The 288,358-nt window shown below is 42.4% G+C and overlaps 2 protein-coding genes, 1 non-coding gene and 1 pseudogene across 4 annotated transcripts; 3 read left to right on the top strand and 1 right to left on the bottom strand.

Moving 5' to 3' along the window:
* The first annotated feature begins 70,456 nt into the window (after positions 1–70,456).
* Positions 70,457–195,990, top strand: GNG12 (G protein subunit gamma 12). Of its 2 annotated transcripts, none has more exons than XM_003260169.4 (4): positions 70,457–70,580; positions 125,354–125,403; positions 189,792–189,910; positions 191,909–195,990. In XM_003260169.4, exons 3-4 carry the CDS (start codon positions 189,818–189,820, stop codon positions 192,032–192,034), a joined length of 219 nt encoding a protein of 72 aa, XP_003260217.1. In that variant the 5' UTR covers positions 70,457–70,580; positions 125,354–125,403; positions 189,792–189,817; the 3' UTR covers positions 192,035–195,990. The 2 variants fall into 2 exon arrangements, with proteins under 2 accessions (XP_003260217.1, XP_003260218.1); XM_003260170.4 differs by lacking the exon at positions 70,457–70,580 and adding an exon at positions 71,658–72,089.
* Positions 130,189–130,249, top strand: LOC115837751. Its single transcript, XR_004032804.1, has one exon. It is a non-coding gene; the product is annotated as a U7 small nuclear RNA (small nuclear RNA).
* Positions 195,991–208,944: 12,954 nt separating the features above from the next.
* GADD45A (growth arrest and DNA damage inducible alpha) lies at positions 208,945–212,198 on the bottom strand. The gene is made up of 4 exons (XM_003260166.3): positions 211,732–212,198; positions 211,146–211,247; positions 210,670–210,907; positions 208,945–209,618 (listed from the first exon to the last, which is right to left on the bottom strand). Exons 1-4 carry the CDS (start codon positions 211,773–211,775, stop codon positions 209,505–209,507), a joined length of 498 nt encoding a protein of 165 aa, XP_003260214.1. The 5' UTR covers positions 211,776–212,198; the 3' UTR covers positions 208,945–209,504.
* A 24,541-nt stretch (positions 212,199–236,739) lies between these two features.
* LOC100589575 lies at positions 236,740–237,619 on the top strand (annotated as a pseudogene).
* Positions 237,620–288,358: the final 50,739 nt, after the last annotated feature.

Raw genomic sequence — 288,358 nt, forward strand, 5'->3', positions numbered from 1 at the left:
ATGCCTATATCAAAAAGTCTGAAAGAGCACAAACAGACAACCTAAGGTCACACCACAAGGAATTAGAGAAACAAGAACAAACCAAACCCAAACTCAGCAGAAGAAAGCAAACCAAGATCAGAGCAGAACTAAATGAAATTGAAACAAAAAAAAATACAAAAGATAAATGAAACAAAAAGCTGGTTCTTTGAAAAGATAAATAAAATTGATAGAACATTAACCAAGAAAAGAATACAGAAAATCCAAATAAGCTCAATTAGAAACAAAACAGGAGATACTACAACTGACACCACAGAAATACGAAAGCTCATTCAAGGCTACTATGAACACCTTTACATGTATAAACTAGAAAACCTAGAGGAGATGGATAAATTCCTGAAAGATACAACTCTCCTACCTTAAGTCAGGAAGAATTAGATACCCTGAACAGATCAATCATAAGCAGCGAGATTGAAATGGTAATTTAAAAAATTACCAATAAAAAAAAGTCCAGCACCAGACAGATTCACAGCAGAATTCTACCAGACATTCAAAGAATTGGTACCAATCCTATTGACACTATTCCACAAGATAGAGGAAGAGGGAATCCTCACTAAATCATTCTATGAAGCCAGTATCACCCTAATACCAAAACCAGAAAAGGACATAATTAAAAAAAAAAAACTACAGACCAACATCCCTGATGAACATAAATGCAAAAATCCTTAACAAAATACTAGCTAACCAAATCCAACAACATATCTAAAAGATAATCCACCATGATCAAGCGGGTTTCATACAAAAGTCAACATGAAACCCACTTGATCATGGGTCTCACACAAGTCATACACAAGTGATGCAGGAACAGTTTAACATACACAAGTCAATAAATGTGGTACACGACATAAAAAGGATTAAAAACAAAAATCACATGATCATCTCAATAGATGCAGAAAAAGCATTTGACAAAATCCAGCATCCCTTTATGATTAAAACTCTTAGCAAAATCGGCATACAAGGGACATATCTCAATGTAATAAAAGCCATCTATGACAAACCCACAGCCAACATAATACTGAATGAGGAAAAGTTGAAAGCATTCCCTCTGAGAACTGGAACAAGACAAGGATGCCCACTCTCCCCACTTCTCTTCAACATAGTGCTGAAAGTCCTAGCCAGAGCAATTAGACAAGAGAAAGAAATAAAGGGCATCTAAATCGGTAAAGAGGAAGTTAAACTGTTGCTGTTTGCTGATGATATGACAGTTTACCTAGAAAACTCTGAAGACTTCTCCAGAAAGCTCCTAGAACTGATAAAAGAATTCAGTAACGTTTCCAGACACAAAATTAATGTACACAAATCAGTAGCTCTCCTATACACCAACAGCAACCAAGCTGAGAATCAAGTCAAGAACTCAACCCCTTTTACAACAGCTGCAAAATAAAATAAAATAAAATGCTTAGGAATATACCTAACCAAGGAAGTGAAATACCTCTACAAGAAAAACTAGAAAACACTGCTGAAAAATCATAGACGACACAAACAAATGGAAACACATCCCATGCTCACGGATGGGTGGAATCAATATTGTAAAAATGACCACATTGCCAAAAGCAATCTAAAAATTCAGTGCAATTCCCATCAAAATACTAGCATCACTCTCCATAGAACTGGAAAAAACAATCCTGAAATTCATATAAAACCAAAAAAGAGCCCACATAGCCAAAGCAAGACTAAGCAAAAAAGAACAAATCTGGAGGTATCACATTACCTGACTTCAAACTATAGTATAAGGCCATAGCCATCAAAACAGTATGGTGCTGATATAGGAATAGGCACATAGACCAATAGAACAGAACAGAGAACCCAGAAATAAACCCAAACACAGCCAACTGATCTTCGACAAAGCAAACAGAAACATAAAGTGGGGAAAGGAAACCCTATTCAACAAATGGTGCTGGGATAATTGGCAAGCCACATGTAGGAGAATGAAACTGGATCCTCATCTCTTACCTATACAAAAATCAACTTGAGATGAATCAAGGACCTAAAGTCCTGAAACTATAAAAATTCTGATGATAACATTGAAAAAACCCTTGTAAACCTTGGTGTAGGCAAGGATTTCATGACCAAGAACCCAAACGCAAATGCAATAAAAACAGGGATAAATAGCTGGGACTTAATTAAACTAAAGAGCTTTTACACAGCAAAAGGGAGAGTCAGCAGAGTATACAGAAAACCCACAGAGTGAAAAAAATTTTTTTACAATCTATATATCTGACAAAAGACTAATATCCAGAATCTACAATGAACTCAAACCAATTACCAAGAAAAAAAACCATTAAAAAGTGGGCTAAGGACATGAATAGACAATTCTCAAAAGAAGTTATACAAATGGCCAACAAACATATGAAAAAATGCTCATCATCACTGATTATAAGGGAAACACAAATCAAAACCACAATGTGATACCACCTCACTCATGCCAAGAATGGCCATAATCAAAACATAATAGACGTTGGCGTGGATGCGGTGAACAGGGAACAATTCCACATGGTTGATGAGAATGTAAACTATGGAAAACAGTGTGGAGATTCCTTAAAGAACTAAAAGTAGAACTACCATTTGATCCAGCAATCCCACTACTGGGTATCTACTCAGGGGAAAAGAAGTCATTATAAGAAAAAGATACTTGCACACACGTTTATAGCAGCACAATTCTCAATTGCAAAAACATGGAACCAACCCAATTGTCCATCAACCAATGAGTGGATAAAGAAACCATTGTGCATAATATATGATGGAATACTACTCAGCCATAAAAAGGAATGAATTAGTGGCATTTGCAGTAACCTGGATGAGATTGGAGTTTGTCATTCTAAGTGAAGTAGTAACTCAGGAATGGAAAACCAAACATAGTGTGTTCTCACTCATTAGTGGGAGGTAAGCTATGAGGATGCAAAGGCATAAGAATGACACAATGGACCTTAAGGACTCGGCGGAAAGGGTGAGGAGCGGGTAAGGGATAAAATACTACAAATTGTTTACAATGTATACTGCTCGGGTGATGGGTGCACCAAAATCTCACAAATCACCACTAAAGAACTTACTCATGTAACCAAACATCACCTGTTCCCCAATAATCTGTGGAAATTAAAAAGTAAAAAAAAAAAGAAAATGATAATCTGAAGAAACAATAGATGAATAATAAAAGCTTCAATAAAAAAATCATTTTTCTCAGATACAATTCAATGAACATGTCCCAGAAAGACAAACATGCTCCTCATAGTGACACTTTATTCAAACAGAATGTTCTGCAGTGATGAAAATGTTCTAAATCCATAATGATGAATATGTGGTCAGTAGCCGCATGTGGCTCCTGAGTTCTAAAGATGTGACTAGTATAAATTTTTTATTTTAATTTTTTTCATTTTTTTCCTTTTTAAAAAATTTCAATAGTTTTTGGGGAACAGATGGGTTTTGGTTACATGGACAAGTTCTGTAGTAGTGATTTCTGAGATTTTGGTGCACCTGTCACCCAAGCAGTGTACACTGTACCCAATGTGTAGTATTTTATCCCTCACCCCTCTCCCATCCTTTACTCTGAGTCACTACAGTCCATTGTATAATTCTTATGCCTTTGCATCCTCGTAACTTAGCTCCCACTTATGAGTAAGAATATAAAATGTTTGGCTTTCCACTCCTGAGTTACTTCATTTAGAATAATGGTCTCCAACTTTATGCAGGTTCCTGCAAATGTCATTATTTCATTCCTTTTTATCTCTGAGTAGTATGTGTGTGTATGTGTGTGTGTGTGTGTGTATATATATATATATATATATATATATATATATAACATTTTCTTTATCCACTCATTGGTTGATGGGCATTTAGGGTGGTTCCATATTTTTGCAATTGCAAATTGTGTTGTTATACATATGTATGTGCAAGCATGTTTTTCATATGACTCATTTTCCTCTGTGTAGATACCCAGTAGTGGGATTGCTGGATTAAATGGCAGTTCTATTTTTAGTTCTTTAAGAAATCTCCATACTGTTTTCCATAGTGGTTGTACTAGTTTACATTCCCACCAACAGTGTAAAAGTGTTTCCTTTTCACCACATTCACACTAACATCTGTTATTTTTTGATTATGACCATTTTTGCAGGAATAAGGTGGTATCACATTGTGGTTTTGATTTGCATTTCCCTGATCATTAGTGATGTTGAGCATTATTTCATATGTTTGTTGGCCATTTGCATATCTTCTTTTGAGAATTTTCTATTCATGTCCTTAGCCCACTTTTTGATGGTATTATTTGTTTTTTTCTTGCTGATTTGTTTGAGTTCATTGTAGATTCTGGATATTAGTCCTTTGTTGGATGCATAGTTTGCAAATATTTTCTCCCCCTCTGTGGGTTGTCTGTTTACTCTACTGATTATCTCTTTTGCTGTGCAGAAGCTTTTTAGTTTAATTGGGTCCCATCTATTTATCTTTGTTTTCATTGCATTTGTTTTTGGGTTCTTGGTCATAAAGTCTTTGCCTAAGCCAATTTCTAGACAGGTTTTTCCAATGTTGTCTTCTAGAATTCTTATGGTTTCAGGTCTTAAGTTTAAGTCTTTGATCCATCTCAAGTTGATTTTTGTATAAGGTGAGAGATGAGCATCCAGTTTTATTCTTCTACATGTGGCTTGCCAGTTATCCCAGCACCATTTGTTGAATAGGTGGTCCTTTCCCCACTTTATGTTTCTGTTTGCTTTGTCAAAGATCAGTTGGCTGTGTTTGGATTTATTTCTGGGTTCTTTATTCTGTTCCATTGGTCTATGTGCTTATTTTTATTCCAGTACCATGCTGTTTTGGTGACTATGGCCTTATAGTATAGTTTGAAGTCAGGTAATGTGATGCCTCTAGATTTGTTTTGTTGTTGTTGTTGTTTGTTTAGTCTTGCTTTGGCTATGTGGGCTCTTTTTTGTTTGCATGTGAATTTTAGGATTGTTTTTTCTAGTTCTGTGAAGAATAATGATGGTATTTTAGTGGGAATTGCATTGAATCTGTAGATTGTTTTTTTGGCAGCATGGTCATTTTCACAATATTGATTCTAGCCATCCATGAGCATGAGATGTGATTCCATTTGTTTTTGTCATCTAGGATTATTTTCAGCAGTGTTTTGTAGTTTCATTGCAGAGATCTTTCATCTCCTTGGTTAGGTGTATTCCTAAGTGTTTTATTATTATTATTATTATTATTATTATTATTATTTTGCAGCTGTTGTAAAAAGGGTTGAGTTTTTGGTTTGATTCTCACCTTGGTCATTGTTGGTATATAGCAGTGTTACCGATTTGTGTATACTTATTTTGTAATCTAAAACTTTCCTGAATTTATTTATCAGATCTACGAGCTTTTTGGATGAGTCTTTAGGGTTTTCTTGGTATATGATCATATCATCAGCCAACAGCAACAGTTTAATTTCCTCTTTACTGATTTGGATGCCCTTTATTTCTTTCTTTTGTCTGATTGCTCTGGCTAGGAAAATTTTCCTTCATTTACATTTAAGTAGCAATATATTGCTAGTGTATGGCAGACATAAGTGACAGCAATACCTTAATGTAAGCGTACCCTGCGAATGACCCTATGGTCTAAGAAGAATGTGTTTAGAGTTCCAAGATAAGGAATCCAGGAGTGACCAACCCAGAGATTCATTCCTTATCTATGAGGAACATCCAAACCTCCACCACCACCGACACATGCCCTCTGCCCATCCTGTGGAATGCAGCTCATAGAGGGGCTCAAGGCCCTTTGTTTTGGGTTGAATGAAGGTTACCAGGTGGAGGCTGCTAGGGAGAGGATACTAAGTGAAAATGCTATGTAAATTGCATGCTTTTTAAAAGTGGTGGCAGTTCTCCTCTCTAACCCACTGCCACCAGATCTCCCTGTGTGTAAGTTCTTTCAATAAACCCTATGTCTCATTCACTGGCTCTAGGTCTCTTCAGCCTCTTGAACACAGTGCCATCCCTATTGAAGTCAATAGGGGTCTGACACAAGAACGAGTAGATACCATGCTGGACTGTGTAAGTAGATGCTATGCACTGGGCTAGCCCTCTAAGTGTGTGTTTTGGTGGGGAGAGCTTAGGAAAGGCAGGAAGGGGCAGGAGGGATGGATGGGGAGGTCTGTTTTCAAAGCTATACAGAAAAGTTATGTGAGTTTGAGTACAGTCATTACAAGAAGTTATAAGAAGGAAGCCCCAAGTGGCCAAGAAACTAGGTAATAGAGGTTAAGGAGGGTAGGTCCCACACCCCAGGATAAGGACAGGGATGATCCTTGCTATGTGCAGAAAAAGAGAAAGCAATCCCCCAAAGCTGGTGCCAAACGCAAGCCCTAAGTATAACAATCTTACAATGTCCTTGCAAAGGAATTACATCAGCAGGTCAGACAGTTTGATACGTAAGGGTTTCATGATTTTGCTTCCTGTCCTTCAGCTGAACCCTAGATTTTACTCCACAGGAAATACATTTCTGGGGAGTGGTGAGTAACTGTCAGAGACGGCAGAGAAAAGATGAAGTGCTACAGGAATGTTCTGCCTCTCAGAGGAGGAAACACCTGCTCTGAATTCTCTCCTCTCAGAATATGGGGCATGCATTTCACTCCAGGGCAAGAGAGGAAAGGGACCTGAAATCTTGCCTCCCTCTCCTGCCCCTCCTGCCTGCCTGCCTGCCTGCAGCAGGAAGACTATACATTCCAAGTCCCCATGGAGACAGACCCAGAAAAGTTCACCTTCCTCCCTCTTCGTGGGACCATCAGACAAGCCAGAGGGGAAGCAGGCAGATACCACAACCATTGGCCATGTGGAGGAGGAGTAGCAGGCAAGCTAGAGACTGAGAGAAAAGGAGAAAGAGAGTGACAGTAACAAGGGCCGCATGAGGCAGGGGTTTCAGCTTGGTGGCATCTGAAACATCTAGAAATTCTGGGGAATCAAGAGACTGTTATCCTATGAAACCCACACCCACCTCCTCTCCTGATTTTTCTCCCTGAGATTTTCTTTCTAAAGTTAAGGTCGCACATAAAAATTTAGCTCAATTCAACAAATGTTTATTGAGCATCAACGATTAGCCAGGCCCTGAGAGGATATGTATGAATTCACAAAATCCTCGCCTTCCAGGAAGGAGACAGGAGGCATGCGATAACTGTTGTCTGGGAGATATAGAAAAAGCACAGTGGGAGCGAAGGAAGAATACTGGTCAAACATCCAGGGCAGTCTGCACAGAAGAGTTGGCACTGGAACTGTACCAGAGACACGGAGATGCCCTCGATGATAGCGGGCAGAGTAGTGCAGGGCAGCCGTGGTGTAGACAAGGACAGGGTGAGAGAGGAAAGGAGAATGGTGGGCAGTCGGGCAGGAAGTGTGATGGTGGCAGCACCTGGAAGCTGCTTTGGATGCCATGCCAAGTTCTTCAGACAGCAGACAAAAGGTAGAGGGGAGCCAGAGAAGATTTTTAACAAGAAAGTGACATGCTCATTTATGTTTTATTTCTAAAGATGAGAAGACCTGGTCCCTCTTGTTAGGTTTGCAGAGTATAAATGACAAGCTACAGGCTTTTAGAAGGATGCTAGGGCAGTGGTGCAGAGATCAGAGTGGAATTCGAGGGACTGCAACAAGGAGGTAAGTTAGGAGGCTGACAGCCATGAAGCCCTAAACTAGGAGAGTATGGATGGAAACAGAAGGAAGACATGGTTAGGTGGGAGACACTGAGTTAGCTGAATCAACGCAACTCAATGACCCACAGGGTGGGGATGCAGAGGGATTGTGAGCAGGGGCTGTATGAGGAAACAGGAGGTATGCAAGGTGAATTCCACAACCTGTTTGGAGGGAAATGAGAGGATCAACTCCATGTCTCTCCTACTTGCCCAATAAAGTGAACTGGAAAAAAAAAAGCATGAGAAATCTGAGGAAAACCATCCATATATAGTTAATATTGATCATCCGCCTAGAGAAGACCATCAATCATTTTACCAACCTATCCCAATAGCTCTGGATCTGCAAGGCACGTATACGCACACACTCACATACAAATGTGCCCATGCATGAGGCAAATATCTTTGAATTGCTACTTCCTCTTACTGACCACCCTTAAATTGTTGTTGTCTAGGGGCAGCCATTCTGTATTCCGCAAAGCAATATCTGATGTTGAGGAAAAAATGAGTAGCTCAGAAATTACAAACATTATGGTACGTCCACCCCACAGGAAATGCATTTCTGGGGAGTGGTAAGCAACTGTCAGAGATGGCAGACAAATGTAGGCATCCAAGATAAGCTTACGTTTGGGTTTGCCACATTTACCCAGTGAAGGCTAAAAAGAGGTTACCAGCAAATCAGGAGAACACTATAATAGTGTTTAAATTTTTTGAATTTGGTGTTCAATGGTTCATTTTTTTAAAAATGCGCACCATTAAGAAAGTGAAAGACAACCCACAGAATGGGAGAAAATATTTACAAATCATATATCTAATAAGGATCAAGAATGCAGAATATATAAAGAACTCTTATAAGTCAAAAATAAAAAGACAATCAATTTTTTTTTAATGGGCAAAGGATTTGAAGGGACATTTCTCCAAGGAAGTCCTATAAATGGCCAATAAGCACACGAATAGATGCTCAATATCATTAGTCATTAGGGAAATGCAAATCAAGACCACAATGAAATACCACATCACATCCGCTACAATGGCCATCATCAAAAACACGGACAAAAACAAGCATTGGCAAGCATGCGGGGAGACCGGAATCCCCGTACATTGCTGGTGGGAATGTAAAACGGTGCAGCTACTCTTGGAAAACTGTTTGGCACTTTATTAGAAACCAAACATAGAGTTACCACATGACCCAGCAATTCCACTTCTAGGTATATTCCAGGAGAATTGAAAACATATGTTCACACAAAAATTGATATAAGAATGTTCATAACAGTATGATTAATAATAGCAAAAAAATGGAAATAACCCAAATGTTTATCAACTGATAAAGGAATAAAGAAAATGTATGAGAATATTAGTATTATATTACTCAGCCACAAAAAGGAATGAAGTACTGACTGATACATGTTACAACATGAATGAACCTTGAAAACATTATGCTAAGTGAAAGAAAGCAGGCACAAAAGGCCACATTATATGAGTCTTTTTGTATGAAATGTCAAAAGTAGGTAAATCCATAGAAACAGAAAGTAGAGTATTGGCTGACAGGGGTTGGGGGAAGGGAGTGGAATGCAGAATGATTGCTTAAATGGTACAAGTTTCTTTCGGGGGTAATGAAAATGTTCTGGAACTAGGTAGTGGTGGTGGTTCCACCCTTGTGAAGATACTTAAAATAGCTAAATTGTACACTTTAAAAAGAGTGAATTTAATGGTCTGTGAATTACATCTCAATTTTTTAAAAATCTGATGACTTTTTGGTCAGTGATCTAGGTGTTCTTTTGAGAGTAATTGCTCTTGCTGCTTTTAATATACACTATGATGTACCTAGGAATGTCTTTATTTTAATTTAACCTGCTCAGAATTCATTGTTCTGTCTGAATTTGAGGATTACAGTCTTTCATCAATTCTGCAGTCATTATCTTTTCAAAAATTGCCTCTTCACTATTCTCTCTCTTTTCTCCTTTTGAGACTCCATTTAGACTCATGATAGATCTTTTCATTCTCTTTCCCACATCTATTAACCACTTTTTCGTATTTTCCATCTTTTTGTCTCTCTTTGCAGCATACTGGTTGATCTCTTTAGATTTGTTTCTCAGGTCTGTTTTGAGCTATATCTAATCAGCTGTTAAATAATCAATTAAGTGTCTACTTTAATTTATTATTACAATCCAGGTAATATGAATTCAGTCTACATGAGGCCATATTATGTTTATTAATGCTCAACTGAGTATTTCACTTCTCCAGTAAGTATTTAAGCTTGAGATAGGCAGTGTTCCCATGTATCCTCTGTCAAGAAACAGTGTGAATATTTTCCTGTTTGTGCCTGAGCAAAAATTCCTGGCAAAGTATGAGTGAATGGTAAACAAGCCTTAGAATTTAGAGAGAGTTTATTACCCCAGAGAGATTTGAAGGTTTATTTTCCCTGAAACTATTATTTATTTACTTTCAAAGGATGTGGACACCTAGGGACCTTCCCCTTCTCTTCCTATAGAGGATTGGTTTACATTAGAGAGCAATGGTTTCTTTTCCTCTCTGCAGAGGAAAGGGCAGCAGTTCCTTCATAAACTCTGAGATTCATAATTCCTGGGGTTCCCTCCTAAAGGACTGACTCCCTTTGTACATGCAAGGGGAATATCTGCCCTCATCACATCGTCACAAAGGGGTGAGTGGAGCATGGAGAACCATTAATGTTACTGCTGTAGGTAAATAATTGGTCTGATCACTAATCTAGAAACCTTGTGTTTGCTATCAAGATAAAATAAGTAGGGGGGCCCGCCACGGTGGCTCACACCTGTAATCCCAGCACTTTGGGAGGCCGAGGCAGGTGAATCACTTGAGGTAAGGAGTTCAAGACTAGTCTGGCCAACATGATGCAAATGCATCTGTCTAAAAAAAAAAAAAAATTCACTGGGCATGGTGACAGGTGCCTGTAATCCCAGCTGAGGCTGAGGCAGGAGAATCGCTTGAACTCAGGAAGCAGAGGTTGAAGTGAGCAGAGATCATTCCACTGCACTCCAGCCTGGGTGACACAGTGAGACTCTGTCTCAAAAGAAAAGATAAAATAATTACAGATAAACATAAAACTTATCCGCTGGGCAGGCACGCAGTGAGGCACTGGCTTGTGTTTTGGTCATCCTTCCATTAAAAGCACAGCACAGGGAGGTCCCAGTTTCCTACAGGGGCTTTCCTATTAAACTCTCCACTTCCGGCTTTTTCTCTTTTCCCCTTGCCCTGACAGGATGTGAGAGGGAAGCTTAGGGTCTGTCGAGTTTGGGGTATGCCCTCAGGGTAAAAAACACTCAAAGCAATGTTCAAGTTTGAGTTCCTACTGTCACTTTTTTTTCCCCCTGAGTTAATCCGGGTATTTTTACTAGGATCTTTGTTACTGTATAATTGAAGTACCATAAACTGCACATATTTGATCAATTTTGGCAATGTACATTCATGAAACCATCCTTAGAATCAAGAGAGTGAACATTTCCATCACTCCAAAAGCTTCCCCCTGCCCCTTTCTAACAATTCCTCCAACTACTCCTACTCTCATGAAACCACTGACCTAGTTCCTACCGCTACACATTCATTTGCAGTTTCAGGGATTTTATGTAAATGCAGCCACACAGTGTGTATTCTCTTCTGTCTGGCTTCCTTCACGCAGCACAATGGTGTTGAGTTGCTCCCTACCTTTGCATGTATTAACAGTTTGTTCCTTTTTATTCACTTTGGTTTAGGACTCTCAACTCTCACTGTTTTCATCCTAGCTCCGGCTTGCACTTAATTTTTTAAAAAATATTTTATACAGACTGTTAAGTTGTTTTTGGTAAGAGAGCCAGAGAGAGCATCCAGTTTTCCATACCATGCTTCCAGAAACAGAAATTTCATCTTAATGTTCTGTTTAAACAATGTCTTCCAAGACCTCTTGAGAGGCATTGTTGAGGGAATAAATGAGTCATGAGTAATAGACCTAGTCCAGAATCCATATATCCTTGAGAATTTTATTTCTTTTGCTTCAGTGTGTTTCTGGCATCTCAGCTTCATATAGGTAGCATAAGGAATAGGGCTTTCCTTAGAGATCTACATGGGAATTGAGTTTGAGGCAGGGTTTAACTTCCTCCCAAGTCTCCATCAGCCCTTTATTCTTTGACGTGGACAACTGGTACTTTTTCAACCTTATGTAAAGTGCAGGCAAATGCAGTTTCATGCATCCGTGTCTCCTTTCCCTTCCAGTCTGTTTACACCTAATAATTTCCTCCCATACTGACATTCTAAACTGCATTGTACATTTGTCAAAACTCATATAGCATACAACATCAAGAGTGAACCCTAATGTAAACTATGGACTTTGGGTGATAATGATGTCGGTGCAGGTTCACTGATTGGAACAAATGTCCACTCTGGTGTGGGATGTGGATAGTGGCAGGAGGCTGTGTGTGTGCAGGGTCAGGGGTCTATGGGGACTCTGCACTTTCTGCTCAATTTTGCTGTGAACTGAAAACTGCTCTTCACTTCCAGTTGCTGCTTCTTCCCTCACGCTCGCTCTTCAGCCCTGGATTTTGATTTTTATTTTTCTCACTTACAGTAACCAACTCATCACAGTTTGCCCAGAATTTTTTTGGTTTTAGCACTGCAAGTCCCACATCCTGGAAACCCCTCAGTCCCAGGCAATGGGGGACATCTGATCACCTTAGCCACCACCTCACAGAACCTATCATGGCAAAGAGCATCATGTCCTGTCTGTCATTCAATCCAACGGACACTTTCAAAACATCTTATTTTATCTCTCTGAATGTTTCCACTGTTCGCCATTCCTTCCTGGCTCCTGTGACTTCACTTTAGCCTGAATCCCAGTGAATCCTTCCCAGAGGCTCCTCTTTTACTTTTCTCCCTTTATGTGTTTGCCTAAGGTTCAGTCCTCGGGTGGCATCACTTCTGACTAGTCCTCACAGTTTCCTGGGGTGATCTCATTCGCTCTGTGACTTTACCTTCCCTCTCTAGGACCACAGTTCAACCTTCTTTCTCTCATGAGCTCCAGACACCCCCAGTCAACTCTTCTGGATGCCTTGAATCAAGATTTGCTGTGCAGACTGGGGACCCGATGGGCAGTCCCTCGTTGCAGACTGCAAACAAAGCTCCTTTCCACCAGGGTGCAAGGTAACTCTGGCAGATACACAAATATGAGTGACACATGTTCCCTGGCCTTAAGGTATTGCACTTACAATAGAGTAGGAAAGACTGGTTGTTTTTCAACTCCCACTAATTCAAGCTGAAAAGTACCATAAGTGAGGTCCCAGGAGGGTGACAGAGAGTTCAGAGGAGGAAAACTTTGCATTTATCTAGGAAAATCAACAGTGGCCCAAAGAGTTGAGTATTTAAGCCGGGACGTGAGATTGAATGAGACATGCAATGATGCCAGCCAGGAAGGACATTCCCAATGACAGGATTTATGTGTGTAAATGCACTGAAGCAAGCCAGCTTGGAAACTGGTGTAGCAGGCTGCCTGGCTTGTACACGTATCCATACCGGTGTACACACCCTCACGAATCAAGGTGGTGAATTAGAGATTGCCCACACTCCTATGTATTCCCATTAATGATGATCACCGAACAGCATATCAATCTTTTTCAGGTGGCTTCATGATCTTTACCACCAGCACAGTTCATTTAGCAAACTCCAGCCCGAAGGAAGCAAACCTCTCATGGGCCTGAAGGCCCAGGATTCTCTCATTTGCCCCTTTTCTCTGAAACCAACAGGCTTGCAACATTAGGAACAAACAATTTGGTAGAAGCAGCTGAGATGGCAACATCACCACAAAGATATGGGGCCATTTTATGGTGGAAAGAGAACTGGACAGGGAGGCAGAATACTTGGATTCAAGCCTCAGCTCTGGTTTCTGTAACATGTGTAAGCTGTGTGGTTTGCTTAACTTCTTTGAGACTGTTTCTTTCTGTCTTGTATGGGAATATGCTCACTGTTTTATGGGTTTGTTCTGAGGATCAAATGAGATAAATGTGAAAGGCTTTTGCAAAACAAAAACCATTATATATTATAAAATATCTGTTGCTGTTTTTTTTCCTTTTTAATAACACACTTCTCTATAGAGATTATGACCATTTGAAAGGCATTTACCTCCAGCAAGGAAAGGGAAAGTGCAGACATATATAACTACGTAACTGATCATGGATTCAGCCAAGCCCAAACAAGTGCAGTAATGTCTGCCTGTGATTCTAATACCAGCAGTAGAATCTCCCACTGGGAGAAAAATTTAGATGTTGTGTGCACTTTTCTTTCCAGATCCTGGACAGCACACCTAGCAACCAAGGAAATGAGAGTTATAGCTGTTTCTTACACAATGAAGAGTTCTCAAGTTTAATTAAAAAAAAAAAAAATCTCATTATCTTCCTCTCTACCCAACGCATGACATCATTTGTAGCTGAAAGTTCCACATGGATGAATCATCCCACACTAAACCCTCAATTTCAATGACGTTTCCTCTACGCCACTCCAGCCACCCACTGCAGGGTCATTTCCTGCCCTTTGCCATCACCAGAAAATGGGCCACTTCTAACTCTAGATTCCAAGGACTCACTTTCATTGTCATTTTAGCTCACTTTCTCTGGCACCCCACGAGTACAATTTTAGGACTTCTGTAAGATCTCTAACCCATTATTTCCCTCTGTCTGCATACACTGCTATTATATAATATATTACTATAATATATATTATAACGTCTATAACTTTGCAGCTTAGATTCAGAGGGCATCACTACCCCCACTCACACGCAAATATCCCTAACACCCCTGCCCCACTCTTTTCAAGGTTTTCTTCTTAGCCTGAAAGAACCTCTGCATCTGCATCTGACATTTAGCTGGGATGCCTCAGGACAGCTGTACCAGTGCTTACTGCTGGCATCTGCTCTGAATGATTTTCAAAAGTGGATTTACTGTGAATCTGATGAAACCTAAGTTTCAGGGCCTCCATATGCAAAACACCTTTCAAAGACCCTAGCCATATGTTTACAAGGCCGTATCAGTTTTGTTTTGTTTTAAAAACAAAAAGTCATTGAGAAGACACTTTAAAATTTCTTTTTTTAAAGAAGGCCCTCTCCCCAAAATGTTTAAGCAAAACCAGGTCCACCCCTGCCAGGTGCTGACTATTTTAAACATCACCCCGATTATCACCCGTGAAGTGGACATGGCTGTCTAATAGATGCAGCATACCCACACACACTGGCATAATCTGCTCCCTGCCCGGGTCTCATCTGCTTTCCTGCCAGGTTCCTCCTCACTCTCCAGCCACACTGGTCTCCCTCTGACCATCATCACTCCCTCCCACCCCACCCTTGCCAGCCCCTCATCTGCTTCCTTCATAACACGACAAAATGTCCTTCTTCGATTTTTCCATTGACTTTTTGTCAGTATCCTCCATACAACTGCATTCTTCACAAGTACAGCGGTGGGGTCTGAACACCCACTGTGTGTCTCCAGGACCTACCACATACATACTTTGAATTAATTACAAACGACACAGACTGCCTGGGTTGTAGTGAGATTGTTTCCTTCCTACCACTGAAGGGAGAGTCCGTGGAGGCATTTATGCCGCTTTCAGGCTGCTCTAAATTCCTTCTGTAGCTAAGGAGGGGGTGGTCTCCCAAGCACAGAGCAGGTTGGATTTCCAGATTCCTACAGAGCCCTAAATGCTTCCAAAGCCTCTGCAGGAAAGCATTGCCCGATGCTCTGGGAAAGCCACAGTGCTCCTTTGCTGTCAGCAGGAGAGAGGCCTCCTATTCCAGTCCCTGGATGCCTCTTCCTTCGCCTGCAGCTTCTTTCAGCTCCTTCCATTAGTTAAGTCTCCCTGGTCCCTGAACAATTGTCCTCCGTATTAGGGGATAGCTCAGGGAAAGAGAAACCCGCAGCATGACAACCGCAGGGTGTACTACTTTATTAAGTTGGAGACTATTCAACACAGCATGCAAAATTATATACACGTTCATGCATATGCATGTGCATTTTAATTATGTAGAATTTATTTTCTGAATGCCTGGAGCTGAAAATATGGTAACCTTAATCAAGAGTTCCCTGAGGGAGGTGATGCTGACAGCTTGCTGGGATGTGAGGAATTCCAGGTGTATTTGTGAGGAAGTTGTTCTGTAAGAGCAGCTGCTTCTTATTCCCACAAGCAATCACTGTCAATAAACATCTCCCAAACCTGTTTATGAATGGAGCACTGTGTTGGCACTGGGTTACCTGACCTTATCTGCCCACTCTAATTTCCATTTGCATAATGTACATTTTTCAGAACTTTCATATGCATTCACTCATTCAATTCAAAGAATAACGATGACATGAGGAAGAGGGGGTATTAGGCCCCTTTTACAGAAAACTGAGGCCCTTTAGAACCAACAAGCATTACGAGGTAGCATCTGATATATGCCAAAGCCAGTGCCTGTAATGTGTGTTCCAGGTTGAAACCTACAAATTAACGAAGGGTTATAGGAAGGCAGCACAGCATAGAGGGAAAGGCCAGGCCTAGGGTTCCAAACATCTGTATCTGGTCCCAGCTATTCCCCAGACTGGCTTGTGTTCCCTGTCTACTAAATGAAGCCATGAAGCTAATCGGTGGTTCTTCTTCTGGGTTGCACTTTGGCATCATCAGGGAAACTTTTAAAATTCCCACACCCAAACCACACCATAGACCTATTAAATACAGTCCCTGAAGCTAAGAGACTTGAACTTCCGCAATTTTTTTTTTTTTTTTTTTGAGATGGAGTCTCGCTCTGTCGCCCAGGCTGGAGTGCAGTGGCGCGATCTTGGCTCACTGCAAGCTCCGCCTCCCGGGTTCACGCCATTCTCCTGCCTCAGCCTCCCACGTAGCTGGGACTACAGGCGCCCGCCACCACGCCCGGCTAATTTTTTGTATTTTTAGTAGAGACGGGGTTTCACCGTGTTAGCCAGGATGGTCTCGATCTCCTGACCTCGTGATCCACCCGCCTCGGCCTCCCAAAGTGCTGGGATTACAGGCGTGAGCCACCGCGCCCGGCCCCGCATTTTTTTTTTAATGCTCCCTGGCTATTCCAAAATGTAGTTAAAGTTGAGAAATTTGGCTCTGAACTAAATGATCCCCTGGGTTTTTAAACACACTGTAAACTTCTATCAGAAGACAACTTGCAGCCTCTGATCAAAATAGATGTTCATTAAGTTGCCTTCAAATAAACCCATTTAATATTGTTTAACCAAGTCTTTCCCAGCCGTATATGACCACAAAAGCCTTTCCTCATGTGATAATTGTTAACACTTTACTAATATCCCAGAATATTAATGTATTCTGGAAAATACTCCATATAGGGTCTACCTTTGGAAGTCCCTCTGGAAGAGTTTGATTCTCTAAGCAGTTTGCAGCACTGGAGATGCATGCCTTAGGAAACTCTCTCTAGCAAACTGCTAGCACCTCCCAGCACATCCAGATGGGACGACAGCCACTTCTACTTAACTCTTGTTTTGGGATTCAGTTCTATAATTAGCATCTTCTTTATTATATTCTGTGTCTAGGGGTAAGAAAAGAGGATGTTCTATGTATGTTTAATGTGTTTCAGATGTTTTAAAGAGCCAAACATGAAAGCAAACCCGTGAAAGTATAAAATAAAGCAAAATACATCAAGGTACAAAATGCAGAAGCAAGAAAGGAAAGGAAAATAAATTTGGATACATCAAGCTTTTAAATGGTAGAAGGCTCCATAAACTAAAAATAAAAGAAATTATAGACTGGGAGGAAATATCTGCCTCAGACCTAACAAACCATAAACATGTGGAATATGTAAGGAAGTCCTATAAATCAACAAGACAAAGACAAATAGCCCCAAACAGAAATAAAAGAAGATATGAGAAGGTAATTCACAGAAGAAAGACAAATAGCCAGTGTTAAAAGATGTGAAAAGGTGCACAGCCTCACCAGCAATTAGAGAAAAACAAACTAAAATAATTACAAGACATTTTTCACGCAGGAGATTAGCACAAAATGTAAGAAGATTAATAACAGCAGGTTTTCCTGAGGAGTAGCAAAAGGTGTATACCTTGTGCACTGTTGGTGAGGATATGAATTGAAAAAGCCTTTTTTTGGAGGACAATTTGGAGTTATCTAAAAAAACTTGTAAATTCACATTGCCTCCCACCTAGCAATCGGACTTCTTGGTCTCTATCCTGCAGAATGACTTGCAAGTTCCCAGGAAGGCAGGTACCAGTATGGTCAAGGCCATGCTGCTTATAATGGAGAAAAACTGGGAAACATCTAAATAGCCATTGAATGCCAGAAGAGAAACATCTGTACCCTTCGGGGGGCTGGTATATAGTGGTCCAAGTGGGCTGCTTTATCTGCATTATTTAATTCCTTTTTTTGGACATCATTGTCTTAATGATAGTGCCTACTCATAAAGTTGTTGTATGAGATGAATGAATATATATAAACTATTCAGTGCCTGTTCCACAATAAGTACTCAAATAAATGTCATTGGTAGTATTCTTGTCATCTTTAGCAATAAAAACTGGTGTTACAGTAACTTCCTGTTACTCAAGAATGACACCTTCCCTCTCCTCTGTCACTGCTGTGGAAGGCCACATGTCAACCACCTTGGCTAATGAATAGTTCTACTTTTAAGTCCCTTCCTCCTCCATTCAACCAGGCTGTGAGCCCTGTTTTTGGCTTTTCTGTATCAACGTTACAGAGGCCCTGTTCTTTCTCAAGCCTCTGAGATGGGCAGTGCCACAGCCACTGTGGGGAAGAAGCAAACATTGGTCATCATGCTTAGTAATGGCGCTTGCTGACCGCCAGATCACTTCTCAAAGAAAACCTGTTTTCCCCTTCTTCAGGGAAAACCTCAGGCCCTATTGGATTTGGAATGGGGATGTGGAAGAGGAGAAGAAAAGAGTTGAAGGGGCATCACATTCTTGTTTCAGACAAATTCTTAGGCTTAAGGGACAACAATTCAGCTTTTCCTTTAAAATTCATGTATGTACATTTAGCCCTGCAAGAATTTAACAGACAACCAAAAAGAAAATGCATTTTAATAAAATAATTTTTCCCCACAGCACTGATGAGGCAATGGTAAAGGGTGGCAGAAGGGCTTATTTTAGAGCTTGGTGAATTGGTGCCACCTCAAGAAGGGAATTCCACTGAATGCCCCGGTGGAGAATCATTGCTCAGGGAAACGTGGAAGAAGCGCAGAGACACAGACTCGAGGACGTGTTCAGTGCCTTACTGGAGGTCTGCTGACTTTTTCTCTCTCCCTCTAGTTGCTTCCTCTAACACGCTCTCTTTTGTCTTTTTTTACTTTAGCCTTGGGACTAAGAAGACCATACATTGTAAGTAAACCCTATCAGCTTTTCCTCCCTGACACCATCTCACTGAAAATGTCTTTCCCCCAGAGCACTGCTTCTGGCCTGGATGGGACTTTTATCCTCTTTCATCTCTTTCTGAATTTGACTGAGTTGACTTCTCTCTATCCATCCCTTTCAAGAGGTTTAATCCAGAGATCTGGTCCTCTTTTCCTCCCTGTCTTCTTTCCCCGTGCTCAAATTTTCATATCTATCTGGAGGTGCACGGCCTTAGAGATACGTCGCAGACTCCACAATTCTGGCAGGTAGCTGTGACTTGCGAAGCTCTCTTTCTCCAGCTCCATCTCCTCTGTGGGCACCCTCTGAAGTCCCAGCTATCCTGTGGACGCTGAAGGGTGAGGGAACACACCATTCTCCCCAATTCCCTTTGCCAGCACAAATCTCACCAGGTCTAATTCAGTCCGACCTTTCCTAAGAAGGCTTTAAGGACCTCCCAGCTAGAAGTGATTTCCCCTACTGCGAATTCCTGTGGCACTTGATGTCTGTATCACTTAAACGGCCCCCCATCTCTGTAGTCTGGGAAGAACTGTGATGACTATCAGAGATGCTCGCAGATGAGGCTGTATGCATGTGATCAGACAAACATCTCTACCTTCTAGGTGCGATGCTAGGCATAGGCAATGCAAAGATGATCAAGAAATGGTCCCTCCTTTTGTAGGCTTTTATAATCTAGGAAGGAATACACAAATTTAGCCACATTTTCTCTCTGTACACGAACACCCTGGTTGAATTGAAGGGAGGAAATATTATCATTTGGTCCTTTTGGGGTTGATCTCACCTAATTCCTGAACTAGTAGATGTGACTTGGGACCTTTGATAAGGTACATGTTACCTTAGGGCAGCTTTTAGATTAATTCCTTGAGACAATTAGTTTCATGGGATAATTCCTCATGGAAATATTCCCTACTTTCTTTTCTTACCACAGTAAAAAATATCAGCTGGGAATGGTAGCTCATGTCTGTAACACTTTGGGAGGCCGAGGCTGAAGGACTGCTTGAGCCCAGAAGCTGAAGGACCAGTGTGAGCAACAAAGTGAGACCTCATCTCTACAAAAAATTTAAAAAGCAGCTGGGGGTGGTGGCACGTGCCTGCGGTCCCAGCTACTCAGGAGGCTGAGGTGGGAGGATCACTTGAGCCCAGGAGGTTGAGGCTGCAGTGAGCTATGATCTCATCACTGCACTTCAGCCTAGGTGACAGAGCAAAACCACATCTCAAAAACAAACAAACAAACAAACACACATACAGAGCAAACAACCATCACAACATCATACTAAAACACAGCTTAACAGAAAATGTTTTATAAGATATATATTTCACATTAAATATGCAAACCACATCTAAACACTGAGAATCCCTGGGTGATCTGTTTCTAAAACTCACTTACTCTGCTCACAACTGCTACCCTAACACTCATAACAGTTGGACCCACTTCCAAAACCTCGGGTTTCCAAATTTCTTAGCTGTTCTGACTCTGCTGATATGTGTTGATTTTGATTCTCTTCAACCTGTTGTAGAAGCAGCTATATCAAGATTTTATGTTGCCTTTACCCACAAGATGCCCCAAGTATTCAGGCTGAGCAGAAAATGCCCACTGCGTCTAGGAACACCGTGCCTCTGGATCCTCCTACTTCTAAGTCTCTTCCTCCACTTCTCAGTTTCTCTCCCTTTGGTTCAGAACTTTAAAGTCTGTGTATATTCTTTTAAAAGGTCATGTCACTGACTAAAACTCTTCCTTTTCTGTTCCATCTTAGATATGTTCACTCTCTTTTCTTCTTTACTTGTTCTTAAGAGTCATTTCAGGTTAAACTTGGGCCATTTTCCCAGCCAATTAATTTCAAAGGATTTGTCTCTACACATAGCATCCCTATAAGATGGCCCCCTGCCATGTAAATCCCTCCTGTTCCAGCCCTTACTCCTTTGTCTCCAGTTCTAAGTTATCCTTCTTGCACCAGAATTCCTGTGGGGCATTCTGATTCACTCACAGTACTTACCACTTTCTGTCTCCATTTAGAATTACTCAGCCCCATAGCTGATATCCCTATTATATTAAAAAGTCCCTGGGAACAGGATCTATGACTGACTCATATTTCTATGAGTCAGCACCTAGTACAATGCCTGGCTCATAATAGGCACTCAAAAATTTTTGTTGAATGAATTGATAATGAAAAGATAGATGGATGGATGGATGGATGGATAGATGGTCAGGGAACGTGAGGCAAAATGAAAAAACTTTGGAATTAAATTCAGAAGAACAGAGTTCAGATCCAGTTCTACTCCCCTCTAGGTGACCTTGGATATGCCATTTTACCTCTTTGGATTTCAATTTCTCCATAAGAAAAATGAAGATATTGAGACCTGCCATACCTGAGGTTGTTCTGAAGATCAAATCTGGCAATTTGTGAACTATAAAGAATCTTATGAAATATACAAGGAATCAAGTGGTGATTTGCAACCTTTCCATGTGAATTGTATGTAAGGTATTTAAAGGCATCTAGATTATTTCTTAATTTGTATGTGTATACTTCCCTCCCATTACACAACACTGAATGGATGTTTTGGTACCATCACAAGAACACCATGATCCTAAGCATTGTGTTAAACACTCACAATCTTCAAGCTGAAGACTGAAAATACAAAGACAATTAAGTACATTACCATAAACCATCCTTATAAATTGTACTCCCAGTAGCAAGTAAGAATGAATTTTGAGAATTAGGTGAGTTCACAATATTGTTACCTTATATTACAAATAGATTACAATATCTTACATCACAAATTTGTGTTGAAAAGCATAAACTGTGTTTTACAAACACTGTATTGCTTTTCTCCTTCCTCCTTGGAAGAGTTTGATGCTTTGCTTACCACGGAAAGAACAACATGCATGTCATATCTCCCAGGCCTTATCAGCCTAGAGAGGAAGTAGGGACATGTAACCAAGCAGTAGTTCTCTGGCTCTACCTGTGATTTCCAAGCTTAGAGGACTTTTAGGGGACTTAAGCAGATACTCCCTCCTGCTCAGATCCTAGGTCTCTGGACCACTGTGCTTTTCTGCCATTGCTGGCTTGGCACCCTTCTCCTCCTGGGGTGCACAACTGAAATCCAAATGGCTGTATCTCTTACACACCTGCTGGTGACTCCAAGGATCACTAGGATCTATGCTGCAGCTCCTGGGAGGTAACCCAGGTCCAGCTCACTGACTAGTCTTCCATGATTCTATCCTTCTGAAATGTGGCCACTTCAAGCCAGGTGGAAAAATACTCCTTACCTCTGAGGCAACTCTATTCTTGTTTACCCTCCCCTTTCCAGGTCTTGGGCAAAAATTCCTGGAGCAAAGGCAAGAACCCACAGAAGAGTAAGTAAGATACCCCCTATTGTAAGTATCCCCCAATAGGGATCGTTTGTCCATACCCAGGCCTGCCTCTTTCAACGGCCTCTTTTCTTAAATTAAGTTCCTTCACATGAAGATCCCTGGACAAGTTGACATACCCCACATGGACCTATCCTCACTACACGAACAAGCACCAATGTATGTGTATACCTCCCTCCCGTTATGCAACACTGAAAATGGGTTCATTATGTTTCAACTGTGCTAAGTAAAGGCCTTTATTCAGAGCAGATTTTGTAATATTTTAGACACAGTGCCTTTTCAAGAATCTGCCCGTTTTCCCCTCTTGTGGGTGGAGGCATTACGGCACAGTGTTCAAAAGGATGGACTTAAGATTCAGAATGGCTGCATTCAAATTTCAACTCAACCTTGAACAAGTTTCTTACTCCTCTAGTGCTAGTTTCCTTATGTTTAAAATGGGTCTTTAATAATATATATCTCATAATGTTGTTTTGACGATGATCAAAATTGTTTGTAAACTGGATCATAAACCAAGCCTCAAATAATTTTGAAGTATTGAATTATTCGAAGTGTGTCCTCTGGAATTAAGTTAAAAATTAATAATGTAAAATTACTTGCTTGGAAATTACGTAACCCATGGCTCAAATACGGTGCTCAGGTTTTCCCCACTTGTTTTTTTTTCTGTTTTTTTTTTTTTTTTTTTTTTTTTGAGATAGGGTCTCACTCTGTCTGTCGCCCAGGCTGGAGTACAGTGGTGCGATCTCAGCTCACTGCAACCTCCACCTCCCGAGTTCAAGTGATTCTTGTGCCTCAGCCTCCCCAGTAGCTGGGACGACAGGTGCGTGCCACCATGCCCAGCTAATTTTTATATTTTTAGTAGAGACAGGGTTTGTCGTATTGGGCAGGCTGGTCTCAAACCCCTGACCTCAAGTGATCTGCCCTCCTCAGCCTCCCAAAGTGCTGGGATTACAAGTGTGAGCCACTGGGCTGGCCCCCCACTTGGTTTTCTAATATGCACTTGTACCCCTCAATTATCAGTAAAAACTGCTGAAGGGAAAAAAAAAGTTGCCCAAGTAGGGAACCTAATCAAGTGTAATCTGAGTGGGAAAGCTCCCTTACCCATCACATGCAGAAAACTGAGTGAAATAGGGTACTTACAATCATTGCTTGGGCTTCTTTAATCATGTAGAAGCATACGTTCACACTAAACACGAGAGTCACCCCTCTTACTACACATATTTGCACAAGCTCACAACTAGGGAGTGAATTTCTATAATCACTTTCCAAGGAAACAAGCAGGTTTTGCAGATTCCTAAAAATGAGGGTTTATAAACAAGGCAGAGCTTACCCAGTTCATGCTTTTCTGTCCAATAAATATGGGAATCACAAGAGGGAAAAATCAGGAGATTAAAGATGCTATTTCTGCTTCTCAGATTTACAGACTGGAGGCCTTGCAGGGCAGAAAGGTGCTATCTGACTCACCAGTGTGCTAGCTGGAGGACTGTTTAAATTTTTCCAATTTGCACTTGGCTGGGACCAGAACATTTTGTATTTGCATCCGTGCCCAGCATTTCTGTCACCACATATGCTAAGGATATATCTCCTAGGAAACACGAAAGATTGATGATAAAAAGTGAATCATCACCCAGGGTTATGAATTAGCCAATCCTATTCCACACAACAAACATTTACAGAGCAATTATATTTAGTTAGACACTGGGCTAGGGCAACGGTGCCACTAAATGTAAACATCCAGGTGGCTCATTATAGAGGAAGCATTGAATCCTCACATCAATTTCAGAGACAGGCTGATATCACAGATAAGACATGAACAATGGACATGGAATTGGAAGGTCTGTGTCCTAGTCCTAGCTCTGGCACTTCCTCACTGGGGATCAGCAGGTTAAGTTTGTCACACAAGGGAAAAAAGAGTAAATCATGCTGAATCCATGTCCAGCCATTTTCAGTGAGACAATGCATGTGAAAGCTGTTTTAGTAAAGTTGAGGAGGTTCTTTGTGTAATACTGTGAAATGATCTCCAAGAATGTATTGTTAATTGTTTTAGAAAGGGGTACAGAAAAAATGCTCAATTTTTGTTAAAAAAAAAAAAAGAGAAAGGAAGAAAGCAAGAAAAAAAGGAAGTAAGGAAGGAAGGGAGGGAGGGAAAAAGAAAGAAGGATGGAAGGAAGGAAGGAAAGAAGGAAGGAAGGAAGGAAGGAAAGGAAGGAAGGAGAAAGAAGAAAGAAAGAAAGAAAGAAAAGAAAGAAGAGGGAAGGAAGGAAGAAAGGGAGAAAGGAAGGAAGGAAGGAAAGAAAGAGAAAAGAGAAGGAAAGAAAGAAGAAAGAGAGAGAGAAAGAAGGAAGGAAGGGAGAAGAAAAAGAAAGAAAGAAAGAAAAAGAAAAAAGAAAGAAAGAGAAAGCAAGCAAGCAAGAGAGGAAGGAAGGAAGGAAGGAAGGAAGGAAGGAAGGAAGGAAGGAAGGAAGGAAGGAAGGAAGGAAAGGAAGGAAGGAAGGAAAAAAGAAAGAAGGAACATCTATGTACTGTTAAATGCATAGAATATGTTTGGAGGTAAACACAAAAAACCAATAACACATTGCTAATCCCCGAGAAAGGCTACAGTGTGCGTGGTCTACAATAATGAGAGAGAATTTTTACTATGTATCATTCTGAACTTCCAAATTATGAACCATAGGAAGTTATTAACTATTCAAAAATAATATTTAGTTTTAAATAGATTTAAATATTAAAACAAGTATTCCTAATATGCTGAGTTTTCCTGTGAAGATCAGTGCTGTCAGTATACTGCAAAATTATATAAGTAGACCTTAGTTATGAATGTAAAATCAGTATATTAATCATGATAGGAAAACTTATTTACTAGCAGGGAATAATACCTTGACTCAACAGAGTCAAATCTCAGTGGTACAGTGTCAGCTTTCAGAAATGGCATAGAGCAGGAGAGACAAATTTTTGGTCACAGCCCTTCAAGAAACCTTAAGTTTTACACTACTAGAAGTCATGGCCAGTGATGACGCTGGGGTAGACATAAGCTAAGCTCTTTTCAGCTCCCTTCTTCAAATGACTCCAAAGGAAACAGGAAGTACATGTTGGATAGTTGGTTGGATGAATGGATGGATCATCCACTCTCAAGGGCTTATAAATTCAAAATCCATTAGTTCTAGTCTTTACTCTGAAATGAGAATATGGGACTGAGGCTAGAAGTGTAACAGAATTCATGGTCTTATGAGTCATTGAGGGTCCCTGTCTGTGTTCCCCAGCTCTGAAGCACTCTATTGAAAACTTCACAATTCATGAAGAATTTCTGAAATGTCCCTAGGATAGATGCTGACTCTAATTGGAAAATTCCTTCACCCAGAATCTCCCTCTTTGATTTCCCATCTACTATTTTACTGCCATTTATTTAGGTCTTCTTTAGTTTCCCTCAGTAATGTTTTATAGTTTCTATCATACAGGTCTTGCACATGTTTCTTTTAATATTTAGTATTATTTAGGATTTAGTATTTAGTCTTATACATGTTTCTTTTAATATTTAGTATTATTATAAATATATTTATATTACAAATGGCATATTTTATTTCTAATTGTGTGAGATTCATTTAATTTTACGTATTAACCTTGTATTCTGCTACCTTGCTGAATTCACTTAATAGATTCGATAGTGAGAGCTTTTTGTAGATTCCTTTGTATATTCTATGTACACAATCATGTCATTTGTGAATACAGTTTTATTTTTTCTTTTCCAATCTTTTGACTGTTTTCCTTACTTTATTGTATTTGTAGTGCTTTAAATATGTCATCCTGGTAGGCATCATTTTTAATAAGTCTGCTATCATTCTTATTGTTCCCTGGAATGTTCTTGAATTCATCTGGAATTTTCTCTTTATGCTTATATTTTAACAATCTGACTATGGTGCACGTAGGTATGACTTTCTCTGTATTTATCCTGCATGGGGTGACATTTGTGGATTTGATGATTAATGTTTTCCATAATAAAAGTTGGAAAAAGTTTTGGCCATTATTCATTTTGAATAATTTCTACTTACTTGCCTTAAGTTCACCGATCCTTTCTTTTGCAGTTTCCATTCTGCTGTTAAACAAATCCAATTTATTTTTTCTCTCAAAGAGTGTATCTCTAGTTCTAGAATTTTCATTTGGCTTTCCTTCATAGTGTCCACTTTCTGCTGAGACTACCCATCTGTTCACCCATTCTTTCCTTCTTTTTCCTATAGTTCTTTAAACATATTCATAAAAGTTGTTTGAAATTCTTCTCTGCTAGTTCTAATATATGGATCATCTATGGGTCTGCTACTGACCATTTTGGTTTTTTTCTCCATATGTCTTATTTTTTATTGTATATAAAAATATAGTGGAGATTGTAAGATTTGATTTTTTTTCTATTGCGTGCAAGCTCTTTCCTATGTCTGGTAGCTAAGGTGAGGAAGTGAGCATTCAGTATTCACTAAGCATCACGTTTCACTGGGATAGGCCTCAGCTTTATTAAGATTGAGCTTATCTTAGCCCAGTCCCTAGTTGTGCTGTAGCTGCAGCAGCAGCTACCTAACTTCTTTGCTTTTATTAGCATTTGAGCCAGGGTGGCTGGGTTTCAGTTTCATCCTTGGATTCAATGACTGCAGTCTCTTGGTTCCAGGAACCATGGAAATAATCCATGAATTCCTTCTGGTTTTCAGTTCTGCCAGTGCCATATTAATAGCAATTCAGGTAGGGGTTGAGGAGAAGCATCCGGCTGATCATTCAGGGCACTTTCAGAGTCCAGTGTCATACTTGCCCCACCATTACCAGTAGCTTGATGGGTGTCTCTTCTCCCCAGCAAAGTCTTTTGATCTTTGTAAACTTTCTTTCTTCCCACTCATACCCAGATCCAGAGTTTGCCACCTGGAAACCGCTGCCAGCTCCCTGCTTGCTGATGAAGAATGCTTCTCTGTGGAAGTCAGTTCATCAAGGCTTCCTTACATCTACTCTTTGGTAGTCCTGTTCATACCTATGATCTTTGTTTGATCCTGGAGTTACCGTGGGTGTAGAAGGCTCCTATTTTTACATCTAACCAGAAGTAGATATTATACATATTTTCTCAGCCTAGAGATCCTAATATACAACTATTCTCATCTTAGAATCTATAAAATGTTTAGATAGATACAGATATATAGATATAGGTGATGTGTAGCTGAGCACTTACTCTCTACAATTCACTAAGGTGACTTCTTCTTCTTCTTCTATAGATAAGGAAACTGAGACATGTAGAGATTAGATAACTTGTCCAGGGACCCCTAGTTAATATCCAAAAGGGCAGGGATTCAAAGTCAGATAGTCTGATTATAGAACTCACTGTTATCCCCATGTTACACTGAGACATGTTGTCCTCATCATAGAAAGGTTAATGGCCACCACTCTAGAAGCGCAGCTCACTTATTTAGCCATCATCTGTAGAATTTAATCTACTAGCTATTTTTTCCCCATTTCCAGGCTGATGTGTTATCCTGGCTGAGAACATTATGTATTTCATTAAATTACACTTTCTTTTGCACAAATCAATACAAAACCAATGATGATTTCTCCAAAAACACACACAGCATTACTGTTCCAGGTCTGTACTTTTCTTCTTCAGCATCATATCCCTGAAAGCTATAGAAGAATCACTTATTTTAACAGGAATGAACCTTTCTTTGTGACACTAATTGAAATATTGTTTGTGTTTCAGAAAATGGCTGAACAGAAAATGTCAAATGTAATTTGCCGGTGCCTTTCGCAAAGTCGCTGTCCACCTTAGGGATGTTTGGCTAGACATCCTTCGGCTCCGTTTGCTTAATTGGAGATTCAGTCATTGGATTTTTGTTGAGGGGGTGGTTAATGCCTTCCGCTTACCATGCCCTCTAGCTGCCCTGTTTAAATCACCCATCAGTCTATTTTGAGCTTCTTCCCAAAATCTTTCCATGAGACCTGCCTGCTTTGAGATTAGAGCTGAAGCTGTTGTTCCTCTTGGTGTCAGTTAACTTAACAGATGTCAAATTGGTATCCCACTGGGTCATTTGTATGAACGGTCATCCTCCATTCAGACAAGGCCGCATCTTCTGGCCCTCCTTTATGCCAATAGCTTCATCTCCATTCCACTGCAGCCATCTCCTGACCCCCATGGCCACACCCAGGCCTCAGCATTACCATTGTCTTGATTTCACCACAAAAATATTAGACTTCGAAATCTCCAGCCTCATCACAATGTCATGAAATTTTACCTGTAGACCATAAAACGTCCCAAAACCTTCTTCAAGGATTCAGTATTCTCAGGACCTCACTCCTCATCTGGCTTCACTTTCTTTCTTGTCCAACCTGGATCCCAAGATCAAATTCTTCAAACCCACTGACAACTGTTTCCGCAGTTCCTCTCTCAACCGTCATTCTGCTCCATCTGCCTGAATGGCTCTGAACCCTTCGGGAATCCAGCAAGCCTGTGCCTCTGCCTCTGATCCCTGACTGCCAAGAGTAAAGAAAAGCACATACCTTGCAGATTCATTACTTTGTCAGCTGAAGCCTCAGCTCATGAATCCCTTCACTGGACCCTAGTAAGTTCCCTTTTCCACTCACCATAACTTTAACATGGTCCTAGTTCAGCTAGGATTGTATTTGAGTACATTTCACTGAAACCCAAATAACAGTGGTCCAGATATGCTAAAAGTTTATTTCTCAAACAGGTTGAAAGAAATTCAGAGGCTGACAATCCAAGTGTGCTATGCAGATACCACAAAATCATCAGAACCCAGTATATTTTTGCTCTGTCATTCTCAGCAGATGGCTTCTATCCTCAAGATGATCTCATGATCCAAAATGGCTGCCAGTGCACCAGTCATCATTTTCACATTCTAGACAGGAAGAAGGTGAAATAATAACAGAGCAAGCACTGAAAGCTGAGTTATCTCCACTTAAGAAGCCTTTTTGTAAGTCCCATACAACACTTCTGTTGACATCTCACTGGCTTAATCACATGACATGTACCTTAATCACATGACATTTTCTTGTAAGAAAAGCTGGGAAATGCAGTCTTTTAACCATGCTTGTTGCCAACCTAAACAAAATCCAGGCTTTCACAAGGGATGAAGAAGATAACGTATTTGGGTTAAGCTTCTAAAAATCTCTACCACATATCCTTAGCCCCTCTACTCCCACACTTATGCTTCTTGTTTCAATCTGATGATTCAACCTTTTTACTAGGAAAGAAACCATCAAGTCTCAAGTCTTCTAATATTGCTCCTCTTGACTTTCAGCTTACTTGTTTATAGAACTAGCCCTCATTTCCTCCATTTCTATGTCAGAGGAAGAATTGTCCCTACTCCTGCTCAAGGCTAAAACTTGTGCTATTAACATGTGCAGTGTATTATATGTCAAGTATACATCAATACAGCTCTTTTTAAAATTTAAAGATTTTAAACTCATAAACTTCTTAATCCTTTACCATCTGTTTTCCATAGAAACTCACACTTTCCACCATCTACTCCCTCCATTCCTTCAATTCTTTCTTCCCTTCATTTCTTGAGCATTGTTTTTTGTTTGTTTGTTTTTGTTTTCCTTTCTGGTTCTCCACCTGCTTCGTTGACCACATTTGTTCTGTCAATGTTTTGTATTAGTGTATTTTGGAGACTTCTCCAGACTCTTTATTTTGTCCTCTTCTATTCTTGGTTTCCTAGATATTCACATCAATGATTACAGTTCTATTACAGGAAATGTTATGCTCCTGTCTTCATGTTTCAGGATAAAGAACTTCCATTCCCAAGAAAGAATAGTATTGAAAGAACCCTACTGAATGAACCCCTCCTTTCTCCCATGGGAGAAGTAATTTATCTGACTCCTATTTTTACATAGTCCCTTATAGGGGAGAGGTTGAAATGTTAAAGTCCATGGTTCCCATGTGGCCTGTCCTCTCTCTTTTTGTACCAGCCTGCCTGTGGAAATCACAAATTCTGCTCTTCTCCATACACTACACTGAACTGTAGGTCTGAGGAATAACAGGAATAACTTTAGTAATTTTAAATCAGAAGAGAGCTTTAGGAAACCCCACAGTGGCAACAGATCTAACCCAGCCTTGTTACTACTGAAACAGATATACTGATCTCCATCTATTGGTGTTTGTATTTATTTCTGTCTTGGTCCTTAACTCAGAGAGAGAGAGAGAAATATGGTCTAATACTCCCTTAAGCCCCAGTGGGCCCCAACAACCACATCTGTGCCAACTGCTCCCAGGCCTATCTCTCTGGTCCTGAATTATTATATTTTCAACTGACCATCTGACTGTCCTCCTCACCCATCCCAGACTTCTGCTATATTATTTTTTGTTTGGCTGGTTTTAAAACATTGAGCTTTATGTAAGCATGATTTTTGAAGTTACAAAGTGTATGTCTTTCTTGAGGCTCAAAATTATTAAACATTGGAGAATTGTGCAATTGATAGATTACGAAGTCGAGGAATCTCAGGGATAGGAAGAGCTAAGGAGTCATTTTTTCCGTATTCTTGATCTTTTTTTATGGCACAAGTATCCACTCAGTCCCAGGAAGAGGACAAGATGAATGGCAGAACCTCACAGCAGCCTGAAACAAGAATCGGAAGACCATTAAGAACCCAGCTAGCTGCCCTTGTCTCCTTCTAAATTTTCTCATTATTCCAGGAGATATTTCCATGCCCTTCTCGTAAGTACTCCTTTTTGATTTCAGGCTGCTTTAGAAGATTTATATTACTTACAACCATCATCTGATATTTATCACATTCTTGATACTTTTGATTATGTTCTAGGTTGTTCTTGAACATGAAACAAATAAAGCACATATTTTTAAGTATAAAATAACATATCCACGTTATCCTGCATTTGCTTCCTTTTTTTCTCTCCTTCAGATTGCCTGTTCGCACCGCAGAATCTGGAAAGTTTAAAAGCTCCATTTCCAGACGTTTTTGCACCTAGGGTGTAGATACAAATTTTGTCCCACCAAATAGATGCACTTGTGCAAAATACGGAAGGCAGAAATGAGGTAGAGGCCTTTTCCCTGCCCCTTTTAGACTGGTTTTCTTCTGGCCAACATTATCTTGGAGACAGGAGCTATTTCTATAGCAAGGTTGCAGTGTCTATTATCCAGCTTCATTGTGTAGAAAGTAGTTGCAATAGAGGCAGTGGGGATTGTAGTTTCTTAATCTGGCTTTCTGATCCTTGAAGGTGTCATTCAGATTGTGCAATGCAGGTCTTGACTATGGGGTGGTGAGTTCTTCTACTTCTACTCAAAATTTCCTGGGGTAGCTTCAGAGATGGTAACTTCCACAGGGGTTAGGAGTTGCTGTGTTATTCTTGGAGTAAGGATTTTTCTCCTCCCACCTTTCCAATGACTTTTACTAGCAGCTAATTTCCTGCATTAAATCACATCTTGCATAAAATATCTAAAGTGGCTCTCTTTCCTGCACTGAACCCTAACTGATACACTATTCTATTTTCTACCCCCAGCATTAGCAAGGTTAGAATAGGATATGAATCATTTTCATGGCCAGAGACCCAGGAATGCCCAAATCCTGTTCTGCTTATCTTCCCTTCCACTGGAGTTCCTGGGGGAGCTGTCCATGAAAGGAATAATAAATAAAAATCAAAATACCACTTATTACTAGTTTTATGCAGCTTAACACCAAATGCAATGCCTGGTAAAGTTTACAATGGGCCCTTTGACCCCAAATGTCCATCTGAACATCTTACTGCTTTGGCTGGGATAGGCAGGAAGAATTGGTATAGGCAGTTGAAGAGAAGGTAAGACAACAGAGTCATCTAGAATCTGCTAATTCATCCACCTCTGAGAACGAGGAGGGAAAACGCAGTCTATGCATTTTAAGGTACAGTAACCTTGCTCACTAGTCCACATGGCTCAATCAACAGTCCCAAACTCTGACCACTCAAACTAACTTCTCTCCCCATGGTGGGAACAAACAAGGAGTTGAGAGAAGGGGGTTGAGCATGGAAAGAAGTCACAGGGTACATGAGAAGGGGCTGACCAGGCAGAGCAGAGAGGTAAGAACTATTGAATATCCTTCAGTATGTGTTAGTCTCTTCTTCTGCCCCATCATGGGTGTTTTGATGAAGTGTATATTTATTTACAGTTTTGTCTGTCCCTTTGAAGTTACTTGCAGAGCTAAGACTTTCCAATTTGTACAAGCCTGTAACAGGTGAAAGTGTGTGTGTGTGAAGGAAAAGGAAGGAATGGTGATGGGGAAGCTGACCTGTGGGAGCAGTATTGATAAGTCAGAAGGTGTTGATCAATATCATCAAATGTGTATTAACTTTTCTTTTTTTATTAATACACATTTTTACATATTTATGGGGTATGTTAGTCCATTCTCATGCTGCTAATAAAGACATACCCAAGACTGGGTAATTTATAAACGAAAGAGGTTTAATTGACTCACAGTTCCATAGGGCTTGGGAGGCCTCAGGAAACTTACAATCATGGTGGAAGGGGAAGCAAACACATACTTCTTTATACAGTGGCAGCAAGGAGAAGTGCAGAGCGAAGTGGAGGAAAAGCCCCTCATAAAACCATCAGATCTTGTGAGAACTCACTCACTGTCATGAGAACAGCATGGAGGTAACCGCCCCCAAGATTTAATTACCTCGCACTGGGTCCCTTTCATGACATCCGGGGATTATAAAAACTACAGTTCAATATGAGATTTGGGTGGGGACACAGCCAAACCATATCATGAGGTACATGTGATATTTTATTTACATGTGATATTTTATTTACATTGCACAGCATGTGTAATGATCAGAGTGTTTAGCATCTCCATCATCTTGAGCATTTATCTTATCTATGTGTTAGAAACATTTCAAGTCCTCGCTTCCAGCTATTTTGAATTATTGCTAACTATAGTCACCCTACTCTGCTATCAAACATTAGAACTTATTCCTTCTACCTAACTGTATGTTTTCACCCATTAACCAACCTCTCTTTATGCCCCCACACATATCCACACTCTTTACAGCCTCTTTTAACTATCATTCTACTCTCTACCTCCACGAGATCCACTTTTTTAGCTCCCGCGTATGAGTGAGAACATGTGATATTAGTCTTTCTGTTTCTGGCTTATTTCACTAACACAGTGGTCTCCACTTCCATCCATGTTGCTTCAACTGACAAGATTTCATTCTTTTTTGTGGCCAAACAGTATTCCATTGTGAATATATACCACATTTTCTTTATCTGTTTATCCATTGACGCATACAGGTTGATTCCATATCCTTGCTGTGGTGTGAGTTTTTAGGATTAATTGGCCTTAATGAAAATACTAGTCAACCCCCTTCTCACTACTGCACTTGACTAGTCTTCAAAAAAAATACTAGTAGAAACGCTACTAAACTACACAGATTTTTCTGGGAGGAACAGACTGGGAGCAGAAATCCTGAACGTACTTTCAACAGATTATTTGACTTAACCTCTCCGTAAGAAAATGAGTGACATGAACTTTAAAATGTTCTGACTCTACTCTGTACTCTGGAAACACCTCAGAGTTTTTGCCATCTCTAAAGAGCTTCCTGACCCAAATAAATCAACACTAGCCTCTACGCTGGTAGTACCTACCTCCTTAAGACACCTCTGCATACTCTCTTTATTTTTGCCTGCACTAAAGAAAAGAATATGTCTTGCTGAAAGTGAAGAAGCTACACTTCCAATTTTAAAAAAAAAAATCAAGTTGACCCTGTATTAAAATAGACAGGAGTAAGTTCATTATCCGGGAAATAAAATTCTATTTTGTTTACCTTATTGATGGTACTGTTTGTATTGCTGAATGATCTTATGGACTCAAGTTTACAGCCAAGTACTTAACTAGCACTCTGACGACATTTAGGGCCTTACATTAATACTGTTCTTGAGAATATATCCCAAGAATTGTGTCATTTCTATAAGAGATGAAATTCCTTGGGGGCAAGAACTGTCTCATTAACACCTACATCCTTCACAGCATAGTTGTAACATAGTGGACCCTAGAAATGTAGATGAATGGAGAGATGGAGAAATGGATGGTTAAACAGATGGCTGCACAGATGGTTGGATGGATAAATATGTTATTTTTGTTATCTCAATCAACACACTCCTTTGGAAGGGCTTCAAGATGAATCTGTGTAATATTTAATTCTGCTGAAAGAGAGACAGGAGTAAATATGGTTATAGTAAAACTCACAGACACAACAGAACAAAACGAATTAATATTAAAGGTTTTTTAAAACTTTATATTTTGAAGTCCAGAACTCTACTTAAATGTTTTGTTTTTTATAGTTTAGAATCCTCTTTACCATTCTTATCTTTCGTGCCCTCAAAATAATGCTGTGTTAATATTAGCTCCAAAAAAGCATGTTAGAACATAGCTATGCTCTAGTCTAGAAACTAGCTACACAAAGTATGGTCCACCAGAGCATCCCCATCTCCTGAGACCATGTTAGAAATGCAGAATGTCAGGCTTTTCCCTATACCTACTGAATCAGGATCCTTAGTTAACAAGTTCCCCAGGTGACTGATATACATATTAGTCTCAGAAACACTTGCCTATATTCTAGATAATAATGAGTGAGAAGTAAGCTAGTCCAGAAGCCTTGACCTCTGGCATCAGACTCTTAGTCTAAACAGAGTAATAAACCCCAAGTAGTATCTTGCTAGTGGAGAAGTCTAAGACACTGAGGAACATATTTTGATATGTTGGATTACAGAGAGTAAGGTTTGGAGGTAGAGGGTGAAGTCTGTGAGGACAGGGGACAGTGTGTATGTGTACGGGGTAGATGGGATAGTACTAAAATTCATTTCATGAGTAACTAGAACCCACAGGAAATTCAAGTTGCTACAATCAGCTGATTGAAGTATAATGGAAGGTCTCTACTGGTTTCATTGCTCTGAAAGAGGACGGAAAACCCGGAATACTCACATTGTCTCCAGAGAAACCTAACTTCCCTGATATCACTGATGAGCCCTTCAACTTCAGCAGACACAGCCAAGCCAATGTCCTGCTTGGAGAAGGAAAGAACTGAGAGTTCACTGACCAGCCATGTCAGATTTTTTAAACTTTGGCCAGAGGCCAAGCAGTCTGCAGCATGCTGGGTGCTTACTTCAAAAATTTAAGAAAAATCTAGTATGGGAGGACAGAGCCTAACAGTGAGGATGTGTGGCTGGTATTAATGTCCTGAAATAACATATGGAGAAATTGAGGCAGGTAGATGAAGTGTCTTACTTGCACTAGCTTGGTGTAGTGACCCTGTGCAAATCAACTCACCTGTGAAGTATATATTTTTAGATATTTTCTTAGTGGCTGCTCTAGAGATTACAATATCCATTTTATTACAATTTATTTCAGGTTAACAGTGACTTAATCCTGTTAAAACATAGCCAACTTTGCTCCAATATAGCTCTATTTCCGTGTTCTTCCTTTGTGCTATTATTGTCATCTATATGGCATCTTACATAGTTTATAAACCCAGCCATACAGTATCACAATCATTGCTTTGAACAATCTATGTCTTCTAAGCAAATTTTTATTTAAAAATTACATGTTTACACTGTCATTTATATTTGCCATTTCTAATGTCCTTCATTTCTTTCTGTGGATTCCAGTTACTGTCTGGTATCATTACCTTTTAGCCTGAAGGACTTCCTTAATACTTCTTGCAAGGCAAGTCTGCTAGCATCAAATTCTCCGTCTTTATTTGGGAATGTCTTTATTTCACCTTTATTTCTCCAAGATAGCTTTGATGAATATAGATTTTTGGTTGACCTTTTTCTTATTTCAGCACTTTGAATATGTATTGCATGACCTTCTGACTCCATTGTTTTTGAGAAGTCAGTTAGTTAACCATATAATTGTTTCCCTGTACATAAGTCATTTTTCTTGTTTTCAAGGTTTTCTTCGGTTTTCAACAGTTTCTCTTTGATGTATCTAAGTGTGAACCTCTTTGTATTCACCCTACTTGGTGATGGTTGCATTTCTTGAATCTGTAGATTAATGTTGGGTTTTTTTATTTTATTTTTTTTGGTTTTTTTTTTTTTTTTTTTTTTTTTGAGACAGAGTCTCGCTCCATCACCCAGGTTAGAGTGCGGTGGCACAATCTCAGCTCACTGCAAGCTCTGCCTCCTGGGTTCATGCCATTCTCCTGCCTCAGCCTCCTGAGTAGCTGGGACTACAGGTGCCCGCCACCACGCCTGGCTAATTTTTTGTATTTTTAGTAGAGACAGGATTTCACCGTGTTAGCCAGGATGGTCTCGATCTCCTGACCTCGTGATCCACCCACCTCCACCTCCACCTCCACCTCCCAAAATGCTGGGATTACAGGCGTGAGCCACCGCGGCTGGCCAGATTAATTTTTTTTTTTTATCAAATTTGCAAATTTGTCAGCCATTATGTCTTCAAATAATTTTACTGGCTTCCTTCTCTCTCCTTGACCTCTGGGATTTTCATTACATGCATATTGACAGTTAATGTTGCCCCACAGATCTTTGAGAGACATTTTTCTTCAATATTTCTTCTCTATGTTTTCCAGATGGGATAATTTCTATCTGTCTTCAAGTTACCGGATTCCTTATTCCATGATACCAAATTCACTATTTATCCCATCTAGTAAATTTTTTGGTTACATTACTGTGTTTTATAACTCTAGATTTCCAGTTTTATAGTATCTGTTCAGGTATTTATTGAGATTCCCCATTTTTTAAATCATTTTCATCACAATTTCCTTAAATCCTTTACAGGTAGTTTCCTTTAATTCCTCGGACATGTTTACAATAGCTGTTTTGAAGTCTTCATCTGCTGAATCTATCATTTGGGTTCACTTAGAGATTATGCATATTGGCTGTGTTTTTCCTAAGTAAGGGCCGCACTTTCTGGTATTTGCACATCTCACAATTATTTTTTCAACTGGACATTAATCAAAAATTATCAAAATATATTGTAGTAACTTTGTTTTCTGGTTTATTTCTCTCAACTCTTACTGTTGATTTTTTGTTTTTGTTTATTTAGTAAATTACCTGTACGTAATCTGTAGAATCTGTCTTCTCTGCAGTATGCAGTCATAGTTGTCTCTGCTTAGCTTTTTTGTTGTTGTTTTTTAGAGATAGGGTCTCACTCTGCCATCCAGGCTGGAGTGCAGTAGCATGATCATAGCTCACTGCAGCCTTGAACTCCTGGGCTCAAGCTATCCTCCCACTTTAGCCTCCCAAGTAGCTGGTGGGGCCGGGCACGGTGGCTCATGCCTGTTATCGCGCACTTTAGGAGCCTGAGGCGGGTGGATCACCTGAGGTCAGGAGTTCAAGAACAGCCTGGCCAACATGGCGAAACCCTGTCTCCACTAAAAAATACAAAAATTAGCCAGGCATGGTGGCATGTGCCTGTAATCCCAGCTACTTAGGAGACTGAGGCAGGAGAATCGCTTGAACCCAGGAGGCAGAGGTTGTAGTGAGCCAAGATCATGCCATTGCACTCCAGCCTGGGTGACAAGAGTGAAATTCTATCTTTAAAAAAAAAAAAAAAAAAGCCTACCAGATAGCTAGGACCACAGATGAATGACATTATGCCCAGATAATTGTTTTATTTTATTTTTGTAGAGATAGATCTTGCTATGTTGCCCAGGTCGGTCTGGAACTCCTCGCCTCAAGCAATCCTACTGCCTCAGCCTCCCAAAGCACTGGAAGCATTTTTTAATCCTTACTTTTACTTTTAGTCTAGTTTTCTAGAAGTTGCTCCTGTGTCTGCATAGCTTAGTAGCCAGTAATTGGTCAGAAAATGCTCAAATGCCTTCAGCCAGTAAGACTTCTAGCTAATGTTGATAGACCTGAGCGTGGGTCAAACTTTGTGCATACAAGTTTCAGGTGGGTATCAGGTTGGCCCCAGCTTTTACTTTCCATTAGGCCCCACATGGACTTCTCGTGCGTGCATATCCTCTCAGTCAACCAGTGATGTGTGGAGAGCTGATTTAATTCCCAAGGTCTTCCTGTTGAATTTCTGGCCACAATCCGAGGCTAGCAAAGCTGTAGGCTCTTCTTGTGTGTTTCTAATTTTCTGATTTTACTGACGGTGCCCTTCACTCTAAATCAAGTCAGTGCCTTCTGGCACAAGCAGATCTACCCTGGCAACACTATTGTGACAACAGATCTATGGTTATGAGACATCGCCAAGCAAGAATATCACAGACTCCAATTGTTCTTACCCAAAGTTCAGCAGGGTTCCATGAATGAATGTTTCCCAATTTGTTATTGACCTCTGTCCATTTCCAGAAGACTAAAACGGTTGGTTTGGACAGTTTTCTCCAGTTGTTTTTGGGAAAGAGGATTTGTTATCTTCTCCACTCTGCATTACTGAAAGCCCTGCCTGAAATTCACTTTAAAGGGCTTTGGGTTTCTCATCAATAAAATTAGGTTTCTTCCTCCCTAGTCCTGTGCTATTTTCACTGGATCAGGGTTTCCAAATGTTTTGAGGAACTTGAGGAGTATTAAAAGATGACAGGAATGTATTACCTAAGCCTTGGGAAAGTGCAACCTAACCTGACTCTAACCAGCTGAAGCATATTGGAAGGATACAAGGCAGCTCAGAGACAAGACTGCCACTAGCACAAATTTAAAAGGATGCTCCTCCCTCAAATGAAAGATGGTTCCATTAGTATATTATTGCACAACCAAGCACCATACTCGGGCCACCCGGGAAAAGTAGACACCAGGCAGGTAGCTACCTTACCTGCAAATGAAGAGAAGGGGAGGGAAAATAAGTTAATGGATAAAGGGAGGAGCAAGAGAATGATGGCTGTTATTTCATAAATCGAATGTATCTTTAAAATTGGCAACCCAAATATATGTGTCCCACTCATAAGAAAGTAAAACTAAAGCCTCTTGCCTGGACACACACCCTTGGTTTTCCAGGCCATACAAAGAAAGACTGCAAGGGCCCTGACAGGCAGAGCTACAGGTGCTCTGTAGAGATGGGGTCTTGCTATACACACTTGTGCCCACATTCCTGGCTGCTTGTCCATGTCCTATACTGGAACATACACACTGTTGGCAGAGGCACACTCAATGCCCCCAGTCCTATTCCCTAGGCAAAGGGACTGTGTCTAGATAGGTTTCTGAGAGTATCTAAGAGCAGTGGAAGGATGACAGAAACAACCTCATGGAATTATTGGGGTTGCACAGGAAGAAAACCAGGTTGTGAGTACATGGGCATCAACAAGTGTGTGTGTAGGTCTCCAAAGTGAATGTATATTCCTGAATGCTGGTGCAGCCTAACTTCATCAGGAACTCTCCTCTACTACTTCCAGATGCAGCCAGAAATCCCAGACTCTCCATTATCCACTGCCCCTCCCAACCCCCATTCTCACAGGAGTTAATATAGATCTACAGCATGAATGTTTTCTTTCTTTTTAGACATGGTGCCCTTAAGCAGTGCGCAGCCTGTGCAATTACACAAAGGAAGGCTGGAAAACCAGAATGTTAAAAGCCCAAGAAGAAGAGTAGCTCCAAAGATCCAGGAAGCAGAGCACCATCACCAGGATAAATGAATTTCAACCACATTGAATCACTGCATTGTTCCATTCAAGATACAAATTCCAGAGAGGAAGCATTTGATTGGTCCATCTTGGGTCACATGCGCATACTTTGGCCAGGGCATGGCAAGTTCCCCTGATTAACACCCACTTCGCACTGCATCAAATCAAGATGCACAGTTTCCCAGGACGAAATTATGGTGCTATTCCCAGAAAAGAGAACACATACTGAGCAGGCAATAACAACAGATGGCCAACACAAAAAATTAATTAGAGATCAGATATCTTTACTGAAGGAGTAGGACTTCTCAGAGCCTTCAATTGGCAAATCTTATTTTCTGAATCCTTCGTAGGAGATAAAATATAGAGCATGTCTCAATTATATTACCAAGAAACATTTTTTGACAGAGCATTTAAAGAGACTAATGAGTTTCCAAAAAAACACTTTCAGGAAAATTAAATCCTTTCCGGTTTTCCACTCAATTGGCCTTTATAATTTTTTCTCTCGGTTTTGAGCATTTGTGTGGTTAAGTTGTTCAATGATGCATAACTTATGATATATTGTGTTTCTTTCCGTATAATCAAGCAATTTTATCATAGAAATTGCACTACTCAATTTTATTAAGATAAAGCTCCCTTTCCCTAAGATAGTAATATATTCAGATTTACAAAATATTTCAAGGCATGGATCAGACAAAACAAGCATTCACAAGCACAACTACAAAATAAGAAAAAGGCGAACTGTGTTCCAAAATGAGAGGAATACAAACAATTTATCAATTTTACTGTTCCAAGTGATTGGACAAGAGCATAAAAATGCATTTAAAAATTTCTATTACCATAAAACTCATAGAGAGACCTTTATTTATAGGAAGTAAAATAACAGAATGCTGCATGTAAAATAGGTAGCCTGTTAGCCCCAAGCTAGAGCCATTTGGGAAAGAGTTCCCAGAAATTAATTAAGAGGATACACTGAAATCAACCAGACATTGGTTGAAATCCAGGACCCATCCTAAATTAGCTACGTGATCTTGAGCAAATTACGAGCTCTCTTCTGTTATCTTATTTCTAAAATAAGAACAATGGCACCTACTTTAGAGACTGGCTAACCAGTGCACTCTTCAATTATTAACTACTGTCTTACTATTTATAAAGTTTGGAGCAAATTAAAAATACTAATTGTCCCCTCAGCATAGCCTCCTGGCCATGTAGCATAGCTAATGAAATGAGGGTGTGACAGTAAAGGGGCATGGATCTGGGTCCACCACAGAGGGACATCAACTTAGAGGCAGGCAGGCATAGAAAGGAAATCACTGAGCAAGTCACGGGCCTCAAGTGTGGGCATCAGTCTATAGAGGCAGTTATAGGATCATGATGAAAAGAAGAAACTTTTCAGTCGCCCTGGGTTCTCATCCTCACTCCATCACCCACTAACTAGCTTTGTGATCTAAGAAAAGGTACCTATCCTCTCTTTGCTTCAGTTTCATCATTTTTAAAGGTTGCATAAAGAAGTCTATCTCACTGGATAGCTGAATCAAGTGTGGCCATGTGTGTTGTGTGTTTATCTCAATGCGTGGCACATAAATGCTCAGCCAATGCTAGCTAGTAATCCTATTACTAGTAGTACTAGCAGTATTGATAATAGTAGTGGAGTTTCCAGGCTTTGGTTCAGGAATAAAATGCCTGTCTCCACATGATTAAGGATTAAAAAAGGAAAATAAGAGTTATCATTCTATATAGATTGGGTTATCCAGGCAGCCACTCAGGACAACAAGGCCAAGATACAGACACAGAAACAAGGTACCTGTGGGAGACCAAGTGATAATAGCAGGGTAGAAACACAGCAACTGAAACTGGGACACGTAATCAAGTTTTAACTAGCATCAAGTATGACATGATGCAATTGGGCTAAACTTGCTAACGTAGAGATCAAGATGGCTCAGCTGTTGGTAGAGAACTCTGGGAAAGGCAGACAGGCAACTCATAAGCACAGAAAAGGCACAATAACTCCTCATGTATGCAGAGGTCATTTATTCAGTAGTCTCTCTCATAGAGCAAGTAAACAAAAAGGGTTTCTGAGCGATCTTTGTCATAAAGCCCATGAAACAAAACACACATCTTTTACTCAAAAGTAATTTTTCATCTCTTCATTCAGCTCCTGTTTACTGGTATTTTACATACAATTTCAATGAGCATTTGTATCTGGTTTCCTAGCCTAGGACAGATATAGAGAGAAATGAGAAACTTCTAGTGGCAGGAGTCCTGTCAAAAAGGCAAGCACTATCAAATTATTAAAAAATAGAAACAAGTCTTATAAAGCATAGTGGTCTTGTGCCATTTCATGCAAGGGCAAATTGCCTTGGATGCCTCATAAACCAAGAAAGCACATTATAACACTAGATGTTCACAGTGATAATTTTGAGTCTTCTCATCTTAATAAATAGTATCAACAATCACCAGTGGATCAAGCCAAACATCCAGAAGTCACTATCTTTGCCTTATCCTGCATATCTAATCCATCAGCAAGTCTCGATGATCATAAAGCTGAAATATGTTCTGGACCTGTCTGTACACTTCTTGCCACCATCACTGTCATATAGCCCAAGCCACTGCAGTCACTTGCCTAGATCACAGCAATGGCCTCCTAGCTGGCCTCCTCAATAATCCAATCACCTTGCAGAAGCCAAAGTGAGCTCTTAGAGACAAATGTTGTATATGTCAATTCCCTGATTTAAAGCTCTAGGAGCTTTCTACCATCTCAAAAGGGAAATCAAGATGCAGTATTCTGTTTCTGAGACCTGTGAGATCCAACAGCTGCTTTCCTGGATGCTTATGCACTCCTCCCTCCAGCCACAGTCTCCTCTCTGTTCCTTGAATATGCCAAGATCACAGCTGCCGGAGACTCTGCATTTGTTCTTCTATCTTCCTGGCATGCTCTTCCTGCGGATCTTCACAGAGACCAGATCAAATGTCACCTCCTCCCACAAGTCTCTCTGATCACCCAGTCCAAAGTAGCTGCCCCATCATTCTACCACTTCGCCTGGTCTGACGTTTTTGGATAACATTTAACACTCCCCAGATATTTCCTGTTTATTTCATTGAGCATGATCTCTCTCCCACACTGGAATGTGCTCTTGTCTCTCTCATTTGCCCTTGTGTCCCCAGTACCTAGAATAGTGCCAGGTACCTAATAAATAATAAGTATTTGTGAAATTATATAAATAAATCTGCCTCAATTTGTTTTAAAAAAATAAATAATCTTCAAACCTTAACCATTATTACTGAATGCACGTAAGTCATGTGCAGCCCCCTCATCACTAGTCAGGTCCTACTGATGGCTAAGAACCTCTCCTATGCCCAGTGACAAGAGGCGTGAGTGTTTTCTCCCAGGAGAGCAGCATGATGGAGACGGGCTTTGACAGAGGTGAGTCTAGAGGGTGTGTGCAGAACAGATCAGAGGGGGACAAGCAACAGCCAAAGTGGTCAATTAGATTCCTGTTTTATCTATCCAGGTGGAAAATGATGAAGCCTGAATTAGTGGCAGGAAAATGAAGGAACAGATGCAAGGATCATTGTGATGGAAGAAATAACAGCATTGGGGGCTGATTAGATTTGCTGGCGGAGCCACAAGAGTGAAGGAGCTCTGGGAGCTCAAAATCTGGCAATGATCTTCTCCTACTTATACGAAGTCTGCTTCCTATAAATGACACCCTGAGTGGTTTAATAAAGGAATACAGATTCATTAACTGAGATAGCAGTATGTGCCTCTTTATTTTCCTTATATAATACTTAAGAAAATCATACATTCTTTTAAAAGACTGGGAAGATTTATTTGATATCAATAAACATGTCACTTAAAAATGTTTAACTATATCCATGTACTATACGAATACAATTATTTTGAATGAATTCAATGAAAAACAACAGTTTTGTCTTTTTAAATTCTTTTAACACTTTGATGACTTGACTGAATTTTTCACTTTACCTTTCCTTGGTGTGGTGTGTTCATTTTCTATTGCGGCTGTGACATTACCACAAACTTAGCAGCTTAAACACAGTTCTGCAGGTGAGACGTCTGGCCCAAGTCTTCTGGGCTAGCACCAAGGTGTAGGCAGGGCTGCTTTCCTTGCTGGAAGCTCCAGGGCAGAATTCATCTCCTGGCTTTTTCCAGCTTCTAGAGGTCACCAGCATTCCATGACTCCTGGCCCTTCCTCCATCTTCAGAGCCAGCAACTTTGGAGGACACTTATAATTATAATTAGATTGGACCCACCCAGAGAATCCAGGTTAATCCCCCATCTCAAGTTTTCTAACTTAATAACACTGGCAAATTCCCTTTTCCTACGTAAGGTGACACATTCATAGCTTCTGGTCACTGGGGCAAGGACATCTTTGGAAGGCCATGATTCTGCCTGCCACATTTGGTATCATATAGTTATTGTTTTGTCTATAAGAAGTAATTTTTTCAATGTTGCCTGGTACTATGTCATACAGCTGGATTCTCTAGTAGCTACCCACATGAGAGGAAGAGGCAAGTGAAAATCTTGACTTGATCAATTTCATTTCCAATTTTTCAGAAAGGTATTTTAGTTCATTTGTGTAGACCTCCACCTTGTCCTAGAAAAATTTTAAGAACCCTTAAAAGTCCTTAAGAATTTGATAAGAATGATATGTCTGGTACAGGAATATCAGCTTCCTCCTCTTTCTTTTCATCTGGACTGTCTTGCAACCACAGAGCCTAATGGTTCAGAGGGCAGGCTCTGGAGCCAGACTGGTGCAGGGAGTGGACTCATGCTTGGCTGTGTCACCTACTAGCTGTGTCTTTGCACACATTACCTAATTTCTCTGTGACTCAGACTCCTCATCCACAAAATGGGAGTTACTTCATGCAACCAATAGTTACTGAGCACTTACCATGTGGGAGTAGCATTCTAAGCACTGGGGATTCCGCCAGGACTCACAAGTACAACATCACTGGTTGTTAAGAAACTCCACATCCTCACCCCTTACTTCACGTCTGCCCCAACCTTTGCCCCAGAACTCTGGACTTCCCACAATCTAGCAACCAAAGGCAGCGTGCCTGGTTCAGCAGGGGCTCTCAGGAAGCCTGCCCCAGTGCTACTGCCTGCATCTGTAGCACCTGTGCAATAGAACTGTTCAATGTGTTTTCATATGACTTGTGAATGCAGTAGTGAAAAAGAGACAGATGAAAATCCCTTTTGGATCCTGGTAGAGAAACAGACAGTGAACAATAAAGAGGGAAATAAGGGCTATGGAGAGAAATCAATCAGGGGAGGGGAAGCGTAAATGTCAATTTTAAATAAGGCAATCAGAGAAGGCTCACTAAGAGGAAGAAGGACGGTGGCCCTTATCTCGATCACTAAGGGGCTACAATCCGAGGGGGTGATGAGTCTATGAGGCAGATATTTGGTGCCCAATGAGGTGTAAAATTGCAGCTGAACCCTTTTCTTACACACACACACGCACACACATACGTGCACACACATTGTAACCAGTAGGTACTGTTGTATGAATTCAGAGCACAGATGTGGCCATATCTCTTTTATTTTTTACTTGAGTACTCAAATATCCTCATGCCCTATTAGCAAAAGTGGCATCTTGGGTTATCTTCAACTCTAACGAGTCCAACCATCTCCCTGGAGCTTACACAAGGCAACAATATTCAGACCTGTCCCTCAACACCAAGCTGAAAGAGAAGTGGTTCAGTGGATCCAGGGCTGCATGTCTTTTGCCTGGTGTCATTGTAGGGGACTAGTTCTGCCTGCTCACCTCTTCACCTGGACTCTGAGGTTGCAAGTCTTTCAGATGATACTCTCATTCTCAGAAATTCTTCCCTTCATTATTTTCACTGTGTCCAGAAGGGATAGTGATATGAATGATGTACTCTGTCGGAACCGGTCCTACCTCACACATTTTTAGGTTTTGATTCCATGTCATCAGCCTAGATATCCCTACCTTGAGGTTGATTTTTATTTTAGGAACCTCATAGGCCTTCCTTGCCCTGGTTTTAAACGGAGCCCTTCAACCTTTCTCAGAAGTTTTACCTAACCAGACTCAGGACCAGTTTGGAATATCGGTCCCTTGTCTCAAAATGCCTGGGGGTCTTATGCAAATCAACTGCCATCTTCCTGCAGATCAGTTTCCCAAGTTCCCCCAATCGACAAAAGTCAGACATGCCCCAAAGCCAGAATAATGAGTGCCTATAGTCCTGTATTAAATGACTAAAGGGACCACTCAAGAAACAGCACAGCAGAGAGGAGACAAGCCTTTCTTGATAACACATATATCCAGACATTCCTAACAAAAAAGCAAAGGCTGTGGACAAAATAAGATAACGCAGTGTGAGCTATTTGTATCTGACATATTTTCATTTTATCTGTCTAAACATTATAATACATCTCACTAATTTCCTCTTTGTCTATTTAGGTAAGCCCTGGAAGACTTGAATAATTAAGATGTGCAGACAGGAGTACAAATAGTATAACTCTCTTTAAATGTGGCGGTTACCGACAGAACTTTCAGAAAGACATTTAGATATAAAAACTCCATCATCCTCTCCTCAGTTAAAAATGTTTATTAATGCACATTGCTAGCAGATGGAAACCCTAAAGATCTCCCATCAAAAGAAGGGAGTATTGCTGCTGTGGGCAAGCAATCAAGCTGTTTCCTCCCTTGTGCTGAAAAAAGGTGATAGCAGGATGCACTGTTTACTCTTAATTGCACACAACAGCATAGAGATGTAATAATTTAAAGCACATGATTTCAAAACCTGGGAGAAACACATTTCACTCATCAGAATTGTTTAATCAGTTGTGAAACAACACTTTGGAAAGAGGCTGATCCCTGGCCAACAATATCCACGGCCAACTTAACATGTATATCGGTCTTCCTGGGTCTTTTAGTCTGGAGCTCATTGAAAAACCTCAACTTCCTTTCAGAGAGAACTGATTCAGATTTAGCTTTTTTGATCTCTGAACCATGTATGCCTAAGCCGGGGATAGCAGATTTTCATCTAAAGGGCCAACCTTGATCTATAATAAATTCTATATCTCTATCCAGCTGACAGTCAAAAGTAACGTCTACTTGGGCACAGGAGGAGTGTGAACAGGATGAGGAGCTCGTCTCTCTTGCCTCAGAATTCCCAGTGACTTGAACAGTGCCCAGCCCACAGAAGGCACTCAGTAAAAAGGCATGTTGAATGAATGAATGAATTAACCTATCATCTCCAGCTTATATCTTTGAAAAAACACAGTGTTGTGGAAAGCACACTAAAAACTAGAAGATGCTTGTTCCAGGGCTACGGTAACTACATGAGCAAGTCTCCTACCACCGCATCTCAGTTTTCCCCTCTGTAAAATGAATATAGCAACATCCACCCTGATTGGTCAGCAGCTGAGATAATGCTCTCCACGAAAAGCAATCCAGCACCTTGTGTCTTTCTGTAGTTTGACCCATCAGTTCACATTTTGCCATCAGCTTCTCAGAATTAATCTGCCTTTTTCAGCCTGTCTGACCCTCAGGACCTTTCTAAAGACAGGTTTGATGAGTTTTCAGGTGCATGCCCCTCCCGGAAGCCAGCCTCTGGATGGAGAAAGACAATTGGAATGCCAGAAAAGGTACTTTGCAATGAATGGACTCATCAGTGATGAAATTGTTAACTCCTGAGCAAAATTACACAGCGAACTTTACAATAACATAATAAAAGGAGAACATGAAAAATCTAAGTGCTATACAGTGACATTTAGCTACAAAAGAAGAGGTTTCCAGGGGTATCTCCTTGACAACCAAAGGCAGAGTGGAGGAAGTGTAACCTTCCGTAGCCTCTTTCTGTCAAAACAAACTATGACTTCATTACATCTGTTCTAAGCGGAGGCCTCTCTGTGTTCAAAAACAAAACAAAACAAAACATATTTATTCATTAGAATAGATTTCCTGCTCAATTTAAATGATTCAGAAATGAAAATTCTGGGAACATAGGAGAATCAGATTCAAACTGTTTGGGACAGCACTGCAGCTTCGCAAGGATTAGGCCCCATCTATCTCTCATTCCTTTTCTTTCACTCAAATTTCTCCACAGGCTTTGCATCCTCTTGGAATAAAATTAAAATCCTTGCAATGCTAACAAGGCCTACCTGTTCTGGCCTGGCTAACCTCCCCACCACATATGCATTTGCTACTGTGTTGCCCCCACTCACTCCATGGTAGACATACTATTCCTTAAACCTGCCAAACATAACCCCCCATCCAGACCCTTGCATCTCCTGCTCCCTCACCCTGGAACACTTCCCACCTGAAGATTCAGAAGACTCTGACTCACTTCTTTCAGATCCCTGTTGACATATTATCTTAACAAAAAGGACTTTCCTGGTCCTTCTGTTTGAATGAGCAGCTCGCACCCCAACTCTCTTGCTTCTTTAACCCTTTTAACATTTTTCCTCTTTGCTTTTATACCATCTGACATTTTTTCCATAGGTGTATATACGTATGTATTTAAACATTTATTTGCTTATGGCTTATCTCCTCTTATTAGAATGTAAGCCTTGTAAGGTAGAAATGTCATTTTTATTTCACTACTCTGTCCCCAGTGCCTAGAGCAGTACCTGGTGTATACTCAAACATTTGCTGAATGAATGGGTAAACCCCTCTTCCCAGCCTACCCTTTCATGGTATTCAGGCACTCTTCCTCACATACATCATGCATTGCACCTCCATGCTTTTTGCTGTTCCTCCCCCTGAAATATATTTTCCCTTATTTCTGGATCCCAGAAGTAATTTCTTTTTTATTTGTTGGTTTGTTTTGAGACAGGGTCTTGCTCCATCACCCAGGCTAGAATGCAGTGGTGCCGTCATAGCTCACTGCAGCCTTTAACTTCTGGGCTCAAGCGATCCTCCCACCTCAGCCTCCAGAGTAGATAAGACTACAGGTGTGCATTATCATGCTGGCTAATTTAAAAAAAAAAATGTAGAGTTGGGGGTCTTGCTATGTTGCCCAGGGTGCCAAGAGGGATTTCTGTCCAGCACACACAAGAGCTGAACTGATTGGGAGGAATGGGCAGGAGATAGGAAGTGGGGAGCTTTCCAGAAAAAGACTGCAGCAGAAAACAGCTATAATGGTGAACACAGGGAGAACTGGAAGAATAATTTACCATGGAGAAGGAGAAGGGAAAGAGTCAGAGGGGAGACACCAAGCAACCATCTCCACCAAACTCAGCCTTGTGGTTCAGACCTGCATTTAAGAGTCTGCAGGGTTGCCATCATCTAGAACCTAGTCCTCCCTCCTCTCTATTCTTCTCACATTTCCATCCATCCAAATCTTTCTTACCGAGATCAACATAGATGCCCGCCCTGTGGCCCCTCCACTCAGCCCTTCAGAGTCAGGTACCCCTGCAGTTTTAGTGAGGGCCTCCACTCCGTGTTTATGAAACCCTACTCTGTACGTGAGAAAGGTTTGTGGAGTTTTCCTGCTTATTTTTTTCTCCGACTAGATAGTAAACTGCTTGAAAAGCAAAGACGTACAGACTTTTGAAATATGTTTAAATTTTGACTTCAATACTGACTACCATATTTCATTGAATCTAAGCTAATATAAAAGACATTATTTTACATACCACTAAAAACAGAAAAATACTTCCACTTGATTTTAAGACACTGCCAATTGTAAAAAGCATCCTGACGTCAGAGATCTGAGAATGTGAAAAGGGAGCATAGAAGAACTGATGGAAGGCATGTGGTCTTAGGCACGTGGTGAGCCTCTCTGAACTCCAGACTCGCCATTCGTGAAATGAAAACCACACTTTTTCATTCATTCAGCAAATGTGTACTGAGTGCTTAGCTGTTGGGAACTTTTTAAGTTCAAAGGAATAGGAACTGGCTCTGGTTAACGTAAGCGAAAGAGGATTTACTGGAAGGATATTGGGAGCTCAGAGAAACAGAGGCTGGAGCAGCAGGCTGGTGATGGCAGCAAGCAGGGGAGCACCAAGGCCTGGGAAACAGAAACCATGGCAACAGCTCTCACCAGGAGGGCTCTGGTGAGGACAGAGATGCTGGGATTCAACTCCTCCTCTTGTCCATGGGTAACTCAGGAGCCTCTATTGGACGCAGCCTGCCCCCTGGTGTAAGGGTCTGGGGCAGCATCTGCTCGCTTTGGCTTCCACAGTAGGAGGCAAACACAGAATTTGCCATCCCATCAAGACCATACACAACAGAAGAAAGGAAATTCCCCAAAGCCATTTGGAACATTAGGAAGGTGAGAAAGGGAAATGGACAATATGTGGTCAAAACAGAAACCAAAAGAGATAAATTGCATAACATACTCCTAATATGTGCCAGCCACTATACCCCCGAACAGTCATGGTCCCCGTTCTCATGGGGGTTACTGTTACTATCCAGTGAAAGAGGCAAATGAGAAACAAAAAGAGAGATAAAGAGAGAAAGAGAGAAGGAAGGGAAGGGAAGGGAAGGAAGGGAAGGGAAGGGAAGGGGAGGGGAGGGGAGGGAAGGGGAGGGGAGGGAAGGGAAGGGAAGGGAAGGGGGGAAAAAGAGAGGGAGGGAGGGAGGGAAAAATTCAGATACTGTCAATGAAGAAAAGACTGCTATGAGATAGAATAACTGGGGCTGCTTGGCTAAATCCAGTGGCTCATTTTCAGTCCTCATTTTACATAAAACGTCAACAGCTTTTGACGCAGTTGATCACTCCCTCTCCGTGAAACACTCTCTTCATGCAGCTCTGGGGAAATCATGTCCTCATGGTTTCTCCTCCTTCACCAGTTGTTCCTTCTCTCTGATGCATCCTCCCTTCATTTCTCCACCCTTAAGTCCTGGAGGACCCCAGGGCTCAGGCCTCAGACTCCCACTTTATCTGTACTTGCTCCCGTGGTGAGTCCCTCCAATCTCAAGGTGTTAAATGATATTGGCATACTGAAGACGGCCAACTTTATTTACCCAGCCAGAACCCCTACACTGAACCCCAGACTCATGTATCCAACTGAAGTCTCAACATCTCCACTGAAATGTCTAACTTGAAGTTCAGACTTATGTCTAAATCTATTCCTCCACTTACCTCTGCCAACCCTGCCGGACCCATAGTCTTCTCATTCAGGAAACAGCAACTCCATCCTTCCAGAAACCTTGGTGTTATCTTTCACTCCTGTCTTTCTCTCACCTCCCAGCTAATCCACTAGCAATCCCTGTTGGCTCGAGATGTAATCACCTCTCACACCTGCACCACTGTCCCGCTGATCCAAGCCATCCTCATCTCTCCCGGACTAGTGTCACGGCCTCCTAATCGATCTCCCTGCTTCTACCCTTGCCCTCTATATTCTAACTTCAACACAACGCCTTGAATGATGCTTAGATATCTAGATCAGATCATGTTCCCCTCCTCAAAATCTCGTGATGGCCCCGAAGACCTCAATCTTCCTCCTAACCTCTCCATCTTATTTCCTGGCTGTTTCATTCATTCGCTCTGCTCTAGCAGGTCTCTTCCTCCAGGTTTTTGCAGCTGTCCTTGCCTGTTCCCAGAATTCTCTTTCATCAAGCTATCCACAGAGCTTCCTCTCTCACCTTCTTCAGGTCTTTACCAAAATACCATCATCTCAATCAGGCACTCCCTCACCACTACATTTAAATTAGCAACAATACCACCTCCAAACACACATTCACACACAGTCCCCTTTCCAGTTCCCGTTTTATTTTCTCCATGCCACTCATCACTATCTGGTATATTATATATTTTATCTATGTGTGTGTTCCCCACTAAAACATAAACTGCATGAGGGCAGGGATTTCCTTCACTACTTACAACACTGCCTTGCACATATTAATAGTATGCACTCAGTAGAAATTTGTTGAATGAGCCAAGTTGCCCGATATTTCTGAGCATCAGTCGAAGAAAAATGTAGGAAGCAACCCTGCCTGCAATATAAAATTTACATAAAAGGCCAACGGAATAGTGTGCCTCATAACTGAGCTACACTGTGCACGTGTGAAGAAGAATGACAACCTGCTTTCCACATGACCACATTTTAACACCCTGCTCGCTTAGCAATCTCTCACGTAGGCTGAAAACATGAACATTTGTTTTGCTACTCATAATACAGGTGAAAGACCAAAAAAACTGTTTCCTTTCCTCTATGATAAACGTACATTTCCTATCCATTTCTCACCATACCCTTATTACCCTCCCCTCGCAAGCCCCCACATGAAATAGAAAGCCCCCACTGAAAATTAATGTTATTAGATAATAATAGTATTAATTAGGCCAGACGCGGTGGCTCATGCCTGTAATCCCAGCACTTTGGGAGGCCAAGGCATGAGGATCCTTGAGCCCAGGAGTTTGACACCAGCCTGGGCAACACAGGGAGATCTTGTCTCTACAAAAAAAAGAAAAAGAAAAAAAAGCAGCCAGGTGTGGTGGCATGCACCTGTGGTCCCAGCTACTTGAGAGACTGAGACGGGAGGATCGTTTCAGCCCAGGGAGGTCAAGGCAGCAGTGAGCCATGATTGTGCCACTGCACTTGAGCCTGGGTGACAGAGCAGACCTTGTCACAAAATATATATATATAGTGTTAATTGGTAACATTTCTGAAAACCTATTTTTAAAGCACTCAAATATTTTAGACTTTTATAAAAGAAAGTGAAGTATCTGGTGGCCTGAACTAGTAGGAAAGGGGGAAGAAGATAAATACAGTGGGGACAGCTGGCTGGCTTTGCTGTATAAATATTCCCTGTGGCTGGATCACAGGCACTAGCATCAAGTCAACTTCTTCCCTAGGTAAATCTGTGCTATATTCATACTGTGTGAAGCTCCAAACAAAATGAGTGCTTGGACCTATCCCACCTGAAAGGCTGGGAATATATGATCATAACAGATAGCAATTGTACATGTTCCAATAGATGAGGAAAAGCTACTAAATAGAGAGTAATTTAATTCATTGCACTGTATGAGGAGGGGGCTGATTTTCCAGCATCCACATTGCATTCAGGACCTTCCTCCCTCTCCATCTTCATGGCTTGCCTGTCCAATCAGACAAGTCAATTGCAGAAAGACTCCATCTTGTGTCAATGCAGTTGGAAGGAAGGATTATCAAGGAGGAGCACCTTCCAGGAGCCAAGTACTAAGAGAACGTGAAAGGGAGTCAGTCATCCTCTCGCGACTCATGTGCTTCACTTATTACATCATGCCTGGCAGGCTGCCCACAACTAAGGCTGGCAAAGAATAGAGTCTTGGAGCAGGGAAAGTGGGGAAGAGGGCCGCTGTGGAAATAATAATAAGAGCTACCATGCATTAAGTGCTTACTTTGTCCCAGGACTGTGCTAGATACATCATAGGCATGCATCATCTAAATTCACACTCACGCCCCAGTGAAGTTGGTACCAATACATATACAACATTCTACAGATGAAGAAAGAGGCTCAGAGAGGTTATCTAAGGCTTTCCATGTTACTCAGTTGCTTGCACTAAGAACCTTTAGGATTAAGGGGCTTTTCATGATATGATATAAGTCCTAGATAGTACATGCACACAGGTACACACTGACACACGAGCCTTCTTGTAAGAGGCCACAGAAGGATCTTTCTCATAAAACTGCCTCCACCTATGCATATTAAGAGAAGAACTCAGCAGGATGGGCTGCACTTTCAGTGATTTTGACTAGACTGGTTGTGTGGCCCTCAAGAATCCACCTTGATGTATCTAAGAAGGTATGCCTTCTAAATCTGGGCTTTTTTAAAGAAATGTTGCCACCTGGTGGACACCCAGTCAATACTTTTAACAAGTATTCATGAGCAATTTTAAAAACAAAGGGAAGGGTGATGTATGTTGAACTTGAGTTGTCTCTTTTAGCCTCAGCTATTTCAGCCTCAGGTATAGGACTCTTGTTTGTACTACGCAATTAAATAGGGTTTATTCGTTTTGTAGACATGCATCAGGCTTCAGAATTTATGTTCACCTAAAAATATGACTGTTATCCACTGCCGACCTCTCCATACAAACCAAGTCCTCCTCTTACTTCCACCATCTTGCTAAAGTCACCTCCATCAACCAGGTTTTTCAATCAACGAACCCGGGAGTCATTCTTGATACTTCCATCTTCCTCTCCCTTCTCTCCTGCACAGCTTCTCATCATGTCTTGTCAATTCTATCTCCAAAATACACCTCAGAACTATCCACTTCTCTGTCCATCCCCTGGTACCATCTCTTGCTTGAACTAATACAATTCCTCTGTTTCTGGTCTGGGCCCTACTCATATTGCTAAACTCACCTCATCTCACTCCTCCACTGCTACTCTACATTCCAGCTACACTACCCTTCTTTGGGTTTCTACAACATCCCAAGCTCTTTCCTACCTCAGGACCTTCACATGTGCTGCTCTCTTGGGCTGAGTCCCTCTCGCTCCCACTGCACTTGAATATTACCTACCCATTTTTCAGGTACAATTTGAAAATTCTTGACTCTCAGTGTAAATTGAGTCTCCATTATCCTTTTTAAATGACATTTGGTTTTTTGTTTGGTTGTGTTTTTCTTTCAGGGCACATACTTTCTGTGTTTGTTTTATATACATTTGTGTATTTATTTTTTCTAAGTTTTCTAACTCCTCATCCACTTCAAGATTATAAGTTCCATGAGGAAAAGAGCCTTATCTGTTTAATTTACCTTTGTATCCCTGGTGCCTAGCACAGAGTGTTATATACAGGGTGTTTTTTTAAGGTAGAAAGATAGAAATCATGCTATGAACAATATTACTACTATTATGAATACTACTACTACTACCCCCTACATTCTTTTAACACATGGTTTATTAAAAATCCTTGCTGGCATTTCACCAGAGATACACAGATAGAAAATGCACATGAGAAGATGTTCAACATTATTAGGGAATTGAAAATTTAAAACATGATGAGATACTATTACACTTCTATCAAAATGGCTAAAATAAAAAATAATGACAACAACACATGCCGATGAGGATGCAGAGAAACTATATCATCCACAAATTACTGATGGGAATGTAAAATGTTTCAGCAATGCTGCAAAACAGTTGGCAATTTCTTTTAAACTCAACGTGCAACTACCATACCCAGTAATGTACTCATATACATTTGTCCCAGAGAAATTAAGACTTACGTTCATACAAAAACCTGTATACAAATGTTTATGGCAGCTCTGTTGATAACAGTCAAAAAACAGAAATAGTCCATATATCATTCAGTGAGTGAACGGTTAAACAAACTTTAGTGCATCCATCCCATGGAATAGTACCCAACTATAAAAAAGGAATCAACTGTTGATACACACAACAACTTGGATAAATCTCCAGAGAATTGTGTAGAGTGAAAAAAAAAAGGCTGTTTCCCAAAGGTTACATAATGCATTATTCCTTTTTTATAACAACTTTTGAAGTGACAAAATTATAGAAATGAAGAACAGATTACTGATTGCCAGAGGTTCAGGACATGGTGGAAGGGAGTATGATTATAAAAGGAAACATTAGGAATACTTGTGATGATGTAAATGTTTTATATCTTGACTATATTAACATCAATGTCCTGGTCATAATATTATACTATAGCTTTGCAAAAGTCACCACTGGGGAAAACCAGGAAAAGAGCACATGAGATCTTTTTATATTATTTCTCACAATTGTGTGCTATAAGATAAAAAATTTTTAACTCAATAAAAATTTCAATTAAAAAATATTTTAATGCTTTGCTGGTGACAAAAAAATAAAATAAAATAAAAAAGGCCGAGTGGCTCATGCCTGTAATTCCGGCACTTTGGGAGGCCAAGGTGGGAGGATCGCTTGAAGCCAGGAGTTCAAGATCTGCCTGGGCAACATAGTGAGAACTTACCGCCATTAAAAAAAAAAAAATCCAAAGAGGTTTCCATACATGGTGCCCCTGTCTTAGCGGTATAAGGTGCCATTTCTGGCAACTTGTCCTCTCTTGTGAGGGGTACCCCAGCACACTCCAGTTCCTAGAAATTTCACTGCAATGGCAGGCTCCTGAAGTTTTGTGGAGTTTATTTCCCACCTTCTGGCCCTCTTTGTTGACTCAAAAGAGCTTAAGTTATTTGCACTTCCTACAGAAGTTCACTGTATTAATGAGAGAAACGATTTGACAAACTTTTTTCTCACCCTAAGTGCTTCTATCACTCAAATCTCCACATGCTAAAACAGTGTCCATCTCCAACGCTGGCAGTAGCATGAGCCATACACCCTCACAACATCCAGACATACCGGCCTTTTGTATTGAGGACACAGGAAAGAGATGTGGAAAAACATTTCCTCTAAAGTGTGAGCGCTGTTAGTCAGGAAAGCACATGTTTATGAATGCAGGTTGTACTAGGCCAGGACTGAGCATCAGATTCAAGTGAAAGAGGTCCTTGTGCATTCCTTAAGGCATTTACAAAAGGTTTCTCCACTCATTCATCTTTATTAGTAGGCTCTGTAAGGCATGGGGTCCACGCTAAAGAGCCATGATAGAGGAGACCTCTCTTTCCTGAGTCTAATCTCAGTACTATCTGGCAGGAAACAGATCATTAATTTGATGAAAGTTTAATAGTGGCTACTTACAAAGATTGGGCAGTGTTCAGGGAAACCAGCAAATAATAACGTAGTATCTAGAAGCTAGCAAGAAGCGAAACATTACCATCCTAGGCCTGAAGAGCTAAGGGTTACCAGAAGAGGGGAGTTTAGCTGTGTGGAGACGGCCATGTGATAGGAGCTATGGCTTTCACTGGGGAGATGCAGTGAACCCACTGACACTCAGCTGGGAAGAAATTAGGGCAATAAATATCCCAATCTCTTATTCCTTGATTTCCTCCCATTGGCGAAACCCTGCCAGAAGCTAGAGGACAAGGGAGCCCATTGGTGCAGTCCGTGCTGGTCAGACTGCTGGGGCACAGAGCAGGATCTAGTGGGAAAAACAAGATTTAGGGCACAGTCAATTTCTTTAAAATCTAGAAATAACTAAATAAATAACTCAAGTCCCTAAACCTCTGCGACAGCAAGAAATCCAACCACCCTTCTAAAAAAGTACTGCCTTCCAAAAAAGGATTCCTGAAGAAGAAGTAGGCTTCCTGATAAAGATACACATCTTTTGTTAGCACTTGCCACCTTGCATTCACGATAGCTTCCCCATCCAGGTTTGCTTGTCTCTTCTTACCATCTCATAACTGCTGCTATAGGCTATTAGCCACTGTCTTGACTTGCACTGTCTTGTCTTGTACCGTCTTGTACTGGTACACCGTATTGGTATCTGAACTACAGACTCCACTTTTCCCTTCCTTCCCTTAGTCACTAGCCTGATGCTGGACTGTAGTGATTAACCAGCCTCACTAAAGACTTGAGGATACCCTGGGGTAATTATGACGCAGTGCAAGAATACCACTCAAAACCCAGCGTCAGACATTTCTGCTCCTGGTATCCATAGACCAATCCCTGGTAACGGTCAGGGCCTCCTTAGCTGTCACTGATTTGAACCTCAGTACTGGACCTGCTTCCATTAAGATCAAAGTGTTCCCTTCAATTCTCCTCAGTCTTTGTCTTTCCCTAACATGGCATCTTTGGCACTACCTTCATACCACTCACAGGAAAATAAGACTCAGTTAACTTCAGAATAATCTCTCCACCCAAGAAGAGTATCTTTTAAATTTTATCATCCTTTGCAGTTTTACGAACTGGGCATCTTGTCTCCACCAGTCCTGTCTAATCTAGGCCCTAATTCTTGCTCTATGTAATAACAAAGGGCCACTTATATGTTTTACAAATAAGAACAGTTTTTTGCTCCAAAATTATGTCAACAAGTCTCCTAGGTGAGTGTTTTTCAAATAAGGGTCCTGACTCATTAGTGGGTCAAGTAACCCTGAGTGGGTTGCAATCAGCATTGATTTAAAAGACAAAATAGATGGAAAAAACATCAGAATGCATTATAAACAGAAAAAAATAGGCTGTGCGCAGTGGCTCACGCCTGTAATCCCAGCACTTTGGGAGGCTGAGGCGGGTGGATAACAAGGTCAGGAGATTGAGACTATCCTGGCAAACACGGTGAAACCCCGTCTCTACTAAAATACAAAAAATTAGCCAGGCGTGGTGGCACGTGCCTGTAATCCCAGCTGCTCGGGAGGCTGAGGCAGGGGAACTGCTTGAACCCAGAAGGCAGAGGTTGCAGTGAGCCGAGATCACACCACTGCACTCCAGCCTGGCGACAGAGCAAGATTCCATCTCAAAAAATAAATATATAAATAAACAGAAAAAATAATTCAGCTAATTCAATAGTAAAAAAAAAAAAAAGTTGTTTTGAATTTAGAATACAGAACTGGCCATAAGCAATGTTTAAATTTTTATCTAAATAGAAATGTTAAGAAGGGAACTTATTTTTTCTTCTCACACTTCCACCTTAACCCATAGAAAAAAGAACACTTCCACCCAGCTTCTAGGAGAGAGAACATTCCTGCCCATACTTCTACAGACCAACTCACAGATCCCCAAGGAGGAAGCAAGAGGATGCCAATCCCAGTGGATGGCACCTGGTTCACACTGGATCACTTCCTGATGGCTGCCTTGTCTGTGTCCTGTGTCCTCTCCTACTACATGCGCCCATGTGCAGTGGGCCCATTTCCCCATCCTGTTCCCCTATGAGAATCTCACTTGGACACAAGCTGTCTCCTTGAGGGAGGCCTAGCAATACTTGTGCTCTCTGCCCAGATTTCTGGTCTGCAGTGGTGTGGGCGAGGCAAGCCAGCCTTTCTCTACTGCCCAGCTGGTTAGGTTAGTGGATTAGAACCTGCTGTGCAGGCCTAACCATTCTAGACTCAGCCAGTCCCCACTCAAGGGAGTAGAAAACTCCATGTTGGCTTCCAGACTCAACCCTCCAGCACAGCTAACAAGACAATCTCTGCTATTCTATCAAATACATCTGGATTTTTGTCTTGTAATTAGCTACTGATCTTTAGATAAGTGGCTCCCTCAGCAGGGAGCCTTAGAGGTTTGGGGTCCCAAACCCCACTTCAAACTCCTAATGAGGAATACATATAATTCTAATAATAAATAAAACATGTTCATTTCATGAATATTTTTATAATTTCACTCATTTGCTGTAAGAATTTAAGCAATTTTTTACTCTCTCTTAGCTTAGATTTTATAAAATAAGGTAGTAAGACTTGATATCTCATCCATAAAGTGGAAATGACACCTCATAAGGTGATAATAGAGATTTCGTAAGGCAATGCGTATAAAGCTCTTAGGATAGTGCCTTGCACACAGTAAGTGTTTAATGTTTGCTGCTAGTGTTCCTATCATTTCCTTTCAATTCTTTAAAAAACACTCTTTTATTCTGTAAATCACAATACATGCATGCAATGACTAGAAATTTAGTCAAAAACATTCTCTCTACATTGATTTAAAATAAGAGATAACGTGAAGGTCAGTAATAGAGAAAATAAAAATGGAATTTGAGGGAGAAGAAAGTTAAATAAAACATGTTCTAAGAACAAAGAGAAAGCAAGTAAATGAGAGACAGAAAGAAAAAGAGAGAAAGGAAGAAAATGAGCCATAACAATGGGAGGCCTAGAAACACTGATGCTTATGTACCTTTCTGTGATCTCATCCTGAATTCAAACAATACAGCTTGACAAAGATGTGACTATCAGAAATCAGAATCTGATACTACCATTATCCAGGCTGCCCCCGCTTTCTACCTGTCAAGCAAATAACTTTGTGCCTGTATAGAAAGTTGCTGGCACATGGTTAAACACAGTTGACTGAGCACAGGATTATCTCTATTCCTCCTTTCAAAAAAATCCCATTAAAATAACATTAAATGAAAAACAAAAAGGTATAAGTCCATAGAAGGAGGAAAATGAGGGAAGACCAGAGCAGACAAGAGATGGAAAGTAGATGAACATCCAAGTGACAAGGCAACTGGCTTAGCAGAACAAGGAAAGCTGAAATCCAAATATCTAGAATATTTAGTAATCCAAATTACTAAATGTCTCTTTAGTAATTCAGTCTGTTAGGGGGAATGCCAACAAAAGCAAGCTAGCTTATTCCACTAAAACCCAGAAAGGCTCAGAGATTGGAGGCATCAAACACTTTTGAAAATAGGAATGTGGGTTGAAGCTGAAAACAGGAGGTGTCTTAGTCTGTTTTATGTTGCTATAAAGGAATACCTGGGGCTGGGTAATTTACAAAGAAAAAAGGTTTAGTTGCTCACAATTCTGATGGCTGGAAGGTTCAAGATTGGGGATCTGCTTCTGGTGAGGGCCTCAGGCTGAATACAGAGACCCCATAACGAGAAAGGAGGCAAGAGAAGTTGGGGGAGATGCCAGGCTTTTTAACAACCAGGTCTTGTGGGAACTAATAGAGACAGAACTTACTCATTCCCAAGGAGGGTATTAATCTATTCGTGAGGAATCCACCTCCATGATCCAAACACCTCCCATTAGACCTCACCTCCAACATTGAGGATCCAATTTCAACATGAGGTTTGGAAGGGTCAAATATCCAAACCATAGCAGGAAGACTGGTTGAAAGTCTTTATGAGGGCCCCTTGGAACTCCAGATTTCTGCTACTTCCTTTTGCAGCCAGCCACTCATCCCTCTCTTAACCCTGGCAGAACACTGGACACATATCCTAGTAGAATGTAAACTCCATGAGGACAGGGACTTTCATCTGTTTTGATTGCTAGTGTATCCCCAAGCACCTAGAACTGTGCCTGGCACAAAGTATTAAGGCGACACTCAATACATATTTAATGAATAAGTGAATGATCAAACAGTAGAATACAGAGTACTGTACTGAAAACAAGAAGGTTAAGTGAATATCTAGATTAAAAACAAACAAAAACCATGATGAGACATCCAGACTCCTGGAAGGCTGGCAGCCAGGCTTAAATCCTCCCCTTAAACCCAAGTGGGGTATCTGATCTCCTTTTGGGGGTATCTGACTAGCCCTAGGGAAGAAATCTATAGAAACCAATAGAGTTCTGAAGACCAAATAGCCAAGTCTCTGCTCTATTACCTATTGTCACCACTCCGTAAGTTCTGGACACACACAGGGGTTCCAATTAGAATCAGCCAACAATCAGTCGACATTTAAGGAAAGCTGCTAACGTGAAAGACACAGATAAAAAGAAGAAATGTTTTACAACACACAAAAGAAAAGAAATGCAAAAGAAACAATAAAGACAATAAAAAGAACAGGAAAAAAGTCCAATATATATAATTAATACTTTCAAAGAGATGAGAAGATACTGTACCCATATAACCAGAATGTTTACTATTAAAAAATAAAGTATATATGTGGAATCAATCAGTGGAGCTGAAGAAGTAGGTATTCAGAGAATAAAAGTTCTTTTTTAAAATGCCAAGAAGACAAAACAATTGTCAAGAAAAATAGACGTTATTAGAATGTATATTTCTTAGAGAAGAAATCTATAACTTTTGAAAATTATAACCCACCGTGACATTTAATTTGAAGAATTCATAAGTATTCTCCCTACATAGAGTATACAGTACCATTAAAATAACACAAGAATAAATTTTATGTTTTATAAGGACACATGCAAATAAAAAGATGTATATAAGAATTAGATATACATTAGACTTAGAATGTCTACGAGCAAGAAAGAAATGGGGTAGGAACAGCGTAAAAAGGACATGACTGAAAACCATCAGCATAAACCTCCTTGGGAGAGAAATAGCAGATCTAAGCCTCGAAAAAAAAAAGAAAACCATCAATCAATCAATCAATCAATCAAGAGACGGTCATTGCATAATGCTCATCAAAATGAGCAGAAGTCACCAGCTGAGAAAAATGATTAGCTGAAGCTTTTGCATCTGAGTTGAAAGAGAGAGTGCTATTGCATTATTCCCAATTCTTTTGGATGCAAAGGACAGAAACTCCACTTGGGCTAGCTTGAGCACACTGAAAGCAATGGACTGGCTTCCTGAAAAACCCAGGGGTAGTCCTGCTGCAGTTGGATCCAGGTATTCAGATGATGTGCACAACTCTCAGGTCTGCTATCCCAAAACTTACAGCAGTAAAACAACCTTTTTACTTTGTTCTTGAGTGTGTGTTGCATGTGCATGTGTGTGTGTGTTAGGAATTCAGTAAAGGCTCAACTGAGCAGTTCATTTCTAGTCTACTTGGTGTCAGATGGGGAGGCCAGGGCCAAAGGTTCCTCTTCCAAAATATCTTCTTCATTCATGTGTCTGGCACTTTGGTGTTCCCTGCTCCGACCCCTACACACAGACACACCCCACAGTGTATTGTAGATTTCGTTTTTACTCTATTGCTACTTCTGTAAACTACCTCTATGGTAAATAACTTCATATATTTAAAGTTTGTTATTTCCATCATCTCTTTAGCAATTCAGTCTGTTAACATGGCACCTAGGAAATAGTCATGGCCTTGTACTTGTTCTGGGTCCATGGTTTAGTGGACCTGAGAGGCTTCACAGAGAACTAAATATATACAAATCTTGGCTGACAGCAGACTCACGTTCTTCTGAAATCAGAAGCCCTGTAGTCATATTCATTGCAGTACACAATTATAATGTGCTACATCAATGTGGGGACTAACAAACAATTGCAGACTGGATTTTGAATCTACATAGAAAAACTCCCTTCTTTTCAACTTCGGCTTGCTGTGAAAGTTTTCTTATACTTAAGCCTCAGAGGTTTTGAGGTTTTGTTTGTTTTGCAGAAGAAAGGGGCACGAATAGAGGTGCCTCATAGGAAGAGTAAGCCAGCCTTAACTACAGGGAATTCAGAGACGAGATCTGTGATGTCCAAACATTTTTTATTGTATACTTCATCGGTAAGGACTTTGAGCATGTAGTCCTAATATATGTGTCTTTGTAAATTATATACCTGACCTACCATAATAACAAAAGGAAAAGACAAAAATTAAATGTAGCTGTGGTTTCTAACATTTTTTCCTGTACCTTAGAGGACTGTCTTGGAGACTAGAGTCAGAAAAAACAGTAGAGAGGCCTTTGCAATTATCAAGTGAGGTTTTTAAGAAAATTGTTCAATTGTCAAGTCCATCTTTAGGATACTGACTAAATAATTTAAGGATGTTGATAGAAACAGTACCCTATCCTTTCCTTTTTTAGGAAGGAGGAGTAGGCACGTTATTATGGGATAGGAGGGCTGAACACTGCCGTATCCAGTGTTAGCAGTCTAAGAAAAGAGTCAGGGTGGCAATTCCATTGTGAGACATCATTAATATTTGTAAAGGGCTTACAGCCAATCAGATTAAGAGGAAGGGTCAAAATCATGATTCATTATTACCGCCATGTTCCTGAATTCCAAGCAGATTCCAAAAATGTGACCTAATCTGCCAAGAGCTTTGGCAGAGTTACAGACAGACAGAGTGGCTTGAGTAAAGTCACCAGCACTGCAGTGCTCAAGATCCTCCCTTTGCAGTTGAATAGAACTTGGCCTACATTCTTCTGGTTTCAGAATAGGAGCCTCCACTCTCAGCAAAATCTGTTCAATTTTCCTGCTCATCATTCGAGTTTTCTCATGATCTCCATCCTGGTCTAGCTTTCATTCAGTCATTCAATATTTAATGAGTACCACTATGCGTCAGGCAATGTTATAGGTGCTGGGGAGGCAACAGAAAACAAAACAGACCGAGTACTTTCCCTCATGGAGCTTACAGCATGATGAGGGGGGCAGGCAATAATATTAGGTAACACTAAGTTAGAAAGAAGAAGAATGCATGTTTTAGAGCGACAGGGGCAACTTCTACTTTTAGTCAAGATGGAATAAAGAACTAGTTTTGCCCTCCTACCCGTAGCAACCTAAAAACAGGTAAAATAAATGAAACAACAGTTTGCAAAACACTGTGCATCAGGTGACAAGAGGACAGTGATCCCCGAGAGATGGGAAACAGATGAGGTGTATCCTACGACTCCCCCAGCACCCTCCCCTGAGGGAGTTTCCAGGCCACAGCAGAGAGGGGGAATTCAGGAAGAATCTGGTGGACTCCTTGAGTTAAGGTGATGGAGACAAGAAGAGATTAAGGAAACCAGAATTCCTAAGACAGAGAACCAGAGAGGAGAGTGTACAGAAAGAAAACTCAGAAACGAGCATGAGTATGGTGAGTGATGATGGGCTCTTGCAGGTGAAGCAACTACCCACGGCTGAGAAAAGAACCACGTGCAAGGTATTAGAGGGAATAGTACCTGATGCTCACACAGGGCCAGGAAGAGTCCCTCCTCCCACCATCCAGGCTGAAAAAAATCTCAAGATTTATGGAGCATTGAATAGACGCACAATCCCCTTTTGCTTCAATAGAGGCAAAAAACCTAGAGTGGTAACTGCTCCAATCCTGCTAAACAAATCTTAAAAGCAGGAACTGAAAGGACAAATCTGTTTCCAAACAACTTAACTATATTCCAGAATAAAGCTCCAGGATATTTATAGGAATACAGAAATGTCCAGCACAATCCATCAAAGACCTCTGCAAGTAGATCCATGCCCAAATTGGTATTGAGAGTGCAGATGACTAAGAAATAGAAGAAAATGTGTTCAACCTCCCTAGTAATCCAGGAAATAGGAAATAAAATAACAAGAAGACACCTGTGGAGGATTTAAACAGGCAAGGAATGTGGTCAGAACACTCTTTAAACTAATGCACTTCTATTACCTTTAAAATTTTAATGTGGTATGTAATTCTCTGGGTAGTCTCAAGACAGAAATGGTTCATATTTTTATTCTCAAAAAATACTGAGATAAATGAATAATACCAACAACAATGCCAGGATTTCAGTACTCTAAAATATGTAATACTGGAATACTGAAAGAAAATAGCATTTTTATTACATTTTCTGAGATTCCCCCATATTCTGAAAAAATATTTTATTTATTTTGGGAACCGTGTAAACTGGAGTCACTGAGGTTGCAGGCTTGGTACTTTCCATTCTCACCAGTATCTAAAGCTAGATGAAATTAACAGGTTTGTTATCAAAGTGCCAGAGTAAATACTTTCCATTCCCTTTTTAACTTAGCTTACAGGTCCACAGAGTTGCCTGTGTATGAGTCAAAACCCAATAGCACAGGCTATAGGTGAACCAATAATCTAATCATATCACAGGCTGCTTTTCTTTCTGACACTGCAGGGGCCTATGTTTTCTTCAGGGAAGGTCTAAGGTGAGTGGCTGACAAAGAGCATGTTTCTGTTGAATCATTTAATTACTTGGTATCTGAGTACATTCCATATCAAGGCCAATATCGAGCTTTTCTGGCTGAGTTCTGGAAATGAGCAACGGCCTGGCATTGCTCAGACTAGCATTAGTTAGGCTTGCTCATGTGAGTTCTGCAAATGGGAGCTTTGATGCTGGATACTGCTGACTGTGAAGGAGAAAAATCCCCAAACCTCCGCTGTATATCTGGAGGCTAGATGGATCGTGTGGGAAGGGTGTGATGAGGGAAGGGGAAAAGAGAGAGATTTACTCCATCTAATTCCCAGCCTCTCCTCTGGAGCTGGACACCCTCCCCTCCTCCTCAGCTGGGCTCCTTCAGCTGCCCTGTTTGCTCTCCTCCAGGTCTACGTCTATTCTTTAGAACCTTGCCTCTTTTCCGCCAGGACAATTTATTTTGTCAAGGACTTCCTCAATTATTCTGTCTCGGAGAGATCCAAGCCAGGAAAGGGAAACCTCAGCTCTCCTCCTAGTACTTTCTCCAGTGGAACAGCATCTGAGGGCAAACTGTAGAATAAGATGGTGATCTTATCAGGAGGATGAGAAGGAAGAGGAAGAGGAGGAGGAAAAGAATAAGGAAGAGGAAGAAGAAGGAGAATATACAGACCTTAGCTACCCAAATACTAATATTGTCACTTTGCTCTGTTACCATCACTACTCAGAACTGGAATATACTTTAAGATATACAGCCTATACATATTTTTAATAGACATTCAGATAAATTGAAATCTGAAAAAGTAGAATCTAAGTTGCAATTTGCCATGCTGAAAATGTTTTCCAGTCCAACTGTCTACACCAGAGGTTGCCACACTTCTTTCCTAAAGGGGCAGATAAACACTTCAGGCTTTGCAAGCCGTAAGCTCTGTTACAGCTATTCAGCTCTTACCTTTGTAAAAACAAAAGCAGCCATAGACAATAGGGAAATGAATGAGTGTGGTTGTGTTCCAATTAAACTTTATTTACAAAAGATGTGGTCCTTTGGCCCTCTGGGCATAATTTGCCAACTCCTGGTCTGCACAATGCCTTTTGTCTTTTTATATTATGAAAGAAAGATACATTTATGATATGAAAAAAGACATGTTTATAGAAAAGCTACACATTCACTGTGAAAAAATTTGTGCAGTATAAAAAAGGTAGGTTACCTGAGATCTCACCACCCTGAGAAAGTCACTGTTGCTATTTTGACAAACATCATTGCAGATACACTTATAGAAGAGAGTCGTGTGTATGTATGCTTTTTTATACATGAATGGAAAATTCTCCACATGGTGGTTTATAATCTGCTATCTATGCTCAAGAATGCATTGAGGGCATCTTTTCATGTGAACATATTTAGATCTATATCTTTTTTTCAGAGTGCTTTAGAGGGAGGTACCTTATCTCTTGTGATGGGCATTTGGGTTGCATCGCTGATATCCTCTAAATCTCTACTTTCTAAGAGACCACTGGTTGAACTCCTCCAATGATAGGAAATTCATTAACTCTTGAGCCCATATTTTTTACTTCTAGACAACAGTATCTGGGGACTTCCACTCCCTAGAGCTAGAGGGCCTATTGCAGTCATAAGCCAGAGAGCTCATATTGAGTTAGTAATCAACTAACTTGCATGGGTGCCTCCATTTTGGGTCACTCCCACCCAGGCCTCTGAAGGTTTCCACCCATGTAAGTGTGGAACTATGCTAAATTGCCTTCTGATCTGTAGCCACAGTTTTGGTCATAGCTCCTGCCTATGGCAATACACGTTTCAACAGGTTACTTGGGGATTTCCAAGACTGTGGGTGCTTCTCCCTGACCTAACTTCTACATGGAAATATGGCAGCCTCTGACTGAGCAGAAAAACCAGTTTGGAAGACACTTACTCCCAGGTGACCTACTCAAAAGGAGGGAGCTCTCCCTGCCTTCCAGGGCAGGTCCAGACAAAGAGTGAAGCCATGTGCAACAGGACCAATAAAATCCACAGGGAGCAAAGCTGATATCCCAAAAATGTTGTTCTGAAGTGAGATCTCCATCTCTAAAAAAAAATAAATAAAAAAAAAATTGTTCTGAAGTCTGTGACCTAATCACTGAGAGACTGACTGATTTGCCTCACTTCTTAATTTCTTCACCATCTCTTTCTGACTCATCCTTTAGCTACGGTGTTGTAGTTGAATATTAAATAGAAATTCACAGTAGATTGACATATGAATTGCAATTCATTAAAAAAAAAAACTGTCCTGAATTATAAAACCACTTCTCTTGCTTGTCCCATGAGGGATTAAATGGCCAAGAAACCACTTTTTAAAACTAAAATTTAATTTCCATAGAATTGGGACTTTAGAGCCATTCTCTTACAGTCTCTTCATTTTAAAGACAAGCAGAGATCCAGCAAAGTTAAGTGACTGTCTCAAATTTACACATGTTAATGGCAAAGCCAGGACTTAATCCCAAAGACCTTATCTCATAAAGCATAAATTTCACTCCACTCCACTGACACTCTTTCATAGGAAACTGATTTATTTGTTTTGAATGCCACTGGATGAGGGGGTAGAAAATAGTTCATTAACTATTTTATAGCAAGAACATAAAAAAAAGGAAGAAAAAAAGTTAAAAGGCTACAGAAAGAAAAAAAAATAAGAAACCAAACAGGCTCATGGAATTTGGCCCAACGGCATAGGGAACTCTGTCGACAATGTGGATCCACCCAGTTATCACAAATATGAGCAAAGGAGCTGAAATATTTATTCCTCCACACTGGCTAAAGGCTAGGGATAGAGGTGGAGGACATTAATTCTATGCATTTCCAGCTGCCCTGTGCCCAGGCAAAGCGAACCCTGCAGCTGGAGCTGGTATTCTGAGAATAAGATGTGGGTGCTGGCAGGTGGGAATGAAAGCACGCCTGGAACCAGTGTGCACGCAACTGGAAAAGGACTGGAGGGGGTATAGCCAAGCACTGACAGCAATTGCTGGAATTAGGCATGTACTTTAACATAAACTAGGGTAGAAGATTGATGCTTGCTTTTCAAACCCATGATTACATGCTTGCAGTTACTAACTGCCAGGGTAATACATGTACAAAATAACAAAAGTGAGTCAATAAAAAATACAAATAAAAAATAGGAATTACAGTGGTATGAAAATGGAATGTGAATCATTTAAGTTTGGGAAACATCAGCAGAGTAGAAAGGACACTGGATCGAGGGCATGGATAAAAGCACAAAGTATGGGGTCAGCCAGCCAAGGTTTGAATCCTGGCTCTGCCAGTTTTGCTCTGTATGACCTAACCTTCCTGTGACTATGTCCTTAGGTTGTTAGGAGAATTAAAAGGTTTAATATACGTAAAGCACTTAAAGCAACATCTGCCATGCAGGAAGTGCTGGTTAAGTATTAGCTCTTATCATTCCTGCCTTGCTATTAGGTTGATGCAAAAGTAATTGCGGTAATAACTTCTGTACCAACCTAATACTAACTCGATCAGTGCTTCTCAAACTATCTGTATTTTATTTTCAATCTGTTGCAGGCTGATGCCTTTCCACATAAGAGAAAAATGAAATAAACAGACATAAAATACAAAGCTGCATTTTAAACGATTTAACAGACATAAAATTACTCTGTCAAATTGCTATAAGTTTCTACATGCTCATCTTCAATTTCTATGCTTATCCCTTTGTAGATGAGTAACGGTTTGCAGACTGTCACTATTCTATGAACCACACTTTGAACAGCACTCAACTAGAAAACCTTCAACAAGCCACTTAAGTTACTGGTGGCAATACGTGGTGTTTCAGCTTCCGGGTTTTTGCAAGAGACTAATGAGAGAAAAGTAAGAGTAAGTACATGAAAGCACTTAATAAACTATAAAGTGTCCCAGGAAGGGAAATTAGTAGCATGGCTTAGAGGAGTCTATTCTGTGGTCTGTGGCCAAAAAATACAAACTCTAGTATGCCACCCTCTCAGTCCCTGTGGTGTCAAGCTGTTCTGTTTCAGGTGTATCATTTGAACTGTTAGTACCTGTGAATCAGTCAAGCATTTCCTGATGCTGAACAGAACAGGAAATAAAGACCCCTCTGGCAGTCTGTGGCTTGCATCCCAAAAACCACCGCCATCCGCAGCTTGCTAAGACCACACTCCTGAGGCAAGGCATGCATTCATACACCTACTCTACCTGTGACACCTCTTCTACATGTGCAAATGATTTCACTAGACCTGATACTTGCTTAGGGGTCAGAAGGAAAGCAAGAGGGAATATAATGCCCTGACTGCAGTCCCTAGTTCCCAGATTCCCCAGGGCCCACTTGTCCTCTGTTGGTGAAACTCAATACACAGACATCCCTCACCAATGCTTTCAGACTCCATTTCAAGTGTGGACTCTGCCCACACTGGTTCTAAGTGACCTACTTTGGCCTCACCTCGTTTCTCTCCACCCTGCCAAACAAGAAAGCGGCCACCTAGGGATACTCTAGAAGTCCACTGAGTGGTTTTCTGAACATCCAGCTTCTTTACTCTTTCTGGACTCCAAGAAGGCAAGCCCCCTGTCTGATTCATCTTTGTACCTCTCCCATCACCTTTAGCATCGCGGTGGGTACACAGCGGGTGCTTGGTAATGTCTGTCGAATGGCCGAAGGAATAGTACAAAATCTGTGGAAGCAGAAATGGCTCCTCCATTTACCCGACCTTGAACCCTTCCAGAAAAGACCAACCAAATCCGATTAACTCATTAGGCAGAACTCTGCCGGGTACTGGGCATTCGGAAACAAATTTCAGGGGGTCGGGGCAGATGCACGGGAAGCTCCTGGTGGGTGGATGTACCACAAATTCAATAATCTGCAGTTAGACCTCCACTTTCTGGGAAAGTCTCTCCGTGGCCCCAGGGCCCTTTAAACGTTCCTAGGAGCGTTTTCCTCCATAGTTCCTGGAACACACACGAACTTTTGTGTAGGGTCTGGCCGCGCTCCTCCTCACAGCCTGGGGGCCGCGGGCACAGGGGCCGGCGAGGCGTTCGCACGCGAAGGAAACGTGCGGGGAGTCGGGGCGGCCCCGCGGAGGGGCGGGTCGCAGAGTGGGGCCCTCAAGTCTAGAACTTCAGGTCCTCCAGGAGAACTAGAGGAAGGGGGATGGCCAAAGACGGCCGGACGTCCATCCACCGAGCTTCCCCAGGCCAGGCCTCGCCCCTCCTCCGGCGGGGCCACCAAGCGGGCTCCGCGGCCCGGGGCAGCACAGCCAGGGCGTCCGGGCGGGAGGCAGGGCCGGGCGCGGAGGAAGGAGCCCGGGGCCGCCACCGCCCCGCCCACCCCAGCGAGGCGGAGCCGGCGCCCGGAGGAGCAGGAGGAGGAGGAGGAGGAGAGGTCGGAGCCGTCTCCAGGAGCCCTTAGAGACCGAGTCCCGGCGGCGACGGCGGGGCAGCGCACGGGCAGGCGGGTGAGTGCCGAGCGGCGGGCGCGGGCGGCAAGTCGGGTCCCCGCGGGGTCGGGGCGCGGCGCGGGGCGTCGGCCAGCGAGTTCGGGGGCCGCCTCCGAGTCCCGGGTGCTGGGAAGCGAGATGGAGGGAGGGAGCGGAGGGAAGGAAGGAAGGAAGGAGGATAGAGTGTCCTGGAGGGCGGGGACTGGTCGGGGCGCTGGGCGCCGGAGACCGGGGGGAGGGGGAGGAAGGGGCCAAGGGACGCCCGGACCCAGAGCAGAAACGGCGCGCTCCCTCGACGGGCGGCCGCCCGAGGTCGCGGGAAGCCGGCGCCCCCACGGCTGTGGCTGGGGCTAGGGCTGGGGTGGAGGGAAAGGTCTCCCCCTGGAGCTCGCTTGCCTCCGCGCCAGCCTGCGGCCGTGCGCCCCGCGCCGGGTTGGGAGGCCCCCGGTGTTCCCAGCCCCGGCTCGTGGTGGTGCCGGGCGTCGGAGGAGGGCTGGCATCTGGGGGCGACAGGGACGCCACGCCCCTCTGCCTACTTTCTCCCTCCCCGGACCAGCCGGCGGGGGCGCAGCCTTGGAATCCGCTGGGCGCTGGGGATCTGGCAGGGAAATAGCGGGTCGCAGAGGGGAGAGCCCGTATGACGCCCCCCGCGAGGGACCCCCGAGTGGGGACCCGAGGCTGCTCTTCTGCAGACTGTATTTGCAAGTGGTAAGGGGGAGGTTGAGGCTCAGTCTGGCGTGATTTTTTTTTTTAAATTATTGCCCCGACAGTTATCCCGTGGGGCAGGGTGACTTCTGTTTTTCATTTTAATTAGGGCGTGTCAGTTAAAGCTAACTTTAAAACGCTGTCACGTAGCGCCTCCCGTCACTCACTCGTCCCTCGCTTTGTGTGTCCTGTGCACTGGGCTTAAATCATTCATAACTCACGATAAGGGAGCCGTGGTTCTCGTTCCCGTCGCCGCGGCGGAGTGAAACTTGGCCCAGCGGGGACTGAGCGGGGGCTCTGCCGCGGTCCTCCGGCGGGGTCGTCCTGCCGGGCGCGGCTGTGTGCAGACAAGCGGGGCGAGGAGGACGTCTCTGAACGCCGGGGGTGGAAGGGAGGCTCCCGCGCCCACGTGTCAGGGCGCGTTTAATGGCTGCTCCCAGCGGAAACAAACGGGAATTTATGAGACCGTGTGGAGTTGGACAAACTTCACATGAGGAGCTTCCTTCCTCCCCCCCTGCTGCCTTCGCCGACACAGTTTATATTTCCTGGGGCGGCTGTAGCTTCGCCTGAATAGGCTGCCTGTCGTGAATCTTTTGGATGTCGTCAGAGGCAGGGTCTGCGTCTGTGCCTTCTCTGTTTTCAAAGCGGAGTTTGGCTTTGTTTTTAAAAGTGCTGGTCACCAGACTGCGCCCTTGCCGGCGCTTCGCAGCGCTGGAAGGAAATTATCGCAGGATGGCGGCCCTCACCTAGGAGCACCAGGAAGGCAGGCAGCGCGGGAAGGACGGGGTTGAGGTTTACTGTTGCCAAAACAGCCACGTTCAAGTAAGGAGCTGTTTTGTTTTGTTTTTGTTTTTTTAACCAAATTATGTGTGCTAGCAAGCCCCACTTCTAGTAAACTAACGCTATTCGCACACACAATGTTTAAAGTAATCGAACATTTTACAGAGTCTGAAGTGATAAAAGGACTTTCAGATAAAATGTCCCGTCCCTTTGCCTTCTCTAATAGTTAACCAGCGCCGTAAAGCCCTGGTTTAAGTCCAAAAAAATGCTGAAAAGTCTACTGCGTCGTTAGACCTTATCAATAATGCAGTCCTATTTTTGCTGTATTTAACTCACGTAATTTACTAGATACCGAACCCCCAACAGGGCACACGACACTTAGATTTGTGTAGAAACGTATGAAAATGTGAATCTGTGTTTCACAAGAGCCTGAAAAAAATAGTATTATAAAAATTTCCTGTCCAGAAAGCTCCAATCTTACTTGAAAGCTCTCTAACAATTAGATTTGTGGATTTGTGTTGTCACTTGTTAGAGAATATCGGTGGTTTATTAAAGTGTGAGAGCAAAGGGCTTCATGGTCAGAAAACTTGAGGAAGTGGTTAGCCAATATCAAATTAGTTTTTTTTTTTAATTGTTGAAAACTTCTGTCTAGCAGGAAAAATATTCAAATTTAGAATTATGTGATTTATTGTGTTTTGCTTTGTTGTGGAGTTTTGTGTCAGCTTAAGCTTAACCTAGAAGGCAAGTTGTGAAAGTCAAGTAAATTTTTCTGAGCCCTAACTTGGAAGAGAAGCTTGTTTAACAGTGATTTGGGGTGTTGGCTCTGGAGTCAGACAGACTTAGATGAAAATATTAGCTATTTGACCTTTTTCAGTCTGATTTATAAGATGGGGATAATAATGGTTTCTATCTGTAGGGCTTTACAGAAAGTGTATGAAAACTTTGTCTTTGGAAAACACTTAAACTGGACTTAACACACAGTACATGGTCAAAATTATTAGATATTTGTCTAGCTTGTTCAAGGAGCAGGCTACTGGATAAATTGCAGGGTGGCAGCTCGAACCTTCCGGAAATGCTAGATAGAGCAATTTCAAATTCTACAGAAAGTAACTGGTGTGTGTGTGTTTGTGTGTATGTATGTGTGATGTTTCTACCACAGCACTATGAATAATTATGATTAAAGGATTAATAGTTTTAATATGCTTTTAGTGCTAAAGTTACAGTTGCATAGTAATTTCGACAGTCAGAAACATTGCATTATCCTTTACATTTAAAGAGAATTTATATTTCAAATAGTTGTGTTTATTAGCCCTGGGTAGGAAATTAAGCCAGGAACAGAAGTATTCATCTTTAACAAAGTGTAATTCTTAATCAAAGTATGAAAACATGTGACCCAAGGGTATCCGGTTATTTACTTTTGCATGTACTGATGTGCAAGGCCAACAGATAAGCCGTAAGCAGTGTTAGGCTGATTGTGAGTGGTTGTTTTATTTGTAAACTTTCGTGAGATTGGGTGTTCAGTTAATTCAGGAACTCTACTCATCACATTGTTGACTCATTTCCTAAAATCTAAAAAATTTTTTAAATGCCTTCATCTTGCCAGGCGCTGTGGCTCACACCTATAATCCCAGCACTTTGGGAGGCCGAGGTGGGCGGATCACCTGAGGTCGGGAGTTCGAGACCAGCCTGACCAAGATGGAGAAACCCCTATCTCTACTAAAAATACAAAATAAACCAGGCATGATGGCGCATGCCTGAAGTCCCAGCTACTCGGGATGCTGAGGCAGGAGAATCACTTGAACCCAGGAGGCAGAGGTTGCGGTGAATCGAGATCGCGCCATTGCACTCCAGCCTGGGCAACAAGAGCAAAACTCTGTCTCAAAAAAAAGCCTCGGTCTTTAAAACAAACCCTTTAAAGCTTCTTGTTTTTGTCTTAATGCACGTCAGGTGCACAGAATTGGGCTGAACCAGGAGCTTTGCCCATGCCACAGATGGTTTCTCATTTTACTGATTGCTCCACTGGGACACAGAGATGTTGTTTATAATAATTTTAAATAACTATAAAGGGTACAGTGTTATTATTAATTGTTTCTTGCCTATGACATTATGCTCTGAAACAATTGAAGCATTTGATTGAGTAAATTATTGATTCTTTTCACTCCTAGAACATAACATAGTGGTTTCTGGCTCATACTTCTAGGTGAGTAGACTGTGAGCAAGTTACTTAATCTATGCTTCAATAAGTGTTGTGAGGAATACATGAGCTAATCTATGTATATAGCATTTGGAATAGTGCCTGGTACATAGTCCACATTCAATAAATGTTAACATTAAATTATTGGAATTTTCTCTAAATGTTGTATAATGAGCATGCATTATTTTTGTAACAGGAAAACAGCTATACAAAATTTTAATATTTCCCCCAAATCTAAAAAAAGCTCAGTAATTTAGATAGTCCTGCCAAATAGTACTTAAAAAGCAAGAGAATTAGGCAATCATTTTGTCTTTTAAATGTGAAATGGTTTGCAATATTAATTTGTTAAACAAGTTAATTCTTCCAAATCTCAATTCCATTTTCTTTTTTATTAGAGACTTTAAAAAATCAGTAATGCATGAAGTCTGTTACAGTTTAAAATGGGGAAAAGCAATATGCACAGTTACATTGTGTTATTACAATTACAGCTAGCTTAAAAATTATTTTTAAACCATAAGAAAAGGCTAGAAGAAAATACAAATTGGTGATGGGATTATGGTGCTCCCCCACCCCCAACCTGCTTTTCCCCTATTTTCCACAATGTGCCTATATATATACTAAAATATTATTCATTTGTGTAATAGTTACTAAACAAATCTGGTTTATTAACTACAAATACTAAAAAAAAATTACGTAATAGTTACTAAAAAACAAATCTGGCTTGTTAACTACAAATAGCAGGATTTTGTTGTTGTTTTGGAAAAAGCACCAACTTTATGGCAGTTGAATGTCCTTCGGTTAAATGTCAAAACCTTTGCAGTGAGAATTGTTTAGCAGTAAAAGAGAAGGCCTTTCAGAAGCTTGTAGTTTGATCTTCATGAAGAATATTTGAAAAGTCTGCCAGTGGGTTTTTAGGATCTGCATATAGACCTAGTCCACCAACCTTGACTTTATGGAAGTTGTGACTTCCCAGATCCAGGCCTGCATTGATGAGCTGTGTTTTTACAGCACCTTCAGTATATCAGACACCTGGAAGACAGTAATGAGGCAGATATTGGTGCACTTAGTTTAACAGGAAGGTTGGATGGATAAAAACTAATTACAGCACAATTGTATATATTATATATCCTGAGCCCTTTCTAAACCCTTCTCATATACAGTCTTGCCCAGTTCTCACAACAGCCCAGAGGGGGAAGCTGAGTTTCCTTAAACGTCTGAACCTTGCTCAAGTTGCAAGGACAGAATTTGACCTAGAAGCATCTTAACTCCACATCTCATGCCCTCTGCGCGGAGATGGAGGTGCATCCAGCCAGAGGTGAGAGTGAAGTGGGTTTTATGGAGTCAATTTTGCTTAAAAACTATAAATCGAATCAAGAGAAACATGAGGAGGACACCCCTTTTAGGTGACCTTCCTGAGGAGAATCATCAGTGCCTCTCCATCAGACTTGCCAGTCTTTAGCCATAGCAGTTAACACTTCCAGATGGCTGCTGAGACCCAGCAGGCCAGAAATGCACACAAAGGCCCAGACCTTGGTGACCCTGTGAAGTCTACCTCTTTCATCCCTGGACTCCCAAAGGGGGCCTGGATAGTACAGATGAAGGAACTGACTTGCTAAGTCCTGTTCTGGAACCAGCACATACCCACAGATCCTGACCTCCCCACTTTCCTCCCTTAGGAACGACGGGAGAGTAGTTAACAGGTAGCATGGATCCAGGGCAGATGGTGGAGGTGACTTGACTTAAGATAACTTCTAGCTAGATTATTCCGTTTATTGGAGAGTCTCTCTTGAAAATCATTTCTGATGTCACTTAAGTGTTTGGTTTATCATGTTAGGCTTTATTGGGTATCGTAAAAGTGCTTAGTTGTAAAGTGTCTGGTTGCCATCCTGTGACAGGGAGGGTTTTTGTCTTTTAATGGGTCTGCATTTCAGAGAATTACTGTATAATAAAAACTGGAGTGTTGGCTGGGTGCAGTGGCTCACGCCTATAATCCCAGCACTTTGGGAGGCCGAGGTGGGCGGATCACGAGGTCAGGAGATAGAGACCATCCTGGCTAACATGATGAAATCCCGTCTCTACTAAAAATACAAAAAATTAGCCGGGCATGGTGGTGGGCGCCTGTAGTCCCAGCTACTCGGGAGGCTGAGGCAGGAGAATGGCGTGAACCTGGGAGGCAGAGCTTGCAGTGAGCCGAGATTGTGCCACTGCACTCCAGCCTGGGCAACAGAGCAAGATGCCGTCTTTAAAAAAAAACAAAAACAAAAAACTGGAGTGTTGGAGACTGTTAAGACTTAATACTTTCAGTTCTGCCGGAGGGTTAGTAGCTAAAAGTTCTAAGAGATTGGTTACTAAAATCTTCTGTAATTTTCAGTTTCGTTGATTGTATAATAAGTGGTGACTTTGGGCCCAGAGAGTCAGAAGGCTTTGTATTCTGTGTGCTTTCTGACACAGTAGGCCACCACTCCCCTTGCAGGCAAGGTCACGTAATTGACACAGGATCCCCTTTGGTTGACCGAACAGAGAAGTATAAGCTCTGGTTGAACTTGAGTTTGCGTGATCACACATGCTCACTGGTGTGCAGTCTGAATCACTTGCCATCTCTGCACTTGCATTGTGTGTAGAGAATTGTCTTGATTCAGAATGGCTGTGTGCAAACTCACATGAGCCCATTGGAGGCAGAATCTTAACTTCACTGATGTGAAATAATCAGGCTTTTATTTAGCTTCACATGGCACTAGCCAAGACGTCCTTGACCACTGGACACTAAACCCTTAACTTGCCACTGGGACCCTTTGACTCAGACCCCAAGCTTGCAGTTACCTCAAATTTTGTATTTTTTGGGGGGGATAAATTATTGCAGAGGAAAAACATGAGATTTTTTCTCAAATGAAGACTCAAACTGAAATCCATTAAATCCCAACATGAGCTAAATCTAAGGATGGAAAGAGGAATCAAAATCTAAAAGCCTCTTGGACTTTATTGAGGCTTATTGAAGACCTTATTGAGATAACATCATCATACCAAGTTTAACCAGAATCTCAGGCAAATTAGAAAGGCGTAACCTTTAGACTGGGTGCCTGAGCTGTGCCTAGACTAATGAAACCTTCTGAATTATTAGACCATGACCTGCACATTAGACCATGGGGCTTCATGTGGGTATATAAGGTCATGATTGGCTGTGCAGATAAGTTGTCATGGGAGGGTTGGATGTCTGGCCAAGAAGCAGAAGGAATGGATTGTGACTTCTTGACAGGGATACCTTGAACTGTTACACAGGTTGTTCACTGCACAAGAGTGCCTGGGCAAGGAGGCAAATGGGAGGCTCACATCTGCTAAACAGATAAAAACCACATGCATCCTGGAGTAGGATTGCCTCTGCTAGGACAAAAGGGAACTTCTTTCTGATGCTATCAAGCCTGCAAAAGGCTAGGTGTACATGGAGGGATTGCCTTTTTTTAACACACACAAAGGCACAATATGGCTACCGGCAGCTCTGCTTCTCAAAGCCCCTACAGCCACAGTAGTCCTCTAGATGCCATCAGCTGGCAGAGTCTCTCACTTAACCATTTGGTTTATCATGTCAGGTTTTTTGGGAAACGTATAAACTTCATGAATGTCAGTGGAATGAAGGAATAAAACCATGTTTTCTGTGGTGTGTGTCAGCAAGGTACATGTAAAAAAGTAATACTGATTATATATGCTAGGAAACATTCAGTGGTACACGTTGCCTATGATGAGTTTCTTTCTCTTCAATTCATTATTTCTAAGGGGCAGGTAAAGACCAGCACTTTGGGTGCTGTTGACGTTGTTTATTGCTAGTTGAACACCAGCATGCTCGGTATTGCCTAATACCTGCCAGGGTCACCGGCACCCGTTGTGTAGTTGGCCTGCTGCAGGGTATGAAGTAGTAGCTCCGATGTGGAGTGGGATTCATGTTATTTATTGACCAGCCATAGGCCTTTTTCCTTGGGGACAGGATGCAAGTAACAGTGGTTGCAGGAGCCTTTGGAACTTACCTAGGAGTAGCTGCTGCTTCTGGAAAAAGGCTTCTAGTTTAGGCTAAGAGGTGCAGAGTCTTGTTGCCAAAGGTACCATAAACTCAGAGAGTTTGTCCGTGTTCCCCTTAGTACCAACTGGTACTACTTTCATGCTTTTTTAAGTTGATCCTTTAGAAAGCCTGTAGCCAGAATCAACTTCCTCCTCCTGGCTCCTCTTCTGGGAGGCATTTGCACAGCCTGTAGGATCAGCCATGTTTAGTGAATCTAACTGCTAAGGCAGTGGTCCTGAGGACCAAGGTGCTGGTTCATACTTCGGACCTAGGCCATCTGCTGTTTTCTGGAGACAATACACCTTGTGAAAACAACTAAAAGATGCAGAAACGTGAATGCCTTTCACATTTAACCTGGTTAAATGCAGCCATCTTCAGACATACTCAGATTCCCAAAGCAGAAAGAGCAGAAGATGACAATTCCTAAGAATTTCTTACAGAATTTCTTTAAATAGCAAATTCACCTGTTGTGTTTATAGTGTGATTTGATTACACAAAATTCCAGGAGTCTCAAGTTTTCAAAGAGTATCTCTGTCAAATTAAGCAGAATATTCCAGCGCATGCCTTGCCCTCTTTTTTAACATAAATATTTGATGAGCAGCGTGCTTTATCCAAGAGCAAATCAATGCTCCTGGCAGGCTGCCTGGGAGGTAATCCTAGTGTTCCTGCCTTTGCCTCCCATTCACCTACAGTTCTCTGACTTCCTTCTGGCTGTAATAAATATCCGGGGGCTCAGAGCCACCCACATCCAGCAGGTAATATAACACAGGGCAGAAATTGCCCTCTCCACACTCACTGTGCTCACCTCCTGAACTCTGGACTGAGATTGCTCTGACTGACTTTCATGTGAGAACCTACCTGCCTAAACCCAGGTTTCTTCAACTTCTCCTCCTGGGCTGTTGAACTCCACCTCAGCTTTATCTCTTCCATGCCAGTCTTGTCCTGTTCTTCACACTTCCGGGAAAATTGCTTATACAACTTCAATATTTTTGAAAATATATATGATCTTCAAGAAACATTATAACCATATGCAAAGGTAAACATTTTTGACAATTTCTTACAAGAATTCCCTACAAGATTTCTTTTCTTTTCTTTCTTCCTTTTTTTTTTTTTTTTTTTTTTTTTTGAGACAGGATCTCACTCTGTCACCCTGGCTGGAGTGCAGTGGCACAATCATGGCTCACTGCAGCGTCGACTTCCCTGGCTCAGGTGATCCTCCCACCTCAGCCTCCTGAATAGCTCGGACTATAGGTGCCTGCCACCACGCCTGGCAAATTTTTGTGTTTTTTGTAGAAATGGGGTTTCACCATGTTGCCCAGACTGGTCTCGAACTCCTAGACTCAAGCAATCTGCCAGCCTCAGCCTCCTAAAGTGCTAGGATTACAGGCCTGATCCAACATGCCCAGCCCTAGGATTTCTTTAAATACCAATTCACAAAAATCAAAAGTTTTCAAATTCAAAAACCTTGCTCCCATCTTATCCCCATCCATGCCTTTCCCATATTCTCTGCAAGTAGCAACTTGTAAATGCTAGCAAAGAAGAATATATGGTATTTTAATCCTTCCCCCTACTCTCATTAAAGATGGTATATATACTCTTCTTTACCTTACCTTTTAAAATTAGCGGTATGTTTTAGACATCTGTCTCTGCAAGTGTCTCTCTCTCACACACACACAGAATAACAAGTTTTCCATCATGTGGATGTACCATGGTTTATTCGACCAATCCCTACTGCCGGACCTTTGGGCTGTTTCCCAGTCTTTTGCTATTACAAACAGTGCTGTGATGAATAAAGACGTAATAAATCATTTTGCTTTGTGAAGGCGTACCTAAGGATCGATTCCCAGAAGTGGGACTGCTGAATCACAGTGCTCTGTAGTACCCCTCCGGAAAGATTGAACCATTTTGCCCTCCCATCAGGAATGTATTGGATGTCCTGGTTCCATACGGCCACCGGCCGTGAAAGTGTCAGCGCTTCTTATTTTTGCTAATCTGGTTTCTGCACAATGGTAATTTAGAGCCACTGAAATATTTTTGATTATGAGTGAGATGGCGGTTTGGGGCCGTTCTTACATCTTTTCTAGAATGTTGATCCTCCTGTGGGCATTTGTTGACCTTTCCTCTTGCATACATCTCTGTCAGAATCTCCTAAATACAGACTTACAAAATGGGATGGCTCTTTTGGGCCTAAGGGTAGAGTGGGCTGCCAAATTGTCAGTGCAAAATCAAGAGAAGTGGAAAGTAGGGTTTTATGCCAGTTGCTAATGTCTGAATTAAAAATAGTTTTCAGCTAATGGTATTACTAAACTGGGGCTTCTCCAAAAAACATGATGAAGATGAATGTTCTAGCCTGGAATTTCTCCCTCTCAAACAAAAACAAAAGAGAGATTGAGAATATATACATTTCAATAGCATTTCCTGCAAAACCTAAAAACTTCCTTTTAAGAAGCCTAGAATTTTCCACTTACACTGAAAGAAGGTTATACATGGCTGTATTTTGTTGTTGTTGTTGTTTACTCTCTGAATTGGGCTCCTGTTCTCCCTTTAATTTCACCATCAGAGCTCTGTCTACTCTATTTCCAGGGTGAAAGAGAAGATGAAAGTAAAAGCACAACGTAAGAAGTTAAGCCAGAGCTCAGGGTTCTACAAAGGATGTGGGATTGGAGCTGCATAGAATCATCTTTCTTTTTGAAGTGCTCTTTCAGTCAGCTCTTGGGATGCTATTTTAATATAAAATTAATTTTCATCATTTAAAAACTGAATGCCATTGAAAGAGAGGGAAATTATGATTTGATGGGAAGATGGCTGTGGCTTTGTTTTTGGAAATTCACAAGAGGCGGTCTTATGAATTTAAGTATAAAGTTAGCCTGTATCTCCATCAAAAAACAAAAAAAGCAAAAAAAAAACAAAAAAAAATTTAAAACTCACAACAAAAAACTCTGTCTCTGGGAGTTCCCACACTAGCAATGAGTGGCCCATGAAAAATCCCAAAGAAAAAATTTTATCTTCCAGGCCCAGTGCTCAGTTTCTTTTCAGCTCCTGAATATGTACATTCTGACTTTTATGAAGGTTGGTTTAAAGCTCTCTGGATGTTTTGTTTTCCTTCTGGCACTTGTCTCAATCAATTGTTATATGAACCTACCTCACTACAGTGTCAGCTTCATAAGGACGGGATCTTGGTCCGGTACCTAGAAGGGTACCTAGCACCTTCGGGTGCCTGATCAAAAGCGGTTGACTGCTTCTGGAGCTAGCTGGATCTTTGTAGTCCTGTATCAGACATGGGCCTGAAGGAGGTCATGTCAGCCATTCCTTGGCCTTTTGACAAGATACCCTAGCCCAGGGGTGTCCAATCTTTTGACTTCCCTGGGCCACAGTGGAAGAATTGTCTTGGGCCACACATAAAATACACTAATACTAACGATAGCTTATGAGCTTACAAACGAATTGTAAAATAATCTCATAATGCGGGGCGCATGCGGCCCAGGACGACTTTGAATGCGGCCCAATACAAATTCATAAACTTGCTTAAAACATTATGAGATTTTTTTGCGATTTTTTTTTTCAGCTCATCAGCTATCGTTAGTGTATTTTATTTGTGGCCCAAGACAATTCTCCTTCCAGTGTGGCCCAGGGAAGCCAAAAGATTGGACACCCCTGGTTTAGAGCTTGAGTTTGCAGTTTCAGTCTCCTGGGCAAATCACCTGAGTTCTCAGAACCTGTTTTCATGTTTGCAAAACAGAGATAATAATACCATATTTCAGCAAATTTAAGATGTCATTGATTAGATGTGCCAGTATTCTATATGCCATTATTCTATGTGCCACTAAGAAAAAAAAAGCTGCTGATTAAATTATAAGGCGCATCAGCTGTAAGAGTGTGTTAGTTTTTCTATGGCCGCTGTAACAAATTACCACAAATTTAGCAGCCTAACACAACAAGTATGAATTATGTCACAGTTCTGTACGGTGAAAGTGAGGGTGGGCTTGGCTGATTTCTGTCCTCTGGGTTTTACAAGGCCACAGTGGAGGCGTTGGCCTCTTACTGGGAGGCTTTGGGAAGGATTCATTTCCAGGCTCATTTAGGTTGTGGGTAGACTCCAGTTCCCTGCAGTTACAGGATGAGGCCTCCGGCTGTTTGCTGCCTCTTAGCTGGGAGGCATCCTCGACTCCATCTCCCTCGGGTCCTTGCCCTTGAGCCCATATCAGAGCCAGCAACATTGTGACAGATCCCTCTCATGCTTGGGACCTCTCTGACGTTTTTTTTGTTTTTGTTTTTGCTGCATGTCTTTGCCTCCAGCCAGAGAAAATTCTGTTTTTAAGGGCTCCTTTGATTAGATCGGGCCCACCTATAGGGTACTCTCCATATATTAAGATGAGTAACCGTAATTGCATAATGCAAAGTCCCTTTTGCCATGTAATGTAATATATTCACATAGACACAGACATCCTTGGAGCTTTCTGCCTACCATGAAGAATCGTTCCAATTATCAGGGATCTTAAAATGTGAACAAAATATGCTTCTTAGAATTGATGAAACACTATATTTGGCTTAGGAATAAAACAGTTACTGATATATATAAAGTACTTAGGGTGTTACTAGTAGGTGCTCAGATGTTAACTGTTGTTATAATTGACATCATTATCCTAGTGGTCACGTAATATCCATCATCTTTAATATCAGTTAAAGTTATTTCTACAGTTAAATGCATTTATGAAACCCTAATTGAGAGAGTATAGTGTCCCGGCAGTAAATTGGATGAGGTTGATGATAGTTACCCTTTGAGTATCAGCTGTGTATCAGCATATGCTAGGAACTTCACATACACTTTCTCACTCCTTATAGTAGCTGAGCTAGGGAATACTGGCTCCATTTACAGGTGAGGAAGCAGGTTCTGAGAGGTTGAATACTGTGCTTGGAAGGTTATAGGCACAGTAGTGAGTGGTCTGACTCTGAAGTCAGTACTCTTTTCATGGCACGGTTTTGCTGTCCCACAGCCTCTGGTAATACCACATTGAAAAGTGCGACAGGTGAGGCCTCCACCAGGTGGTCTGGAGGAACGGGATGCTGGGAGTGGAAGGGACACAGGGAGGAGACACTACCCTGTGTTGTCTCTCTGGTACTTGGATGTTTCTTTGCCATTTTTTTGTGGACAAAGGCCCTGTCTCTTCATCTGTTTTTCAGTTGTTGATAAGCTCCAAGTTGATCTTTTTTTTTTTTTTTTTTTTTTTGAGATGGAGTCTCACTCTGTCCTCCAGGCTGGAGTATAATGGCACAATCTTGGCAACCTCTGCCGTCTGGGTTCAAGCAATTCTCCTGTCTCAGCCTCCTGAGTAACTGGGACTATAGGCATATGCCACCACACCCAGCTAATTTTTGTATTTCTAGTAGAGACAGAGTTTCACCATATTGGTCAGGCTGGTCTTGAACTCCTGACCTCAGGTCATCTGCCCACCTCGGCCTCCCAAAGTGCTAGGATTACAGGCGTGAGCCACCGTGCCTGGCTGATCTTTTTTTTTTTTTTATTCAGCAAATATTTATTGATTGTCTACTTGGGGGATACAGCTGTGAACAAGATACACAAAATTCCTTGGGTAAAAATCACATGACAAAGTCAATTCAGAAAGGGGTAAGTGCTGTGAAGGTAGCAAAGCAGGGGACTGAGACAGAGAGATGGACTGGGGATGGAGGTGACCAGGAAAGACCACTCTGGAGGGGACATTTGAGCTGAGAGCTGAATGAGCAGGAGGCAGCCAGGTTAAATCTGGAGAAGAGCATTCCAGGTAGAGGGAACAGCCAGTGCAAAGGCACTGAGCTGGGAACAAGCTTCGCGTGTCTGAGCACAAAAAGAAGGCTCCTGTGGTAGGAGTGGAAAGAACAATGAATGAATTAATGCGTGGTAGGAGATAAGTTTGGGGAAGTAGACAGAGAACAGATCACGTAAGCCATTATAAAGAATCTGAATTTAATGAAAATGCAAATAAGAATTTGCAGGGAAATCTGCTTTTTGTTCAGAAATAAGCTGTAATGAGTGTGGCATTTTGCATACACACCGTGTTATTTTTGAAGGGAGCAAAGTTTAGGGTTTTGGAACTGCTGCTTTTTAAACTATTTTAAGTGTAACCAGTGCAAAGGGGAAAGAGGAGGAGGAAAGTGGTTTGGCAGAACTAGGGTAAAAATAGTGACTACCTGAATTCAGTAAACGAAGATCACAGTCTGTAGAATTTTCCTAAGACACAACTGTAGATTGTCTCAGGCTCTTCAAATTCAAATAGACATTTGCTGAAAACCGATCTCATCATCTTCCCCTTAAAACCTGCTTTCTGTAAGACATTTCCATCCACCCAGGTTGCTAAGCTCTGAACCCTTGAGTCATCAGGAACACTTCCCTCCCCTTCATCTCTCCCTAGCTCGGACACCCTGCCCCCAACCAAAGCCTGGGTCCACCTCCTAAAGCGCCCGCATGTCTGCTTCTCCCTACCCCCATGCCTGTCACCTGGATTGTTGCTGTGGCTTCCTAACTGACCTTTACCCCGCACACTGCCACCAGCATGATTTCTCGAAAACAGAAATTTCAGTGGGTCACTTCCTGGCTGATAATTGTCTATTCAGTTCCCCAAAGGCATCGCAGTCTAGTAATGAAGGTTCACACTGCCCAGGTTCAAGGCCTCGTGATGCTTCTTACCACCTCTGGAATCTTGGGAATGTTTTTAACGGCTGTGTCTCAGTTTACTCATCTCTGAAACGGGTGTGATAATAGCACTTATCTCACAGATAAGTTATGAAATGTAAGTGAGTTAATAGGTGTGAAGCACTCATAACCATGCTGGCCACACAAATCCTCAGTGAACATGATTCTCGATGTCTCTTTCCTTTGTAGAACGAGCTCATCTTTCTGTGGCTCTCCGCAGCAGCCCCTGCCTCCACCTTTCTCAGTGCCAGGCAAAGCTTGACAAGCAGACAGACCTCTTTGTTAGCAATCTGCAGCTAGATAAGTCCATATTTGCTAATTTTTATAGCAATTTGACCATCATTTTACATGTGTTGAATCTGATTAGGAACTGGACTTGCATTTTGTCCCATTTTTGGCAGTTCCTTTTTGCTGAATTTTTGTGAAAGAATTGGTCCATATTGAATTGGAAGTAAAAAAAAAAAAAACTTGGTCTTTCCCCATGAATAATTTAAGAAGCACTTCTGTGTCCCCACACACCCACTATGTGATAACCTTAAATCTCTCTGGATTTCCTCACACTGTTTCCTCTGCCTAGAATTTGTTAGACATTTATTAAGTACCTGTGATAAGTACAAGACTCGAGATATAAGGATGAATAAGGTTCTGCCTCTGCTTTTGGAAATGTTTCCCTCAAACCACCTAGTAAATTCCTAGCTGTCTGTTGAAGCCTAGCATAGTTTCATTTTTTCCTTCATCCATTGAGAAACCATTTATTGACCAGGCGCGCTGGCTCACACCTGTAATCCCAGCACTTTGGGAGGCTGAGGTGAGAGGATTGCTTGAGCCCAGGAGTTTGAGACTAGCCAGGGCAACCTAGTGAAACCCTATCGCTACAAAAAATTTTAAAATTAGCTGGGTGCAGTGGCATGTGCCTGTAGTCCTAGCTACTCAGGAGGCTGAGGTGGGAGGATTTTCTGGGCCCAGGAGTTTGAGGCTGCAGTGAGCTATGATTGCACCACTGCACTCCAGCCTGGGCAGCAGAATGAGACATCTCAAACAAAAAAAAAAAAGAAAAAAGAAAACATTTATGAACATTTATTAAACACCAGACACCAAACACCAACTGTTTACTTAGCACCTGCTGCCTTCCCTTTCTTCCCGAAGGACCAGTAAGCTAATGAGGAAGACAGACACAAAAACAAATAATGACAGAATAATAGGCATGTTATATGGCAGTGTGAATACAGGAGTATGGAAGCACAGAGGAGGGGTGTGCCGGGCTATGCCTGGGCCAGGGCAAGGCACTGGGGAGATGAGGAATGGGGTCATAGTTAGGGTGGAGACAGTGTGTGGAAAGATTATGATCCAGGTTTTGGGCCCACAGCCAAAGCCCAGCTCTGCCATTCACTAGCCGTGTGACTTTGAGAGACTGTCTCTGTGAATTTGCCAGGCAGGTAGGTATTGCTTTCCTTACCTGTAAAATGGGGAAGCAGTACCTACCTCACAAGGTTGTTCTGAGGCTCACTCGAGATTGTATACATAAAGTGCTCAGATGAGTACCTGACCATCGATGTTTACCTGATGTATGTCACCTTCTTGTCCTCTTCTCTCCCCCATCTCTGGACATATGTAAATTTTCTGCTGTCTGGGTTCCCAGTAGCATGCTATTCAGCCATCATACTAATTATTACATTGAATTATGTAGCTTTATCTACACATTTCTGTTTCCTTTGTGGAATGTATTGTACCCCTTGAATTCAGTGGCCTTTTTTTCATCTTTATATTGTCAGTGATAGGCAGTGTCCCGTGCATAGAAGACTCAATTAATGTCTAGAGAAGTTGTATTGTATCAAAATAACTTAAAGCACTTTGCACTTTTCAAACAGCTTTCTGAGGAGTCTAGTCAAACATTAATTTCCACTTTACAGAAGGGGACACTGAGGCACTTTCTAGAAAGCTTCTGTTACTTGCCCAAGGTCATGGGCTGGCAGAGGGCAAAGGTGGAGTTAGAGCCCCACACCTCCTGTTTTCCTGCTTTTGTGCTGCCTCATTAAATCTAGTGAGCTGGGAGTGGTCGGGTGCTGGCCAGGCTCAGGACCTCTTATCACCGGGCCCTACCTGTCCTAGGAGGACGGCTGAGTAGGCAGGAGTCAGTCCTGGAGAGAGCCCCGTCTACACCCTTCCCCACCCCTCTGGCTCACTGCTGCCCCGTAGGTATTTAGGAGTCACACCCTAAGTGGCAGGGCCCACCTGGAAACCTGGGGTGGGGATGAGGGCAGTGGTCTCCAGCTGGCTTGAGCTGGAGGCAGAGGGCCCTGTCCTAAGAGTGAGTAATTTGTAATCGACTGGAGGGTGAGTGTGTCTGGGGGAACAGGAACCCAGATGAAGGCAGGGGCTTGGAAAGTCGTGAAAGCCCTTGCACGCGTATCCAAAGGGCAGTGAATCTGTTTCTTAAATTTCTTTTCTCCACTTCATAAACTTCCCCATACATTTCCCTTCCACCCTCTTTGAAAGGGTGCCCTTTACACACTGCCCAGGAGCACGCTCTGCGCTCCAGTCACTGCGGTAGGGCTGTAATCTTTGTTAGGTGGGTGGGGCAAAGGGATCAACTCACACTAAGGACTCTGACCTAAACTTTCCTGACTTGAGGAAAGCTCAAAATGTATGATTTCATACAGTATCTTTTTCTTTCATTAGAAGAAAAGAAAAAAAAGTCTCCAGATAATAGGCTCTAGCAGCTTCCGTAGCCTCACTGAAGGCAGAAGGGACCAGGGCAGCGGTTCATAAACTTATGTGCATGTTAGGATCAGCTGGGGAGTGACTGAAAATCACGGAGCCCCGGCCGCACCCAGCCCTGGCATGGGGCCCAGAGGGCACGGTCTCTAATAAAGCTTCCAGGTGGCTCCAGGGCGTGGTCAAGGTAGGAGCACTGGGAGCAGCCTTCTTGCTGCCAGAGTGTACTGTAAGTCTCTGCAATGCGGATGACTGACAGAAGGAGAACTCGGGGTTTGGCTGCTGAGGGGTCTTGTGGGTCCTGGCTCGTTTCCTCATCCAGTTACGGAGTCTGTGAGAGCCTTTGGGCACAAATCCTCCCTCGTGCTGCCCTCTGAGCCACCCCCCAGCACATACCGAGCCCTACCTTTGGGCTGTCTAAATCTGTCCATTAAGAAAAAAATGAACAGAAAACTCTTCCTACTTACAAATTATTGGTGTATGCTGCTAGGTAAAAACAAAAGGAATGTCCCTGAAGGAAGAACGTCACCGTTTCCATTTCGACACAGTAGCCCACAGGGTAACAGCATGGCACTCGGGGGACGAGGGCCACAGGTACACAAGGAGCCCCTGAAGGCCTTGCCCTGGCCAGTCGTGTTTCGTGGAGAGTGTCCTGAGAAAGCGGAATCTGAGGATTCTGGGACATGAGTGTTACTCATGGCCAGCTTCATCATATGGACCCTGGGAGCAAACTGTTTTCTCAAGAGGCATATGTAGGCTATTGAATTTTGACTAGAAATGGCTTTAGTGGTCAACATTAATTTTGCTTTATATCCAGCAGCACTTCTTATTTTTATCAGGGATGTCAGTGAAGGAAAAATTGTGAGGGAAGGCAACCTGTAAAGTTCTCATTCATAGAAACGATCTGTGGCCTTGATTTCCTGGATACAAATACCATTTAAAAACTTTTTAGAGAGGTTTTGTTTGGATTGAATTTCCAATCCACATGTATTTCTCCATTCCCCCTTGAGAACTAGAAGTCTTTTGTATGGTAACACTTTCCAGAAGCACCTGAAAGGAGTCCTTTGGGAATGGCCACAAACTGGATAAAAATGAAAAATGGAATCTCAAAAGTGCAGCTTGGTTTTGAAACTAACTTTTTACAGCTTTGATTATGGGAAGTAACTTTGTTGTGTGTCTGTTGTTGACCTGGCATTACAGCTCCATTAGGGCAATATAATTCGTTCATTTTACAGCAGACAGTACAACTCAGAGAGCTTCAGTGACTTGTGCAAGGCTGCAGAGCCAGAATTGAAACCTGTGGCTGTTTGACTACACTACCCCAGGACTAAAGAAACACATACCTCAAGTGTTAATTTTCTAATAGCTTTAAGAGACGTGTTTCCTTTTACTGTCCACAGAAGATTGTCCTGATAAGCATATAAAACATGAAAGCATACAAAGCATTGTAAAGCTGGAGAATCAGAATCTACAAGAGGACAGAAAGTCCAGGGAAGAGAAAGTGGAACTGTTTCCTGGCAGGTACCATGTTTATAAAAAGCCCAGCAATCACTTATGTAAATTCATTTTTAAACTGGCTCATGACAGCTGCAAAGACTGGATTTGTCAGTTCCCAGCTTGATTGTCTTTTTATTATTGTGACCCACCCTTGTTAAACAAGGAATTAATAGGTAGGAACAGTTTTGCTAATGGTTATTATGCCTTTAGTTGACTGTTACACTACATGCAGGATTTCCAGTTATTTCACCAGAAAACAATGCGGAAGAAGTTCAGAGTGAATGTTGGAAAAATGACAGAATTAAAGAGTTGGCATTCTCTAAAATTTCTAAACAGGAAGGACACAGGGCTGGCAGTGTAGAAGAGTGCTGAGGGACAAGTCTGAAAGCTGTTTGCTAAGCAGGCACAATCTTTTTTTGTTTATGTGTTTCTGTAATGTTTTCTAATGATGTTTTAAATTTTTACTTTCAAGGTGGGAAAAGGTTCATTGTCAGTATTAAAAGGGGGCTCATGTACTATTAGGGAGCAGGAGGCTGACTGGCAGGGTTTAAATCCCAGCTCTGACACCTGCTGCCTATGTACCCTTGAACCAGTTACCTTGTCTTCCTCCTGGGGTTACTGTGAGGCATAAGTTTCAATTACATATATAGTGTGTATATACTACTATGTACATATATATACACATATATATATGAATACTTACAACTATGCCTGACACTGAATAGATACTCAATAAATGCTTGCCATTATTTTAATTAGTTGGAACTTAATTTAATTGGAGGAGGTGATAGAGATAATGGGGGAGGAAAAGATGCAAAAGTTGCCACAATTCAGCCTTCTGCAGATTCTTCCAGTATAATTAATTCTGTTTAGCTCAGTGATTTGCGGTTCATTTTTTTTTATTCTCATCCTATTCCATGTTTATATTCTACAATATGGTATAGCGGGAAGATCAGTGAACTATTTAATTTTTAAAAACTTAACCTTTTAACTCTACTTTTAAAAACTGTTAAATGTGGCCTCTGCTGAAAGTGTACTTTCAGTGGGGTCAAGGAAGACAGGAGCTCTGTGCTGGAGACAGAATTGTTCCAGTTTCCTTGTAACAACAGGGGCCTCCCATGCTTAGGCCCTAACTGATGCCTAAAAATCATAATGAACAATGTCGTTTGCATTCTGTGGTTAAAAGGAAGCATACCAATTCTTCTGGAGAAATACACTTTTTTTCTGCCCCTAAACTGCAACCGATTTATCATGTAGGTGTAGGTTCTTACGAGAGGGGCTTTGGGGTTAGGTTCTTCACTATCTTAAGTGGTTCTTCCTGGTAAATATTTAGAGAAATTTTTCTTGTGGCTATTTCTTATGTTGACCCTTGAAATAATTAGAAGATGCTATTCTTATTCCGTAACTGCATTTCTACAGGAAGTGATGAAGTCCAAGAGCATGCTCTCTTGATCTAATTTGATAAAGGGCCCACTTTGGAAAGAAGAGTGGCCAGAGTCAGGAGCTTGCCATCTGGAGCTTTGGGGACAGAATTATGGGATGTTACAACAGAAAGGGGCCATTGTCATTATGGAGTCTAACTTCTTTTTACACATGAAGAAATGGATGCCCAGAGATTTGCCAAGTTCACATAGCTAATTGGTGGCAGCTCCGGGATTCCTGATTCCAGCTGCCCATTCCAGCAACTATATCCTTGTCATAAAGGGTGTACTTAAGAGCATCTCTGTGCAAAACGTTCTGCAGTGAAGGACAGGTTCGCTCTGTCTGGTATCATAGCCACCAGCCACTTGTGCCTCTTGAGCATATGAAATATGACTACTGTAACTTAGGAGTTAAATTTTGCTTTATTTAGTTTTAATTAAACTTGTTAATATATAGCAACCATTTTGGGTAGCTCAGCTTTTATAGACATTTAGGAGGAGGAAAGGCCTTATCCTCATCTCCTACCTCATTCTCACCAAGTGAGAGGCCTTCTTTTCGAATGGCTCCTGTGCAGCTGCTTTGTGCCAAACCAAGAGAATCACTCTCAGTCTCATCTCCTCCCCTCCTGCCTCTCGAGATGAAAGTTAGCTCCTCTGTGAAATTGACATGAGTGGAGTAGATGGCTCATTGAGGCCTCTCCCATTCTGAAGCATGATGACTTTAGACCTGACTGTCTAGTGATCATCAGTGACCTTTAGCAGGGCACATAGTCTGCCCGTACCTCAGTGTCCTTATCATCTGTCAGCTGAAATTAACACCCGTTCTGCCCGCTCTCAGATTAGGAGAGGCTCAAAGTGTAAAATCAATGAGATGAGCTCCATTTGCAACCTTTATTTTTTAATAATCTATGGTATCTGGAAATATTTTTGGTTTTGATACAGATTTTTTTTTCCAATAAGCTGCAGCAGATCCTCATTGCCAGAATAGAGAAAATAATAACCCACAGCCCCTATGAAATATGAGCCGGGAGACATGGTACTGATGAAAGATGACTGATTTGATCAGTGGGTGCTGGCTTTTATAATAACTTGCTTAACTTGGCGTTCCCTAAGCCATTACTCCATACTCAGCTGTTCATCTGGAAACCCAAAGCAGATCCCTTTTCCTGAGAACTGTGACTGTCTAGATTTTCCTTCTTTGGCTCCTTATTGTCAGCCTATGTAAGTTTCATTTGAATACTTGGCACTGCATGTTCTTCCATTAACAAATACAGCAAAAACCCTCTCATGACTGTCTCCTTGGTTATAGCCGCTATATCAGTAGTTTTCAAACTTAATTCCTAGACAGTGATTCTCAGCTGGCATGTCTACTGCTCACTGCTGAGCCTCAGCTCTCTTCAGGAGTATGCCACCAAACTTTGATGGAGACATAAAATGTGGTTTTGACACCACATCGTGAGTAGGTCTTTTGACCTGACGTGAATAGGGTACAGCTTGCTCTGGGCAACAGGCAGTGTAACATCAAGTTGAGGCCAAATGTTACAAAGATGTAACAAAGAGATGTCACTTCTGAAAAGTTTTGTCCCAAGCATGTAAGATAGCCAAGTCAGGCCGGTGATGTGGGACTGGAGGGTGACCCAGTGCAGAGTGGCTTAGTTGTGGATGCCCCTAGAAACCCCAGGAAGTATTATTTTACCGCAGCAGGGTTTGCCTTGTAATTATGGTTGAATCGCTTAGTGTTGTGTTAGTCCTTTAATTCTGTCAATGGTGCCACCAAAAATTGTAGTATCTCTAATGGCCAAAGAGCATTTCCCTGCCCCAGAGGTCCCTTGGGGATGGCTGCAGGGAACCAGGTGAGACCTCAAGGGCACACATCAAGCTCTCCCTACCCAGTTCAATCAGAACCAGTTCAACTCTATGTATTCCACAGATCAGCTTTCTGAATAAGATCCCTTTTGAAGAAAGGATTCCTCTGCTTAGAAAGAAAAAAAGAAAGTTGAAAATTATGACTTGAGAGCAGCAGTTCTCAAATTTTGACGAGCATCAGAATCACTTGGATGGCTGTTAAAACACAGATTGCTGGGCCCACCACCAGAGGATTCAACGTGCTTGAGTTGCAGCTTGAAAATTTGCATTTTTAACCAGTTTCCAGGTGATGCTGATGCTGCCGGTCCAGGGGGTCAAACCACTGATTCCAGCAAACAGAAATGTTAACACTAACTACCTGTTGTATTACATGTGATAAATTCAGTGTCATTTGGTGCTAAAAACCTTTTAAAGTATTTCCATCCCCATGTACAAAGAATAAAACTGAGACATAGTGAGTTGCAGTAACTCACCAGTCATCACACTGCAGTCATCACAGAACTGGAGTTAGAACCAGGTCTGGGTAAGGCCAGACCCCTTCTGTATCCAAAATGTCACCTGCCTTCCTTGTAGACTGTCGTTCCCAACCTGTGGTCCAAGGTGGGGAGGGGGAGGAGGATTTATTGTATTGGTTTGCAAATCCAGATGGAAAGCAGACATTGCTGGCAGACTAAATGTCTCACAAATCAGTGTTTTTTTAGTTTTAATAAACTTTAAATTTTATAGCAGTTTTAGGTTCACAGCAGAATTGAGCAGAAAGTACAGAGAGTTCCTGTATACCCACTGTCCCTATGCATAGCCTCCTCCACTATCCACATCCCACACCAGAGTGGCACGTTTATTGCAATCAATGAACCTAAGTTGACACATCATTATCAGCCAAAGTTCATAGTTTACATTAGGATTCACTCTTGGTGTTCTGCATTCTGTGGATTTTGACTAATATATGATGACATATATTCACCAGTATAGTATTATAAAAATAGTTTCACTGTCCTGAAAGTCCTGTGTGCTCTGCCGATTCATTCCTCTCTCCCTCCTAAACCTTTGGCAACCACTGATATTTTCACTGTCTGCATAGTGGAATGTCAGATAGTCGGAATCATATAGTATGTAGCCTTTTCATATTGGCTTCTTTCACTTAGTAGTATGCATGTAAGTTTCCTCTGTGTCTTTTAATGGCTTGATAGCTCATTTCTTTTTAGCACTGAATACTATTCTATTGTATGGTTGTATCAAAGTTTATTTACCCACTGACTTACTAAAGGACATTTTGGTTTCTTTCGAGTTTTGGCAATGATGTACAAAGCTGAAAACATCCATGTGCAAATTTTTGTTAGGGCATGTGTCTTCAGCTTGTTTCGGTAAATACACAGTTGTACGATTACTGGATTATATGGTTAAAACTATGTCTAATTTTTTTTAACTGCCAAACTGTCTTCCAAAGTGGGTTTACCGTTTTGCATTCCCGCAGTGAGTGAGCGTTCCTGCTGTTCCACATCTTCACCAGCGTTTGGTGCCATCAGTGTTTTGGATTTGGCTATTCTGGTAGGTGTGTGGTGGCACCTCATTGTTGTTTTCGTTTGTAATTCTCCAGTGACGTCATAGTGAACCTATTTTCAGATGCTTACTCGCCATCTGTATGTTTTCTTTGGTGAGGTATATGTTCAGGTCACTTTTGATCATTTTTCAATCAAATTATTTTCTTATTCTTGAGTTTTAAGAGTTCTTTGTATATATTTTGGATAACAGTCCTTTATCAGAAGTGTCTTCTGCAAATATTTTCTCCCAGTCTGTGGCTTCTCATTCTCTTGACATTGTCTTTGGCAGAGAAGAAAGTTTTCATTTTAATGAAGTCTAGCTTATTCTCTCTTTTGTGGTTCATGCCTTTGGTGTTGTACGTAAAAAGCCATTGCCACAGCCGTGGTCATCTACATTTTCTCCCATGTTTTCATCTAGGAGTTTTCTAGTTTTGTATTTTACATTTAGTTCTGTGATCAATTTTGACTTAATTCTTGTGAAGGTTATAAGGTCTGTGTCTGGATTCTTTCTTTTTTGGCGGGGGCGGGGCGGGGCATGTGGATGTCCAGTTCTGGCACTGTTTGTTGAAAATACTATTTTTGCTCCATTGTATTACCTTTGCTCCTTTGTCAAAGACCAGCTGACTATGTGGGTCTGTTTCTAGGATCTGTTCTGCTCCCTTGAGCTGTTAGCCTATTTCTTTACTTATACCACACTGCCTTAATTTCTCTAGCTTTATAGTAAGTCTTGAAATCAAGTGGTGTCAGTCCTCCAACTTTGTTCTTCAATATTGAGTTGGCTATTCTAGGCCTTTTGCTTCTCCATAATACTTTAGATTCAGTTTGTTTATATCCATAAAATAATTTTCTGAGATTTTGATTGTGATTGCACTGAATCTATACTTCATTTAGTTCTTCTTAGATATATTTCATCAGCATTTTATAGTTTTCCTTATACAGATCTTGTACATATTGTTAGATTTATACCTAAATATTTAGGTATATTCATTAGCACCCCCAAGTTATTTCATTTTAGGGGTGCTAATATAAATGGTAATGTGTTTCAAATTCCGCTTGTTCATGACTGGTCTATAGGAAAGCAGTTGACTTTTGTATGTTAACCTTGTATTTTACAGCCTTGCTATTATTTCTTACTAGTTTCAGGAATTTTTTTTGTCAGTTTTTTCAGATTTTTTTACATAGATGTTCATGTCATCTTTGAAAAAGGCAGTTTTATTTCCTCTTCCCCATCTATGTATCTTTTATTTCTTTTATTTACTATTGCATTACCTGGGACTTGCAGGAAAAAGTTGAAAAGCAGTGATGAGAGGGACATCTTGGCCTTTTTCCTAGTCATAGAGCAGGAAAGCTCCAAGTTACTCACTATTAAATATGGGCTATTTTGTAGATGTTCTTTATCAAGTTGAGGAAGTTCCTCTCTATTTTTAGTTTACATCTTTTTTTAAAAAAAATCATGAATAGATGTTGGATTTTGTCAAGTGCTTTTTCTGCATCTATTGATACGATCATGTGACTTTTCTTTTTTAGCCTGTTGATGGGATGGATTCCATTAATTGATTTTCAAGTGTTGAACCAGCCTTACTTACCCTGAGGTAAATCCCCTTTGGTAGCAGTGTGTAATTCTTTTTTACATTGTTGGATTCAGTTTGTTAATATTTTATTGAGGATTTTTGCATCTTCATTCATGAGAGATAACTCTTTTCTTGTAATGTCTTTATCTGGTTTTGGTCTCAGGGTAGTGTTAGCCTCGTAGAATGAGTTAGGATGTATTCTGTGTGCTTCTGTCTTCTGCAAGAGATTCTAGAGAATTCTTATAATTTCATCCTTAAGTATGTAGAAGAATTCACAAGTGAGTCCATCTGAACTTGGTGCATTCTGTTTTGAACAGTTATTAATTATTGATTCAATTTCATTAATATAAATAGGCCTGTTGAGATTATCTGTTTCTTTTGTGAATGTTGGCAGATTGTATCTTTCAAGGAGTGTGTCCATTTCATCTGGGTTATCAAATTTGTGGACACAGAGTTGTGCATTTGTTCCCTTGTTAGCCTTTTAATGTATCTGGGATCTGTAGTAGTGTCCCCTCCTTTATATCTAATATTGGTAATTTGTCTTCTTTCTTTTTTTCTCAGCCTCACTAGATGCTTATCAATTTTATTGACCTTGTCAGAGAAACAGCTTTTGGTTTCATTGATTTTTCTCAATTGTTTTTTTCTGTTTAATTTCATTGATTTTTTTTTGCTTTAATTTTTTTCTTTAATTTGAATTTTTTATTTATTTTATTTTTCTTTGTATATTAATCTTTGCCCATGCTTAATTTGAATTTAATTTATTTTTTCTAGTTTCTTAAGGTGGAAGCTTAAATTACTGATTTTAGATCTTTCTTTTTTTCTGATATATGCATTTAATGCTGTAAATTTCCCTCTAAGCACTGCTTTTGCTTCAGCCCATAAATTTTGATTAGGTATATTTTCATTTTTATTTAGTTCAAAATATTTTTAAATTTGAGATTTCTTCCTTGACTTATGTATTTTATAGAAGTGTGTTGTTTAATCTCTAGGTATTTTGAGATTTTCCAGTTATCTTTCTGTTATTGAATTCTAGTTTAATTTCATTGTTGTCTAAAAGCAGACATTGTATGGCTTATATTCTTTTAAATTTGTTAAGGTTTTTCTTATGGCCCAGTGTGTGGTCTCTGTTAGTGACTGTTCCATGTGAACTTGAAAAGAATGTGTATTCTGTTGTTGTTGGATGAAGTAGTCTATAGAAGTCAATTCTATCCAATTGATTGGTAGTGCCATTAAGTTCAACTGTTGGCTTTAATGATTGTCTGCCTTATAGATCTGTCCATTTCTGATAGAAGGGCATTGAAATCTCCAATTACAATGGTGGATTGATCTATTTGTCTTTTAAGTTCTGTTAGTTTTTTTACCTAGCTTATTTTGATACTCTGCTCTTAGGTGCATACATGACAAATATTGTTATGTTGTATTAGAGAATTGACCCCTTTATCATTATGTGATGCCTGTCTTTATTCCTAGTAACTTTCCTTGTCAGCTCTGTCTGAAATTTATAGCTACTCCTGTTTTCTCTATTAATTTTAGCATGGTATGTCTTTTTCTATCCCTTTACAGTCATCCCTTGGTATACACAGGGGATTGGTTCCAGGACCACCCCCTCTGCCCTGCATATAACCAAAATCTGTACATACTCAAGTCCCACAGTTGGCCCTGTGGAACCCACACATATGGAAAGTTGGCCCTCCATATATGTGGGTTTCACATCCCGTAAATATTGAATGTTGTATTTTCCATCCTTGTTTGAAAAAAATCCAAGTAGAAGTGGACCTTCTCAGTTCAAACCTGTGTTGTTCCAGGATCAGTTGTATGTATGCACATAAGCATATATCATTGGATATATTGTTGCTGTTTTTTTATCAAAGTATTATCTGTTAAATCAATTAAAATTCACTTATGCATTCTTCACTTATGCATTCTCTGATGCTTGCTTGCTTTCTTTATGTAGATCTGAGTTTCTGACCTATATCATTTTCCCTCACTCTGAAGAACTTCTTTTAACATTTCTTACAAGGCAGGTCTACTGGCACCAAATTGCCTCAGTTTTTTTTAAATCTGAGAACATTTTTATTTCTCTTTTATTTTTGAAGAATAATTTTTCAGGGTACGTAATTCTAGGTTAGTTTTTTTTTTCTCTCAATACTTTATATGATTCATTCCACTCTCTTGCTTACATGACTTCTGAGAAGTCAATGTAATTATCCTTGGTCCTGGATGGGTAAGATTTGTTTTTTCTTTTGTCTTTCAAAAGTTTTTATCTTTCATTTTCTGAAGTTGGAATATGTTATGCCTAGGTTTTTTTTTTTTTAAGTATTCTGATTGGTGTTTCTGAGCTTTCTGAATTCTGTGGTTTGGTATCTAATTTGGGGGAATTTTCAGTCATTATTGCCTCAGATAGTGCTTCTGTTTCTTTCTCTATTTTTCTAGCATTCTTATTACATGTATGTTACACCTTTTGTAGACGTGCCATAATTCTTATTCTGTTTTGCTTTTCATGTTTTTTTCTCTTTTCATATTTTGAGTTTCTGTTGTCATATCTTCAAGCTTAGAGATTCTTTCCTCAGCCCTGTTCAGTCTACTAATGAACTTATCAAAGGCATTCTTTATTTCTGTCTTTTAAAATTCTTAGAATTTCCGTATTTCTACTTACATTATTCATCTGTTCTTGCATATTGCCTACTTTTTCCATTAAAGCCCTTAGCTTGTTAATCTTAAATTTAAAAAATTCCTGGTCTGATAATTCAGCATTCCTGCAATTTCTGGTTCTGGTTCTGATGCTTGTTCAGTTCCTTCAGTGTTTTTTGTCTTTCAGTATGCCTTGTAATTTGAATGAAAGGCAGACATGATGTACCAGATGAAGGAAATGTGATAAATAGGTTTTTAGGAACATGGAGGTGGAGTGTAGGATAACAGAAGTGTTCTGTACCTCTGTGGCTAGATCTGAGGCTTTAGATGAGCCTTGCACCTGGGACTATGAACTCACGAGTGCTTCCCAGTATTTTTTCTTCCCTTACTTAGGTGGGACAGGATAACAAGAGGGTACTGGAGTTGGGTATTTCTTTTCCCCAGCTAAGTTAGACTCTGATAAAACCCAAACAGATTAGGCTCTGGGAAGAATAGTTTCCTCTGAGGGCAGTCCATATTAAGAAGAATAGAATGTTCTGGTACATTTCAAAATGCTTTTTTCACCCTCCCCCTGCTGGAAGCATGAGGGGATTTTTCTTCCCCATTCAGTGAAGACCTGAGAGAGCTTCTAGAGGTAAAACTCACAAACATATGTCTTCCCCTTCCCCTATTACTAGATTCCCCTGAAGTTTTTAACTCCCTGACTTGTCCACACTAAGTCTCTAGCAATTTGTTGGTTACAGCTCAGGTTTTTCCACCTCGGTGCTGGTTCCCACGCAGGCTTCTGCTTGAAGGTTTCTATTCCTATATACCATGATTTTCTGTGTCCACCTGCCTATCTCTCCAACTTTTGGGGCAGTGGTTTGCCCTGTCACTTTACTTCTCTACTGCATCCAGGAAAAGTTGTTGGTTTTTCCATTTGTTCAGCTTTTTAGTTGTTAGGAACGAGTGACAACAACAAAATTCCTTGCTTGCCCAACTGGCTAAATGTTTATTTTTCAAATGCATTTTTATGATAAAGACACTATGGAGTCATATCAGGTGTCTCAGCTGGACACAGTTAATGTGCACCTGCATTTTCTCAGTGCACGCTGAAAGTACAACTTCTGCAGCTGAGTGCTTGGGAAGTTTTTGGTTTTTGTTTCTAATGGCATGAAGTTGTCTTCATAACTAGAAAAGATGGGGAATTATGTCACTAAAGCACTTTGGTTGCCTTTTCTAAGTCTAGGGTCAGTGGGAAGTAAGAAGGCATGATATTAATTAACTGATTTTTATTTGAAGAGGTTACTGGAGAAAGTAATACTATCATGTTGCTTAATTCCACCAGGAATTCATGCCATGTGACTTCAGCTGCAGGGCCCCAGTGGAAACGGGATTTCTTCCCTCCTGCTCTCTGCTGAGGCCCTGCCCTCATCTCTTGCCCACAACCTTTAACCTGCTTTCTCAGCTTCTCCCTATCCCTCTTCTTTCTCTCTTGTTTGCCAAAGCCAGCCCTTCTACCTGGACTCCATCCATCCTGTTGCCTAGATTCCTTACCTACCATCATCTCCTCTCCATTTGCATGTTTTTTGCTTCACTGCTGTTTCATTCAAATAACGTGGGCTTGTTTTGTTTTGTTTTGTTGGTACACTTGCTGTGTAGCAGAAGCATCATTCCCTCCTCTAGCAGATGTGTTCAGGCCTGCCTCCTCCGCTCATGGTTATGATAATTAAACCTTACCCTGTGTCAGACTTGTGCTAAGTATTCGTCTTGCATCATTCACCACTGACTAGTTATGGGACATTGGATATGTTATCTACATTTTCTAAGCATCTCTAAAAAGGGGTCATAACTTTGTAAGGTTGTTGTGAAGATAAAAGTAAAATAATGCTCGCAAAGCACTTAACACCGGGCCTGATATGTTGTACACACTCATAGATATGGCACAGGAGGCTTACCCATGAAGAAAGGGAGAAAGGTCATTGTCACCACTGTTTCCTCCTGATTTGCTTCTGCATTCAGTCCTTCCAGGCTGCTGTTCTCTCACCCCTTTTACCGAATCACCTTCCTCCAGATCAGTGCTTCTCAACCTTCTTTTCACCGTCACCATGTAAAGAGAAACATTAAGATAAATTAACTTAATTTTTTTTAAATTTATAGAGATGAGGTCTCACTATGTTGTCTAGGCTGGTCTTGAACTCCTGGCCTCAAGCAATCCTCCTGTCTCAGGCTTCCAAAATGCTGGGATTATAGGCATGAGCCACTGTGCCCAACCGATTAAATTAAAATTTTCTCCCTAATGGGATAAATATTAAGGAATAAAATTTTGGGGATGTAGGATTGAGCTTTGGAGGGCCACAGACCAATGTAATCTAAGAAATTTTTTACTTGTATCCCCTGAGAACCAGCTTCTACTCCCTAGTGGGGGCAGTGTCCCTCCAAGGAGAATGCCCGCGTTAGACCCCCAACAGTGTTTTCTTTGCAAAATGCACTAGCTTTTTCTGGACTTTATCATCCTTGGTCTCTCTTAACACCTCTTAGCTCCTCTTGCTGCTGCTTCTCTTATGGCTCCATATCTGTTTTCCTGGCTTCATCAACCGTACAACAGGGACTGAGCGTCTGCTATGTGCAGAGATGTCCAGGACAGGGTCATGTGTAGGGAAAGAGAGAGACACCCAGTTTTGCTATAGCAGGAAACCAACCAGGGAGTGGTGGGCAGGAGCAAAGTCCAGTGGGAGCCCTGAGAAAGGAATGAACTAAGGCTGTCTAGACAGGGGCAGAGGGTAGTGTGTGTGTGCTGGGGCATAGAGGATGCAGCAGCAGGGCAAAGACAGGTAGCCTGGGACACTACTGCCTCAGGGGATGGTGAGAGAGCCTGGGCCTTAAATGATGCTCTCCCTGATGACTTTTTGTTTTGTTTTCCCATAATCTTAATATATGACCTTAAAAATAACAAGTGCCACTTTTTGAGAAACTCTGCTTCTGGGAAAGAGGCAGTGAGAGCAGAGCACGCAGAAGTCTGGAGCCTGAAAGCATGAAATCTCAAGTTTGGCAGGGCAGCAGGAGTGGCTGGCTGGAGATGGGGCTGTAGAAATACGTGCCTGGCCCTCAAGGGTTTGGAGCCAGTTAAAGGGTTTTAAGTAGGTCCATCCTTTTTGTCTCTCAGATCCTGTTTTCTTTTTTTTTTTTTTTTTTTTTTTTTTGAGACGGAGTCTTGCTCTGTCGCCCAGGCTGGAGTGCAGTGGCGCGATCTCGGCTCACTGCAGCTCCGCCTCCCAGGTTCACACAATTCTCCTGCCTCAGCCTCTCCGAGTAGCTGGGACTACAGGCGCCCGCCACCACGCCCGGCTAATTTTTTTGTATTTTTAGTAGAGACGGGGTTTCACCGTGGTCTCGATCTCCTGACCTCGTGATCCACCCACCTCGGCCTCCCAAAATGCTGGGATTACAAGCGTGAGCCACCGTGCCCGGCCTCAGATCCTGTTTTCTCCCATTTTTCCATTTGCCCTAATTTACAATATCGCATGTCCCACAAACAATATTGATCCTTCACCCTGTGCCCTTCTTCCCTCATCCATTCCTTCCCTGCAGAGAACCTCCAGGTCCTTGCCCCTTGGTAGCTACAGCACCAGCCTCCGTGGCCCCTTCATATCAGTTCATTCCCCTGGTCACCCAGGCTTGAAATCATGGAATGATCTAATGCCTTTTTCTCATTCTCTGGTCAAGAAACCACAAGTGGGGCTTATAGATTTGCTCTCCCTCTGGCACTGCCCAGGTTCACCCAGGCATTCCACAGATATTTCCTTCCTTCAGCCATATTTCCTCCTCTGTACCTCCCTCCTTTTTCTTCCTCACCCCCCTTCCTTCTTTTTTCCTTCCCCCTTCCCTTCCTTCCTCCCTTTTCTTCCACTTTTTTATAGGCAAAATTTATTGAGCGAAGAACAATGCTGGTTGTCTTGTATACATTTTTTCATTTAAACCTTACAGCAACTCTATGAAATTATAGAGTATTATCATCCCCTTCTGCAGATAGGGAACGTAATAATTATACAGGAAAGGTAATTTCTCCAAATTCACACTGTTAAGCGAGAATTTGGGGAAACCTGTGAGGTCTGAGACTCCCTACCAAGTTATGCTTTTTCACTGCGAATGCTGAAATAGGACACAGATTGCTCTCTCCTCTTCCTTTTGTTCTCCGCTCCAAGCCATCCCAGATATCGCTGGGTATAATCTTTCGACAGCACAAATGTGCTCATGTTACCCTCTTTATAAAAACCTCTTGGTTCCTAGACGACCTGCACCAGCACCCAAACCTCCCACTGTATGGCCTGAGTTTCTGTCACTTTGAAGAAGTCAGCATGTAGGGAAGCAGCATGCGATTTGGTGCCCAAAGACCTGGGTTCAATCCTGTGGCCACCACTTCCTAGCTTTGTGACCTTGAACAGATAATTCATTTATCTGAGCCTCATTCATACATTCATTCAGTGAATATTTATTGTGTGCTTTCCATGTGCTGACCACTGTGTTGTGAGAGTTCCACATATTCATGAGTGAAGAAAATGGGCATGATCCCTGCCTTCCTTGGCAGGGACGCATAGGTGAGGATGATAAGACCCGTATTCTGGGACCGTTGTGAGGAAGCGACAGGTGATTTGCACACAGTACACCTGGCCATGTGGGGGACACTACTCAGCTGAGGTTGTGCTTCTCTCTTCTGCTCTGGGAAAGTTCCCTGCCCATTTCTGGCTCTTGGCTTTGTCTTGTGCTCCTCCCAACCTCCTTTACCTCTAAACATCCAGTGTAGTCTTGGTGGTGCAGCCGAAAAGGTCTCCCAGACCTTCCCAGAACCTCCCTCCATGATATGAAGTTATATTTGTTTATTCAGATATTCGAGAACATTTATTAAACACTTTTTAAAACAGTGTTCTCAATGTGTGGTACGTAGACCCTAGGGGTCTCCATGATCCTTTCAAGAAGTTCACAAGGTCAAGTTTGTTTTTAAAATCATATTAAGATATTATTCGATGTTTTCATTGTGTTGACATTTGGAATGATGTTACAAAAACAGGGGTGGATAAAACTGCTAATTAAACAAGGCAGTAGTCATATCCCTTATCACACGCTTAAAAAACCAAAATGCCAATTTCACTTAAGACTGTCCTTGAAGCAGTAAAAATTAAGTCTCATAATTTTGAGAGCACATTTTAAAAATTCTCTGTGACATAATAGGGAAACTAAAGCTCTTCTGCTGATAATAAAGTATGTCTCAAGGAAAACTGCTTGTGTGATTATTTCAGTTGCAAGTTGAACTAGCCACCTTTTCACCTGACACTGCTTTTACTTGAAAGAATGTCTGACAAGCTCTGATTATTCAGACTTGGATATTTGGCAGACATTTTCTCAAAAAAGAATAGTCTGTCACTTCAAGAAAAATGATTATATTTATTGCTAAAATAATGCTTTCAAGCCAAACTCAGAATTTTGGAATACTTGTATCTGCCACCATGAGCTTGACCACTTCCCAATATTTAGACCTTGCTGATGAGATCAGGGATGACATTAATGAGTACATTTTCTATGTTGTATAATGTAATGTGTCAACGTTTGGAAAACCTGTGTAATTCAGTGAACCAATATTTTTCAGTGAACAATGTGTGATGTTAAAAACTGCATGGGTTAAAGTTCTGTTCCAATGCAAGAGAGACTAATCAATTTTAATATAGCAGAAGACGGGAAGTTCATTGAAAGGATTTCAGCCAGCCTGTAAGAAGCCACTACTTAGCAAGTTTGGATTTAGTTTCAAAGAAGAATATCTGTGTGAGGCCAGACTCTTCATACACTAACACTACAACAACATGTCACAAAAATTGGATTTAGAAGCAGAAACCAAGAAAACCAGCTGTCTCCTATTAAAAAGGTATGCAAAGAGAGTTAAAGAGATTTACAAAACTGTAAAACAATTTTCACTAAAATTTCTTCTGTTTTGGAAAACATTGTTTTTATAAATGTTTTTGCCAAGATCTAATGAATTTATTACTATTATATTTTAATGGATTAATAAGTATTTTTTTAATTTCTCAGTTTCAATTTCTAACAGTATATATCAGATTAAGCTAATAATTGAAAGCCTTTTGGGATTATCAATTTTTTAGGGTCCTGAGACCAAAAAGTTTGAGAAGTACTGTAATAGAACTATCTGTAAACAGTTCTAGTTGCTGGTATACTTGTGAAAACTAAGTCCTCTAGCAAAGTTTATCCATGAACATCACTGTGGTCTGGGTTCATTGGCACTACCTAACTAGATACAAAGTTAGGACAAATAAACACGAAATGATTGTAGAATACTATACAATGCTCTGCTGTTTATGGCCAAGCCTGGGGATTTATTATCCAAAGTACAGTAAAGATGTGAAGAAGAGCAGTTCCCTGGAGAGACAAATAGACGTGTCTGCCATGCCTTATAGCCCCTTCTTAAAAGGCCCAGTTTCTGCTAAGGGAAGCAGACTCAGACTATTTGGTAAAAATGGGTAGCCACGTTCCTAACTATAGTTGACCCTCGAACAACACAGAGTTTAGGGGTTACAACCCCTATGCAATCGAAAGTGTATGTATAACTTTTGGCTCTTCAAAAACATTACTATTAATAGCCTACTGTTGGCAAGCCTTATTAATAACATATACAGTCACTTAACACACATTTTATGTGTTATATGTATTATATAATGCATTCTTTGACTAAAGTAAACTAGAGAAATGTATTAAGAAAAGCATGAGGAGAAAATACATTGACTATTTTTTTATTTTTATTTTTATTCTTTTTGTGAGACTGAGTCTTGCCCTGTCACCAGGCTGGAGTGCAGTGGCATGATCTCAGCTCACTGCAACCTCCAGCTCCTGGGTTCAAGCAATTCCCCTGCCTCAGCCTCCCAAGTAGCTGGGACTACAGGCTCGTGCCACCACACCCAGCTAATTTTTTGTATTTTAGTAGAGATGGGCTTTCACTGTGTTGGCCAGGATGGTCTCGATCTCCTGACCTTGTGATCTGCCCACCTCAGCCACCCAAAGTGCTGGGATTACAGGCGTGAGTCACCGCACCCAGCCACATTTACTATTTATTAAGTGGAAGTGGATCGTCATAAAGGTCTTTCTCCTCATCATATTCACATTGGGTAGGCTGAGGAGAAAGAGGAAGGGGAGGGGTTGGTCTCGCTGTCTCAGGGGTGGCAGAGGAGGAAGGGGAGGCAGGAAGATTCAGGGTAACTTTATGGAAATACATCACAATTTCTGTCTGACCTTCTTCTATAAAAATATTTCAATAGAGCAGTGGTCCCCAACCTTTTTGGCACCAGGGACCAGTTTCGTGGAAGACAGTTTTTCCATGGCCAGCAGTCACAGAGGGGTTGGGGATGAAACTGTTCCATCTCAGATCATCAGGCGTTAAGTTAGATTCTCATAAGGAGTGTACAACCTAGATTCCCCGAATGCGCAGTTCACTGTAGGGTTCGTGCTTCGTAAGAAACGGATGCTGCCGCTGAGCCCACAGGAGGCAGAGCTCAGGTGGTACTGCTTGCTCCCTGCCGCTCACCTCATGCTGTGCAGCCCAGTTCCTAACAGGCCACCAACTGAGACCAGTCCATGCCTGGGAGTTGGGGACCCCTGGTGTAGGGCATTGGAAAGCAAACAGGAGAGGGCAGACTGAGGCAGAAAGTAAAAGGAACCTCCCATAAGTTCTTGAACATGGGAGTAAAAATGGAGTGCGGGCAAGGGAGGACTGGTTTGATGAGTAGGATGGATCTGAGGAAAGGGCATTTGAGCCAGAGAGGCTGGTTTCAAGACCACCGTGGTCATCTAGTGGTGCCAGTGGAGAAGCGTGTCACCTCAGCCCTGTTTACAGTAGAACTTGATAAGCCTGGCCGGTGCAGTCACCTGAGGAAGGTCTTGGCTCTGAGGGGGTGGTTCTCTTGTTAAATGCTATGTGCACGCCATGATATGGATGTGTCGCGCCCTGGTTGACTGGAATTGGACTGATCATTATTTTTTCCATTTCCCGTCCTGTTTTCTAGGTCAGAACCTCTTCTGGCAAAGTGTAGAGAGTTTAACTGGGAATCATTTGAGTGAAATAAGTTGGGGTTTTTCAAAAGTCAGAACTATCACAGCAAGGGACTGTTTTCCCTAAGCTGCACACTGCTAGTTGGCTTCTATAGAGTGAGTGTGGAGGGTTACATTTCATTTTTGTGTAGTTCATACTTGCGTTGTTTGGCTTTCACAGGTGATTTAATTTATGGTTTTGCGCTGCCTGACTCAGTTATGCTTTCGAATCTCAGTGTTCAACAAGCCATGGGACTTCTTGCCTCTGAATGGTCTAGTGTGGTACTTGGTGCGGCATTTTGGGAGAGTATTTCCACCTTCCGTTGACATACAAAGGGCAGGGGGGTCTCTGCCTTTCAAGAACCTGTATCTTAATGGCAGGACAAGTTAGGTATTAGTAGAAAAATAATTTTGGAACTTATTCTGATGAGCATGATTGTCTGTGTTTTGTCACTTAATTTTTAACTCATAAAAGTATAATCCCATTGAGAATGAGCCAGGGATTGAAATGTGGTTAGCTGAGGTAGGAAGCTGACTACCCGATCTAGTTTGGATGTTTGTCCCCTCCAAATCTCCTGTTAAAATGTGATCCCCAGTGTTGGAGGTGGGGCCTTGTGGGAGATGTTTGGGTCATGGCAGCAGATCCCTCGTAAATAACTTGGTGCCCTCCCCATGGGAATGAGTGAGTTCTCACTTTATTAGTTCACACAAGAGCTGATTGTTTAAAAGAACCTGACATTTCTCTTGCTCTCTGGCTCACCAAGTGACACACCTGTTCCCCCTTTGCCTTTCATCATGAGTGGAAGCCTCCTGAGGCCCTAACCAGAAGCAGATGCCAGCACTATGCTTCTTATACAGTCTGCAGAACTGTGAGCCCAATAAACCTCTTTTTTAATATAAATTATCCAGCCTCAAGTATTACTTTATAGCAACGCAAAACAAACAACACTACCCCATTTCTATTGACCTTAGCAAAATATTGGCCATTAAGCAATTGACTTTACCTATCTGCACCCCACCTATGAAACACTGATAATGATAATACTTCTTTTATAATGTGGACATGAGAGTTACATGGACTAAAGCATAACCCGACTAGTAAATAACGTGTTTATTGAGTGCCTACTATCTGTCATATACTCTGTATTGAGGTCATACTGGAAAACATGATTGACATGAGCTCATAGGAAAGTGCTTACAGACATACCTAGTATGTAGTCAAATAGTCATATTCGTTGTTATTATTTGAGAAAGGTACACTCTAGTTCAGGAATTCTTTAATGAATCAGAGTTAGCTAAAAGAAAGGTATGGAAATGCAGGCCTCAAGCAGAAGGCATCCTGAGTGTGCCGGTCTCAGCAGGGAATGGTTGTCCTTGAAAAGGAAAGACTGAGTTATCTGAATGTGCAATGTGAAAAGAGTATGTGTGTATCGGGCTTTTCACACCCACAGCATTCAGACACTGGGGATAATGGTAGTGTATGTTTAGCCTGATAAATGAATGAATCCAAATAAATAGATATGTTTAGTCTGCCAAATAAATGGATGTCTTTTGTCAGTAGTGCATTTATTTTCACCTAGGCACATAGAAGGCATGTTTTTCTAAATCGGTCACATGTTAAATTGTGAGCCTGCATTTCATAAGAATTCAATAACATCGATCATAAGAAGGGTATGGAGATTAAACAGAAAGAAGAGCCTGTTTTCAATTTTTAAATTCTGAATTTTTATTGTACACGTAGGAGAAAGTATTCTTGTGAGTTCAGCTTCACGTTCTCATACCATTTAGTTTCCATGTGCATATTTTTGCATAGCTGGAGTTAGCGTATTTATTCTCTGTTGGTCTGCCTACCTTTGCATCTGACCTTGGTTCGTGTTGCCCTTTTCCTGTGTCCTTACACTCCACGTCCTTTTTCTTGTAATGGCAATAAAGGAAACCCCTGCACTGATAAGTGGCCATTGGTTCAACTTTTAATCCGAATACTGGATATTTGGGTTGTTTCCAGCATTTCACGGATGAGAACATATTTGCTATAAACCTTGTGTCCAGAGAGCTTAGTCAGCAGCTTATTAAACACCTTCTGGAATGGGACTGTCTGCCAAGGTTTTTGAAGTGATACCAACTCGTTAAATTAAGAGTCCTAAGAACTGGCATTCAGGATTTCCTGACACAGCATCATATTCTTTGGCTTATTTTTTCTCATACATTTAATCAGCAGATATGTATGGACGACCTAGTGAGTGCCACAGAGTGTACTCAGCACAGGTAAGCAAGGTAGAAAAGGTCTCGGACTCGCCGTGCAGACAGCAGCCTGCAGAGGCAAGGTGCGTGCGGTTGAAAAAGAGATCATGGCGGGCTGCCATCTTGCAGGCATGGTGTCCGTCAGACTTCTAGGTGGAAAGTGGACCTTTGGTCTGGGTACATCAAATATCAAGAAAGGGCGCAGTGTAACTAACTGCGGATGGCAGGGTTGGGAACAGTCAAAATTGCAGAATATTAAAAAGCAGTGCAGTTTTGTTATTTCTAAATCAGGCCAACAAAGAGATTACTGTTTGAAGCTGCATGGGATGGTAAAAAGCGCAAGGCCTTTGAATTCACACATCCTAGATTTGAATCCTAACTCTACACTTGTAGACTAGGTTTTAGGAAAAGCATCAAAACCCTGTACACCTGTGTCCTTATCTCTAAAATGGGTATCGTAGTTTCTGTCCTTTGGGTTGTTTGTATCCACAGTGCCTAGTGAAGTGCCTGGCTCAGCAGTTGGCTGTTGTTAGAAAAAAAGAAGAAATGGGTTGGTGGGTAGGTGGGTGGGTGGGTAGCTGGATGGATGGTTGGTTGGTTGGTTGGATAGATGGATGGAGCGACCACTCTGGATTGAGACAGCCGAAGGGCCTCTGTGCTAAATAATATAAATATAGCTGGAGCAAGTCATACTTGCCCTATAAGCTTGAAGTTTGCTAAACAAAAATTTTCTCAATTCTACGTTAGAGGAGACCAAATTAAGAAGCCTTAAGCCTTTCTTTTGTCATCTCATATATATCAAGACTGTAAGTAACAGAAAAGCTGGACAAATTTGGCCCTAACAAGTAGGGAGTAGTTTCTCCACATCTTCATAAAGCTTAGAGGAGGCAGCTGCTTCTGCTGTTTGCCATGAAAGACCTATGCTCTTTTCATCTCTGTGATCCACCGTCTTTGTTGTATTAAGTTTTTTAAATTGAGACATGCTTTCTTGTGGTCAGCAAATGGCCGTCACGGTTCTGTGCCTCATGACCAGTTGCAAAGTTGGGAATCAAGGAGGCATGGATCATGCTACCCCCTGGCTTTGGTGAGGAAGCAGAATCCTTCCCCAGCATTCTCCCGTCATGTCCCCTCAGGCCTCATTGGAGTGAGCAGGGCAAAGACCCACCCTTGAACTACAGCTCCCATCTCTCCTGAGCTCACAGGGGCTCTATTCCAACAAGCCCAGGTTCTGCTAGCAAGGAGATGCTGAGGACCGTCTGGTGGATGGACAACCTTAGGTTGGCCACATTTTCACAAACGTAAGAAGCGGGAAGCAAAAGCAGACATTAAAGTTTAGTGGATATGGTTTACTTGTAAGACTTTATTATCTGGTTTAAGGGATTCAGGATTTGCGAGCCCCCATTTGGTGCCTTAAGATTCTGTTTGTGCTGAGTAGAAAGGTTTTTGTGACTGTTATGTCTCTCTATGAGAGTTTATCCCCCCTCCTCCGTTTTGGATGGCAAAAGAGAAGAGTAAACGAATTCAACTACAGAAATATTTTCTGGAGTCAGTGGCAGGTCTCTAAAAAGCTGCAACAGTGACTAATGCCAGAAACTGGTCAAAGAACTGTTAACAAAATACTTCCCCAACAGAGTGAGTGAAGAGAAAAACATGTGAAACAGTGTTTGAAGAAGGAGGGGACAGGGAGGAGGGTTGGCAGTGAAGCTTTGCAGACGATGCAGGAATTTGGGGGTCGTTCAGAATGTCACCAGTGTGGGGTTTATGTTGGCTCTTCCCAAGTTCATTATTCAGAGAACAGCGGAAGAAAGCCACTTGCACAGCCCGAGAGGGATGCAGACTGCAGCGGAATTAAGTCCAGAGTTAAACTGCACGAGCGCAACATTCTAGGAGACCAGATTTGTGGTTTTAAAAAAAAAAAAAAGTGCTTGACTTAAATGACCAAATACTTAGTATTTGATATCTGCCATTTTCTTCTTTTGGACAAACCACCTAACAAGTTAAATTCCCAAACAATTAAATAGGATTTCACATCACAAAGATCAAAATTTTTAAGCTTTAAAGAAATACATGGAAATCAGAGTTCACCAAGACTTGCAGATGATTTGTTGCTTTTTATTTATTAAAGAGGTAAAAGGGCAGAACTGATACCCATCTGTGTTTTCTATTTATGTTATCACTAATGTTAGAATTTGACCAGATCTTTGAACCAAGCTGAGTCTGACTTATTTCTCAAATGAGTCAGGATTAAGAATATCCTATTTTTACACAATGATTCCAAAGTCTTATATATAAAAGATCCAGAAAGATTATGCTTTAAGAAAAGGAGAAAAGACACAGGAGACAATTTCCAGTTGACTGAACTCTCTGAAGCTGAGGTTTGCTAAGAGTCCAAGGTGGAATTCACAGAGTGGCAGTGGTCTCTGTGGGGTGGTATTCACTGTCACACTGGGAAAATGTCAGAGGCTGGGAGAATGGCTGTCCCCTGGGAGCTAACTGTCCACTGAGTGCGTCATGATAAATGGGGTTCATTCACGAAGGAAACACTGCTGTTCTGAAAAGCACCAATACTGGCCAGGCAGCCAGAAAACCCAGATGTATTGGAGACTCCTGGCAGAAGGGGCCTGAACTCCCTTCTGGTCTCTTCCAAGGAGTTGTCTCAATATTCCACAGTGTTTTCTGTGGCTGCTGGGCCTAAACTGCATGGAACCATACAACAAAAGTGGTGTGGCAAACTACTTGGCGTTGAAATCTGAGCCAGCCTTATTCAGATACAACTGTGGGGGAGGGGGATCTGCCACTACCACAAATAAGGCAGACAGTGTCTTTATTAGCTTAATTCTGCAAGCATTTTTTAAAGGTAATAAAGCCTTAAGGCTTTAGTTAGAGGCAAAAGACTACAGAACATGCCGGATGCTTAGTAAAAATTCAGAATGTAGCCATGAGGTTTTATACATCAAAACACCCCCAGTGGGCAGATACCAGAATCTAAGGGGTAAGGCATACGTAGTTTAAAAATCATGCCTTATCTTATGATTCACTTGGGGAAAGGGGAAATGTTTATTTTTATAATATGGACATCAGAAAAATCAAGTTCAATAAAATATTTCTGGCCAGTTGAGAATATGCATTCATTCAGTAACCAAAAAATGTGTATTTTTTCTTGAACGCCTAGCCTGTGTCAGGCATTGCCTCAGGCACTGGGAGTACAACTACAGCGGCAAACAAACAACATCCTTTTCTCATGGTGTTGACATTCCAGTGAAGGAGAGGGCTAGTAATTCAATAGATAGAAAATAGAGTGCCAGGAAGGGGGAAGGGTTCCGTACCAAGAAGAAACGCAAAGCAGAGTCTGGGAAGAGAGAGCAGGGCCTTTCTGAGGAGATAACGCTTGACCCAGAGGCCTGAAGGAAGCGAGGCAGTGAGATGTGCAGGCCTGCAGTGTCTGTGAGAAGTTTAAGCAGAAGGAAGAAGCTGCGTCAAGGCCCCGAGACAGAACATTGCTTGGCAGATTTAAGGAGAAGAAGGGTTAGTGTGGCTGGGTAGAGTGAGCCAAGGCCAGTTCTCATAGCTCCTGATGGGCTAAGGAGTGGACGTGAGTGAGTGTGTTAAGTATGCTGAGAAACTGTTGGAGAGTTTTGAGTTAGGGAGTAATGACTGATGGAGACTAGATGGGGAGTTGAGGAGGGAAGCAAGTGTGAAGCCCAGATCTGCAGAGGGAACTCTTTAAGTCAGCCAGGCGAGAGATGCAGCTAGTTTGCCCAGATGGGAGCAGAGGAGATGCCAAGGCATGACTGGATTCTGGAGGTGTTTTGAAGGTAGGGCTGACAGGATTTGCTGATTGATTGGATATGCAGTTGGTGAGAAAGGAGCCAAAAATGAATGAAGATTTTGACTTGAACAAGGGCATGAATGATGGAGTCCTACTGGTACCATTGATGTCCCCTGGCAGCCCCAAGAGGGGAGAGCAGTGTGGGAGATGATTGTGGCCAAGGCACAATTGTTTGTGATGCCTTATTAAGCATCCTAGGGGAGATGTTAAGAAGTCAGTCAGACAGGTAAGTCTGGCGTTCAAAGAGCAAGCTGAGACTGGAGACAGAGATTTGAGAGCCATCAGATTTGAGGAAGAGGAGAGAATTCAGCAGAGGAGACTGAAAATACATATCACAGTTTCCTAAGACACCTAAGGATGGGTATATCAGAATCTGATTAGGGAAGGTAAGGTTATCAGAAATTAGTGCGAATTTTAAAAGATTAAGAAAAACTGTATTTACATCGTCAGTATCCACAATTGTTCCTGGAATTAGGAGATACATGTTCACAGGAATAAAAGCTGGCTTTGACAAATAAGATAAATAGAACTGAATTTCAGAATTAACTCTTGCGTTACCCTTCCCCTGAGCCACTCTGAACATTTCAGTTTTAGAAAATTAGATATAAATAAGTACATCCAGAGTGTGTTTTTCATTTATTAAAAATCTAGGGCGCTTCAAGTAAAGAGATAATTCTTGTGGGAAGGAAAACAAATACGTATAGGAATAAAGTATGGGCTGGGCATGGTGCCTCACACCTGTAATCCCAGCACTTTGAGAGGCCAAGGTGGGGCAGATCACGAGGTCAGGAGTTGGAGATCAGCCTGACAAACATGGTGAAACCTTGTCTCTACTAAAAACACAAAAATTAGCCAGGCGTGGTGGTAGCACACGCGTGTAATCCCAGCTACTCAGGAGGCTGAGGCAGGAGAATTGCTTGAACCCGGGAGGCAGAGGTTACAGTGAGTCGAGATAGTGCCACTGCACTCCAGCCTGAGCAACAGAGCGAGATTCCATCTCAAAAAAAAAAAAAAAAAAGGAATAAACTATGGCCTGCGCAGTCAGGGGACCTTACGATCAACTTGTTGATGCAGACACATAAATAAATGGCCAACAGGAGATCTGAGGAAAAGGGATAGGCACAGAAGTGGCTGATTTGACAGATAGAACGTTATTGAATGCCCTGAGCTGACTTTAAATCTCCCTGCCTTGGTATAGTGGATGACAGGTTTTTTTTCTTGGCTCTGGGTTTTTTGGCTAGTACAATGATTATATGCGCGTATATTTCCCTAAATGATGGGCAGCAGATTGTCTATGTAGTTCAGAGTGTATGTAAAATGGAAGGATCTGTAAGGATGCCTGGTGGAGGTGGGGGTGCAAACCAATATTACAATAGAGGCAGCAAAGGTGGCTTTGCCCAGGAAGCAGGTGGTAGGTATAAGAACAGGTGGGTTGTACTGGATATGCTGGTTTTCTTCAGAATTGTCTTCTTGTTGAGTTGTGGCTTTGAGTGGACTGTGTTGAACACAGTTGAGTGTTTTGTTTTTGTTTTTTAATAAGCTGTTGATCTCTTGATGATACAGGAAAAGATGAGCAAGTCCTTAGAATCTGTATATCTTCTTTGGTTTTCAATGACAGAAAAATTTCTTTGCTAATCTATATTTTGGTAGCTAGAGTTTAAGACTAAACTATTCTGCGGAGTCAAAGCCCCAAAACCAGCGTGGGATACTTTATAGCACACTCGCCTCACACATCTGTGAATGTGCAGGTCTTGGACCGAGGCTCACAGCCTCACCTGAAGAGCACTTTTCATTTTCTTCCTCTGAGTCCGAGGCCTGGGGAAGTGCGCTCATCTACACCAAGGGTCTGGCAGAGTGGAAACAAACCCTTCCGGCTCTTGTTTTTCTGATCCAGGCTCAGGGCAGTGCTCTTGGCTGCATCCTGCCCGATTGTGCCGCCTGACTCTGTAGCAGACATAACCCGAATATGTCTGCTGTGATTCTATCTATGTTTGATGCAAAGGTGTCGGCAAAAAGAGTAATAGCATTAGAGAGCTAAGCCTCATGGGCAAAATGTTTATTTTCAACATATAGCAAAATCTCAGTTACCTAGACTACTCTAATAAAACCGGAATTTTTAGAGGGAATCATAGTTATATCACCAGTAAAAAATACTGCTAAATTTTACTCTTAATTCTTTTTTTAGTTTTCTAAGGCTAATGAAAAGTGTTTTTAATATAGTTCCATTCAAACACAATTAGATGTTAGAAATACCTTTTCATCGAAAGCTAACCAAAAATGTGTTAGAAATCATTGCTTTTGTCTGAAAAAGACTCTAAGGCATATGTCTTCATCCCTTCCTATGTCAGGATTCTCACCAAAGAGCATTAGCCTGGATGCCATTTCCTGAGCTTCCTGGGGGGATGCCTTTTGAATCAGGACGTAATAGCGGGCCCTCGGTCTTACCATTGAAGTCTTTCTGCATCTTCTGCAGACCGAAGGCCATGTCGCCCGTTTTATTCATTTCCACCCTTGTAAGGAAAGGACTGCTCTTGAAGAGCTTTTGCTTCCTTTTATTGGACAAGGACTGTGTGCCTCAGCTTGGAGCTCCCGCTGCTTTAGTCAACAGCACTGTAGCAAAAGCACAAGTATAGCCTTTATCTCACTGACTGTCCTCATCATTTTCTTTTTTGTAGTTCTGTATGGCCCACTTTCCCACCATCATTCATTCTGTAAAGATTTGTCAGCCACTCTCTGCCTGTCAGATATTGCCACAAAGTAATATCCTATTGTGACTGTATTTATTGGAAACTGTAGTGCGTTCTTGTCATCTTCCGAACCTTCTTAAATCTGTCGAACAGTAAGAATGTAAGCCATTGCAATAAGTAAGGCCTGGTAGAATTCCTGGTTAACAAAGATATATGAAAATATGTATACTACTCTTCGTGTGTAAGTAAACTAATTTATTTTAGGAAGATTTTCAATGTCAAAAGTTAAAGCTGGCCAGGCACAGTCGTTCATGCCTTAAATCCTTATGCTTCGGGAGGCCAAGGCAGAAGAATGGCTTGAGGCCAGGAGATTAAGACCAGCCTGGAAAACGCAGCAAGACACTATCTCTTTAAAAAAAATACAAAAACGAGCTGGGTATGGTGAAGTGCCCCTGTAGTCTCAGCTACTAGGGAAACTCAAGAGGACTGTGTGAGCCCAGGAGGTAGGGGCTGCAGGGAGCTGTGACCTGATCGCACCACTATACTCCAGCCTGAGTGACAGAACCAGACACTGTCTCACAAACAAAAAACAGAAAAGTTAAAGCTGAAAGATATTTGGTTAACTTTCAGTTAACAACAACAACTAATTTCAGACCACTCTTCTGGCTAGTTGCTGTGAAGTGTGAAGTTATTTGGCGTTAGCACACAGATAGCAATCACTAGCCCTCAGCCAGGCTTTCGCTTTGCAAATATTATTCAGTGTAAATGATGGCAAATTATGTAGGAGCCTTGGAGAAGCCACTAAGCTGTTCCAAAAGGTTCCGTGGTTCAAAGGGTTCAGGTTAGCTTGGGGAGGGCAGCCACGTGTAACTTTGCACCAGTTCCTGTACAAAAACCTGTGTCATAAATCCCATTGCCCACTTATGTGCCTCACAAACTCTGAGTAGGCTGACCGACCATCTTGGCTTGCATGGCACTGAGGGGATTCCTGGGACATGAGACTTTCAGTACAAAAACTGGGAAGTCCCAGGCAAAGCAAGATGAGTTGGTTTTTCCTAGTCAGAAGCTGGATCAATCAACAGGAAGGAATATTGATAAATACTGTTCTCTAAAACCAGCAACTTACCTGTAAAATGGAGATAATTCTGCCATCCTCTTAGGGTTGTGAATAAGGCCTGCTCACTCTTCCTTTCCGTTGGGTTGGGTAGCTGGCTATTGGTTTTTCCTTTGAATTGGAAACCAGCATTGGCTCTGATGAGGTTGTGGCCATGGTACAGTTTATCTTCTTGCCCCTCTCTAGAGGCCTATTACCTTAAAGGGCCTTGGCTGTCCCCCTGTTAGTGCTAACTCTTTCTGATGTGAAGATGCTAGAGATTCTGGGTCATTTCCATTGGTCCTGTGGTTTTCACTACAGTTACCTCCTTTAGGTTTTGCCTGACTATTGCCTGTTTGTTAATAAGGACTCCACTTGAGAACTCTTTGCCTGACTATTGCCTGTTAGTTAATAGGACTCCACTGGAGAACTCTTTGCCCCGGTGCACCAAGCTCTTTGCATCCCCCAGTGTGCTTAGGGACTCACTTCCTCTCAGGCCTTGGCACGAGCTGTTCCCTCTACCTTACTTGTACCTCCCTCCTTTCCTCTTGTGGTAAACCCTGGTCATTCTGTACAGTTTAGCTTCCATGCTGCTTCCTCCTGGAAGCCTTCTATGGTCATTCCAGACTGGTATAAGTGTCCCCTGTGTTCTCAGAGTTAGTTGTACTTACTGCGATTAGATTATGTGCCACTGGAGCTATGGTGGCCTCATGAGTTGTTTATATGACTTACTGTAGGTTCCTTGAGGAGGGGGACTATATATATATATAATATATATATATGTATACACACACACATATTTTTACACATATATATACCCACACATATACACACACACACACACACACACATATATATGTGTATGTATGTATATATAAATAAGTCTCACTCTGTCACCTAGGCTGGAGTGCAGTGGCTCAGTCTCTGCTCACTGCAGCCTCCACCTCCCAGGTTCAAGCAGTTCTCCTGCCTCAGCCTCCCAAGTAGCCGGGTGTACAGGCACATGCCATCATGCCTGGCTAGTTTTTTTTTGTTGTTTTTGTATTTTTAGTAGAGAGGGGTTTCACTATGTTGGCCAGGCTGGTCTCAAACCCCTGACCTCAAGTGATCCACCCACCTTAGCCTCCCAGAGTGCTGGTATTACAGGCGTGAGCTACTGCATCTGGCCCAGAGAGGGACTATATTTTGTTCTCTGTTTTGTCTCTACCACCTTCCACATTACCAAGCACATGGTAGGTTCAGAGACACAAGCAGCAGGCTGGTGGGAGAACCAACAAGTACAAACCCTCTTCATCTACAGTTTTCTTTGGCCTTGCTCTGTGGCTGGCTGTCATTGTCCCTCTGGTTCTCCTTGGGAGACATAGCTATGCTAGATCTTTCTCAAAAGAGCCCCATCCTCTCTATCTGGGGACCACCGCCCAATTTAGTGTTAGGTCTTAATTTGTCCCACAAGGCACTGGGCACATTATGGAAATAGACACGAAACGGCTAACCTCAACTGCCAAGGGTTACATAAATATCAGTGGGGAGACACAGAATCTGAAAGTATTGTGTAGGCAGGGGTATTCAGTTTTGTTTATTGGTATATACATGGAATAAAAATGTTTCTACTCTAACAGATATATCAGTAAAATGTTAAATCATCCCCACTTTTGAAGATCTCATGGCTCACAGGCTATACTGTATTAAATTGTGAATTTTGGATGTTTTCATTTCATAATTTGATCCAGATTATTTCTTTCTTCCTAGTTAACATTAATCATTTCCCGGTATTAGGAAACAGATGTCCCATATTTTTATCTGAGTTTTTCCTAAATGCTGACCAAGACTTGAGTGCTTGTGTGCTGTGTGTGTCTGTGTTGTGTACACAGCGAATTTTTGAGAAATAAGTTTTATCTGAATTTGCAAATAAAAGCATCACAGATAATAGTTACATATTTATACAGATTTGTACATGGTTGGAAACATTCTTAGACATTCTGTTTAATGTAGTTTAGTATTGTTTGGCTAATGCAGACTTCCAGCCTAAGAATGCATTAGAAGTGTCTCATGATGGTATGCTTGCCAAAATAAGGAATGGCGTAGCAAAGAGAATACAGTTAGTGCAACCTGTACTTTAATGCTTTTATTTTAATTACTTTTTTAAAAAAACTGTTGTCTCTTAACTGTGTAAAATTATTCTCCCATATCTCTGTAAAACATTGAACGAGTGCTCCTCCGTGCAGAGAAAGATGCCAGGTGATTTAGGAGGTAGAACTAAAATATGGACCGTTGGGACCTTACCACCCAGTCAGAGAAGTGCAACACATTCCCAAATATCTGTGATAAAAACTAGGAGGTAGAAAAGGTTGTAGAAATTCTAAGAGAAGAGTGGTTTCATTGAGCCAAAGAATGAGGGAATACTTGGGAGAAGAAGTGGTATTTATGCCAGGTAAAAAATAACAATAAAGTAAAAGTTAATTTAGGTTTAAGTTATTTAAATTATTTTGCCTGCATAAAAAACCGTGTGAGGGTGGATCCATTTTGTGAGCCATCGTTATAGTAAATTTGCTGAAATAAGGCTAACATTTCTTGAGATCCTCCAGGGAAGTAAACATGGTTCTCTGATGCTGCGTGTAAAGGCTTTCTAATAGGAAACAATATCGAATTGGTGCTTTGAATAATAATCCGTTTTGCACAAAATGCATCTCTTCACTTTTACCTTGCAAGCTTCCTTTCACAAGGGGTCCTGTGACTCAGAGAAAGAGGGATTCAGAGTCTGGTTTTGGCCAGCTGCAGGATTCAGTGATCCTGCCTCAGTCACCTGGCCTGTTTGGAACTGTTTTCTCTGCTGTACACGCAACATTTTTCCAATCCCCAGCTCACTCACGGGGTTGCTGTGATGATCAGCCTGGATATAAATTGACTTTGAGACACAATCAAAAGCCAAACATTTTGCCAAGAAGCAATATCATAGCTCTTGAGGTTTATACAAAATATAGCTGTGACACATTATTTATGAAATGCCATGTAAGTGAAAAGATACTTATCTTAAAATTGCATAAGTTTTGGGAATCTATTTGTAGCAAATGTATATATTACCTGTTGATTACTGTGCGCTACAAAGAACTTATTCAAACTTACAAGAAAAACGTCAGGATCATAGTACATGAATAACCAAAAAATATAAAATTAATTGTTTTTCGAGGTGACACACCATTAATAAACAAACTTGTAAAAATGTTGATCCTAATGGTCTTACACATACAAAATAAAACAGTCAATACTATTTTATGTATAAAATATGAAGATCTTAGGAACTGTGCATTATTTTGCTGGTGATATTATTGAATGCTAATAAAAACCCTTTTAAAAGCAAAAACTAGTAATTCTACTGTTAGGAATTTAAAGAAGCCAGAGAAATAAGATAAAAGAATGAAAAAGCTAAGCCATGAAGATGTCCAGTGCAGTCATGTTTGTGATAATAAAAACTGGCAGTAACTTAACTATCCAGCATTAGTGGATTGATTTAGGAAATTGTGTCTTTTCGACATGAAACTCTTCTGTCTATGTGTAGAAATACTAAAATATTTAAGCTGAAATTTTAGAAAGAAATAGTAGCCGTAATTCATGGAATTTGTCCTAGTGGCACTGTGCTAAGATTTTCTTTTTTTATCCTTACAGCAAGTATATACAAAAGGCAATATTAGCTCCATTTTACACTTTAGGAAATTGAAAACTAGAGATAAACTGTTCAAGGACTTGCATCTCGTTAGTTGAGGATCCGACATTCAAACCTAGATCTGTCCAATTCCAAAGCCTTTACTACCAATAGCATATAAACTATGGTCATAGTCACGTAAAAACACGTTTCTATCAAAGGTAACATGCAAAAATAAATAGCAGCACTAGGATGCTGAAAATATGGGTAAATTCCAAAGAAGCTTGCCATCCTTTTAAAACTGCATTGTCCTTTCAGTACAAAAATGGGGAAAAATTATATTGAGTATAACATTTCAATTTCTTGTTTACTCTGACTTTTTCACTTATTCTCTTAAAGTGTGATGAAATTGGAATCCTTGTGTATTTTTTAAAATTTATACTGTCTTTGGCGTTATCAGAATACTTTTCCCCCAACTTATCTGCAAGTTAGTTGAGTACATATACCACCAGTTCCTCAATTAAAAACAAAACTTTGTCTTCAGAAGCTCTCTGTGGACTAGGACAGTAACCAGGTGAAAAGAGTTTCTCCTGATGAACAGCTTAGACCAGCTCTTCCAGCCAGGAGCCAGTCCCAAGGTGGAGATAATGGGGTGGTACCATTTGATTAAAGTAGGCCAGTTCAACCTTTTGTTGGGGTGTGCCATTCTCTGGGACAGAAGCCCTTGTCCAATGGGGCAAAATGCCAGTGTTTTAACCCACTGTTTTTAACCTTTGGAGCTCAAGAATGAATTTATAATTCTTTGACACAAATAGTATTACTCTACAAAGTTGGTAGCCCTCCAAACATCTAATAAAGACAAATGTGTAGGATAGACTTCAAGCATAGGATATATTTCCCTCAACTGTGCCCCACCTTTGTGTAGCATTTACCTTTTATCCCTACAGTAGGGTCCTCTATGTGTGTCAAAAGCCCTTTTACATCTGTTTTGCCTTTTGAGATAACATATCAGAATTTGCAAGTGAAACCATATAGTACCTGTGCTGTTCAATAGGGTAGCTGCCTCAGTGGCTGCTTGGCCACTTGAAATGTGGCTCATACAACTGGGGAAGTGAGTTTTTAATTGTATTTAAATTTGAAGACCCACATGTACCTATTATTGGGCAGCATGGTTCTAGACTTCTTAATGCTTTCTTGACATCCCCCCTTGGATGTCTCAGAGTTAACCAGATCACATCAGAATTCTTGATTTTTTTCTTCCGTCAATCTGTTTTCTCCCTGCGTAAATGAAACCGTCATTGACCAAGTTGCTTGACCCCCTGTATCCACTTCATCAGCAAGTCTTAATTGTTTTACCTGCAGAACCTATACTGAAATCATCTACTTCTCTCCATCTGAGGTACCATCTCACCTGAACAATCAAATGACCTCATACTTGGTCACCATTTGTTCACTATTGCCTCTTCAATACTCCTCCCTACAGCTGCTGAAGAGACCTTGTTAAACTCTTCATTAGGTCACTTCACTCCTTGCATGTATGAAAAAAATTGTAGAACTTATTGTTTAAAATCTTATTTACTTATTTGTATACGTGTTTGTTTGCTGTCCCCCATTACAATGTAAAGGCCTCAAGTCAAGAATGTAATATACTTATTCACCACTGCATCTCCAGCACCTACAGCCATCCCTGGCACATGATTTACATTCAGTATACCTCTCAATAATAACTAAATTAATGCCATTATTTCTTCATCATGTAAGGAGATGATATGGCAAGAGTCAGAATACAGATTTATGGTTTGGTTGTTAATAACAAGTGATGCTGACATCCATCCATGTACATGGGAAGGTGGTGGATTCTTTTCCATTCTAGATGCAGTATAAAGTGTGGATGTTATGGCTGACTGCATTTATCTGCGAGCGGGTAGGCTGGGCCACAGTCCTGGTGCAGTCTCTGACCAGGCTATAGAGAGCTCCTTCTCTTCCTAGAGATCTGTGTATGTTCTAGATCTTAAGACTTTCTGCCTTTCTCACTGTTAGAGGAAAGTATTCTTCTACAAGTTCAAATTCCATAGCCATCTGAGGGGAGTTTAGATAGTAATGGAAAGAAATATATCCTGGAACTCCAGGGTAGGAATATGCAAGCCATGTCCAGGCAGCCAAAGGAGATTTTTCAGCGTGTGTCTTTTCTGGCAGTCCTTGATAATGGCCAGCCAAGACATTGGGTATGCTATTGCTTAAGCATGTTATTACTTAGTTCTACATGTAAAGTCAAGTAAAACTGATGAACCTGGAGGTGTGAGCAAGTCTGCCAAGCTCCGAGTTGCTTCTCCTCCCTCTGGTATTGAACAGGCCTAGGAAGTGACCATCTCCTTGGAACTGGCTGGATTTAAAAGATGAAGTCAAAACTTGCTTTGTTAAAGTGTGTATTTGAAGATTCTTTATCCTGGTGCGTTTTTATCAGGCCTGGGTTGATAGCCTTGGCTCCTATCCTTTCAGTGCTATTCCAGTGTTTTCCTGTGTGTGTCTTTATTGAGTATCTACCATATACCAAGCACCTTACTAGGTCCTGGAGAGACAAAAATGAACTAGACATATTATTAACCTTCAGGGATTCTGCAAACGTGGGGAGAGAAACCAATAAATGGAAATCTAAAATACGGGAGATACCAGAGTAAAGTAAGTCAAGGGCAATGAGAGCAGAGGGAAGTGGACGCTAGTTGGAGCAGGCATGGAGTGTGCGATCTAGAACCAAGTTGTCCGGGTTTACAATTTGGCTCTGCCTCTTACAAGCCATGTAACCTTAGGCTACTGGCTTAACCTCTGTGCCTCAGTTTGCTGTCCCGCTGAATGGAATAATGAAAGAACCTTCCTCATAGGATTACTAAGGGGATTAAAGGAGCATGTAAAGCACTTGAACAGTGCCTAGCACATACAAAACCAGCTTTTAATATTACCAATAGTGCAGTCATGTGCGTATAACGAAATTTCAGTCAACTATATGCTGCATCTGTGGCAGTGGTCCCATAAGACTACAATACCATTGGTACTGACTGAATGTTTTTTAAACAAAACAACCTACTTTAAAGATGATAATACCATGTTTGTACTATACCTTTTCTATGTTCAGATACACAAATACTTACCATTGTGTTGTAGTTGCCTACGGTATTCACAACAGCCCCATGCTGTCCAGGTTTATAGCCTAGACACAAGAGGCTCCACCATGCAGCCTAGCTGTGTGGTGGGCCGTGTCCTCTAGGTTTGTGTAAGTACACCCTGCGGATTCACACGATGAAATCCCCTAACAGTTCGTGTCTCAGAACGCATCCCCTCCTTCAGGGACACATACACATAGTAGCGTGTAATTGCCATTTGAATTGAATGAATTCTCCCTTACTGCCACTGCTGCAGAGAAGTGGTTGCTGAGCCAGTTGAGGGTGTTCGCACAGGCGTCCCAGAGGTGGGGACTTTTGAACTGAGATGTGAAGACCCACGGATACTGTAGGGAAAGGACATGTTGGGCAGAAAGAACAGAATCCACAAAGGCATAGAGGAGTGAAGGGGGGAGGGTGTGCATTTTGGGACCTGCCAGTGAGGCACCTGAGGGAGAGCCCAGGCATGAGGCCACAGGGGCTGTTTAGAGTAGTCTGAGGAGCTTGGCCTTGATCCTAAAACCTAAATCCTTCAGCAGGTTCAGGGCTCTCCATGGGAGACTGGGTGGCAGCACTTGGAGTGGCCTCAGCCCTACAGTGTCACTGACCAGCCTCCGTCTCTGTGATTTGGCAGAAAGCTCGCATGCAGGGGTCTGATTTTGCTCACCGAGTGTGATTCTTTGGGGGCCTGTGGATTAATAAAGTGAAAAGGATGTGTTTTCTTAATTCTTTCACTTGATTCTTTCCAACTCCCTACCCCTGCTGAGACAGATATAGGGATATGTATCTAAAAGACCCATTTGAGAAATCTTTCAGCATCTGATGAAAGCATTAGGCCCTTCCCTCAGAAAAATCACCAAAAGAAGATTTTCCATGGACCTCACATTCACCTCCCCAACCACCACCACCTTGGTCATCCAGACAAACCTCCAGACCCGGTGCAGCCTTTTCGACCCCACCTGCTGTGGTTTTTGTGCTCGGATCCCGAATGGTTTTAAATTTAATTTGCTGGTGCGTCCAATAACTGCTCCATCTGCCATCACTGCTATCATCTAGCCGTGTTATCATGAGAGCAGACTTGGATCATTTGATGGTTATAATTAAAACTGAAAGTAATTATCTTATTTTGAGCTGTTCAAATTTAATTGAGAGGGTAGTGGGTAAAAGCATGGACTCTGGAGGCAAACAACTTAGATTTGAATCCCATCCCTGCCACCGTCTCACAGTCTTGTGTAAATAAGGTAACCCCACTGTGCCTCAGTTGCCTCATTACAAAGTGAGAATAATATATTCACCTCATAAAGTTATTGTGACGTTTAATTGAGGTAAGATAGGGGCATGCCAAGAACGGTCCCTGGCACATAGTAAGTGCTATATATAAGTATTTGCTGTCATTATGTCTGATTTCTGTTAAAATGGCATCATGAAATGGGAGTAATGATAGATGACTGAGAGAAGGAAAATAGGTGAATAAGATCTTCATATGCGTCAGACTTCTTGAAGCCTTACCAATACCTGAAGGCCAAGAATAGGTTCCCTAGACCTGTGCTGTCTAGTATGGTAGCCAGTAGCCATGTGTGGCCATGGACTACTTGAAATGTGGCTAGCTCAAGTTGAGATGTACTGAATCTTGAAGATTTAGTCTAAAAAAAGTAAAATATCTTGTTAATGATTTCTGTATTATGTGTTAACAATAATATTCTAGATGAATTAGGTTAATTAAATATTAAAATTAATTTCTTTTTTGCATTTTAAATGTGGCTACTAGAACATTTAATATTACGATTAAATGTATTTTATTATAATTATGTATAGTTATAATTAATATATAATGTGATACATAATTATATATTGTTAATCTAATTATTAAATATATTTAATATTATGTTTTAATAGCATGTGGCTTGGGTTATATTTCTATTGAACAACACTGCCTTAGGCTCATTATTATCAATTAAGACAAAAATCTGTGTTTATGTATATGATCAGAAAGCCACCATTAGAAAGTCTCAAACACTCCTCCTCTGCCCTGCAAGTTATGTCGGACCACCAGTGTTTTAGGTGGTGTCTTAGAGGGGGCCGTGGCTGGGTCCTGGCATAAAGAGATTGAGACCAAGGCAAGGGCAACGGCTAGAGAGGCTTCCCCTGACTTGGAGAGGTTTGGAAAAAACACTACCATTTATAGTTACACTGGCGCCAGACTTTGAGCACTCCCCGAAGTAGATGAGAGCGTGCTCTCTCTATTCAGGAAGTTAAACTGTGTTGGCGAAAATGTTCCCTCTTCCATCAGGAGCCAGAAAAAGCTTTTTTCATCTTTAACTACATGGATAAATGCTCAACGTTATGGCAGTCACTTGGGATCGAAAGCACACCCTTTCCAAATGTGATTTACTTATGGAATGTTTATTTAATTCTATTTCAGATTCATTCCACTTAAAACCTGAAAACATCGGACCACACGAAGTCTTACTGGTAAGTTCTTCATTTCTTAAACAAAGTGACTGTTTGACTTTATTTTTGAGATGATACACTTCTAAGTTAGATGCTTCCATACCAGTGCTATGATGAGATGTCTATTTATTTGTAGTTTTCTTTAATCTCTATAATTTATGATGTTTCCATGCCTTAAAAAAACAGAGCAACCCATGTTTCTTTGTAAGACCATGGGCAGGATAAAGATCCATGATTACATGCCAAATACTATTAAAATAAAAACTTTTTTGGGTAATGAAACTATTTCCAGGCCCCTGTTGATGGGAGTATCCAAAACAACAGAGTGTTATTTCAGCCAGGGAATTCAGACAGTTCCTTGTAGTGTGTTGTAGTGAAAATTGGCTCACAGCTACAACATAAAACATACTGGGGCTCTACTCTTTATTATTGCTCTATTTTTTTTCTCTCCTCTCTCATCTCACCTAAATGTGATTGTTGTGAGGTGATAGTTCTTCCATGGTAGAAAACTTCCTTAAGAGCTGGGAAAATAATGTACTTTTTAAAAGTGAGAAAGCTTCTGGGGCTTCATATAGCATCACTCCCTAATATTATGGCTATACAGTTACTTGCAGTGTGTATCAGTTATCTTATGCTGCGTAACAAACCAACCCAAAATTTACTGCCAGCATTTTGAGTCAAAATGTACTTTCAGCATTTTGAGTCAAAATGTACTGGCTCAAAATAACAATGCTTTGTTTATCTCGCCATTCTGTGGGTTGGTGATTTGGGCTAGGCTCAGCTACGTGATCCTTCTCCTTTCACCTGGGACTATTCATGTGTCTACAGGTGGCTGCTAGGCTTCGTTTCTGGGGGTCACTGGCTGTCAGGTGGAGTGATAATGATGACTAAGCCATGTATCTCATCATCCTGCAAGTTACCCCAAGTTTGTTCACATGGTGACTGGGCAGGGTTCCAGGAGAGAGCAGAAGCGTCTTGACAGTGAGACTCAGAATTCACACCACATTGCTTCCAGTACATTCTGATTGTTAAAGCAAGCTATATGGTTAGCCTGGATTCAAGAAATACATGACAGAGGAGCTGCAGGGTCCCATTTCAAGGAGCATGGATACAGGGAGGGGAAGAAATGTAGCCATTTTGGCAATCTACCATAGTGTTTATTGGGCACATGGAAACAGCTGTGGTGAATGAGAAGAGCATGGAGTGTGAGAGGACTTAGATTCCCATCTCATAGTCCCATCCCTTCACCCCATTCTGACTGCCAGCACTGTCAAATCTTAGTCTCACTTCTAGCCGTCTGGCATCTCAGTCAGTTCAACAAGTTCCTAGGCGGTCTTGCCAATACCAGGTTTTCTGCCCTCCAGCCCTCCCTTCATTCTACACCGCACCACCCCACTAGTCATTCTTCAGTTTATCTTTCAGGACGTTACTCCTCAGAAACCACCTCCCTCCCTACCTGCCACCCCCACACCAGCCTAGGCTCCTCTCTGGCTTCTCTGCTCATTTTCTGGCCCCACTTTCTCTTGTTCAAGTCCTGCTGTTCCCTTTATTCTTGCCAGACAATCTATTCAGTATCTCTCTTGAGGATATTTCATTCCACTTACCCCTTCTCTACCTGGAAATGCTTCCCATTTTGCAAGACCTACTGGAACTTTCCCTTCTCCATGACAGGGCCTTCCTTTCTATTCCTGCCATCTGTGATCTCGCCTACTCTGACTTCCTTCAACGCCAAACAGTGCCTTCTTTGGCTCACTCTTTTTCACTTGTTTAGTCTTACCTCCTAGCTCCTATCACTTCCCAGCTTCCTACTCACTTAGCTCTTTGACAGCTAAAGGCGACATATGCCTGCCTTGCAGTACTTAGCACAGGGCTGAGGGTACAGCAGGTACTTAATCAACCAAGAAGAAGCATGGGCATTGGACTTGTCCATCCACCAGCAGCTCATCAGAATCACACAAGGTACCTGTTGAAATACAAACTCATACAGTCCCTTCCACTGGGCCATCTGTATTCATTAGGTCTGGGGTAGACCCCAGGAACCTTAAAGCACCCAGATGATTCTTTATTTTTTTGCTTTTACAATATCTTCATGACATTCAAAATTCTGATGATTCTGATGTGATTGCACTATAGTTGGCAACCACTTGTTGTGGGAAGAACAAGAAATTTATACAATACCTGAGTTTGAGCCTGGCTGTGGAACCTTACTAACTCAATCTCCCTGAGCCTCAGTTTGCCCATCTATAAAATGGGAAGAATGTTTAACTGGACGACTGCTAGGAAGATCAAAAAAGGACAATGTATGTAAAAATACATTATAAATCATAAATATGATTAAAATGGATTAATTGATTGTGGATCTCCAGTCTGCCAGTGTTCTGAAAAGGGCAGTAGCCCGCGTGGTAGAGGTGAAAGGAATAGACAGTGAGTGATCAAGTGGTAGTGGTGGGATTAACAATCACAGCAACAGTAGTAATAATGAGTAGCTACTGTGTATTGAGCACTGTATGCCAGGTACTGTGCTGCCTTACACAGAATTACTTGAGATTTACAAGAAAAAATCTCCTTTTCAATTGCTTTTGTACTACTTTTGTAGTATATTCCACCATTAGTGAATTACTTCTATGGGTTTCTTTTCCTCTTCAAAATGCCTGGTTAAAATGTACCTGTCCTTGAAAGAGAAAAGACGCTACGCTGTTATCACCTGTTGACCACATGCAGTCAAGCCCAAGGTTCTAGAGAGAGGAGGGAGGCATTTTGATCTGGTGGGGGGAGTTGAGGGAGGGAGAGCAACCAGTAGTACTAAAGAGAGAGCAGGTGTGGATGCTCAGGAATGGCCCGGGGCACTGGCTGCCCATGGGAGGTGGAGCGTAGGGAAGGTGAGCAGGAACACAGGATGCAGGGTGGGGAGAAGGAGATATTTGCTGACTTGACGCGTTGGCCCAGGGCTATTCCTGGTTCACGGCCATACCCTGTGGCTGCCACTGCATGGCAGCATTTGTAAAACTTTCCTCCAATCACCATCTGGTTTGTTTCCTCTTATGTTGATTACTGTTGATCTGATGTATGTACCTGTCTTCAAAGATTTTTGAGATGGCCTTTAAACATAGGTGTAATATAATGCGATTAAGAAAAATAAGTAAGGGAGGAAATCTGTGGAGAAGGGAAAGTGGGGTGAAGTCCGAGATAAAATAAGGCCCCGGTTCATGGGAGAGAGGCTATTCATTTGCTGGCAGTTCCCACAGACTTACCTCTGAGCTTCTGAGCAGTCAGTACCAGAAGGAAAACATGCTCCGTTAACGACTCACGGTGGCTGGAAGATAAAAGCACGCCAGTTACTCAGAAGAAGCAAGGTTGATCATGATTCGAGGCTCAGAGAAATGTCCTCAGAGTACTCGTAAAGAGAATGCCGCAAGAGTGGCCGACAGCATCCCTGTAGGTAAAACAATGAGGACGGCCTCGGTGCAGGTGAATGATGTGACAGCTGAGTGCAGTCCAAGAGAACCCTTCTAGGTTCAGGTGTGCATTTCTCTGTTGGTCTTGCTTAGTCCGAGGATGAAATGTAATTGTTTCAGCTGAAATAACAAATACGTATATTCTCAGCCCTCCTCCCCTCCCCACCTGGTAATGGACTTCAGATTCTCACGGCCGTCTTGATGCTGAGCCTTGGCACTTTAGCTGTGGACCAGATTGGGCACATGAGTTGAAATCTACTTACCATCCCTGTTCTAAAAGAAAAACAAACAACTTCCTGATAGTGCTCTGTGGATGTTATTTCTCTCAACTCTCAAGTCATTCTACACTGTGACTCAGTCTGTGTTGTGGCTTTTGATACACAGAATTTACACTGACCCTGCATGATCCTCTTCCCTTGCTCCATGTCTCTCTCCTTCTCTTTTGAGCCCCGTGGTTCTAGGTTCATTTCTTATACTGGAACATTCAGTGCCTTCTGGGGGCAGTTTGAGAGGCTCATGAGACTTGACTCCAAGTATTTGATGGTAGCGAACTATAAACTAGGCCACCGTTGTCCATTTCTGGGTCCCTCCTCTTCTAATGAGTAACCTTAATATTTATTACAAGAGGAAGTATCCGATAGTATAGGGAAGGTGAGCAGGAGTGCAGGATCACGGGTGGGGAGAATGGCAGCACTGGTAAGATGAACCATTGGTGCAGAGAATGATAGGGAATAATGTTAAGCCTAGACTTTTTTGCAAGAATGTCATAGGAAGAAAAAGTTTTAATTCATTCAGGATCATTGTCAGAGAGGAGCCCAGAATTCCACAAGGACTACCCATGAAGGGGAATTTCCTTTGGGACTTTGTTTTGCTTTGGATCAAGTTTATTAGGAGTATTTTGGTTGCAAGCAACAGAAATATAATTTAAACTAGTCTCTTGACTTATATGATTAGGATGGCCGTGCTAGTAAGGGCTTCAGGCACAGCCGTATTCAGGAGTTCCAAAGATATCATCAGGCCATTATCTTTCACTCTGTCTTGACTTTGCTTAGCGCTGTCAGCTTCATTCTCAGACATGCTGTCCCTCACCATGGTGGCAGAGGTAGCTATCAGTACTGGGTTTCTGTCATTCTCACAGCTATGGGTGCCTCTTGCCATACTTCTAGCAGTAGTACCAAGGAAGGACCTTGACCAACCCAGACTGGATTGCCTGCCTGAATCAGCATGGCCAGAAATAGGCAGTAGACAATAAGCAATGTCACTTTGGCCAAGGCCTGTTCATGTGTCCCATGAGAGAGGGTAAAGCCCACCAGAATTACACAGAGTGGGTTCCCCATGGAAATAGGAGGGGTAGTGTTACAGCTCTTTTAGAATTTGTCTAGCAGGTTTCCTGTTTTCCCTGGAAGACTCCCCACATTATGTAATAAATTTTAAAAATTAAAATATAATAAAAAGGAGGGGTGTTGCTACCAGAAGGAAGGAAGGAAAGAATGAGAATGCCAAGCAGATGAATTTTCTAGGTACCAGAGTCCACTAGTTTAGGCATTCTTCATTTGGAGTCTATTGAACTTGAAAGGTTGGAAATTAGATTCTGCACAGTTACATTGACTACCTACTTCAGGTTTGGTGTCATGATCCAGACTACCAATAAGGAACATGTGGAGAGGACAAGGATGGGTAGCACCACTTTGGGATCTGGTGGGCAGCTCTTGGCCTGAGGGCCTCATGTTGAATCCCCAGGATCTACAGGAATAGTTCTTAATCTGGAGACTATGAACAGACTTCAACAGATCTGTGAACCTTCTGTCATGATTTGCAAAATTGTACATATGCACTTTTTTTTTATTGGAGAAAGGATTATGTTTTCCATCATTATGTCACAGGACTCCATGCCTGCCCCCTTCCCTGGGCCCCCCTTGCTTAAAAACCATTGCTTCAGACTTACTCTAATTGTTTTAGACTTGGCTAGCTTAATCTTACACATTCCTTTCTTGTCTTGGCTCAATTAGTAAAGTGTAGTGTCCATGATAAACATAGCTCCTTATGGAACGGAGACAGTGACATCAGTGGCTGAGCATGTTGCATTAAATTATATGTTGAGGTTTTTAGGCACATATGTAAACTTTCCACAATCATAGTTGCCATTTACCTAATGCCAGGCTCTGTGCTAAGTGCTTTACATGCATTCTCTGAACTCTATATTTATACACATGATTATAATTCTGTGAACCTCAGATCCACCTGCTGGAACCAGCTCCCTCCAGCTGCCTCTCCTGGAACACTGGATACAAATTCTGAGTTTTTCCTCTCCCCTATGTCTGCTGTGGTGGGTCCACCTCTCTCCACCTTCCCGCCCACAGATGATAGCATCATAAAATCAGAGTGTTGTACAGGACCCATGAGATCATGCTTGTCAGTCAGTGGCTTTCAGACTCTGCTGTTTGGTTTTCTAGCTCAGGGACTCCCGAGGAGGAAGGATGGGTAGGACCCAAGTCCCTTTCCTGCTTCAATCACAGATGTTTTGCTGAAAACCACTCATCTGGGACAATACAAGAGCTCACAGATAGATGTCAGGCTTGAGGTTGAATACAGGTTCCTACTACTTTACTTATTTACTTGCGTGACCCTGGGCAAGTTGCCTAACTTCTCTGAGCCACAGTTTTCTTATCTGTCAAATATCCGCTCAAGGAGTTGTTAGAGGGACTGAATGAGGTAGTGTCTGTGAAGTCCATGGCCCAGTGCCTGGCGCTTAGTCAGGACTCAGCAAAGGTTAACTAGTATATTGTACAATGTGACTCACGAGTCATAGTTAAGACTCCGCTTCATTCTTGTCTCCCACTGTTCATTTAAAGTTTATTCAGGGAGGTGTGTTGTACCCTATTTCCTGATAATAACTTGATCAGGCCCATGACTTTTCTGGTTACTTTTCTGGTAATGACAAGTTCTAAGGCCACTTGAAGTCAGCTTGCCTCTCTCTCTCTCTGTCTCTCACTCACTGTCTCTCAGCACGCACACACACATGCACACAGGTTCATTTTGGAAATTCGAAATGCCCTCTTTGGGCTATAAACAGTCAGTATTCATTCCGAGGGAGGACTTCCCTCCATCCAGCCACCAAGGGCCACTTCCCCTCCAGCGGCCTCCAGCTGCCCGCTGCTCAGGTCTCTCCAGGTTGTGGGGTCAGGGGGAGCGTGCAGCACGTCGTTACCTGACTGCAACTGTCACACCTGGTGCTGAGTTATCTGAGCCTGGCAGACAGGGAAAGGGGACTTTTTTCTCTCCTGGCTGCCTCCACGGCCTTCTCCAGGACTCCTCTGAGGGGCCTTGCTCTGGGCCCCCGGGATTTGGGTGGTTCTCTCCTCCTGCCGCTGTTGCCATCCCTCAGCACCTTCTGGTTTCCAGTCGGACTCTCTTTGGGGTCCTCTCACTCTCAGGCCAAAGCCCTCTCTGGGAGAACCTGTTGTGAACAGACCCAGGCTGCCACCCGGTGTCCAGGGTTCGTATTCCTTTCACCCTCCCCTCCGCCATGGGGCAAGGGGACAGTACTCACTTTCTGATGTGGCATCCACCCTGCTGGCTTAGCCAGCGTCAGCCCCCTCTCACATTTTGGTTCCTAAGGCAGATGTCACATACCAACCTGGGAACTCTAGGAGATGCATATCAAACTCAGCACATACAGCTTTTGAAACCCTTTTCTCTGGGCTGGAGAAGAAAGGCTGAACCCTCTCCACTCCACCCACCTTGGAAACCGTAGGAATCAGAGCATTACCAAACAATCTGACTCACAGAACCCTCCATTGCTTTCCACTGCCCTGACCGGTTTGTGTCCTCCTTCTGGGTCTTAGAGCCATCTTCTTAGAAATTTCCACATAATGATCAGATCCCTTGCTTTGGAATTTCCCATCTGTTACGTCTTGAGGTGGTGGAAACTTTCACTTTAGCATCTTAACCTCAGACCCAGTGTGAGACACTTCCCTTCTTTTAACACGCTAAAAGTGGTCCTTCATCTGGTGAGGAGCTTCCTACCTCCATCTCCCCTCCCATATCATCCCATTCAGATTTTCAGCTAAGTTGGAGTGTTGGAAAATGCTGCTCCCTCCAAGCCAAACCTAGCTTCCCGTGACGTCCTTTCTCTCTAATGGGATCTCAGGAGAGAGAGAGAGAGAGTGTGAGTGTGTGTGCGCGTGGCCAAACCTAGCTTCCCGTGACGTCTTTTCTCTCTAATGGGATCTCAGGAGAGGGAGAGAGAGAGAGCGTGAGAGTGAGTGTGAGTTTGAGTGTGTGCGCGTGCCTTGTCTAGGAGAATCGGACATTAGAAAAGTGGGAAATGTTTGGGAAAATTGGAATTCTTGCCTGGGCCTCAGAGATTCCAAAGCGAAGCTTAGACACCCTGTTCTCTAAGCCCACAGGGAAACTTTCGACCTGTGTATCTGGGTGGGTTTCCTCTACCTGCATACCAGCGTGCACCTGTGTAACTCCAGCAGAAAGCTAGTGTTTGGAAACGGTGCTCATGCCATTTCTCACGCTCGTGACCCTAACGTAGTTTCTCTTGATCTGAGAACGTATTTGCTGTGCTTCGTGGAAGCATTTTGATCAGGGCTCCATGCAGAGTTCATGAACTGTGCAAATTCAAGCCTTGCAGAATGTATCCTACCTCCCTCCAAAGACCCACCCTCACTTATGTAGGTTTTCTTTCATGCTCGTGTGACATTTGGAGTCAGCATATTTTTCTGCCTTCTCTGGCGCCAGCACTGTGAACTCAGCCTGTCTGCCAACGTGCCCTCCTTTTTCATGTGCGGTTGGACCACTGTGATGTTGGGTCCTGTAACAATTAGGTCACTCACTGAGTGTAGGCCCCCCAACCCGTGGTGAAGCCAGCGTCTCAAATGAACAAGTGACACATGCTGGGAAGATGCTTGGGTCAGCTAAAGTTGGAGTCTCTCTGGGTGCAGTGGCCTAAGAATGTATTAAATGCATTTTGGGTAGTTCTATCATGTACTAGTCTCTTGGCAAGACTGAACGTTCTATATCCAGATGTGGACCTGATTTATGTCCTCATTTTTACTGGCTGCTTACAAAGATGGCAAGATACAGTTCCCTCCTTTCCTCCCCCAGACCCATCATGTGAGGTGATATTAGAGACAGAACTCAGATGGCAGAACTCAGCTCCCCTGGGACTGCTCACCAATCTTCTCTTGGCCTGAAAGCATGTAGTGATCTCCACTGGCCATTCAAAGATCTAGATATATATTTGAAATAACGAACAGGCTCTTAGCTAAAGCATACTTTTTATTTGTATACATTTTATAGTAGGGAAGTGGCTTAGTGTGGGCAGATAGACTAGAGTTCGAACTTTCCTTAGCTATTGAGACACTTTGAACGTAGTGGTTACAGTTAAGCTTTCTGAGTCCCAGTTTCCTCATGTGTTGAATGGGCGTCATGTCATTTGCCTCACAGATAGCTATATTAAAGGGAACAGTGCGCGTAGTGAACTTAGCCAGTGGCTCATCACACAGTGCGTGTTCAATAAATGGTAGCTGTTACCTTGTTTGCACTTAACTATTAGGATGATTTCTAAAAACTTTTAAAGCCTTGGAAAAAGGTAGCCCCGTTCCTCAGCCTGTTTTTTGTTTTTTTTTTTAATCAAATAAGAATTTGGGGAAAAAATCTAAATATGTGCAATAATCTGCTTTTAAAAAATAACTATCTTGTGAAACTCACTAGTTCTTTATAGTTTCGAAAGTGATTTTTGGCTGCAGAGGCAGCATGGCACAGGGACTAAGAATAAGGCTCAACCTGCCCAGCCTCAAATCTATACGAAATACCTTTGTAACCTTGGACGAGTCGCTTACCTCTTAAAGCCTCAATGTCCGCATCAATAAAATAGGGATAATACTGCATAGGGTTATTGAGGTGATGAAGTGAAATAGTCTGTATGAAATGTTTAGACTACATGTGGTTCACAGGATGCAAATAATGGTGGCTATTATTTTCCCAGCACACTCCATTTTACAAATAAGAATTTGCAGAAGACCAAGCACGGTGGCGTGTGCCTGTAGTCCCAGCTCTTTGGTAGGCTGAAGCCAAGGATTCCCTTGAGCCCAGGAGTTTGAGTCCAGCCTCCGCAATGTAGCAAGAGCCCATCTCCAAAAAAAGTTTTTAAATCAAATTTGCAGAACACTTTTTTTGCGATAAATGGCTTTTATGAAGACACTTCTATATGTAAGAAGTTGTTCTGTTTTGTTCAAAAAGAAGAAAATTTATATCTGGTTTGTATAAATTCCAAACTGTAGCACATGTGAAAACAAGCTACATTAACTAAACTTAACTTTCCATTTTTTTCGGCCTTGCCTCATTTTATTGTTAAGATTTAGGTAAGTGATATTGCCATCAGATAAGGAGAAAATTGTGTATTATTTTTATAAGGACTGAAAATATGCAAACAAACTATGTTTAGCTAAATGCTCTCAATTCAGGTCACTTTATTTTGCTCTCTTTCAGTAAAGACTAGTATAGTTGGCACCTTTGTGCAGCCCAAGGAGGTCTGGAAGGGGGGTTGCATAACCTTCCCATGGGTGGAAAAGGAGGAGGAGGAGGAGGAGGCAGAGTGTGAACTAGTGAGATGACCCAAACTGGTGACTGAGGCTTGGTCAGGTAGGTGTGGAGAGCTGACCCATGGCAGAGGAGTCTGTTCCCTTTCACAGGGCAGTGTAAGTGTTTCTTTCAATAGCTCCGCCTCGGCATCTGTCTCCAGGCAATGGACAGTCCTAAGCAGGAGGAGCTCAGGCCCTGTTGTGCTGAACCTGTACCAGCCTCATTAGAGATGGCACCATGTTCAAGAGGCCAAGAAGAGACCCACAGCCAGCACACTTGACATGGGGTTTTACTGCAGGGGAGAGTCCAGTGGTGGCAGGGTGGACAAGATAACTGCATGGCCCAGCAGTTAAACAGCCCTAAGTTTCAGGATCTTTCACTGGCAACATCCCGTTTCAGTGCCCTGCAGCTAATGTGGTATTCCTAATTTTGTATGATTTTTCTAAAGAGGACCCCCAACATTGTATAAGAACCCACAAAAACTGGATCTATCCATGGGCCAGGGACACACACTCTGAGCCTTCTGCCTTGTTGTATGGTTGCCAGGGTGCTGAAACTCACATTTGATTCTCCCTTGGGAATAGGCATTGCCTGTGTATGCCCCTTCTGTAGCTAGACCTGCATTCCCTAAGAGGACACCTAACCCTTTCCGTGAGGGGGAAGCGAGGCCCAGCGAGGAACTGCTGCCCAGGCACCTTCCTGACCACCAGATGCCATCCTCGGGGTAGAAAGGGCCCCGTTTGTGCAGGAAGGGAGGGCAGGCACTCAGACCTCCAGCGGCTTTTGTGGTTTCTCAGAGGGAGGCCCTACAGAGGAGACCGGGTGGGAGGGAGCCCGGTGTGAGGCTTCACCTGGCTTCAGAATTTCCCCAGTGGAAAATTCTCCTGGAAAAAAACAAAACAAAAAAACACCAGCGTATATTCTTGAAAGTGTATCATCTTTGGCAAAACCATAGCTGTGATCTCGAGTTTGAGGAGAATGAGCTGGCCAGCCTTCAGGGCTGTGCTGATTAAGCCCTGCTTACGCTCAGCCGTCATCACATTCCCTCCCTCTTACTGTGCCGAAGGGCTGGGCTGCTTTGCTCCTCAGCCCAAGTGAAATGCATTGAGAAGAAACAGGAGCGCGGAAAGGCCCCTTTGTCTGTGAATATCTTTCTAGCACTGTGCGAAAATCAGGGTTGGAAAATAGCTTCCCCTTTCAGTGAAATGCGAGCCAACTTCGCCCCCTAGAGGAGGACCAGAGAATTGTTTAAAATGAGCCCTCAAGGGCATTTGTATTGTTCCGATTGATAATCTGGAAAGATTGTCAGCCTGTAATTAGGTGGGACTTTGAAAGGGGCTTGTCTAGGAGGGCATTGTTTATGGTGTGTGTGTGTGTGTGTGTGTGTGTGTGCACGCGCGTGCACATGCTTTGTTTTGTTTGAGTTTTTGCCTTGAGATGTTATTGTAAACTTGGGGTTGAATACTCTTATAGCTATAAAGAGTAAAATGGTTTAAATGCCACCAGGCTTAAGGCTCACAGCTGTTACATTTATAGTGGGCTTTTTTTTGGCCAGATTTTCACCACTACTTCTAGTTACAACAAATCATTGTTAGTCTTGAGTTTCCTCTCACTCCTTGGGGTTGTGACAGACATAAAGCCCACTAGAAAGCAGGAATTTTCAACCACAAACTGGATATGTATTAGAGATCCTAAATTATAGGCTTTAGTTATGTCACCCACATTGAAATCTTTTTGATTTAGTCCTGCTCGTTTATTTGCATCATTTCATTTACACCTGCTACTAAGAACTGCCAGATTCAGTCACAGGCTAACTAGGTAGTAGTTATTTCACTACTGCTTCCTATACTTTTTGTGTATTTTTAAAAGAAAAATGCAAAACAGGCAGAAGGATAAGGGTTGAAGTATAAAAACCTTTCTATGTATTATTTCATCTTCTGTTAAAATATGATCTTATTCTGACACCTTTGTTAAGCCTTTGTTAATTATTCAGCTGCTTTTAATTACCAAATCTGACCCAATTACTTAGCTTCTAATGTGTTCCCTTTATAAATAAAGCCTTTATAATAAAAATCTTCTCTACCATCTTTTGTCTCTGGGTAAATATGTTTATCATCTTCATTGTTCTAGATCTTCATCCCTCAAGTGCAGTATACAATCATAGTGTTTATATTAGTAATAATTTTAATGTTTTTTTCTTTCTCTGCTCTTAGAAACGCTGAACTGTACTTCAGTATTTGATAGCATGGCTTTGTTAAGAGATCGTGACTCATGCATCAGCTTAATCGCCTACTGAGGGCTGTTTCCCTCAGAAGGATGTGAAAAGAAAAGAGTGTGCATGCATTTTATAGATTATTATAAGTTATTTTTTCAATACTTGACAGGAGCATCTAATGACTATTGATAATATTCTTACATATTTTGTCTACTTTAATTTTTATATATTCTTATATATTTTGTCTAATTTTTCATCTCATGCAAGGAAATAATTTTTTGACAATATAATCTGTTGCTTTTTGACCCAAGTGTATGGAAACCAATTGCCTGAAATACCAAACAGGCTTTGTTTGGAGAAAGATGGATATATTTTTCCCAGGTCTAGTTCCTGGCGGATTCCTCTGTGTTCTTGCTACTTGATCACTCTGACGAAGTCCAGAGGTGATAGTGAGGCCTGAGGAGCTGCAGTTTCTGCTAGACCAGAGTAACTCCAAAGCACGAGCAGGTTGATTGTTTTTGCGTGAACACCCATCTTCCTTGCTTGTGGCCATAGCCACCACCCCGGTTATTGAAGGAGAACACACACGCATATACACACAGCTGTTAGTACCTTTCTGTCTTCTTGGACATCTGTCCCCTTTCCAGTGTTGAAAGTGACCATTAATCTAACGTTGAGACAGTCTCATTCATTAATGGTCCCTCGAAGTCAGGTAATTGCAATGCTGAGCAACATCAGGATGGTATCTAAGTTCCCTCTAATTTCAGAGCATTTTCAGGCTTTCATTATTATTCACAGATTACAACACACTGAAGTTTAGACTCTGCTGACCAGGACAGACAGAGGAGAAGGGTAGCCTTCTCTAACAAAAAAAAAAAAAAAAAAAGTGATGCATATTTATTTCCGTGGTATCCCTACCAAAAGTGCATAACCTGCATCAAATCAGGAAGAAACGTGTGCAAATCCAAATTGAAGGACATTCTACAAAATAACCAGCACTTACTCTTAAATATCAATAACGTTCAAAACCAAGACATACTCAGGAAGCATCCCAGAGTCAAGAAGACTAAAGAGACATGACAGTTGAACATGGTGTATAATTTTGTATTTTCTTTTCCCGTAAAGGACATTATTGGGATAATCACCAAAATCTGAATAAGGTTGTAGATCAGATAATAGTAAGATATCAGAGTTAATTTCCTGATTTGACTAATTGGTGTGGTTATATGTGAGAACTCCTTATTCTTATTCATAGGACGTATACACTGAAATATTTAGGAGTAAAACTTCATATTGATTCTCTCTCTCTCTCTTTCTCTCTCTCTCTCCTGGGAGGGTAGGGTGTTAAATATAGTAAAATGTTTACATTTGAGGAACCCAAATCTGAGTGCTTTGTGACTATTCTCTAAGTCTGAACTTATATCAAAATAAAAGTTAAAACATGATGCTTATAAAGACTTTATAATCACATAGGGAAATGCTTTCACTAGAACAGAGCAAAATATAAAGTTGTGTAGCAGAGTCTGATTTAGACGACCTTAAAAACTCAATCTGCTCAAGGTTTCTTTTGATTTTTTAAAAAAGGAAGAACAAAAAACGCCCGAGAAAGTATTAGAAGGAAATGTAACAGCACGTTAACTTTTACCTTCTATTCACTGTAATTATATTTTACAAAGTTTTCACTAAATTGCATGTATTTCATGAAAAATTAGGGAAAAAAAAACTTTAAAAAGAGATAAACGCTAATGCTCAAAAATCTGAGTGAATCTTACTACTCTGTGTGTCTTTACCACCACATACCCCATTCCAGTAGAAGGGTGCCGTATATGTATGCATGCATGTAGAAGTGTATATGTGTAATAAATACATACTCTTTTAAACTTTTCTCTTGTTTTTCTTTAACGTATTTTGAGGGAAATCCCATATTGGGCAGGATTAGAAATGAGATGACCTCTTAAGCCTCTTCTAGCCTTACAGTTCCTTGCCTTCCTTTCCAGCTCTTTGGGAATCAGCACCTCCTCAATCCAGAGGCTGCGCTAGCTAGGTACCGAGTACGCAAGGATGGTTAAGTCACCCCACTTCATCTGTTAGAGATGTTTCAAGTCCATGGGGTAGGCAGATGAACAAGTCAGTGATTACAGTCTTGTGCTAGGTACTGGGCAAATGTGGCAGTTCCTACTGTGGCCAGGCTTGAGTTGGGGGCGGCGGTGGTGGTGGTCAGGCAAAAGGAGAAGGTGTCGATCTTTAGACGTAGCAAGTTCAGTGAGAGCTTTGCCATTTGGAAAAGCTAGCAGAGCACTCCAGGCTAAACACTGCAGCGTGTCTAGTGTGTGTTCTCACCAAGACCCGCTGGAGTGTCATTCTGGAGGCCCTGAACAGAGGCCAGAGTCTTACCGGACCGGGAAGCTCCAGGTCCCACTGGGTCTGCTTTCCCGGGTGTGGGAGGGAGTGGTCTGACTGCAGGTGGCAGGAGTTGCTTTCCTGGGTCATGGAGCCCTGATTAAACTCAATGTCCCCATTTCCCATTTGCAGGATCACTGAGAGAGTTTTCCTGATTGCCCCTGCCTCTCTCCCTGTCTCCTCCCTCACCCGACAGAAAGCGGATGGTGTGCACATACCCTCAGGGAGGGTAAGGGACTAAGGGTTAACGGGAATTCCTCGTTGGAGAGTTTGCCGATCTCGGATATACCCTGCTGAACTGAAATGTGTTTTATTCATTTGGAATCATAAAACCAAGAGCCAAGTCGGCCTGCACTTGACCTTGCAGGCTTTGTAGATACTTCTAGGGACCCAGAATTACCCCAAAGCAATGTTGTTATTGAACAAGATGCCCCGTTTCCCTAGACAGTAACTCATCATTGAACCATTTGCCTGGACCCATTATCCATTCCCATCATGAGAGCCTGAGGACACCAATACATAAGGTTTAAATCCACCATTCAACAAAATCAGACAGAACAGAGATTCAGGATGCTACAGCTGAGTGAGGTTGGAAGCCTCTCTGTTTATCTTGGGAATCTTTTAAACTATTTTAGAGCATGATTTTTCTCTCAGGTATTATTTCTATTTTAAAGCTGTCTCATAGGTTATTAAGAAGATTGCGTGAACTGAGAAATTCAGGGCGTGGCGCAGAGTGAGCATTCAGTAACTTCCAGTTGTTCTTCATAAATATTGACCAGCACAGCGTATAGAGAGAGAACACTAGACTCTAGGTCAGGAAAACCGACCAAGGTCTAATCCCAGCTTCATCCCAGAATCCTAGAAGTGAAGGGAAACAGCTGGAAAGAGGCCTTAGAAATCTTCCAGTATCTAGCACAACTTTATTTCAGAAACTTAGACCTAGAAAGGCATAGGAGCCCTGTTTGTTACCCACAATTTAAATGTTCTCCTGCACATTTTCAGAGCAAGAATAATAACCGCACCCCCATTATAGGATTGTTTCAAGTCAAGGATGAAGCGAGTTGGTGTACATCAAACTCTTGAAGCTGAGTCCTTAATACATATTGGCTGGTGTTGTTATTGTGGATTCTCTGTTTATCTTCCCCTCCTATTTGACTGCAAGGATCGAGATGTGTCCTCCTTGCTTACTGTCACGTCCCCGGCATCTGGCACAGTGCCTGACTCAGGAGGTGCCCAGTCAATGTTTGTTGAATAACTGAAGAAAGTGCCTTGCTGAGGATCAAATTTAGGCCAAGTCTGAGTCAGAATACGAGCTCTAACGCTAAGGTTCAGTATTTCCACACAGTTCTACATTAGCTTTGACTTTAGGCAAGTTGCTTCATTTCTCTGTGCCTTGGTTTCTTCTCCTTGAACACGATCCATCAGGTTTTTCCTGGTCATCAGCAACGTGTTCTATAGCTGAAGGACCCACCCGTCCGTCAGCCTTTTCAGGCAACCTATGTTTGTGCTCCACTGGCCACTAGGTGTCGTGGTTGGTCAAATATCAGAGAAGGCAAAAAAATAAAAATAAAAATAAATTGAACTGATTGCCCTACCAACATACCAAATGATGGGAGTGAGCTTACACAGTTATTGGAAGCTAGCTACCTCTGGATGAGTTGGCTGAGTTGCCTTGGAAACACAGGGAGTTGCCCAGGATTTGCATGCCTGGACTTTGAAGCAAAGCATAGGTTAGAGCCCACAGCTGTGCTCACACCAGCTAGCACCTTGGACACACTGGAACGTCACAGGGCCTTGGTTTCAGTAATGTAATGCATGTAACATGCTCAGCACTTTACCACAGTGAAGGAAGAGCACTACAAAGTTAGTGGTTGTGAGGGCTACTTCTGGTATTTGATACTATAAAATGCTGCTTTTCTGTTCCTTGCCACGCCAACTGCTAAAGCTTTGGAGGCCTTCTGCCTTGCTCCCTGTTTTACAAAGCCAAATTTTTAAATAGCCCCTTAAACAGCAGAGTGGACAGGGTATCAGTATCAGGTTAAAAGGGCAGCCTAGAATATTTGGAGGGACACCAGAACTCCTTGGAATGTCACTGTGGAGCTTAGTCAACACAAAGCAGAGTGTTTTATACATGACTGGGACCCAGAGTGGAGGGAAGTGAGAGTGAGCATTGTTGGAAAATGGCCTTCACTGAAATTGCTCGAGGAAGGGGTTTCTTTGTTACCTGGACTGTCATTTAGATCTAGGTGCCTTCTTTTTAAAATAATTTGGGGAAGCTTCTAGGAATAACAATGACTAGTATTTATTGCACGCTTACCATGTGTAAGATATTATACAAAACACCATACTTGCATGATTTCATTTAACTCTCACAGCAACTCTGTGAGGTACGTATAGTTCTTATGTCCACTTTGTAGATGAGGAATTTGAGGTGCACCAAGATTATAATAATTACAGCCAACGGATATTAAGTGCTTACTAGAAATCGGGCATTATTCTAGGAGCTTTGAGTACTAGTCTCACAGTAATCCTATAAGGTCAGTATTATTATTACCTTCCTTTTACAGATGAGGAAACTGAGGCACAGACAGGTTATATAGCTTTCTCAGGTCACACACGGAATAGGTGAAAGAGTCAGAACACAAACCCAGGCCTGCCTGATTCCAGAATTCGTTTTCTTAATGGCCACCCTGTATTGTCTCCCACAGTACTTTGGATGCAGTTAGGCCCTTGACCAGTGTTTACTGAGGTGAATAGTTCTCAGACTATAGTTAGCCAACACCGAGAAGACTGCCTATGCAGGAACCACAGAGACCTTGACACTCCTGCCACCCAAAGCCGCACGCCCTCCGGCCTCCATTAGTACTGCGGGATGCGTATGCTGTTCCATGTGCTGGATTTCACCCCAACTTCTTAAAACATTTCTTATTGATGTATAATAGTTGTGCATATTTGGGGGGTACATGTGGTATTTTGATCATGCATACAATGTATAATGATCAAATCAGGGTAATTGGGCTATCATCCATCACCTCAGACATTTATCTTTTGTTTGTGTTGGGAACATTGCAGGTTTTTTTTTAGCTGTTTTGAAATATGCAATAAATTGTTGTTGACTCTAATTTTCCTACTGTACTGTCAGATACTAGAACTTATTCCTTCTCCCTACCTGTATTTTGGGACCCCTTAACCAACTTTTCATCCCCCCCTTCCCTTCCCAGCCCCTGGTAACCACCATTCTACTCTCTACCTCCATGAGGTCTACTTTCTTAGCTCCAAACCTCACTCCTAACTTTTTGTTGGTAGTAAGGTATTCCTCCATCGGAGCAGTCAGGAAAAGGCAAATGGTTTTAAGACACACTTGCACAGGGAGCATCTTAGCTGATTTTATTTGCTTCATGTTTTCCCGTCAAGGACTTTTTTGGGTGTGTTTGTTCTGGTATAGTCGTGTCCAACCTCATCTTTCGAGCATCTAAAAGCCAGGGCTGACAGGTTACCAGAGATGAGCCCAGCCCTCTGCTGTACCATCAGCGTGTGCTCCAGCATGCATATAGCAGCCACTCAGCCCCTGTCCAGCGTGCTCCCCAATCCTGACACCAGGCCAGTGCCAAGCTGTGTGAAGAGCAGAGAGGGACCTGCTGCCCAGGTTAGCGAGCTGGCTGCTGCTACCAGCAAATAGTATTTCATCGTCACGGCGACATACTAGGTCTGAGGAGGGATAGCAGGACCCAGGCCACATTAATCCTTCTCCAGGTGTGTTAGTTCAGTCCCAAGGGTGTGGTTTGTTTATTCTAATGTGTTGCTGCAATAGGAAACCCAAAGCTAGGGCCGGACTCGGTGGCTCACGCCTGTAGTCCCAACACGTCGGGAAGCCTAGGCAGGCGGATCACCTGAGGTCAGGAGTTTGAGACCAGACTGGCCAACATGGTGAAACCCCATCTCTACTAAAAACACAAAAATTAGCCAGCCGTGGTGGTGGGCGCCTGTAATCCCAGCTCCTCGGGAGGCTGAGGCAGAAGAATCGCTTGGACCTGGGAGGCAGACACTGCAGTGAGCCGAGACCACGCCATTGCACTCCAGATTGGGCGACAAGAGTAAAACTCTGTCTCAAAAAAAAAAAAAGGAAACCCAAAGCTAAACTAAAACCTCCTTTTCAGACCTGCGATTCTGAGCACGGAGACTTGTTTATGTAACCCCTGTCCATTGCTGCATTGCTGCATTTTCTTTTTAAGTGAGCTGAGCCATCTCGATTCTTTCTCAGAACTTCTCAACACTCCCCAGTGTCCCTGGGGACCCCTAATTCAGCCTTCTGAAAGAAAGCAGTGCTTTTCCTTCTGAATTCTTCTCCCTCTAAATACAAGATTTTTTTCCACTGTGACCAAAATCACACATATCAAAGGAGACGGAGAGGCAGTTTGGAGCTTCTGGAGGGAAGGCAACAGTCAGTATAGAGCAGGGTCCCCCAGAAGGCAGGAGGGCATGAGGTGGAAAGCCCTAATGGAAGGGCTCCCATTTGTGACCGTCCCTCTGGCCCTACTGCTTGGCACCTTCGAGCCATATCGGTCTTCGGTTGCCTTGCCAGTATGCAGCTGGAAGCAGGTTGGTGTTGGCTTTGTCATTAAAGAGCTAGTGGACACTTGAGTGACGCAAGGAGACGTGAGTGATGAGCCAAAGGAGATTCTGGGCTCATGCGAATGTTTCTCTTTCTCTTGTCAAGAGTGGCGCTTCCTGCCTGTTTCCTCATGTAGGTTGATCATTCCTAATCCAGAAATCTGAAATCCTCCAAAATTCAAAACTTTTTGAGCACTGACATGACACCAGAAGTGGAAAATTCCCCGTCTGACACCTTTGCTTTGTGATGGTTCAGTGTATACAAACTTTGTATCATACACAATATTTAAAGTATATAAAATTACCTTCAGGCTCTGTGTATAAGGCGTATATGAAACACAAATGAATTTCAAGTTTAGACTTGGGTCTTACCCCCAAGATATCTCACTATATATATACAAATACTCCAAAATCTGAGAAAAATCCAAAAATTTAAAACATTTCTGGTGACAAGCATTTTGAATAAGGGATACTCAACCTAAATGGCACACTTAGAAAAGTCATACTATAGCATGGAGGAAGATGCCCACAGCTGGAGGCTCTGGATGGTCCAGGCCCTGCCTGGCCACCTGGGGCTGAGGCGCACCTGAACCTCAGCAGGGTACACCAGCTGAGAAGCCCTGGTCCAGAGAATCATAAACCTTGCAGTGCAGATGACCCAGGCAGACCGATTGATTGGTTTTAGAGATTGTGTGGCCCAGCTTCTTGATAGGACCTGTGAAAAAACTGGGGGTCAAAGAGGTACGACACTTCGAACTAGATCACAGAGGAATCTGTGGCCATGCTGGGACCAGAGCCATTCCTTTGCTCACCTAACTGTGAGCTGTGGTAAATGAGGAGGCGGAGCATCACATCACACACATATGCACACAGGCGTGTACTCATGCTCACACCAGGTTACAACCATCACTCTCTATCTTGTGGCCTCCAAGTCAAACCCACTCCCCTTCCTGAACCCAGAAGATGCGAAGCTGGTGTCCAGAGCCATCACCATTTGAGCAGCAGCCACAGCACCACATGCTCTTGAAAACCCAGGCGTGACATTATTTGTCATTAACCTGTTTCCAGCCTGAGAAACCTGTGGTGTTCCACAGTGAATTACTGTAGCAGCCCCTCAGCTGGCCTCGCTGGCTTCAGCCTCGTCTCTCCTACCTCATATTGCAGCCAGAATTAGCTTTTTATAAACTCAGACCCGATCATGCTACTCTTCTTTTTATGTATTTTTTTTTGTCCCTTCCTGAATGATAAACTTACCCTTCGTGTTCAGATGCTCTTCTGAGAGACCTTCTGAATGGACCAGGTCTGGCCTTGGAATCTCTATTGCACCCTCTACCTTACCTGTTACGACATTTTCTGCACTCTTTTGAACTTGTCTGTTTTTCTTCTTCCCACTCCCAGACTCTAAGCCCCTTGAAGACAATGGGTCCATCTTACCTGGTTGAGCCCCAGGGCCAGGCATAAGTAAGATGGGCATTCAGCACACATCTAGTGGGCAGCTCTGCTGCTCAAACTTTTATTTTTTTGCTTCACTGTACAAAGCCTAGTTCTGCTTGTTCTGTTTTAAGGCTTTAGCATCTTGGTGGATCAAGGCTCTCATATAAACAAACAAAACCTTACCACTAGTGATCTCCTAGAACCAGGATATATTTAGCACTATTTGTCGGTAATTACTGTTCGTTATGACCTTAGGACATTATAAAAGTCCTAAGTGCTCTTGACTCATCAGAGGCAAATTAAATTATTCATTTAGCAAACATTTTGAGTATCCACTTTGCACAAAGCATGTGTTCAGTACAGTGAGGTATATAAGGATGGATGTGATAGGTTTGCCTCCTAGAGTGGACTGTAGAGCTTTTCTATTTTGTTCATGTTTCTTCCTACATTGAACATTTGTAAAAATAAATGAAGAAATTAAACCCCTGAAGAAGGCCCATCTACAGGTTGTGAGACCTTACAGTGTGAGGCCGGAAGACGGTGCTGGCTCTTCATTCAAGCTCAAGAGTAGGACAAGCCACCAGCCTTTGGGAGATACAAGGATCTATCAAAATGCAAATGCTGCCCTTAAAAAGACCACAGTCTAAAAAAAGAAACAAGATTTGTACCTAATAAGTACCTCTAAGACAAAATAGGAAGTGAAAAGTGCCCAAGAATCTGTAATCTGTTTTAGCTCCAAGTAACAGAAAACCCAATTCAAAATGGCCTAAACCAAAGGGAACTTACCATCTCATATAAAAAGAAGTCCACATGTAGTCTGTTTCCAGTTTGGTAAGTCAGCAGCTCAACACCGTCAAGCTCTTTCCACCTATTCTGCTATCCTCAGAGCGCCAGCAAGCTCTCCTCCTAGGTACAGAAAGGTCGAAGGCATCCCATCCTCTCATAACAATGCCAAGGCGGACAGATAAAGAACTGTTTCTTATGCATCTCTCTATGAATGAAGAGACCTTTCAAAACTCTCCAGCCAACCTCCCCTCATATCTCACTGGTCAGAACTGGGGCACATGCCCACCGCTAAACACTCCTAAGTGTTCTGGGGCCATCCATGTGGCCTAGACCGATCTGGATTTACCTTCGTCACATGAGGAAAGAGTGAACTTGTTCTACCAGCAGAGAGGAGGGAGTAGATGGCTGTCAAGTAGCAGGCCGGAGCGCCTGCTACACAAGGAGTGATGAAAAACCTTCCGCTGCTCAGAGGAGAGCAAGGGAGCCCTCACAGAGTGGCCTCTAATGCAGAAGACCAACAACTGTGCTCGGCGTCCTGATGGGAGAGACGGAGGTGCTGTGGCTTCCTGCATCAGCACTGCTTCCTGCAGGAAGCGATGTCCAAACTGTGGACAGAACTTTAAAAGGGGAGGGTCACAGTCAATTTTCTTGACAGAAACATCACTTTGGGTGTGCGGAGTGGATTGAGGGGAGGTAGAGAGACCAGCTAGATAGCCGTGGCTGTGCTGCAGTCATCCAGTGGCCAGCTGCTTATAGTCCCAACTAGGGCGGGGCAGTGGGGTAAAAATACACTAATTTGAGAAATACTGAGGTGGCGTAAGCAGGACTTGGAGACAGAAGAAGGGGTGTGGTGGAGGAGTGGGGAGTCCAGAATGACTCTGGGGTGTCTGGCTTGGGCAGCTGCCCGGATGACAGTGCCACTCCCTGAGCTGGAGACCACAACAATAGGCGGAGGCTTGTGGTGGGGACAGGAATGATGAGTTCAGGTATGACCGGGGCTTAGTGTGTGGGAGGCGGGCGTGGTCGGGACCAAGCTGAAGAGGTGACCGGCAGTCATAGCACACAGCGCCTGTGGGCCAGGCCAAGAGCTTGCCCTCCAGCTGCCCAGAAATCTGTACGGAGTTGGAAGTGAGAAGAGATGAAGGAAAGGAAATACCGCGTGCAGAGGTGGGGAGCTCACGACTCTCTGGGCACGACCGGGAAGTTGTCGCACTGAGCTGCACAAAGTGGCCCAGAGGAGAGTGGGCAAAGGGGCGGGGCATGCTGGAATGACAGCACCAGCCCGTGTAGGGCAGCCTCATGAAGAGGAGAAGGGAGCATCTACCTCTACCCTGGCAGAGCGCTCACATACTCTGCCACACTTAATGCCCGCCACCTGTCCTGCTGGGCAGGCGTTCTCTCACCGACACCACAAAAACAACTCAGACAGACCACCCAAGGGGATCAGGGCAGTTCTAGAAGTAGCTCCCAGTTCTCCAGTCTCAGGCCAGTACTCTCTTTACTACAGACCCCTTCAAAGACCTTTATTCACCACTGACGGAACACTTTAGTAAGTGCTAGGGATACAGAGCACAGTCCAGTGTGGGAGGTACAGAAAGGCAAACCGCAAACCCAGCAGTGAAGCATGGGGGCAGAAGCTGAGCGGTGAATGCTTTTCATGCTCGGAGGGGAGGTGCATGCGAACAGCTGATTCATGGAAGGTGTTGGGGCTGCCCGGACCCCCGCCTCAGTTCTGGCTGGCCTGCCCACCACTCCTTACTTTATGAAGTAAATTTCCTCCAGTCACAGGACTTGTCATGGGTCATGTTCACTGTAGGGCATGAATTGAAACTCAGCGAGTACAGATTGAGAATCACTTATCTGAAATGCTTGGAACCAGAAGTGTTTCAGATTTCAGGGTTTTTTTCACATTTTGGAATATTTATATTATATACTTACCAGTGGAGCATCCCGAATTTGAAATGCCTCAGTGAGCATTTCATTTGAGTGTCATGTCAGAGCCCAAAAAGTTTCAGATTTTGGAGGATTTTGGATTTTCAGATTTGGGATGCTCAACTTGTATTTGAAAACAAGAACTTAAAAAAAAATTCTTTCAACATAATTACCAAACACCCACTCTGTATTCAGCAGTGTTCCATGTGCTGGGCGTTCAAAGGTTAAGTAAGACATGCGTCCTGCTGTTGTGGAGCTAAGTAGGGAAGAGGGCATGTGGGTACGACAAAGTGAATGCAGTGGTGACACTGTAGGAAGCAAAGGGAGGCCAGTAATTCAGCGTAGCAGTCACCTGGGAAGGTTACTGGAAGCCATAATACAGGTCCGATTCGAGCCACCTTCCCTGCCTTGAGATTTTTGTAAGGACACAGGGACATAAATTGGCACTTAGTGTCTAACAGTGCCTGGCAATGGATGATAGCCCATATTATTTGTAGCTCAATTAGTGGAGGAATTAGCTAAGAAGTGTAGAGAGAATGTTGCTAAAATAAGGTAATGATACCTTAGTCAACTGTCAGTTACTTCAAGGAAAGAAATTGAAGTATATGAAATCAATTAGAACAAAAATAGTTCAATGTTTCCAACTTATGTGATTGGAGCGAGGTGTTGAAAAGAAGTATTAATTAACTCCTGTCTGGGCCCGACAGGAAAGAACAGCATGACTCATTAGTGATAGCTGCCATGTGTGCTGATACATTAGGGATGTCTGCCGTGAGTGCAAGAGGAAAAGAAGCAACCTCCACGTCACACGTCTGCATTCCTTAAATTAGAATAATAGCTCAACGAACTGGGATCTGACTGCATGCGACCTGTTAACCCCAAACTCCTACATGCTTGGCATTTTTCAGAGACAAAGTAAACAATCAAAGTAAACTTTCAAAATGTCTGTTGTGATCCTGGTGCATTCAGACGAGTCTCTTACACTTGCTACTTCTAGACAGCTGCCCTCTTCTCTCCAGTGAGCAACATCCTGAAACGCCAAGGAAAGGTGAATATGGGGTACTTAATTACTGCATCGATTCAACTATATTTCTGCCAATGGTGGGAGAGTGAAGGAGTATACATTAGATTTCCTGTAAGAGCTGATCAAAGAGAAGGCCTGCTAACGAGAATATGGTTATCAGAACTTCTCATTAAAGGGTCAGTGTAATCAATGGAGGATGGGCCATATTGAGTAACTGAGGTGCTGTGGGGCAGGGAAGAGACTGCAGTTTCTTATGTCTTGGTAATAACTCTTGCTGAAAGACCGATGTAATACAACCATACTGATACTTGTCATCCTTCACAGCCATTAACCTGGCATCTCTGTTGTGCCACTTAAATGCCGACTTAGCTTAGAAAGACAGCTGTGAACTCCAGAACACGGGGAGAGGCTCACCTCGTTCAGTACACGTGTTCAGCACGTCAGTCTTGAGAGAGGGTTCTGTTTCGGTTTGACTCTTCTAGAGCGTCTGCATGATAACTCTTTCCACCAGCCTTCGAGACACAAGGCATGCTGGAAAATCACTTAGATTTCTTTTCAGGATGCTGTTGAATGGGAATAAGGGCCGAGGTATGGCTTTTCAGGTTACCTAAGTATCCCAGAAGCAGTACACCCGTCGACATTTGTGTGCATGTACTTTTGTACTCATGACCCCAAACACAGCAACCCTGGCCTGTTTGAAGACCCCACCCTGGACAGGGGACAGTGTTCCCCCAGAGCTGCCACTCTTGAGGCTCTGGAGGAGACTGGGCACAGAGACCCTCACTGTGGGACAGGCAACTGAAGGTGATTGTCCTACCCCCTGAGCCATTGAAAGCTTTTTTCTTCAGATACAATATTATTCCCAGGGGTAGACCACTAAACATTCTCCCTATGCTGCAGTGAGAAGCGGCTCACAGATTCTGCCTCTCTGTTGAACAACTATAGCTTTTACTTTGAAAGCTAATGTCATTCATTTCTATAATGGCTAGTAAATACTTTTAGTGGCCCAGAATGCATTTTAAAACGTGTGTGTGTGTGTGTGTGTGTGTGTGTGTGTATCCATGTAAATGGGCAGTCCTGGTAGACTACGAGTGGATGTGTGGGTGGGCGGGTGAGGGGTGAATGTGTGTAAATGGTTGGGAAAGTCTGGAGTGGCCCAAATAATAACTGAGGTTAAAAGCTGTTGAAAACTATTTTAATGTAAAAGGAAAAACAAAAGCGCATGCATCTTTTTAAATGAGGAGCAAAAATAACTCCTTACCTGTTAGTGTTATTTTTAAAGTATATGACGAGTAATTTATTACCTGCTGCTACATATAGTGTCATGAAATATGAAAATACAACTAGTAAGTGGGAAAGGAAATTTGTGCAAGTCAGCATTGCTGTAACTGAAAGAACTAGAGTTTATCCTGCACGTATACTGGCAGTCTAACGTGAGTCTGGGCAAATGAGAGAGCTCAGTAAGACGCATAGAAGTAGGTATAGGATATTCTGAGAAATAAGCGGGCCTGGAAACCTAAGCCCCAGTTATAACACTGTTTCTACGGGAAAATATGCTTCATAAATACCTTCTTTGAAACCAGCTTTTGAAACCCTGCCGATTTGTAAGTTGGGGGCTAATGATATAAAATGATCACCTACTGATCTGTAAAATTCTCAGCACTAGTCTGTCATCAAGCATGTATTGAGTAGCTGCTGGGTGAACGACGCTGTGATGAGCATAGCAGGGTGAAACAAAAGAAATGAAGGAGTGTTTCTGCCCTCAAAAAGCGTGGCCCTCGTTGGAGAGAGAAAACCTGCACACAAAGCAGCCTGAGAACTTCACAGTGCCTGAACCCACAAAGCAAGAGGCCTGCAGGCAGCAGTGTGAAAGAGGGACGGGAGGCAAGTGTGGTGAATCAGGAAAATGGGGGTTCCACTGGCAGAACATGTTCCCTGTTCGTTTGTAATCCCCCAGAGGCACACCAGAGACGGTCTCATTTTTCCTGGAGAGCCTCACACGAGCATGAAGCGGTAGCTGCAGTGAATGTCATATGATCCTGGCGTGCCAAGCAATTCGAAACTGCAAATGGCATGTGGTATTACCTTATTAGGAAAGGTTCAGGCTTTTTTCCTCTTTCTGCTCCGTTTTTGTTGTTTAAAGGAAGATAGGTTGTTGGCAGGCTGGGCAGTGGGTGCCTTCTGTACCCAGAGTTTCAGTTCTGAAGCACACCCTGGTGAGAGTGCCCAAGGTCTGGAGCCCGACTGTGTGTTTTTGTGTAATTTTCTGGGAGAGTCTGTAGATGGGACAGTTCTAACCAGTGACTCAGCACCTGAGAGGCAGAGTCCTTACCTTATTTTTCAGGCAGAGCTGTTGCTTTTCATTTCTCTCCAGCCTTGAGGTCTCCAAAAGGGAGAAGGGAGATCAGGAGAGGGGAACAAGTTGTGGGTAAAATTCTCAGTCTGGGGCTGTGGTGCATCCCACTGGGAATGCCGATAGCCTGTGGAGATGGGCGTGTGGCTGAGGCTGCCTTGCCAGGTGAGGCATCCAGATCAACCAGTCTGTCCTGATTGGAGGCTCCTAAAATAAGCCCTTTGCTGTGTTGTGCAGGCTGCCTCTGAGATGTGCTTCCTGGGGGCAGCAATCAGCAAACGGTTGTACCCAGACCCTTCCTCCTGGTACTGTCTTTTAGCTTTGAGAAGCACTGAATCCTTGTTACTATATATGCAGTGGGGGAAAGAGGATGACATTCTTCCTCAAAGGATTTACATCATCATCAGTAGCAGCAAACGTTTATTGAGTGCTTACTGTGTTCCAGGCACTCCATGTGCTTCGTCTCATTTAATTCCCTTTACAGCCCTGGAAGGGCTTTTTTATTAAAACTCCTAGTACTATTATCTTCAAATAATAATTTTACCCTAATGTAAAGTTCCATTTTGCAGGTGAAAAAAATGGAGGTTTAGGGAAGGGTTAAGCGACGTATCCGTAGTCTCACCATGAGCAAATGGCGAAGGCGGGATGCAAACCCAGATCTGTCTCCCTCCAAACTAAATTAGCAGACTATTCTTCTTAGACACCTTTTTATTTGCAGTCACCGTAAGTAGTGTCTGTAGACCTTCTGCTTTATTCTCCTGCATTATTCAGGAAGAAGTGGAGGGTTTGGTTGTTCCCCCCTCTCCCCTCCAGGGGAGATGATTTTCTTTTTTAAGGAGAGTTTGTAAGGGAAGTGTTGAGTTGGCCACAACCGACAGGGAGAGGCTATTCTGGCCTTCACATGTGTTACGGAAGAATGCGTGGTAATGAGTGGGAGAAACAGAACGTAAACCAGGACAGGGCAGGATCAAATAGAAGGAAATGTGATAGCAAAGAAAGGGGCAGTCCTGCCTCCAAAAGCAGCATGTTAATGATTTAGCACTCTGCAGACTTTTCGGATCTCACATGCTCTCAGCAGTGTTCAGAACTCCCTTGTTTGGGCGAGAGTTTTGCTTTCCAAAACACAAAACCATGACATTTAATTCTGAGTTTCTGCAGGGACTGGATGAAATCACCACTGGAAAAATAAGAATGGCAGTGCATGTTAATTATTCCAGGAACTCTTAGAGGGTGCAAATGAAACAGCTGCCATCCCAAAAGACGCTGCACTTCTTCCTCCACCCTCTCTTCTTGTCCCGCCAAGCCCTGATTTCTGCTTTTTGTGCCCTTCTTGCTACTTCTTTTAAAGAACTCATATCCCCTGTGTTTCACTGAAGAGAAAAATGCATGCAAGAGATTATTGTTATTTTTTTATAAAGCATGTTACATCTTCCCAGTAGCCTATGGTATGGTTTCAGGACTACTCTGATTTTCGTATCTGATTGACCTTTGATTGGTAGCCACCAAACTCTGGAAAGCCAGGAATTTCTTTCTTGATCTATAACCAAACTTCCAAATGCTCAGAACTTCCACTCTTCAAAGGAAACATATTACAAACAGAAAACTCCTTCGAAAAGTGAATTGTAGTCCACCCTTTAGGTTCTCTCCTTTCCCTGCCCCCTAAAAAGGAAAGTTCTTTATCTCTGCCCTCTGCCTTTCTCTCCCTGCCCCCTCATGCAGACTAACAGTCTCTTGTTCTGATATAGAATGTTGTGTAATTATTTGTCCTCTGAAGATTAGGATAATAAAACATTTCAGCCACCCTCTTTTGGGTTCCCACTTTGCCCCAGTGAATAGAACTGTGCCCCATCATCCTTCTCCTCGTAGCCAGCAGCCTCAAGTCCCACAATAGCTCTGCCTTGGTACAGGGAGCCAACATTGTTTGCATAGCATACGTTCCTGGACAATTAGAAGGTCCAGTTTAACCTTCAGAGCATCCCCATCAGGTTGTGGGTGTTTGTTCCGGGAAGAGGAGGAGAGGTGGTGACCTGTGGTCCACACATGATGCTACCCACACACAAGTCCAAATCTTTATAGTCTAGAGACGAGCTGAAAATTGTGTTGCTAAAGTTCACATGTAAAATCAAACTTTTTAGGTACTTCAGTCTTTCTGTCCAGAAGCAGATAGCATTAATACTTGCTTCTTATAACACTACTCGCCCACCTCACTCCCATTAAGTGAAAGCTTTTTTAAAATAGCCCAATTTCATGTGAAATTAATATTCATTAATCAAGACACTGTAATAGCACAACTTTCTGAAAATACCTTCTGGTTATGATTGGTGTCTGATGAGGGAGGCTTTAAAACTCTTACTCCAAAGATGATACAGTCTTGGTCCATCAAACACTCAATAGATTTTTTATGGGCTGGGCGCGGTGACTCACGCCTGTAATCCCAGCACTTCCGGAGGCTGAGGCGGGCAGATCACCTGAGGTCAGGAGTTCGAGATCAGCCTGGCCAATATAGTGAAACCCCATCTCCACTAAAAATACAAAAATTAGCTGGGCATGGTGGCACACGCCTGTAGTCCCAGCTACTCGGGAGGTTGAGGCAGGACAATCACTTGAACCTGGGAAGCAGAGGCTGCAGTGAGCCGAGACCGCACCATTGCACTCCAGCTTGGGCAACAGAGCAGAGTCCGTCTCAAAAACAAACAAACAAAAAGATTCTTTATGCTTTTAAAACTGCGTGTTAGGAATTATTTGCAGTTTTGTGTGCATAAAAGTTGGATCCCAAAATGGTATCAGGAAAGATAGGAGTAACTAAGTTGAAACTCACCAGTTTTTCTTCTACTTATTTAGAGTGAATTATAGCACCGCCCCCACCACCAAAAAAAAAAAAAAAACCACACACACTTTTAAAGTATATTATTTGCTTTAGGAATGTTTAGCTGCCTTTCACTTTCAAACTGGAATTTAAGCCTTCTACATCATTTTACCCCCTTTCTGTTGTCTCTTTTCACCTTTCCTCAGACTCTGAGAGAATAAATGTTTTAGAACTTTGGAATCAAAATAAAATGGCAACCTCCTTGAATTACTTACTAATACTCTCTGGGTCTTAAGCATAATTTTTTGCACATAATTTAAAAATCAAAACACCAACTGGTGGATTTAAGCCAAACTCCCTATTTTTAGAACAGTGTTTTTTAGATGGCAGATTTTATTTTAGACCACAGAGATGGAGAGGAATGAGGGAGGCTCCTGGGCCCTTCTCCATCCCTTGGTGAAGAGCTGGTGGGACCACCTCCCCCACCCCCATAGCTCCCTCCGAATGCCTTCCTCAGCAGAAGCCACTTCCGTGCCTTCGTGAATCGATTGCTGGGAAGAAGGGATGTTACAGGCTTAGTTTTAAAAAAAAAAGTATTTGGTAACTTTCCTTTTAATTCTGGTGAATTTAAGTGCTCATTGAGCTAGAGGGGAAAGTGGGGACTTTTTAAAAAATTAAGAATGGAAGAGAAAAGTTTCTTTATTCTTGCAGGAATCAACTGTGCCTCTGTCAGCAGGTAGTTGATTGGAGAGTCAATTAAAAAAGAAGGCTCTGGCCTTTAATTATCCCGGTTGGTATTCAGCTTTAAAAAGTCTGTGGACCTGCTGAGTATGTTAATTTAACAACTTTATAGTATCTTAACTCTGCCATTTCTCCACCCAAACCACCTCCCCAAAGAAAAGACTTTAGAGGAGTCAGATGATAGAATACACCAAGAGCTTTAGTCCTACATACCTTGTTTCTTAGGACTTTGGACTTTCATTAATATCTTTAGGTAAGTTTGTTTGCTCTCATGTAACTTCAGAGTCATTATTCATTGGTTCATGTATTCATACTTTCCACAAATTCAGTCAGTAAGTATTTATTAAGTACTGACTCTTTACCAGTTGCAGGGATATAGACAGAGATGTCCTTGCTTTCAGAAACCTTAGCTTCTAGGGGGATGGAGAACAAGCAACAAACAAGGAAAACTACATCAGACAATGATAGGTGCTACACGTCATTTCCACAAACATCCATTTATGTATTTATTTATTTTTGAGATTTTTACAGTGACTTGGAAACCATGAATACTTACTAAGTATCCACCTGTTACCCAGCAAAGGAGATGCCTCTGGAAAGCCCTGTTTGCCAAGGGGCTCTAACCTTCCCTTTCTTACTTGCCCCCAACCCTGTGAAATAAGGGGACAGACACCATTTTCTCCATTTTAGAGAGAAGAAATAGAGATGCAAAGAAATAAAGCAGTTTAGTCCAAAGTTATAAAATTCGCATGTGGGAGAACCAGACCCTGTGGGGCTTGGACGCCATTTCTGGGCACTCTCCTTCCCCATGCCATGCTGCCTGGTCACCTGGGCAGCTTTCCACCTGGGAAGAAGCATGGCCCAGAAGAGTGAAATGCCTTCTCCAAGTCACGCAGTAATTCATGTCAGATCTCAGACTAAAGCCCAGGACTCTTCCAAATGTATTCTTCACATCACCAATTCAGATGGAAAGCTATCAGGTCCCACAGCAGTGTTTGTGGTGGGCTTGCTACGTTGGCAACTGCGAGAGTTGATTTATATGAATTTTCCGTGATGACACATCTGTTACCCTGGTTTATTTGTCAGCTGTGTATAAGTACCCATATAAGAGAAATTTTACATTTTTATTTATTTCACACACTTAAGTAAATATTTACCATGTGCCAAGCACTGTGCTAAACGCTTTACAAATACTAATACATTCATTCCTCAATACAATCCAATAGGATAGGTGCAATTACTATTCGCATCTTACAGATATAGAAAGAGTTACAGAGAAAATAAGCGACTTGCCCTCAGTCATATAGCAAGTAGATGGCAGAGCAGGTCAAACCCAGACATTCTGGCTCCAGCCTGTGAACTTAGCCGCTACTCTTGGTTGTAGTTTTAAATAGAATCACATTCTGTCTTCGGAGATGTGCTAGGAGGGACAGAGGATTTGGAGGTAGAGATTCAAATGCCGGATCTACCCCTTGCTAAGTGTATAATTTGGTGCAGATGACCAAAGCCTGCTCTTCCCATCTGTAACATGGGACATGTTACATACTTTGTGGGGTTCTAGTGAGGATGAAATGAGATATTAATAGCATCTGCATGGCCTTTCACAAAAAAACCTGAGTCCTCCCAGCTCCTGCCCCATGAGTAGCAGTCACATATGTGTGATTCTGGAACCATGCCTTGTCTCTGTCCATTTCCGCAGAGCTGCACTAAGACATGTGGGCCCTCTCTGCAGACTATAAACTGGTGCTCCTTCTTACAAACGTTCTTCATATATCTGAAAATCAGTTGTTTAAAGAGGTGCCGAAGCACAGTGTAGGGCACAGTGGAGAGGAAACACCAGGGGTAGCCTCTGCCTTTCCTTGGACACATGACAATTTCATCTCAGGCTCTGGAGTTGCGGACAGCAGTTGGCAGTACAAAAACTCTGCTGTTTAACCCAGAACAATCTTGCTTAGTAGGCACCCGGGGGACCAGCATTTAAGAGCAGAAGTTTGGAGTTGATCTACCTAGGATCACATCCCAGCTCTGTGACTTGCTAGCTGTAATTTACTTGATTTCTTCATGCCTTTGTTTCTCCATACATAAAGTGGGAATGATAGAAGTACCCCCTCATAGGGTTAGTGTGAAGATTAAATGAGGTAATTCTTGTGTAGCACCAGTGCCTGGTACATAGGAAGCATCCAGTAAATACTGTTAAGTTTGTTGTTCGTACTGTCATCACTCAAGCAATGCCCTTTGAGGATTCTCTTCCCCACGCACACACACAAAAACTCAAAGAAACACACCCAAGTGGCTTACTATATTATTTCTACTAACCGTTTTCGGTACTTCACTGACAAATAAATACCACTTTCTCTATTGTGATATATTTCCAGAAAATTGTTTAACATGCAACTAACATTCTCAGTCTCTTAAGAGACCAATATCCTTGTAAAAAGCTGGATGACTGGTCTGCCTCATAACTTACCTCCTGCTTATAAACACAAAGAATTCAGTTTATTGATGAATAGAAATGTAGAAGTGTCTTAAGCATTACAGCAGCCTAAATTAATTGCTCTTTGAGTTTCTGAAGTTTTAAAAATATATGCCATAAATAGGGCTTTTTCAGGGGAGATAGGGGGCAGTCAGGAAGCCAATTCAAATGGAGGCAGGTGTGAGTAAACCTAAACTGTCTTGTTTCCCTGGGTGTTACTTTGCAAAATCCCTGTATGCAAAGGCATTCTGGCCTGTCACGGTCTTTATCTAATCTAGGCTTTTCTGAGTTTCACTCTTTACTTCTGTTGCATTTGGCTGTGTTAGCAGCAAATAAAAATTCTCTGTCATTTGCTATATGGAGACATTTATGCTATGAGGTTAGTTGCAGTTTTGATTGTTACCAAAGACGTATTGTGTTTTGTTACATTTGTTGTTTTTATGTTATTTTGCCTGCCCAGCTGACAGTAGCATGAAGAACCTTGCTTCTGCTTCAGGTACTAGCTTCAGTGCATACTAAATCTTGACGCTGAGATTTCAAGATTCAAATTCCTAAAACACTAGATAGCATTTCATTCTCACCCAGCTGCCCCTCCTCCTACTCCCCGAGGCTGCAGATCCCGGAAGGTGGCTTCATGGTAACACTCTAGGAATGTTATTCTTAGTGAACCCAGTGTAACCGAATTTGGTACTAAGCAGTCAAAAAGAAACCTTTATTCTTCCTGATTAGTAAGTAGATAGCTTGTATCTTTACTCTTCTAACAAGGTAGTATATTCTAAACACCAGTATTTTGTGTGCCACCATCAGAAGATTTATCAGACCTGCATACCATCTAGTATCAGATGTTTAGTGTTTTTCTTTAAATCCATTTTAAATCAACTCACTTTTTAACTTATCCTTGTCTCAAACAATATCATCCATAAAACCACTAGTTTGATGTGTAATTATCTTTATCTTTTTCAAATAAACATGAGCTATTTCTATTAAAATAAATGTGTGTCCATATACCACCAGAAATCATCATATGTTTCCGAGAATGGAAAATTGCATTATTTGGTGTAGAAAGCAATCAAGTGGTATAATTTGCCAGTGATCTTCCACTGAAATTTAGTGACTTTATTTATAATAAAAATATTTCTTTCTCTTTTTTCAGATAGCTTATATCGCTTTATACACACTGTTCTTTGCTACTTTTCTTCAGCTTCTTTGGACCCTACCTATCATTTCAGGCCCCCAAATTTATTCCTCTTTTGAGATAATAATCGTACTTATCTCATAGAGTAATTGTGAGAACAAATGCTTTGAGCACAGAGTTAGAGCTATAAGCTTCTCTTTAGTCTGTGTGGGAGTTTTCTTCCCAGCTGAATTACCAAATCCTTGGGGCCAGAGAATTCCTGAATTCTCTGTAAGTATGTAGTATAGTAACTTGCCTCTAGAAAATACCAACATATATTTATTAAATTATTAAAGATTAGATTGTTTTAGAGTAGGTCAGGGGAAATAAACAGAACTGGGGTCATGAGAATAAAACATTTCTTGATATTAATTGATTAATGCACATTGTGGTGGATGAGTCTTTTTGTGAATGTTGTGAACATTTACTTAGATCATTTCTAAAAGGGTGTTAGAGAATCTGCCAGTTCTCCCTAATTGATGCCCCCTCTAAGTAGCAAAGCAGAAGAACTAAAACTCAGTCTCAGCACTTTAAAGGTTTTGATTCCTAAACTTGATGTTGGTCCCACTGCCTGCTTGAAACATTGAAACAGCTTTCCAAAAGATGACTTACCCCAGGGTCACAGCCTCAGCCAACTGTGGGCCCAGGCAAGTAGAGCAATGCAGCAGGTGAGGCCGGGCCATGTCCAAGTGCATCTGCTACTCAGCTGCAACCGAGCAGCCACATGGGAATGTGCTTTATGTAAAGAAGCCAGAAATCTGGATTTTTATGTGAAAACTCCCAATTTCTGAATGTTAGCTCCATTAAAAAAAATAAATGATTCTCTGTAGGCCAAATAAAACAGGTCTGCAAGCCAAATTCAGTCCTCCAAATGCCAGTTTGGGACTTTTGACTTAGACTTTACTTCCTTGATCCAATTCTAGAGCTTTTTCAAGTTATACAGTATTTTTAAATAATTTATTCTAGTATCAAACAACTAGTTTAACTGTTATGGACTCAAAGATGGTGGAATCAAAGACCTTTGATGATCAGTTTCTGTTTGGGGTGATCCCAGCCCCTCCAGAATCTGAGAATGAGCTGTTAACCCTAAACATAGCTATCAGTCCTTCCCCTCTTGGCAAACAGAGGAAACAGATGCCAGGCAGTTAACAGCACTGGTAGCTTGTGAGGGACTTTGGATAGAATGTGGTGAACTTTCTTCCAGGGCCAGTGCATTTTTGTAGCACAAGGAGGAACAGCTTGGAGGAATTAAGTTCATGTAGTCTGCACGTGTCAGTGACCTTACAGAGGAAGGCAGTGGCCATGAAGTCCAGGTGTGCGATCAGAATGGCCAGGAACTCTGACTTGTTTATTTTTCCCAAAGGCCAGAGAAGCTTCAAAAAGCAAACAAAACCTTAAGTTGTAAAAAATGCTTTTCAGTTCTTGGCACTAATCTTTAACTTAAGAAGCATTTCTCTGTCGCGTTTCCCCAGTCTGTATTTTATAAAAATGAACTGAGGTTCAAATTAGGTAATAAGCTATCTGATTAATGCATGACCTTTATATATACACTGAAATAGAAACAAATGGGAAGAAAGGTTTTGGGGAACAGTTTTATTCTTTAGTTTGGGTTTTCTTTTAAGAACTAGTGGATAAAAATATAAAACATAGATAATTCCCTGTTCATTCATATTCATGGTTGTAACAGCAAAAATACCATAAATTGGATGGCTTATAAACAACATTTATTTCTCACAGTTTTGAAGCAGTGGAGGTCCCAGATCAAGGCTCTGGCAGATTCGGTGTCTGGTGAGGTCCTGCTTCCTCATACATGGTGCCTTCTTGCTATGTACCCACAAGGTGGGAATGGCCAGTTAGCTCCCTTGAGCCTGCTTTATAAGAGCAGTAATCCCACTCGTGGAGGCTCCACCCTCATGATCTAATCACCACCTCCTCATACCATCACCATGGGGGTTGGGGTTTCAACATACAAATTCTGGGGAGACACAAACATTTAAACCGTAGCAGTTATATGTGTGGTAAATTTTAGAATGAAGCACGATCCTTCCTTACTCCAGGTCAGGGTTGGCAAACTTGTTCTGTAAAGGGCCAAATAGTAAATATTTTAGGCTTTGTGGGCTGCAGTCTTTATCACAACTACTTAACTCTGCCATTGAAGGGCAAAAGCAGCCACGGGTAATACGTAAACAAGCGAGCGTGGCTGTGTTCTCATACCACTGTATTTACAAAAGTCATCAGCCGACTGGATTTGGCCCACTGACTGTAATTTACAGACCCCTGCCCCAGATCAGCAAGGAAGAAATATAGGAGACTTGTTCTATTTTTAATTGTTTTTGTTGTTCAAACAACAGTGGTAAGAGTATTCATAGTCCTGTATAGCAAATTAATTCATTGGTGTATGTTCTGCTCATTCTTTATGCATTTTATGTATAATCTTATATACTCTGTGAGCAGCACGGGTAAAACTATACATTTTTTACTTAATGTAATATCCTAAACATATTTTATATAGCAATACAATCTTGAAAAATCATGCCTTCAGTGGTACATTTATCCAGCTGGCATGCCATAATTTATCCATGCCTGTGTTTTGCGAATTTTTATTCTTCATTTTTAATTTTTCATTAAATAATACTGTAGTGAATATCTCTATACACATACTTTGGATTATTTCCTTAGGATGAATTCCCTGTGTTCAGATTATTTTTGAAAAGGATTGAAAAGCGGCTTTAAAACAGAGTTGTAAATACTTTCCGGCCCGTCGTGGAGTTCTAGTTTCACAGTGGCTTTCCCGGCTGGGTTAGGTTTAAATTAAGCAGGTCATTTGGTCTTCACATATCTGAACTCACTATGTCTGGTTTATGCCCAGCTCTGATTTGCTCTGGTTTGTAGGAGTGAGAACATAACTCTTCCCTCAACCCTGAAGTTCATCTGTCAGATATTTGGAGTACTCATGAGTACATTTCTAACTTACAGGTACACTGCTTTGACGCAGGCTCTTCCTTTGAAGATGTAGCTCATGGACACCACTTTCAAAAAGCTATCTCTGATCCCAGAACAAGATAGAGCCCCTATTCTGTGATTTTCCAACATAGCTGTCCCAATACTTTTCATCCGTTGTGTGATGTCAGCCTGCCCTCTGTCTTCTGTCTCTATATGGGACCTACCACATAGTAGGTTCAATAAACTTAAGTTGAGTGAAGATCATACTGGTCATTGTGACCAACTCTCTGCGGATATCACCTTGAGGGAGAGGATTTCAGAACAGGAAGAGTCTTTGGGGCCTGAGCATTTGGGCGAATGGTATTACCATTTTAGAGATGGTGAATGCCACAGGAGGAAGGATTTTGACAGGCATGCAGGGTGGGATCCACAGGTTTCTACATATTAAGTATGTTGTTGCTGGGGTTTTTTTGTTTTTGTTTGTTTGTTTTAATTGACGGAGTCTCACTGTGTTGCCCAGCCTAGAGTGCAATGGTGCAATCTTAGCTCACCACAACCTCCACCTTCTAGGTTCAAGCGATTCACCTGCCTCAGCCTCCCAAGTAGCTGGGACTCCAGACGCCTGCCACCATGCCCAGCTAATTTTTGTATTTTTAGTCAAGGTGGAGTTTTACCATATTGGCCAGGCTGGTCTCGAACTCCTGACCTCAAGTGATCCGCCCACCTTGGCCTCCCAAAGTGCTGGGATTACAGGCATGAGCCACCATGCCCGGTCCCATTTCTGTTGTTTTAAAAGCCAAGGTCTTGCTGTGTTGCCCAGAATGGAGTGCAGTGATACAATCATACTTCACTATAACCTTGAACTCTTAGGCTCAAGCAGTCCCCATGCCCCCAGCTTCAGGAGTAGCTAAGACCACAGGCACATGCCATCATGCCCAGCTAACCTTTTAAATTTTTTTGTAGTGACAGGTTCTGTGTATGTTGCCCAGGCATGTCTCAAACTCCTGGTCTCACGCGCCTCCCAGAGTGCCGGGATTGTAGGTGTGAGCTGCCATGCCTGGCCTACACGTGTAAACTTTGAGATGCGTTTTAGATATCCAAGCGGAATGTTGAGCAGTCAGGTAGAGATTAGAGACCAGAGCTCCAGGGGGAGGTTGAAGCTGGAGATAAACAGAGGGGAGGGCTCAGGATCGTTGTTGAAGACTTGACATAGACCAAAGCTGAATGAGGACAGTGACTGAGTCTATTTATTCACCTCTATGTACCTAGCACAAGCATTCAGTTATGTATGTCTAATCAGTAAATTCATCTGTGGCTATTGTTGCGTAGTGATTGTGATTTAGCACAAAACGAAATCACTAACTGATAAGTGGCTTTATTGTTCAAAACAAAAAAAATGGAAATCTGGTATGTGGTTTCTTAGAAATAATTTGCTTATAGGGCTGGGCACACTGGTGCACACCTGTAATCACAGCACTTTGAGAGGCTGAGGTGGACAGATACCTAAACCCAGGAGTTCAAGACCAGCCTGGGCAACATGATGAAACCCTGTATCTACCAAAAAACAAACAAAAAATAGCCTGACATGGTGGCGCACACCTGTCTCAGGTACCCAGGAGGCTGAGGTGGGAGGATCATCTGAGCCTGGGAGGTTGGGGCTGAAGTGAGACATGATCGTGCCACTGAACTCCAGCCTGGGTGACAGAAGAAAAAAGGAAAGAAAAGCTTTTATAATAAAGCTTGACACTGAAAAGAATCTTAGAGGCTATTTAATGCAAAGGTTCAAAGCATACAGGCAAAGAATGGTAAGGGGAGTGGACAGTTTATTGCAAAGAGTGGGCCCTTGTTGACAGGGGCCACATATTGACAATAAACTGAGTAACAATGTCTGAAACGTAATGGCACCACTCTTGTTAAAGTGTATGAAGATGTTGCTGCAATTAATAAAGAGAACATTTTTGTTAATTTCTGGTTATTATGTATTTTCATAACCAGTAGGCTCCAAAAACACAGCTCTCTTTGGAGCAGGGAAAAGCTAGTGCTTATACATTTAAAAAAAAAAAAAAAAAAAAAGTCTTCATATTGAAAAGAGGAGGAAACACTGGTCTAGTCCAAGCTCTTTGTGATACTGATGCAGAAAGGGAAAGGGAAGGGAATTGAGTGACTTGCATAAATTGCACAGTTAGCCAACTAACACCTGAACCCAGGTAGACCCTCGGTTTCTTACCTTGGGCCCAGGGCTCTTCTTACCATCCATGTGACTGTTTATCTTTCAGAACCAACTTTCTTCAGGCCAGTAAATGAGGTATTGCCTTAGAACAGAAATCATTTATATTTGGTCATGGAATTATGTTAGTGATTTATTTTTATAATGATTTATTATGAGAATTATAATTAGACTTTGCTTTAGCTAGTTTCAAAATCCATTTATAATCCCCTAAGCACAGGCCATTTGGCAATACAAAAGACTAAGTAGCCCAAGAAGGGTTGATGAAAGTATGATTTTTAATTTGCAGTTAGATAATTTACCCAATGAGTACTGCTTATATAGAAAATTAAGACTTGGTTTTAGTTGCAAACATCATTTTAAGGAAACTTAGCAGCCTGTGTGGAATTTCAGGAGTGGACACATCTGAATATCCACAATTCTTGGTTTAAATTCAGGCTCCACAACCTTAGTACCTATATGATGTTGGCCATGCTCGCTCACTCCTGCAACCCTCAGTTTACACATCTGCAAAATGAGATGCTTCCTTTCCAGTGTTGCTGTGGACATTAGCAGGCACACACATTTGGTGCTTGCACAAATGAGGTCCTAAGAGGTGGGTCCCTCTCATCTTATGTGAGGAAACTGGAGCAGATTAGAAATGACCCAAGGAAACCACTCTCAGTTCAGTGTGGAGCCCACTCCCCTAGGTTTTGATCATCCCCCAACTCAGTCCCTATCTGCTGAGGTTCCTGGATCCAGACGGTGCTTGCCAGGGAACTGTCTGTCCCCACCACAGGGATGGTTTTCCTGGCAGAGGTGTGCCCTGTGAGGGGGTCACTGCTCCTGGGGTTGGCATCATGAGGCTGAGCCTGCAGGCTGCACAAGTGTGTTCCACTGAGGCTGCCCTGGTGGCTCCATTACTCACGCATCCCTGCCACACAGTACAGCTGGGCCGTGGCCCCAGCACAGGGTTCATTTACATAACTGCACAACAGGAAGCAGGCTAGTGTTTAGAGCTGCTCTGGCCCACTGAGAGCAAATTGTTTCAGGTGCTGTGGGTTCTGGAACTGTGGGCTGTGCCTTTGGCGTCCACGTTAGCATCAGGAAGCAGTAGCCTTCTACTGCAACATTCTGCCTGCCTGCTGCTTGGTTCGGGGGTTGGGATTTTTGTTTTGCTTGATTGTTGTACACTCTCACGCTTGGCAGGCACACCCGGAAGAAGAGGTGGGCGTTGTGTCAGGCTGGGAGGGAGTGCCTTTGTGGAGCCAGGGTTCCTCATGAACAGACTCCTAGTTCTCCTCCCACAGTGCCTGCAAGTGAAGTGGCAGATGCGTGAGTCACTTCATAAGACGGGAACAGGAAGGCATCCTGTTGATGCCAAGCCATTTTCAGTTCAGTGATGAGAATCCACCCCCGCAAGAAAATGTGTTTGTATCTCCCTCCTTCCCCAGTGCAGAGGGGTCAGCACCTGGCTCTCTCCCTCGCAAGAACTCCTCCACTTGGTTAGCACCCAGGAAATCAGCCCTGTCTCTCATTTGCATCTGTTGTTATCAGAAGATCCTCTTTGCCAAAGATGCTTTCTGTCTGAGCTATTTTTAAAAAAATATTTTCCCTTGCTTTTTCTTTCTTTAGAATAATATTGTACTCGGTGATGGTTTAGGATTTTCTTTCATGGAAGAATTTTTTATGTTTTTCTCACAGGAGCTTCACTGTTGTTAGTGAAGATCACTCAGAAATTACAGTATTTACAGTGATTCTCTGCCCCTTTTAATTGAATTCTCATAGTTCCTTTCTTCTTAAATTATTTGGTATTCTTTATAATCCCTATAAGAGGTCCCATTTATTGAATGTTTGGAGGCAGGCACAATTTTAAGCACTTTACATATGCATTTCATCCTCAGTTCCATGAGATGTAGAACTATTCCCATTTTTGTTGTTATTCCCATTTTTGCAGATGAGGACGCAGGCTCCAATTAAGCAACTCCAAAAGTCACACGGTTAAATGGCAAGAACCAGAACCTAAGCCCTGTTCCTAACAACTCCCTTTGCCAGCATTCACTCAAAGTGTGATCAGCAGAACAACGATCTCATGAGATGTTCCTCGGAAAATATTTTTATGTGCAAATAATTTGGGGAAATGCTGCAAAGCCACAAGCCTCTTGCCAGATCATAAATGTACCTTAGTGCAGGAAAGACCCTGAGAAGTCTTGCGTGAAAGAAGCCTGCTTATCATTGTGTGAACTAGGACTTTCCAAAATACATGGCATGGAACCCATTTCAATATATACCTATTAAATCGTAATACATTTGAGGCCAGGCGCGGTGGCTCATGCCTGTAATCCCAACATTTTGGAAGGCCGAGGAGGGTGGACCACCTGAGGTCAGGAGTTTGAGACCAGCCTGACCAACAAGATGGAACGCCGTCTCTACTAAAAAAAAAATACAAAATTAGCCAGGCATGGTGGTGCGTGCCTGTAATCCCAGCTACTCTGGAGGCCGAAGCAGGAGAATTGCTTGAAGTCAGGAGGCAGAGGTTACAGTGAGCCGAGATCGCGCCATTGCACTACAACTTGGGTGATGGAGTGAGACACTGTCTCAAAAATAAAAATAAAAAGAATAAATAAAATTGTAATACATTTTGAGAAACACCACACTAGTCTAAGAAAGCAACTAGAGCCAGACCCTGTAGTGTGCCTGTAGTCCTAGCTACTCAGGAGGCTGAAGCTGGAGGACTGCTGGAGCCCAGGAGTTCAAGGCTGCAGTAAGCTACGATCCTGCAACTGTACTCCAGCCTGGGTGACAGAGCAAGGCCCCATCTCTACACGTCGTAAAGAAGGCAACATAATGTGATGGTTAGGTACAAGGGCTTTGAAGCCAGAGTACGTAGGTTCAAGTCCAGTATCTGCTACTCCCTAGGTAAGTTATTTAGCTTCCTGTGCTTCACTTTCCCCATCTGTGCAGTGGGGAAAATATAGCACTCTTGCATAGGGTGACTGTGAGGGGTAGATTAGTGCATCTAAAGGACCTGGAACACCGTTGTGCACATAGAGAAGTAGTCAGTGTTCTAAATGTAGCAGAAGGAGTCAAAACGTTTACCACTGTGGGGTCAGATCACAGCCAAATGCCGTTTCCCCAGTCTTCAGAAAACCTATCAAAGAAGAAGCATGCCCTCACCCTCCGTTCCTCTAGTACTCTCTCTAGCTGCCCTGTGCTCTCTCTGCCTCTCACCATCTGCTTGTTCCAGATAGCAGCCCAGACCTGGGCTCAGGTCAAGGCAGTAGGTCTCTGCCCTGCCCTTGAGTCAGGAATAACACACACTCCCGCTGGGACACAGGACAGCTATCAGGGTTAAACACGCGCTGTGGGTGGCCCCGGCAGAATCTGCAAAAAGAGCATTCTGGTGAGAAAGGAACTCAAGTTTCCTGCATTTGAGCAAGGCAGCTGCCTGTGCAAACCATTGGCCCTAGATTTCCAGAAGGCAAAACTATCTTCAAGCATTGCACACTCACTGAACTTGCCACTGCCCCATTTCAGCTGAGACTAACCTCCAAGGAGAATGGGTGCTGTATGAGGGGCCTTACAATTCTGCAGGCTCAGCTTCTGGGCTGGTCTCTCAGTACACAGCCTGCCTGGGCTATTTGTTGGAAAGTCCTGCAACAGGCAGATAACATTTGGTTGGGTTTTCTCTTTCCCCTCCCCTGTGTGTTCTGAAGTTGGTCCTGCAATGACTCCCAGGAAGATTTGGGGGAAGTCCATTGGGGAGAAGGAAAGAAATTGCAGAAATTTACAAATTTTCAAAATTGACTTTAGGTATTGTTTCATGTTGCCCTTTTTGTTTTTTTTTCCTATAAATTTTAATCGTTTCAAAATGAAAAATTAAAATTATAAAAATACACTAACCCTCTGTATGGGCAAGGGTGGTTACTTGTGATATGTTTATTATTGAGTGAAAAATGCAATTGCAGAACCATATGCAAATAAGATTCCATTTGTTTAAAAGATGCATGCACATCATATACATGCACGTGTATATGATTATATGTTTGCAAAGGCCAGAAGAGGGTATGGAAGTTTGAAAGAAAAAGACTGTATTGACAGTAGTTACCCCTTTAGAGTGAAATTCGAAGGCAAGAGTTTTAACTTTGTATTCTATACATATGCATATAGTTTGAATTTTCGACATTTTTTTCATTTAAAAAAAGAAAAAAAGGCAAACACCCCAAGCCAGCTCCAAAAATGGGGCGAGACTAAATACTGGTGGCTTGTGATAGGTGTTACTGCCTAGCTGACTGGAGGGCTTTGCAGTAAGAGGGAAGGAAACTCAGATCAGAAAACGGGCTGATTCCAGTGACGGTTAGCTCTGCACCGTGCACACTAAACTGGGCTGTGCAGTGTGTGGCTTGGGAGGCTGTGCAGTTTCAAGTGGTGCTAAGTTTTGCTTTTCCTTTCCCACGCCCTCCCTGGGGTAAGCCACACCAGCTGCTCAGATCCTCCAAGGTTCAGCTTCCCATGTATTGCCCTTGGCCATGATAAAGCGCTTAATCACTCAGGCCTGGACCAAATGGAGGGGCCCACCCCAAGCACAACTGCCAGGAGGGCGGTAGCTATCACTGGTCACCCCTGCGGAAACTTGCTGCCCCTACAAAGGCCTTGAGATGAGTGGAGAGAGCCTCGTCTGAGGGTCAGGAACCCAGCTCCTTTCCCTAGTCCTGGGGGACCTTGGGCAAGTCATTAAATCTCCTTTTGCCTCAGTTTCTCCTTATGCTAGCCAGACAAAGTGATGAGGTGTGATAATAGACATGAAAGAGCTTCAAAAGCAAAGGCAGCGTTCCACAAAGACAGCAAGCACCGTGAACATTGTTAGCTGTAGTGAGCTATGGGACCACCCAGTTCCTGAGTGACTTCTCTCCCAAGGGAGTGTTTAGTTCGTTCTTGATTTGGAGGCAGAGCCCCTTTCTTTGCAGTATTTAAAGTACGTAGTCCCCTCTTTTATTTTTATTTTATTATTATACACTAGGTTTTAGGGTACATGTGCACAGTGTGCAGGTTTGTTACATATGTATCCATGTGCCGTGTTGGTTTGCTGCACCCATTAACTCGTCATTTACATTAGGTATATCTCCTAATGCTGTCCCTCCCCGCTTCCCCCAACCCACAACAGTCCCCGGAGTGTGATGTTCCCCTTCCTGTGTCCATGAGTTCTCATTGTTCAATTCCCACCTATGAGTGAGAACATGCGGTGTTTGGTTTTTTGTCCTTGCGATAGTTTACTGAGAATGATGTTTTCCAGTTTCATCCATGTCCCTACAAAGGACATGAACTCATCATTTTTTATGGCTGCATAGTATTCCATGGTGTATATGTGCCACATTTTCTTAATCCAGTCTATCGTTGTTGGACATTTGGGTTGGTTCCAAGTCCTTGCTATTGTGAATAGTGCCGCAATAAACATACGTGTGCATGTGTCTTTATAGCAGCATGATTTATAGTCCTTTGGGTATATACCCAGTAATGGGATGGCTAGGTCAAATGACATTTCTAGTTCTAGATCCCTGAGGAATAGCCACACTGACTTCCACAATGGTTGAACTAGTTTACAGTCCCACCAACAGTGTAAAAGTGTTCCTATTTCTCCACATCCTCTCCAGCACCTGTTGTTCCCTGACTTTTTAATGATGGCCATTCTAACTGGTGTGAGATGGTATCTCATTGTGGTTTTGATTTGCATTTCTCTGATGGCCAGTGATGATGAGCATTTTTTCATGTGTTTTTTGGCTGCATAAATGTCTTCTTTTGAGAAGTGTCTGTTCATGTCCTTCGCCCACTTTTTGATGAGGTTGTTTGTTTTTTTCTTGTAAATTTGTTTGAGTTCATTGTAGATTCTGGATATTAGCCCTTTGTCAGATGAGTAGATTGCAAAAATTTTCTCCCATTCTGTAGGTTGCCTGTTCACTCTGATGGTAGTTTCTTTTGCTGTGCAGAAGCTCTTGAGTTTAATTAGATCCCATTTGTCAATTTTGGCTTTTGTTGCCATTGCTTTTGGTGTTTTAGACATGAAGTCCTTGCCCACGCCTATGTCCTGAATGGTATTGCCTAGGTTTTCTTCTAGGGTTTTTATGGTTTTAGGTCTAACATGTAAGTCTTTAATCCATCTTGAATTAATTTTTGTATAAGGTGTAAGGAAGGGATCCAGTTTCAGCTTTCTACATACGGATTTGCTTTAAAGTGTATGTTATGCCCAGTGCCACTCATAAGATGAATTACCCTTGGATGCAGCCCGGTTTCCCTCCACTTGAAGTAATTGACCTGCACAGGCAGATTTAAGCAATGGAGGCATTGGCGCACTTCTTTCTTTCCAGAGCTTGCGGGGTCACATGTATACTTTCCAGTATTTGTCCTTAATACACCAAGAACAGAGATTAGAAGAGGAGTGGCTTTTGAAACCAAAGGTAGTGGGTAGCCTAAAACTGAAGTCTGTATCACCCTCCCTTTCACAAGTACAAGAATGATGAGAACACATGTGCTAGTAATGTATTTGGGAACTTAAGTAAAATTATACTCAGAACACACAAGATGTTGTGCAAAAATGTTATATTTTGATTTAGAGATGTGTATTACAGTTCCCAATTGATATTTAACTAGAAAAAAGCTAAAGAATTAGTTTCTCTGACTTAACCTTTTCATTCAACAGATAATACATTTGGGAAAGTCATCTCTGGAGGAATCTTTTTGTCATGTGACATTATCTCATTTGTTTAATAATTTCTGGTTTTCACACATTGGGTTCAAGCCCTTATCACTCAACTAAAGTACTGCCACAGATTTCTGTGTCATCATTTCACTGGATAAAGTGTTTATTGAGTTCTCTGTGCCCAACCCAAGGCATATGTTGTTCCTGTGTTTCCTGAGTTATGAAAAAGAATGACAAAGCTGTCACTTCCTGCCAAGACCATCCATGGGACTCATGATAAATCAGCACATATTTATTCTTTGTGTATTGCATATGGAAGATATAAAGCACATTAATATAATATGAGGTGCCCACCGTCAGATAGAGGATTCAACTTAAAGACTCTCATGGGTGAAGGAGATGTCAATGTTTGTGAAAAGTCTGCTGACTGTAGTTTTAAAAAGCCAATGCTTGGGACCCATGGTCTGATCAGTTACTGATACACCAAAAGAAGCAGAATATTTCAAATAGGTCTGGCCCAAGAAACCTGGGGCTGAAATTAGCCATGGAAGTTCTTTTAGGGGGATTACAGACAGGAATCCTCCCACTCCATTCCACTTCATGCTCTCATTTTGTGGTATTCTTAAATTTGAGTGAATAAAACTTGACAAGCAAGTTGTTTATAGTAACATGAGTATTTAAATTGGTGTCATCTTTTCATTTGTTGTAAGTGATGCTCTGTCATGTTTTGTTTGACTCAACCACATATGTTAAAAGTTCTGTACCTATTTAAAGAAAAATTTTAATGAACTTGAAATAATATTTCTGAGAAATTTTATGTCACTCCTTAAGATGAACTGGAGACATTCTGAAATACAAAACTCAGTGAACTAAAGTATAAACGTACTGTATGGGTGCCATGTTATTTAAATTGTATTGATGTTGCTGATTGGGTTTGGACTTTAAATGGCTTGCTTTGATTTCTGTCCCATGTTTTCCCTCAAGTAACATTTTTAAAAAGAAGCTGTTAATCAAGTTTGCTTTTAGAGAGAGAGAATTCTAATCAATTTAGGGAATGAGTTAGAACTGTCAGAAGTTGACTTGGGAACATCTTGTATTATCAGTCCTTTCCCCTTTGAAAATATATAAACATTTGGACACTGTGAGTCTCAAAACAAGTACTTTAACCATGAGGGCCAACACAAAATGTTCACCTTGCTGGTCACCCCAGAAATTCCACAGACTTTGACCTTTTTCAAAGTACAGACATGTTTGATAGACATGTTTCCTCAAATCCAGACGTGTTTAAAAGGTGGTGAGGGCATGTTTCCTTGCTGTCGTGTTATGGGAGAAGGTGAGATGAGGGAAGAAAGAAAAATTAAGTATCCTATTTTGCATTTTTTGGCATGTCAAAGTTATGAGTATCTGCACCACAGTACTGGGCCTTTCCTTTCTCATGGGTACCTCCAAGGAATGATGCTTCCTGGCAAGTAAAAACTGGATGTCTGTGACCCAGAGCCTGAACATCGTGTGAAATGGGCAGAGGGCCCAGATTGTCCCTCAAAAGGCAACTGCTTCCTTTGTGCCGTGGACATTGGACATACTTGTTAGATTATGATCTAAAGAAGGAAATTGTAGATAATAATTAACATGTCTTCCATTCTTTCATGACAAATCTCAACTGATAATGTTAATCATCGTATGTTATGACATGTTTAGGACTATAGACTTTTAATTTTTTTAATTTTCCAACATATATGAAAGTAGAATGAACCTCATGCAGTTTAATGGTTGAAGTGACCCAGCAGCAGCAGTTAACAACTAACCCATAGCAAGTCTTTCTTCATCCATATCCCCGCCCACTCTGTGCTCTTACAGTTTCTATCGCTCTAGATGCATTTTGCCTGTTCCTGAACTTTATATACATGGAATTGGGCCGGGCGCGGTGGCTGACACTTGTAATCCCAGCACTTTGGGAAGCCAAGATGCGTGGATCACCTGAGGTCAGGAGTTCGAGACCAGCCTGGTGAACATGGTGAAACCCTGTCTCTACTAAAAATACAAAAATTAGCTGGGTTTGGAAGCACATGCCCGTAGTCTCAGCTACTCAGGAGGCTGAGGCAGGACAATCACTTGAACCTGGGAGGCGGAGGTTGCAGCGAGCCAAGATCACGCCACTGCACTCCAGCCTGGCAACAGAGTGAGACTTCATCTCGAATGAACGAATGGAATTGACAGTGCATGCTCTTCTGTAACTGGCTTTTTTGTTCAATATAATATCTGAGAGATTCACCTGTGTTGCATCAGCAGTTCATTCCTTCCTGCTTTTCCACCACTGTGTCCTCCAGTTCTGGTTTATCAGCTCCTCTTTTGACCAATTTCTGAGCGCAGTCCTGAGCTCATCCCCTTCTGCCCTCTCAGTTACCCTCTCTGTGCATCTTCACTCTCCCTCGTTTCTCAACGCTCCTCCTCTGTTTCTGGAAGTGCTCCAATGCCAACCATCTCTAAAACAACCCTCCTGCCCCTAGAAGTTTCTATACAATTCCTTGTCTTGACTACACTGCCGAATTTTTCTAAATATTCCTCTATAGTCACTGCCTGGTCCCTGAATTAATAGTTCTGTGTTCAGCCCCTTATCATTTGACCTCCATTCCCTTCAAGCTGTGGAAACTACTCAGCAGTCCCCAGTAACTCCCAGTCATCTGTGAGCTGTTCTTGCCCTCTACTTCCTTTTACCCGGTAAAGTGACTAATAACTCCTCCCCCTGGTTTTGTGAATAACAATTACTAGGTGTTTTTCTTTTCTTAATCATAAAAGTATCACATGTGGTTAAAGAGCCTAGAATCAGGAGCCAGGCTGCCGGGATTCGAGTGCTGACTCCTCCATTAACCTTCTTTCTGACCTTGGCCGTGTTCTGAGTGGCTGCCTCCCTCAGTTCCCTTAATTCTAAACTAGGAAGAACAATAGGAATAACCTCATAGCATTGTTTTGAAAATTAAGTTGATATCTGTAAAGCCCTTAGAACAATGCTTGGCAAGTGTTAAGTGCTGTATAAGTATTAACTATTAATTCCAAAAAATGAAAAACTCACAACTGCCTGAGTACATAGAAAACAACACTAAAAATCCCCTAAAATTCATACAACCTGGCAATAGCTACATCTTGAAGTACATTCTTCTAATATGTTTTCTGGGTATGTTTTTAACTAAACATATTTATACAGCATTAACTTGCCCTCCCTCCCTACCACTCCCTCTCTTTCCCTACCTTTTGTGAGGATGTTGCTCTGTCCAGGGTGGCTTTCCTCAGCCTGTCTCTGCTCCTTTGAAACTGCCCTACTGTCCCCATCCAAGTGAGAAGGGCTCAAAGCCATCCTCTGCACTTCTCTTCATGCGCCCCTCGGAAATCAACAGCCATTTCTGGGCTGTCACTCCCGTTCAGCCCCAAGAATGGAGTCTTATTCATTCTTACATTTTCACAGCTCTCACATCCAGCTTTTAAAAAATTTTTTGAGTTGTAATTGCTTCCATCTGTTTGAAATCTCATGCACTAACTCCTAATAATAATGATGTTTGATAGATGAACACTGGGTGGTTTCTATGTGCTGGCTCTTTTCTATATTATTTAATCATTACAGCCTGTGACATAGGCACTCTCGTTACCCTGTTTTACAGATAGAGAATCTGAGGGTTCAGGGAGAGTGATTCGTTCCATATTATACAACATTAAGTGGCAGAATCCCGATTGAACCCAGTTCCATCTGACCCCAAGCCCTGACCGTGTTGACTGCTCCTGAACCTTGCATGGAAATAGTCTACTTTGTCTTTCACGGTCTCCCATTTCTGTTCCACCCTGCATAGAAGGTTGCTCAATCATTTTCCCCGCAGTGTTCCCTTATGCCTGCTCTTTCTGCTCAGAAAGCTTCGGTGGCTCCCATTCCACATGAGAAAGTCAACTTTAATCTGCTCTCTACCACTCCCCTCAGTAACTGTTTTGAAATTCTCCCACCCCCACCTGTCGAGTTCCTAGGCTTCAAGGACTGACTCCTCCTCCATCTGTCTTCTGGCTGCTCAAGTCCTCACTGACCATCCTTTCTCTAAGCACCTACTGCTTGCCATTGGCATGTTTTACTGACCCACTTACATTCCTTATTTATGTGCAGGACTCAGTCCATCATGCTGGAGTCCTAAGCCCTTTAACCATCAGCCCAGTCGCCCACATTCATTGTTTGTTGGTGAAGCCCAGCCCCAGCTGGCGACTGCAAATGTCAGCGAGCCGCACACACACTTCTCTGTCCTTTCTCAGCCTTTTTCTCTCCTGAATCCATTTCTCCTGCCCCTTCAAGAAGCTGACACAACTCAACGCAGAGGAGTGACTCCCTGGGAATTTAATTTCTCTTCTCCAAAAGTGGATGCAGCAGCATGTGCCTGTTGCCTCATTTTCAACCCTCCCATCAGGGTTTGGGTTTTTCGATTTCTTTTTTTTTTAAGTACATTCTAAGGAAGTGGTTGAGCTCCTATTTGCTTAGCAATATTAGAAAGCATGCCCTCTTCTTAATGTGGGTCAGACGCTAGGGCTTTAAGACTAGAATCATAAATATCTCTGTTATTCTTTCTGTGTTCTTCTGCTTTGTCAGCCCACCAAGAACTGGGGGTAGGTTAGCTACACTGTGGGCAATATCCAGGGTAAAGGGCTCCATTTCAGACAAGCTCCAGCCCTGCTCAGCCAGGGGAGCAGGGAGCAGGAATGCTGATGGGAAGGGTTCCCAGTTGGTCACATAGGGAGTTACAAGTTGTCTGGGTTTAGGTATCAAAGGGGCCACAGACCACTTCATCACAGATAAGAGGCAGAGCCCTCAACCAGGGAATTTGGAATATTCTGCTTCCTTTCTTAGGCAGATTGATATTATGTGCCTTGCCAGGAATAACCTCCTTGAGATGTAGGGTCTGTCTGTGTATCCCCCATTCTCAGCTTAGTCCTAGGATCATGCTAAGAATCTGGATCAATCTTGGCTTAAATAGACTGATGCTAACTTACTTGATAGCCAGGTCATCCTCCTGTTGAAAAGCCCTATCTAGACATTACCTCCTTCTAGTGGGGAGGTTCTTAAGCTTCAGGGAGCGTCAAAATCATTCATAAGGATTTTCTAGTGGGGAGTTTCTTAAGCTTTAGGGAGCATCAAAATCATTCATAAGGGTTGTTAAACAGACTGCCAGGCCCACTCCCAAAGTTTCTGATTCAGTAGATCTGGGATGAGGTTTGTGGATTTGCATTTCGAAGGGGCTCCCAGGCGAGGCTCACGCTGCTGGCTGGTGCGACCACGCGTTTAGAACCATAGCTGTAGCGGACTCCTTGCTGGAGTCACTCCACTCTGGGGCTCCTTTCTTCACGCATGCTTAGCACCGTGGGGTACTGTGAACCTGTGTCCTGCATGTATTCTTAAGTTGTTTGGAAATATTCTCTCACTTCATACAGTATTGTTTGCCCCTAAAAGCAATGAGTTCTTTTAGGGCAGGAATTTCTTTCTTCTGCTTCCCTGATCATTCCCACTTCCTCTCTGCAGGCTCAGAAGCTTTCTGAGGGATGCGGGAGGCCTGCAATGTGGAGTGATGGCTGGGAGCACCAGGCTTCATGTCATCCCTGGAGCTTATTAACTAGGTATCCCTGAGAGCTTCACTTGGAAACTGGGTTAATAAAACTAACTTTACCATGGTCTTAAGAATATATTATTAATCAAAATAAAGACAAGGTTCAGAGCAATGTGTGTAATATGCTCCCATTTCTATTTTTAAAGACAGATACAAGCATAATCGTGTCTATATATGCATGGGATGTCAGAAGGAAACATGAAAAGCTGTTAACAGTTGTTGCCTGGGAAAGCCAGGAGTACTAGGAGACCTAGTTTTTGTCGTATAACCTTTTAGACTGTTTAAATTATTTGCTCATGTGTATATTCTTCTAAAATTTGAAAACTAGTTAATGAATAATAGTAATGCCTTTATCAGGGATGTTGTGAAGAGTAAATAAAATAATTTTATCTAAAGCCCTTAACACAGTGCCTGGCACAGAAAAAGCACTCTAAATGTTAGCTTTTGTTTTCAATATTAAATAATTGCTGAATTTATCCATTCATCTATTCATTTATGGATAAGCACATGAGATACCTGGCTCTCCCAAGCCAGCCCTGCAGATATCAGCAAATCTTTGGTCAGCCGTCTTGAGATACTAGGTAGAGAGTAAAACTTGTTTGTAAACATCCTTCTTACTGTTGACTGTAAACACATGTCTGTGTGTTACTGGATTCTGGTCCAGCAGAGCACAGAAGGGGCTAAGATGGGTCCCGTCCGAGGGCTACTCCCCATGGGCCCGCCTTCACCAGCTGAAAACTTATTTGGGGCACAGGATGAGGGTGCGTGGTCCCTTGGAATCTTGGTGCCACACAAGTGGCCATCTCATGCTGGAGGTGAAAGTTCAGAGCACCAGCAACTGGCCCTAATCAAGTGCATGGAAACATCAGAAGCTCCACCCAGGCTGCTCAGAGCTGTGCAGGCCACCAAGCAAGTGAGCGTCTGTGGGCTCAGAGCAGTCAGTGTTTCACGGGATACTTGTAGGAAGGAGCAGCAAGGTGCATCCTGTTTCTGAGAAAACAAACACTGGGCACGCAAACACCCAGGGTGCGAGACTCAGGCTGGCTAATGTGTTGGTTGCTACACTGCATGTCTTAATCTAATCCAGTTTTAACTGAGGCCTCATTCTCCACACTAGTCAATCTGAGAGAGAAGATGGCATGGGATAACTCAGCTGTCTGGTTAGGGCACGGCTTTAAAGTCAGATATCTGGGTTGAAATCCTCTTTCTGCCATGTAATAGCTGTATGATCTTGGACAAATTATGTAACTGTCCTGAGCTTTTGGTCTCAGTAGGTGTGATAAACCCAACCTTCTATAGTTGCAGAAAATATCAAATGAACTAGTTATCTGCATAGAGTACTTGACACAGTAGCTGGCTTATAGTAATGAATAAGTGTAGTTGCTATATTATTACCGAGCCAACAGTGGGAAGACAATATTTATACACAGTAGGCACTCAATAACATACAATTAACCATTGAAATAAATGGTGTTACAGACCTTTTTGAAAGCTTGACGGTAGCTCTAGATCTTGTCCTCCGGAAAACAAACAAAAGCAAAACATAAGCACACACACCAAATTTTGCATACAGTTTTAGGGCATCAGGGCTCAACTCCCCATGCCCACCTTTTGCACTCGTGACCCACCCTCAGGAGTCCTTGAACCCATACGATAGAAGCACGTAGCAGGAATTCACGAAGGGAATTAATCACTGTAAACAAAATTGATGAGGGAGACAGACCTTCCTTGGAAGAGGTGATGTGAACTAGGGCCTACAAAAGGAGAATTTAAACAGGTGGAGAAAAGAAGACAGAGAGTTGGAGTGGAAGCTTGCAGGCGAGACTTTAAACACGGCCCATGAAGCCAGGAAATGGGGTGACACTCCCCTGACACTATGGCAGTATAGCAGTAGAGGTTCTGCGCCGGGCCTCTGGAATCAGCCTGCCTGGTCTCAAATCCCAAGCAAGCAGCTTGCTAGCTGTTTGATACAAGACACATATTTAACCTCTCTGTGCCTCAGTTTCTTCATCTGTAAAATGGGCATGAAAATAGAGCCTACCTCACAGGGCCGTTTGAGGATTCAGTAGGATGATGTATTGACATTGATGGGCATGTAGTAAGCTCTGTGAAGAAATTAGCTGCTTTATTATTAGGATTTTTATTATGGTGGCAAAACATTAGAGAGGATCTTGAGTGTGAAGCCAAGCCCTTTGGACTTTTCCTGGGGGGTCCTGGGAAAGCCAGAGAGGACCAAACTGAAAGGGGAACTGTATCTGAGCATAGTGGTCAGGGTAGATCAGACGGAAGAAGGATTAGGGGCAGGAGTGCTGTTACAAGGCTCAGGCAGTAGCCCTGACCTGAGCTGCAGTGAGCCAAGACTCAGGTAAAATAGAAGACAGGAGAATGGGGAAAGTTAAAATGGGTTGGGGGCGGAGGAGGGTTGTCAAAGTGGAGAATTCAAGAAGATTTTCAGAGTCCAGAGTTTCACGTCATACTGTCTAATAAGGCAGCCACTGTCATGTCCAAATTGAGATGTGCTACAAGTATAGAATATTTGTGAGGTCTCACAGGTTTAGTACAAAAAAAATTTCAATAATATTTACAATGATTACATGTCAGTTTTTTCATATTGGGCTAAATAAAATAAAATTAATTTCACTTTTTTTTAATATGGCTACTAGAGAATTTTAAATCACATACGTGGCTCACATTTTTATAGGACAAAGATGGTCTGAGGAGTTAGAAGGAGGGCAGAAGCAAAAGGAGGCCTCTGTGACCAGGACGGTGGTGGTCAGGTCGGGGGTAGACAGTGGTGTTTCACTGGGTTTTACCTGTGTTGTGTGTGAAGCAACTGTGGACCATTCAAGCTTCAAATTGAACAGGCTGTCATTTACACATTGGAATTCAGGTGAAGGGTCGGGGCTGCGTGTGAAGTGGGTTGGCCATAGCTGAAGTCATAGGGTGGAGAGAGCACCATCTGCCTTTCCTGAGGACCAGTGCGTGTCAGGCACGTGCTGAGCAACTCATATGTGCTCTCAGTTCACCCTGTAGCAGCTCTTTAAGGTAAGTACTATTGTTATTCCTTCCCATTTCACAAATGAGCGAATGAGGCCCAGAGCAGTATGGCAACTTGGCCTAATAAGTGATGCGCCGGGATTCATCTGGCTATAAAAGCACGTGTTCAGTGTGCTAGAGTTCCAGCCCCTGAGAATACCTACTCAGGAAAAGGGGGCAAGAGCTGTCCCAAAGGAATATCCCTGGACAGGGCAAGAACAGGAGAGTCTAGCATCACTGACGCCAGGGAGGAGACGCTTTTCAGAAAGCAATGGCTGTTAAAAACTCAGGCGTTTCTAGCAAAGAAGCATGTTAAATGGTAAGAAAAATTTCAGTCTGAAGAACACTTCATCCTGTAGGTTAAGGTAATTAAAAGAAGTTAGAATTTTTACTTATTCAGAGCTTTGAAAAGTTAAGCACAGAAAAAAGTAGTGTCCTTTTTTTTTTTTTTTTCGACAGAGTCTTACTTTGTCGCCCAGGCCAGAGTGCAATGGTGCAATCTCGGGTCACTGCAACCTCTGCCTCCCGAGTTCAAGGGATTCTCCTGCCTCGGCCTCCCCAGTAGCTGGGACTACAGGCGCCCACCACGCCCGGCTGATTTTTCTTTTTTTAGTAGAGACAGAGTTTGGCCATGTTGGACAGGCTGCTCTCAACTCCTGACCTCAAGTGATCTGCCTGTCTCGGCCTCCCAAAGTGCTGGGATTACAGGCATGAGCCACCATACCTGGCTGAGTAGTGTCCTTTTAAATTGACATTTTTTAATTCCCAGGCAGGAATAAACATGGGGAGGATCAAGAGGCGGAGACTCTGATCATACCATAAGCCATTTCTTCAGAGGACCTATATCAGAATCATCTAGGAGGCCTTTGAATACAGATCTGCGGGCCCTTCTCCAGCCCTCCTGAGTCAGATTTTCTTAAACAGGTGTCCCAGGTGTTCTAGACACACAGTGAGGTGAGGAGCTCGCTGCCCAGGCTCTGCAGCTCACTCTCCTGGGTTTGTTGCCGAGGATTGGCTCATTCTCATGGATCCTTGCCACCTTCTCTCCGGCACAGGAGAATCATCTTGTGTCTTTGGCAATATTCCTATGTAGAATCTGGGGCAGTTGTTCTTATAAATAAGAACAATTGATTCTCCTTCATTGGGTCTTCTGTCAAAGCCACTTAGCTTCACACTTCCTACTGCCTTTGCTACGGAGATGACCCGTCTGAATGAACAGCAGCCCCTGAATGGAGGCCGTCTTCTTTATTCAGTGCTTCTGGCTGACACTTGGCCTCTCCTTTCTCCCAACCCCTTCCTTGTATTCTTGCTGTTCAGAGGCAGGCAGCAAAGGGTGGTAAATAAGACCATGATCTTGAGAGCCAGGTAGCCCTGAGTCTCAACTCTGCCATGTAAATCTGTGTGATCTTGGGCAAGAATTTTTTAACCTCTCTCTGCTTCATCTGTCAAACAGAAATAATAGAAGGATTCATCTCTTAGAGTTGTTGACAGACTTCAATGCAATGCTGCATGGAATTTACTTACCTTGCACAGACTCGGCACTCAGTAAATGGTGGTAATTGTCAAAATTAATCATTATAACTTAGTATCTTCATTGTTATCATTCAGGGACATGTACCCTCGATGGCAGATAAAATTAGCTACTGAAAGACACCAGATAGGGACCTCAAAAGTATTTCCAGATCTGAAAGCCTGCTGCATTTACAGAATGAGCTCTGTTGAGGTTTTCAGAGAGAGGTGTTCTCATTCTTTCTCATTCTGCTGATTCCGAACCTATGTAAACTTCTCTTTGTAAAGCTCTAGACACTCTGTCTTCCCCACCCCAAACCACATTTCCCACCTCTCTGTGCAGCCCCTCCTCACCTCTCCCTCTCATTTGCCTTTCCTGTAAGCCACCTCTCTGTGCAGCCCCTCCTCACCTCTCCCTCTCATTTGCCTTGCCTGTAAACCAGCAATGTGTTCTCTTTTGCCCTTTACTCTCATAACTATGCCGGACCAGGGCAGCACTTGCAGCTGACCACAGGTTCAAGCACCCTGGCCTCATAACCTGCAACTTCGGGGAGAAAGAGAAAGAATTTTATGTCTTAACTCCTTCCTCCCTTCAAGTTTTAGAGTTTGGGATGTCCAGCAGTGATGGCGTGGTAATAATCCAAATAATAGCTAATATTTAGAAGTTATTTGCAGTTTACAAAGCAACAGATTAACAGTTGTGAATCAGCCAAGGTTCGGTCACAGCAAACAGAAGGTGATCTTGGCAAAGTTAACAGAGTGAGCTTCAATACAGAGAATTAGGTGCTTGCACAATCATTGGAAGGGCTGGAGGAGCAGGCCCACGATACTGTCCCCGGGAACAACTCCCAGACACCACTGCAGAACTGGCCACGGGTGCCCAGTGGGGAGTAGAGGCTCGAGAGGCTGCTGCAGCCGTGCAGCTTCTCAGTCCTGTGTTGCTAGCGACTGGACACTATGATGCCTCCACTTGCCCTAAGAGCAGCTTGCCCACCACCCTGCTTGTCAGCAGAAATAACCCAAGCATCAAGAAACTGGCCTCCTCACTTCTACCTGCCAGATCGCTCCTAAACGCCTTGAATTGGCAGAGACTGCGTCATCTGGAGCCCTAACATCAAGAAAACCTGGGTGTGGTAGTGTGCTAGGAACACCATAACAAACTGCCACAGAGCAGGGGGCTTAAACAACAGAAATGCATCTTCTCACATTTCTGGAAGCTAGCAGTCTGAGGTCAAGACATTGGCAGGGTTGGCCTCTTCCGAGGCCTCACTCTTGGCTTTTATTAGTGATGGTCGAGGCCAGGCACGGTGGCTCACGCCTGTGATCCCAACACTTTTGAGAGGGTGAGGTGGGTGGATCACGAGGTCAGGAGTTCAAGACCAGCCTGGCCAACATGGTGAAACCCCATCTCTACTAAAAATACAAAAATTAGCCAGGCATGGTGGCAGGCGCCTGTAATCCCAGCTACTCAGGAGGCTGAGTCAGGAGAACTTGAAATAGGTGGAGGTTGCAGTGAGTCAAGATCGCGCCACTGCACTCCAGCCTGGGCGACAAGAGCAAAACTCCATCTCAAAAACAAACAAAAAGAAGATGGTCGTTTTCTCCCCCTGCGTTCACATGGTCTTCTCTGTCCCCATCTATGTCCGAATTTCTCGTTCTCATAAGGATGCCAATCATTTTGGATTAAGGTCCATTATGACCTCATTTTAAATTGATTGCCTCCTTAAAGACCCTGTCTCCGAGTGCAGTCATGTTCTGAATTACTAGGGGTTCGGATTTCAACATATAACTTTTGGGGGGACACAATTCAGCCCATCCCACTGGAAGTCCAGTGAGGCATGCTAGGAGGAGGGTAGAACTGCTGCCTGGCTCCAGTCCATTGAGGAATGCAAAGTGCTGGGTGTACTTCACACGGTGTGTAAGGATGCAGGTACTAAACTCTCAGAAACCAAGTATGCTTTGTGTTTATTACACTCACATACTTATTTCATCTGATGCTCTTTAACAGTTCTTTGAGATAGGAAAGTATTGTTATCCCCATTTTTCCAATGAGAAAGCTGAGGCTTAAATAGGTTATCAGTCCTCTCCCAAGGCCTTAGATCTGGGAAGTGGCAGGACGGGAGTGAGCCCAGATGCCCCCGGCGAATCCCTGAATGTGTCCCTGGAACTAAACATCCAAGGCATAGTGTAAAGGCAGTGCCACAAGTTCAGATAGAGGGCCTGGCAGGTGTACCAGCAAGTGCTTGAAGGGGCAGCTGCTGCTCAGATCCAGCCCAATTTTATAGGATTTTCTGATTTTTCCGTAAGTCTTCCTTTTAAAGTGAAATCTCTCCATTTTTCAAATGTTGACATTCAATTTAAAGTTAACACACACACACAATTGAGTTAACACTGTATGGGGCCCCCCTAAACACATCTGCAGCCTGGATTTAGCCTGCAGGCTTTGATATAAATAAGAACTGCTCATGAAAATAGAGGAACTCTCTTAAGAACCTAACTCTGCCTTCTCACTAAGGCCACATTAGAAAGCTGTTGCCACCTGGTCACATTACCTTGAAATTCTTCTGTTGCTTCCCGAATCTTTCTCATTTCCAACCAAGCACATGTTTTACATCTTGTTAGTGAGCCTCGGGGCTGGCATTTAGTAAACATTTGTATGTGCAAGGGAAGGTGCTTCTGTTTCTCCCCTGACAACGCTATATAGTCCCTCTTTTACAGAAGAAGAGGCAGATAAAGAGCTAGAGAAAGACATTGAAAGTTGAAGGCAAGACCAGAGAGTAAGTGGAAGCCAGTGGCTTTTTTTTTTTCTTTTAACCTGCTCTTTTATTACAGCCACAGGGGTGTTTGCTCAGAAAGTTGGCTTCACTCCAGTGATTCAATTACTGGCCAGGCCATAATGACTTGTGTTTCAGACCCTGGGGCTTCCTGGTGCCTTCCCCCCAGAGTGTGTTCTGTGACACTCTTTCCATCCCCACCCTGCTCTCCCTGCTTCAGGCCCCTCTTGACAAAGATGAAAATACCCATATTTCCCTAATGGACCATCATGTTCCTAGGAAGCTCTAGGAACCTGAGAATTCAGATGAAACACAGCATTAAAACCAATGCGAAGTATTTGAATAGCTAAATACTACATGTGTTTATTCAAATCTGTTACCCATATGCAAAAATGAAAGCAAGGCTGCAGAAGCGATAGCCAGAGTGTTATCAGACTGGCAGTCTGCACAGGCACGCACAGGCCTTGGCTCTTCAGGGTAGGATAGAATACTTGGTGGCTGAGGATTTGCAGATGCTAACTTCAGTCCTTGTCTAGGAGCGAGAACATTCTTGTTTAGCTTGCATGCATGAGAAGGGAGGTGTTACACAAACACAAGACAATCAGCAAGCCCCCTACTTTAGGTCAGCACGTGTCAGTCACCCCGATTAAGAACCACGTAGTGGGCCAGACGTGGTGGCTCATGCCTGTAATCCCAGCACTTTGGGAGGCCAAGGCGGGCGGATCACCAGAGGTCAGGAGTTCGAGACCAGCCCGGTCAACGTGGTAAAACCCCATCTCTACTAAAAATACAAAAATCAGCCAGGCGAGGTGGCAGGCGCCTGACTCCATCTCAGAAAAAAAAAGAGGAAAAAAAAAAAGAACCACATGGTGGGGCATTCAGTGATGCCCTGAGTGTTTATGAATCAAACTAATGGGAATTAATCCTTTCCTTGGCACAGTGGGAAGGGTGGCTTCTAGAGTGAAAAGGCTTACGAACTGGGTTAACTTTTTTTTTAAAACGAGGGTCTCGCTCTGTTGCCCAGGCTGGGGTGCAATGGTGTGATCACAGCTCACTGCAGCCTCAACCTCCTGGGCTCAAGTGATTCTCCCACTTCAGCCTCCTGAGTAGCTGGGACTGCAGGTATGTGCCACCACTCCTGGCAAATATTTTTGTTATTATTTGTAGGGACGAGTTTTTACTGTGTTCCCAGGCTGGTCTCAAACTCTTGGACTCAAGCGTTCCTCCCACTTCGGCCTCCCAAAGTGCTGGGATTATAGGTGTGAGCCATCGCGCCCAGCCTGAGTTAACTTTTGAAGCAAGATTTTCTAACTTCGATTGCCTCATCTAATAAGAAACCTTTCAGGATTATAGTGAGGCTTCATGGAATAATGCATATGCAAGCAACGTGTGTGCTCACAGGTTCCATACAAATATCAGGTATTGTTTGCCTTGGAGGCTATAACTGGTGTAAGAATAAAGCAAGCTTTTTATCTACCTGGTAGAACAAACAAACAGCCAGACATCCTCACCACTGAGGGAAGACCAAAGAAAACCCTCCGAAGGCACAGAGATATTTGGAGATACTTGTTTCCCCAGGCTTTCTGTCTTGTTCTGCACAGCCCAGCTGTTGAGGGGCTGCAGAGCAGCCGCAAGCTGGAAGGAACCTCCAGCTCCTGTGAACACCTCTGCCTCTCAGGGATCACACAGTGGCCCTCTTTGTGCAGCCATTGGCAACTCGGCGAACCAGAGGCTCCTTAACTTGAGATGGTCTAATTTTGATCTGCTTTCTCCATAGGAAGCATGTTACGATCAGAAATGATCTTCCCTTCCAGTGGCCCAGTGTACAGCTTTTTCTAAGAATGACCATGAAGGAGTTCAGGAAATGCCACCCAGAATATAACACTTTGCTGTGCTGATTACTTTGAACCGAGGACACTTGGGGAACAGCAGATGTAGGCAGAGGCATTCTCTGAGCTCCCCTTATCGGCCTAAAGGCAGATCCTCCAAAAGGAACTCAGTTGTCACAAATATTCTCCCAGAAATCTTATCAACTGGGAAAGATTAACTCGGATCCCGAGAGGGGAGACTGGAAGTGATGCCACACCCAGACAGACTGTCACCTCTTCTTCTGAGGGCTGCTATGAGACAACTTGTATTAACTGAGAATTGCTGTGTGCACGACAAACCACCTTTATTCACCATTTACTTCTTCCCCTTACCTCCCATCACTCATGTTGCCACCAGCCCCGGAAACCCTGAACCCCCACTCTTTTCCGTAGCTCAGGGTCCTGTGTGAGCTTTCATCATCTGACCACTTAAGTCTCATATTTGTGGCACTCCCATGTGTACATACATAATTAAATACAGTTTTCCTCTTGCCAACCTGTTTATATGTCAGGTTAATTTGTAGCCCAGCCATAGAACTGAGAAAGGTAGAGGGAAGTCGTTTTTCATTCCCCTGCAATCACAGTTACCCCCATTTAATCGACTTCCCAAAGCAATTGCTATACAATATTCATAGAAAGTTGTTTGTGTTTAATAAATGTGTAAAAATCACCTATCTCCTAAACTTTAATTTGTATTCTGGGTGAGGCTATCCATGTTTGTACCAGCAGATGGGAAGGGACTTTCAGAAGAGAAATTGAGTTAGGAGCCTGAGAGGAGTAGCAGGGCAGGAGGAGGGGCTGGGCTGCGCCTGAAGTAGAAGGGGGTGTCTAATGGCTTATCTAACGTTGCCTCTGTGAGGGCAGGAGCTGTGTGCCTGTCCTGCCCATTTATTCTCAACATATTGTACCTAGTAGCACTCAATTAAAAATGTGTTGCATGGACTTTGTAGAGCCTGGGACCAGCAAGAGTACCCCATTGGAAGGGAGCAGGGAGCCTCTGAGTGACGAGGTTGGAGAAAGCCTTCTGCAGAAGCAGGTCTGAACGCAGATATCAGAATGAGGGAAAGCTGCAAGGAGCCTGGGCTGGCAAGTGTGAATCATGAATTGCTGGCTGTGTTTAGTCTTGACTGTAATATAGTCAGGAAGTAAGAAAGACCTTCATGTACTAAATGCTGAGTGTCTCGCCGACTTTAGAGGGACCTACCTGAGCATTTTATAAATATTAATAGAGTCTGACTGTGGACGGCTTGCCAACGGCCATGCCGGGTGGGAGCAATTACTGGTCCAGTCCTGATATGTGTGCACTGTTCTGCAGTTACCGGAAAACTTGCTCAGGCCTTGGAAACTTTATGCCCTGGAGATTGGGAAGAAGAGAATGCTTGACCTTATCCTCATGCAAAGGGAACACTTAGAAAGTCCTTAGGGTGCAACATAGAAACCACAGGCCGCTGAGAAAGGGTGTCATGTCCACATTCTGGAGTCTGGGGGCCTCAGAACCAGCGCCAGTTGGAAGGGGAGCCCAGTTTTACTTGCTGCAGGGAACAATATACATATATATATATACATATATATATATATACACATACACATAATATATACGTTAATACATAGATATGTATATACATATATATACGTATATATACATACATATATATCTCCAACTTGCTGTGAGTCAGAGCACACTGCACACTGTCCAGGGGGAGGTTGCCTACTTCCTCAGTTGCATTTCAGAGGCTCTGTTAGTAAATGCTGGTTTGGGAGCACAGAAAGGGATCGGGCCAGGCTGCTGGGTGTGCGCAGAATCAAAGAGACCCTAGGCCTCTCTTTTGGGTGGGGCAGGGATGACTGAGGAATCTGAGGAAGAGGTAGCTACTCTGGGAATATGTTGAAATGAGCTTGTCCAAGGCTTAGCACAAGGCAAGGCCACCCTGCTCTGCCACATCCTTCATCCTCCTAGTTTTCTGTACTGCCAGAGCTTCCTTATTCCTAGGGAAATCCTCTGATGGCTGTCACTAGTCTTTGCATTGGGCTCTGACACTAGTGGCACAAATTGTCCAGGGACTCTAAAAAGGGCTGGTGCCCATAGCCCCACCCAGACCCGCTCAATCAAAACCCTTGTGGCTCATTGACCAGTTGTTGGGGAGTTGCAGAACAAACAGGTAAACAGGGAATTGCAATTCACTGTGCTGTATGTGACCCCCAAGGATAAAAATACTAGCAGCTGCAGTTTATGGAATGCCGTGGTCCTATGCAAAACACTTGATGTGCAATAGTAAATTGAATCCCCCCAAAAAATCCTTTGGAATGTGAAGGTTGCTTATTAGGCTGATGTCAAAATTTTGCACAGAGTTAAAAGCACAATTTTATTTGTGCATTTGACCCGAAACTTCCTCTGACCACAGCGGCTGCAAGCCCTACCCAAGTCCTAGAACTCGGCCTTTGGGAATGTTCTAAGTCTAGTAGAACTCAGTGTGGAGCACCGTGGTGCCCACATGATGGATGCCCTGGAGTCTGGGTTGCTAGTGTTTTTTTGCGGCTTTGTCTGGTCTCGGCCTTTATGGCAGAATTACATTATTCAGCTGTAGCCTCTCCAAAAGGTTGAGTCAGCCTGGGTTTGCTGCTGGCGCCACGGAGCCCTAAGACTGCTGAACCCTCACTTAGCGCCGGGGAGGCACACCTACTGTCCACCTGCTCCCATGAGTCATAAAACTGCCACACTGCTGCCAGGCCTGCCAGCCCTGCGTTTTCCTCCGGTTGCCACCCTGATGAGAATGAACTTAGCCATGTAGGTCAGGGCACCAGGCAGCACTTTTCCCCCAGCCTGCCTTCCTCTTGAAATGTGCTATTGGACAACCAGTTTGTAAAGCAAGGGCCAGGATGTTTCTGTTCCCATTGCTTTACACCAGGTGGCTAAGGAGAGAGGGCAGCAGGGCAGCCTAGAGGCCAAAGCTCAGGCTAGAGAGGAGAATCAGTCCACAAACATGTGATGGAGTGACAGGATCAGCAGGTGCCCAGACCATCACAGTGAGACCAGGGAGAGGTCAAAGGAGGGAATAATAACGTTTTATTAATTATCTCAGACTGTAGGCTTCTCATGTATCCCATTTGACGTTTACCATGGATCCGTCACGGAGAGTCTCCACTGACAGTTTTCACTCTTTCATGACTAAAAACTTCCTTATGAGCCTAACACCTTTCAAAACGATTCCACATCATGATAGTATTTAAAAATAAGCACCCTTTATTCAAAGTTGTCTAGAGAAGCTCTCTTCTCATTTTCTGTTGCCAGGACTTTGATCAGCCTAATAGTCGGGGGCAAGAGCCCAAAAGAAATGAAATCAAACCTTCTGTGAAAGTAGGTAGCAGTAATATTAAACCGACATGTAATGTGCCTCCCGTAGCACGTGCTCACTTTCTCCACAGGTCCCCTAACTGCTACAAGTGTTTGCGTATTCGTTTCCTCTTAGGAAATCCTAGAAAAGTCTAGTTTTATGTTATATGTTGGGGTGCGTTGATTAAGCCGCTAGTGCTGGGTTTCTGCAAACTAAAGATTTATGTAGGTGCTCAAATGGATGACAAACTTAGATACCTAGGTCACCATTCCAATTTCTAAGGGGTGTTTTAGTAACTGCCTCCAAGAAGCTGTGACGATTAGGAAAATCCATCTGTTTCCCTTGAAGTAGAACATATTATTATGAATGTTTAAATGACTTAAAGATGCCTGTTACTTGTCTTTAAAAAAATTTCCCCTCAGATTTCAGGTAAAAACAATAATTGAAGATGTCCAGCAAGACAGCAAGCACCAACAGTGTAGCCCAGGCAAGGAGAACGGTGCAGCAGTTAAGATTAGAAGCCTCCATTGAAAGAATCAAGGTAAGAAGCCCCGACGGGACGACATACGCTTTCTGCTCAGCTCCCCCTGCTCCTTGGAGGCTGGACCCCTTGTCAGAGAAGATAATACCATTTCATTCCGCTTGCTTCCAGGATTTTTCCAGAACAGGCTGAGAGTCTCAAAATCCTAACTTTCATTTTCCTGTATAGTAGGGGCCTCACTTCAAAAGTGTCTGCATTAGCCTCTCTGTTTGTAAAACTCTGGACAGGATTTCCTGAGGACCTGTCTCCCCTGAATAAACAAGGTCAAGTCCGTTGATCCCTGTGTTCTAAAATGGGACAGGGGTTCCGAGTAGACTTCATGAACAGCTAGTCATTCCTCTGGAATTTAAGTGTTCTAGAATTATCAGTGCAGCTGAGGCAGCTTCACATAACAAGTCAGCAGTCTAGGTTTCCCTTTTAGGGAAATGAAGCTTTTAAATGTGTTTGGCCCTCAGTGACCGCTTTCTGTGCCCAGAGCAATAATGCCGGCTTTAGTTGAGATCCCACAGAGAAACTGGAATGCATTTCTGAGATCACCTGACTTCGAAGTCTTTTCCCCTAAATCCCAAGAGAGAACTAGGCAGTGAGTGCCCTGGAATGCTATGACTAGTTCTTCCTTGAAACTGAAGCAGTTGGCCAGGCGCGGTGGCTCACGCCTGTAATCCCAGCACTTTGGGAGGCCGAGGCGGGCAGATCACCTGAGGTTGGGAATTCGAGACCAGCCTGACCAACACGGAGAAACCCCTGTCTCTACTAAAAATACAAAATTAGCCAGGCATGGTGGTATGCACACGCCTATAATCCCAGCTACTTGGAAGGCTGAGGCAGGAGAATTGCTTGAATCTGGGAGGCAGAGGTTGCAGTGAGCCAAGATCCCGCCATTGCACTCCAGCCTGGGCAACAAGAACGAAACTTTGTCTCAAAAGAAGAAAGAAAAAGAAACTGAAGCAATCACTCGATCGTTCATCTGGGCCTGGAGATGGTCACCTGTCCTCCCAGCGTGAGGCTCTCTGGGCTGTGCTAGACAGGGCTCAGCTGCCCCATTGCTCTTTGCTTAGGGCAAAGCGATCCCGTTCTGTAGGGTCTCCCTCCTAGACTTCTGAAACAGGGCATGATATTTTCCGTGTTCAGTTCATGCCGGAGTAAGGTACTGCCTCCTCCCATGCTGGTTTCGTCTCTCTTGTTACTTCCGCAAGCCCAATCTCTAACAGTAAATCTTGAAGCTCCACGACTTGGCTCCAGAGTTTTGGCCCCAAGCCCATCGTTCAGTTCTTCAAGTCTGTTCTGCATTCCAATCTGTTTTTTCTGGGTAGAATTCAAGATACAACCTTCCCTTGATTCACATATGCTTTTTCTCACCTGGACCCTAACGTTTTATTTTGAGACATTTCAAACCTGCCAAAGAGTTGTAACAACAAACATTTATAAACCGTTTACCAGGATTCACCAGTTGTTAACATTTGACCACATGTACTTGCTTGCACTGTCTGTCTCCCTCCTTCTGTCTGTACACACATACACACAAAATATACATAATGTCTTCTTTAAACCCTTGAAAGTTTTTGCAGTTCAGGATTATCTAATAAGAAAACCTAACACACAGTCCATTTTTGCAGAATCCAGGCCACTTATTTTGCAGAATCACCCTCACTTCGGGTGTGATCGTTCGCTGATTGGACTCCAGCTAAATGTTGGACAGGAATGCTAGCTCATTAGCTGGTGGTGTGTCCTCAGCACTCCCATGAAGGGATACATGTGCCAGTTTGTCTGATCATTGTTAAGTTGCTTGGTTAAGAAAGACCTTACCTGCCAAATTGCACCATTTTAAAGGTACCATTTCCTTTTTTTACCTGACAAGAATCTGAGAGCAATGCTTTGAGACTCTGATTACCTTGTTCAAATCAGCCTTCCATTCAATAGCCTAGCATTCAAATACACTCTGAAAGTGTGCAAGTGAAATATTTTCCTTCCTGTTTGTTTGATTTATCTCTATGTCAGGTTTCGAAGGCATCAGCGGACCTCATGTCCTACTGTGAGGAACATGCCAGGAGTGACCCTTTGCTGATAGGAATACCAACTTCAGAAAACCCTTTCAAGGATAAAAAAACTTGCATCATCTTATAGTGGAATAGAGAAACAGCTCCTCGCCTCTTCCCAACAAAGCAAATTATGAGCAGCTCCTTGAAGAGATTTGCCTTCAGCTTATTTGGTAACCACTGCTAATAACTAAAATGTTCTCAGCTTGGAGTAATGGACCCTGAAGTCTCAGTCTTCCAAGTTGTCCTTTCTCTTAAAATACCCTTTACTGATTTAATACAGAATAACAATCTTATTTTCCACTTGGTAACTATGGCTTTATGTTGGGTTACTGTTTAAGGAAAGTTGATCTGGGCCTTTTTAAAAACATAATTATACACTTTAGAAAGACAAGGGATTCCGGTATGTCAGGACCTAAATTGCCTGAGCACCTGTCAAATTAAAATGCCAAAATTTGTTGAAATCCGAAAGCCTTGATATTATATTCTTTATAAGGCATGTGCCAGCCTGTATAGTATATAAGGGAGAGGGTTGTTTTGTGTATATATATATGCCGTTGTGTATACACTTATCAAAGCTATTTTCTTATGAAAATGTCCCTCTCTCCATACCATCAGTTTCTCAGTTCCAGAAGTTATACCTTTATTTTGAGCTGTGTATAGGTAGAATAAAAAATTCCTTTCGTATCGTTATTGTACAAAAAGTAAAGAGTATCCTAAAGATTGTATTCATCGTAATCAAGTAATGCAGTCATCTCTCCTCTCTCGAAATCTTGCTGGACCTCTTAGGCTACAATAAACTGCACCAAACTAAACTGACAGTCTTTCGATAATATGAGACATTAATTTACAAGGACCCTTTAGGGCTTCAGTGATGCTGAGTCTGGAAAAGGGGAGACCCTTGGGAGGACCCCAAGCAGCTGTGCTCGCAGGGCTCATGTTCCCTACTGGATTAGGGATAGGCACCTCTGAATCTCCACCCTGATGATTGGAATGAAACGGAGTGAACATGAGCCCAGCTGAGAGAGGAGCAGGAATGTGTGAAAACCAGCTGCTCTCCTTGTCCCAGCTTTGTGATTGAGCCCTCTGTCTTGCTCTCTCTGCCTTCGCTGTCTCTTTCGTCTCTTACCAGAGCATCTGTTTGCAGAGGTGGCGTTACCTTCCCCAGCCACAGGTATATGGAACACGGTGAGGAAAAAAAAAAAATTAAAAAAAAAAATGCAAAGCTGACAGGATGCTTAAGCTCTTTTCAGATATCTGCAGTTTCATCCCTACTTTGTTCACATGCCATCCAAGAGGCACATAGGCTACCCAGGAGAGCCTTACATTCAGTGCTACACTCCTTGGGCCCAAGGGCTTCAGCAACTGGATATGGGGTTCCTTGATTTTCCTCTGGGCCCAAATATAGCCCTCACACCCTTGGAATTTCCGGGTATGGGGGCATCCCCAAAAGGAGGAATCTCCTATGGCCAATAAGGTATCTTGACTTTATCAAAGTAGAAGAGAGGGTCGCTTCGGGGTCAAATCATACACAAGGTCTTTGATATTTTAATTCATCCTCAGTTCATACTAAGCAAAGTTTAAAAACTTCCTCTCAAAAAGGAATCAACCCCAAGAAGTAATTATTTACAATGATTTTCCCAAAGTTTGTACAATCTGTCCTGGAAAGCAAACCCCTTTTAAAATCCAGTGTCTGGGCTTTGAGTATTAGCTCATTTAGAGTGGACAAATGCATTACTGTTTTTAAACTGCTCACATTTATTCAGTATTTCTCCAAGTTGCTATCTACTCAGCCTTGTGAATGCCCCTCGCTTTTCTAAGACCATGTGAAAATTGCGGCACTGCCCTTAGCCTTGTGTCATCTGCTTTTTCCTTCTGCGATATGCCCAGTTCCCAAATCAATTACAGGTACCTGTTTAGGAGAGAGAAACATATTACCTCTCAAAGGGTGAGATTTGAAATTTACACTAAAAAGACAACTTTACATTTAATGCTTCACTTAATGAGACATTCTTTTTTTTGTAAGTCTATTTTTCTACTCGGTTTCAGAACACTAATCTGATTTTCACTCTGATTTTTAACGTTTCTTTAAATATTTATAATATAGCTTCTTTCAAAATATTTTCATGAAAAATTACCTTTATTATACCATTATGTGCACGTTATTGGTAGCAGGCATAGTTTATTATTTAGTACTGAAACATGCTCTTTTACCTAACAGTAAACAAGTATGTTTTGATCTATATCTGTTAATATGCTTATAGTGGTAAGAAATGGACTTGAGGTCCCAGGAGATTTCATTTTATTCGCCCTGGTCAGATACAATAAAGGCTATGAGTATAAATATGTAACTTCCTAACCAGGTGTACGGCATGTTCACGAATATCAAATCTTTTGATGCTGGACCCAAGAGGGGGAAAATTGTAGCTAAATGTTGATTTGCTTGTAACTAGACGTCTATGTGAGAAAATGTGTATACATATATATGATATGCAGAAGTCACTTTTATTTATCAGGCTTTATTCTCCTTACAAAGCCACAGTTCAACTGTCTGCAGCAGCTGGTTTATGTTAATGATAGACAAATAACCAGTGTTTGTTATTTTTCCAACTACCACTGTAATGATAAACTTTCTCACGTATATACATGCAACTTCTTGGCTTCATTTCCATGAAGCTATTTCAATATATTCGGTATACTTTGTCCTTAATGCTGCTTCTGTTAACAGTGATCTCTTTCTTTTTTTCATTCTTGTATCTTCATTAGTTCATCATAAATCTGTCCAGTTGAGGCCTCAGGACCATGGCAAGATTTCTTGACTCTGAAGTATTTTACAGAAACATTTTTTAAGTAAGGGAAATATTTTATATACCAGATGGTTCACAAGTGATGGGTCATAGCTAGTTTTTTTTTCTTCTAAAAAATGTCAGGTTTTTAAAATCACTTACCTTATTAAAATGAAAAGTGCCATACTTACCTTTTAAAGGAGAGACCTGACTTGCTTTTTCTCTATTTAGACTGTTTTTGTACTGTACTAATCTTTAAACTATCAGGAAAAAAACCAAAACTTTATACCAATGATTTAGTAATTTTGAGGCATAGGGTAGCTTACGTAGTGGAGGATGTGCCGAATATTCTCTTCAAATGCCACCTTCTCAATCAGTTTATAACTAAGATAGTGTTATCTGACTAATTCCCCGAATTTAAGATCTATATAGGCCCCCAAAATGATTATAGCATGCCAGTCATTTCTCAGTGAAATAAATACAATACCAGAGTTCATTATGGGTTTTATTGCTTTCTTTTATGGTGGACCTGTTAATGGGGAAAAGAATACATCAAATCAAATAGAATCTTATATCTGTATGTTAAAATAGAGCACTTACCTGAAGTCAGTGGCCTGGATCATAGCCCTGGATCATTTCCCAGTCTGTCTTGTGCTGTGTGACCTTGGACAAGGCGCTTCATCTCTCTGGGCCTCTATTTCTCCATTTGTAAAACAAGTGGCTGCAGTAGATGATGGCTGAGAGCCCTTCCTGTTCCCAGATGCCTTGGTCCAAAGACCCCACCCCTCTGCTGGTCCTGCCAACGCGTTGGTGCTATAAGCTGCTTCAGATATAAAATTGGTTTATGTATAATGTTTGTTCATTTAATAGCTTCTGAAAGGCCTTTTTGTTATACTGTGCTTTTTTTCTAGTTTTATGGACTTGGTTACTGTAATAATGTCTTGTTTTTAGCCATGTAACTACAAACAGATATTCTCTTGATGTCTTAGTAAATTTGCATTTGATATATCATTGATGAGATCTTGTTGTTATGTAATATTCTTTGGCTACTCATCTGTCCAGCATCTTATTAACCATAACACTGTGATCATTATTTGGAAATATATCCTATGGAAAGAATAAAAGCATTTACTTCACAGCTAGCATGTTCACAGATTTGAAAGAAGTTTCATTAAAAGCACCACTGCTTTCTTCACTGTGTCAGCGCCTCATTGTATCATCCTACTTGCATTTTGCTCAATAAATGAATAAAAGACCATTTCTCTTCCCCTTTCCCTTCCTTCACTCAGTTAACATTTTCTGAGCACCTCCTGAGAGCAAGCTGCTGAGAGTCAGGCTCCCATGACACCCAAACGAATAAGACTTACACCAGCCCATGTCACAGTCTGACCAAGGAGGGTGGGAATGACAGATACGTAAACTAATCATCGTCGTATCATGTGGCAAGTGCCATAACTCAGGTGAACAGAGTGCTGTGAGAGCCCAGAGGAAAGGGACTAGCTCCACATCGACGAAGACCTCTGAAAAGGCTTCCACGGGTGGTGATGTTTGGGCTGAGAGAGAGAGGAGCGGTATGCGTTGGAATGAGGTCCTGGGAGGAGATGAGAGGAGGACTGGAAGCCAGTGTGCAGAAGGGCCCCGATCCTGCCCTCCCGCCCTGCTTGCCTATCCTGAAACCAGCAAGGGAGCTAGAGGCTGCTGAGGAGTGACGTAATGACTCTGACCTGTGGATGGCTGTTTCCCATCCTGAGACCAGCTGAGGCAGTGGAAACTGATAACAAATGGAAAGGTCATTAGATGGTGGTGACTCATTCACTATGTGTTTGCTGAAGGTGCCCTGCCTCCTCTTCTGCCCCTTCCCCCAGGGCTGGGATTCCCACAGAGATGAGGGGAGGGCAAAATCATCAAAGAACAAGGGTGGGAGGCAGCCAACAAGCCCCAGGCTATGAACCGGACACACTACAGAGATGGCCTCTGCTTCTGAGAGCCAGCACTCCACACTTACAAAAGGTAGGGGCAAAAGACAGCGGGGCCCTTTCCAGTAAAAGATTGAAGGATTTAGATACATCGGTTTTGAAAAAGAGGCAACAACTAAAAAGCACTTTTTACTGCTTCTGACCAAATTACAAAGTTCTTGTAACTCTCAGTGGAGGAGAGTTGGGGATGATGGATGGGATTGGTAGGGGTGAGTTTTTAAAAGATGGGAGGAGGGAAGGTAATGAAGCTGGGAGAGGCAGGTGAGATGTATATTTAGCCTTAACATGGACAAGAAACCCAGGCCTGCGGGTAGTGATTGGAATTCAGTGTGGAGATGCATGTCACGGGGCTTTCCACCTCTGCTGGATATATGCCATGATCAGTTTTTCCCTGGCAGGAGGGTCAGTTACACATAAACACATGGATATTCCCTCTAAACCTTTTTAGTTGGGGTTCTATAATCCTTGTTTGGGGCCAGGCGACCGTCTTTTGAGTATTTGTCCCTCACTCCCTATGCCAGGATTATAATCTCTTGGCTTAAAACTCTGACCATGGCCGGGCGCGGTGGCTCACGCCTGTAATCCCAGCACTTTGGGAGGCCGAGACGGGCGGATCACGAGGTCAGCAGATCAAGACCATCCTGGCTAACACGGTGAAACCCCGTCTCTACTAAAAATACAAAAAATTAGCCGGCCTGGTGGCGGGCACCTGGAGTCCCAGCTACTCGGGAGGCTGAGGCAGGAGAATGGTGTGAACCCGGGAGGCAGAGCTTGCAGTGAGCTGAGATTGCGCCACTGCACTCCAGCCTGGGTGACAGAGCGACACTCCATCTCAAAAAGAAAAAAAACCTCTGGCCATCTTTGTGGAGCCTGGTCCCACCGTCAGTTCTAGCTGTCTTCGCACAGCCTGGCATGGCTAGGGCCTTGCGCTTGTTTTCAGAGCGTGGCCATACTTGCTACTGTAACCCTTTACCACTGTGAGCAGCAAATAACCTTTGCCTTCAGATGAGCCCTCTGTTACCCTAATTACTTTCTCCTTATCTGAGTCATTTAAATCCATGAAGGTCGTTTAACTTTAGGCCAGCCCTGGGCAACGTGCAGTTAGTCTAAGGAACCCTCACCTCAACTGCCCATTTTTTTCAAAAATTTTTTCTGCCCTGGAGGAAAATGCAGTCCAAGTAAATTTATGCAAATGTGCAAATGAATTAATCTATCGGCCTGTGGAGGACCACTGGCGCTGTCAAATACAACTCTGGAGAGAGTGATACTTAGCACAAAGAAGTGGAAGTTGATAGTGAAGTTTAGACATCACTGAGAATTAATTTTACATATGAAGCATTCCTACACCCTTTAAATCCTCCTAGACAGTCTATTGAATGATGAAAGCAATTAATTGAAATGGTTGACATCCATAATGGAAGATGCCAGGTTTATAAGTCCAAGAGATTTGCAGCTGAGACATCTATGTGCACAATGATACTTTTTATTTTTATTTTTTTATTTTTTTTTTTATTTATTTATTTTTGAGACTGAGTCTCCCTCTGTCGCCCAAGCTGGAGTGCAGTGGTGTGATCTCGGCTCACTGCAACCTCCCCCTCCTGAATTCAAGCAATTCTCCTGCCTCAGCCTCCTAAGTAGCTGGGGTTACAGGCATGTGCCACCACGCTCGGCTAATTTTTTTGTATTTTTAGTAGAGACAGGGTTTCGTCATGTTAGCGAGACTGGTCTCAAACCCCTAACCTCAGGATATCCATCCACCTCGGCCTCCCGAAGTGCTGGGATTACAGGTGTGAGTGACTGCCCCCGGCCCCATGTTGCTACTTCTGATCTCTAGAGCCAATCACCTCCCACCCCTCCACACACACACCCTGCTTAGTGATAGGAGGGCATCATCTGCTAAAAGACCCTAAATATGGTCCTAACAGAAGGCATTCGCCAACTGTGTGACATCACAAGGGCACTGTGGATCCATCAATTTGTGTACTAGGGCAAGCCTAAAGCAGTCACTCCCTGAACAAATGTGGGCAGTGCTACCTCCTCTAAGCCAGGCATTGACAGACTTGTTCATTAATGTCCCCGACCTTAAGTAAAGGTTGGCATGTGAGATTTAGGTAATGCACATGTTAATTTTTTAACATTCTACTAATGGTGTAGTTTTACATGTATTAGGAAAACCAGAACTAGCACAAGTTGTGATAGAAAGTTTCCTTCTAAAACAGATTTAAATAAAAAGTAAGCCAATTTGTATTTTTTAAAATGTAAGTATGTAATAGCATGCCTTTGATTTGCATATGGAAAAAGTTGTCATGAATCCCTACAATACAAGCAAGTAAAAAGACAAGCATCCCCTTTGGGAATCAGCTCCAAGAATCAGCCATGTCGGCCGGGCGCGGTGGCTCATGCCTCTGATCCCAGCACTCTGGGAGGCCGAGGCGTGCAGATCACGAGGTCAGCAGATCAAGACCATCCTGGCTAACATGGTGAAACCCCATCTCTACTAAAAAATACAAAAATTAGCCGGGCGTGGTGGCGGGCGCCTGTAGTCCCAGCTACTCGGGAGGCTGAGGCAGGAGAATGGAGTGAACCCAGAGGTGGAGCTTGCAGTGAGCCGAGATTGCACCACTGCAGTCCAGCCTGGCAACAGAGTGAGACTCTGTCTCAAGGAAAAAAAAAAAAAAATCACCCACGTAAAGCAGACAGGTTCACATTTCTACTTTTAACCTTGAAACATTTTCCCATGGCCAATGCGCTAGAAGTGCTTTGTTCTTTATAAACATTTTAGATCCGACCTTGATGATGTATGTACGTTTCAACACTGGCCATGCAACATCTGTCAACGTTTGTAGACATCTGTGCAAGGCAGTGAGGAACACTGAACTCCAGACACGAGGCTGGGCATTGTGCACGTGTTCTCCCATTTAAGCCTCAAAACAACTCTTTAAAGCAAAGTAGATGTGATTTAACCCCATCTTACAGACGAGGAAACTGAGGCTCAGAGAAGTTAAAAAAATGGTGCTAGATCCGACAACATAAAAGGGCGGGTCCTAAGTACATACACCCAGGCAGATTCTACAGCCCATGGACTATCTTAATATTTGTAGTATGGTTTGAATAAGGGAAAACAAACAAACAAAAAAACAGTAACTTTGGTAATTGTTAGATTAAGTAAAAGGTAAGGTAAAGAAGTCCTTTACTAATCATGGGTGTAATATCCTGGGCCTTAAGAATAAACAGTGCTATATTTCAGGCATTTACTGTGACTAGGTACTGTTCTTAGTATTTTGCGTCGGTTTATTTTTTTTGGTGGGGGTGTGGTGGTGGTTGTTTTTTGTTTTTGTTTTGAGACAGAGTCTTGCTTTGTTGCTCAGCCTGGAGTGCAGTGGCAAGATCTGGGCTCACTGCAAACTCCGCATCCCAGATTCAAGCGATTCTTCTCCCTCAGCCCCCCAGGTAGCTAGGATTACAGGCATGCACCACCATGCCCAGCTAAATTTTGTATTTTTTGTAGACAGGGTTTAACCATGTTGGCCAGGCTGGTCTCGAACGCCTGACCTCAGGTGATCCACCCGCCTTGGCCTCCCAAAGTGCTGGGATTACAGGCATGAGCCACCGCACCTGGCCTGCATCTGTTAATTCATTTAATTCTCACAACAAATCCAGGAAACAGCTACTCCTATTATTCCTACTTTACATATGAGGAAATAGAAGCCTGGAGAGATCCAAAAGTATATTGGATATGCTTTCAGAAAACCATTTTTCAGGGTCGCCAGTGTGATGTAAGAGAAGGAATACGTATCTTGGAATAAGGAAATGCACGTTCTGGACTGATTACTACTCATTTACTGTGCAACCTTAGGACACTTATGACCTCTGATTCCACTTCCCCCTTTCGCTTTTTAAAAGAAGATTTAGGCTAGGTAATTTTTAACATTTCCTCTAGCTTTAAATTGTATATAAATCTGTAAATCTGAGAGGAGATCAACCCTCTTGCCATCTCCACCCCAAGTCCTTTTACATTTTCCTCCTTGAATTGAAAATCAGGAGAAGAACCAAAGTCTAGTGTATGGAGCCAGAGGAGGGCATGTGGGTTTGTTGTGTGTAATTATAGGTATTTAAAAGATATTTAAAGAATCACCTCCTGATAGTTCAGCTACTGGCTCATCAACAGGTCTATAAAGAATTTTAAGGAAAAATGAATTATAGAAAAGCATTTTGAATATTGACAGCCTACCACTAATAGATTTAAGGAGCAAAGTTCTTCAACAAACTTCAAGTGTCAGTAGCACCTTATGAGTTCATAAAACATAACTACAAAAGGAAAAATAGCCCACTCAAACCTTAAATATGAATGACAGTGCGTTTGGTTGATAGAAGCAGAACAAAGAGAAATTTATTTATTTGTTGAGCTCCTACCAGCACTGTGGTAGGTATGTCCTAGGATGGACCCAGAAAACACAAGGATAGTGGGAGTGGGGGTAACAGGTGCGGGGGCAGTAGGAAATAAACAGATAAATTGCTATGCAATATGGTAAATGCTATCATAAGAAATTGTTCTGCCTGAATGAGCCAGAAAAGATTTCACAGAAGAGATAATATATTAGTTGGACTTTGAAGAACGAGTAGGAGTTTGTTGGTGAAGAATAGGGAAAGGATATTCTCAGCAGGGAAAAATAGTGTGTGCAAAAGCCCCAAGATCTAAGGAAGACTGGAGTGTTACAGCAGCAGGGATCTTTGCAACAGAAGTATGGGAAGGAGAATGTGGACAAGGCTGGGAAGGAAGTTTGGCTCAAATAATCAAAGGCCAAGAGTTTGTATTGAATTATATGGGGGGGAAGGTAGTTGGTAAGAGATTTTTTTTTTTTTTTTTTTTTTGAGGCGGAGTCTCACTCTGTGGCCCAGGCTGGAGTGCACTGGCGCCATCTCGGCTCACTGCAACCTCCACCTTCTGGGTTCACGCCATCCTCCTGCCTCAGCCTCCCGAGTAGCTGGGACTACAGGCGCCCGCCACCACGCCCGGCTAATTTTTTGTATTTTTAGTAGAGACGGGGTTTCACCCTGTTAGCCAGGATGGTCTCAATCTCCTGACCTCGTGATCTTCCCGCCTCGGCCTCCCAAAGTGCTGGGATTACAGGCGTGAGCCACCGCACCCGGCCGGTAAGAGATTTTTAAGCAGAGTCTTGACATGAAGATAATTAGAATGAACAAGGAAAATAAACTAGTGAAGAAAAACTGGAGGTCATGTTTCCAATTTCGGTGGGGAGTAGGGAGTGGGGGATGGTATTCACTATTCTTTTATTAGTTCTTCAACTCCTTTCCATTCCAAATCCTTATCACTCTCCTCCAACAACCCCACCCCCTATTTACATCCTCTGTGATCTGTTTCTGTCCTACCTCTTCAGCCTGCCTTTCTCCCCTCCCTTCCTTAAATACTTAACCCCCTAACAAACACCACAGAACCCCACACATGCCTCACCCCTCACCCCAATGAGCTCCTAAATGCTCTTCAAGAGTCACCTCAAGCATCACCTTCTCCTGGAAGGCTTCCTGACCACCCCCTACACACAGGCGCGCACCCGTTGTGCATACCCATGCTTTCCGTGACACCACTCTGGCTTGGAAATTATCTGTGTCTGTCAGCTTCCTATCGTTCCCACAGTAAACTGCAGGTAGCAACTGTGTCATGAAAATCATCTTTTTGGAGCAAGCTCTAGCACAGTACTTGATACACGGTACTTACGTTCTCACAACCTTGATTTTGAACAGAAACTGTTCTGATAGCCTGAATGAGAGATAAAGAACTAAATTAAGTTAATGGAAATGGAGAGGGGAAACTAGATTAGTGAAAATTAACATAACTTAATTGGATGGTGTCTTGCTGAACTCAGTTATGCTGGGCTATGTAGTTTACCGGGTGGTTTATTTTTTACTTATATAACTAATTTGCAAGCAGAACTATTAAATATTAATGAAATATCAACATGCATAGAAAATCACCAGTTCATGGAAGATGCAATTATTATTAGCTTACACATATTGACTGCTTCCCGGAAGTGAGCTAGGTTCTTTCTATGCATCGTTTCCTTTCCTTTTCACCATAACCCAGCGATACAAGCCTTGTTCCTTTCCCCTGTTTTACAGGAGAAATAACTGAGGCTTCAAGAGTTACACTAACTTTCCCAAGTTCCAGCTAGGATCCAGGATTCAAGCTCAAGTCTTTCTGCCCCTAAAAGCCCACTGTCTTTTTTCTTCATTTTTGTTATTCTTTTATTTCTTATAAAAATAGGGTCTTGCTATATTGTCCAAGCTGATCTCAGACTCCTAGCCTCAAACAAGCCTCCCAGCTAGGCCTCCCAAAGTGCTGGGATTACAGGCTGGTATTAAGACAGTGGCCTGGAGTGGCGGCCACTGTCTTAACTGCTGTACTCTTGTTCTTATCTTTTGCTAGCCCTGTCCTTCACAGTGATAGAAAGAAGCAAAGTCAAATCAGAAGACCTCCAGATGACCCATTTCTTGCTGAGTGCTTATTTCAGTGATGGTAAGATGACTACAATATGGTGATATAATCGTGTGTTAAGTGATGATACTAAGAAAGTTTGCTGCTTTTCTGTATAAATTCTTTCTCAGACAATCTAGGAAAGATATTAGCATAAAAGCATACAGGGACACAAAGATCAACTTTCCAGTGATGCTTAGAACTTTCCCAGTTCTAAGATGAAAAAAGACAATTCTTAGAATTCTCCCCTGCCTGTTTTTTGTCTCCTTTAGCTTTCCCAAGGCTCTGCCCCACTTATTGGAGAAGTAAAAGATTCGATTCAATTAGTTTCATCCTTCCCCAGTCTAATCTTTGCTGTCTGGTTGGCCTCTTTGAGAGACTGACCTAGCATCAAGAGGACTGAATTCACAGTAAAATTTTGATTCTTCCACTTCCTTGTCATGGGACCTTGGAGGTGTCTCTTGATTGCTCTGAGACTCAGTTGCTTTAGCAGAGAATCAAATGAATTAATAAATGTGAAAATCCATGAAAGGCAGAAAGTACTAGTGGCTGGAGGAAAAATGGAAGTGGCCGGGCACGGTGGCTCACACCTGTAATCCCAGCACTTTGGGAGGCCGAAGCAGGAGGATCACCAGGTCAGGAGTTCAAGACCAGCCTGGCCAACATGATGAAACCCTGTCTCTACCAAAATTATAAAAAATTAGCCAGGCGTGGTGGCATGCATCTGTAATCTCAGCTACTCGGGAGGCTGAGGCAGGAGAATTGCTTGAACCCGGGAGGCAGAAGTTGCAGTGAGCGGAGATCATGCCACTGCACTCCAGCCTGGGCAACAGAGTGAGACTCGGTCTCAAAAAACAAACAAAGAAAAAAGGAAAAATGAAAACTGGAAGCCCCACTTACTTCTCAGCACCCACGGTGTGCCTGACACTGAGCAGTACTCATTGTGTAACAATAACAGATTTTAATCATGCTTGTCAGCTTCCCCCTCGTCTTCAAAGTGCCTAGCACCACATCTAGCACATAACAGGTGTGTTGATCTGTCAGTTCAAGGAGAGGTAAGAACCATTCTGTTTGCAGACTCTCCCCCCTTTTGTGCAGAGATCACCTGGGTTAACTTGTAAATTCTCTGTCTGCAGGTAGCAAATGGTTCTGGTACACCTCTTCCTGGGAATCCCTGCAATCTTTGCAGAGAAATATGCATCCCTTTTGGTGGGCTAACATCGAGGGAAACTGGAAACTGACCATGTAGAAGTTTCTCCCTCCCTAATCCCTGAGATTTATAAAGAGAGCTCGGAGAGAGCATTCATTATTTCTCAAACTTCCCTTATAAGAATTACCTGAATTACTTGTTAAAAACATATACATATATATATAATTTTTTCTTGTTCTGGGGCTTGAATCAGGAAAAATAAATTCCAAGCCTTATTCCAGCCCCACTTAATCTAAAGCTTCTGGGAATGGGTCTTGAAAGTTATATTTTTAACAAGCACGTCAGGGCCTTATTTCATCCAAACAGTTTGAGAAATTCTGACAGTGTAAACTCTTCATTTTACACAGGAAGATTCTAAGCCCCAGTCTGAGTTGGTGGGGTGGGGGCGAAGGGTGGACCTCACATGCCTAATAGGATGATGGATGGAAGCTTACACGAGTCCAGCAAGCTAGAGTTATAACAGGGAGGGGTGAGGTCTGTGGCAAACTGGAAATCCAAGTCCAAAAGGGAGGGGCCTCCTCTCGGCTCCAGCGAATTTGCTGCCACGGAGTGTGGACCCACGGTTGCCAGTATAGCAAATTTTCAAGAAACAATAAAAGTCCGGATTTTGCTAAGAAATTTTCCCATTTTTAAATGTTTACAACTGATCTTTAAAAATTGTTATATATTGTGTGCTCCAAATTTCTCTTGGCTACCAGTTTCCACCCTCACATTAGGACTTTGTAAGCTATAGCGTCATCTTTTCATGTCTGTCTCTTGGTGGTGACAGCATCTGTCTCTTCTCTTAGTTTTACCAATTAATTTTAATGGCTTTCTATCATCTAGTAGAAAAGAAGCTTGGCCTGCCGGAAAATCGCGCTCCGGTTTGTACCATCTTTCCCACTCCATCACCCATAACTGGAGGACGTGTTTGCATCCTGGTCTTGCCACTTACAATATGATTCTGGGCAAATTAAGATCTCTGTGTGTCAGTATTTTCACCTTCAAAACGGGGCTAACAATAGTACCTACTCCCACAGGGTGGTTGAGGGTGCTAATGAGTTCCTGTCGATAAAATGCTTAGATCAGTGCTCAGGATGGAGTAAATCTTGTATGAGTGTTGCTGTCACCCAAAACCTAGCTCCAAACATGCCTTCAGCGTGTACCTTCCTGAGCTATACTTCCTCCTCCTGGAGTAAATGCCCTTCACATTCACCTGGCAGATCTCTTCATCTTTCAGGTCTCACTGAACCTGGCAAACATTCCCTGGCCCCAGGAACACTTAGGTCTTGAATATACTCATTATCACTTGTCACCTAGTATTACAGGTATCACGTATCCCTACATCCTTAAAGGCAGCTGCTTTTTCACCTTTGTGGCCTCGGGACCTAACATAGTGCCAGGAAGATGATAGGCATTCAATAAACAGCAAGATTGAAATGAACACACTTATCTTTTTTTTAATGTGCTTAATGATTTCCTTATAGATTGTCAACTTAACGACAAATGCTCTAATAGGCCCCATCTTTGTATTCTTCGTAGCACCTAGCAAAATTATATTCGATCTTCAATCAGTCGATCACATTTTTGTGCTGTTTGCAAAATACGATGCTAGTTTATGAACAAAGAGTTTACAACCTTTTTCTCCATTCCATTCCTATATGCCTTCTGGAGATTTCTATCCTTTGAACTTCCAGAACAGTTCTCTGGGCCTTTCTTATGTTGCTGGTAATTTTCTGTTTTGTATTTATGTAGTGATACAAAGTCCTTGAGGCCAGAGTGTGTGTCTGATTTTTTTTTTTTTGGTAGACTTCAATATAACCAGCATAGGCCCTTGTCCACAGTAAGCACTCGCTTAATATTTCTTGGTGGTTTTCATGAATACGACCTTTTCACAGAGGTTCTTATGTTTACCAAAGTATTGTTAAAAAGAAAAAAGTATTCACTTCTTTGAGGGATACTTGCTTGGTGTCAAATCATGCCACTGAGTTTTGTTCATTTGAAGAGAACTTATCTCCCAAATTTCAGTCTTTTACCATATATCGAAGAGTAAAATTCGACGTATATAAATGAAAATTAGCAATTATTTCACAAGGGCTCCAGTAAGCATCTCAAAACATGCTTTGGAAATGTTTCAATCGACAGTATACAAATAATTCTTCCCTAAAAATGACCCTTTTTTCTTTATTTGGGAACTAAGGTATGTATTATAGGAGATTAGCTACTTTCATGGATCCTTTCATTATAAAAGTTTAACTTACCAAGAGCCTAAGTGTGGAAAGGAGGAAGCAATGCTATTTATGATGCTGAGGTGAAGTTGCCAGTGGAAAGATGAGGTATTTTCCACTTTTCAACGTTCAATACACCTTAGGTAGATGAGGGGATTTCTGTCCTTGTTGTAACATAGCTTGCAATAAGCAGATTTAATGGTTTTTAAGGCAACAACTAAAGAATATTGGCATCAATTAGAGATAGAAGCCATCCAGCTAATTTTATATTTGTTTAAAATTAACTGTTTCATGATTGGGTTTTTCAATGCTTTGTTAACTTTGCGTTATGCTCAATCAGGAAAGAAAAACAAGAGTTTAAAAATTTTGAAGAAACCAAATGGCATTACAGTAATTGCTGAGATTTTCCTCGAAACAGTCTGAAGAATGTGTACGTGCTATTACATATCGCTAAGCATTATGAATTTCGAATAAAGATCAAAAATTCCTTTTGAAAAACATAGTTATATAGATGCACATGTCATGACACACATCTCTCTGATGCCTTAAGTTTTCCTATCGCTATCACCTGGGTTTTAGAAACAGCCACACTCCATTGAGCACCTATCATGTGCCAGGTAGTTTGTATTCATTATTTCTAATCATTCATTTATTCAATAAATATTAATTCAGCACCTACTGCTTGCTGGCACTTGTGTCAACTACCGGGTTACAATAATGAACCAGGTATTACCTGCCTTGAGGGAGGTTGCAGAGTTGTAGGAGAGGCCACAAGTCCGCAAGATAGGTAATCTTATCTCCATTTTACACGAGTAAAACGGGATGAAGAAGGACTAATCAAGGCCAGCTGCTACTGTGCTCGTTCCACTAAGCAAAGCAGCTTTATCCACTGTGTGTATCCACTTTAATTCATTCATCTCTGCAAGACGGTCTTTACCAAATTGTTGTGAAAAACGGCTGAAAAAAACCTTACTTCAGTGGGAAGGCAAAACACCTTGCTATTTAAAACTCACTGCTCTCAACCTTTTGGTAATGTAAGAAACAAATATTAAATACCAGTTATGTTTTGGAGTGGGCACTGGATTTTAAAAAGATACAAGAAGCCTAAATAAGCCTAAAAGCCCACATTTCTAGCAGATGTGGGAAAAGAGAGTCATTTGCAATGTGAAGGGCTCATGGACCTACGTATTCATAATATATGCAGAAACTTGGAGCTTTTTTTTTGCTATCAGTGGGTTTTCCCTACCCTTTCTCCTGATTGCATGTAGTCATGACTAGGATGAAAGACAGATGGCAGGGGAGCCATAAGGGGGATGGTTTGAGAAATAGGACAAGAAAATTCCTGTGGACTAAAGCAAGGCTAGGCCTTGCCTCCATAAGCATTTTTGCTTTCTTTGGTCTATGCCCACAAGATTGTTGGGGTTAATTATCAAGTGACTGTTCTAACTAAAAATGATTGTTCTACTGAAGACTTTTCTTTTGCTTTTCTTCTCTGCCATCTATTCCATCTGATATAATTTAAGTAGACCCCTCAGAACCATAGAAATGTTCAGCTGGAAAGCTCAAAGCTTTAGGAAGAGACTAGGGGCAGCAAAAAACTTTGCCTGGCCACTTCCCTGTTTGCTCTGTAAAAATGGTTCTGCAAAATGCACAACCTTGGATTCTCAGTCACTTCCTAACTGGCCTTGTCACCTACAGCTGCTCATCCCAATAATCATCTTTCACAGACCCTGGCGTTACTTTCCTAGAACACTGATCACGCCACTTCCTTCAAGGGCTCCGCTATCTGCCTGAGGTTTACAGAAGGAAGCCCAAATGCGTAAGGGTAACACAGAATGCCCTCACAGCCTGGGCCCAATCCCCACCTTCCTTTTCAACCCTGTCGCTCCCTTATCTTTCCACACCAGAGGCACACACAGAATCACTCTGTTTTTACTGACCTGGATGTGGTCTTTCAGGCCTCCACACCTTTGCACAAACTTTGCAGCTGCTAGCAATATCCCTTTGCCCTCTGTAACTAGGGAAATAAAACTCACTAAGACCGACATAAAATGATCTCTCTTCAGTAAAAACTGGTAGGTAACTTTGGTCACTCTGTCCTCTCTGCCTCCTCAACATTTTGTGTATCATCTTATTACGGCACTACTACCATTGATCTTTAATTACGCAAATTTTGCAAGCTGAATCTCTAACCATCCCTTTTTCCTAACAACTCCAACTCCTTTAAATCACCTGCTTTCTGATTATAGCCCTTGTATAGAGCAAAGCGTCAGTAAAATGTGTTTCATAAAGTACAAGTTAAAAGAAACAAGAGCACACAATAAGAAATGATGCAATTATTCATACCAGTTTATTGTAGGTATTGTGTTTCAAAAAATTTATAGCATAAATAACTTTTCATGTCATAAAATAACTTAGTAGAATTTATAATAAAACTTTGAGAATTTAATATCTCATCAAAATACAACAAAATATGGTTTTCAAATATGATTAACCCTTTCGGCTTTTCTTTTACTTGAGGGCATATAAACCAAAAATACCCAAACTATGGCTGCACATTTAAACTTTAACATATTTGGTTTATTTTAATGTAACTCAACCATCTAAATTAATACATAGTTTTCCTTCCTGCATGGTTCTTTGTAATTTTTGTTCCTTTTGACTTATTTTTCTGTTTCAACACAGCTTCCTTCTTCATTTCCACCTCTTTCCATCTGCAAAGTCATCTATCTCCGGGCCCCCAGAACATGTAGTTGAACTCACTCAGCCCCTTGACATCAGTTTCTGTAATCCTTGCATCAGTTAGGGAGTAACTGCTTGAGTAACTACAAAGGTATTTCAAAAACTTCAGTGCAATTTGGTTCAGTTATTTTCATTCAGATGCCATCACCGTTCAGGGAGATTAATCACTGGAACCCACTGATCCATGTAGCGACTTTCCCGGCAAAAACAAATAAGTTGACTTAAGGCAGGATCCTTCCATTGAGATGAATGTGGATTCTGGAAACAAATTTAGAAAAATAAACTTATTTTTAAAAACAGTATTTTCTAGTAATTATACTTGTGAGGAGAAAACACTTGAACATTCAATATTTTGGCTATGTGACATGGAGACAAATTAGACGCACAAAAAAATTAAAGTTTCTTCAAGGTAGTTGGGTTCCCTGCAAAAGCGTTAAGGGTAATTACCTATTAAACTACACATTGCAAAGTCTGAACCCATGCAACCCATGCTGAACCACGTACATGTGTTTGCATATCTGTTCAGTTTTGCATGAGAGTATCATTCACGGGTTTGCTCTATCAAACTTGTTACCCTGACCTGAGTGAAACAGTTTTGAGAAAGATTTCCATGCTGTGTGCACAATGACATGAGAACTGCACAGCAGTTAACTGGAATTGCCATCAACTATACTCCAAGAGACAAGAGTAGTACTTTTAAGGAGTAGCAAAATAATCCGGGCTGTCACTTGACTAGACCAGTCAAAAAACAGCAAAATTTAGAAGACAAAAGTAGCACACTTAGCCCTGAAAACGTAACTTCCCTACCTACCAAAGGTTTTTATCAGCGGGGAGGGGGGGAAGACCCATTAAAAAAATGCAAGATTGCAGAGAAAAAAAATTCCACTCTATCCTCTTAATGTATTTCCAGGGAATTAACAAGGTTTGTCTCCTACACAATTTCTATTTTTAGCTCTGACTGGCAGAGAATGAAGCTGACTCCTTAATGAGGGGTGAGCCAGGAATTCATTTGGCTTTATCTAATCTGCCCTGCTAAAGGTATTAGTCACGGGAGGCAGTGCAGATGTAGGTAGGGAGTAGCTGGGCTGACTGCTGACTCACAGGGATCTCTTCCGCTGCTGGCAGTCCCCAGCATGCTTAGACATGTCCTGTACCCAGAAAATCCTGATGATGAAACTAGTACATCTCGGCTGAAAGTCCAGCCACCCTCCTGACCCCCACCTACCACAGATCCACAGCCAGGCCACCCGGCCCTGACTCCCGTCCTTCCGGGGCTCTACCCGCAGGCCGCAGCCCCCCAGTCCCTTACCGTCACCAGCACGCAGTGCAGGTCCGGGGGCTGCTCGGCGCCCTCGCTCGCCGCGGGGCCAGCGTCGGTCTCCAGGAGCAGCAGCTCCGCCAGCCGGCCCGGGTTGCTGACGCGCAGGATGTTGATGTCGTTCTCGCAGCAAAACGCCTGGATCAGGGTGAAGTGGATCTGCAGAGCCACATCTCTGTCGTCGTCCTCGTCCGCCGCCAGCAGGCACAACACCACGTTGTCGGGGTCGCTGGGGGTAGCGGGCGGGGCCCGTGAGCGCAGAAGCGCGGGCGCCCTCAACCCCTGCCCGGGTCCCCGGGGGTCGCCGCCCTTCCCGCTCGTCCCCTCCCCTCCGAGACGGGCAGCCGCGGGGGCAGAAGAAAAGCGCCAGGAAGTGGCGCGGCCGGGAGAGGGGCGCCCAGCCAAGGCGACCTCCCGGGCTGCGGCGGGAAGGGGTGCCACGGGGGACGCGCAAGGGCCCCACTTACACGTTGAGCAGCTTGGCCGCTTCGTACACCCCGACGGTGATCGTGCGCTGACTCAGCGCTTTGCTGAGCACTTCCTCCAGGGCATCCCCCACCTTATCCATCCTACACGCGGGCAAGGGCGAGGGGTCCCGTCAGCCCCGGTGCCCTCGGGGCCATCGCCGCCCCCCTCGCCCGGCACCACGCCCCTCCCTCTCGAATGCAAGCACCACCGCGCACCTGGGCTCTCCGAAAACCCGGCGCTCCCGCGGCCCCGTCACCCCCCATGACCCCTGCACGCCCAAGGACCGGGCGTCCCGTGGGAAGTCCCGAGAGTGCCCCTGCCACAGGCTGCCAGCCGCGGGGGCTGCACGGGCAGCGATGGCCACTGCCGCCCTCTGCGAAGGCCCCGGCGGGGCTCGTTCGGGTTGGGGGCACGCTCTTTCAGTCCGTGGGCGCTCCACGGAGAGTCCCGAGGGAGCAAGGGCGGGAGTTGCCCTGTGCAAACTTTTCTGCTTCCTCCCCTGCAAGCCTTCCACAGCCCGGCTGCACCGGGGAGCGCGGGGTAGGTAAGAGAAGTTCGGGCCGGAAGAGCCCGAGGCCGACTCACCTTTCGGTCTTCTGCTCTCCAGCCGAGAATTCCTCCAAAGTCATATTGCAAACTGCAGGTCGCCCAGGGAGAGAGCGCGGCGTGCGGGCTGCTCCTGCCACGGCGAGGGCGCGGGCGCCTGCTTTCTGCACTCACTCCCAGGCGCGGGTCCGGGAGCTCAGGCCCCGGCGCTATCCCGCCGCCCGCCGCCCGCCCGGGCTCCTCCTCCTGTGCCAGCCGCCGCAGCTCCGGCCACCCCTCCCGCCTGGCTTGCTCGCTCGCTCCCCGGCCCTCGCCTCGCCACCGGCCGCACGACACTAATTGGGCAGCTGCCTCCCAGCCACTGCCTACCAGCCACTGGAGGACAAAGGGCCCCGCTCTCCGGGGTTATCCTGCCAACCACTTTCCACCTCATTTGCATGCAGCTTGGCCATTGGACTATGCAAATCAGCCTGCTCCGGCAATTTGACCCCAGCTCCTGGAATCAGGTTGAGAGGAGCGGAAAAGGGAGGAGCCACGCGGGAGGCGAGCCGAGGGGGCGGGGCGGGGGCGGGGCCGAGAGGGGAAGGCGGGTCCCGCGCGCACTCTCATCCGGTTGGCGGGGACCACTGGGGGTGGAGGCCTTCAGCGGAGGCTAGAGGTGGCCTCAGCTTGGGCTGAAGCAGGCTGCCAAGTGTTTTTCTATAATAGTTGCGGCACTTTTTTCTTATTATCCTTTCATGTCTTTTGTTTTAAGGGGTGGCTATTAAAATCTATTTCCAGGGTTAATGCACTGAAGTCTAGTAATTATTAGTAAGCAGGTTACATTAAAAAAGTGTCTCCAGACCTCCGGGGCAAAGTTTACCTCAGAAGTGCTGTTTATCTAAGTCTAGGCGAAGCTGCTTATTAGCAGTAGTATTATTTCGGTGCCCTGATGGCTGGTTTGATTTATTTTTGGAAAGCTGCAAGGGCTGGAAGCTCAAAAAAGAAAAACCAACCCGTTTGTATTCCGGGATGGCAGGGAACCAAGTTAGAATCTTTTCCACAGAAAGCAGAATGGTTTCCCACCTGCCCGGTGTAACTGCGAAATCGTGAGCTGGTCTGCGTGGGGAGCTGGTGACCACACGTGGGAATCCCTGGCAACCCAGATTCGCCTTTCTCAAAGAGCCTTGCCCAAACAAGGATCCTTCTGGATCTCCGCCCACCAGCCGAGAGACAACCATCTGACACCCACACAGCCCACAAGTCTAAATTCAAAATGCTCTCGATATGCCCTAAGCTTCCTTTCCTAACGTATGTATGTCCTTACCTTCCACAGAGAGCCTCCTATGATCTCACTGTGCATTATTGATGTTAGATGCTGAATCATGAAGCTGTAACTATAGGAAGTTTTTAGTCATATGCTAAAATTTCACCTTTGAGATAATGGCAACTTGTAGGCGGAAAGCAGACCTTTAAAACTGCAAATGGTAGTTACACATTTTTGAAAAACAAACTTTAATATATAGACTCTCACTGAGTAGTTCAAAAGTCCCTTCCTTTGTTTTATGGTTTATGCAATAAATGCAAAAACATTTCTTAAACCTACTGAAGTCATCAAAAGTGGTGAAAATGGCTCCCACATGCTTGCATTCAAAACAGTGCTTGCATTATTAAGGTTGCTGTACAGCCAAAGGTCACAGAAGTAATTTTTGCAAAGGTACCTGGAAGTTTTGCACCCTTATGTTTTTATCACTCTAGACAAAATGTTCTCCAGCTCTCTTGATCTTAATTTGGTGGAAAAGAAAAGCGAAAGGTTTTCTGGTTCATTTATTTGAGTTGTCATTTTGCACTCATTTTTTAACTGTGTTGTCAGCCGTGGACAACGTTTGAGTAAAGAAATGGTCATGGTCCGTGCATAATTCACCCAAGCATGATTATGTGTCTCGTATCTATGCCTTAAATCTTAACATTTGATGTCTTTCTTAAAGAATTCCTCAACATTGAAATTTAGGTAGGTTACCGAAGCATTTTCAGTTTTGCAGACAAAACCTGAATTACACAATCTAGCCTGAGTCATCATTTGGCTATTGTTAATATGTTCCGTGGAACTCCGAAGTTCTATCCACTAGGCATTTCTTAGAGGTTCTTGGGAAGAAAATATGATCACAGCAAGCTGACAAAGAATTAGGGAATCATGTGAGTTTCTTGACAGCAAGGACTTCATCAGTTTGGTGTCCTCAGCTCCTAGTACAATACCTGCATTTAGTAGAAGCACAGTCAAGGTTTATTGAGTTGAATAGAATCTGAGAGTTAAATAAGATATCAGAATCCTGCAGTCCTGTGCATTGCATGAATTCTAACATATTCCACATTTAACGTTAGTTCAGAAACACTTTTGCCTGTCTTCTTCTATACCAAGAACTGTACAATTCCTGGTCCTTTGCCTTTAAAGAGCTTAGGCTCTTATTGGTATGTCCACGCTTGAACTGGATTTTGGGACAAAATAGTAGGCACTGTCATCAGCTAGCTATGCTGAAAGTCCCATGACTTCAGTCATCTGAATGGAGGCTGTAGGACAGTAGAACCGGTGTATTGTTTACACCAATTCAAATGAACCACAGTCCTAAAGCGCCCCACCCAAGTCAACTATATCCAGTAAAAATGTGGTACCAAATGATTACTTCTTATTATAGGCTTAGTCCTCCACTCAAAAATTATACTGCATGCTATATTTGACTTCATCAGAAAGTTATTTGCCCAAGTATTTTGGGGATTTTCTCTGAGATAAGCTTGGGCTTCCAGTATGCAAAAATATTCATTTGTCATACTTTCTGACTCAGATATGTTACATCATCTTGCCTGATTGCTGAGTATACCTAGAATGTTTTCTCAGTGATTAGCTTCAAAGTTGGGCCTCATGGCTGGAAGTAAAAACTGTATTTAGCTACACAGTTAGATTGTAGTTATACATTAGAATGGACATAGATGATTTATTATAACTGTTTATTAGTCCTGGAGGACACTGGTAGTCAATGGTAAATCAGAGAAATTTTCCTATATCAGTGTATATGTGTATATATATATATCTTTATAATCAGTGTGATAACTCCAATATGTGATGTCATTTTAAAAACCACTACAGGTAACTCTGAGAACTGCAAGTACACAGGAGTAGAATGCCCTTGTAGTATGTTTGTAAAGATGCCAAATCATTATATTTGGAAATCATATGGAAATATATACTCAGGAATTGTTCAATTATTTTAGCACTGCTACCTGCTTTGCATATTAAAGATCTTTTTGATATTTTAGTCATGCTTATCCTACATACATTCCTACTACTGGTTCCATAATGCAGAATTATTCTTTCTTTCAAAAAACAATCAATGCTTTAACATCTGAAAGAAATATAATGCTTGTTATTTCAGTATTAGACAGATCATTGTCCACATTAAAGGAGAAGATCATTTCGACTATGACAGATGTATTTTCCACCTACCTAGAATTGTACTGTATTATTTTTTCTTTTTAAAAATCATAAGGTTCCTGGCCAGGTGCAGTAGCTCATGCCTGTAATCCCAGCACTTTGAGAGGCTGAGGAGGTCGGATCACCTGAGGTCAGGAATTCAAAACCAGCCTGGCCAACATGGTAAAACCCCACCTCTACTAAAAATGCAAAAATTAGTTGGGACCGGGTGTGGTGGCTCACACCTGTAATCCCAGCACTTTGGGAGGCCAAGGCAGGTGGATCACCTGAGGGCAGGAGTTTGAGACCAGCCTGGCTAACATGGTGAAACCCCAGCTCTACTAAAAATACAAAAATTAGCCAGGCGTGGTGGCAGGCACCTGTAGTCTTAGCTACTCGGGAGGCTGAGGCAGGAGAATCACTTGAATCCAGAGGTGGAGGTTGCAGTGAGCCGAGATGGTGCCATTGCACTCCAGCCTGGGTGACAAGATTGAAACTCCATCGCAAAAAAAAAAAAAAAAAACTAGTCTATTCTTAATGCCATCTTTTTTGTGCGTTCAGTAAATCCTTATCCTGCAGAAATTCTCTTCAGTTATTAAGAATCACGGCAGTAATCATAGTGCTGATTTGAGCTTTGGGCTGGCCACCCTGTGCTGCCACCAGCTGCTCACATTTCACCAACCAAGCAAGGCCCAGCCAGTGGAGAAGTCAGATGAAGAGACTAACTAGAACATTCTTCAAGATCAGCACCCCCAACCCCCCACCTCTCTGTCAGTAAGTGTGTGTCAGAAGGCGTCTGTCATGGGAGGAATGTTCTGAGAATCTCTGCTTTGTAGCCTAATCACTGGGGAGGGAAGTAGGTGGTCTGAGTTGGTGACTGGCCACTGGTAGGTTGTTTTTGCACCTTGAACAGATTTGTGAGTTTGCTTTTTTTTTTTCTTTTTTGAGACAGGGTCATCCTCTGTCATCGAGACTAGAGTGCAGTGGCGCTGTCATATCTCACTGCAGCCTTGAACTCCCAGGCTCAAGTGAGCTTCCTACCTCAGCCTCCTGAGTACCTGGGACTATAGGCACCTGCCATCACACCAGCCTAATTTTAAAATTTTTCAAAGAGACGAGGTCTTGCTTTGTTGCCCAGGCTAGTCTCAAACTCCTGGACTTAAGCAATCCTCCCACGTTGGCCTCGCAAAGTGCTGGGATTACAGGTGTGAGCCACTGCGCCCAGCCAATTTGTGAGTTTTCTCTCTCTGAAATAAAGGAGATAATTCTATTCACCCATCAACTTGATTGCAAAGTTTTCTTCTTCCTAACTTCTTAACAGCTCATGCTTATACCTCTTCTCTGTACTCACTCTCTTGGTGACCTCATCTGGTCTCATGGCCTTAATCATTTATATGCTGATGACTCCCAAATATATTTCAAACCTGGTCAGTCATGTCTTCCGAACCTCAGCGCTTATTCATCATATCTGCATCAATATATAGTAAACATCTTAAACTTAAAATGACAATTGTTGCTCTCCTGATTGTCTGGCCAAATCTGTGCCTAGAATAATAGGTCAATGCAACTCCATTCTTCCCACTGTTCAGCCCCCCAAACCTTGGTGTCATTCTTGATTCCTTTTTTCTTTTTTTTTTTTTAAATTATACTTTAAGTTTTAGGGTACATGTGCACAATGTGCAGGTTTGTTACATATGTATCCATGTGCCATGTTGTTTTGCTGCACCCATTAAATCGTCATTTAGCATTAGGTATATCTCCTAATGCTATCCCTCCCCCCTCCCCCCACCCCACAACAGTCCCCGGAGTGTGATGTTCCCCTTCCTGTGTCCATGTGTTCTCATCGTTCAATTCCCACCTATGAGTGAGAACATGCGGTGTTTGGTTTTTTGTCCTTGCGATAGTTTACTGAGAATGATGTTTTCCAGTTTCATCCATGTCCCTACAGAGGACATTAACTCATCATTTTTTATGGCTGCATAGTATTCCATGGTGTATATGTGCCACATTTTCTTAATCCAGTCTATCGTTGTTGGACATTTGGGTTGGTTCCAAGTCTTTGCTATTGTGAATAGTGCCGTAGTAAACATATGTGTGCATGTGTCTTTATAGCAGCATGATTTATAATTCTCTGTGTATATACCCAGTAATGGGATGGCTGGGTCAAATGGTATTTCCAGTTCTAGATCCCTGAGGAATCGCCACACTGACTTCCACAATGGTTGAACTAGTTTACAGTCCCACCAACAGTGTAAAAGTGTTCCTATTTCTCCACATCCTCTCCAGCACCTGTTGTTTCCTGACTTTTTAATGATCACCATTCTAACTGGTGTGAGATGGTATCTCATTGTGGTTTTGGTTTCTTTTTCTCACAACCACATCCAGTCCATCAGTAAATCCTATAGGCTCCACTTCAAAATGTAAAATAATTCAACCATTTCTCATCACCCCTACCACCAGCATCATCTCCCACCTAAAAAATGTAACAACAGGTCTCCCTCTGCTTTTGCCCTTCCTCCCTTCACCTCCAGCAGCCAACATGATCCTGTAAATAGTAAGTCAGATCCCAGTCAATTCCTTAACCCAAAGTTATCAATGGCTTTTCTTTTTATTCAGAGAAAAACCCCAGGTTCTTACTATGGCTTAAAATACCATATAAAATCTGTGCCCATGATGAAAATGTCCTAATATTGATAGTGGTGACAATTGTACAAGTCGGTTAATTTAGTAAAACCCATTGAATAAAATATTTAGGGTGTGTACAGAATGTGAATTATATTAATAAAGCTCTTATAAAAATCTGATCCCTATAGCAATCTTATCTTATACTGTTCCCCCCATGCTCATTTCTCTCTAGTCATATTGGACTTCCTTTTGCCTCAGGGCCTTTGTACTGACTGCAAGCTTGGAATGTTTTTCTCCTGATACCACATTGCTCATTGCCTTCCAGCCCCCTTCCTAATGAGCCGTACCCTGCTCACTCTAGTTGAGTTGCAATACCTCTACTCCCTGGCACTACTAATCTCTTAAATCATGTTTTTTTAAAAGATCATGTCACAATCACCTTCAAACCTATATATTTTACTTATATATATTGTTTGTTATCTGACTCTCCTCCTGCCCACTCCACTATCCAAAAATATGGGGTAGAATTTTGTTTTGTTCACTGATTGGTCCCTAAGTGACTAGAACAGTGCCTTATACAGAGTGGACCCTCAATAAATAAATAAATAAATAAATATATATATATATATATTTTTTTTTTGAGACGGAATCTCTCTCTGTCGCCCAGGCTGGAGTCCAGTGGCGCGATCTTGGCTCACTGCAAGCTCCACCTCCCAGGTTCACGCCATTCTCCTGCCTCAGCCTCCCGAGTAGCTGGGACTACAGGCGCCCGCCACCACGCCCGGCTAATTTTTTTGTATTTTTAGTAGAGACGGGGTTTCACCGTGTTAGCCAGGATAGTCTCAATCTCCTGACCTCGTGATCCACCAATAAATACTTGTTAAATCAGATATTATTGAATGAACAAGGTACACAGATTTTAATGTATAATTGATGAATTAGAACATAAGAGTTATACACTTTGTTGTCTTTTTTGCATATTAGAAAGGAAGATGTCTTGATCAAATACTGTTTTGCTGCTTGTATTTTTTTTTCAGTCCTCCAAGACATCAGAAAACTGCTTGTATTGTTTTAGTTGCAGAGGATTGTGCACCCTTATCTGCATTCATATTATTCTCATAGTCCCTCCACCCCCATCCAACTCTTTTTCTTATAATTTTTTCAGGGGTTATAAACTGGCCCATTTTGTAAGCTAAGGATTTTGACCTGTACTGTATACACATATAAAACCCAGTAGATTAAAAGGTGCTCAGTTGCCAAGCTTCAAGTCTTGTTCTTTCAGTGTAGCATAAAGAGATTATAATGATGAGGAAAACAACTCTGAAAGGTTTTACGAAGGTGAGTTTTGAAGTGGGAGATTTAAAAGCAAAGATGGGTTATGTTGCAGAAGCAACATACAAGAAACACAATTGGAGATGAAATTAAGGAAATAATATTTAGGAGACTGAGAACGAAAGAAAAAGAAACAAAGAGAATAAGAGCATTCTTTACTACTATTTGAACTTCTACCTCTGTCTCCGGCTTTAGTGCCTGTAAGCATTTAATCCTGATTAACTGGAAATTTCTGCCAGTAAAACTTATTCTTTGAAATTGCTTGTAAGTTTTTTTTGTTCTTTGAATAATATGCATTCTTATATTTCGGTTTGTTCCTCATGTACTTTGGCAATAAAATGTCCGTCTCAAAGTCTGGAAGATATTAAATATTAAAACAAGATCATTTAGGATCAGGCTCTGAAAGACTGTGATGTTTTGAAGAGGGTCAGGGACATGGTCTTTTGGAGTGCTCATTTCTGTATAGCTGGTCTTAGATGTGGGCCACAGCCATGTTTGTGTGACAGTAGTCTTTCTGGCTCCCATGTGACTTTGTATGTAAAGGTCCAAAGTAGCCTCATTTTCAGTAACCAAAGAATGCAGTGAATAGTCTGCTCTCTGGCTATCCATTATGAACACTTTACTTCTGTGCTTTGTGGACCATATCAGTTTGTGGCAAAGGGATGGATTGTGTTCAACATTCTGTTGTTGACCTGTAAGGATTTTTGCCATATGTTCCAGCTCATTCCCTTAAGATATAGGAGGGGGCAGTCTTATTAGTATCATTGTCCACTAAGCAAAAATGTGTCAGAGATTTTGCTTTCTCAGCTGCAGACTCCCTCTTGGCAAGCCGTCCTCCCTATTTTAGGAAAGCATCGCCATCAAATACAAGAAGGCCAGTTTATAAGCTTGTTTGTTTATATTGTATATCTGGTCTGTATTTATGGAAGTTTTGAAATGATGCTGTGAAATTAAGAACTGTGTGGCTACTTTGCAGACATAGTAACAATAATAAATTTAATCTGATGTCCCTCCAAGAATGTGGCTTGAATGATATAATCTTTAGCAGGTTGTTTACCCTCTCCATTCCTCACTTTCCTCATTTGACAAATATTTGGGAACTCTTTTTAATTTTGAAAAGAACTCCCTTTCCCTAAAATCCACAGTAGGCATAATCCCCACATCTAGATACATAAAAGTGGAAGTGTTGTGGCTGCAGTAGCCGGATGGCAGTGGGGGTGAAGGGCAGGGATTGGCAAGTTTAGGCTCCCCTCACTCCCCTCCTGCAATACACCCCATAGCCTCTGAGCCATGCATGTTGGTCACAGTGGGAAATGTCTTGTTCCCTAAGACCCTTCCAGCTCTGACCTTTTTTACTTAATAATTTTATTATTCTATAATTTCTCTATATTTTTTGCAGTCACTGAAAAACCTCAAATACCTTACCTTACCACAAAAAAGTTATTTTTCTGTGCCTTAAAAATTCAATCACCAGATAATGTGTCTAAAGAATTTAAAAAACATTCATGTTCCTCTGCTTTGACATCAATTTTCAAACATTTCAATCTGTTTCCATAGGTCAGTTGAAGTTCTGTTAGAGCTTGCCTTATTAACCTTAACTTATTGTCCGGTTACCAAATGCTATGGAGTATGAGTTGGCACTGCGTCTTAATAAACAGGTCGCACCTGGGAGCTAGCGAGCCCTCTCCCATCTGAGAAGAAGGAGCTACAACAGATGGTAAAACGACTGAAAACCAGGTGGGGGCATTGTTTAACGACCATCTGAATTAAGTTTGGTTAATTTGGCGTGTCCCTAATTATCCCTAGCAACTGGACCCTCTACTCCATTTTATAAGTTTGGATTTCTATCTTTTATGTAAACTATCAAAACAAGTCCATCTGTGATCCTGAAGCTGTATTTGCCTTAAATCTAACCACAGTGGAAACCCTAATTTATTGGGTTCTAGCTATGAGGAGTCCTTAAACGGTGGGTTTCTACAGTGCTCTGCAATTTACTTTTTCCCTGGTTGTCACCTATGATATGAGCATTTCCCTTCATTCTTCTCCAAGTTTAATGAAGACACTTAGCATAATTTCCAAAACTCAGACATGTCAAAACTTCAACCTATGTGCATCCCTTTAGAAGATTTTCTCGTGAAATCTGTGTGCAGCGGTGAGTTGGCTTCCAGAGATGTTTAGAAAATTCAGAAGTTATGCTGTCCTCAACACTATAATAAATTCAAGGCCTGCCAGCTCCTTTAAAGACACTTCCTCCCCTACCTCCACCAGACCTTATTTTTGTTTGTTTGTTTTTGTTTGTTTGTTTTAGGCAGGGTCTCGCTCTATCACCCAGGCTGTAGTGCAGTGGCGCAATCTCGGTTCACTGCAACCTCCAACTCCCAGGCTCAAGTGATCCTCGCCTAGATTTTATTTATTAATAAGAATATTAATTTGTGCTGGGATGGTGGCTTGTGACTATAATCCCAGCTACTCAGGGGGCTGAGGAGGGAGGATCACTTGAGACCATGACATCATGTAAACCAGGAGTTCAAGACCAGCCTGGGCCACACAGTGAGACCTTCATCTCTAAAAAAAATAAATTTTTAAAATATAAAAAGAAGAAAAAATACTAATTTGCTAAATGCTTATCATGCTTAGCACTATGGTAAATTTTTATTTACATGATGTCACTAAGCCCTGACAACAATCTATGAGATAGATACTATTATCTTCATTTTATTGCTAAGTAAGCTGTAGCCTACTGGAGAGGTTAAACTAGTTACTAACTCAAAAGACCCCTAGCTAAATGGCCAGGGCAAGATGCAAATGCACATCTGTGGGACTGCAAATCTCACATTCTTAACCACATATTTTGCTCCTCTAGAACAGCTGTGGTTCACGTGGCATCAGAGTGTAGTGTTGAGAATGCAGACTCTGGAATCAGGCTTGGGCAAGCCACCTAAGCTCTTTTGCCTCTTTTCTGACAAATGCTATCTCTTAAATTTATTATGAAAATCAAATGAGACAAAATACGCACAGCACTTAGAGTACACTGCATGTAGCAGGACACCGTGAATATTAATTAGATGGCACCCATTTTCCAATGTCCTTTCTAATTTTCTTTGTTCTTAATTCCTTCATCTAAGTAAAATATTGTATTTATTTCCATTTTCTCTAACATTTGAGGCATCATTGCTAACGGCAAAAGTACTGACTGGACTTCCTGGTCCTTACCTACTGCTGTGACAATTCCCCTGAATTTTGATGCAAGCCACAGGTAGATCCAATATACATGTTCCCTTTCTAACTACAGATGAGCCGAGGTTCCCCCATCAGTGCATTTTAGATCTTTAGGCCGTTTTTTGTTTTTGTTTTTGTTTTTAGTTTCCTTGTTTGTTTGAGATAGGGTCTTGCTCTGTTGCCCAGGCTGGAGTGCAGTGGAATGAACTCGGCTCACTGCAACCTTGGTTCACTGCAACCTCTGCCTCCCGGGCTCAAGTGATTCTCATGCCTCAGCCCCCAGAGTAGCTGAGACTACAGGCCTGCGCCACCACGCCTGGCTAATTTTTGTATTTTTAGTACAGACGTGGTTTCACCATGTTGACCAGGCTGGTCTTGAATTCCTGGCCTCGAGTAATCCACCCATCTCAGCCTACCAAGTGCTAGGATTACAGGTGTGAGCCACCACAGCCAGCCTTTTTAGGCAGTTTTGAGAACGTGAATCATGGGTTTCTGTGCATGCTAAGGAACAGGCTTGATGTTATTCAAACACTTGTCGTGTGTGTGTTTTTTAATACAGAACAATGAGTTTCTCAAGCTCACTGTAAAATACTCTTATGTTTTCTTTTATCCTCTGAGACCTTCCTGTATTTGTGAGCTCCTTTCAAATCAGCAACTGCAGCCTCGACATCTGGATCCTCCCTGGTGTGGGGAACATAAATTAACTGGTAGCGCCCTGTAAGTGTTATGGGCAGGAGGAGTTCAGGGAGTGCACAGAGGCAGGCCAGGGTGCTTTCAGTATGTACCAGCTGGTCCCGGTGTAGTGCCTCAGAACTGGGTTTAGCTGACGTCAGATAACACTGATGTGCACCAGATTGACTTGTAGTACCAGGAAAGCTGACCCCTCCCACTTCCCCTGCTGCCCCTGTGCTTGCCAGAATGCTGGAGACCATTATGAACTCACAGTTGTCATTTGATCTCCATCTGGCTGCTGTCACTGAAGCTGCCTTTTATCATTTGCCAAAAAGTGTAAAGCAAAAGACATTTCCCTTTCTCACAAATCTTTGCTTCTAGTTCTTGCTCTTCTCATTTTCTGGGTAGTTCCAAGTAATTCTCCTTCTGTCTGAGTCTATGTAGCACCATCAGGAAACCAGCAAAGGACTCACTAGAATATTTACCCATATGCCATCTTCTTGGTGAACTAGGTTTAGCAATGGATTTTTAAGGAAGTGTTAGAGGTGGGCTGTGGCTTTGCTGACTTCAAATATTATGTCTTCAGTTTGATGTGGTTTGAACTGCTGATATAAATGTGAGATTTGCGTGTATGAGCTCACATTGTGGTAAGTTTTATGAGGACGTAGATCACAACAGTCTAGCCATACAATTATGTGGGTCCCTGTATTAAATTAGAATCTACCCAAATTAAACAATGAATATAATAGCAACATGCCATACATTGGATCTTATAACAGCTTAGTAAAGTGAGGGGAATAGAAGAATAAATTCTGAGGTGACACTTGTTGTACTTAGTCACTAAGAACACTAGATTAGTTGAAGCTGATCGTAAATCTGGTACCAGCTTAAAAATGTACTGTTAGTGATCATCTAGCAGCTAAGATTTAGCAACATTAGCAAAAGATCATTCTTTGTCAAGCAAACTCTTTAGGGATGACATTTGATATTCAACAAGTTTTGATGGTAATAATGATGGAATATCGTACGCTCCAAAAGTTTTGGAAACAAATTTAGGATTCTGATTTTTATGCAGCTTAGCAAATTAATCCTTCAAGAGGTAATTATAAAGAACCTTTTATGTATGTTCTCAGTATACTGTTTATAAAGAAATTAGAAGGCACTACACTCTATATGAATCCATAGCGTGGGTGTATGTGTGTGCAAAAAAAAATGTGGATGGATATACCTCAAAATGTAAGCAGTGTTCCTTTTTAATGTCCTTCCTTCCTTCCTTCTTTCTTTCTTCCTTCCTTCCTTCCTTTCCTTCTTTCCTTGCTTCCTTCCTTCATTCTCTCCTTCCTTTCTTTCTTTCTTTCTTTTTTTCTTCCTTTCTTCCTTCCTTCCTTCCTTCTTTCCTTTCTTCCTTCCTTTCTTCTTTTCTTTTCTTTTTTGACAAGGTCTTTCTCTATCACCCAGGCTGGAGTGCAGTGGCCCAATCATGATGTGTATGAGCTCATACTGCAACCTTGACCTCCCAGGATCAAGCAGTCCTCCTACTGAGTGGCTGAGACTACAGGCACACGCTTAGCTAATTATGTTTTTTAGAGATGGGGTCTCACTATGTTGCCCAGGCTGGTTTCAAACTCCTGGATTCAAGCAATCCTCCCACCTTGGCCTCCCAAAGTGCTGGGATTACAGGAAGAGCCTCTGCACCTAGCCTCAGTGTTCCACTGAGTGATGAGATTACTGGTGATTTTTATTTTCTTATTTTTGCCTACTTTTATTTGGTGATGTTTTATATAATAAGTGTGTGTTACTTTAAATATATTTTTAATTGAGTAATATTTATCTTCAGTGAAATACACAGATCATAAATGTACAATCTGATGAGTTTTGATAAATGTATATTCTTGTGTAACCCAATCAAGATACAAAGCCCAACCAGGACATAACCCTATTAGTGATATATCCCCAATCAAGATATATAAAGTTTACATTACTTCAGAGAGTTCCATTCTTTCAGTCTCTTAAAAGAAACTTCTGTGTAGATTAAGATAGGACACATACACACAAAAATTGAAACAGTTCTCTGCCTTCAAAGATCTTACGTTTTTGGTGAGGAAATGAGAAAAATACTAGAGAGCTTAGCACGGAGCATTTAAGGGTTAAATTATGTAGCGCAAGAGAACTCAGAGAAGAGCCAGATAATCAGGTAAGATTTTAAAAGAGCTTAGATCTGTTATTTCATTCCAGTAGAAAAGGTGAAAAGTTTACTAGACTATAAGCTCTAAAAGGTCAAGTACTATGTTTATCTTGTTAACTGTATCCTAAGTGCCTTACACATTGCCTGGCAGAGGGTACTGACTCACTAAATATTTGTGGACTGATTAAAAGGGTATTATTTATTCAATTACTCAGTCAACAAATATTTATTTACTCTTCCAGTAAATATTTGCTAAGCTCCTACTGTGTGCCATGGATTGTGCTAAGCCCGGGAGATATGATGGTAAAATGATAGACATGGTTCCTAACCTCATGGACTTTACAATTGTATCTTGGTGGAAGACTGACACTGTATTAAAAGTGTTTTAGAGACAGATAGAATGGAACTGAGAGGGACTAAAGAGGAAGGCACGTGTTGGGCCTGCAAGCATGTTCAGAAGTAGAACTGAGCCTTGACAAATGATTGGCTGCGATAGATAAATGAGTAGAGGTATCAAAAGGGACTTCAGATCCTGGAATGAGCAACTTGGTTAATGGTAGAACCACTTAATTTTTTTTCTTGCAGATCATTATCCAATAGAGGCCAAGATTATGGATCCACCATGGTGAGGGTCAGACATCTGTTGGCCATGGTTCAAACTACGGATCTATAATGTATCCATTGCATACCTTGGGGCAAAGGCAATGATTTACAATGCTGGTGCAGGGCAAAATGGTGACTTGAAAGGATTTTTATTTGGTGCCCATTGCCTGTTCTTCTGATTACCTTTTCTTCCTCTTGCCCATGTTCCTCCTTTTATTCCACCAACCCTCATATCCTTTTCAGGTATCTGATAACTCATCCCTACTAAGGTGATTACTGATCATTGTGGCTCTAAGGTGGAGATGCCTTTTTCCCACCTCCCAAACCCTACATACCTGGAATGTTTGCCTTTTAAGAGGAATGGAATGGATATCAGGGGCATAAGGATGGGTCACAGAGCCAGTTGTTACGATTGTAATTTCTTGGTGAAGGAGGCTGCCCTGATGCCTGTGCCAGTTAGACCTATCCTATTGCGCTCTACCTCCCTGTATTCTCTACCTTGCCCTTTTCCAGTGTTTTTTTTGTACTTCTTACATACTAGTTGTCTTTATTTTGAATCCTAGCTCTGTGACCTTGAAAAGTTTACTTAACACTTACCAACCTCCATTTCTTCAAATATAATTGGGAGATACATCAATGTCAGTGGATGCAGTGTCTTCCACATGGCAGTTTCTCAGGATTAGTTGCTTTTCCCTACCACCCACTTGTTGGCTCCATTGCTGAGAGTTCTAGACTCAGGAAATCACTCTCAGGTATACTCAGCTTTTATAGACAAGCTTAATGGTACCACCTCATTGGATTTGAGAGGCATTTCTCTCAACTCTGTTCCCTCTCTTACTTGCCCAGTTTCATTTGTCTCACCAAATTGTAAGTGTATACCATTGGACACAATAATTATTAAGGGAGAGTGTACCTGGATCTGCACAAATCCATTCCCACTGGGATCAAAGCAATTCAGTAAGTCTCTGCACTGATCACCAATCACAAATGTCCTTGTATATGAAGACTAATCCTTAGTTTGAAGACTACACATGTGAATCGAGCAAAGTAACCCAAATCATTATGTGTATGAATAATATATGTGTTTATCCGAATTAGTTAGTAAGGGCCCAGCATCCATTCATTCATTTTGTTATACGTAATTGTTAAGAACCTAGTATGTGCAAGGGAGTGCACCAGATGCTGGGTCTACAGTATTGAATAAGACAGATTTCCAGTGGAATTAACATTGAGATGTACTTGAAACAACTAATTTCAGAATTAATTGCTCAATTATAATTGTGGTAAGTTCTACAAAGAAACAATTACAGGTTGCTATGAGAGTTGATAGCAGGGGATATGATCGAGTGAGGAGGTCAGGGAGATCGGGAGAGACTTCTGAGGCAATTACTGAAGCACTAAATGTGAGAGCTAAAAGCATTTTGTGGAAAGAAGGAAATGTAAGAGCTCCCCACTTGTTTGTAAGAAGATTCTGAGTTTCCCAAAGCTGGTGTTGCCATCTCAGGATCTGACCCTGGGAGAGCTGATTTCAGCCTAGGGAATTCATGTTCTGAAGCTGAAATCATGAAGGATCTTCTCACTTGCTTATACCCAAAGGGAAGAAACTCACCCTCAGAAGCCAACCAACCAATTATAATTGAGGGAAAAGTTATAAAGGTATTAAGTATCTTTAAGACACACACAGGCTACCCAGGAACCTTACTTCATTGAAGATCTGCTTGGGGACAACCATTTTACACATCTTTGAGCTCACTCAGTCCTCTGTTAACCTTACAATGCAGATAAAAATCCCAGTTTACACCCAGGATAACTGAAGGTGAGAGGAGTTCAATAACTTGTCCACACCTGTACCAACCTTCATCCATCTGATTTGAAAGCTCATGATCTTTCAGCTACACCAAGCTACCCCATTGTTAGCATTTTGTTAGATGACTGCTGTCTTCTTTAGGAACAATTAGAACAGTAAAGAAAAGTTTGAAGTGTCAGTTATCCCTGGAACCAGAAAAATAATCTACTATGTTCCCATTTTTAAAAACTGTTATTTAATGAAGGGGATTATGAGTCATAAGCAGATCAATACTTTGACTATTTAAATTTGTGTATGTTGATATTCTAGTTCCCTAAGTTTTATGAGCAAAGAGGTGAAAGGGAAGTTAGCATGATTAGGACACATTCCACAAGTGGTCTGAACCTTCAACAACTGAACAGAAAAATGTACCTTTAGAGGGTTAAGAACAGGTAATTTAGTTGTGTGAACTATTGTCAGCCTCCAAAGATCTAGGTGTTTACTGTCTTTGTATAAATGAAGCCAGTATTGGTGTTGGAACTTCCAAAGAACTAATGTGTTATTTAATTTTATCCTTATTATATTGGAGATCACATTCAAATAGTGCAAGTAAATCAAAGCGAACTCAAGAAGCTTCTGGGAAGAGCTTTTGGTAATTGAGAAATTGAAGTGTGTAAGGATCATCTCTTTTTGTTTCATAGGAAAAACTCAGGTGACCCGAAAGCCACTGTTCTTTGGAAATAGATAAGAAATAAATAAATAGAATCTTCATGTGCCTCTTTGCTTATGGAAGTTACAGAAATGGAAATCTGCACGACGGCTTCATTCCTTGCTGTCTGTGCATTAGCCTTCTCTAGGCTGGGAATGTCACTGACAAAAATGATGCTAAATAATTATATCAAGCACTGCTTTAAATTGGTCTGGCAGGCTGAAGCCAAATGGTAAAGTTTTCTCCTGAATGCCACACCCTCGGTTGTGCCTTTCATTTATTCCTTTTCCCTCATGCGCACCTTGAGTGTCAATGCCAGCAAGCCATACCTTCTATTTATTTCTCAGACTGCTTTTCTTGGATATCCCCACTGAAAAGACCAAGGTCAAGGTTTGAGCCTCTCTGGCCCATGTAATGGCCACTGCTGCCATGCTGTCCCCTTGTTTTCCTCTCTTACCCTCCAGTCTACTTTCCATAGGGCTGCCAGAGTATCCTTTTACAAATTAATGCAATCAGGTTGCATCAATGCTGAGATCCCTTCTATGGCTTCTTGTTAACTATGGGACAAAGTCCAGGCTACTTAGCATAGTATATCATCTGGCCTTTGCTGACGTCACTGGTGTCATTTCCTGTCTCATAAAGTACTTATTCTCCAGGTACTTCTTGTTCCAGCAATACTGAAGCATTTATGGTACCCAGCAGGTCTGGCTTCATGGGTGTGCAATCTGTGCTGTTCGAGAGGGTGCTGAGCTCAGAAGGGCTCCATTTCATTTAATGCTCTGCTATAACTATTTTGAACTAGCCATTGCATGAAAGAACCCACGTCTTCGTGCTGGCCAGGCACAGTGGCTCATGCGTGTAATCCCAGCACTGTGGGACACTGAGATGGAGGGATTGCTTGAGATCAGGATTTTGAGACCAGCCTGGTCAACACATTGACACCCCATCTCACTTAGATGCCTTTGCATATGTTCCCTCTCCCCACATCTTCATTTTGTACTGGGTCCTGCTGGCCAAACATCATCTTGGTTCACTCCTATGTGTGTTGTTTCACTCCTCTGTCTGCCTAGTCTATCTTTCCTTTCACTCCATTTCCTGTGCTCTTCTTTGTCTTCCAAACCTAATTTGAATATTACTTCTTTTTTTTGAGACAGTCTCCCTCTGTTGCCCAGGTTGGAGTGCCGTGGCATGATCTCAGCTCACTACAAGCTCTGCCTCCTAGGTTGATGCCATTCTCCTGCCTCAGCCTCTCAAGTAGCTGGGACTACAGGCGCCCGCCACCAGGCCCAGCTAATTTTTTTGTATTTTTAATGGAGATGGGGTTTCACCGTGTTAGCCAGGATGGTCTCGAACTCCTGACCTCATGATCTGCCCGCCTCGGCCTCCCAATGTGCTGGGATTACAGGCGTGAGCCACCACACCCAGCAAATACCACTTCTTTAGTGAAAGCTTCCCTGATCATTTGTTCCTCCATCCCCTACCACATTAATCACTCTCTCTTCTGTGCTACCCCCTTTATATTGAACATGTATCTATTACAGTCCTTCCAAGCACAGAATCTACCTTGAAGGGTAGGTGCTGTGAGGTTTAAATAAGAAAATACATGTAAAATGCTTAGAGCAGTGCCTGGCTCATAATAAATGTTGAATAAATGTTACCTGTTCTTATGCATTATTCTTTTTGGAGTTCCTGGAACCTAGTAGAGTGACTAGAACATTTATTCTTAAACATTTATTAAATACCTACTGTATGCCAGAGTCTGTGATGGCTTCCTGAGATACAAGGTAAAATAAGACATATCCTTTACTCTCAAAGAGTTTAACTTTAGTCAAGGAGAGGGATGAACCACCAATAATCATGGTCCAGTAAAAAAAAACGCTAAGTGCCAAGTATTTCAAGAGCACAGAAGAAAGATATTGGGATCAGACTGAGAAGTTGAAGCTTCATCTGAATTATGCAGGATGAGTGGGAGCTACCTAAACATGGAAAAGGAGGAAGATTATTCTAGGGAGAGAGAACATATGCAAAGGCACATAAGTGTAAAAAGTCTTGCATGTTTAGGGAACTACATGTCATTCTATGTGACTGAGCAATGGTGTTTGGTGAAGTTCTGGAATGCTAGATCATCAGAAAGGACTAGCAAATAGATTTTCACTCCTGCCTGTTGGTGGTGGCTGTGTCTAGAACATGGCGTTGTGAAGGATTCTGAAACCACGGCCAGTCTCAGCAGGAAATAGGGATGGGATACATTGATTCCCTTTGCTGTGGGGGCAGAAGAGGGGAGTGGGAGCCTGTATGTCATATATCTGCCATTATGATGGATTAGGTAGGGCCTCTTATTGTGTATTAAGAAGCTTGGATTTTATCCTGAAAGCTGTAGGGAGTTACTGAAAGATTTTAAGCATAGGAGTGACATGATCATATTACACAGTAGGTGCTCCATAAATGTTTGTTGAATTGAACTGACTATGAATCCCACTTTACCTATTAATGACTTAGTGTATCAAATAGCACTCAAATGATCTGAACCCAGCAAATAAACCATGTATAATGGAGCCCATCGTGCTCAGCGGCTCCGTGCTAAGTGCTGGAAGAATTAGAATAACATCTAAAGGTGCTTAACGTGCTCCCATGGTGTGGCTTACATAGGAAAACAGTCTGCTTCACCCTGCAGTTTTAATCGGAGGATTAAAGTGGCGTTAATAATTTATGCAGCTATATTGTTTCATGCTATGTGCTGAAGCTGTCCCAAAAGGAAGACTTCCGGGGGCTTTTTGAACCTTTAACCCTCCTGCTGGTTACACATAGTGAGAAAATGATTGGAAGAAATGAATTGCAATGTTTTTTAGATATAAATATATCAATATATTTCATAAATATTACTAATAGATCTTTTATTTGTAACTAGGTGGAAAGTGCTGCGAAATGTGGGCTACAATTGCAAATAAATAACCAGACTTATAATCCTTATTAAGAAAATAAATTAAAACCCTATACATCTGGCATTTGTTATCACAATCATTATCTTTTAACTGTCACTGGTAAAAGAATCTTGTGAGAATTTTGCTGGGAAAACTGGCTAGCCATATGTAGAAAGCTGAAACTGGATCCCTTCCTTACACCTTATACAAAAATTAATTCAAGATGGATTAAAGACTTAAATGTTAGACCTAAAACCATAAAAACCCTAGAAGAAAACCTAGGCAATACCATTCAGGACATAGGCATGGGCAAGGACTTCACGTTTAAAACACCAGAAGCCATGGCAACAAAAGCCAAAATTGACAAATGGGATCTCATTAAACTAAAGAGCTTCTGCACAGCAAAAGAAACTACCATCAGAATGAACAGGCAACCTACAGAATGGGAGAAAATTTTTGCAATCTATTCATCTGACAAAGGGCTAATATCCAGAATCTACAATGAACTCAAACAAATTTACAAGAAAAAAACAAACAACCCCATCAAAAAGTGGGTGAAGGATATGAACAGACAATTCTCAAAAGAAGACATTTATGTAGCCAAAAGACACATGAGAAAATGCTCATCATCACTGGCCATCAGAGAAATGCAAATCAAAACCACAGTGACATACCATCTCACACCAGTTAGAATGGCGATCATCAAAGTCAGGAAACAACAGGTGCTGGAGAGGATGTGGAGAAATAGGAACACTTTTACACTGTTGGTGGGACTGTAAACTAGTTCAACCATTGTGGAAGTCAGTGTGGCGATTCCTCAGGGATCTCGAACTAGAAATACCATTTGACCCAGCCATCCCATTACTGGGTATATACCCAAAAGATTATAAATCATGCTGCTATAAAGACACATGCACACGTATGTTTATTGTGGCACTACTCACAATAGCAAAAAGTTGGAACCAACCCAAATGTCCAACAACGATAGACTGGATTAAGAAAATGTGGCACATATACACCATGGAATACTATGCAGCCATAAAAAATGATGAGTTCATGTCCTTTGTAGGGTCATGGATGAAACTGGAAACCATCATTCTCAGTAAACTATCGCAAGGACAAAAAACCAAACACCACATGTTCTCACTCATAGGTGGGAATTGAACAAAGAGAACTCATGGACACAGGAAGGGGAACATCACACTCCGGGGCCTGTTGTGGGGTGCGGGGAGGGGGGAGGGACAGCATTAGGACGTATACCTAATGCTAAATGACGAGTTAATGGGTGCAGCAAACCAACATGGCACATGTACCCTAGAACATGTACCCTAGAACTAAAGTATAATAAAAAAACATATATATATATATATATAGAATCTTGCGAGAATCTGTGTTCCTGAAAGAACACACAAAGTGAGGATGTTTCCGCAACACGTTAAGTGTAATGGCCAAAGGCATGTATTTCTATTGATTTTTCCTTGATTCCAATGAAACAGTGCAAATAATGCAGTGAGGAAAAGTTAATTTAAAATAACTACAAAAGGTGGAACAAAGAGAATTTTTAATGTAATAATTCAGTGGGATCTATGCATGAGATTAGTATACACCTTATACACATGTAACATGTAAGAAAATTATGTATCTCAAGATACTCAAGTCAACCAACACTTTAGTTCTCTCTCTTTTTTTTTTGAGATGAAGTCTCACTCTGTTGCCTAGGCTGGAGTGCAGAGGTGTGATCTCGGCTCACTGCTGCAACCTTCGCCTCCTGGGTTCAAGCAATTCTCCTGCCTCAGCCTCCAGAGTAGCTGGGATTACAGGCGTGCACCGCCACACCCGGTTAATTTTTTTGTATTTTTTAGTAGAGATGGGGTTTCACTATGTTGGCCAGGCTGGTCTCGAACACCTGACCACAAGTGATCCACCCACCTCTGCCTCCCAAAGTGCTGGGATTACAGGCGTGAGCCACCATGCCCGGCCTTGTGTTCTTACTATGTACCAAAACCAGAACTGAAGTAATTAATATTTCTGATTTAATTTTTATAAATAAAAAGACAACATATTTTTCAGATACTGCCTAGAAATGATTAAAAGAATCACTGGAGATACGAAACTAAAATTAAAATTTATGCTGCATCGATTAATTACTTCCCTCTTCTTTGTGGGTCTATCTGCTTTGTCTTTGTAGCTTTCTGGCATTACCCTCCTTTGACTTCCTGTCATTATAAAGGCTAACAATGGTCGTAGATCAGGATGAAAGAGTTTCGTCTTTGTGTAAATATTCTTTCTTGCAGTCACATTTGTGGGGTTGGGAGTAAGAGGAAAGAATTTGGAATGCAAACAACTTGAACTGACAGTATTTTTTTCTGTATTACTAACATCTAGCACAGTTCCTAATACATAGCTGATCCTTAATAATTGTGAGTTGAAAGAAGAAATGAAGCTTCACAGAACTTATTAGTCCTTACAAAAATGCATAACCACCAAAGATGTATGCCAGTGTGATATCTTTATCATTACTTCTGATACTCAATTCTTAATTTGTATGGTTGTGTTACCTGAACATTTTGTTCTAAAAGCATCTAGACTACAATGCAACCCTAAGAAGAAGGTATGTTAGGAAGACAAGATGTGGAAATCAAAGAAAAATCAAAGAGAGGGCACTCAATAATTCCTCTTCCTTTGCTACTCCATTATTTATTATTTTCTTAATTCATGTTTTGTAAAAGCAGGAAGACTTTTAAGTCCTCCAACAAAACTCTCCCACTCTCATCCAGCTGACTCTTATTCTCAAAAAGGATTTTTTAGCTTCCATTTACCAAGTCTTTAGAACACTCGAAAAGTTTGGGAAAGAAAGAGTAGACCACTGTTTTTGTTGTTGTTGTTGTTTCGTTTTTTATTTTTTATTTTTTAGTATCACTTTGTGCTGGGTGCTCTGTTAGGTAATTTAGCAGAGATTATATGATTTACTCCTCACAGAAACCTTCACAGGTGAGTATGTTCCCAATTTATAAATCAAGAAACTGCTGCTCAGAAAGATATCTGGCTTCAAGGATTCAGCTGCAGGTCTATACTGTGCAAGAGAGTAATTCTCCCACTCTCAAACCTTTGTGTTTGTTTGTTTGTTTTAATTGTTGATCAAAATCTTCTATGCTCCATAATCATGAGGACTTAGTATTCCTCCCCTGGAGTAGGATTAGTATTTATATTTCTAATGTATCTGGCATTAACTGTTACCATAACAGATCAATTCAGTTGGCCAAGTACTTTACAATGATCTATTGTTTGAGTAGAAAAAGGAGGCAATGGCAAGTATATAGAATAAAAACTTTCTGTACTGTCACAGACATGATAGATCTCTAATTCCACAAGATGACCATTAGAATGTGTTGCTCAAATTGCCAATACGATGATGATACTGATGATGAAAATGAGGACAATAGTAATACACTCATTTCCTGAGCACCTAACATGTGCCTACGACCGTTTTAAACATTCCTATTGTCTCACTTGATCTTCCTGATAAAGTATGAAGTAAGTGTTATCGTCCTTGCTTTACAGATGAGAAAACTGAAGCTCAGAGTTGTAATTTGCCACGTTCTTATAGTACAAAATGACAGAGCTGGGTTTGAATTGAGTTTTGATGCTCATCCCCCTGTCTTTAGCCATGATGCCACATAGCCTTCTATAACAACAACTAACATGATGGTTCATACTATCACTTAGATTCTAGTTGTGCTTTCTTGTCTCTACCACAATTGCATTTGCTGGAATTCTTTTTGGAGTGTGTGTGTGTGTGTCTGTGTGTGTAGTAGGTGGTTGTATTTATTTCTACTTTATAGGAGAATTTTACAAATAATTCCATGACTTTAATACTCTTCATGCCCAGGATATGCTGGTTTGTTGTGTAACTTAATTTTTCTGTAACTTATAATGCTCATTTCTGAAATAGTCTTCAGAATATGCTATTATCTCATTTTACTTCATTCATATATCTATGTATATACTTTTATATATTACATAAAATACATGTGCATATAATCTCATTTGCATTATTTTACCCTTAAGGTGAAATGGTGTCACCCCTGATAATCCAGCTTCTGCTACTTTTCACTCATCTGATAGGTGTTGAGCCCCCACTGTAAGTTAGATACTCTGCTAGACATCTGGGACACCAAGATGTCGGGACATGGTTTCTACACTCAAGAAACTCATGATAACTCATTCTAGGTTATGTTTAAGGCACAGATAAGATTGACACTAAGTCTGTGAAAGAGTCCAAGTTTAATTTGTGGAATATATCCAAGTATTCCCCTTCTCCATCCTGCGTAGAAACTCTACTGCGACGTGGCAACAATCTATAAAATGCCTATGTTTAGCATGCTACAGTAAGAGATGCCCAATAGCCTAAGGATGAATTCTAGTTAGTTTCTGCTTAAGAGATTCCCCAAAGTCCTGGAACACAAGATGTTGAAGGGGTTCCAGAAACTAACAGAGAGATCACCTTTATAACTATTGGAAAATTCTGTCACTTTAATTATGTTATCCAAAGCCTTGAAAAACAGACCCTATATTCAAATCCTGGCTTCTTCAGCTACTATCTGTATCATGTCGCTGTGTTATACAACCCTCCCTGAACCTCAATATCCTTCTTTGTAAAATGAAGATAATAATGTCTTTTATTAGATTGCTTATGTATTCATTCGTCCAGAAAACATATTCTTAAATGCCTACCGCATCCCAGGCATTGAGCTAGACATTAGATAAACAATGTTCAACAAGATAGCCACTGTTCCTACACTCCTGAGCCTTATAGCCTGGTGAGAGGCAGAGGCTGTAAATGAACTGGGTGCTATGATGAAGAATAAAGTGAGGCAATCTGCTTCCAGGTGGGTGAGCAGAGAAGGTCTCTCTGTGGATATGGTATTAGGCTGATATCTAAAGAATGCAAAAGACAAGCTTTGTAAATGGCAAGTGAGAAAAGTGTTTCAAGTAAAGGAAATGGTTTGTGCAAAGGTCCTGAGCTAGTAAAGGAAGAGTTTGAGAAAGCAAAAGTAGCCTAGTAGATTAAAAAATGAAAAGCGGGGGGGCGGTGTGGGGGTGTGGGGGGGAGGTGGGGGGGCATTATCCTAAAAAATGGACATTTTCTACCCTAAAACCCAGTAATTTCACTCATGGTATATAACCTAGATAAATTCTTAAATATGCCTACTAGGAGACATATATAAAATACTCCTAATAGCACTAATCTTTGTTCTTGATAGCACAAAATTAAAATAATCCAAACATGGACAAAAGAAAGGATAAGTAAGTTTTGGTGTATTCGCACAATGGAAGATTATACAGCAGCAAAATGAATGAATTGTAGTTAGACCAATGAAGATGAATTTTATAAGTAAACTTTGAGATGAATATACCTAGTGGTAGTGACCATGTCGTTGACCTCAAGCAGCAGTTGGCTTCTCCACATGGAACCCTGGAGTTGGAGACACAGAATCTCCCTTCCCTCTCCTGTATTTGGCTTTGTGAGAAACCTTCCCATCAAACATAATGGCTAGCAATGTTATCAACAAGTCAAATCCTCACTCCATGAACCCCAGACTATTCATTGGGAATCTCAACACTCTCGTGGTCAAGAAGTCTGATGTGGAAGTAATCTTTTCAAAGTATGGCAAAACTGTGGGTGGCTCTGTTCGTAAGGGCTTTGCCTCTGTTCACTGTGTTCGTGGGAGAAATACCCGGGCTACTGTGGCAGGAGGGGATGGCAGAATGATTGCCGGCCAAGTTTTAGATACTAATCTGGCTGCAGAGCTGAAAGTGAACTGAGGAAAAGCCGGCGTGAGATGATCTGCAGCGGAGATGTATGGCTCCTCTTTTGACTTGGTCTGTGACTTTCAGTGGGATTATTATGACAGGTCGCACAGTGATCCAGCACATGCTTCTCCTCCTCCTCCTAGTGCTTGGGCTGTAGCACCCTCAAAACGCCAGCATGTATCAGGAAACACCTCACAAAGGGGCAAAAGTGGCTTCAATTCTAAGAGTGGGCAGTGGGGATCTTCCAAATGGAAAGGAGATGACCTTCAGGCCATAAGAAGGAATTGACCCAGATAAAACAAAAAGTGGATTCTGTACTGGAAAATCTGGAGAAATTTGAAAAGGAAGGGAGCCAACAAGGAGTGGAGTTGAAGAATGTGAAGTCAGATGATGGGCAGAGCAGCAGCTCTGTGAAGTAAGATGAGACTAATGTGAAGATGGAATCTGAGGGGCTGCAGATGACTCTGCTGAGGAGAAGGACCTGCTGGATGACAATGACACTGAATGTGGGGGTGACCAACTGGAGATAATCAAGGATGATGAAAAAGAGACTGAGAGAGGGGAGGATGACAGAGACAGTGCCAATGGCGGGAATGACTTTTTTTTTTTTTTTTGAGACAGTCTTGCTCTGTCACCCAGGCTGGAGTGCAGTGGCACAATCTTGGCTCACTGCAAGCTCTGCCTCCCAGGTTCACGCCATTCTCCTGCCTCAGCCTCCCAAGTAGCTGGGACTACAGACGTGTGCCACCACGCTCAGCTAATTTTTGTATTTTTTTTTTAGTAGAGACGGTGTTTTGCCACGTTGGCCAGGTTGGTCTCGAACTCCTGACCTCAGGTGATCCACCCGCCTCGGCCTCCCAAAGTGCTGGATTACAGGTGTGAGCCACCGCATCCAGCTGAGAATGACTCTTAAGCACATGATGGGGTTTAGAAATCCTATGCCATTATTTCTTTACCTAGGCGGCTGTCTAAGATCAAATTCCTCACCTGACCCTCTCCCCTGGGGTCTTCAGCACATGCTCACTGTTCTCCCCATCCCTGTCCTTACCATGTTCATTAATTCATATTGCTCTGAGCCTGGTCTCATTATCACTTCCTTTGAGGTTCCTAGTAGTTTTGTTAAGTCTCACCCTGTAATTTTTGCTTTTAATTTTGATACCTCTTTATGACTTATCGATTAAAAGGATGTATGGTTTTTATCAACTGTCTCTAAAATAATCTCTTGTTATGCAGGAGAACGGTTCTTTTCATTCATACATGAGTTCAGCAGTTGCTTCCCTAACTGCAGAGGAAATCTCATTTAGTTCAGTAGCACTGGAGGGCAGCTCTGAGTTGGAAGTATGTGGATTACACCCTACATACGCATGCTGTGTGGGGCAGTGCAGCACAAACGTAACAGTGTATTTTTGTGAATGAGAGTTGGCATGTCAAATGCATCCTCTAAAAAGAATCCGTGTAATAGTCTCAAGACAGTTTTCTAAAGTTGATGCTCTGGGTTATTTTTGTGAACAGCCTGATGTTTGGGGCCTTTTCCCCACAAAATAAACAAGCCCTTATTAAAGGAGAAACTTGTAGAAAAATAAATAAATAGTACCTTGAATGGAGAAAAAATTACCAAAAAACAACCCCAACTTACAGTATTATTTACTGTGCATTTAAAACAATCTTAAAATACCCCAAATTTAAAAATATTATAAAAGTATTTTTAAAAAGCAAAAGAACTGAAACTCCTGCTTCTGGGCAACATGTTAGAACAGAGAGCAAATTTACTCTTCTGCCTTAACTCGATAACTAGAAAAATACATGGAACAGTGGTTTTTGGAAATTGGACAACGGACAGAGCAGGACTGTGGTGTTTGAGTGAAGGAAAACAAACCAGGTGAGCTCTGTAATTGCACCAGCTTGCCCCCTGAAGGGAGAACCGAACCCCAAACAAAATCCAGTGGTAATGAAGAAAGCAGACTGGCATTAGGGGAGAACAAGGCAGCCGCAATTTACAGAGCAGAGTACTGTAGAGGAGGGGGCTGTACAGGAGAGCTCTGGGGATCTGCAGAATGATCTGTTTAACCCATTTATACCTGAGGTTGCAATTTTTTGAATTTGAAAAATCAGACCTTGGTGATGACATTGAGCAGTAGGATATAAATAACTCCCACATGCTTAGCGTTCCATTAATGGAACACTAGGCATAAATGGGAGTGAGGGACAATAACCTGAGGTCAGTGAAAGACCTACCAGAAGGGAGTAGGCAGAACAATTCCTGGATCTCATAGAGCACTGGGAAATGTTCTTGCTTCCACAAGTCAGAGTGAACAGGTCTCATGATACATGGAGCATCAGTAGGAAACTAAGAAGTAAAACATCATAATAGTCAGCATAAAACCTTACTAGAGGCTGCTGTGGACTCAAAACCACAAAGCTTAAAAGCAAGCTTGAAAGGATCCAACCGTTATCCAAATAACTGCATACCAGAAAAAAGTACAACATTATTAAAAGAATACAAGAAAATCTAGCCACCAGTGACATAAATTCACAATGCCCAGTATCTGAGAAAAAAATAAATAACCATGAGGCATGCAAAGAAGCAGTAAAATAATATCCCAAAACATAGACAAAAACCAATCCATAGATACTGATGCAAAAATGATATCAATGATGAAACTAGTGCATAAGAACATCACAACAACTCCATATGTTCAGAAGGTAGAAGAAAATGTAGCCATAATGAGAAGAGAATTTGAAAATGTGAAAAAGACCCAAATGGAACTTCTAGAGATTATCCAAAGTAAGAAATTCACTGGACGAGATTTGTGTCTTTGAATTTAAAGCACATCTCAAGTAAAAACCAAAAATTGAATCTTGCTTTTTTATCCAGTCTGACAATATCTGACTTTTGATTAGAATATTTAGTACATTCACACTAAATATAACCATCAAGTGCTAGAAAAGTTAGGCCATTTTGCTGTTTTTCTGTTCATCTCATCTTTTTGTTCTTGTTGCCCCTATGTTCCTCCGTTACTCTTTTTTGTGCTAAACATTTATTTATTTAATTTTAAGTTCTAGGGTACACATGCAGGCCATGCAGCTTTGCTACATGGGTAAACATGTGCCATGGTGGTGTGCTGCACCTACTAACCCGTCACCTAAGTATTAAGCCCGGCATGCATTAGCTATTTTTCTTAACGCTCTCCCTCTCCCCACTGCACCGCCAACAGGCTCAGTGTGTGTTGTTCCCCTCCCTGTGTGCACGTGTGTGTTCATTGCAGCACTATTCACAATAACAAAGACATGAAATCAACCCGAATGTCCATCAATGATAGACTGGATAAAGAAAATGTAGTGTATATATACCATGGAATACTATGCAGCCATGAAAAGGATTGAGATCATGTCCTTTGCGGGGACCTGGATGGAGCTGGAAGCCATTATCCTCAGCAAATTCACACAGCAACAGAAAACCAAACACCACATGTTCTCACTTATAGTGGGAGCTGAATAATGAAAAATTTATTCTTTTATTTTAATTCCTCTTCTGACTTGATAGCTATATTTATTTGCTTTATTTTTTAGTAATTCCTCTAAAAATACCGTATGAGACTGGGTGTGGTAGCATGCACCTGTAGTCCTAGCTACTTGGAAGGTTGAGGTGGGAGGATTGTTTAAGCCCAGAAATCTGGGGCTGTAGTGTGCTATGCTGATCAGGTGTCTGCACTAAGCTTGGCATCAATATGGTAACTTCCTGGAAGGAGAGAACCACCAGGTTATCTAAGGACGGATGAATCAGCCCAAGTTGAAAATAGAGCAAGTCAAAGTTCTGATGCTGATTAATAGCAGAATTGTGCCTGTAAATAGCCATTGCACTCCAGCCTGGGCAACATAGCGATAGCCCATCTATAATAAAAATAAAAAGACAGGCCAGGCACGGTGGCTCACGCCTGTAATCCCAGCACTTTGGGAGGCTGAGGCGGGTGGATCACGAGGTCAGGAGATCGAGACCATCCTGGCCAACAAGGTGAAACCTCGTCTCTACTAAAATACAAAAAATTAGCTGGGTGTGGTGGCATGCACCTGTAGTCCCAGCTACTAGGGAGGCTGAGGCAGGGGAACGGCTTGAACCCAGGAGATGGAGGTTGCAGTGAGCTGAGATCACGCCACTGCACTCCAGCCTGGGGACAGAGCAAGACTCTGTCTAAAAAAAAAAAAAGTGCTCCTCAGCTGATATACTCAGATGGCAGAAAGTGAAAGTCTTACTGGCTTGAGGTGTCTGAACATAACCTCCACCCAACATATTGGCTTCCCAATAACCTATGCTGGTGCAGGGGGAAGCTAAGGAGCCAATCACTTCTTCTCCAAGGAGAAAACAAGAAATTAAAAACTGAGCAAAGACAGCAATGGCTGCACCCTCTGGGAGAGTTTTGCTCTTGTTGCCCAGGCTAGAGTGCGATGGCTCACCGCAACTTCTGCCTCCTGGGTTCAAGCGATTCTCCTGCCTTAGCCTCCCGAGTAGCTGGGATTACAGGCGTGCACCATCACGCCCGGCTAATTTTGTATTTTTAGTAGAGACGGGGTTTCTCTATGTTGGTCAGGCTGGTCTCGAACTCCTGACCTCAGGTGATCCACCTGCCTTGGTCTCCCAAAGTGCTGGGATTATAGGCCTGAGCCACTGCACCCGGCCGAGGAGCAGATTTAAAGGTACAGCAGATTCTCAAGTCTCTTCAGACTTTTAACCTTAACTGGGCTCTTTGGGATGCACACACAGCTTAGCATTTATCCAGAGATATGTGGAGATTTTATTATATCAGCCTTTCTGTGGCTCTCTCAGGTCTATTAACACAATTCTTCCATATTAGCAATTCTGCCACCCTTCTCAAACCAAGACAACCACCTCCAGGCATTAAAACTGTAGGTTCTTGCTATTCAACGTGGATGTTTGCATAGGAATGCCTCCTGTGCCCTGTCCAGAACAAGGAAGGCCACAAACTCAGTCTTCTTATTTGGTGTGGTGAAATTTTCATGAGTAAAACTTCTAAAATTGTTACTTGACTTTGGTCATTTACCAGTGCTCCAAAATGGTTGTTGTTAATAATTTTGTCCCGTTTTATACTTGTTTGCTGTGGAAAGAAACTTCTCTACCTCTTCTCCATGCCACCATTATAGGAAGTAGAGTCTCCAAGCAGAATTTCTTTTTGGGGTAGAAATTGACAAGCTTATTCAGATGGAAATACAAAGGATCTAAAATAGTCAAATAATTTTGAAAAAGTAAAACAAACTTACTCTACATGACTCCAAGACTTACTGTACAAATGTTATGGTATTGTGATAAAGAAACGCATAAAGATTAACTGAAAAGAGTAGAGATGCAGAAATGGGCCCACGTATATATGGTCAATCGATTTTTGACATACGTGCCAAGGTATTTCAATGTGGAAATAATAATTTTTCCAAAAAATAGTGTTAAAGCAATAGGTTCTTACCTTACCCCATACACAAAAATTCACTTGAAATGCATCATAGACCTAAATATAAAAGCTAAAACTATTAAACTTACAGGAAAAACAATTTAGCAGATTATTGCAATAACTTTGAAGTAGGCAAGGATTTTTAAGATGGGATACAAAAAGCCATAAAAGAAAAAAATTGGTAACACTTAAAAATGTTTAAAAATAATATTTTAAAATTTTAAAACATTTGTTCTTTGAAAGACATTGTTAAGAAAATGGAAAGGCAAACCACAAACTGGGAGAAAACTTTGCGAAACAAATATTTGATAAATGACTTGTATCTAGAATATATAAAGAACTCTTACAACTTAAGAAGACAAAAATCTAATTTTAAAAATGAGCAAAAGATATGAAAAGATACTTTATCAAAGAAAATACATGGATGACAAACACATAAAAAGATGTTCAACATTATTAGTTAGTAGAGCAATGCAAATTAAAACCACAATGAGATATCACTATATAGTAACTAGGACGGCTAAAGTTGAAAAAAAAAAAAGAAAACTGATCATACCAAATGTTGATGAGAAGCACCCAGAACTCTCATACGCTGCTGGTGGAGAAGAAAAATGGTGCAACCACTTTGGAAAAAGCTTGATAGTTTCTTATAAAGCAAAACATACACTTTCCAAACAACCCAGCAATCCCATCCCTGGGTATTCACCCAAAAGACATGAAAACATATGTCCACATAAAGGCCTGTACTTGAATAGTCAAAGCAGCATTCGTCATAATAACCTAAAACTACAAACAACCCAAATGTCTCTCAGCTGCAAATGGATAAACACAGTGTGGTATGTCCATGTGGTGTAATACTATTCAGGATAAGGAATGAACTATTACTACATACAATAGCATAGATGAATCTCAAAAGCATTATGCTAACCAAAGGAGGTCAAACACAAAAGACTACATACTCTATGATTCCATTTATATAAAATTCTGAAAAAGGGAAGACACTAGTTGCAGAAATTAGTGTTTGCTAGTGGCTGAGGGTAGGGATAAAAGTTGACTTGCAAAGAAGCAAGAGAAAACTTTTTGGGATGAAATAAATGTTCTGGACCATGACTGTGGTGCTGATTACATGATGGCATATATGTAGCAAAATTCATTGCATTGTATTTTTTTAGACATGGGGTCTCACTATGTTGCCCCAGCTGACTTCAAACTCCTGGGCTCAATAAATCCTCCCACCTTGGCCTCCCAAGTAGCTAGGACTACAGGCATGTGCCACCATGCCCAGAATGTACTTCTAAATTATGTGAATTTATTGCAGGTAAGTTATTTGATAGCAAATCTGATTAAGAAAAAAATCAAGGGAGTGATTAAAAAAAACAAAATTTAGGATAGTGGTTACCTTTGGAGGGGATGTAGGGAGACAGAATCTGAGGGATGCCCATAAGAACCTTGAATATTGGTGATGGTTATGTAGTTTTTCTGTGTGTTCAATTAAAATGTAAAATAATAGGGAGAAATGAGCAAATGGGGAGAAGAAATATGGACACATGTAGACAACCTTAGAAAATCAAGGTAGCAGCTAAGAAATAATGTGATGTTAAGGCTTTTGCTTGTTTTTAAATATAGGAGGTGCTAGAACATGTTATGCCAATAAGAATGACTTACTAGACAGACAGGGAGAGAGACAGAGAGAGAGAGAGAGACAGAGAGAGAGAGAGAGAAAGGGAGAGAGAGAGAATAATGATGGAAGAAAAAGGGAACCAAAAAGGAACAAAGTCCCTGGGAGAAGGGAGAATGGTTTCTAGAGCAAGAGAAGGGGTCAGCCTTTGTTGGTGGGAGGGTCCCTTTCTGCATGGTAACAAGAGGGAAGAAGGAGAAAATGGACCCAGATTCAGTTAAACTTAGGAACTCAGTGGTGGGAAGACGAAGCAATTTTCTTCTAAAAATTTTCATTTTCTCCATAAAGCACAGTCGAGGCCATCAGCAGAAATGGGGAGGAGTAGGGGGTTTGAGGAAAGTGTTCGAAATGACCACCCGGAGAGTACAGTGAGGATCTCATCAGAGAATGCACGCTTAGTGCCGGGTGTATAACTTCCCTTCCTTCCGCCCGGTGTGCCCACTTCAGCTAAACTCAATGCCTCTGTTGATTGAGGGCTATTTACTCCTGTGGCTGTGGTCTAGCGTGGAGAAGTGTAATGAGTAAGAGCAGAGGAGGCAGCTGTCTTCCTGGCAGTCTCCTTACCCTGGATCGGTCATCAAAAACATTGCTGGAGATCTGTTGACAGCATTTTGCAAGTCAAGAAGGGTAAGGGAGGACTTCACCTTCTTGCAGGAGACCTGCAGGTTTCGCTTGCTAATTTAGGCTTTCTAGGTAGGCTATTGCTAAGCAGTGTTTACTCGGGTAGTTTTTGTTTTGGGCATTTGTACATGGTGCTATTTGATGTGTACTGAATTGATCAATTGATTGCTCATTTTATTGTGCTTCCGCTGTCTGTGATATCCTGCACTGTAACATATGTGATACGTGTGTGTGTATACAGAATAATATATAACCTACCATAATAGTATTTCCTACTTAGACAGAACTCGTGCTTTACCTTTTTGCCTGCTTGCCACGGAGACACTTAATAAATGTGGCATGAACTAATCAATCAATGAAAATGTATTTATCAGATAGTTATTATGGTGCTTGAGAGACAGGCTCAAGTAGCAAGAAGTGCAGACAGGCACTGCCACCAACAATCTGGTTGTTGACACGTACACGTATTAAAGACGTAGTGTGGCGTATTATCAACCTACAGAATTTGGAGTTAAATTTGAAGTTTGTAGAAACTAACTAGATTCATAACCTTGAGCGAATTGCTTCACTTTCTGTGCCTCAGTTTTCCTGTTTTTTATTTTTATTTATTCATTTTTAAAGAAACAGAGATGAGGTCTCGTTATGTTGCCCAGGCTGGTCTCAAATGCCTGAGCTCAAGTGATCCTCCCGCCTTGGCCTCCCAAAGTGCTAGCATTACAGGCATGAACCACCGCACCTGGCCGGTTTTCTTTTTTTAAAAAAGTAGGGACTTGGATCATAGTAAGACATGAATAAGTTAATACAGGTAAAATGACTAGCATAGTACCCAACCATAGTTAAAGCGTAATAAAATTAACCCTGTCACATGGAAATATCTTGTTAATTAAGTGCTACCTTTGAGGTGCAGACAGTCATTTTTTCACCTGTCAAATAGAAACCATTGTAGTACATATTATCTGTATTAATTCATTTGGTCATCGTAATACCCCTGTGAGATGGGAGGATTTTTATGCCTATTTTACAGATGAGGAAACTAAAACGTAAATAGATTAATCGATTTGCTCAAGGTCAGACAACTAGTAAATGGCAGAATTAAGGAATACAAACCCAGGCAGTCTTTTAACTAGATGTTACTAATTGTAGTGGTATTAATAGTACTACTAGCGGCTGTTGTAGGAGTGAGAATAATGAGACAGCACTTTGGTAGGGGGTAGGATCTGAGTTTGGCTTTTAAATGTAGCAAGATTTCTGTAGGCAGAGAGAGAGATGACTTTTCCCCAAAACAGAGGACAATTGTGAGCAAAAGCGCAGAGTCTGGGCAGGTGCAGTCTTGCTCACAGAATTAGGCCTTTTTGAACCCTGCAGAGGGTTCTGCCTTATAGGGAAATAGCATAAGACGGGGCCCAAAAGAATGAGTTAGGGTCTGATGGGGCAAGAGGTAATTACTGGAATAAGACATTTGCTTTGATCTGGGATTCCAGCCTGGAACTCGGATGTAGGCTGGGGTAGAAATGAAGATTTGGGATTTGTGTGTACAGAGGTGGTAAAAATGTCCTCTCTTACATCCTTACAGAGCTTTAGCATTTGCCTGATGCTTCCCATCTGACGTTTTGCTGAGCCTCACAATAGCTTTATCACTGGGATGGGCAGGTAGCTCCTATTAAGTGAGTTACTATGTGTGAAATGCCTGCTTCAGAGTGGGGACTTCATTAAGGTCACTTCCTTTTTCACGGACAAGACAATGAGAGTCAAAGATGTTAAGTAACTTGCCCAAGTTCACGGAGCTTCTAAACATTGGAGCTAGGACTTAAAAGCAACTCCTTTGCTCTCAGCTGATTCAGTTTTCCACTAGAAAGCAACTCCTTTGCTCTCAGCTGATTCGGTTTTCCACTTGAAAGCAACTCCTCTGTTCTCAGCTGATTCAGTTTTCCACTTGAAAGCAACTCCTCTGCTCTCAGCTGATTCAGTTTTCCACTTGAAAGCAAATCCTCTGCTCTCAGCTGATTCAGTTTTCCACTTGAAAGCAAATCCTCTGCTCTCAGCTGATTCAGTTTTCCACTTGAAAGCAACTCCTCTGCTCTCAGCTGATTCAGTTTTCCACACTTTCCATGGTAAGCCCAGTACTCATTTCTAATACCAAAATTTATTCAACAAACAATGCAGTTGAGCTCCGACTGTATCTCACGTAGTATCAGGCTATAAGGATGCAAAGATAAATATGTTTACTTTTTTTTTTTTTTTTCCAGACAGAGTCTCACTCTGTCCCCCAAGCTTGAGTACAGTGGCACGATCTTGGCTCACTGCAACTTCCACCTCCTGGGTTCAAGTGATTCTCCTGCCTTAGCCTCACAAGTAGCTGGGATTACAGGCATGTGCCACCACACCCCACAGATTTTTGTATTTTTAGTAGAGACGGGGTTTCACCACGTTGGCCAGGCTGATCTCAAACTCCTGCCTGACCTCAAGTGATCTCCCTGCCTCAGCTTCCCAAAGTGCTGGGATTACAGGCATGAGCCAACGTGTCTGGCCTCCTTTTTTTTTTATTTTTTTATTTTTATTTTTATTTTTATTTTTTCAGACAGGGTCTGCTTTGTCACCCAGGCTGAAGTGCAGTGGTGTAAACATTGCTCACCACACCCTCGAACTCCTGAGTTCAAGGGATCCCCCCACTTCAGCCTCCCCAGTAGCTGGGACGACAGGCGCAGGCCACCACACCTTACTTGTTTACATATTTTACAAATATGCTCACAAACCGTTGGGGAAAGTAGGGTTTACATTTTTCAAAACCTAGAATTTGGCAAGTGCAGAGACGATAGTGGGTGTACAAGTGTTATGGAATGGGGGTGGGTGAGGGGAGGACGGCTTCACAGAGAAGGCAAAGATTGAAGTGAACCATGTATACGAAGTGTGCTCTTACTCGTGGTCTGAGGCTCACACTTAACTCTCCTGGGATATCAAGAGTTAGTAGATACGCTGGGACTAATGAACCTCCCACAGGAGAAGTGCAACAAAGAAGCAGGGCAAGTGGACACATGTGGCAGCCTGGGAGTGCCCGCAGATCTCCTTAGAGAGAACCAGAATGGGAGGAGTGTAGTAGCTGACAGCCTGTAGCTGCTGCCCCTTTGGGGTTCAACTGCAGCATTCCTACTGAGGCGACACTCCCCAGGCTGCTCCCAGCCAGTGTCAGAGCATGGCAAAGGTCCTAGAGCCAAGTCATTCCTGCCCAACATGGGAGTCTTCCCACAAGCACTCCGCCCAGGAGCTCAGCAGCCCGGTCCACACTTTCTCAGAGGCGCACAGCAACCTGGCACCCTTCCTGCCAGTCTTCCTTTCCCCTCTCCTTCTACAGGTGGGATTACAGGCGTGCCACCAAGCCTGGCATAATTTTAGTGATGAGTTCTTACTACGTTGCTCAGACTGGTCTCGAACTCCTGGCTTCAAGGGATCCTCCCGCTGTGTGAGGTTCTCCCCACTTCCTCTTGATTCTCCTTCAACTGACACAATAGTGTTAGAGAGAGGGAGAGAAACCCAGAGTCAAACTATTGGGAAATGCCTTTGTTTCATAAGTGAGGAAAAGAGGAGAATGCCGCACATCATGGAGGAAGGGGAAAACCAGCAGAACCCCTGGCCGAGACTTCGAGCACATTTCAGGAGGACAATTCCCAGTTGGATTCTGAAGAGAAAATAAGGGTAATGAGAATACCCACAGCTACATGCCAGGAAGACAATCAGGGCTAAAAATTTTAAAAATAATAAATAAAGTGATGATTGAATGAAGGAACAGAGATGGAGAAGTTATTAGGGTATTTAAAGCCAGCAGCTGCAGCAGAAAACCCTAAACTCTCAGGTGGTTTAACCTAATAAAAGTTTGTTTTTCACTCACAGCAAGACTAGTTCTGGTCATGAGACCCTTCCCTACCTGGAGGTTTGTCCTTATAAAGCAAGAGTTTGCATTGATGCCAAAGAAGGGGAGGAGAGGACAGGGATGGAGGATTTTTAAGGGTCTGACCTAGCAGTGGCCTGCATCCCTTCTCCTCACACGTCACTGGCCAGAATCTAGGCACATGGCCTCAACCTAAGAGGGAGGGTGGAGAAAAAAATCTGTGCCTGAATGCCCACGAAAGAGGAAAATAGCACAAGAGTGAGCAAACCCATAGCATCATCTCTGCCACATGGAACATGCCATCACAGTGTTTTGCAATTAGGAACGCATTATAAACCCACATAAAGGTTAATATATACATGAGGATGGGGTGGAGCATTTAAACCAGTCAAATATTTTAACAGACAGATTGCAAGATTGCAAGAACCGAGGGAAAACAGGAGGGATTGCCAGGAAGTGGAGATAACAACATCGCCTCCAGGAATCTTAGGTGCTGTCCACCCGCAGCCTCTCATCCCAGGTCGAGAACTCCTCTCTCATCTCTCAACTTGCCAACTGCATGCAAAGTACTTGCTCTCTTCCCTGGGCTGTGAACTCTTCAACAAGGGGATGCTGTGTGCTTTGTGTCTGTATCCCCAGCCCCCAGCACAGGGCATGGCACAGAGTCACTGTCAATTGAATGAATAGAAAACATTCACCACTCTGGAGATTATGATTTAGGGGATCTGGAGTGGAGAACAGGCATCCATACTTTAAAAAAAGAGTTATGTATTTACTTAAAATTGTAAAATATATATAACATAAAATTTACCATTCTAGCTTTTTTTTTCTCTCTCTTGAGATGGTCCGGCTCTGTCATCCAGGCTGGAGTACAGTGGCATGATCATGGCTCACTGCAGCCTCAACCCCCTGGGCTCAAGCAATCATACTGCCTCAGCTCCCCAAGCTGGGACCACAGGCATGTGCCACCCCACCTGGCTAGTTTTTAATTTTAACTATTTTTAAGTGTGGAGTTCTTAAGGAAACTCACATTGTGCAAACATCACCACCATCCATCCACAGAACATTTTTCATGTTGCAAAACCGAAACTCCGTACCCATTAAACAATAACTCCCCATTCTCCCCTCCTCGACAACCCTTGGCAACCACCATTCTACTTTCAGCTTCTGAACTGCACTGCTCTAGGTACCTGCCATAAGTGGCATCATACAGGATTTGTACTTTTGTGACTAGCTTATTTCCCTTAACATAACATCCTCAAATTCATCGATGTTGTAGTTTGCGTCAGAATCTCCTGTCCTTTTAAGGCTGAATAATATTCATTGTATGGGCATACCACATTTTGTTGGTCCATTCATTGTGGACACTGGGGTTGCTTTCATCTTTTGGCTATTGTGAATAATGCTCCTGTAAACACAGATGGGCAAATATTTCTTCAAGATCCTCTTTTCAATCCTTTAGAGATTTCAATACTTTTTAAAGGCTCTTCAGGTGATCTAAAACACAGCTAAAGCGGAAAACCTCTCTTTTATGTATAGGAGAAGAAAGTCAAGGGGATGATGAGGGATTTGGGGGACTGTGAAACAGTGCAAGGCTTGGAGGAGGCAGGCATGAGGAAGAGAGGGGAGAAACAGAGGACTATGAAGAAGAGAGGATGTCAGATTATGTAATACCTGAAGTTGACATGATGTCATCTGCTGATCAGAGCAGGGGAAAGGGAAAGAGAAGATTGACAGCATTTGCTGAAAGGGATCCAATTGGGAGATAATGGGAGGAGAGATGATCAAAGTTAAAAGACAAGTAAAGGACCCAGTGGCATTTGTGTGCTGGAGGAGAGGGGGTGGAAATAGAAGGAACTCCTTTTTATTAAAATGAAGCTCACTTGAGAGAAGACACTTAAAAAAGTTTGTGGCAAGGGGGCCTAGAAATGGACAAAAAATTATTAGCAGGCTCTAGGCTGTCCAGGCCTCACAGTGGACGTGTGGCAGGCCAGGGCTCAGAGCCCCAGGATAAGGGAAAAAGGGATCGTGGAAATGATCCAGGTTTGGAAATGGGCCAGAGGATGTGGCAGAAGGTTAAGGGAGGAGAAGGAGGCCAAGTGCCAAACGAGTGCTGAGTATTGCATACCTAAACAAACCCATGCCCTCATAGAAATTTCCTGGTAAAAACAGGGAGAGTCACTGTCACCTACATAGATAACTTTAAGTGTTCCATCACATCAATCAAATTGCCTCCCCTGAGCCTGCCCTTGCCATGAGCCTCTCTACCCCTGGACGGACTGTCTTCCTAGCGACTGGTCACTTTCCTTATAGATCAAGATCTTCCTTGCTGCATTCAGAAACCAGAATTCTCCCTTTGTCCTGCCACATTGTTCCCTTACACTGCAGCCAGCAGCCCAATCCAGGGCCACCAGTAACAGATGTCTAACACCTCAGGGAGTCCCCTCAATGAGTCAATGGGGTGACTTTGCGCTTCTAGAAGTCCTTGCCCTCCCTCCTATACTATGGCAGCTGTGGGCTGAAGTGACAGTCCCCAGTGATCTCATTTTGAGCTCATCTTTATTTTTTTTAAATAAAACAAGGTTTTTAAAACACTTGTCCTGAAAAATCCATTCCCATCGTCCTCCCTTCCTCTTAGATGACCCAATATGTCTTATCGATCTGGAACTTTCTTTATCTGGTATCTAATGGCTCACATGAAGCTTTGTTCCTATTTCCCTGTGATGCTCCTTTTACCCCAAGCCTTTGTTGGCATTGCTCCCTCTCTTTTCATTGTTTTGTGGGTCTCAGCTTTATCCCTGTATAATTGCTCAGGCTACCTCCTGCCTGCTCTGAGAAATCTGTCAGTTGCTGCCTGCTGCTTGCGGTCTGTTATCTTTTACTTGCTTCACTGGGCTTTTGGCTGCCCTCTGGACATTGCTGCTGTTCTAGGACTGGATATAGATCTGTTTTTTTTCTTAATAGCCTCTTACACTAGCAGTTTGCTGTCTACATTTTATTGCCTTTTTCTCTCTCTCTGTTTTCCCCTCCTTGCAGGCGTGTTAGAGGCTCTCCAGCAGGCAAGCAGCCTGGGGAAACCACCATCCCACTGGCATCCTTGACGTGTCCAAACTGACAGTGTCCTTCAGTTGCAAATGTGCAGGCAGCCAGGCAAGGGGCCAGCTGACTCTGGAGCAGTCCAGTCCTCAGAGGATATGGAGGGAATTAACTTTGTTTAATAAATAAAATAGCCAAAGTTAACTATAAAAAATGTGAGCCTGGGAAAAGAAGATGTACTGGGAAGCATTCTCTCATTCTTCCCTTTGTGCATGCAGGGGAAACACTTCCGTGTGCCATGTGGCTTCTGATTGATAAGGGAGAGTGAGGCCCTTCCAGTGCTCTTCTTGGAACTGCCTGGGACGTTTTTTGCTGCATTTCCAGTTGGCTTCCACTTTGCTCCAGCTTCTGCAGAGCTGCTGACCTTTGATCCCTTCTGTTTGCCTCTAGAAACCGGCATAGGCCCTTGGCTTCCCATGTTTGTACGTCAGCGTGCCCTGGGGACTTAGGCTGCTGCAATTCTTGGCTGCCACACGCTAGCTTTGGTTCCATTTTGAACTAACCAACTATAGGCACTGTGGTCAGGCCTTCCCTCTCTGTCCAGGCCTTCAGAGACTACCACATTTGGGAAGTGGAGGGGATAGTAGAACAGAGTTCCAAGGAATATTTGAAGTACATTTGTCCCTAGGTGGCAGAAATGTAAGAAGGGAGAATTTTCAAGGAAGAAATGGACAGAGATTTAGAATAAGTTCTTTGCAATCTGAGTAAAAGAAATATAGGGGGAAAAAACTAGAGCATCAATAAAGTGATAAGAATACCATGAATCCAAAACTGGTAATTTTAATCCAAAATTTAAAAATAGGGATAAACATTGGATCAAATATTGAAGTAGAACCTAAGAATCTATGCGATATAATAGTAACCTAGACCATCAATTTGCAACTGGCTTAAGTGCTATTTAAGGTAAATACCACTCCATGATCAAGAGAGCGAGGATGTCTGTCTTTACTCTTTTATTCTTCCACTGACTTTTATAGATATTTTTGAACAGCAGCCCAGTACCTGGATAGTGCTAGATGGGATGGAAGATACAAAGAAGAACACATGGGGTCTGCCCTCAACATACTTAGACACATAAAAAGTCAAGTTAGGATAAAGAAATGAAGAGTGTTTCAAGATAGTATATGATTAAGTATCAATTAAGTAAGTACTACGGGCTTGCAAGAGGGCGTACCCCTGCAGGCTGGAGGGATCACAGAGGGTTTATGGAAGAGATGGGCCTCAAAGGAACCTGGGTAAGTCAATAAAATTGTAAAGGAAAAGGCAAATTCTCATGCTTAGTGATGACTTACTGAGTTCTCTTTATGTACAACAAACTGTAGAATAGCTGTCTCAAGTAGTCTTAGGCTAACGTCCGCATGGGCCTAAGATTGTAGCTGCAACTCCTCACAGAGCTGCATTTCAAACATAAAGAAAGGGGCAAGGGCCAGACATGTTCTCTTTGTGAATTCTCTCCATTTAGGGAGAAAGTCTTTGAAAAAAGATTTACCCTGAAATCTCACTGGCCAGAACTAACTCATATGCCTACCCTTAGGCAATTACTGGCAAAGGTTTAAGCCAATCGTGATTCTTCCCTGGGTTGGCATAGACTGTGCACAGCTTTGATAAGATCAAGGGATCCCCATTTACTAACTGAATAGAACCAGAGTTCTGTTTGGCAGAGAAGAAAGTGAGGATGATGGATGAGTAGGCAGTGAACAGTGTTTGCCACATTTACCATTAATGAACCCTGCCCGTGTGGCTTCTCCACTGGCTGTAGCCAGCTCTTGACCTTGGCCTTCATTTACAACTTGGAATTTTTTCCCTATTGACAATTATTGTTCCTGCACAATAGATCTGACACATGCAAGGAAAGCAACTCAAAACTCCATCAGTAAATTATTATTTGGGGATCCCTTGGTCACATAAGATTGATGAATTGACATACCTTTATGTATTTTAAGTTTTAAAAATGTTTTAAGTTAGGTACCATTTTTATGACTCCTTTGAACTAAACTGGCTAAAAATTAACCTACAGACCTCTAGTCTCAAGATAAGAATAGATAAGTCTTTAGACACATCCAGATAAGTTTTAGATAAAAAGGCTTCTTATATTGTAGTCGCTAGATTTTTTTTTTTTTTTTTTTTTGGTCTTAATTCCCCATTGGATTGAAATCTAGAGGGCAGAGTTCAATGAGCTCTAGAACTGAGTGATCCAGTGTAGTAATCACCAGCCACTATGGCTGCTGAACGCTTGAAATGTGGTTAAGGAGATGGAGGAAAGGAATTTTTCATCGTGTTTTAATTTTAATGTAAAGTCTGATTTTGTTATTGAAAAACTTTTAAGTGTGTTTGGAATAATTCATGTATGGGAATATCCTTTTTCAGCTGTAAGCTGTATGAAACCTAAAAGAGCTTGACTATTTCCGATGAAAACGTAGTGTTTGAGTTGAGATGTGTCGTACGTGTAACACATATACTTCATTTTAAAGATGTAGTATGGTAAAAACTATATAAATATATCTCAAATAATTTCTTATATTGACTACATCATGAAATGGCAATATTTCAAATATACTGGGTTCAAGAAAATATACTATTTAAATTAATCTTACCTATTTATTTTACTGCGTTTCAAGGTGGCTATTAGAAAATTCTAAATTACATGTGTGGCTTTTGTTATACTTCCCTTGGACAGTGCTGCTGGAGTGTATACTGAGCACTCAAGTGTTTGTTGAATGAATGCTTCGGTGACTTGACCAAGGTCACTCAGAAAGACTCAAGACTGAGTCCCAGGTTCCCTTTCTCTCCATGTCATCTTCCTTTCCACCATTCCTCGTGGCCTTCTGTATCCCATACTGTGCTTCCTGGTCACACTCTTACACTCACCTGCAGGACAGAAACTTTCCTCATGGAGTGAGTTTTACAAACTCTGAGGAGAGGGAGAAACATCTGTGTTGAGGGTGTGTAAAGGCAGCAGCTTATAGAAAATGGAGCTCCCTTTGATAGAGAGAAGTAAGTGATTTAGGGTGCCAAATCTCAGATGACCCTTTTGTTTTATATTTTGCCATTGCTGCGTGTCTTTTCTGAGATCGCCAGTCAGCTCATTGAATGTTCTTGTTCTAACTTTCTCGTTTCATAACATGGGTGGTTTTACACTTCTGGACAGATGTCTTGCTATCCCCAGGGCTCTAGTGACACAGAGCAGACAAGAGCAACGCAGGCTGTCTGAACACAACGGGAGGAGAGCCGAGAACCAGCGGCCACCCACGCTGCTCACCAGAGAAGCCCAGCACTCCCCTGGCTCAGAGAGCAGTCGCTTTGTTAGACCCTACACCAAAAGATTTGCTCTAAACCCACTGAGACCAATCCCCCAGATTGCAATAATTACAGAACAGTGCTTCGCGCTGCTCTTCATAAAACATGCACGAAACCAGCTGGGCCTGTGAATCATCCACTGAAGTGAAAGCGCTGTAATTTCGCATTTCCAATTTTTGGTCCTCACGTTCAAGCCGAAAGTGCCTTTATTTTTGCAGGATTTCATTCAATAGACATTCATTCACCAAATATGTATTGGATACCTGCTATATGCCAGGCAATATGAGATGCCAAGAAAAATAATACATGCTGATTTATTGGTCTAGACTATCTAACAATGACTTATGTAGCTGACCTATAAATAAGCTATATATTTATTTATCTGAACTATCATAGACAAAGAGAGGCACAGATAATTTTTAAGAGCATAACCCAAAGATGCATCTTTACATAAGAAGTATACTCACCATTCTGGTTCAAAAGCGAGGTCTCTCTGAACCAATTTTCTGTCTCTGGCAGTGGTATTAGAACACTTGGTGTGATTCTAGGAATCCTTTCTAAGGAAATAATCAGAGATTATGCTTAAAGGTGTATGTATACTGACGTCATTGCAGTGTTATTTGAGAAGAGAAAACTCTCTAAATAAGAGTGGTTTAGTAAAATTTGGGCCTGTCCTTATGATGGCAAATCATTACAAATCATGTTTCAAAGAATATTTAGTAATGTAAGAAAATATTTCCCTTATATGCGAAGATTTAAAAGTCAGGATATAAAAATACACATTATATGTGTTTTTCAGCTTGGAAAAAATATCTATATACATATGCAGAGAAAAGACTAGAAGGATATATACCAAAATATCAGCAATTTACCTCTGGGGATGAGGTTATGTATGGCTTTATTTTCCTATTTACATTCTATAGTTATAAAATGTTTAATTGTTCACTATTTCTGAAATATGAAAAAACAAACTTTTAATTTTTATTCATTTTATTTATTATTACTATTATTATTTTAGTGAGGGAGACTTGCCATGTTGCCCAGGTTGATCTTGAACTCCCAGCCTCAAGCAATCGTCCTGCCTTGGCTTCCCGAAGTGCTGGGATTACAGGCATGAGCCACTGTGCCCGGCCATAACAAACTTTTAAAAGAAAATTGGTGCAGAGACATTATTTTCCTCTGTGGAATTAATTTTTAAATTTTTAAAATACCTAGCCTCCCCCACTCCTCAGTTCTGTAGTTCCTTAAATAATTCATTCTGGATTTATCACACTTGACTTTATCTAAAACTTTTGAACCAATTTGTAACTGTCTATGACACATTTTGTGGACAATTAAATCCATAAACTTACCTCCTGGTATCACCTGGGATAATACTATTGACCTTTCTGGGTTATTGAGAAGCCTAGATGAAACAAAAAATGCGTGAAGTCTAGTTCAGTGCCTGGCCCGTGATGAGCCTGTGATGAGCCCTCACTGCTGCTCCCTACCTGGCTTTCTTCTCTTCACAACTCTCTGCCTTGTCTAGCATTTGTTTTCTATATAGTTAAAAATCTAGGCCGGGTGCGGTGGCTGACACCTGTAATCCCAGCACTTTTTGCAAGGCTGAGGCGGGTGGATCACCTGAGGTCGGGAGTTTGTGACCAGCCTGGCCAACATGGTGAAACCCCATTTCTACTAAAAATACAAAAAATTAGCCAGGCATGGTGGCGGACACCTGTAATCCCAGCTACTCAGGAGGCTGAGGTAGGAGAATCACTTGAACCCGGGAGGTGGAGGTTACCGTGAGCCACGATCGCTCCACTGCACTCCAGCCCAGGTAACAAGAGCGAAACTCTGTCTCAAAAAAAATTTTTTTTTAAATCTATTGCTTTTTATTGTGGTAAAATATACATATTTTTAAGTGTACAGCTAAGTGGTATTAAGTATATTCACATTGCTGTACAACTATCACCACCATCCATCTCCAGAACGCCTTCATTTGCCTGAACTGCAAGTCTGGACCCTTTAAACACTTAACTCCTCATTCCCTGCTCCTCCTGGCTCCTGGCAGCCACCATTCTATTTTCTATCTCTATGAATTTGACTACTCTAGGTACTTTTTTTTTTTTTTTTGCAGAGAAATAAATCCAAACATTTATAGTTAAATGATCTGCGACAAAAATGCCAAGAATACACAAGGTGGAAAGGACAATCTCTTCAATAAATGATGTTAGGAAAATTGGATATTCACATTCAGCAGAAAGAAATTGAACCCTTGTCTTACCAGTCATAGAAAAATCACTCAAAATGAATTAAAGACTTAAACATAAGACACGAAATTGTAAAACTACTAGAAAAAAATACAGGAAAAACTTTTTGATATTCGGCTGGGTAATAAATTTTTTTATTATGCAATTATATTATTAACTATGAGAGAAGGAAATGAATTGAGTATTTTAAAAAATTGTTTAGTTTTTTGAGATGAGGTCTCTGTGTCGCCCAGGCTGGAGTGCAGTGGCACCGTCATTATAAACAATGTCTTGTTTATAATTTTGGGCAAATTATTTCTCTATTAGCCAGGACACACTTGAGAAATATTTTTTTCTGGTAGTAATTTGAAGTGCTCCGTTATCCCATTCTTGTCTCTTTTGCACATGTAAACTGCTGCTCATGTCCATGGATACAGCTTGTTGCCCTCCCAGACGGGGCAGCCGGGCAGAGGCGCTCCTCACATCCCTACTCTAGGTACTTTTTATTTTTTATTTTTTATTTTTCTTTATTATTATACTTCAGGTTTTAGGGTACATGTGCACAATGTGCAGGTTTGTTACATATGTATCCATGTGCCATGTTGGTGTGCTGCACCCATTAACTCGTCATTTAGCATTAGGTATATCTCCTAATGCTGTCCCTCCCCGCTCCCCCCACCCCACAGCAGTCCCCGGAGTGTGATGTTCCCCTTCCTGTGTCCATGGGTACTTTTTATAAGTGGACCCATACAGGATTTGTCCTTTTTGACTCTTAGGATAATGTTCTTGAGGTTCACCCATGTGTCTGAAATTTCCTTTTAAAGACTCGATAATATTCCATTGTCTACACATACCACATATTGTTTATCCACTCATCTGTCCGTGGACTCTGGGTTGCTTGCCCCTTTTTTGGCTATTGTGAATAATTCTGCTGTGAAAATGAATGTATAGATATTTGTTTAAACAACTCTTTTGCTCAAAGGAGAATTGCTGGATCATATAATATTAGGTTGGTACAAAAGTAACTGCAGCTTTTCCCATTCCTTTTAAAGGCAAAAAAATTTTTGAGGAACTGTTAAACTGTGTTCTACAGCAGCTCTACCATTGTACTTTATATGGTATGATTTTTATTCATTTTTGTTTTCCCTAATTAGATTGCTATTTTCCTGAGATCATTTACCCTATGGCATTCACCTCTGAATCTCTCAGAGCCCCTACAAAATTGCCTCAAGTATTATAGATGCTCAATAAATATGGGAATAAAAGGTTTGTTTCAAGCTCCTGGAAGTTCATCTCCACTCTCAGTGTGTTCCCTCTTGTCGTCCTTGTTCTTTCCTCAGCTCTCATATTCCGTGATTTAGTAGACCTCTGCTAATAATTTCCATATCTTTAATCACTTATAGTCTTTGGCCATGCAGCTGTTAAAAGCCTGGCCACTGAGGTCAGAAAGACCTGGCCTCAAGGCCTGGCTCTACCACTTACCAGTTGTATGACCATGGGCAAGCTTCTAATCTCTTGTGTCAGATATTTTTTGCTGCATAATGAAACACTCCCAGATGTAGTGGCCTGATCAATGGCTATTTTATTATTTACTAGAATTCTGTGGGTGTACTGGGTCAATTCTTGTATTCCACATTGTGTCAGCTGGGGTCACTCACATGGCTGCGTTCATCAGTGAGCTTGGCTAGGTTTCCAGTGACTGAGAAGGCCTCCCTCACATGTCTGACACTTCATGTCTTGGAGAGCTGAAATTGCCGGGGGCTGGCTGGGTCTTCCCCTCTTCCTTCTTAGTCTCTCATAAAAATTGGACCCTTTTCTCCATGTGGCCTTTGTCCATGTGGCCCTTCTCTCTTAACAGGTTTTTCAGACTTCCTGACGTGGCAACTGGCTTCAAAGAGAGCGGAAATGGAAGTTGCCAGTGTTCTTAAGACGTAAGCCAGAATGAGCATGTCATCACTTCCAATTCATTCTTTTGTTGAAAGCCACCACAGGCCAGCCAAGGCTCAACAGGAGGGGAAACAGACTCCAACACTCAGTGGGAAGAAGGGCATTTGCATACTGGGATGCAGGAATTCATGGCCATATTTGCAGACAACGCATCTCTAAGCCTCAGTTTCCCCATCTGTCAAATGGGAGATAATAATGATAGCTATCTTTGTAAGGTTACAGTGAAGATAAAATGTAATAATGGATATAAGATGTGCACTAATTGTGATTCAAATTATTCTTATTATATTATTTCTATTTATTCCAAGGTTGATGTTTTTCAAGTTCATTTTGAAATTCCCTTCTGTTTCTTTATTCAATAAGATCAACACACTGCTAATCATCGCCACAAAGTGTACTGCACTCAATATAAAAATACCTACCCTCCCTGGTAGAAGCCAAGGCTGGCTTCCCAGGAATCCTCAGGGTTTTCCAGCCTTTGTGCCTGCGCCCCACTTCCTTCTTGAGGCGTGGCTCTTGGAATGAAAGGGCGTGACCATCTTTGGGATCCACTTTTGAAATCCTACAGCTTTCTGCAATTTGTTTTTATAAAATCACATTATGCATCTTGAGAAATATTAATGCCTTCTCTCTTTGAACTTTGAAATTTCTTTCATGAAAGAAAAATAAGAAGCAGAGGTTATTAGGATGACATAATGCACTCACCTCATAATTCAGATATTCAAACAAAAATGATTTTTCTATGCTGATTCGGTCTTCCTCACCAAATCACCCCTGGGGAGTGGGAGGAAAAAAAAATCTGCTTAAGAGTCAGCTTGATTTAAAGAGTAGTCTAACGTGATCATTTAAACAGTTCCTTTTAGATGGTGTACCATGTCTCTTGGAGAAGACGCTGTGTCTCTCTGACAGCCGTTCTTCCTCCTGGTTTCCTCCCTGTGATGGTTCCTGGGTCTAAGGGGGCTGGCATGGCTATTGCTGCTTACTGGACAGATGGAAGAGCTAGAGCCCTTGGGCCCTGTCCCTCCTCTGGTTTTCAGGGTAATGTCCCTCGTCTGCCTGCTTGCTGCTTATTCTACAGGCATCAGAACCTGAAGTCCAAGGCTGGTAACGAGTCATTTCCTCTCTGGATTTGGGCAACGGGGTGCTGCCTTTGCCTCATTCCATCTTGGCTTAGCTTCTGTGGGTGCCATGGCTGCTCTGTGGCCTGGCTAAGGCTCCCTGGCTATCCTAACCCAGGCAGTCAATGCTGAGCCCTCTCTCTGGGGCAACCCTACTCTGATACGGTAACCCACTGGCACTCTCCACGGTTCACCTCTCAGCCCCTCTGGGTCCAGCCTCTCTCTGACCACGCTGCCAGTGCCAGCGCCTCATTCTTTCAAAGCTTTTGCTTTCAGAAATAATGCCTTGGTGAGCATATTGTATGTGTCTGTTGCTTTCCAGGAATACATATAGAGAAATAACATTGTGGGATTTTAGGTTACACACATTTTTATATTTTAAGATAGTCCCATATTTACCTCGAAAGTCACTGTTACCAATTTACACTCTATCTCTCCTCACGCTTGCTAATTCTGGAGATTAGCAAATTGTTTACAGAATTTGTCAATCTGATGGTTGTTAAAAAGGTATTTTAGTATTGCTAAGGATTTCTTCTTATGTTTATTGACCATAACCATCCTGTGAATATCCTGTTCATATCTTTGACTTTTTAAAATCAGGTTTGTTTGTTTGTTTTTGTCTTTTTTTTTCTTCTTATAGGTTGATATATCCAGGTGTCTTAGTTAGCCTGGGCTGCCATAACAAAATACTATAGACTGGGTAGCTAGACAACAAAAATTTCTCACAGTTCTGGAGGCTAGAAATCCAAGATCAAGATGCCAGAAGGGTCAGTGTCTGGCGAGGGTTTGTCACTTGGGTTGCAGACAATGCCTTCTTGCTGTGTTCTCATTGGGCCTCTCCTTAGTGTGTGCAAGGAGGGACGGAAGGAGAGAGGGCGAGAGAGAGAGAAAGAAGGTCTCTACCTCTTCTTAGGAGGCCATCAGGCTGCGTGGACGTGGTAGCTCACACCTGTAATCCCAGCACTTTGAGAGGCCAAAGCGGGAGGACTGCTTGAGCCCGGGAGTTTGAGACCAGCCTGGGCAACATAGGGATACCCCATTTCTACAAAAAATGAAATTTTTTTTAAAAAGGCTACCAATCCTATTGGATTAGGATCAAACCCTTATGAGCTCATTTAAACTTAATTACCTCTTAAAAGTCCTATCTCTAAATATAATCACATTCGGGGTTTCTGCTTCAACATATGAATTCAAGACAGAACACAATGCAGTCAGTAACACCAGGATCCCATTCTTTTGCCTGTTGTATGTGTTTCCATCATGTATGTGTGTGTATACACACACACATATACATCTGCAGATGCAAATATTTCCTCCTAGACCATAACTTTGGTTAATGAAGTCTTTTGTCATTGATAAGTTTTTACTTTTGATGTGTCAAATTTGTTTACCTTTTTCTTTGCTTTTATGACTTAAGAAGGCCTTCTATACATGTAAGGTCATGAACATACTATTTGTTCATCTATATTTTAGGAGAACTTGCCTACAAGCCTTTTGAGCCTGATGCCCTTGCATGGACTGGAAGGAGGTACACATTTAACTAACAGTTCAGTTTCTGTAATGGTTTATTAATGTTTTCTTCCCAAAGTTTGGTTATTTATATTTTCTTAGAAAATCCTTTTCATCTGGGTCTCAAATTCGTTGTTATAAAATTGTGCATAATGCTCCTTTTAAGTGATCTTTTATATCTGTACATATCCCTTTTCATGCCTGACACTGCCTATCAAGCAATAGGCAATATTGCTTTCTCTTTTTATTAACTATTCTAGCCAAATAATTTTTACCTTAATACAAAGCAAATCTGTGGTTTTATTGATCAATTTTGCTGGGGTTTTTTCCTGTTTCATTAATTTCTGCTTCTATATTAATTCATTTCTTACTATTTACTTGGCTTTATTTTGTTTTGCTTTTTAATCTTTTTTATATTTCTAATAAATAAATGTAAGACCAGAGGTTTTTTTCTGAAAATTGCTTTGGCCGTATTCCATTAGTTTTGATGTGTGCTACTTTCATTGTGGTCTAGTTCTAAGTGGTTTACTTCCTCTTTAAACCAAGAGGTCTTTAGAAGTGTGTTTTTACAGTTAAGGAGTATAGATTTTTTTTTTGGCTCCCTGTTAATTTCTAAATTTATTGCATTCTGGCTAATGAATGTGGCCTGTATAATAACAGTTTTTAAAAGTGTGTTGTTATTTCCTTTAAGCATAGAACAGAGTCAAATTTGGTAAACTTTGCATGTGTGTTTTTAACTTCTAATAATGGTATAATACTGAATGTTTTTACCTTCCAGTGTTGTTGTAGCTTCTGAGATGGGCAGTTGCATTTGGTAGCAAAACCATCATTGATTCATTTAATCAAAAGGTATTTATTTAGCGCCTCCATGGTCTTGGGACTGTAGGTTGACAGTCTGGTCAGAGAAGCAGACACAGATTACAGTGAAATAATGGGCTGAAGAAAATGCATTTGATTCTGTGAGTGTGTATCATAAAAGACCATGGGCTAGGGAAAGGTTCTCTGCTGTTTGAACAGAGACAAAGGGTGAGTGGACGTTAACTAAGAAAAGGGCTGGGGAAGTGTGGAGAAGAGTGTCCTAGGCCGAACGGCGTGCTGTGGAGCCCTGTGTACCACACGAACAAGGTGTGCTGTCCCAGAAGTGCCAGGGGGTCAACGTAGCTGCAGCTCCCCAAGCAGGGTGTTTGTGGTGCAGAAGGAAGGTGGGAAGTGTGTAGGTGTGTGTGTGTCTGTGTCTGTGGCGCGCACGGCGGGAGAGAGGGTGCAGAATACGTAAGGCCTTACAAAGAATTTGTGTCTTTGTTTAAGAAAAAGGAGAAGTCCTTACAAGAGTTAGGTAGGCTCACAGGATCGTATTTGTGGTTTTAAAGCGTAACTTTAAGAGGAACTCTTAATGTTTGTTTGCTCTGAGGACCTTTCCTTAATTCGCTGATGTTGTACGTAGAGAGGTTCTATTTCCTGTCTCTCTCCCTGTCTTTAGTGAAGCTGACCTAGTTGTGTGAAGAAAATCATTACCCAGTGCATCTTCTATTAGCAGCCTGCAAATTACCCTGTGCCTTTGGAATCAAGTCTGCACTCGTAGATTAGAATAATGATAACAACAATCACAAAATAAGAAGATGAATAACAGCTATCTTTTTTTTTCTTTTTTTTTTTTTTTTTTTTTTTTTTAGCACTTCCTATGTGTCCTAGCTCTGTGCTGGGTCCTCTACAAGTTTTATCTCATTGAATCTTCACTACAACCTTAGGAGAGTGTTTTTTTTTTTTTTGGCTACTGCACATGTCAATCACCTGCATTCAATAAACAGGTTGCCCTCAGTGGCTTTGATTTGCCCAATATGATTGTCCTCCAACACACACACACACTAGTGTGCGCACACACACACACACACACACACCCCTGACTGCATTGGGGATGCACCCTGGGCCCAACAGCAACCATTGGCTAGCCAGCAGTTCACAGGGTATCGAAAAACAAAAAGCTTTATCCACATTAATTCTTGCTTTTAGAAAGTTCAAGTTGAGAAAATAGAGGAAATCTGTTCTCGTCTATTTCACCATAGAAACTGCAGTTGAAAGATGAGAAGCCAGAGAGGCCACGATGAGCCTGAGTGCGTTGAGGGCGTGAGTTAAGTCATGGATGTGAGTAAGCCGAAGCCATGAGGGAGAGAAAGGATACCTGGGGTGAGGGAGAGAAACTGCTTCATGAAGGAAAGAGAAGCAGATCAAGGGGAGGCCAACACTTGTGGTGTTAATAGCCACATGGGTGGTGAGCGCTCAGTAAAGATCCACACAGTCCTGCCCTGCAGCCCAGTTCAGTCTCTGAAAGGCCCCCATGCCCTGCGCCTCGGAAGGGCTCCTACTCTCAGCTTTCATGGGATGCCTGCCCTCATCAGGCCTCATCAAAACCTCATTACCAGAGTGAGCCTAAAAGAACCTGTGTTCCATGGGACCCCAGGGACAGTGTTCCCATGTCCAGATAAAGAAACAGATTCGGAGAGGGAAAGTAACTTGTCCAAATTGCCACAGCTAATTGGCAGAGCAGAAACTTGAACTAAAATGAGTGTGATTCTTTTTTTGAGACAGGCTCTTGCTCTGTTGCCCAGGCTGGAGTGCAGTGATGCAATCATAGCTCACTGTAGCCTCAAACTCCTGGACTCCAGATTCCTCCCTCCTCAGCCTCCCAAGCAGCTGAGACCACAGGCGTGTGCCACCACACAGGGCTAATATATTCTTTTAGAGATGAGTTCTCACTATGTTGCCCAGGCTGGTCTTGAACTCCTGGGCTCAAGCAATGCTACCACCTTGGCCTCCCAAAGTGTTGGAATTACAGGCATGAGCCACCATGCCTGGCTCAGTTAGTGTCATTCTAAAGCCCTTATTCTTAAACATATTGTTTATTAAAGCAGCAGCAATTATCTGCTCAAAAGTATTTACTCCGTCTATTAACTTTTCCTTACCTTGAACACAAACACAAGGGACGTATGACTTTCATATCAATAAGCCACGTTATTTGGCATTATTGACCTGTTGTTAAATCTTACAGCTTAACAATCTTTAACATAAGAGGACTATTGCTTTTGAGTGCACTGCACAAAAATAGTTTTTCCACCTAGTCAGCTATGGGGTGGGTAGGGAGTGAGGAGGCAGCAGGGATACTTTAGGAGATAGGTTTACGTAGTTTTGTCCAAGAACTGGTTACAGCCTTGCAGGTCTGGGACCTGATTATCCCTTCACTCAGGGAGTGGTCCTGGGAGGACTGCGTCATGCAAAAGAAACTCCCGGTAATCATTAGGAAGTAGATTGCTGCATAGCTAGTTTTTGGTAGTGGAGGAACAGAGCTGGGTGCCTAATCAACTCTCATTGTGGTCCTCTACATAGAATGTTCTCTCCCAAGTGCAGTGGCAGGGGGAGTGAATTCAGAACAATTTTAATGAGTACCTAGAAAGTATGAGGCTTCATGCCTACAGAAAGCGTAAAGGTCAGAACGATAGTTATGCAGGCCTGAAGCAGGTCGCTTTCACTGTGACAGCAGGACATCTCTGAGGCTGCAGTCTCCTGGTAAATACAACAGCCGTTTCCCCCGCAGAGACCCTCTCTCTGTGTGTACATGCCTCTCGTGACTTGCCCTTGCCTTGCCCCAGGTCTTGTGCAGAGGACAGAGGGGCTCCTCATCTTCCATGTCGCTTCCCAGCAAGCCCTTGTGTGTCCTGTGCCAATTGCAGCTGAAGACATTTCATTTCCTGATATTTGCCAAATCACCTTTTACCTAGTTCCTGATATTTATTCTGTCAAGATGGGGCACAGCCATGACCCGAGAGACCAGACAGACCCACACAGGCAAGATTGATTAGGCAAAGCCCAGTAAGATGCAACAAACCCCAGTGGCATGTCCCATGAGGGTTGGCAGACTGACAGTGTCACAGAGTCCAACAGCAAAGATCAAACTCAGCCCTGAGGGTGGCCTGAGTTTCCCTGGATCATCACCTGTGTTCATCTTCACTATCCCTGTATCCATAGATCCGCTAAACCATTACAGAACACTTCTCTTTTCAAAGTTCACTTTCAAACTTAATTAAATAAAACTTTACATACTTGTAGTCTATGAAAAATGACAATCACTTATCAAAATAAAAGGAAGAAGCTTTAAAAATAGATGCAATGATTAGGGTAGAAATCGTTTGTCGACTTTTCTTCTAAAACCGCAGCTCATTGCCACTGGGGCCTGCGTCGCCTTGGCCTGGCTTGGGGCTGGAGTGTCTAGGCCTGACCAAGAGAGTCAGCCCTGCTTGTGGGTCCTGTTTCCACCGTGTGTGGTTGAGAAACTGCAGAGAGGTGACTGAAGACTGCTTGGGCCTCATTTCCTTCCCTGTCAGCTGGGGATAACAATAGCACCTGCCCCTCAGGTCTGCTGCAAAGACTGGATGGAATATTGCAAGGCAAGCACTCAGCACAAGGCCGTGCACATATCACACCCTTTGGCAGCGCTGTCCATTTTTCCAGAGTTTTCCCTGTAAGTGCCCTTGTGACTATCGATCACAATCTGTATTTGGGAAATGTGGTTTTTATAGGTAAGACCACAGTTCTATTTGAAATAGAAGGCTTCTAAGAAACAGTGAGAAAGGTGCAATTATAGTGTGAATATAGCTAAGGACGAGGAACAGTAAACTAGAACAATGGTTCATGGGGATCAATTAGCTAAAACAAAATGCTTCTTTATGAAGACAGCCCAGGCCTGCCTCCACCAGAAGGCACTGGCCGGGTTCTTCCAGCACAGCTCATCACCTCAACAGCTCTTTAGAGAAACCTAACTTTAGGTTATTGACAGCACAGGCTAGAGGCAAATCAGGTCTGTTTGAGTCCAGAGTCCAGAGTTCTCTGCCCCACCTGGCACAGCATCAGCCCTAGTTCAGGGATTCCCAGGTGCAGCCAGAGGTGTGGCTCTCTGCAGTCAGGACACCTCCCAGCCAGACAGAGGGTGCACTTTATGACAAGTTCCCAGGCTCTGCACAGCCACCTGCCTTTATTCTGCCATGGAATTTTCCCAGATGAAACATCCGCTTCCTATACACTTAGTGCCCGCCACCTCGACCTCCTCTCACTTAGATCCATTTCCTTGCCTTCTCAGTACCCAGCTTCCCTCTACATGCCCAGAGTTTATTCACAGTGTCCTTTCACCCTTCTTCCAGGGCACTAATCTACCTTTCTCCTTTCCTCTCCTTCCCTTCCATCCCCTTCCCTCTCCTTTCCCATCTCTCATTTTTTCTTTCTTTCTTTCTCTTTCTTTCTCTATCTTTTCTTTCTTTCTCTCTTTTCTTTCTTTCTCTCTTTCTTTCTTTATTTCTTTCTTCTCTCTCTGTCTTTCTTCCTCTTTTTCATTCTTTCCTTTATTTCTTACCTTCTTCCTGCCTTTCTTTCTTTCTCCACAGGGTCTCACTCTGTCACTCAAACTGGAGTGCAGTGATGCAATCATGGCTCATTGCAACCTCAAACTCCTAGGCTCAAGCAATCCTCCTGCCTCAGCCTCCCAAGTCACTGGGATTACAGCGGCGAACCACTGCAACTGATTCTCTTTCTTTTCTTTCTATTTCGTCCCACCTTCTCCTTCCGTCCCTCCATTCTTCCCTCGCCTCCTCTTCTTTCCTTCCTCATAAGTGTTTATTGAGCCCTTCCTCATAGGCTAGGCATTACGCTGGGACTCACAGTGGTGACGGAATCCTTGTCCTTATGGGATTTTTAGTCGAAAATGGAAGACCAACACTAACAAATAATTGCTCAGATAATTTAATTATACCAGCCACAATACTGTAAATAAGAGATCTAAGTGGGCCATATTGTACGGAACTCACTGGACACTTTCCCATCTGATTGTCTCATTGCATGCACCACATTGTGAATACCCCACAGAGCAGGGAGTGTGGCTGCTTTGCATTGTGTCACGTGTCTAGTACAGAGCCTGGCATATACACAGTGTGCACTCAATCATTATTTGTGACATAAACAAATAAGACACCTTAAAATATAACTAGGGTTAGGGCTAATATGACCTGGGAGTCGTGAGGGGAAGTCAGAGGTGGCAAATCTCCTCTTTCTTCATCTCATCTTTCCCCATTCCTACCAACAGCCAAATAGATCCAAAGGTGTAAGGTATCATGGAATGGATGAAGGCCAGGTGTTATCCTAGATTCTCTGCCCTTAGCTCTCCCCATCAGGAAACCCACCCAGGAATGCTCTTCTACAAACCCCTGGCTTTCAGAGAAATAAGGGGACAAGAACTCTGCCCCGTTTGTGTCTTCTTTGCATGGATGCATTTTCACTCCCCTCACCATGGCTGGATAAATGTCTTCCAATTCACACCCACTTTGGGATTTTTATTCTGTCCACCTCAATTATGTAGGAAGCAGCAGGTTATTGAAAATCATGTAAATATGATCAGAAACTAGTCAGAAAATAATCAAATATGAAAAGAAATGAGTCAAAAATGGGGAGTGTGACTTTGGTAGTAACAGAACAGAGAAAACAGTCAATATATTTACTCCACCACATTTTCACTTCAAACAGGGAAATAATAACGCATTGAAGGATGGGAGGAAACAAATGAACAAATGAAACAAAACCCTCCAGTTATAGCAAAGGCATTATTTTAGAGCTGAGTGGTGAAGGATCAGAGTACCAGCATCCGTCTTCCTTGTTACTAGGCCCTCAGGAAGGTGGGCAGAAGCCACGGTGGGTGAGGAGGCCACACGAGAAGCTTGGACGTCATGCAAAGAGATGGCAGGCCTTGAGCTGTCCTTGGATTTGCCTTGGCTCTGATAATAATTTGTCCAACTTGGCAGTGATGTGACAATAAATTCCATGGATTTGAACAGCACAATGCACGCCAAGAAAAGTTGTTTTTTGGCAGAATTACCCTCATTGTTACTGCGTGCTGGGCAAAAAAAAAAAAAAGTGCAAGAGATTCATCATCTCTAACTTTCTTGCTCAGGACACAGCCATTTCTTTTCTCCCCAGTACACAGGGGAAGGAGGCTGATGTAAGGGCTGGTGAGGTCACCTTCAACACACCGTGTGCATCCCAATGAGCACGTCAGGGTGAAAAACATGGATGCTCAGCCCACTTTAGGACAGGCAATAGCTCAGTGTGCTAGCTCATAATCTCAGAACTTTATCTTATCAAGGATATTAGTGACCTCCCAGTCAAAAGCTCTGAACTAGTTCAACTCCACTGCTTGCAGGGTGAGACTGAAGTCAAGACACAGGAAATGACTTACTGAGAAAACATTACTAAGTTAGCAGCAGAGCCATGAACTGCTTACCAGGTGCCTTCTTTATTGCCATTGGCTTGCTGTTGAGTGCTCAGTAAGTGTTAGCCATCATGATCATCATCAATATCATTATTACTTTTATGTGCTCGTCACACACCCTGTGGCAACTAGATGGCATTTTCCCACTTTGTGAATACCAACAGAGCCTTTGATGGGGCTTAAGTAAAGGATACCGCGGCAAAAATTTGCGCTTGAGATATTTCACGCTGGCGGTTGGGTGTAGGATGGATTTGAGAGGATTGGAGGAGAGGCAGAGAGAACTGAGAGGAGGCAGCAGCTTAGGTGAGGTGGTCTCAGGAAAGGAGTAGAGGGGCAGATTCAGGATTGACTTGAAATCAAGATGAAAAAGAGGGAAATGTAAGTCTCCAGTTTTTAGCTTTGATGACTGATTGGGGTAAGAGTAGAAGAAGAGTTGGATTGAGGGCAAGACGAAGAGTCCTGCTTTAGACATACTGAGATAGAGGGGCCTAAAGGATATTTTATCCTTGATTCCCTCAAAGGAAGGCCTGGGACAAAGGTTTTTGCATGGGTCATTTATCTGGGAAGTGACTCCAAGAACAGGAGAGAGGGATCAGGGAGGGTGGGATAAAGTAAAATGGAAAAATGCAAAGCCAATAATGGATGTGTATCATATTGGTCACTGCCACAGGACAGTGATGCTGGACCCCTGGGGCCTCTGAGAAGCATTTATGCTGCATTTCAGGACTGTCCACCTGAGAGATAAGAGGGAAAAGCAGTTATCCGCTGATACTTGTACTTCAGTAATCCTGATTCCCCATGAAGTGTTATCCCCAACCCCCACCCCCAATCTGGGTTGCACATGCCCAACTGTTAGGAATTTCCACAGGCAACCAGTATGACTAGGCATCCAGGGGCATCAGAGAAGCCCCAAGGCACGAAGTGTGGTCTAAGCTAATTGTTGAAAAAAGTTACTGTCTGTGCAAATTGAGTCAAAGCCAGGGTAGAACCACTTGCCAGAGCCACTAACAGACTCAGAAATGAGGCCAAGAGGATATGAGAGGGTGCATAAGAGACACCCACGTCATGGGACCTCCAGGTGGGTCTGTCCAGGTGGCAGATATGAAAATCATCTAAAGTTCTGGAGAGAGACTGGGGCTGGAGACAATCATCAGTAACCAGGAGGTTGTTGAAACCATGAGGAAAGTGTGTCAAGTGCCCAGAGCAGGGAGCTGAGGACAGCATCCTGGAGGACGCTGAAGGACTGAGCAGAGGAAAAAGAGCCCACGGAGGCAAAAGGAACGGCCAAGGAGATGTGAGCAGAACCTGGAAAGGATGGCGCCACGGGAGCCAAAGTAGCAGCAGGTGACAAGGAGATTAGCTGAAGGTCTCCAGTGCATCACACCATAAAAAAATCCCACTGTGTTTGGCAATCAGGAGGTCTTGGGTGCCATCACCGAGAGGAAGCTCAGTACAACTGTGGTGTCAGAAGTCAGAAAATATTGGCCTGAGGTATGAATGGGAGGTAGAAATCTGGAAGGAATAGTGCACGCTGCTCAGTCGCAAGGACTGCCCTTGGACAGGATGAGAGCAGTGAAGGCGTGAGCACCGGGGCAGAGAGAGGCCAGATTTTAGGTCAGAGAGTGAGGCACTGAAGGGGATCAGGCAAAACAGCCTTAGTTTTCTTGGTGAAGCGATATTCTGTGCTGAAACTGTAGTAGTACGTGAACTAGAACTGGCCGTCCTCCTTCTCCCGCTGAGAGCTTTCAACCTGAGGCCCGCAGGAGAGAGTTGGGCTAGCACTCAGTTATTTCCATCAGTCAGTCAGTCAGTCAGTCCATATTTACTGAACAGTAACAATGTACAAGGCTTTATGAAACTGGGGACAATTCAAGATGACTGCGATTATTCCCTACTCATAAGGAGCTTTCAAGCATGGTCCTGGGAATTTGTTACACACCAGAGGAAGCTAGAAGCTGGACTGGGTCAGGGATGCTGGCCTGTGTCCAGAAGTCTATTCATTTATTCAACAAATCTACTGAGGGATTATTATGTGCCAGGCACTGATCCAGGTGCTCAAAATATATCAGAGAACAAAACAGACAACAATCCTGGTCTCATGGACCCTACATTCTAATGGGGTATATTTGTCAGGGAAGTCTAAGTTATGCTGTATTAATAAGTGCAGAGTATCAGTGGCTTAACAAAACAATGCTTTATTTATTTCTCTTTTGCACAAAATCCATTGTGATTCTACAAGGCAATTGTCTTCCATGCAGTGACTCAGGGGCCAAGAGGTTTCATCTGAGGTTCCTTAGTTGTGATGGCAGAGGAAAGAGAGACCGAAGAACTTCCCATGGGCTTGTCGGTACTGCAGCTTGGAAATGACTCACAATGCTTTCTCTCAGGACTAATCATATGGCCTCGCCTACAACAAAAAAACTAGCAAATGTGAGGAAGCACATGGAATATTTGGTGAGTGTTATTGTCTCTGCCACATGGCAGGAAGCAGTCTATAGGCCAAATAAATAAATCAGTTACATACCATATTAGAAATGGGTGAGTGCCATGAAAAAAGCAGAGGAGGGTAAGGAGGATTGGCCGTGTTGGGGGAAGAAGTGGAGGGGGTGGAGTTTTCAAATCAGGGTAGTTGGTGTGGCCTCAATGAGAAGGTGGCATTTTGAGAAAAGCCTTCAAGGAGATGAGAGAGCCATTTGGATCTCTGAGGGAAGAATGATCTCAACAGAAAGAATAATTTGTGCAAAGGCCCTGAGGCAGGAAGATGTCTTAGAAGGTGAAAGAGGTAGAAAGTGAGGTTGGAAAGGTATGGGGGGAGGGGCAGGGAAGGCGAGGAAGAGCATGCAGATAGTGTATGGCCTTAGAAGCCCTTTGTCCAAACTTTGGCTTTTACTGTGAAAGAAAAGGGGAGCTGCTCTTGGGCTGAGGCAGAGGACATCGCGGCCTGCCTGGGGCATTCGTGTGATCACCGTGGATGCTCTGTGGCAGATAGGCTGCAGGGAGAACCAACAGAAGGCCATTACGCTCATCTAAGTGGAAGACAATGCTGGCTTGGACCAGACTAACATCGGTGAGAAGCAGTTGAGTTCCGGAAAGTTTTGGAGGTCTGTGCCCTCACGTGGAGTTTCTGGGGCTCCCTTGCTTCATCAGTCATGACTTGTTAGGTCACAACAGCCCAGAGCCCCTGAAGTGAAATCATCTCTGAGCCCATGGTGGGCTTGGAGGGGAGGGAAGGGGCAGGAAAGGTGTCTCACATCAGGTGGATTCTCATGTACAGCTTCCAGAGCATGGGGACGCTGCCCCAGGAGTGATCACACTCACTTCTCACTAGACCACAATTCTGCAGTCTCTCCACTGTCTTAAATCATGGAAATGCTCTGAAGAGCAAGGTGGAGAGACTGAGGCCTGCAGAGTCCAGGTGACTTAAAAATCCAGAGTCAGAGTCAGAAAAGGAGCCCTGGTGGCCTGTTCCCAGTGGAGAGCTGCTGCTTCCTTCCTGCCCTTCCCTCCCGTGACCTGCTCCTGTCAAGATTAAGGTACGTGGGAGAGGGGAAGAGGGGCAAAGGGAGCCTTTCTTACTCTCTCGTTCCCACCCCACTCCTCTGCACTTGGCACAGGCTTTGGGAGTCTCTGCACTCCAACAGAACTTTCTAGGTCTTGCGCTATGAAGGACATGGAATGTATCAGGGTGTGGAGCAAAACAGCCCATGCGGTGGTCAGAGATGGAAAGCACAGACTTTAGTATCAGAAGAACTGTTCCAATCCCAGTTTTTTCACACAAATCTGTTATGGTAGCTTGTGAGGTTACTTTACCTCAGTGAGTTTTCATTTCCTTGTCTGAAAAATGGGGATAATAAACCTATCACATAGGATTGTTATAATAAACGTAATATGTGTAAAATGCCTCGCTCAGATTAGAAGGATGTGACAGATCCTGTAAACTGGTTCATTCAACATCTATTCTCAAACACCGTCTTCTTTGCTTTCCTCTACTAGGAAGGGTCAAAGAGGAAATGCCCAAACTCCCAGCTTCCCTGCAGCTGGGGTTGGCCACAAAACCCAGCTATGACCAATGAGACGTTAAGTACCTGTCCTTGACTTTTCCAGATAAAAAGGCAAAGCTTCTGAGCAGCAAGTCCTTGCTCCTCTCTCTGTCTGCCCCCCTCTCTCTTCTTGCCGGGAACTTAACTGTGAGGCTGGAGGTAGAGCAGCCAACTTGATGTCATGAGGCAACAAGCACAAGGTTTGCAGGCTAAGGTTGATGAAGTGGCAGGAGAGAAAGAGCTGGGGTGCTTGATGACATTGTCCAGCTTCTGTTTTACTCCAGGGCTACCTGGCCAGGAGTTTATTGTTGTGTAAGACAAGTACCTCATTGCTGGTATTCACCTGTTTGTTAGGTCTCTGCTATTTGAAACTAACATAATCAATGATAGCTATCAATATGGTCATCATCATCATTATATATGTTCTCCTACAACTTCAACAACCTCTGGCTCACAGCCGTAGATTTTATTATCTAATTGGGAAGCCAATTAATATTTATTAATCAAACCTTTAAAGTAGCATTTCCCAGGGAGTATTCCAAGAATGTTGGCACTTACAGATATTAATAGGTCTTCCGAGAAAAAAAAAAAAAGCTCTATTGTCAAGTTAACAAATGATGATACTTGGCAGAAATCTTTATAACAGTGGTTTTTGAATTGATATACTATTTGAGGGCTTTCCAAAGGATTTTAAGGAATCAATTACAGATCCTCAACTATGATAATTATACTTTCCAAAAGTAAATATGTGTGACGACTCCTCCTTATGGTCCTCCTCTCCCTCCCGTTCCCTCATTAGGTCCATTCTCCCACCTTACAAAAGAAAATCACATCTCACTGCTGACCAGACTTACCCTGGGGCACTGCTCCAAGGTGGAGAAATCTCTGTGCTACAAAGGAACCACTCCAGGCTGGGTACGGTGGCTCATGTCTGCAATCTCAGCACTTTGGGAGGCTGAGGTTGGCAGATCCCTTGAGTCTAGGAGTTCAGGACCAGCCTGGGAACATGGCGAAACCCCATCTCCACAAAAAAATACAAAAATTAACTGGGCGTGGTGGCGCACACCTGTAGTCCCAGCTACTTGAGAGACTGAGGTGTGAGGATGGCTTGGGCCTGGAAGGCAGAGGTTGCAATGAGCTGTGATGGTGCCACTGCACTCCTAATTTCTAATGACTGGGAAATAAATCTATGTGCAAGTCATGTGGTTTTCAATTCTTTGCTTTCAACAGAATTGAAGGACATAACTGAATTGTCAGCTGATAGATCGTTTAAAATATCTTTATGGTAAATGGTTATGTGATCTTTATCTTATATCTATGAAATAGTTTAAACTTGAGTGTCAATGCTATGAAATCCATTCCTACCTACTTACTTATGTGAACACAGTTTTTCAATGTTCCTATCTGTAAAAATAAATAAAAATAGAATAGGTACTACACCCTGTCTCATTCTAGCAATAAATAATTCATTCATGGGATGCAAGAAGCAGTTGAGAAAAAGTGCCACTCAGCTTACCAATAAATGTAATTCTAATAAAAACTTACTTTTTAAGTTTAATAATTATGCATAAAATTTATAATATTTCTCTGTTGTTTTGGTTAATTCTGTGCTAATCATAACTAAATTCAGAAAAAAATTTAGAACACTTGCAGCATTTAACTTACATATGTATTTTTTGTTTTGTTGTAGAGGTAGAAAAGTATAATAGAATGATAAATAAAAGGTTTTCAAGCATTGTTATTTTAGAATGAACTTCTGTGTAGAACTGAAATGGAGAAAAATGATGAAAATGTATATTAAAGAGCTTGTTTATATAATTTTAACTAGATGATGGATCTCAAATCACTATAGTTGGTGCGATCTCAGTTCACTGCAACATTTGCCTCCTGGATTCAAGCAATTCTCCTGCTTCAGCCTCCCAAGTAGCTGGGATTACAGGCACAGACCACTGTGCCTGACTAATTTTTGTATTCTTAGTGGTTTTGCCATATTTGCCAAGCTGGTCTTGAACTCCTGACCTCAAATGATCCACCCACCTTGGTCTCCCAAAGTGCTAGGATTACAGGCATGAGCCACCATGCCTGGCCAAGAGAGTAATATAAGAGCTTTATTTTTAAATGGTACTATTTATAATATGTTCAGAAATTACCTCCTTTGCAACTATCTCAATGTATCATAAAATTTTTAGATATTTAAGTTAAAAAATGGATGAAAGTATACCATTTTCAAATTTTATGGAAGACTATACAGGCAAAGATTTGGAGATAAGTGCTTTAAAGGATCTCTTTTCATGAACAGATAAAAATGTCAAGTAATCAAGAATCATATTGTGGAAATAGTGCTTCTACCAATAATCATTTGTTCTTCTTTAAAAGACCAGTTATAACACTGCCTTGCATATTACACATGTACCTGGCAAACCTTTACACACAGACCATGCAAAGACAGACCTCTCTCAATCACAAGATAGATGTTTAGAATTCAAAGTTATTAATCTATTAATCAGACTTCATCTAAACTGTGTGAATAAGAAGATAATACATGCAGCCATAAAAAAGAATGAAATCATATTCTTGTCAGCAACATAGATGCTGCTAGAGGTCATTATCCTAATCAAATTAATGCAGGGATAGAAAATCAAATACTGCATGTTCTCACTTATAAGTGGGAGTTAAACACTGGTATTCATGGACATAAAGATGGCAACAATAGACACTGGGAACTACTATGGGGGAAGAGAGAGAGAAGGTCAAGGGCTGAAAAACTACTTATTGGGTATTGTGTTCACTACCTGGGTGATGGGATCAATCACACCCCAAATCTCAGAATCATGTAATATACCCATGTAACAAACCTGCACATGTACCCCGGATCCAAAATAAAAGTTGAAATGTTTTTAAGAAAGAAAATACAGTCCATAATAAATAGCTTCAAAGAGAAGTACATCTGAAGAACAAAATACAGAAAAAAAAAAAGAGGATAAGGCTCATAACAAAAAGCAAATTAAATATGTTGCCAGTGAGGCTGAAGAGAAAAAACAGGCAATGGCAAAGGGATGATTGCTACACTTCCCACCCCAGCTGTCTTTTGTAGACCATATTTTCTATTTTTATAAGATACATGTGTTGGGGCCCTGCAGTTCTAGAAAGAGATGGAAAAGGCAAAGAATAGCAATCAGGAATAATAAAGAGCTGATTCTGAGAGGCCTGGATACATCTTAAAGCAGTATATTTATTACAAGATTTATGTTTCTGTCTAAATGTAACAGGAAGTCAAATGGCAACCCCAAGGGATGTTTTAGAAAGAGCCAAACTTTGAGGAGGAAATTATTTAGGGTACATTAGGATGTATTTCAGTTCTTTTGAAGGGATTAGCTTTAGTAAAGGATCTTTGGTGATCAAAATTCCTGCTGAGATTTCTTCCACTATATAAAAGAAAAAATACAATAAAAGGAAAATAAAATTTGAGGTTAAAATGGCATTACTGGGCTGGACCCGGTTGCTTATGCCTGTAATCTCAGCACTTGGGGAGGCCCAGGCAGGTAGATCACTTGAGGTCAGGATTTTGAGACCAGCCTGGCCAACACGGTGAAACCCCGTCTCTACTAAAAATACAAAAATTAGCTGGGTGTGCTGGTACACGCCTGTAATCTCAGCTACACTGGAAGCTGAGGCAGGAAAATTGCTTGAGGCCGTCTGGGAGGCAGACGTTGCAGTGAGCAGAGGTCATGCCACTGCACTCCAGCCTTGGAGACAGAGCAAGACCTCGTCTCAGAAAAAAAAAAAGGCCTTACCCCTATTAAGAGATGATCAAATTGTAGCTTGAAATAATTCTAAAAACTAAAGGCAATTCTTGGTTATGAATTTAATAATAATGGATGTTTTAATACTCATATCAATAACCCCATTATTAACAATATTAATAACTCAGGATTCAGTTTTATACCTAGTTTTCAAGCTTCGTTTAAGCAGGAAATCCTAAAATCTCTGGTAGAGGTGTCAAAATGGTCTAAAGGCAGAGGGATGTGGCGAAGACATGAATGATTCACAGTAGAGATTTTTCATGTGTGAAAATTAAGGAGCCAAGTGAATGTAGCAGGAAAGTGGATTTTTTAGTTCACTCAAGAAAGAACAGATTTGCTTGCCTTTTTTCTTTTTTCTTTTTGTTTTTTTGAGACAGAGTCTTGCTCTGATGCCCAGGCTGGATTGCAATGGCATGATCTCAGCTCATTGCAACCTCTACCTCCCAGGTTCAAGCAATTCTCCAACCTCAGCCTCCCAAGTAGCTGGGATTACAGGCGAGCGCCACCACATCTGGCTAATTTTTGTATTTTAGTAGTGACGGAATCTCACCATGTTGCCCAAGCTGGTCTCAAACTCCTGACCTCTAATGATCCACTGCCTCGGCCTCCCAAAGTTGTGGGATTACAGGCGTGAGCCACTGCGCCTGGCCAAGGCTTGTTTTTAATAAAACAAAACAATTCTCTCAACTGTGGTCCATTCCAACATCATATAGTAAGTGTGGTACTGTGGGATCAAGTGTAAGGCTCTTCTTCATTAAACTTGCCCCTCCTTCTGCATCTGTGAGTCCACAGCCTGCATAACTGCATGTGACAGCCCTAATCCACTACCACCCATTCGCCTAAACCAGAAACCTGAGACTCGTCCTTGATTTCCTCTCATATTTTTCTTATCCGCTTCTCTCACTCCTGACTGCTTCTGCCTAGTTCCCAAGCTGCTCCTGGGAGTGTTTGTCTCCTAGCAAAGAGCTCAATGAACATGTATAGAATAAATGACTTGATTTGATATGAGCTATGATTAACTCTTTTCTCCAGGAGGGCTCTGCCAAGAACGAGATGATGGACACAAAAACCCCTTGTTCTTTAGACTGTTCAGGTGTCATCTCCTCCAAGAAGCCCTTTGGATTCTCTCCCTCCAATCAGACTGGGATATGTGATCCTCCTCTGATTTTCCAAAGCAACCTATGCTTACCTTTACCAAAAACACAATCCTGTCTCATAACAATTTACTTATCTGCATGCCCCACGAGATAGGGACTTTCACACTTGGATCCTCAGCACCTCACATAGTATCTGGTACAAAGTGCAAAGACAATGAATGTTATTGAATGAGTGGATGAATGATATAGAGAACGAGTGCAGTAAGAGATACACGCAAAGTAATCCTAAGGGGAGACAGATGAAGGAGAAGCTAAATCTGCTGTTAGGTTGAGGAACAATGCCATTTGAGTTGGTCTTGAAGGATGAGTTGTAGTTCTCCTAGGGATCAAGGCAAGGAAGGGTATTCCGAGCAAAAGGAATAGCATGAACAAAAAAGCGTGTATGCAAGAAAGCTAATGCAGTATTTAAGACCATGGGAGCCTGGCAAAGCTCAAGAACAGCTTTCAGTGGGAGGAAAGGAGGCAGATGTGGCTAGAAAGATTGTTTTGAACAAGTTATGAAAGACCTGGAAGGGATACCAAGGGGTTTGAAGATTGTAAGATAGAAAGCCACTGAAGTTTTAAGGCAGAGTAATAACATGATCAGCTCTCTAAAAGAAAAAATAATATTTTGTTTCCTTTTCAGTGACTAAAAGTCATAGATCTAACTTCCTCCATTTTTAGATTTCTTGATACTTCATGAAAATAAAAAGTTGCTGAAGCAATTCTTCCCCTGACTGGTCTGAACGAGGGATTTTTCTTTTGTCTTTTTCTTGTTTTCTGGCCAGTCACTTGGTGAAGTGAGTGCATCACACAGCTGGGAAAACACGAGCTTCTCGAGTTTGTTTGGCTTCTGAGCGATGTGGGTGAGCGCGAGTCTGGGCAGTGTGTCAGCTCCTTCCTGAAAGTGTGGGTCAAGGAAGTCCACAACACAACCTTGTTTACTTGATTTTGCTTTCAGCATCGAGAACGCTGGTTCTGATTACTGCAAAGGTGTATGTGGTTGCTGTTGGCTCACAACCCTGTAATTCCTTTGAAAAGATGATCTGATTGGGACAACTGTGACTTTAATACTTCAGTTCCTTTGGAAACATCCAGATGAAAAGTGATGCATTATTTTCCTAGTGGCTTTTGTTCCTGGCTAACCGTAATAGTTTGTCGGATCACTGGGAGTAATTCTGTGGAGCTGACTTTGCTGGGCTGGCAGATTTGGAGGGGTAGACAAAGAATGACCAGTTTGAAGCAACCCTTCTAGCCCAGACACGTGAATTTACAACAAATGTTTACTGAGTGCTTGCTATGTGCCAAGTACTGAGTCAGGCACTGGGCAACCAAGATGAACAAGACAGTCTCTACTAGAGTCTGCTAACTTGACTGAAAACTCATCAAAGATAAATGCCAACTCTTAATTCTGTTTACGTCCCCCAAATTGTCTAGGGCGGTATCTAGCTTAAGGCAGAGTCCCCGATATATACCAAATGTTTAAACAGGCATATTTCAATTTTGCACAGTAAATATTTTCTAAGTGTCCACTAGGGGCTGACGTTGTGTTGGGTAGTAGAAGACACTAAAGACTACTAAAATAGAGCTCATACCCTCAAGCTGCTTACGGTCTGGTGGGGAAGACAGACATTAAAACATTAATAGCCTGTAATCCCAGCACTTTGGGAGGCAGAGGTGGGCGGATCGCTTGAACCCAGGTATTGGCAAAACCCTGTCTCTACAAAAAAAAAATCAAAAAATCAAAAATTACACATAGTGGTGCATACCTATAGTCCCAGCTACTCAAGAGGCTGAGGCAGGAGGATTGCTTGAGCCCAAGAGGTCAAGGCTGCAGTGAACCATGTTCACACCACTGCACTCCAGCCTGGGCAACAAAGTGACACCCTATCTCAAAACAAAAAACAAAAAACAAAACCACAAAATTATTCAACTTGTACAAATCTGAGCCCCCTAGGAGCCCCTGAGCCCCTAAGAAACAGCTTGTCACCTGGTTCCCGCTCTGGAGCCCTCAGATCTCCCTACTAAATGGATAATAACTGGCATAGAAGAGAGACCCCAGGATGCTTCTCCAGCAAGCACTATGTCCATTCTGATTGGCCAATGCGTTTGCCTTTTTGGTTGATAAGATTTTAGTATCATTCCTGCAGGGGGTAATGGCGGCATAAGACACTCATGTATGAGGGACAGAGGAAGAAATAACTTCATCATATGAGAGGGATGCCCAATTCCATTTGGAAGGGAAGTATGCAGCCTCCAGCAAAACCCAACACAGCAGGTGATATTTTGTTTCTTGGAGTCTACTCAAAACTCCTGCTCCCACAAGCATGAGCAGCAGCACGGACCCCAAGGAATTGTGTGCACCACAGGCAAGGGGGTGCCTGGGCATTTATTTCATATTAATAATTGGATTTTAGGCTGTGCCTGGTGGCTCATGTCTGTAATCCCATCCCAGCACTTTGGGAGGCTGGGGCAGGTGCATCATTTGAGGTCAGGAGTTCAAGACCAGCCTGGCCAACATGGTGAAACCCTGTCTCTACTAAAAATACAAAAATCAGCTGGGTGTGGTGGCACGTGCCTATAATCCCAGCTACTCAGGAGGCTGAGGCAGAAGACTCACTTGAACCCGGGAGGCAGAGGTTGCAGTGAGCTGAGATCGCACCATTGTACTCCAGCCTGGGTGACAGAGCGAGACCCTGTTCCAAAAAATAAATAAATAAGTAAGTAAGAAATAAATAAATAAATAAATAAATAAGGATTTTAGATACAGAAAATCACTTTGACGTGATATTGTAAAATATTTTAAGTTTAAAGGTTAATTTTTAAAATTCTCCTATTCTAGGTCAATCATACCCACAAGCACAGTATTGCAGTCATCTTCATTCAAATAACCTCATTATCTACTGAGTCATTAGATGCACTTGTAAGCAGTAATGATCCGGAGAACCTTCTGAGAGCTAGTTTAAAAACCTTTAGCGCTAATCCTTCCCTCAGGGGAGAGAGGGATGCTTCTGTTTCCTCTTCATGCCTTGCCAAGCTGAGGTGTAGAGTCTAGAACTATCACTGGAACCTTCAATATTCTGAAAGATTGAAAGAAAGGGAAGGAGAGAGAGAGAAAGGAAGGAAGGAGGGAAAGGAGGGAGAGGGGGAGAGAGAGAGAAAGGGAGAAAGGAAGGAAAAAAACAATCAACCAGGCCGGGCTCAGTGGCTCCCGCCTGGAATCCTGGCACTTTGGCAGGCTGAGCAGGAGGATCACTTGAGGCCGGGAGTTTGAGACCAGCCTGAACAACATGGCCAAACCCTGTCTCTACAAAAAATACACACACACAGATTAGCCGGGTGTGGTGGTACTCACCTGTAGTCGCAGCTACTCGAGGGGCTGAGGTGGGGGGATTGCGTGAGCTCAGGAGGTCAAGGCTGCAGTGAGCGGAGATCACGCCATTGATGGCGGCCTGGGTGACAGAGTGAAACCTTGTCTCAAAACAAACAAACAACAACAATAACAACAAAACACACAATTCTTCCCAAACTTCTCCTCAGATTTTCAAAATATTGACTCATGAGATCCTGAAGCTGAAAGCGTCAATTTCCCAGTTGTAAAACCATCAAACAACTTGTCTAAGCTGGTTTCTCAATAGGAACCACAATTATTCCATGGACATATGTCAGCTGTTCCGGGCTCAAATTTTACGAGCAAAACAATGAAACAAATTACACTTGTCGGTGTCTTATAGGTAATTGAAACTGGTTTCTTAAAATTCAGGTGTTGGACTATTGAGAACACGCCAGTTCCTTCATTAACTCTTTTGTTTTTACCTCCTTTCACTCAAGGCAGGATTTCATAATACTGACATTTAAAAATAAATTAGTGGGTCAGGCATGCTGGCCCATGCCTGTAATCCTAGCACTTTGGGAGGCCAAGGTGGGCTGATCACTTGAGCTCAGGAGTTCAAGACCAGCCTGTGCAACATGGCAAAACCCCATTTGTACAAAAAAGACAAAAAAAAAAAAAAAATTAGCCAGGCATGGTGGTGGGCGCCTGTAGTCCCAGCTACCTGGGGTCTCAGGTGGGAGGATCCCTTGAGGCCAGGAGGCAGAGGCTGAGGTGAGCCGAGATCGTGCCCCTGGACTCTAGCCGAGTGACAAAGTGAGACCTCATCTCAAAGTAAATAAATAAATAGAAATAAATTGCTGGCATGAGACTGGGTTAGTTTCTAGTTACTTCTCCAGCCTCATCTTCCTTTACCTCTTGTTGTACACACAAACGATAGTGCTCCATCCCCAAGCAGATTCTGTACCGTTTCCCCTCCAGGCATTAGTCACTCTGTCCCCTCTCCATAGAATGACCCCTTCCTCAATTTTCTCTGACAATATTTGTTTTCTCCAGGATGTGTCTCCTCATCTCCCTTCCTCCTCTGGATAAGGGGCTCTTCCTTTGTGCTCCTATTTCACACTCAGCACCTCTCCATCACTGGACTGACCACCTTCTATCATAAGCACCATGTTTGTATATATATTGCTGTCTTCCCCTCTCCCAAGACACAGTGACAAAATGAAGCATCACTCATTTTTCGCATTTTAATGGCCTCGCATACTACCTGAAAACAGTAGGTACTTGTATCAGTCATCTATTGCTGCATAACAAATTACCCCAAAACTTAGCATTTGAAAATCACAATATTTATTATCTCACAGTTTCTCTGAGTCAGAAATTCAGGTACAGGTGCAGCTTAGTTGGGTGATCCGGGTGCAGATCTCTCACAAGGCTGTGATCAAGGTGTCTGTCAGGCCTACAGTCATCTCAAGGGTCACCTGCAGGCGGATCTGTTTCCCAGCTCACTTGGGTGGCTGTTGGCAGTCCTCAGAAAATCGACTTTCCGTCTCAATCACATGGTGCTGGCAGACGTTAGGATCCGTGCTGACTGTTGACTGAAGATATTATTTCCTTGCCACAGAAGTTTCTCCATAATGTTACTCAAAACATAGCAGCTGGATTTCCCCCCAGTGAAGTCTGAGAAAGAGTGAGGTGGAAGTCACAGGCCTATCGTAACCTAATCTCAAAAGTGACATTTTGTCACTTCTGTTGTATTCTATTTGCTAGAAGTGAGTCACTAGGTCCAGCACACATTCAAGGAAAGGAGATTGCACAAGGATGTGAATTCTGGGAGGTGGAGATCACTGGGGGCCATCTTCAGGCCGCTGACCACAGTGCTCAATAAATCTGTAAACAAATGGACAAATCTCTCCAGACGGAAATGAACCCTCCCTTCCCCGAAGATCCATAGCATTTGAATTATTAGAGAATGCAGCACAATGTGACTTTAGCTGAGTGTGTGTTCATATACATTGCTGGATTATAAGCAACTGAGTAAAAACGGTGCCGCACATGTGACTGGCACTCAGTAATTCCTTGAGTGGGTGAATAAGTGAAAGAAAGGGTGGCAGAGACTAGGACGTGTCCATTAATATCTGTTCTTTAGTGATAGAATTTTTTTATTTTTAGCTAGGCACATACGCATGCCACTGGAGACTACATTTCCCAATATCCCTTGCAACTGGAGGTGGCCATGCTACCAGCATTGGGCTAATGGGATGTGAGAACCTCGGGCAAACACTTTTGTTTCCCCCTTTCCTTTAACTGGAATACAGAGGTTTGAGTGAGACCCTGAGCAGGGAAATATACAATGAGAGCGGCAGGACAACCCTATCAGACTAATGACTACCAGACAACCTCTGGGCTAGTCCATGAAGCAGAACTAAATTTTTTTCTTTTTTTTTTTTTTTTGATGGAGTCTCGCTCTGTCTCCCAGGCTGGAGTGCAGTGGTGTGATCTCGGCTCACTGCAACCTCCACCTCCTGGGTTCAAGCGATTCTCCTGCCTCAGCCTCCCAAGTAGCTGAGACTACAGGCGCATGCCACCATGCCCAGCTAATTTTTTTCTATTTTTAGCAGAGACAGAGTTTCACCATGTTGACCAGGCTGGTCTCGAACTCCTGAACTCAAATGATCTGCCCGCCTTGGCCTCCCAAAGTTCTGGGATTATAGGCATGAGCCACCGCGCCCGGCCAGAACTAAACTTTTATCCTATAAAAGCTACTGTTCTCTAGAGTCCCGCTGTTATGCCAGCACAGAGTATTCCTGTCAAATACAGAATTTTAAAAGCAAACAAGAAAGCTCCCACCATCCCTTCCTCTCCTTCATAACTAGCCCATGCTTTAAACACATCCAAAATACTTGTTAGATAGAATTGTGTCTATAGGACCATTGGGTTGTGTTGGTGAATGAGAAGGAGTATTTAAGTCATCTTTCCCTTTGTTAGGCAAGTGGAGGCTTCTTTCAGTCAGCACTTGTAAGATTCAGTGACTCTGGTGCTCCTCAGAGAAGTGGCCTACAGCAGCATGAAGTGGCCTTAACTTTCACAGGTTGTGGCAGAAAGCCACCAAGGAGAGGCACACATCAGAGTGGATTGTTCTCAAGGGAAATCTGTCCAGCTTGAGGTTTCCTTGCAGGATTTGATTTGTTTTCCAAAAAAGGAGAAGAGTTCTCAGCACAAGCCCTGCAAAGTGCCAGGCCAGCAGCTCCTCCAGACCCCTGCAGCTGTCAAGGGCCAGTGTTCCACTGTGCAGAGGTGGCCACTGTCATTCTGGCTCCCCACTCGTCTGGTCTCAGGGCACTGGCCATGTCGCAATCCTGGAGGAGCAGGGTTTCTGCCTTAATCTGAAACTTGAGAGGATCCAGGACCTAAAACTGAATGGTTTTGTGCTGTTTGTATTTTTTTACAGTATATGGATGGAAGCCTCCACCAACACCATCCTCAAATGCCAAAATAAAATGCTTAACCAGCCAAATCACCTCTGCTGAGGCTAGCATAAGGAGATGACAAAACCTTGTTAAAATACAGGAAGGAGATAGGAAGGAAGTGGAATAAGGGTTTCTTTCCTGGATTGAAAACAATCTGCTAATAGGTCGTAGATATATGCCAAGTATAGAGTCATTTGAAGATACTTTTTTCATGGGCAGGCAAATTTGAGAAATCAGAAGAGAAAGAAGGGGTAAAGAACTCCAGGTTAAAGTCTACAGACTTTAAAGACTACAGACTACAGTCTACAGGGGAAGTTTTAAAACACCTGCTGTTCTGGGACCTTCTAGAAGTATCCAAGGCACTTAAGAAGTCAGCTATGTCCATTCCCAACAACGATTCTGAGTGTGCAAAGACTTTGGTGTTTTAATGCTATTGATGGTAGAGGAGGGAGCCAGTAAATCTGACTTGGAGGATGATTCAGATTTAACAGATGGCCATTGGCAGATGGTAGAGAGCATTTCAGGCAGGGAGCAGCATAAGCTACATTCCTGGGGTCCGAGAGTACAAGGGTTGTTTCTGGAACTCCCAATGACCCAGAAAGGAAGAATCACAGGGTACTTGGGTGAGGTCTTTGATGAAAGGGTGGAGATGATTTCAATTAAAAATAGTGCAAAGGATATGGGAAGAAGTAAAGAAGGGTTAATGGAGCAGAGAGAAAAGAGACATTCTGTTCTGTGGAATCCAGCTGCACAGCAGCATGGTGTTAGCCCTGCGGCTCACGACTCCATGGCTTAAGTCACAGCCTCTGGAGTCACCCACTGTATTAGTATCCTCGGCTGCTGTAACAAAGTACCACAGACTGGTGGCTTAAATTTATTGAAGCCATTCAGAAATTTATTGTCATGGTAACCATCCCTTCCTCTACTTCATAACCAGCCCATGCTTTAAACACACCCAAAATATTTGTTAGCTGTAATTGTGCCTACAGGACCATTGGCTTGTGTCAGTGGATGAGAAGGAGTATTTAAGTCATCTTTCCCCTTTGCGAGATTGTCATCCACTATATTAGTATCCTCGGCTGCTGTAACAAAGTTCCACAGATTGGTGGCTTAAATTTATTTAAGCCATCCAGAAGTTTATTGTCTCACGGTTCTGGAGACCAGAAATCTGAGATCAGAGTGTTGACAGGGTCCGTTCCTTCCGATGCTATGAGAGAGAATCTGTTCCGTGCCTCTCTCCGAGCTTCTCGTGGTTTGCTGGCAATCTTTGGCTTGTAGATGCATCACCCTGATCTCTGCCTTCGTCTTCATACAGCATTCTCCCTGAGCGCATGTCTGTCTCTATCTTCAAATTCCCCCCTTTTATAAGAATGCAGTCATATTGCATTAGGCCCACCCTAACAAACATATGATATGCAAAGACTGCTTTTCCATGTCAGGTCATACTCATGGGTACCAGGGTTAGGACTTTCATATCTTTTGGGGGGACACAATTCAACCCCAAACAGATACAACACTTGTGGTATTGCACAAAGTGCTTAGTCTTTTAGCCCCAAGAACCTGTCTAAAACAGGAAGAAGGGTATCCTTGGTGCAAGGACTGGCATTAAGTCAGTGCCTAACGCAACATCAGTGGTACTGCTGTGCCTACAGAAGACCGTCTATAGAAGCCAAGCCCTGGCATAACTTCTAATTCAGGAACGTAGACAGAGGGACTGCTGACGGGTCCCCAGTTTACTGCTTTTCCCCATCCCCAATGCCAGTGCCTAAAGTCTTAGGGGCTTGATAAATATTTTCTGTAGTTTATGACTCTGTAACTTGACCTAATTTTTACTTGAAGCCACTATACTCCCAGGGTAACAGAAACTGAAATGTCATCAATTTGAGGTTTCTCTTACCTCTTTCCTGGGATTGTGGCTAAATTTCAGTGAGTCATGTCATGCCAGGACTCGGGACAGAGGCACGGGAGCTGGTTCTTAATTCACTGGTCCACCTAGGCTTCTGATGAGACTCCCAGTATCCTGCTGGTCCTAAGGCAGCAGTGCCCACAGGCGTTGTTCCTGTCCCAACAGCCCCTGAGGTCTGGCAGGGCCTCTGTCATCTCTATGCCTCATAAGGGCAGAGGATCCTTCTGCTCCCTCCGTGCCAGGCTGGAGCAAGGGACTCCTCTGGGTCTGCAGCCACTCCCTCCTGGGGTCTTCCTGCTTCCCCCCAGGGTCCTTCCCAGGAAATAGGTTCCCAAAGCTTTCTGGGGGACCTGCAGTGCCTGGGGACTCCCTCTGTTAGACTGGCCCACGCTACTCTCATTAACTTCGCCCTCTACCTCCTCAAATCCAGCTAGATGGGGGTAATCTTTTGTTTCTCTTTACTGTTTTTCCCCAGACATTTTGGAGATACCCTAATCCTCTTTGTCCCATTGAGGATGCAAAGTTTTAGAAAGCAAAACCAGAAAGACGGAGGGGGCGGGGCACTATCTGTGCCTTCTTCCCTGACACCCCCTCCACCGAGGTGTGGACTCAGGCCAGCATATTGCATTAAGAGGAAAACACCAGGGGAAATAAGTTAACATTTAAAAAATATTACCTCAGCTTGTTTTGGTGCATACATAAATAAATAAATGATAGTGGCCCAAGGCACTTGGGGGCAGACCCTGAGCCGGCTTCATGAAAATCCTCACTTCTGAGGTCCCACCGACACCTGGCTTTCTTGTGGGAGGCCAAGAGCCCCACACCTTTTCCACCCAGAAGTCGGTGCCCAGGCTGTGGTTACTGTGGTGGCCAGGAGCTCCCTGACCACCTGCCCCAAGTGGAATCACTAATTCCTTCTGCTGTGCTCCCAAGCGTGGCTGCAGTTCTAAGGAGCATTTACCCCTGCTGCCTGGTATTATCACAGTTAATATTCTACCCAATATTCTACCAGCTCTTCCCCAACCTACGCAGCAAAGCTCTGTCACTTACTACCTGGGTGACTTTTCTTTCCTCTCATTTTCCTTATAGGTAAAATGCGGATAAGGACCCCCACCTGCTGGGTTGCTACAAGGGTTAGGTAACACCGCTTCAGTAAAGCCCCAAGCCATGGCCCAGCAGGTGGTGGGTGTTGTGAATAGCTGGGGCTGGGGCTGGGGCCTGCTGGGGAGACTCTCCTTAGCCTCACTTGCACAGGCCAGGGGGTGGGGCTTCATGCTAACGAGGCTGCTGCAGCAGAAGGGCCTCAGCCTGTGGACTTCACCCAACAGAAGGGCGATCACCAAAACCCACTCATGCCTTAAACCAGTCCAGGTTAAGGTCACAGTGACCCATCCAATAACTAAGCTCTCACAGAACGTCAGCTATGAGCCGGGTGTTTTCATGCACCTGACATAGGGCTACGTAGGGTGCTGGGGGAGGCAGACGTGGACAGAGGAACAGGGTAATAATGTAAAGAGCTAAAAACAA

The sequence above is a fragment of the Nomascus leucogenys genome, chromosome 12 (genome assembly GCF_006542625.1).
Source record: "Nomascus leucogenys isolate Asia chromosome 12, Asia_NLE_v1, whole genome shotgun sequence".
NCBI lineage: Eukaryota > Metazoa > Chordata > Mammalia > Primates > Hylobatidae > Nomascus > Nomascus leucogenys.

What these genes read in the sequence shown, in the direction of transcription:
- GNG12 (XM_003260169.4), top strand. Translation starts at nt 189,818, where the DNA reads ATGTCCAGCAAGACAGCAAGCACCAACAGTGTAGCCCAGGCAAGGAGA. An exon ending in CCTCCATTGAAAGAATCAAG is followed by an intron (nt 189,911 to 191,908) that starts GTAAGAAGCCCC and finishes TCTCTATGTCAG; the next exon opens with GTTTCGAAGGCATCAGCGGA.
- GADD45A (XM_003260166.3), bottom strand. Translation starts at nt 211,775, where the DNA reads ATGACTTTGGAGGAATTCTCGGCTGGAGAGCAGAAGACCGAAAG. An exon ending in GCGGCCAAGCTGCTCAACGT is followed by an intron (nt 210,908 to 211,145) that starts GTAAGTGGGGCC and finishes CGCTACCCCCAG; the next exon opens with CGACCCCGACAACGTGGTGT. An exon ending in TGCACTGCGTGCTGGTGACG is followed by an intron (nt 209,619 to 210,669) that starts GTAAGGGACTGG and finishes ATTTGTTTCCAG; the next exon opens with AATCCACATTCATCTCAATG.